The 244,380-nt window shown below is 40.2% G+C and overlaps 9 protein-coding genes across 13 annotated transcripts; 4 read left to right on the top strand and 5 right to left on the bottom strand.

Annotated features, from left to right (window-relative positions):
* Nucleotides 1–19,687: 19,687 nt before the first annotated feature.
* LOC125488492 (RING finger protein 44-like) lies at nt 19,688–66,564 on the bottom strand. Of its 4 annotated transcripts, none has more exons than XM_048629982.1 (17): nt 65,805–66,564; nt 40,928–41,244; nt 40,552–40,629; nt 38,846–38,943; nt 37,930–38,044; nt 37,519–37,591; nt 36,805–36,907; nt 35,667–35,741; nt 33,245–33,328; nt 26,047–26,139; nt 25,334–25,414; nt 24,826–24,894; nt 24,235–24,357; nt 23,350–23,436; nt 22,015–22,216; nt 21,342–21,454; nt 19,688–20,691 (listed from the first exon to the last, which is right to left on the bottom strand). In XM_048629982.1, exons 1-17 carry the CDS (start codon nt 65,897–65,899, stop codon nt 20,629–20,631), a joined length of 1,869 nt encoding a protein of 622 aa, XP_048485939.1. In that variant the 5' UTR covers nt 65,900–66,564; the 3' UTR covers nt 19,688–20,628. The 4 variants fall into 4 exon arrangements, with proteins under 4 accessions (XP_048485939.1, XP_048485940.1, XP_048485942.1 ...); XM_048629983.1 differs by having other exon boundaries at nt 40,552–40,626; XM_048629985.1 differs by lacking the exon at nt 33,245–33,328.
* A 3,635-nt stretch (nt 66,565–70,199) lies between these two features.
* LOC105396086 (translation initiation factor eIF-2B subunit beta) lies at nt 70,200–83,300 on the bottom strand. Its single transcript, XM_048629986.1, has 11 exons — nt 83,099–83,300; nt 82,461–82,544; nt 81,999–82,131; nt 81,468–81,584; nt 80,999–81,135; nt 73,002–73,041; nt 72,329–72,424; nt 71,759–71,857; nt 71,239–71,339; nt 70,939–71,025; nt 70,200–70,521 (listed from the first exon to the last, which is right to left on the bottom strand). Exons 1-11 carry the CDS (start codon nt 83,182–83,184, stop codon nt 70,449–70,451), a joined length of 1,053 nt encoding a protein of 350 aa, XP_048485943.1. The 5' UTR covers nt 83,185–83,300; the 3' UTR covers nt 70,200–70,448.
* Nucleotides 83,301–83,792: 492 nt separating this feature from the next.
* On the top strand, nt 83,793–101,237 carry LOC105379978 (suppressor of fused homolog). The gene is made up of 13 exons (XM_048629763.1): nt 83,793–84,063; nt 84,504–84,606; nt 84,923–85,015; nt 85,526–85,710; nt 87,508–87,650; nt 88,951–89,036; nt 89,412–89,545; nt 89,944–90,080; nt 90,449–90,563; nt 91,164–91,237; nt 91,768–91,865; nt 92,222–92,354; nt 100,986–101,237. Exons 1-13 carry the CDS (start codon nt 83,886–83,888, stop codon nt 101,187–101,189), a joined length of 1,683 nt encoding a protein of 560 aa, XP_048485720.1. The 5' UTR covers nt 83,793–83,885; the 3' UTR covers nt 101,190–101,237.
* Nucleotides 101,238–109,985: 8,748 nt separating this feature from the next.
* Nucleotides 109,986–128,566, top strand: LOC105379977. Of its 2 annotated transcripts, XM_048629882.1 has the most exons (4): nt 109,986–110,619; nt 111,275–111,276; nt 126,949–127,127; nt 127,561–128,566. In XM_048629882.1, the coding sequence occupies exons 1-4, from the start codon at nt 110,105–110,107 to the stop codon at nt 128,077–128,079; spliced, it is 1,215 nt and encodes a 404-aa protein (XP_048485839.1). In that variant the 5' UTR covers nt 109,986–110,104; the 3' UTR covers nt 128,080–128,566. The 2 variants fall into 2 exon arrangements, with proteins under 2 accessions (XP_048485839.1, XP_037966758.2); XM_038110830.2 differs by lacking the exon at nt 111,275–111,276 and having other exon boundaries at nt 109,987–110,615.
* A 9,675-nt stretch (nt 128,567–138,241) lies between these two features.
* On the top strand, nt 138,242–144,503 carry LOC105391933 (UPF0669 protein C6orf120 homolog). The gene is made up of 4 exons (XM_048629992.1): nt 138,242–138,578; nt 141,884–141,975; nt 143,045–143,164; nt 143,892–144,503. Exons 1-4 carry the CDS (start codon nt 138,346–138,348, stop codon nt 143,999–144,001), a joined length of 555 nt encoding a protein of 184 aa, XP_048485949.1. The 5' UTR covers nt 138,242–138,345; the 3' UTR covers nt 144,002–144,503.
* Nucleotides 144,504–147,130: 2,627 nt separating this feature from the next.
* LOC105391934 (thioredoxin-related transmembrane protein 2 homolog) lies at nt 147,131–157,776 on the bottom strand. The gene is made up of 5 exons (XM_048629840.1): nt 157,387–157,776; nt 156,890–157,001; nt 148,384–148,535; nt 147,888–148,022; nt 147,131–147,336 (listed from the first exon to the last, which is right to left on the bottom strand). The coding sequence occupies exons 1-5, from the start codon at nt 157,677–157,679 to the stop codon at nt 147,228–147,230; spliced, it is 801 nt and encodes a 266-aa protein (XP_048485797.1). The 5' UTR covers nt 157,680–157,776; the 3' UTR covers nt 147,131–147,227.
* Nucleotides 157,777–157,980: 204 nt separating this feature from the next.
* On the bottom strand, nt 157,981–165,031 carry LOC105391947 (zinc finger protein 91). Its single transcript, XM_048629762.1, has 4 exons — nt 164,725–165,031; nt 162,838–164,269; nt 159,999–161,208; nt 157,981–159,456 (listed from the first exon to the last, which is right to left on the bottom strand). Exons 1-4 carry the CDS (start codon nt 164,908–164,910, stop codon nt 158,205–158,207), a joined length of 4,080 nt encoding a protein of 1,359 aa, XP_048485719.1. The 5' UTR covers nt 164,911–165,031; the 3' UTR covers nt 157,981–158,204.
* Nucleotides 165,032–165,620: 589 nt separating this feature from the next.
* On the top strand, nt 165,621–199,693 carry LOC105391949 (protein mahjong). The gene is made up of 35 exons (XM_048629878.1): nt 165,621–165,968; nt 167,170–167,320; nt 168,258–168,395; nt 168,830–168,954; nt 169,355–169,433; nt 169,669–169,786; nt 170,314–170,406; nt 171,422–171,547; nt 171,982–172,067; nt 172,740–172,907; nt 173,096–173,229; nt 173,753–173,864; nt 174,244–174,380; nt 175,176–175,260; nt 175,568–175,728; nt 176,619–176,749; nt 177,122–177,213; nt 182,246–182,359; nt 186,289–186,442; nt 187,095–187,240; nt 187,696–187,896; nt 188,567–188,685; nt 189,083–189,265; nt 190,728–190,932; nt 191,983–192,102; nt 192,649–192,740; nt 193,393–193,478; nt 193,866–193,976; nt 194,806–194,903; nt 195,130–195,207; nt 195,587–195,707; nt 196,167–196,324; nt 196,956–197,037; nt 199,127–199,242; nt 199,568–199,693. Exons 1-35 carry the CDS (start codon nt 165,871–165,873, stop codon nt 199,640–199,642), a joined length of 4,293 nt encoding a protein of 1,430 aa, XP_048485835.1. The 5' UTR covers nt 165,621–165,870; the 3' UTR covers nt 199,643–199,693.
* A 995-nt stretch (nt 199,694–200,688) lies between these two features.
* On the bottom strand, nt 200,689–243,385 carry LOC105391935 (single-minded homolog 1-like). The gene is made up of 9 exons (XM_048629958.1): nt 242,517–243,385; nt 215,600–215,821; nt 214,936–215,111; nt 214,258–214,379; nt 213,718–213,838; nt 209,903–210,081; nt 202,891–202,997; nt 202,215–202,362; nt 200,689–201,985 (listed from the first exon to the last, which is right to left on the bottom strand). The coding sequence occupies exons 2-9, from the start codon at nt 215,772–215,774 to the stop codon at nt 201,349–201,351; spliced, it is 1,665 nt and encodes a 554-aa protein (XP_048485915.1). The 5' UTR covers nt 215,775–215,821; nt 242,517–243,385; the 3' UTR covers nt 200,689–201,348.
* Nucleotides 243,386–244,380: the final 995 nt, after the last annotated feature.

Genomic DNA, 244,380 nt, shown 5'->3' with positions numbered 1-244,380 from the left:
AGTGAGTGACCGGAGCCCCCGGGACCCCTAATAGCGGAGGGGTCCGCAGGGCGGGGGCTTGTTGACTTGTTGGTCTGCAACGGGTATTACAACTATTGTTATTAATGGTATAAAGTAGATGGATCTAAGTACCATTTTATACTCTCATCCATATAAAATCTAAAAAAACGAAATGAAAATCAGTTTCGCAGTTTAAGAGCTACGCTACGACAGACAGATATACACAAAGTCAGGTAAATGTTATATCGCGTGGGGCGTGGGTTAAAATCTGCACTGGATTGCAAAATTATTTATAATAGCTGTTCCCGCGAGCTTCACTTCGCCTTAAAACTTTTCCCGTGGGAATTCCGGGATAAAAAGTAGCCTATGTTCTTTCCCAGGGTCTAGACCGTATGTATACCAAATTTCATTCAAATCCGTTCAGTAGTTTTTGCGTGAAAGCGTAACAGACAGACAGAAAGACACAGTTACTTTCGCATTTAAAATATTAGTTAGGATTTTTGAACTGAATATTTTTGTATTTTTTAACCGTTCAGATGTACTCTAACACCATGTTTTGTTTGGAAAGTTATAAGGCGATTTAGCTATTGAACTGTTATGTCCCTTTCAGTCACAGAACAATTTGTTCAATAGCTAAAACGTCCTGTAACTTTTCTATGAATAAGGGAGTAAAAGGTCGTATTAAACATATTTGGTTTGAACCATGACTTACCTAGCGAACGTGTTTGCATTCACTATTAATTACCTAATTAATTTTCACCATTATCACTTAACCCTTGCAACGTCCGACGTATCGACGACACCAAGCTATCATCGCAAAACAGAAATGTAGGTAAAAGCAACAAAAAAGATCTCCATCGCTTACACTTTAATTTTAAGAACTACTGATTGATTAGTTGGCTGAAAAATACTCAAACAATAGAGTTTGTATTCTATTCTATTCTATTCTCTGTGGGGGTGTAAGTACCTGCACCTGGCTCTCTCGAGTGGAACCTTTGTGCATATCCCCAAGGTCTAAACTGCCTTCCTAAGCTTGGACCATTTCCCACCACGCTGGTCCACTGCGGGTTGGTGGGTTCACATATCTAGATGTGCTAGATCTAGATATGCAGGTTTCCTCACGATGTTTTCCTTCACCGTAAGAGCGATGGTATACATTGTACTTAAGTTAAAAGAACTCATTGGTACATGTCAGCGTCGGGATTCGAACCCGCATCTCTTGATTGAGAAGCGGGCGCTCACCCAACTGAGCTACCACCGCTCTCCGTATTGTATCGATATAAAATATTACTTGATGCATCTTATATTTACTAACCCAAGACGGAAAAAGGGGGTGTTATAAGTAGTTTGAGCTGTCTGTGTATCCAACCAAGCCCCCCCCCCCCCCCCCCCCCTACAGATTTGTTTTGTTTTTTAGGGTCATGGGTAATATATTACCCCGAGTGTCTTAAGAAGAAGACATTACGTCAGTTCAAAGATTTCGCTATTCATATTATGTATAAGTCAACGCTTTAGTGTCAAAAATTACAAAACCTGAATTCATAGTTGCCCGAATAAACTTTATTTCGTGTTGGCACTTGTTCCTATAGCAAAGCTACCGTGGCCGCACTCTAGTATTTAGTAGGGGCTCACAGAGTAGCTATTTATCTGTGTAAATATTTGATCTGTGTCGGAGCGAGGCAGAAAATGAACGTTTATTTTTGACTTTTCAAATTACGAACAACCCTCCGTTTTGTTAGAGCATTGTTTAGCTACGAAGAGAAACAGTGAATTATTAATAATTAATACTTACTTATTAGTTTATCTTCTAAGTTCATAATATAAATACTGATAACAAAGATTAATATGTATCTCGGGTTGATATTAAAGGTGTCCCATAAGTAGCATGTCACAGATACTGGTGCATGGTGGCAGGTTAGCATAAATATCTGTCTGAGTCTGTTGCCATTTGCCTCAGATACATTATGTGTAGATATACTTACCAAGATGTTACTCTATTAATAGGTTTAGATTAAGTTAAATTGTAAGGTAAGGTTTAAGTACATCTTTAAAGTGTAAAATTTCGTCTGTGGCAATAAAGTATTATTTCTTTCTTGTTATTATTCATGTAATTAAAATATAATAACATTATTCTAATAATAAAGAAGACACTATGTTACAAACTATGTAATAGGCTTAAAATGAACCCAGTAAATGTTGCATAGTTTTCGAGTTATGGCCGGATTAAAGTGTTTAGTGATATTTCTATTATTTTCTACGTTACAACTCTCTTCCATCCAAAGGTTGTCTGGTAGAGATTGCTATAAGCAATAAGGCCGCCTTTTTGTACTGTTGTTATTTTTAAGTTTTATTTTGTATTGATTCTGTTTTTTTGGTGCAAATAAAGAGGATTGTATTGTATTGTATTGTATTGTTACAAATGTCAGTTTTACCTATCTTCTGGTTGTGCGATCCAAAAGTGATAACACAGATGACTAAATGTGACGGCTCCAATAACCAACTCCAACCCCTATCCTTTCTATTCCCATGGGCAGCGAAAGGGTTAACAGATTAGTGTTACTGCGGTCTAAGGGTTAACAAGTGATTACAGATTGAACTGAATCTGTCAGCGAAAAATTAGCATTATGGATTTTTAATGACCCTTATCACTGCGGTTGCTGCACGGGTTCATTATCGACGTCGATAAACTAGTTCAACCAGTCACTGCGCTGTAATTATCGCTATATTGCGAACCCTTGTAGCGGCAGATTAAGTGCCAATTTCGCCATAGTGGGTTAGAGCATAACCAGGGATTATTGCTTGACTTTTGACACATCTGTCAAGAATTTCATATGGAGATGACGATCTAACCGACTATGGAGAAATTGGAACTAAGATTAGTAATTCAATCAATGTAAGATCAGTTTTACATAGCTGTACGTTAAACTTATAGTACCCCTCTTATCCCATCGGGTGTTAAAAGGACGAAAATGCGAGCAGATAAACTTTTTCAATAATGTTTTATAAAGCATTGAATGATTGGAAACTTTTACCGCTGCAAAGGTTACTTTGTAAATTAAACTGAAGTTTGTTTTCATTGTACTTTGTAATGTATACTTATTGTTTTCATTTATACGTATGTAGGTATGTAAGTATAGACTGACAACATTTGGGCAAAAAAATTTTTTTAACGCTTGACTGAAAAAGAGGATTGTTATAAGTTTAAAGTGTCTGTTCATTTGTGCATCTATCTGTGGTACACGTAGCTCCTTTCTAAATGGCTGAACCGATTTTCGTTTTTTTGGTTTGTACGTAATGTTACCCAGAGTGTTCTTTGCCGTGTTTCATGAAAATCGTTTAAAAGATATGCGAGTTGGTTTATGTTATTACTTTTGAACATTTTTGTTTCCAATTATATTGACGTCCCTCCAGCTATAATCCTCAAAAAATAAAACCTAATCAAATCAATTTTTGAAAATGCCAAAAAATAGTCATGAAATAGTCGTAAGTATACTCGTATCATACTTTCGGAGTTATAGCTATATGTTGGTGAGGATTATAGCTGGAGGGACGTTTATTTTGACGACTTTTTAAAGTAAAAGCTACAATACACCAGCAGTTACTTTTACTATTTCTCTAAAACTGTTTAGTTCCGATTTCCCCCGCAGTCCGTTGTCGTCGACTGCCCTCGCCCCTTCATTAGTTGATTAGCCTCGTCACTGCAGGGTGTTGTCAGTACGTGTTTGTCACTATACAGGGTGTTTACACAGAGGCGACACGCTGTGACGTCACCAAAGCTATTGTCAGTGTATCATTGTTTGGTGAAGGCTATTTTCGGCTATTGTATTTGTAATTTTATGAGGAAGTAATATTGTTCGTAGAATACTTAGAATCGAAGGTACAGGCATATTTTGGTTAGGTTACGTAGATTTGGGAAGGTTTATTTTTTATAGCAAATTTTATCACAACCCACCACGTCCCCACTGCTGTGGCACGGGTCTCATTCCAATGATAGAAGGGTTTTAGGTAGACCACCGCGCGGGCCTAGTGCGGGTTGGTGGATCCCAACACAAGGAAGCTTGTGCTGAGAGAGTTTTCGGTTAAGTGGTCAAGCCGACTGTCAGAAGTTTTTAAGCTGCTCGAAGGCCTCTAGGCTTTACGACTGTATATTCAGTCATAAATAGTCAAAAGTAACCGCAGATTTTGTTATTTAAGTAACGGAAGACAATGTGTATTATTGTGCTGTTACTTTAATAATTCCGTTGTACAAACTCGTAGATAAATTTAATAACAGCGGGTTCCTGGCCGCGGGCTACCGTACCGATCTACTCCAATATTTGCCCGGGACACACAGCTTAACGCACACAACACACAGAATTTAATCATTCATATTTACTACAGTTCGACAGCGATAACTTTGCAACGGAAACACTGGACAAGGCCCTAAAAAGTTAATTTGTAATATTTAATCCTTTATTGCACAAATATTATGTATAAATCAGTGTACAAAGTGATTTCGGACACTGTCGTGATAATTCAGGTAGGTGTAGGTATCAACTAAGTACCTTTTTTGTGCCGTAGGTAGGTAGATATTTACTTCCGTCAGTTTTGAAAAATTCTAACTTAATATTATGTATAAATGCGAAAGTAACTGTGTCTGTCGGTCTGTCTGTTTACTTTTTCACGCCTAAATGGTCTAGACCCCGAGAAAGAACAAAGGCTACTTTTTATTTCCGAATTCCCACGGGAACTTTTTAAGGAGAACCGCTCGCGGGAACAGCTATCTGAAATAATTTTATTCAAGCCAGAGAGAGTAAGAAAATTTTCAATAAATCTATACCTACTTAAACCACATCGACGGATCCAAAATTGCAACGTCAAATATCTTTTAAAGTTATTCCTCCCATGCTATATTTAAACACCGACGGCTGCCGTTGTCAGGTTAAAAGGCGAGTAAATTCGTTCTTCCCCTGACGTCTACCTTGATGATATCACATGATTTGATGGACTCCGCGGGGCGCCATCGACAGTCGCGGTGGAGCAACGATGTTTTAATACAAACTAGATGGAGTGAAGAGTCGAGGTGGTGTAACGTATAAATAAGATCTATGCTATCTCAGCTATTACAACATCCAGGATTGCTGCTCCAGTTTATTCGTGAGCTAGGCTGGCTGAGCTGAAATCAAGGGGATATGTACAAAGGTTCTACTCGAGAGAGCCACGTACAGGAACTTCGCCCCCTCTCAGAATAGAATAGAATAGATCTATGCCCTCATTTGTGAGGCCGTGGGTTCAAATCCTAGCTGCCATATATACCAATCTATTCTTTCGAAATAAGGAATTTAATTACAATTATACCACGTACTATTACGGTAAAGGAAAACATCGTGAGGAAACCGGCACATCTAGATTCTAGATGTGTACCCTAAGGTCCCTAAGTGCATTTCTGTACTCGGACACGGCTCGCAACCTATCACGTAACTGCAAATGTACAGCGAAAAGCGGGTGACTCTCTTGCGAGTCACCTCTGACTACTAGATGCCAGATGGAGTGTCATTACAAAAGAAACGACTCGAAAAATAACACCCTACTTATTGTACTACTGAGCTCTTATTTTGAATTAGTTCGTTTAGAAGATTTGTGATTTTATAGTGCCACAAACTTATCTGTTCCGGTGACAGCTCACGTAAATGTGTAATATTTCTTCATTCTATAAGATTTTAAGATTGCCCATAGTAGTAATTCGCCCATGCGGTATTAATAAACCCATCTAATCCTTAACAATAGATGTATAATTCATTAGTAAGTAATGAGATATGGATCAATTTAGTTCGCTCTCACCGGAACAGATAAGTTTGTGGAACTGTATTCATTTGTGAAATGGTTGTCATTAAATTAAACTTTTGACGGTGTGACAGTAAACAAAATGCGGATATTTTTGTATGTGACACAGCATCTTGTTGGTATATTGGTAATCTAAGTTCGCGGGGAAGGTAAAAGATGACGACAAATCGCGGCTTTGTAAAGTTATCAGTTTATTCTCCCTTGTAACAGTTCTATTTTGGAAACCCTGTTATGATGTGTTTGCTGTTAATTACACTTGCGAGCAATGTTTTCTGACAATTTTATACTTCTACTAGCTGTTCCCGCGCGCTTCGCTTCGCCTTAAAAAGTTTTCCCGTGGGAATTCCGGGATAAAAAGTAGCCTATGTTCTTTCCCAAGGTCTACACCGTATGTATACCAAATTTCATTCAAATCCATTCAGTAGTTTTGACGTGAAAGAGTAACAGACAGACAGACACAGTTACTTTCGCATTTATAATATTAGTTAGGATTCTATTCTATTCTCTTATGGGGGTGTAAGTACCTGCACCTGGCTCTCTCGAATGGAATCTTTGTGCATATAACCAAGGTCTAAACTGCCTGGAGCGGTGGTAGCTCAATCGGGTTAGCGCCCGCTTCTCACGTCAGAGATGCGGGTTCGAATGCCGGCGCTGACATGTGCCAATGAGTTCTTTGAATTTAAGTACAATGTATACCTTCGCTCTTACGGTGAAGGAGGAAGCTTAGGAAGAATTTTAATCTTAGACAAGAATATCACGATAATAAAATTGTGCTCAAGACTGTACTTACACATCCTCACGATGTATTCCTTTTAAGTAACTATATTATAATTACCTACCAGAAGCCTACCAGTAATAAAACAAAAAAAAAACAATGACACCGTCATTTATTAACACCCGATGGAAAAAGAGGAGTGTTATAAGTTTAAAAAACGTGTCTGTGTATATGTATGTGGAAGCGTAGCTTTCTATATAACGGCTGAACCGATTTCCGTTTTGTTTTTTTAGGCTGATTGATAATGTTACCCCAAGTGTACTTAGCCATATTTTATCAAAATTTGCTCAGCTATTTATATAATAATAAATAAATAATATGTGGAGACATCTCACACACGGCCATCCGACACTAAGCTAGGCAGAACCTGTGTTATGGGTGTCGGACAGCTGATATATCTACATAGACACATAGATAGATACGTATTAAATAGATAATCGACAACCAGACACAAGGCAAACACAAGAGCTCATCACACGAATCTTTGCCCAGGGCGGGATTCGAACCCGCGGCCCCAAGCTTCGGAAGCAGCTTAATCACTACCGCCTAAGCTACGGCGGTGCCGTCATATTCACTCACGGGGGCAATGAAAAGGTTCCACTGAGAAAAACACCAAATTACTCCTTAAAGGAAAAAGCTAGCTTTTTGACGCCTTCTGCAACATTGTAAGTACATTTAACAAAGCATGGTATTATGAACTAAAAACAATAACATTTTGTTGAATTTTTTATTAAATATTTGAAAAGATTGAGGTTGTTTGGTGGCAGCTTTTGGTGAGTGGGACTATTTCATTGCCCGTGAGACTCACGGCGGCGGCGTGAGTGTATTATGTTATGCTACTTTTACTGTTCATTGTCACGGTTTTTTAACGTTAGGTATGTTATATAGTATTTAAGTTATATAATGGTCATGCATTGAAGATGATTAGGCCTTGGTTGGCTGGCCAATTACTTTCACAGCCACCTCCTATAGTTGGTGATGAATCTCAAACATACACGTATAAAGAAATACTCAAAATAGTACTTACAGCTCAGTCTATTAGAATAAAATTAAAATCAATATAACACAATTTTCAACACTGCACTCACTCCACAACACATTTAAGCACATTTTTTCATACACCAGTTACCTTTTAATTCAATTATTCTCCGATCTAAACCATCACAAGGCCCAATCGCTACTGATTCTACACCAATAGGAGGGTCCTGAAGTAGAGGGCGTGGCTTGCTTTCAGGCAGGGCGGGCCAAGTCTGGACCACGCCCACTCAAAACCATGCGCCAATAGGAGATGATGTTTAATAATGCATCATTGCAGACTACCCTCTTAAAATTCTGCCGGTAACTTGAAGCATTTTAGACCTAAAACCAGGCATAGTGGAGTTGAAAATCGAACTTCTTTCGTGTTTTAACTCTTTGAAATCACAAATCGATATTTTGAATCGTGGAAATGGCTTAAAAGACCTTCTGCATGTATCTAATAATGTTTACTGTTATAATATTTGGAATACAAACTACGTATATTGTGTATTAGTATACATATTTTTAATGCTTTTTACTTTGTTTCTATTTCTAGGAAATACATACATAATTATATATACTCACGACTGTTATCCGGTTATCCTCGAAGGGGTAGTCAGAGATGACTCGCCGGCGAGTCACCTGCTTGTCGCTGGACATTTGTACTCACGTTATAGGTCGCGAGCCGTATCGCCGTTTTTGAATGAGTACCCCCTTATCCGAACGGAGAGTATATAGTTTGTAAAAATTGACGTTCATCAGAAAATTTTATATTTATACGATGGATAAAAACATTTGACTTTGACTTTGACTTTATGCAATTAGGGTACACATCTAGAAATCTAGAATCTTGATGTGCAGGTTTCCTCACGATGTTTTCCTTCACCGTAAGAGTAACGTGGTATATTAGTACTGTTCTAGGATTGAGTACTTCAATATTACTCTAAATAAATAAATCTGTGGATCGCCTTGACCGCGAAATTGCGTCTATCACCTTCGCTTGCTATCTTTGCAAAGAGTGTAAAGCCTCTAATCCTATTTTTATAACTCTCTTCCATCCAAAGGTTGTCTGGTAGATATTGCTATAAGCAATAAGGCCGCCTTTTTGTACTGCTTTTATTTTTGAGTTTTATTTTGTATGTTGTTCTATTTTGGTGCAAATAAAGAGTAGGTATTGTATTGTAAAGTATCACCATCATTTTAACCATTAGTGGATTGGTAAATAACTTTACAAATTACGCATTTAGGCCGGGGAAATGGAAAGTTTGTAAACTGTTTATTATATGTTCATACTTCTTATAAGTAAATTAAACATCTTCTGTGCTACTACAAAAAACTTTAAACATTGTTTAACAAGTGTTTAAAACTAAACGTGACACATTTTTTAGGGGTTTGACAGCGCTATACAACTGGTAAACACTGACAATTTTTTTGTGGTATCGACCCTTCTATCTATGAAAAATCACAAGAACTACGAATTCATTAAAAGTGTAGACGACCGAATGGCGTAGTGGTTATAGAGCTTCCACTATGTTATTGTATTTTTGACGTTTCCTTATGTCTGGTAAGTAAAGTTGGTTTTCCTTTGCAGTCGTCAAAAATGTATGGGATTGAACTGTCTAAAAACCAATAATATAATGGACAGAGTATAATGACCCTGACTACTGAGCCGAAGGTCCCGGGTTCGATTCCCGGCTGGGGCAGATATTTGTTTAAACACAGATATTTGTTCTCGGGTCTTGGATGTGCCCGTAAAATGGCAATAGGCCCGCCCCCTATTACTTTGTAGTTGGTCTGAGCATTGGGACTAACATAAACACTGGCGAAAAGTAGGTGCAGCAATGCACCTCTGCCTCCCCGCAAGGGAGTACATAAGTACAAGGTGTGAGTGTTTTTATATTTTATAAGTGCTACGGGAGCGCGTCGTAGCAAATGATGGCTACGAGTGCTACGACCGTAGCGCTACGAGCCGCCGTAGCACGGAGGCCTACGAACGTCGTAGCTGCGTAATTTCTGGTAATTTCAGATTTCAGTATAATCTATTTTTTCTTACTTGTCGTAGATTTTGAGCAGTCTTTGAGTGTCTTTTTATTTGAATTAATTTAAAAACTAAGTTATTAAATAAAACATAATGACAAATGAAATACTTACAAGCAAAAATGATTGATTTCGTAATTAAACCATTTATTTTGCCCGTAGTTTATTTGATTAATAGTATTTTAATTAAAAAGACACACAAAGATTCACCATTTGTGCCAAATAAGAATGAATACAGTTTACGTCTAGTATGGGTTTTTGGAGTTTATGAAAACCACAAAAAATACGATTTCTCCTGCGTCACTTGCATATATTATCTGTCAAAAGTTTCATGATAGCTGTCTCAAGAGGCGCCAATTTGTATGCAAGAAAACGTTTGACAAACTATCAAACCTGTAATACCTCGGCGCGTATAGTGTCAAGGATATACACACACACACACACACACACACACACACACACACACACACACACAAACACACACACACACACACACGCACACACCCATCCACACACCACTTTTTACTTCGCTCACACATTTATGGGGTAAAATTGGCAATAAAACACAAGAAACAGACTATTCAAAGTTGATTTAATCGCATTACAGTGTGTTACAGTCAAAGTGACGAAATGTGGCACTTGGCGAAATGGCTAGTCCTTATACAGCACAGCCACACAACATTATATTCAAGAAACGGAAAAGCACAACTTTATAACAAGTTATATTATTAATTATAGAAATAAATTTGTTATGGACCATAGAGAAAAACAAAGATATGTGCATACACTTCGATATAAGTAGGCAATCGTTTTTGTTATCAATATACGGATGTGAGTATAAATGTGGATTAAGAATGTTAAGATTTTAAGATACTTTTATAAGATTTTCAAATATCTTTATACAAATAATCGTGAAAAATATTATGACTTCATATTTTTCCGGTAAACATCGTTTTACCTTTGTATTCTACAGGGTTTTGCAAAAAGGGCACTAAGCCGAAACCTACATGTGCAGCTTGGTATAAAAAAAAAACGCGATTTCAGTTTCGGGCTTAGATATGCCATGCTGCACATGTAGGTTTCGGCTTAGTATACCCTTTTTACAACACCCTGTATATTTCTCACTATTACAGTAGGTAAAACAAAAAAAATATACTTAACTTGGAACAATAATTACAATTGACCATTTCTTGTATTCGTAACATTACAGTACAAAACAAACTGTGCTAGATTTAATCCGTGTCAACATCTATCAATAAAGTATGTATATTGGTGTCAAACTGGTCGCGCTAGGCGAGGAGGTAGCTCGTTAATACTTCTTATGGTGCACATACACGCTACGTGAAATCGTTACTATAAAGATAAAATACTCTTTATTGCACACAAACAGAAACAGTTTTGCAAAAATGAAAAGAAAATAAATAGCACAATCGGCGGCCTTATTACTAAAAGTAATCTCTCCATGTCTGGAAGACTATGTGCGGGGTCATTCTCTAAATAGACGAACGAACGAGAGTTGTCTCTCACATTGAGATAGAGTCGTTGCAGATTTGCTTTTCCGAAGATTTAGAATAGAATAGTGTACAGTCCAGGGACGTAACATCAAATAATAACTGCTATTTAACTGATTAACTGATTTATTGTAAACTAAGTGATTATTGCTAAAATTATATGAGGTTGATAATGAGAACGCGGGTTGACTGCTAAAGGCATACTGACTCAAATACACTGAAGTGAGGTTAAACTGCTGACGCGGACACAAATGTACAGCGTGGCTCGTACATATAGAATAGAATATTGCTTTATTGAACAACACATAAATCAGACACACAGAAAACATACTTATAGACTAGAACGAATGTACAATAGGCGGCCTTATAGCTGAGAGTGATCTCTTACAGGGAACCTTATATATTGCGGAAACAAAGTGACAAATTAGATAGATTTAGCTTCAAAACTATGCAGTCGTAACGAAACGTTACGATTCCTCGTAGCGTGTGTGTGTCCACCATTACATAATATTTCGGTCCATCAATAATGAATAACACCCCTCTTTTTACGTCGGGGGTACTCTAAAATGAGTTATTAACCAATGCTTTGCACCCATGTTAGCTATGAAACATACAAATTTAGGTTGCAAATATTGCTTTTTAGAGTTTTTCCCTCAAATTCATAGACCGTATTGTATTGTAAATTTACAACAAGGTTAAAATTCACTTCAAAACACACGAGTTTCGACTCTTAACGTCAGTCAAACGGTTCGTATATGACAACGTCAATTTTAAGCCTATTGTAGAGTTTCTAAAAGCTCTATGAATTTGGGGGTTAAATAAGTATAGTGCCACAAACTTATCTGTTCCGGTGACAGCTCAAATAAATCTCTAATATTTCTTAATTCTATAAGATTTTAAGTTTGCTCGTATTGTTATTTCGCTCTTGCGGTGTTAATAAACCCATCTAATGTTTTAAAATATACAATTCATTAGTAAGTAATGAGATATGGATCAATTTAGTTCGCTGTCACCGGAACAGATAAGTTTGTGGCACTATACCTATGATAAAAATAAAAAGCTCTACTGCTAAACTCAAGTTTGGTGTTTTCGCATCATTCACTTGTTATACGGGTGGGATGTGATGTTAGAAAGGATGTTTTAGTAAAATTTAACAAAATTGAAATCACGGCTTAAAATTTTTCATACAATCGTGAAATGATATGAACAAATGAGCATAGGTACATAATTACTCTGGCATAATTACCTACATCTCCGTATTAGGAGGGTTACCCTATACTGACGAAAAACGAACGAACGAGAGCTGTCGTGCAATCGGCACGTTTGATACAACGACATATAGTCGTGGCTCGCGCAGCAGCGATCCGAAACCTAGTTTTTCGTCATATAAAAGTGACCCCCCAGTAGCCCAACAGATAAAATACTTTTTCGATATATTTCAGTGCGTTTACACAGATCTCTACATTAACAACCACACGTACCTATATAGACATCAAAACAGGGGGAAATAATAGCATTTCCAATAAAACAAAACCAACAAAACCTTTATTATAATACATTCGTAAATAATTTCACAAATTTTGTATTTTTTATACATCCAAAACACATTGATATTTTATTAATTGCTTGTTTGTTAATGCTAATTGTTGTTGCTTAATCGTTACTATGCGGGGTAACTATTCTGTCTGCAGTTTTAGATATTACGAATCAGTTAGGTATACATACATAACTGGCTATCCAGAAGTGATGTTAATTTTACACTATTATAATAGAAATAAGTCATGAGATATTATACTTACTCTTTTGATTATTTTTCATACCTAATTTAAGTTAGGGCATTGAGGCAAAACTATAGTCGAATATGTAGGCACAAATCTTACATTCAGAAGTTTCAACATCTAAAAACCCTTCATGGTTCATCTATGTAATTTCACATACGGAAATTTAAGTTTTCAGAGCTCTAAGTTTAAGTTCTCTAACACAACACTTCAATAATTGTTTCACTCTAGCCGTAAGGCGCGTGTTTTTTATTTTTACTTATACATTTGTAGCAAAAATATAATTAAGTTTGAGAGCTGCTCGGCGACATTAAGGGAACACATTTTAACAACACTAAGCGATATTTTTATATTAAAAACTTAATTATAAATAGTAATTCTCGTATAGAAAATGTTTATTGCGTTAGATTTTGCCGTTCGGCGTGTGGTCTAATTCAATATAATAATGGCCGCGCGGGCCGCTACACTCAAACACTTTTATTTATTTATCCTAATAAGTAAGGTGGGGTAAGACAGTCACCAGGGGAAGACTATCAATGTGTAATAATTAGTTATTTATAAGCAGCTTCATTCTCTAGTATGTCACTCTCACCACCACCAACTTTACCAGAGAGTGACAAACTAGAGAATGAAGCAGCTTATAGGTACTTATAACTAATTATTACACATTGATAGTCATCCCCCGGTGACTGTCTTACCCCACTACATTTATCGTGTCGCCACCTTCATATCGCATTGTGGCGATAGGTCAGCGACCACCTATCGTACGTATCGGACCAACCGGATTTCATAAATGTAAGGAGAAACGGCGTCGGCAATGCCGATGAAGTGGACGCACTTGTGTGAATTGCTATACAAAGAATACTGAATGCGATGCGTCCATTGCATATGGTATCGATAGGTGGTCGGTTACCTTAAAGGCTATATGGCGGTTCACCGGTACTTATTAGGAAATAAAAAAAAACACATATTGGACAACACACAAACGCACAAAGGTTATATTAATAACAGTGCAGTCTAATTCTTTCTATAATTTTAATAACATTAAAAATGCAAGGACCTTATTGTCTCACAAATGTCTCTATCACTTTGACTGCTTTTTAAATACTTCTACTCCTATCAGATTCAAAGTGATAGATGCTTGAACTTGTCAATAAGACCCTAATTTCAATATATATGTTGGTGTTTTAGAAATGGCTGGTGGTTTTAAAGCACTATGACGGCTATTCCGATATGTTACCCTAGAAAATTCACCCTAGGGTGTCTGAGAATCAACCCTAGGTAAAAACGAATAGTAGGGTAAATTATTGGGCGTAGGCATGTTTCCCCAGGGTAAATATTTCAGGGTAACATTGAAACAACCGCATTTTGAAGGAAGCGACCCGCGCCGCTGACTACAATAACATTTGGACATTTTACAATAATTATGATTCATGCAAAAATATTAAATTCTCGATATATTCACAATAATACATGGTACGACTATTTACATGGCACTACGCTACGGCGCGGTATTGGACACAGAGCTTTATGCTTAATGTGCATAAAGTCGAATTTTCAAAAATAAGAAAAGATTGCGGCGGACTTGGTTGATAAGAATTTGGCGACTTGGGTATTTGTTTTTTATAATATTTATGTGTGTAATGTACTCGTACGGATAGAAATTGTATCAGTGCTCAGACTGCTCAGGCATAACAATGGTTTTTTTAAATGACATCAAATTAAGATTAATTTCTGAAGTGGATGTCAAAAAAAAATATTCATTTCGAGCACTCATTATCATGCTCGAGCACTGATAAAAAATCACCTGTACCTATATTGCTTTAAAACCGGAATCATTTAATTTGAGTAGATATATTTGTTACTATTTACAGTAGTCAGTTAATTACTGCGCTGGTTCCTCAATTAATCATCATAAGTCATTTATAATCATAAGGCAACAACTTTAAAAATTCTTTCAAAACTATTGTAATACTCAATAATACGTATGTCACAGTAGGACGTAACTATCCGCAACTCTGCAAGTCTAGGCACACACACACGCTAATATAAACGCCTGTTACACTAATGTCTGGATAATGGCTACCTGTGGGATAAAAGACATGTTGTCACTGTCTAAAACACAATGACCGTTTGTTCAAAAAAAGCAATAGGCGATAATATGAGAGTATATAGAAATACAACGATAGTATCGTCACGATTCCTTGCCTGTGGAAACAGCCCCAATAAACGACATTTTATATTAATAATATAATACTTTTTCGCGAATTAAACCAAAGGCTTTCGCAACTGACATTTTTGCGATTGTTGATCGATAACATATATCCTGCAGTTTCTATCACGTTCATCGTGATCACGATAGATGTAACTCACGGAATAGTGCCACAAAACATTGCAGAAACAAGTTAAAGCTTAAAACATGCTACAGTTTGGCACTTGATTACGAAACCTGCATAACACATCTATAGGGAGAGTAAGAGTACACTAGGAACCACGCAACTTGACCAAAGATGCGACTATGGCGGCCATTGACAACAAATGATAAGAGAGGATTAAAGGTAAGGCGTAATTTTGTGAGTTGTGCGCGGCAGAAAAGTGTGCGCGGGGACGAGGGGGGCGGGGAAGTTACTCGCTCCCCTCGTCCCCGCGCACAACTCACAAAATTACGCTCGTGTGGCCTCACCCTAATACCTATCGGTATCGGACCAAGCGGATTTTCATAAATAAATGGAGAAACGGCGCCGGCAATGCCGATGAAGTGGACGCAGTTGTGTGAATTTCTATACCAAGAACACTATGAATGTATGAATGCGATGCGTCCGTTGTGTGCGATGCCGAAAGGTGGACCCTTGCCTTAAAAGTGACATCTACGCATAGGTCAAGTTACGTAGTTTCTATTAAATAAATAAAAATAAAAAAACAAACTAATATAGCAGTGCATTTAATTAATATTAAAAATGAGCGAATACAGGCGGACAGTCGAGACGGAGAATACACCTCCTCTCTTCACACACAGGTAATAACGCAACCAAAATTATCATTGTCAAGATTACTTTCAAATTTTGGTCAATAAACTAAAGTTTTTCATGAAAAAATTAATAAAAACTGAAAGAAATATTTGTTTTATAAATGGGTAAAAAATGTTGTGGAACTTCAATGTAGGTTTTTAGCTCCAAGTTCTCCATAGTCGGTTATATCGAAACCAGGGAAAGGTTGATCAATTATACGTCATCTCCATAATTCTTGACAGATGTGTCAAAATTCGAGCAATAATCCCTGGTTATGCTCTAACCCACTATGAGAAATTGGCACTTAAGGTTATAAAATATGGATTTGGTCAAACACACACTTATGTTATAAAAGCAGTTTATTTTGAGCAACCATTTTGTACCGACGACGGTCGGGTTCTGTTTTTTTTTTCATAAAAATCAGTTTTCTACAATCATAGACATTTTGAATACAAAAATTAACAGTTTTTAATAAAGAAAACACAATCGATAGACCAAACCGCGTGATTAGCTATAGCGATCGCCCAAAATGACAGCTGTCAGATATCAAATATGTATACAACCCATTACTGAAGAACCAAACAGATTTAACAGAGGCCTCGCGGCACCGATCCGTTATCGGCATCGATAGATAGGTTTAACATACGTTACACCAATCACAGCGCCGTTTTAATCGCGATTCAAGATATAGTAACGTTTATCTACGTCGATAACGGACCCGTGCAGCGGTGACAGGCATCGAAAACTGTCCGCGGATCGAGTGCATCATGATAAAATGATACAGTTGCTAATGTGGTATAGTAAGCCAAAAGAGACACAGCTCGTCATACTTAACAACTTTCGGAAATTAGGTAAAAAAATATAGTACTTGACTTTTAACTATGGGATTAAAAGCCACGTAACTTCAAGCTTCTATGGAGAAGCAAATGTATTTTCTTTCGCGATTTCACAAAACTTATTCAGAAAGACAATGCGTCATCCCTTCGCGCTATACCTTTTTTAACACGCTGTATGTTATTATTTTTTGTAAGAAAACACATGCTCTATATAAATTTCAGTAATCTGTGTTAATAAAGATACTGGTAACAGTGTACATATTTTGATACCGACAGCTGCCAAGTTAGCACATTACATGGAAGCGCTTACCCAGCTACAATGCAAGTAAAAATAACAGAGGAAAAACTAATTGAACTAAACGTAACTAAAATTAATAATAAAACTAATAATTACATGTTAATCAATTATTATAATAATAGTAACAAAGAAACATAATTTTATGTGATAATACGCCGCTCGCTCCATTTGAGAAGAATTTTATAATCATTTGTAGAATTAACTAATGAGTTTGAAACAATACTTAAAATCTGCCAGCTGAAGTGGCTGGCGAAAAGTGGGTGCAGCAATGCATCTCTGCCTACCCCCGCAAGGGAGTACATTAGTACAAGGAGTGAGTGTTTGTTTTTTCAGCCAGCTAACAGTGGCAGTGGGGCCAAATAATATACCTGCAAATGCCCTTTTTTAAGATGGCTTGTTAGTGTGACTGGCTGTTTTTGATATTTTTTTATCAAATATAGCTTAGCAGTTCAGTTAAAGGAAACTTCAAAAAAGGAATCAATTTCTATAATTCTGTTTTTTAGTTATTATTTTGTCATTATTTCTTTATGGTGGTGTTCCAAAAAGCAATGCAGAAAATTATTATTTTACTGTTGGGGTTTTCAAACCAAATTAAAAAAGAAGGAAGTTCTAAAATCATTCGTAGATTTGTATTTTAAATATCAGTCAGGTTGTTAGAAGGAAATTACAAAAAGTGACTTTTCCACTGAAGAAGGGAGAATTCGTGGCAATGCTACTCTCTGGAAGCGAGGAGGCGAGCGGCTATCATACATACAGTTTAAAGGTATTATACATTAAAATTAACATCTAACGATACTTATTCACACGGTATTGGTACGGGTGAGGACATGGCACGCGCTCCGCCTCGGCAGGGTATGGACACAAAAATACAAAAGTTTTCCGTAAAAGGTAGGTACGGTCAGCTGCATAAGTTGCTATACACTTCTGTACCTTGTCAAACTGACGAACCGTCAATGTTCCAATGAATTGATAGGCGGTTTCAGATTGACAAGGTACAAAAGTGTATAGCTACGTATGCAGCTAACTATACTTTCATATTTTAGGGTATCAGCACATATAAGCGTAACGTAAACGGATCGCCTTTTTTACTTCTGTCAACCAGGCGTTCGCGAGCTCGCGTTATAAGGGTGAAGCCACACGAGCGTAATTTTGTGAGTTGTGAGCGGCGCACACTGTTCTGCCGGACTGCTTGACAGAAAACAAAAAAAAACAACGATCCCTTTACGTTAAGCTTGTATGTGCGGAGGGTGACCTTTAACTTTTAAATGCTCATCATTCATTTTTATACTCTATATTAGAATGGCTAAAACATAATTGAAGATATAATATTGAAGTACTCTTTAGTATAATAAATGTCCATTATCCACTGCCAAATACGGAGCTTATTATTTTATTACAAAAATAATAACATTTGCTATTTTGTATATTAATAATATTATGATAAGGGTTATTTATTGCATTCCACTAATTCAGCATAACACAAACTGCGGGGAAGAAACTATGTTACTGTAACATTAACAAAACAGACATTTTGAACATTTGAGAAAGAAAATACAGGAGTTGCGCAGAATAACAAAGAAGAACATACGATGCAAAATCAAATAACAATTCAGAACAAAATAAAAAATTCCCAATAATAGAAAACAGGGTGAAGAATACACAATATTGGATTTCAACTTACTAATATTGTCTAGCAGACATGCGTCACTACAGTCGTCGAAAAATAGGCCCGTTTGGACAGCTACACAAATTTGCTATTTACTCTTGATTATTTCATGAAATTCATAAAAAGACACATATTCTGGCTTATTATTTAACGGCCGAAAGAAAAAAGAACTTTTGAAGCACCAAAACTTACTTATTGTTTAGATTTTTAATGATTTAAATTTGACACCAGCTGTTATCCCATACATTTTGGAGCTGTCCAAATGGGTCTATTATATTTCGACGACTGTAGGTTCCAGATGTTTTCGATACAGAGGCGTTATCATTCAATACTTTAGTGGCTAAAACAGTTACGAGCGTGATTGAAACTGATATTTTTACTAATTAACTGCACAACGATACATAAGAAAACGATAAAAAAACAACATAATAAACGAATTTTTAAAAGAACTTTTGTAAAGAGAAAAGATATGTAAAATTTTATTTACTTGTGAAGTTTAGTTTAAACGTTATAGTTACTTATTGCACAAGCGGTCACCATTGCGTATCCTAAATTCCGACTTTTACCGTAACATCTCTACACGAGGCCTAATCACTATTTTTTTCCAACGCATACGGACGTACAGACATACAAGTTAATAAAATACAAACTCCCTAAAACAGAAAGTGAAGAAACGTAACCTCAAGAAAACACCTTACATACGTGGTTCTGTTAAGAAAAACTGGCCTACATTATATTATTAAAAATAGCTCACTCTACACATACATAGCGACGGCTCACTCACACATGTACATTATATTTACACACACAAAGCTAAGGCATCGACGTCACAAATCAAAACAAAGTTATTATAAAAAACTCGTGTGTTCAAATTCTTAACGTGACGATATCTAGAACCGTGGGAAATATCGGTAACTTTCACAAAAAAAAAACAGTACTACATCTATACGTTTTTTTTATATATATATATAAAATTCTGTGACAATTCCGTGCGCATCCCGCCTTTAATACAATGGGATAGAGTCGGGAATACGCACGAAACATTTTCAGATACTGGAATCACCTGAGGACAAAAACACATGATATTTTGGCAAATCGCACTAAGCGTCCTTTTAGTATGGTGTGTAATACCACACGCCCTTGCACGCACTACACATCCTACCCCATTTCACATATATTGCGCTTCCCTTACAGTTACTTATCATCAATCAAGTGATTTAAACTGATCATAGATTCTATATTTCGGATCTTAGTAGAGGCAACACCATCTTATTGGATATTGTATAACAGGCCCTCATAGCATATTTTCTTTATATTTATAAGATCTTATCTTCAGTTATCTTAATTATATATCTTCTATAATCAATTTAAATCACCGCCATCAATGTTTACAAACACCAAATAAAATGTTCACTCTCGACAAAAAAAAGAAACACTCCAAAATTCACACCCCGAACTAGCGCAATATATGTCGAAATAAACCTTATTTTATAAACTCTTTCACATCACAACACGAATCTTCTGGAATCCTGGACCTTTTCTCGCAGCCCTCCCACTGGCGAAAAACAGGGTGCCCCACTAATGCTGCTTTCTTAGTAATGAAAGTATGTTTTGTTTCAGCAAGGTTCTATGCTTAGGATATGCCATTAATTTATTGCATTTTGTGTAATTAATTTCAAGGCCATCTATATCCTATACTATTGCAGCATTCAGTAACCACTAACGCCATCTATCGGCAACTGCGCGAACTTTCATAAGCAGCGCCATCTCTTGATAGTTTTGCGTAATAGCAGACAGCGCCATCTCTGGGTCAGTGGCGGCACCCCGTCGCTTGTGGGCCGCACTAGCTGGGCTTGGGGCAAGGGCGCGGCGCGCTGAGTCACTCCGAGTTGTTGAAGTACTCGGACGCGTTGCCGCGGCATATCGGGCACGTCCGGTTTGACTGAAACAAAAGGCTTCATTTTAGAAAGCTGGAGGGAATTTTGAAATATTATTTCGAGGCCATCTGACTCGGTTATTAATTTTATTTTCTGACGGCAACTAAATGTATAAACAAGTTTCTACTACTAACACTTAATAGCGCCATCTGTGGCTGACTTCTCATGACAATCAATCCTAATCTACAAATATGTATTGTAAGAGTCCTGGCTCACCGGCCAGAAAATGGCTGCTATTGGCTACTCCATTTGGCATCTGAAGGAAGCCAGAAGGGCTAGTACGGAGCGCATTTAAGACGTGACAAAAGTTCTCCGTCAAGAGCCAACGGGCTCTTGAGGCTGCGCGACGTAAGTGAGTGCGATGCAAAACTTATGTCACGTCTTACATGCACCCCGTGCTACTAGCCCAAAGGTAGCCATGGCTACGTAGCCGGCGACGTGGCCATGGCGACCCGTCGATGAAGTGACGAAGAGTTAGATCGGGGGAAAAGCTAGTAAATTAATATTGACGGCCGAATGGTGTATCGGGGGAAAAGCTAGTAAATTCATATTGACGGCCGAATGGTGTAGTGGTTAGTGACCTTGACTGCTATGCCGAAGGTCCCGTGTTCGATTCCCGGCTGGGGTAGATATTATTATTTATTATCGCACTCACCCGCAGCCACTTGTCGACGCACTTGGCGTGGAACTCGTGCGCGCACGGCAGCACGCGCAGCGTCTGGCGCGCCTCGAACTCGCACATGCACACCACGCACGAACTCTGCTCGCCTGCAACGGACATTATCACTTTAGTTTCTAGGACGTCATACAGCAATGTTGTATGATTTTCGAAGTATACCTAAATGAAATACCACGAAACGATGCGTTGCATCGCCGTTCTTTACTTCAACTCCCAGCTTCCCTTATTATTCAGATATACTTGGTCACCCAAAATATGTTTATTCACATCAAGTCGGGGTCACCACTTTAAAGGATTGGTTCAGAAGAAAAGGTGATCCTCTTGCACTTTACTGTCTCACTATTACAAACTCAGCAGGTCGTATCGTCAACAACGCAGACAACGCAGAGCAAAGCAAACGTAGCCACAGTCTCATATGGCATAATATAATATCCTTTTTTAATAGGTAAGTATTTTTAAATAAACCTTTTTTAACCAATATTTATAGCCACTTACCATCCCCATGCTGTGTGTATTTATAGCTCTGCACTTCTCGGTTAATAGGGGACCGTAATACACTGCCGTAATAACTGTACATATTGGACAGTTTCCTCACACTTTTTTCATATATACCACAAAATGGCCTTATTTAACCTTAAAAAGGACTCACCACCAGCATGCTGCGTGTACTTGTAGCTGGGCAGTAAGTCGATCTCGGCCCTGTGCAGGCCGCGCGGCTTGGCCTCCCCGAGCCGCTCGGCCAGCGACAGCAGCGCCTCGTAGTTCTCCGTCTCCGGCGAGTCGGGCGACTCGTCGCTGCGCGCGTCGGGGTACGGGGAGAGGGGGAACATGGCCAGCAGGTTCAGGAACACCTGTGGGTGAAGGTATAGGGGGCTAAAGGTGACTAAGATAGATAATAATGTCCTCCGGGTCGAATTTCGACTACGGCAGCCAATCTCATTTGGGATTAGCCATCGGCGCGGGACTAGATTATAGTGCTCAAGTGTGTACGCAATACACAGAAGCACTCTCAGAAACACAAATTGATGTTCCGACCCGGGGATCGAACCCGGGAACTCTGGGTTGTGAAGCAGAGCTGCTACCACTAGACCACAGAGGCAGATAAGGTAGACAGATATGATTTATCCAACTAGTACAAAAACATCAAAACTAAATTATAAACGCGAAAGTTTATTCTTTCATGGGTACACCGCTGGACCAATAATAAAAAAAATAGCATGTGTATATGCTACTTTTTATCCTGGAATTCCTACGGAAAAACTTTTTTAAACGAAAGGCGAAACATCTTTTTTTAGGGTTCCGTAGCCAAAATGGCAAAAACGGAACCCTTATAGTTTCGTCATGTCCGTCTGTCCGTCTGTCCGTCTGTCCGTCTGTCCGTCTGTCACAGCCGATTTACTCGGAAACTATAAGTATTACAGTGATGAAATTTGATGGGAATATGTGTTGTATGAACCGCTACAAAAATATGACACTAAATAGTAAAAAAAAGAATTGGGGGTGGGGCCCCCCATACATGTAACTGAGGGATGAAATTTTTTTTTTCGATGTACATACCCGTGTGGGGTATCAATGGAAAGGTCTTTTAAAATGATATAAAGTTTTCTAAAAAACATTTTTCTTAAAGTGAACGGTTTTTGAGATATCAGCTCTCAAAGTCGTAAAAAGTATGTCCCCCCCCCTCTATTTTTATAACTACGGGGTATAAAATTCTAAAAAAAATAGAGGTGATGCATGCTAATTAACTCTTTCAACGATTTTTGGTTTGATCAAAGTATCTCTTATAGTTTTTGAGATAGGTTGATTTAAAGTTTATATTTGCTGCTACGGAACCCTTTGTGCGCGAGCCCGACTCGCACTTGGCCGGTTTTTTACAAAACATACAGTTCATGCTGTGGCATAGAAACCTAACCCCTCTCAGAATGAAAATGCTACCTCTCCTTGTCAGTTATCTTCGCCCCAGACTGTACATATAATATCTTACCTGGTAGGTGGGCGGCGGCGGCAGCGACGCGACGTGCAGCTGCGCGGGGTGCGGGGGCAGCGCCGCCGACAGCAGCCCGCCTCCACCCTGAGAATGGAAAGTTGTAGTTGTGAAGTTTAAGTTGTAGAAAACCTGTGGCTAGGGTGTAAAGCGGGTAAGACTATACCACGATGTAGGAACGCTACGCAGACAGCTCCATCTATTAGTGATAAGCGTAAACTCCAAGGTTTTATTCATCGCACAAATATTGAGACCCAAGAACACAAAAGTTGAAAAAACATAAACAGCGCCTTCTATCATCAGCCCCGTGAACAAGGCGGTCACCAGCGGTTGTATTTGACGCAGTGGGGCTGTAAGGGCATTTTTAAAATAGTATAATCTCGTAATCTGGGTAATAAGCCTTAAATTGCATTTGTAACTACAATCAATGACAAAAAAAAACAAAAAACATAAACAGCGCCTTCTATCGTCATCCCCATGAACTAGGTGCTCACCTGCGGGTGTATGTGGTGCAGCGGGTGGTGTGGCCAGCGCACTTATATTCTTGTTAGGGCTTTTTTTAAATCTATTTTTTGTTATCTTTTGTTCTAAAGAAGAATCGCTAAATTGCATTTATAACTGATCAACAAATTCATAAACAACGCCATCTATCGTCATCCTCGTGAACTACTTGCTCACCTGCGGGTGTATATGGTGCAGCGGGTGGTGGGGCTAGCGCGCTTATATTCTTGCTACGTTTTTTTTTCATTAGTCTGATAAATTATTATCTGGGGAATAATTCTGATAACTATCCAACTATTTAAAAATTTGCTCTAAATTGCCACGTTAAATGACAAAAACGTAAACAGCGCCATCTATCGTCACCCTCCCGAACTAGTTCCTCACCTGCGGGTGTATGTGGTGCAGCGGGTGGTGCGGCCAGCGCGCGGCGTGGCGGTGCACGAAGCTGCGCCGCGGGACCACGCCGCCCACCGCGCCCACGCCGCCCGCGCCGCCGCCGCTGCGACGCTGAGGGGGAGAAGAGAGAATTAAGGACTGCCTTTGTACATTTTTACAAAATCAATAGGTCATCATATTTTAATTTACTGCCATCAGTGCTATCTGCAGTCTTAGGTATCTCGTATTGTGGTGACATGAAACGAATATCATCATTTTCTATAAGGCGTGACCAAACATTGATGTTTGATATTGTTAGGAATATAAATAACTAGCTGTTCCCGCGAGCTTCACTTCGCCTTAAAAAGTTTTCCTGTGGGAATTCAGCTTTAAACTGAAGGACTTTCATACAAACTTTCATACCCTATTTCACTTCTTTAGGGTGGAGTTTCTGAAAATCCTTTCTTAATGCTCAACTACACTACCTACGGGACCTACGTGCCAAGTTTCATGATTGTAGCTTGAGCCGTTTGGGCTGTGCATTGATCCCAATCAGACACTTTCTTCTTTTATATATAATTATTATAACAATAAACTCACATGGTGGTGGTGTGTTAAGGCGTGCCGCGCGTGGTGCGGCGCCATCAGCTCCAGCGACGCGCCTCGCGCCTGCAGCAGGGAATAGACATTCACTTATTGTACAGTGGGGGGCAGAGAAACCTGACCTTGGATTGGTTTAGACTGAACGGTTCATCAACAGTCGATTGTCCCGCGATTAAGTGACGTATCGTTCTATTGGCGGGACAATCGACTTTTGATGAACAGTTTGGAATCTGAGATCAAAAACAGACTTTGCTGATTACAAGACGGTCACAGTATAATGGAGAAATGTATGATCTGATGAATTATATTTAATTATAGGGAACAGCTATCGGTTTTCATGATAAAAGATTACCCGTAGATGGTAAAAGGTGGACGATGATAACCATGGCCTGAGTGTTGCGTGGCTCCTTGCGAGAGGTCTATGTCCAGCTGTGAGCGATTGTGAGCTAATAATGATGATGGAACCGACCAACGGAATAACATTTTTTATCTTTATATGTTTTACCTCAGTATGTAACAGTAGCGGCGCGTGGTGTAGCTCCGGCGCCTCGCCGCCCAGCACCTCCAGGCGACCGCTTTCTGGTCTCTGCACAGACACACAAACACTTTTAGTATACACACAGGATAAAGGCAGCCTGACATAGTACCGACGGCAGCTAATAGATAGCGGAAGCATTACTGACAAGCATCGACATGTAGCCAATCGGATATTTATAAAAGAAGGGTAACGGGGGAATCTGTTTAACAATTATTAGATATATTGTGTAAAGTTTCATTTGACAGAGATCGCTTTTAGTAATAAAACTGCCTTTTGTACCCTAATTAAGTAAGAACTTGCTAATTTTATTATTCTTTTTTGGTTTACAGATAAAGTGTATTTTATCTATCTATCTATATCTAACCTTCTAGCGTATACGTGGTTTGCCCACTTTATTTACTTCTTCATTTTATGCACGGAAGTAGAAAAAAAGACGGAAGCAATCTCGCAAATGAGGCACAGCAATGGCGGCGACATAAGAATGTGTGGGTGCGTAGGTTCAACGAGATTGGCGCGCGGCGGCGGAAAACTGACTTACTTTGACTGTGAATGTGTATGTGTCGGGCTCGTCGCAACAATGACATCGACTTACTTTGGGTGCCTCACTTTTTAGTGTAGATTTATTATATTCCTTCCGTCTTTTTTTCTACTTCCATGATTTTATGATATGTTCGACTCACCTGCGAATTATGTATGTAGTGCGTGTGCGCGTGCGCGTGCGCGTGCTGCGGGAAGGGCGCGCCGAACTGCAGGCCGGAGTACACCGAGCCCACCTGCGAGAAACCACCGGTTACTGCCATCTGTCGGCGGCGCCGGACAACCGCCACCTACGCGCTGCGCTCGCCATTTTGTACCCGAGAGTTTTAGTTACGACACAAGTTTCTGTGATGTTTTGTACCCGATATTTACTTACGACACAAGCTTCTATCATGGTGAAATTACTCACTAGCAATGTAAAGGTACTGATCAGTGACATATGGAACGTCAATGGCAGGTGAAACTTTTTCATTGCACGCGAGTGTATTACTATTTCAGTACAGTCTAAGGCAAGGGAACCTAAGAGGGGTTAGGTTTCTATGTCCTGCACTGTACGAGTTTCATAGGAATAGGTGAAAATAGTAATAAATTTGAGCAGGTATGAAACTTGTGAAGTAATTTAGGCTTTAAGTGAGTAACAATTTGTCAGTCTGAAGTCTGAACTACGTTTGATCTAGGACTTTTAAGATGTTTAATCTCCTAAAAGTAGTAGAGCTAAGTGGCGTTCAGAATGACGAATTGTGTGACCCACTTTTGTAATTACAAGTAACAAGTTTTTCGACTACTTTTATGTAGTTTTTTTTTGGCGAGCGCAGCGCACGGGTGCCGCTGTCCGTTTGTTAAACACAAAAATTGAAATCGAACAAAACACATAAGTATATATGCAAAAATCACGAACTGTTTCTACAGACACACTGAGAGGTTAAAAAAATATATAATTATGAAAAATGCGGTGCAATATTTTTTATATAAAATGATAATATATTATGTGTTTTCTTCGAGATCTTCTACTGGAGATAATTAAACCAACCCCAAGAACATTTAATGAGCATTAAGGCGCGTCAGATTTAAAAGTAGCTTCAGATTCTCGTCTCGTTACGTTTTACGATAAATATTTATATCATTTAAATAAATAAATAAAGTACAATATAAAAATTCACAAAGTAAACCAAGGGTAAAGAATATTGAAATGAAATAACGGTAATATTTAACGTATTGAGAAATCAATCATGAATACATAAACTATTTTTTTATATAAATACAAAAAATATATATTATATAAAAGTCCGTGGACTGGCATGCCTAACACAGAAGCGACAGGGAATGCAGTATGCAGTTGCCGACACGCACTATGAGGTCACTAGTTCAGTGCAGTTTCACATTTAAGTGCGTAGAAAGACGCTACAAGGTACAATATCATAATTACATATAAATAAATTGACAATAACGAACGAGAGAAAAACCTACGTGCTCATCATCATTGGCAGTTACAAACAATAGTCATAATTAAACACATTAGCGCCCGTGTTAGCCCGCAACCCTCCGACAAAACACTCGACATAAATTAACAAATTTCAAAAGTATATATAAAAAAATAAATCCAACAAATTGTTATTCAAATGTTGACAATCAAGAGCGCATCGTATAACAGCCAACTTCTAATAATAAAAGCGACCAGCCAAATATTTTCATTTGTTCGTACCAATCTACTAAATATCAAAGCTTGACTTGCTAGCGGCGAAATGGTAAATAAACAGTGTGGCAACGCCTTCGGAGAATTTCGCGTAGTGTGGCGCGACACCGCCGCCAGCGACCAATCGCGGGGCCGCGCGCACCCGCGTCTCGCCCCCGATTGGCCGAGAGCGCTCGCGCGGACCGCGCCACACTACGCGAAACTGAACGAAGGCCGGAAATTATTATACATGTAGAAACACGGAGCACATTCACAGGGTATTCAAAGTGAGGAAGATCGAGGCATGCGGCACACGTAGGTAGATAAATAGATAATTTGAGGGGGTTAGTTAAAAAAATATTTGGAGGGTCGCCGCGGGTCGCAGCTAAGCGGGCTCGCTCCGGGGCTGCTGTGGGTTCTACGCACCAGCGGGCCCCGGCACTGAGTCCCAGTGAGTCTAGACATGTCTCACTAGACCGGATGGTATGTACAAAACCAAATAGTAAGAGCTTTGAGTGTTGCATGCTTGCCTAGCTCGACGCAACGCCGCTATATTCAAGATGTAATGTTTCGCGTTTAGTTTTTACTTTGACGTGTTAAGTCTCTTTGGGCTACAGCTACCAACCAAGATATGAAACCTTTTAGTAAAACGCGTAGTTAAGTCACCAAATACCTATATTTAAAAAAAAAACGGCGTTGTGTCAGCAGTCACAAATTCATTGAGAATTATTTGTGTTTTCAAAAATAAAATGAATAAATATTACCGACGGTTAAATAATGTTGAAAGTGTGATATAGATGGAACATTGAAGACGCCATGTCAGTTTTAGGTCACCAAGCGTGCGCTTTGGAGCTAATAATAAGTTTTTTTACAGTTACAAATTTAGTCTATGGATGTTTTGCGCACAGGAAATGCTCTTGGAAACGCAGCCAACTTGTAGACAAGACAGTGCTGCCAACATATAAAAAAATATATATTGGTTGAAGAGCCTTTCCTATGCACGCAGAAATTAAATTAAACAGTAAGTATAACTTGAAAGGAACAATGTAACTGGCACACCGCTACAGAGCCTACCGCCACCGCTAGTTTACAAATGGAGCTGTTATCAAGGACCAGACTTGCCTGGACGCATCGCAATTTAAACCATAAAACTGATAAACTAAGACGAATATTGCAGTCAAAGCTTGCAGTCGCTAAAGACCATCGAAGCTAATTTACATGACACGGCCTTTAGAGTTTGTCTATGGAACACATTGGTCCCAACATTGGTTATACTATTGCGATGCGTCCACATATTTGCCACAAACACTTGAGCCAAGCTGGTTTAAGTTGACTAACATGACAGGTGCTTAAAAGTCGTATCACAAGGGTGGAGCCAGACCGTTTTCAGCCGTAACGTGTTGGTATTAAGATCTGATTCCGTCCTGTGCGGTGTGTATTAGTGTCCCCCCCAACCCTCCCCACCCCTGAGTATTTGTGTTGATGTATGGACAATGCTAGGGACGGACGTTGCCTCAAAAATAAAACGAAACCACTCATAAAAAGTACTTATTTTAAAAACAAGTTTTTCCGCCATCTATCGGGCGTTTTTGGCATCAACTGTAGTTGAAGTGGTAGTAGCGCCATCTAGTGGACTGATATTGCAAATAATTTAGTTTTTAGTTGAGAGGCAACGCCCGGTACATTATGAATGCTTGCGTTAAACATTAAATAAGAAGTAAGTTTGCACTCGAGAGTTGACTAGCGGGTCGTTCTGTACACGCCACCAACATCGAAATTGTATGTATTAAATTGCTTTTATAAAAAAACGGCTAAAAACCTTTTTTGCTCAAGCAGTAAAAAAATACGCGCTAAATATTTAAATAAAATTTAATGTGTGAATAGATCGATAGTTTTATTAAGTGTTGGATAAGTTTCAATATATTACATATCTATAAGAGATAGAAAGAAGATAAATATTTGGTGGAGTGTACTGAAGGATGCTATTGGACTACAGAAGTACAGTCGGCTAAAGGCTCGCTCTTACAGACAAACATACAGATGACATTCTTTAGAATACACATTTATATCAAAATAAATACTTATGTGTGGTCGGAAACAAAACAGCTTGAAAGAAAAGCCAATCAAATGTGTCAAATATTTAACAGACCAAAGCAAGAAGTGTACAGGATAAAATTATTATTTCACACGCTATTAAATAAAATATGAATTATTGTTTATGTTTTGTGATTTAAACTACGACAGTACTATAAGAAATAAAAAAGTGTCAAACGAAAACAAAACTCTAAACAACGCCATCTGTTGTCAACGGACGGAACTAGGTCTCGAGTGAAGCCTGCGTTTACTCGATCTGGGCATGCGCATATCCAGTGCAGTACCGCGGTTCACAAACTTACACTAGTACACATCACATACTTTTAATTACGAAAGAAAGGGGAAAACTTTTTAACAAACCTTTTTTTTGTTAAACCACAACCTTAATCATTGTTATAAAAAATATAAAACATTATTTTTTCTTTCTTTTTGTTTTCTTAGTGTTACTTGTCTGCCATTAGCTTGTAAAGCCTTTATCAGATGTGATGTTTGGAAATTTGGATTTAAAAATGTTTTCCCCTTTGTAACTCCAAAAATTAAGTTTTTAACACAGTGAAGGCCCCGACAGCTAGTACATAATAATAAATAATGTTTATAAAACACACTTAAAACCAGGATATAACCACTAGTGCCTTGGTATAGCGATACTTTTTTAATAATCTTAGTAATGGCGTTAATTTATAGACATACAATTTATTTAGCTCTTAGAAAGTATCACAACACCTTGGCAATAAAATAAGTATAACTGTTAATAAGTAATTATTATGAGTTGAAAAGCCTCCGTGAAGTAGCTGAAATATATCAGATACAAAAACCGGCCAAGTGCGAGTCGGGCTCGCGCACAAAGGGTTCCGTAGCAGCAAAATTACAGTTAAATCAACCTATCTCAAAAACTATAAGAGATACTTTGATCAAACCAAAAATCGTTGAAAGAGTTAATTAGCATGCATCACCTCTATTTTTTTTAGAATTTTATACCCCGTAGTTATAAAAATAGAGGGGGGGGGACATACTTTTTACGACTTTGAGAGCTGATATCTCAAAAACCGTTCACTTTAAGAAAAATGTTTTTTAGAAAACTTTATATCATTTTAAAAGACCTTTCCATTGATACCCCACACGGGTATGTACATCGAAAAAAAAAATTTCATCCCTCAGTTACATGTATGGGGGGCCCCACCCCCAATTCTTTTTTTTACTATTTAGTGTCATATTTTTGTAGCGGTTCATACAACACATATTCCCATCAAATTTCATCACTGTAGTACTTATAGTTTCCGAGTAAATCGGCTGTGACAGACGGACAGACGGACAGACGGACAGACGGACATGACGAAACTATAAGGGTTCCGTTTTTGCCATTTTGGCTACGGAACCCTAAAAATGACATATCCATTCTCTATGCATAGATGTTGCGAAAATTCAAAACTATTTATACTTCTTTTTTAAACCATTTCCACTACTCTAGTAATCATAATTATGATCATCAGAAAACAAAAAAAATAAATACAATGTTTAAAATAATAAAAAAAACAACAACATCAATGCAGAGAAAATCTAACCATAACACTATAGACATAAAGGTGAAAACCCAACGACCAGACCAACGAACGAGTCAAATCCATAGACAACCGGAGCAGACGGTGCGCATGCACAACCAGTGGAGAGCTTATGGACGAAAGCAATTTCAGCGCACTATAAATAAATAAATATAAGAAACATGGCTTCCAGCCTGAAAAAGCGGGGCTCTCTAAAAAGATACAGCGTCAAAATGTGATTAAATAGTTATTTTTAGGTTAAAACTAATTTAAAATCAAGCATCCAGTTAAAATTATGGTTAACAAAAAGTCATTCAATGTTTTAAAATATTATGCCTCTATGTAAACCACTTAGAAAAGAAAAAGTTTTACAACGACGTTCCAATTTAGACTGTAGCGGCTAGCTGTAAGGTCTAGATTCGACTGAACCCAAATCCGGGAGCAAAATAAAAACTATAGGGTGTTAGGTAAGCGCAGTTTTGTGACTCGGAGGAGAAAAAATCTACTGAGCGAGGACTAAAAACAACACCACTTAAAGCTACAGGATCCTTGGTCTCGCGTTTTCAGTTACGAGCGGTAAAAAAACAGGAAAAAGATAAAAAATAATACCACGCGTAGCAAAAAAACGCGAGACAAACCACTCAAATTTTAATCTGTGCATTTTTGTACTTACATGAAAATCATACTCTTTGAAAGCACCTCAGTTTATGTGAGAGGATCCAGCCAGAAGTCAGTTTGATGATGATTACTGACATTGGTTACTGGTCATTCAAATAAAATTGTTTGTTTTTAGCAAAAGCTGCGTACATAAATTACATTACACAACAAAAATAAACCCTGCGTAATCCAAGACACAGGTATGCTTCTATTGTGTTTTGGGAAGTAAATTATTGTCAAAAACTAATAATGCACAGGATAAAAATGAGAGCGTTATAGACCCATAGCTAGGGGAGTAAACGACAAATACCGCTGTTAGAAATCGGACCTCAACTAAAGCCGGGTTGTTAGATAAGCTTCGACACTTCTCTTGGGGGGTTTCGACTTATTTGTGTGGTTATCGTGAATGTAGAAAAAAAACTAACGGAATGTGGTCATTGTCAGGGTTGAAGGACCATTATGTGGTTTTTTGTGGAGTTTTATGGTTGTTGCGTGTGTATGTGTTTTTGTTGGTGACAGTCGTAAAGGCGACGAGGTATATACTATGATTTATTTGTGAAGGTAATCTGACTATGTTATAGTAGGTACTGTGTAACTCTGTCCTTTGTTATTTTTACCTTCATGGATGCTATAATGAAGTGTAAATGAAGGTTTTTATGTTATTGAGTTTATGCATTCTAGTAGTTGTTTTTGAGTTATCCAATCAAGTACAGTATTTGGTATACCATTCCGAAAGAAACTCCTCAAGCCTCTTTAAAAAATTTGCTGATATTCTAGAACATTACATTTTTCTGCAACAATATTACAGTGTTCCTCTAGATAGTGTTATTTGGTGTGTAAGTGTATGTGTATGTGTGTGTGTGTGTGTGTGTGTGTGTGTGTGCGTGTGTGTACCAGTCGAAACCCCCCACTGTGGTGGCCGGGCTAGGGGGTGCGGTGACGACACAATCAGCGACGGGGCATGCAGCGGCCTCGCGACCTCACGACTTCCAACATGGCCGCCGGCCAGAGCTGAGAGAGGGGGCTTATGTGACCGAGGCTGTTTTTTACTAAGTTGCTGCTTTGATGGTTTAAAGCCAGTAATAAGTGCTCAATGATTATTTGCAGCTTATATCTGGATAATTTTCTATGACCATAAAATTTAAGGAACATGACGGCTATATTTAATATTTTTAGCACCAAAACCCTTGAATTATGGATATGTACCCAAAAAAAATTGATAAAACATGATAACCATTAATTTACCCCTTATTAGCCAAATCAAATCCCGTCAAACTCTCTCATTGGCCAAACAGCACTACCCCCGAAACCCCAAGCCTGTGATTGGTCGGCCCCCTCTCGCCGCCTGCGCCGGCAGCCAATCCTAGACCCCATGTGTACCTGATGGTAACGGAGCGTAGTGAGCGCTGGCAGAACCGCCGGCCAGATCTCGGCGCCCGCGGCCGCCACGGGATATCCAGCCAGCTACGCATATCACCACGTTATCAGAATGTTTTGTTTTTTATTGTCTGTGGTTACAACCTTCTTTCCTTCTCAGACTTTGTTTGTGGCCAGTGCGTTTGAGGCAAAGGGTTGTGCCTCTATTCAGCCAGTGTTAACTTTTTTTAATTTGTTTTCACAGTGCTGAGGATTTATTTGCGACAGCATTGTCAAATGGTCGATAGTTTTAAGAAGACTGTAACGCCCAGACAATATGGAATCAAAACAATCAGATAATTCTTTATTTCATGGTCGGCAGCTGTAGCTAGATACCTTATTCTTTATCATTTAATAAAAAGAACTTGGAATATCCATTTTTTTACCAGATACTCCATGTTCTGAACAGTAACAAATCTTAAAAATAACACTAAATCTAACTTAAAACTAATACATAATTAATTATGAAGAATACGATCATTTGTGTAACTAAAATACCTAATTGGAAAAACATAATATGCAATGCCCAGATTGTCTTCATGTATTTTTTTACCTAAAAAAAGTGTGTCATTTATTGATTTAATGGAAGTAGAAGTTTATGAAGATAAACAATGGCGATTAAACCAACAGTTCATTTACATTTTCAATGGCCACAAAAAGTTTCTAAAAACTGATTCGAGGCTATTCAAAATGTATTTCTTTTATGTGTTGTATACGACGTATGGTATTTTATATGTCATGTATGATATCGGTGTCTCGTAGGTTTAACATAAAATAAATCATGTGTGTATTGTATTATGGTTCTGATTCCTATACTAAGATGATGATATCTAATAACCTTGCCTGTCTCACTACCTGAAGATTCTGTTAACAAACGTAATTTGGTTGAGATAAACGCAAAATAAATTATTATAAAAATCACTATGTCGCCATTATAATTTAAACATTACATGAATCTAGGTTTCATATAAAATCTAAGTAGCTAGTTTATTTTATTATATGCAATTGATTTTATCAACTCAAATTATATAAAACCTAGATTGATTTGTAAATAAATGTAAATATAAAACATATTCTGGTCACTTCGTGTATAGGTTTTAAAAATGTTGATTACCTTTGGGGAGCTATTTGTAATTCTCATTTTATGCCATTAAAAATCCCTGAAAAAAAATATTTTACAAGACTATAGAATTTTCTTATTCACTTCTTCTTCTTAGCCTTTTCCTTATTTAGTGTCGGCTTTGTGCATCATGTCACGCCATTTTACCCTATCCTCTGTCATTCAAAGCACACTCACGCATATTTTCTTTCATTCACACAATCAAGGCACATCTTTCTTGGTCTTCCTGTCTTACGCCTTCCTACGTTATTAAGAGTGACACTACTTATCGCTAATCTATCCAGGGTACATTCTTTCAATAAAAAAGTCGTATAATGCACTTGAAGATGGAAAATATAGATCACGGCAGCTTAACGAACTTCCATTCATTCAAACATTCACTTCACTATATCATTTCACAGTTTTTTCCCTATTAAAAACACCTCAGACTTTGACTTTTAGATATCTTGCAAACATTTGCGCAATTACATCATAATAAAAACAAAAACAAGTACTTAAATTCTATTCTATTACTTATAACTCGAAAAAACATTCAATCAATCATTCACAAGATGGCGTCGAGCTTACAAATCGCTCCCCGAATTCTAAAGAGCGTTTCAGGTACGAATACACATGTCATAACCATAACCACATTCTACTACAGCTCTGCTCAACTGTGTCAAATTCCTTCAAGTTATATAGTTAGCAGTTGTCGCTTTAAGATATGAACTCTTAAATAAGTGAAGTGGTTTTAGTTTTGCATGTGGTTCGTGCTTGATCGCTCACTACAAGTTGAGTCCGCAACTCTGATGCTACAGACACCAAATCTGAGAACGGAACGACGACTGAACGAATGAAAGTCACGAATTATTGCCATGATTTACATTGAACATAGACATATCTAGGAGATCTAGATTTTGCCGAATCTTTTCAGTCGATATTGCGTTCTTATATTCAGTGTCTTCACAAGTTGCGGGCCCGTTCTGCCCGATCACATTTTTCTGTAGACCTGTATATTTGTATATTTCCACTGTTTCAAAACGATGGCATTTCAGCTTTCGGAGAAATCCTGTACCTTGACAACAGCGCATTGCATTTATGAACAAAATATAAGAGAGTACCCCGCAACTCAAAGTCGTCCTAAACAGGGTCTTCTACGCATTAGTCAAGAGACATGACTTCTCCCATACGTCTTGTTTTGCTTGTCTTGCACCCCGTGCCAGGTCTACAGACAATGCGACCGGGTGGGTACGCGTGCGTGCTACAGGGTGCTGGGTCGGTACGAACCTGCCTCGGCGGCGGCTCGCGGTGCGGCCAGACCCCCGCGCCCACGCCGCCCAGCCGCGCGCCGCGCAGCGACATCTGGAAACACGAGGGTAGGGATGAGTGAGTGGATTGAAGGAATAAATACTTTCTTCTACAAAGAAATACCTAAGGATACGTCAGTAAAATTTCTGGGTTGCCGGTCCCTGAAATCAAATATATGCTGACGCTATTATAATCCTCTATCACACTGTTTTGTTTGCATGATGATTTTCAGAATTTAAAAAGAATTATACCTACTGACTGAGCGGTAAGTTACGCACCAATGATCTATGGTCTAGTACATAGTTGACGCATTTCACCCCCAGTGCGTCCTCCTTTTAAGCTTGTCGATGACAAACGCTAGGCCTAGACTAACCTTTGTAGCCAGTCAAATTAGCTGTCTGTAGTTGCCTGCCTAAGCTACGTCGGACGGAACAGTTAAAGGTACAGTTGAAGACGGAACGAACGAATCGTCTGTTGGGGAGGCTCCTACCATGTACCTACGTGTGCTTGTTCCTGGTTGATGTCGAGCAGCAGCGGCGGGTGGTGCGTGCGGCTGCTCCCACACGCCACAGAGCTGGTTTTCAAAAGATTACCTGGCCCTTAAATGGCGAGGTTAAATGTCATGCTTGCTATATGGGGGGATGGCAAGGTGAGGCTCCTTCCGTGCACCCCGCGAACTTGGTTGATGTCCCAAGGTGCGCCGGATGTTTACAAGTAAGAAACAGCTGATACGTCAGTCGGGGATGCTCCTTCCGTTCACCTTTGGGAACCTAAGCGTCTATCGTACCTGGTCCATGCTTGCTATATGGGGGGATGGCAAGGTGAGGCCCCTTCCGTGCACCTTGATGAACCTATTTGTGAAGTTACCTGGTTGATGTCGAGCAGCAGCGGCGGGTGATGCGCGTGCGGCGCGTGCGCGGCGTGTGGCGCGTGCGGCTGCTCCCACACGCCACAGAGCTGGCCCTTAAATGGCGAGGTTAAACGTCCTTGCTTACTATATGCGGGGATGGCAAGGGGAGGCTACTTCCGTGCACCTTGGGGAAAACGTCTTGCTTGCTATATGGGGGGATGGCAAGGACTCCTTCAGTGCACCTCTCGCTAGGTTCACCTATCGTACCTGGTTGATGTCGAGCAGCAGCGGCGGGTGGTGCGCGTGCGGCGGGTGCGCGGCGTGCGGCGCGTGCGGCTGCTCCCACACGCCCGCGTAGCGCACTCGGCGGCTGGAAAATAGAGGGGTTTTTATTAAATTAACGGTTTGGATTTGCGATGAATCGCGATCGTTGTAGCGAACACAAAGAGGCCTTTGCCTAGCAGTGGGACACAAATAAGGCAATAAAAAAAAACTTGGTTTTTAACGAACTGTTTAAATATCTTTTTTCTTATTATTCCTAGCGTGTCGGTGCCGAACACGAGACGGAAGGATTAGCCAGTTACAATAGCGTCAGAGGCTGACTGCTAAGGGTAAGGTATGTAGTCACATGCTACAAGGGTGACCAGACGACGGACGTATAAAACCTCGTAAGCCCCATCCCATTGTCCTCATGAGTGAGGCAAAATAAAGACATAATTCAGACCCAACGCTTACTGACTTTTAGTTCAAGTTCATAGTGATCAGTTTACGTCTTGGGCCTTACGAGGATTAATTACAGTTGATAGGTCAGTCGAGGAGTTTCTTTTCCTGCACCCCTGATTGAATGAAAAAAAAAATAAAACACTTTGAAAGATCGAATGATTTGATAAAGTCTTCTCAGTTTATAAACTAAATTGATATCTCCGAAGTGTACCCCAATTTTATCAAAATATTTACCAAATAATTAAGTTCTGAACTTACGGTGGCGGTTGATAGTGGTGTCTCGGCGTCCGTCGCTCCACGGGCGGCGGCGGCACGGCCACGCCACCTTCACCTGTAACACAGGAGAGAATAGGACTCAATATATAACCACAAAGTCTGAAAATACCTAGAAAAACCTTATTATTCTATTGATGATCCATTTGCTGGACAGTCGTTGAAACGTTTTAGGCACCTTTATATCCATAAGAACTTTCTAGCGGAGTCCACGAACAGGCAAACGCAGCGTGGGACGCCCTCCTGCCCGCTGGACCGACGACCTTAGGCCGGTAGTCGGTAGTGGCTGGATGAGGACGGTCGAGGACCGAGTGTTGTGGCGCTCCTTGGCAGAGGCCTATGTCCAGCAGGGGATGATTATTGGCTGATGATGATATCCATAGACACGAGACTCACCTCCAGACAGGGTCCGGCACAGGCGCCGGCGCTTCCGTGACGGACTGTCCCCCGGCTTGGACGACAGCTCCCCGTCGGACGAGCCGCCCTCCGCGCGCTCCAGCGGGTTTGTGTCCTGGGAAATGTCAAGGAAATTAAACTATATTACTCTATCCTCTAGAGTAGTCTAGAGACTCCGAGACATCATACGAGGACATAATGAGCCACAGGGCTCAGACAAAGCAGCAGTTTGCAGCTGCCGAAATCTGAAACTTGTGATTTTTTTGGCCTCTGGGTCTCAGGAGGCTATTATAACGTCGCACTGGCGGACTAGGCCTAAAACTCTTTCCTGGAAGGAGACCCGTGCCCCAGCAGTGGAGACGACAGATGTGATTATGATCATGGAATGCCCCGAAGTCCACAGTGCCCTTGAGATGATGGGCGCTGGGAGAAATGAAAGACTCACGCGTCGTGTCTCAAAGTCTTAACTGTATTAAACTCTCAGGAAAATATGATCTTATTTATATTAAGGTTCTGGAATGCGCTGTGACTAAAACCGGTCAATAAGGTCTGATTTAGCTACCTATAAAATTTAAGGTATGTAACTTGTGACGTGCATTGTTTAGAGATAGAGACAAAGAATTATGGAATTAATTGTACTACGTCACATGCTACACCCTCGCATCTGCTTTGTAGGACCTATCCTATATGTGGGACATATTGAGAGGAGATACATTAACTCAGATATTATGAACTACTCCATCGAAATGGCAACTTTGAATTGATAAAAATCATATTAAGTAGGTATGTCTTATATGTTACAGCTTCAAGACCGCCAGCGCATTTTTCGGGGCATATTTCAGTAACTACCTAACTTCTCTTCTTCAACTTCAACATTTCAACTCCATCTTCATTTTCAACAAGTAACGAAACTCACCATATGCGTAGGCGTGTGGTGGTTGGAGTGTGGCTGGTGCTGGTGCTCCGCCGAGGGCCCGGCGGCCGCCGCTATGTGGGGCGGGGACACGCGCATCTCTGTAAGACAAGGGGGGGCAATAGTTACTATTTTATTTGGAGCGATACCCTTCTTGTACTTCACAGCATAGGGCTTGTACTTACACAAAACTGTTTCGTGACGTCGCATCACAAAAATCTGCGACTATTTTGACAGTTTTTTAGGGCAAATGCAGTTTTGTGTACAAGCCCTTAGCCGTAATCAGAAAGAAAGCTGGAAACTTGTAAACGCTTATATTTCCATACTTTGCCGAACCAGCACTGATAAGGGCCGGAAAAATATCCATAGATAACGTAAGCGCTTATAGGGCTTATAAGTTGCCAGTTTTCTTTCTGTATACGGCATTATACTTAGTAAGCCGCGGAATGAAAGTGAAGAGGTGGTGACAAGACTGGTTATGCTATGTATGAAGTGAGCAGAAAAATAATGAAGATAATAGGGAAGTTAAAGCAGGTATACATGGGCATAATAAATGAAGAAATAACGTGAAAGGATTTTCGGACTGATCTATTTATTTATATTAATATAATCGATAAATCATACAAGAAAATTGCGTTTTTATCTTTTTTGTTATGGGCATGGGAGGAAAGACTAAATTTGCTTTAAGCACTCCCGATGGCACGGAGCACACATACCTATACTATCATTTCAATATTTTATTCAACACAGAGCTGCTTGTGAAGCAAGTGGGTCAAAGCCGTACTTAATGGCCCTCCTACAGCCCGACTCGGTTGTAGAAGATACATCACTGCCTACCATAGGTTATACACTGATGTAGATTCTGAAGGCACAAATTCTAATTTTAGTGCTGTCAAAACCTTAAATTCGATTCTACGAGTGTTTTTGTAAATCTCATTTTCCACTGGTAAGATTTATAGTTGGACATCGCTTAAATTAAATTTTGAGCTTTCCGAATCGACATCACTATCTGCCTACAATGCTCTGTGACTCATCCGAATGTTACTAAACTTAACATTAGTCACTACACTTGGCCTAAATTTGGGCTAAACATGATAAGTGGGTGGCCATGCATCTCTAAGCTGCCTTTTCTCTATGGTTCATCTGCGCTAAGCAAGATGCATGGTTACCAGCCCTTTGGAAAATTAAAATAGAATATCAAATCGGTTAAAATTATAACACAGTCAGCAGAAAATAAACGCATAACGTATACAAGAGTCCTTTAAACAAAACTGTTAAAGATTGTGCTTAAAAATATCATGCTTTAGGAACTAATTCAACGATTTAAACAGTAATGAAAGAAGACGAGATACAAGCGAAGAAATAAAATGATGCTGATGATGAAGAAGGAACCAATGATGATAGAGACAGCCACGCGAATACAGACCTAGTGGAAGAATTAGTTGTGTTACATGACCAGGGTCGAAGAATGAAGATGATAGTAGGAAAGGAATATGCCACACTCTGTTTGATAAAGCACTGGACTGGACGTCTGCTACTGTGATAGCGAGTCGGTGACAAACACTAGACAACACACAATAACATCTTGTATTGCATTAGATAATCATTTCGATGCTATCTGCTACTCTCGTGCTACATAAAACCCTATCAGCTAGCAGTGTCCCAGTGCTTCACCAAACCAGGCGCAACCTCCACAGACACCTCATTACCTGGTCTGCGGCGCTCGCCGACGCCGGCTGAGCGTCGCTCGGCGCGCCGGGAGCCGCCCGGGCCGCCCATGCCACCTGCTGGACAGACATCAGACTCATCATCAGGACCTGATGGATACCGCGCCTAGGATTTTGGCTTCACTTGCGTCGCTGTTTAGATTTCCATTGGGAAAATTTACACAATTTTGTGGATCCCATAAATCGCCATCACAATTCTTTTTCGATAAGGTTGGTGTTCTTTTTCATGTGACGCTCTTTTGGAAACCTTTTCCATGCAGTCATATCGCCGTCATCCTCCTATTTTCTCTGCCCTTAATCCTGTTCTCGCTTGAAAAAGTAAGCTACTCAAAACTTCACAATCCTCCCAAACACTCACCTACGCTACATCTCCTCTGGTCCTGGATATGATGTGGATGCTGGTTCCTCTGATCCTGGATGTGGTGCTGCTGGTGGGGATGCTGCTGATGCTGATGCGGATGTTGATGTTGTGGATGTTGTTGGTGATGTTGAGGATGTTGTTGATGATGCTGCGGATGCTGCTGGTGATGTGGCGGATGTTGGTGCTGATGCCGGGCGTCGCGCTTGACGTGCGGCGGCACGGGGAGGGGCGCGGCGTGCGGCGGGAGATGCGCCGTGAGGGGCGGTGGTGATACCCCCGCGCACTCCTTGGGACTGCCCGCACTGCTGCCGTCACTGGAATAGAGGATACGCCCGGTTAGTTGGACTAAAGATGGACTAAATGGCTGAAGAGTTGAATTTGATCATTTTTTGTGACATACTTAGTACAAAAGAAAGTCAATCTAACCCTACACATTTGATTATACTCAGCCCCTAATGGTTTACTGACGGAAAAGGGTGTATGGTGGGGGGTGGATACATTTAGAAATTTCTCAACATGCTTATAAATAGCTACACGGCACACAAAGGATAAGTTCTTGTGTAAAGAATTGCAGTTTACACATTCACAATACACGACGCTTTGTGCCTGCGATATCATTGTCTCTCTATCGCAACTACTAACAGCTGTAGGGCTAGCAGAAGAAGTGAATTTCAATAGATATTTAACAATGCCTAGGAAATACAAAATACTAGAATCTTGCCACCCTATTTATTGTTCCAGGGAATTGAGTTGGTGAAGAGACTTTCCAATCAAATAACATCCTCAATGTTGTAAATAGGCTTTTACTATCGATATCGTTCGACAATCTTTAAAGGACTTCTACAGCCTACATAAAGCGAGACAAGAGGACGCTACCACATCATGTAGTTAGGGTGGCCACGCTAATAAGGGGCAGTGACCGCACTGGCCGACCGCACGAGCCAAGTATAGGAGTCTGTCCGGGAATAGAACATAAAGGTTAATTAGGACGGACACTATTGGACATGGCGATTGGATACTTCCAAATCACCCCTGGAATAGACTCTTGGCACGAAATTCGACCGATCAATCAAATCATCATCACAATCCATTACATCTTTACTGCTGGGGCACCTGTCTCCTTCCAATAAAGAAAAGGTTTAGGCTTAGTCCACCATGCGGGCCCAGTGCGAGTCCACCAACTATTGTTAACAATGGCAGCATAATAAATGCAGAATCGTATTGGGACTTTTGAAAGCTTGTTGTCCGTCAAAGAAAAATATATTTCCTTCTTTGCAGCCAAAGGCATTTATCTCTTCTCACGGCTCCAATGTTCTAAGGCTCGGTACACAATATGCGCGTATACATAGCTATGTGTCACTCATGTGTCGTGCACGATACGGGCTCCGGGGCGGGTGATAGCGTCCGTCACACATGAGGGCTGACCGATAAAGGGCTGCTAGTTGCCACTGACGAGTTTATCTATTTATAGTACTTTGAATGAAGCTGTTTAGGAATACTATATAATTTATCCCAAAACGGAAAATTCAAGGTCCTGCGGCCGCGGCACGGGTCTGTTATTGACGTCGATAAACTTGTTTGATGCGTGTTCCACCAAGCGCAGAGCCGTATTTATGGCGAAACACGATATAATGACGTTTACCTACGTCGATAACGAACCCATGTAGCGGAAGCTGGAAGTCATGGGTTGAAAAAGGACGTACTAGGTGCAGAATTCAGGAGACAGGTTAAAAACCTACAATGATAACCCAAGGGCGGTTCAAGGCGACCCGGTCGACCAGCTCATACTTGGAAGCGGTCCATATACAGCGAGGCCCAAGAGAAAGGGAAGTCGTGGCCAGAGCTCAACTTGCTGGCCCACGACAGAGAAGGATGGATGCGCCTGGTGTCAGCCCCAGACTCCTCGGAGGAGTAACGGGATTGAAGAAGAAGGTTAAAAACCGATGCCAGATCGTTTTGGAGCAGCACTGCGGGCTGAAGATGATACTTAGAGGTAACCAAAGTAAATAAGCAGCGCAAATAAGGACATACATCCTTTGCTCACAAGTGACGTACAAAAAAAGAGAGCGATATCCACTCATCTGCCGACAAATGAACCATTATGGTATTCAAAGTATGGACAGGACATCCCTATACCGATAGCGAATGCGGAACAAACTAATTTAAATCATTTTGTACTAATAAAAACCGAATTTAACAGCGGTTATGTTATTGTGAGTAATGCTAAAGAGCGAATAACTTTTGGACGCCTGAGCCTATTTTGATGAAAGGCAATTTCTAAGAACACCTATGATGAAGTCACCTCAAGGTCAAAATACATAGTTATTCCAAACTACTTTATTTAGTGATCTAAAATCCCTGATAATTTCGTCAATTAACAGTTCCCTTGTATTTTTTACTTAGATATATTTATTGATTTATCTCATACAACCACAGTCTGAAATGAACTAGATTCTTTAAACATCAATACTGTATTTTTTGTCATTAAGAAACACATGTGATGCATGCAAAGTTATTGGTCCTTCGGGAGCCATAATGTTGATTTACGATCCAAATAACAAACAGTACGAATATTCCACCACCCCTGCGTATAGGGCAGTGAACGAAAATATCAACTATCACACGTTTTCAACAACATAGAGTAGCTACAATATTGCTAACCTAACTATATAATATACCCTATCCTAACTAATATTATAAATGCGAAAGTAACTGTGTCTGTCTGTCTATCTGTTACTCTTTCACGACAAAACTGCTGAACGGATTTGAATGAAATTTGGTATACATATGGTCTAGACCTTGAGAAAGAACATAGGCTACTTTTTTCCCGGAATTCCCACGGGAATACTTTTTAAGGCGAAGCGAAGCTCGCGGGAACAGCTAGTAACTAATAAACAGGTATAATTTGTTAAACTTTACGAGTTTGAATAGCAAAGTGGTACAGTTCGGTCCCAACAATTTGATAGCTCCTGAAGTTGGCTGCGATTACACTTTTGTGCTTTGTCAAACCAACCAAATGGCAAATCAAAGAATGAATAGGCGGTTTGTTATTTTGACAAGGTACAAAAGTGGGCTTGCTACCAACTTCACAACTACCAAATGGTATGAATCGAATTCTACTGGCACGTGGTACAGATCTGGGGTAAAGAAAACTGACCCCTCTGAGTGTCACAATGCTTCCTGAAAGGGGTCAGTTTTCAGCGCAGGGAAAAAAAACTCGCAAGAGATAGAGCCGTGGTTAGCGCAGCGCTCCGAAGCTTCGGAAAAATCAACTGCAACGCTGACCACGACCCTATTTCATTGTATTAAGCGTGCCGATTGCGTGACAATTCTTGTTCGCTGATTAACTGCCAGTTTCTATAACTCTATATATCTATAAGTGGTAGTTACTTTCATACGATTTTGACAGATTTTTACTTTTGATTATGTCAAAATCGTATGAAAGTAACTACCAGTTATGGATAGAGTTATAGAAACTGGCAGTTAAAGAGTGACGTCATTGAGCAAATTCGGCGTCACAGCGTGCGAGTCACATCTTTGTCATCGAATACTACGCCACATTCTGACCCACTTCCGTCAGGTTATTACCGGAAAAGTGACTTTAAACCGGGTAAATTAAATGTGTTTTTTCATTGTCAGCCCGTTAGGGTTTTCTGTGCGTAATTACTTAATTAATGGGTTTGTTGTAAACTCTATATAATTAACTGTTATTAATTATTAATTATCGAGTATAAGATGTGGCGATGGACTTCATTATGACGCAAAATCGAAAAAAAGTAGTAGTAGTAAGGCTTGTTTCCTATTCTTTTGGCTGATTTGTAAATAATATAAAAATGACATATTTATACATATTTTTAATTTCATTTAAGGAATAACTTACAAAGTTATATTATGTTGAAATACTCCGTGAAATCTATCAAACTCTCTCACATCTATCATCTTGTGTTAACAGTACCTAATAGCAGCAGTGACGTCACTTGCCCCTACCACAAAACATTAATACACTTTATCTATGTGTAGAGTATGTTGTTTAATTAATATATACGAGTACTTATAGGAAACTCATTTTTAATAAAGAGTAGTTTAGTAGTTTGTAAACGACTCCAGTTTTTCTAGTTTGAAATGCCAGCCTCAGAAGAGTCAAATGTCTACAGCAGGTTGCATGGTTTATCTCTGATTCTCCGTGGGTACTTGGCAGAGCCGAGGGGCCATGTTCAGGGCACGACTGCATAATCAGGCTTTCACCAGCAGCTTTCCAATGCAGACATTTAAAACGCTGAAGTATTGCAAAACTGGATTCTGATTGAGAATTGGGAATGAAAGCCAAGCTTAAATTGTCCCTTGGAAAGAATAATAATTACGAAAGGGTGATAGCATCGATAATTGCTGATCGAAAGTGCAATACCTTTCTATTATCGGATCGGTGGAAAATTACTTTCATTATTTTGTAGGCACTGTGCCACGTGCAATGCTTGTAAAATCCTTAGATTATATTCCTTATGTTTGATGTTTTATGGACTAGCTAGTCCTAACTATCCTTATCCTTACTAATATCCTTACTAATATTATAAATGCGAAAGTAACTGTGTCTGTCTGTCTGTCTGTCTGTCTGTTACTCTTTCACGCCAAAACTACTGAACGGATTTGAATGAAATTTGGTATACATAAGGTCTAGACCCTGAGAAAGAACATAGGCTACTTTTTATCCCGGAATTCCCACGGGAAAACTTTTTAAGGGGAAGCGAAGCTCGCGGGAACAGCTAGTTGTAAATATGTAAGATACGAGTGTAAAATACAACGAGATTGAGTCGTAGCTCGCGCAGTAGCGCTCTGAAAGTTCGTTTTTCGTCCTAGAGAGACCCCCTGCACAGCAGTCATCTTTTCATTGGTTGCTCAACGTGTGTTCAACAAGAAAGCACTTCCAGCCCACATTGTAATGTAAATCGATGATCGACAAGCATGCCCTCATCATCATCACAAACATCTTCAACTTTCCCCTTTGTGAGTCACAGATGTATTCTTGTGCAACCGGAATACATTTGGACAAAGGTTTCTGCCATTTCGACTGACAAATTTCATTTCAATGTAAGAAGTGTAAGATTATTTATTCTACAGTACCCGATTTGTGTCTATTTTAGTTTATCCATCCAAAGGTTGTTAAGACCGCCTTTGTTGTAAAATTTATTAAGTATTTCTTGGTGTAGGTACAAATAAAGAATATTCTATCTATAGACAAATATACATTATCTTTCAGAAACGTTATCCAGTCGCAGCTGGTTCTCGAGGTGTGGTGTTATCAAATGGCTTGTCACTTTTTAATACACTATGATCTAAGCTGGTGGCGTAAGGAGTTTAACATAATGACATGTCATTACCGATAGATGGCGTGCGCAGCTCGAGAAGTCATTAATATCCGCAGTTCTGCGTTCATCTGGTTGCCATGCTGCCATAATCGTTAGGTTGCGTCACAAGGCCTAGTGGCCTACTGACAGACATAACGAGCCTTTCTAACGCCAACCTTGAATGTTCGGCAGGAGGTTTAGATTCGCTTGTACCGGTTTGGTGGTTTGTGCTCTTTGTTTTCTCAAGGTCCGGTGTTGGACCTTGGTAAGAGACGAGGTCGAGGGTTTGGGCACGATCTAGAGAAATCCCTGCAACTTGGTTCAAGTTTTTGTACTATAAAGTGCATTTACTCAGGAGAGGACAACCTATACAATACACTGTTATAATATATTACTCCTCACCCAACACAACTGACTCAATCCCACTTCTTAAAAATTGAAACCCTCAACTTTTTTCACAGAGCTGGTTACGTAAAAATCTTTTAAATGGCAGGTCAGAGTAACATTTTGCACTGATTTTCGTGCGGAACCGGTCGTGTTCGCCGAAATCGCAAAAACCTGACCCGTTACTTTGGAAAGCGAATGATTAAGGGACCGCGCATCTGGAGCAAACGAACCTTACAAGATCGCTTTTTACTACAGTTCGGTTGAAACAACTTGGTAGTTCGCAAGGCGGCGAATGCAGTTTTGTACCTTGTCAAACTAACAAACAAATAAATAAAAAGCATCTTTCTAAATTGTATGGTGGTAATTTCAGATACTTTGATGGAGAACATCTTAATTTACATCCAACATTACATATTTGAATACACTCATGTTCTGAACTAATTCATAACATTGCTTTACAACAACTACAAAAATATCACTCAATGAGCAATCGACCTGTGTAGTGTAGTCGAGTCTACGTCTATCGTACAACAGAACACCTCTTGAAATCCCACAACAACCCCCAGGTATCTTATTCTCGGAATCTCCGACGCTCTATGATCGAGCTGTGAGTGGGTGTTTGCTTTAGTTTAGATAGAAGCGTGCAGTTTTCATGAGGGCACATTCGGGTATAGACCCCCAACGAGGGTGTGATAGCGGTCGTCGACCCTACCCCGGTATCCTCACCAATATTCGAAACACAATACTCACCCTACTCAAACGGCAATCCATCGTAAACAAGCGCCGTTAGGTTCAAATTTCAATGAGAAAGTTTTACGGCCGAGAAAAGAATAATATAAGCGTTATTCGAGCAACCTTTGAGTAGAAATTTCTATAACAACGCCATTGTTAAGAGAACTTTAGAATTCTAAAATTAAAAATTGCCCAAAGATACACCGACGGATGAATTTGAGCTGAAAACGTAGGAACTCAGAGTTCAAAACCAGATAAGCAAGCATTTGGTGCGCAGTTGCAAGGCAGAGATTGCTGTATAGGAAGTAGGCTTCGTTATTTCATATTCCGTCTCGTTTACTCCTAATTTCCAGTCTGTGGGTTGGAGGAAGACGGTTAGATAAGGCGTACTGAATTTGGCAGCGCGATAAGTTTTATCTTGGACGAGAGTAAGCCCCAGCTTTCGGAATTTAGGGGCAAGAAAAGGAAAAAAAAACGTTAATACGAAACACGTGTAATGGAATACTGTCAAGCGTAATTTTCAGTTTCAGATTAAATACAAGACTTTACAAGAAGATACCTTACGAGGATTGCAGTCTTGCAGTACGCCTCAAGTGAATTAGTTGGTAAGCCGATTAGGGCTTAAGTAATGTTAACCAATAGATACGTTACTCACTCCAAAGAAAAGTGTTCTCCATAAAAGCTTGGGTTACTTATGTAAAATTTGAAATTGACTATATACGTGCCAATTTCTCCATTCTCGGTTAAAGCATAACCAGGGAGTAGTGGTTAACTGTTGACACATCTGTCATGAATTTTATATGGAGATGACGTTTAATTTATAAATCAATCCCTGTCGGTTAGATAACCTACAATGGAGAAATTGGCACTAAGGTATTTGCTTTATAGTGAGTGTGGCGCGAAGTTTCAAGTGTACCACCAGCATGATCAGGATATGACGGAGCGACAAACATCCGGACTCTCCTACATAAAATATTAGTAAGCTCCCGAACGCGTCGAAGCGAGAGGCAGAGGGGCGAGAGTGATAAATGTATGGAAATGACTATTTGATGCGCGGTTCTCCCGTACAGTCAGCTGCATAAGTAGCTATACACTTTTGTACCTTGTCAGCCTGAAACCGCCTATCAGTTCATTGAAACATTGAAGGTTCGTCAGTTTGACAAGGTACAGAAGTGTATGGCTTCTTATGCAGCTGACCGTACATACGGCCGCGAGTGTGACTTTAATTTGAATATTGCCATATTAAGACTGAAATCGCTTGACGTGATGCAGCCAAAATTTAATAATTTCTGCACAGTATAACTTTGCTTGTTAGTGACATGCATAAGATATAATATAGGACCCAAGCGGATACCCTGAGGAGACCTTATAATTGTACAGTGTAGCATTACTCTTGGAGAAGGTTTGGACTGTTTACCGAAACTATACTCTACTATAACTTAACTATCATAAATCGGATGATAGGATTCCCATCACACAATTTTATCAAATTCTTTCTCCTGCTAGAAAATCTTAGGCCACCGTATGTATCTGTACTGAAATACCAGCGCAGTGTCCTTTGAGCTAGCCAAAGGTGCTACATTATCTGAGTGGACATCGTTTTTGACGACGAAATCAAATTTATATTAGACCATTTTTACTTTTCTTTATTTATTAATGTATCAATCTTAGTAATAAGGCCGCCATTTGTACCGTCTATGTTGTACATTAAAATTGCCTTATGTTATTTATGTTTGTGTGTGCAATAAAGAATTATGTATCTATCTTACTATATTCAATATCGCTGTCTGTGACAAATTAATAACTTTTTTTCTCTCTTCTTTCTTCTTCGCGTTAACGTGAGCTTTCATCAGCCAGTACCGCGGAGGGCGCATCGTCGAATAGCATTTCGATCAGCCAACAATTTTGGGAGGCCATTACTCTTGCTTGTTTTTGCGTCGGCCCCGAGGGTGTGACAGGCGCGTGGGGCGTAGCTTCTGCTGTGTGCTCGTGAAAAATGTATGCGGCTTACCAAATTCGTAGACAATACGTTCCAATATTAATAAAGAACCGTGCGTTAGGCTGTATTGTTGATCAAAATTCATTTTTGCTTTAGTTTAGCATTGCAGGGCCACTTGAAAACTAGAGCTGTGTGGCCTTATTGTCAACAGCACATGCTGAGCTGGCGCTTTATTGACGCTCTGGGCTCTTTGTTCTGTATTACTTGTTATTGTCAGTCTGTTAAATTAATGTAAAGTATTCATCTTTATATGGGAAGAAAGAAAACCTCATCAGGTCACCTAGGAGTCCTAGGACCCTAAATTTTTATATGCTATAATTAAGTTCTCTAACTTATTTTAATCAAGTACATCTATTACTTTTCTCGGCAGATTTCATAGCTGCTCTAAGTCGTGGAATGTAGGTTGCGTTTCATCACAGAGTGTTATCAAAGTACTTAAAACGGGAGATGACAGCTAAAACTTCTCACACACAAACGTATATACCAAGATCTACGGTGCTATGCTACCAATTTGTGTCGGCCAGTTTGGTGTCCGCGTCAATACGCTCATTAATTAAACATTATTATGATTGCGAAACTAGGCATAATAGAAATACGTAACAAGGTAAACCATTGCCATTGCGGACGGAAGTATATAAGGAAAAAAAATATCTCCAGCTAGATACACGTGCCATTATGAGAGTATTTCTTTTAATACAGCGTAATTTTCTTAACATCAGCGGATTTTTTTTTAGGTAAAACTCGTGCATTTCCATGCGTAAACGATTAACCGGCAATAAAAATCTACAAAAACGTGATAACCTTATAAAATATGAACTTGTACTAGCATACAAGCGACCAAAAATAAAAGCCGTTGGGAACTACGCTATTACAGTCAGATACGTAAAACCCCCTTTTTCAGTCAGGGGTTAAAGAAAACTAACAGTTGACAAATACGAGTGCAGCACAACGCCGCTCGGTTGGCAACACTGGCACCGCGTGGAGGCTACAGTTTACAAACACGAGCCGTGACGTCACGCGACGCATGCGCGCCGCGGTCACGCACACGCGCGCACGTGGCTCCGTACGTACACGCACACACACGTGGTTACTAACACACACACACGCACACTGGGAGATATCGCGCGACTTATCGTCACGGAACGCCCTGTGTGGACAAAGTGCTTTGAAAATAGAATCGAATGTGAAGTTTGAAAATGTGAATTCAGGAAACTATCGAGCTATTATCGTGTCGGTGATGTAACGATTACATATTTATTGAGACAAATATAAATATATAGTTATCATTTTGTAGTAATTTTATTACCAATTCCTAAACTGTGTTGTGTACCTATCGCGAACTTGTTTTGACAACCATTTTCGGTTTAAAATGTATTGAATTTGACACTAATTACTTCGTAAATGTCCTTTTGTTTTGAGTTCGCGATAGGGCCCCTGGCTTGAAAGCATTCACATCCGAAACAGCGAGGACTAAACTTAGTTCGCGAAGTTTTCTCAAGTTGGCAAGAGAAAGTGAACGCCCGCAGTCAAAATGGCGCCCAAACATGGGACTTATGTGGCCTATGGGAAGCGGCATTACCTTTCGCCTCACGTGTTTGTAAGGATCGTCATAGTATACTGTAACTGGAGCCAGAGAACCCGATACTCTGGCCCACCGGTGCCTGTCTACTACATCTGCAGTGGGCGGCCATCCGAGTGGAACCTTCACCGAGTGAGCCGTACCCATGACACGAATGCTGTTCGCACTTTTTGCGCTCTGCCTACACCACCGCGCATTGTTGCTTTGTCCCCAATTGCTGAAGTTATGGTGTCTGTTTCGTCACACTTAGGCGTTGTGCAAGAGACTCTTATTAAACATCTCTGTGGCTGAATCTCGCGCCGTTGATAAAGGCAAACCTCCACGAATCGTACGTATCGCATGCAACGGATTGTCATAAATATATGGAGAAACGGCGGCGGTAATGACGATGAAATGGACGCACTTATGTGAATTTCTATGCAAAGAATACGGAATACGATGCGTCCGTTGCCGATAGGTGGACGCTTACCTTAAAAGGGAACTTGCTGATATAACTTCTAGCAATAACTCGGTAGAAACGGCTCTGAATAGGCTGATTGCCGAAGCATGTGAAATTCGCACAATGGCGGTATGCAATCGAGATTTTCCCGGAAAGCACGCTTCAGGATAACAATAATGAAAAGACCGGTATTATAGCTGTGTGCAGGAAGACGGTGAACACGCGACAAGGATCCTGCTAGCCTAGCACGGGGCGCAAGACGCGCACGTCAAGACATGACAAAAAAATTCCGTCACACTCGCTCTTGAAGCCGTCGAAGATGTGTGTGAGCCCGACGCAAAAATTTTGTCACGTGTTTACGTACGCCTCTTGGGCCCCATGCTAGCCCTTCCGAGTGCAACTCAAACACGGGCATTGCATCAACGTTCACACTTACACAAATAACATCGCATGACACATACGAAAATACTTTTATAACGAGTCACTCACTTCACGCCGGCTGCAATTCCTAAGCGAATACTTGAACTAGAATTTCTTAATGCACTAACTGTGGGGTTACCACCACCGAATTTAAGCAATTAACAATGATTAAGTGTCGCCTGCTTGTCAAATCTGACGTAACTTGTATGGTTCTGACTGATATTTGACAGGCGAGCGTAGCTGCTTATGGATTATTAATAACTAATGTGTCGGTGGAGGTACGGTAGCTATTAGGAGAACAGTCGGTACTGAGTCCAGGGTATGAACTGGCCCAAACTCCCCTAAAGTAGAGGTATTCAAGAAGCCAAAATAAGTGACCACCAGTGGCGGCTGCACCTCAAGTGCGCCCGTGCAACGCACTACCATTTAAAAACCTTCTAAATATGTACCTTCCTTCTTCCTATACCATACTAGGTACGTGTAAAAAAAACTTCACAAAAAATACCAATATAAAAACCGTAATACCTACCCTAAACAGAAATTACATAAATCTGACTATCGTTACGACTTAAATAAAATCGAGCTGGCCTATTTTGATTTCTACTGCGAAAGAATTAGATCTTATTTTTGCTTGAACAAAAACGGCCTCGTGCGCTCGGATTGTCGCACGGAGCGAGCTCCTACATTAGTATGAAACAGGATGGAAATCGCCCGGCGCGTGAGACGGAAGATGCTCAGTACAAACTGTATGCAGTTCCAGGCCTGTGTCACTCCGCGCGTGGGCGGCGCAGGCGCCGGCATGGCGCCTGCCGCCTCGAGGGGGCGAATCTAGTCGGCTGCCGCAAGCGGAAGACGATACACGCGCGTGCTATTTGTTCCTATTTCGTACTAGTTTATAAATGTCGTATTTAGGTATTTATTAAAATTTATGAATAGAAAAATGGACATAAAAAGAAAAAAAGCAGCAAAAAAATACTGTGCCGTATTTAATTGCTTAAATACGGATCGTGATCCAACTTTTTTTTTTTTTAGATTACCAAAAGATGCTGACAGGTTAAACTAATCTAAGTATTTTATTGATTTCTTCTACGTTCCTTATTTGAAATGAAATTAATCCGAACTACAAACCCTTTTTTTCTCCATGTTGAACAAAGTCTATTCCAATTTTTTTTTCGTTAAAGTATTAAATTTACAGACACAACTACCTTCAAAATGTATTAATGAATCGATAATAAAATGTGAGCTGAGTGGGATTCATGCCCAACTAAACTAAAACAGAACATCATGATCAATTTCATCTCAATATTATTATTTTTTTTTTATTTATTTATTTAAGGATCACAAAACAGATAAGTTACACTTTTAAAAACAATTTAAGAACTAGAGTAAAATTATTGTAATGTGTACTTTCTAAATACATGCGACCACAACACATATCACACATTATATGAAGAAAAAAAACATTTTTACCTCTTTCTTTTACTTTTACTTCAAATAATAGATCTATGAATAGGTCTTTAACTATAAAATTGCCGTAGCTTCAACTAGTCATTTCCAATAGAAAATAAGTTTGGAATAGCTTTGTATTCTAAATTCAAATTATTTTGTTTTAATATCATGACATTCTTTTTACAAACTCAGTCCGTTGCTTAGTAAACATTGCAGTCTGTGGTGCTGAGGCAACCCTAAGGTGGCTTCTTTTTCAATGCGTATAACCACGTATAACTTATTATGCACCGTAGTCCAGTGAAATAAGGCGCATATTCCCTCAAAAATAAATTGGTAGGTAAGTAAATAAAAACGTGTGCGGCTGGAGCGCGATCTAAATTAGATCTTATTGCTTATGGGATGGAGTCATATTTCTTTGATAGCCATTGCGAAGATGGACTTCTGTACCTGGTACTAGTTATTATTCTGTGGCAGTTCTAGGATAAATTCGTGCGCCGCACGCGGCCGGAAATTGCCGAAATAATACGAATGACGCCACGGGACTCGGGATCGGGAGGCGCGGGCGGTGGCCTTGACCGGTGGCGTGACCTACGCACGATGCACTTGTCATGTCAATCATGTCATTGTCAGTTTCACCTTTCGCGCGCGAATACGTAATTAATTTGCTAATTACTTATTAACTAAGAAAGTAGTAAAGATTTCGTGAGTGTGTAGGTATGTGTGTGTGAGTGAAAATGAGTGCAAAATACAATATTGACTTCATAAAAAGCAATAGGACATTGCAAAATATACTGGACATTAAATCTGCTGGGCCGCCTCTGCCTTTAGTGCAAAACAAAAAATGAAACTTATAAGTACCTACCTGAATTTTCAAAAGTGAAATGTTCAATAAAAAAAAATGGTTATGTGGATGTGAGAGACTAAATGCTTTATTTTGCTTTCCGTGTGTTGTTTTCGTTTCGACGGAGAAGCTATTTCGCGTCAATAAATAAGGTAAAATATATTTATATTTTTTTTACTTCTAATTTGTAATAGTTAATCTATTTTTCTCCAAAAAATTACTAAACCCATAAAGTGCACCACCGGGAATCTGAGGCACCAGCCGCCACTGGTGACCACGTGACTTTTCCCACATACCCCTAGTTCGTCAAGTTTATATGGCTTGGCACACGTTTTTCACAATTTTGAAAACATGTGAGAAGTTAGTCTGAATTGCTTACGACTGATTGTGAGTTATGTTTGAAAAACATATATCTACTCACCTTTAAAAAAAAATAGGTTTAAATTTTACGTCGCAATAAAAAATACGACTTGCGGTTTCGGTAACAATAAAACTTAACGTAATTTAATCTTGGGAGAATTCCAAGAACCGCATTATAACAAGATACAGATGAACAAAATATCGACAGATGGCGTTATTCGCCTGAGTACATCGTGAGGCAAACACACTTAACTCTTTCGTAATTTATTTATTTATTTATTTAGGAAAAATAACAGAAATAGATCACAGAGAGTAATATGCAGACGGATATAAAATAAATGCTTAAATCTACTTCCTTGAACATTTTTCTCAGGGATATAATATTATAATACTTTATTTGGTGACATTTTAGAATTAATTTAGTTGATATAGAAATATTTATGACTAAAATTAAGCATGCAATTTATTAAAAGGGAAAATAAATCATGCATCCTAATTATTATACATTATAAAATTATTGTCTAATTAAATTTAATTGAAAATTCTACATTATTATATATAATTTTGAAAATCTATATCTACAGTATTTTTAGTAAGTACCTACTATATTATTTACTAGGCTTCGCATTTTGAGTATCATCCAGTATACATCTTATTTGATTTTTGAATTTCAATTTACTCATAGTGAATAAGTCAACTGGGTGGAGTACTTTATTATACGTCTCACACATCCGTCTCAGAGGTGCTCGACTACCGCTGTTGGTCCGCGCGGTGTCCAGGGAGAACAAGGCCTTGGATCGCGATGGTCGCGAGGGTGCTCTGTAGTGTATATGTTCCAGTAAGGCGGGACAGTCGTAGAGGTTGTTACATACATTGTAGAGAGTCATTGCGTCCAGTAAAGTCCGTCTATCACTAAGTCGCTGCAGTTTGTAGAGAGCTAGGAGATCAGCGTAACGCCCTCGGGAGTGTGTCAGCCTGAAATGTAGAGCCTTGACAAACTTTTTTTGAATACTCTCAAGTTTATTTGAATGAACTGCATAGTGTGGGTTCCACACAACTGATGCAAAGTCAAATTGGGATCGTATTAATGAATGGTATAGTGTTATGTATGTGGAAACTTGCTTGAAAGGTTTTGAAATTCTCAGCACGAACCCAAGCATTTGATAAGCTTTCTTACAAATATGTTCTATATGTTCGTTAAATGTGAGTTTCTCGTCGAACATAACCCCGAGGTCTCGCACGATACTGACTTTATTTACATTCACCCCTCCGATATTGTAGGTGTAGTTTGTTTTAATGCGTTTTCTAGTGAAAGAGATTTGTTGGCATTTTTCGTACGCCAGTTGTAGCTTATGTTGTGTACAGAACTCGTTAAACCTATTTAAGTTAGCTAATCCCTTGTTGTTAACACCCATTACATATTCTCTACTATGTGATAGTCAGATAGATCAGATACTACTGGCACTACATAATCAAATTGTAATCATGCAAAACCACAGAATTCGAACCAGTGTACAAAATAACCAAACATAACTAACGTTAAAAACCCCCGACATTCAACACAAAAAATCACATAACTTTTGAACGGTGAGGCTGATTTTGATTTAATTGTTAAGAACTCTCGGGTAACATTACCTATGATCCAAAAAATCGAAAATGGGTTCAACCTTTACGGAGCTACACTACCACAGACAGACACGTTAAACTTACAACACCCCACTTTTTTGTCAGGGCTAAAACAACAATCAGTCCGTTCGAGAACCAGCACTGCCGACGTCGGCGCGCTCAATTTACCGGATCCTCACCAGGTCATCGGAAGACGCTCCAAGGTCACAGGAGGTGTGGACCTTCGCCGCGTGAGAAACCTCTGTCCCTTGACCCCGATGCCTGGTATTGTGCGGGACTGCCGCTTTTTGCTGACTGCCAGTCGCACGCCTGCACTCTTGAAAGGCAATCCTAACTAATATTATAAATGCGAAAGTAACTGTGTGTGTCTGTTACTCTATCACGCAAAAATTACTGAACGGATTTGAATGCAATTTGGTATACATATGGTCTAGACCCTGAGAAAGAACATAGGCTTACTTTTTATCCCGGAATTCACACAGGAAAACTTTTTAAGGCGAAGTAAATCTCGCGAGAACAGCTAGTGTTGTGTATATCTTGGGTTTCCAAAATTAAAACAATCATAACTTGGCTTCACAAGCGTTTTTACAAACGTAAAAATACAAATATGTTCATTATTACTAAAGTAATGCCTATTTTGAGAATCTAGAAAAAAACATAATGCCTACAATTTAGAAGTTACTTTGAAACTTGTACTACTAGGATACTGGTGCTATGTTCTAAAAAGGTGTCAAAAGCTATTCAAGAAAAGTTATGATGGTTTTAATGTTGAGAACGCAAGACAGACTCAATACATTTCATTTCAGGAGTAGGGGTACTGCAAGGTTTTACCAACTTTGGCTGCTTGGATCCTATTTCTTCGAGTGTCTTGGCAATCTGTCACTGTCGCGATGGGATTTAGGAATAAATGTGTTTCTGAGTTGCTAAGATTGCAGAGCGATCGTTATCATGTTGAGCAAAGCTTTATTATCAAAATTGCTCACAGATTTTTTTCTTTATAGATTCAAAGAAGTTTACTTCTTCTTGTAGTGCCTCTCCATCATTGGAGGTTGGCTCCGATTTTACGTTGAATAAATGATATTCTACCGGTTGCTAGAAATCATGATAGATGTTCAACTGCTCTGCCACTGATGTGTATATTGTTCAGCTTTTATGTCTACAATAAAGTGTTCATAAATAAATTAAATAGATGGGTATAAATGGCGAAAATTATGTGGTTATGATCACAATAATACCAGATCAATCTACTAGAGGTACTCTATTGGACAAAGTTTTGAGCAACTTTAGACCTTGCGACATGTTTATATGTATCCACATGGCGTTCTGAGACTCTGTTCACAACTGTTACAAGGCCCTTCATTGTTACAACCAGCATATATCTTAGCGAATTCAGCCTTTACGGTAAAGGCGACAAGGTTAACGCAATTGGGCTTTTGTGTCATTCGGATCTATTGGACTGTATCACTCTTGGAAACCTTGACTTGGTAACTGACACATTTTGCAGAGTATGTTGCCTCGGATCTGTACCAACAACTTGTTTTGTGTAAACAACTAAACTACGACCATTTGTTGCCATCTAATTGCTTTTAAAATTTGCGGTCGTGGTTAAATATGTTGCGAAAACTAAGTAAAAACTCAAAAGCTTATGATGGCAGCTCTGACCTGTGAAAGAAGCAATTTTCAAAATAGTCACTAGGTTATAATGGCATTAACATCGCATACAATAACATCTTCTTCCGCTAAAATCATAGAGACTAGATCACCAGACGTTCTGCAAACTATATCAATTATAAAATCTATTAAAACACGCATAAATTATCTGAAATTACGACGCGTTACGCGAAAATCGATCGTCCGACCTTGCCCCAACGATTACTTCTTACCATTGACATGGAATCGACTGCAAATGGCAGGGCAACGAGAGTGTTGGGCCGTAGGGTCGAGATTGGCGTGTCAAACGTTGCATGTCCCGTTCGGACCCTCTCGCTAGTGAAACTATGCTTTGGTATTATCTGCTGACGAATCACTACCTTACGGCTTTGATGTTAAACGCCAGTGTATTGGCGCAGGTTTGGACCGACAGCAGCATTGTATACTTGTATAGTTGCGTACAATATAAATTTACGTAGACATACAGCCGGAGCGGGCGGCCTTGGCTGTGGAGGCACGTTTCCTGATACGACGTCACTTTACTATGTTACTAGCCGACAAAGCGAAGGACATAACAGATACATATAAATAACAATAGTGCGCATACTGCGCTGAACTAAATACTGAAGAATAACACTAGTTTGGGATCTTCGTCGTAGGAATAGTAAAGCATCAGTGGTAAGTAAATCAAAGACGGAAATCAGCAGGATGATTGCCCACCTTCGCTAGGAGACAGCACTAAAAGAAGGTAAGTAAATAGGTAATCTTGACGAAGGCCACACCACACCGCGGAAGACTAAGAGGAAACCCTACCACCAGAAGCGGAAAAAAACTACTTAAAACGCCAAAAAAACAAGGAAACAGCGCTCCTTATTGCAAAGAAACAAAGGCTACGCTGGGAAAACGCAGTCATGCGTTATTTCGAAGAGTGACGTCACAGTTATATGACATTTCCGTGACATCTTTGACCCTCAAGTAATTACAGAATGGCTGCCGACTGTTCTATCAACCTTCAAAGTTAATTTGCATTGAATCTGCTACTGGGTCTTTAGCCAGACGGGGCCCGCTCGATACGCAGACCTGAGCCAGACTCGCTTCGGAATAGCCCGTTGACACATCAAGTATCAACTTTGAAGCTGCCAATGAGACGATAAGGTCAGCCATCGTTTTGTTAAACGAGGAAATGTTTTTTACTACGCAAAGCTATTTGAATAGCCAAACAGACGCGGAAAGACTCCGTTCCGACAGGTTTCCTAGTGGTGTAGCAATGGTTTCCCAGATTGTTATAATCAGCTTTTGTTGCGGCAGAAGTCAAATGTGGAACGCCAACTAGCTTGTGGACTCGTAACCATAGCCAAGTATAGCTGGATCAATAAAAGCGAGGATATACATAAATGACGCTCCTGGAAAGAGCTTTTCCAGCTTTGACCGATGATGTAATTTTTGACGGACTGTTTCTGACTTATAAGCACTGAATTTGGTGTTTTAACACTCTGAATGTCGCCCCGAGAGGTCTGCGACTCGTGTCATTGTGTCTAGGCGAGCCCAATGTCACGGGTATAACGACCTTGCTGCGTCACAGTTTTACACACTTTGCCAAACAGCACTCTTTGTATTTCATACCGGCAAATTGGTTTCTTATCATTGGTCTCTAATGACATGACAAGCCGTTTCAAACACGAAGTTAAAACGAGAAGTGTTATAGGTTTGACATGCGATAATGTGCAAACAAAGGCAGAGAACAGGCACTTGTGAAAATATAATAACGTTTCAAAAATATATTTCCGAGTTAATAATAGTACGCTTGAGATTCTTTGTGACATTGTTCTCAGGCTTCTCGGCCTCAAAACAGTATTTTTAAATGTATTTATTGGAGATGTTTATAACTCCTTTCATCTCTGGAAGCCCACGCCACACCGGCTGTTGTACCAGATATTTGGGCAGTAAAGGTTTTTTTGTATCTTCGGCTTTGAGCTTTTACAATCGTTTAAAAGTGAAATCTCTGTTGACAGTTAAACTAACAGTATTTTCAGGTAAAAGAACTATAGTATTTTGTTTTACTATCTACCATTTGTAAAATAGTTTCTTCTAAACCCGACATAGTTTATAAGTTTTTCAAATGCTGTTCTGCCCGTAGAACCGAAGCCATGGCAGGACCGCGTTTGTTTGGCTTGACTGTCGATAATATCTCCCCATCAAATACTGTATGTACTGCAATACCAGAAGAAATATCTATTTACGGGGCAGGACTAAGTTTTTCAGCTCGTAACCATTAGATTTTGATAAAATATGACTAAAATCATTCGGGCTAAGGTTACCTATGCCCGTAAAACCAAAACGGAAATCGGTTCAGCCATTTGACACACACACGTAAACTTATAACACCTCTCTTTTTCCGTCTGGGGTTAATATAAACCACCAACAGACCTCTATATGATGTGAAATGAAAGACGTGATTGTCACAGAATAAAAGCGAATGATTTTGAAAGCTGGATGCAACGGCGCTCAGATATGGCACGCGATGAGATAAAATTAAACGTCTTTGCATCTTCCATATTGAATGGCACGTTTCTTTTCTCAAGTAATTGTGTTTCGCACGCAATAGCCTGATAAATCAGATTATTGTGTGAAGTACGAAGGATTTCGGATATAGGATTAAATTGAATTTGATTAGGGACTAAGTACACAAAGTCCAGCAGAGGTAGATACTTGATTCACGATGATTATTGTAAACTTACATTATAATTATTAAAAGTACCAATTACATAATAGCTTTCTGAAGGCCCAAGACTACATCCAATTTTCATCGCGGGGTAAGAAAGAAATGGACGGATGACAGTGGGAGTCTTGAATGCTTGCACAATATCCATTGCCATCCTTGTCCATTAAGATGCATGTCCCGCACCAGCCCTTATGTAAGCTAAACTGCTGTCATCTGCTTTGTAAAGATTACGGGCTTTAGGGATCGGGGTATTAGTGAGGTTCGGCTGGACGCCTCATCCAGCTACCTTCGTCAAGCAGCATTACAGTCAGATATAGTATAGATACCCTTTGATGGATTACATGGGGTTAGGGTGTCAGTCGTCCGATGTCCGGATACCGGATGGAAGTTGTTGTGAGTAGAGTAGATGAACAAAGAAAACAAGTGTAAATTAATAAGTAATGTATTCTAATTAATATTATGTGTGTTTTGAATTCCTAACTGCAGGAAAAATGTGCCTTATTTTTCCGTATTTAGTTGTGCCTTACCTGAATCTTTATTTTATTTAGTAGCAATAAGTAATCATTGAATGGACCGTCCTTTAAATGCAGCATGCATTTTTACTGACTTGAATATACATAAGCTACTACAACCGTTATAACATAATTTTATCAGCAATACAAGTAGCAGCATAAATGCAAGAAACACTACGCCGATGGCTCGATAATAAAAGCGGATATCCGATCCGTCGGTTTTTCTCCAGGAGGCAATCGCACTAACAAGATATGGAAAGCATTACCGGATATGTCCGGTCTTCAACCGTCAGTTATCCGGTACGGTAACGATATCAACTGGAGTGTATAAAGTTGTTATAAAATATTGCTTTATCGCCTTTTCCGCGACACTATTATGGTTCAAGTTATTGCGAAAAAGTTATATTGCGTTGCAAGCAAACTCACTAGAAATAATTTGCGGTGGTGGTGATTTGCGGGAATCGGTGTGATTTGTATCTAGAAGGCTCTAGTTTGATTCCATAATTATGGTCTTAAATTATCTTTTAACATGAACATCACGGCAAACCTAAGTGTATGTCTGTTTTGTAGGTATCTGATACTGACAACCCTTTCAGAGATAACAGATTTCTAACTAATTATTTTGAATGTTATTTTATGAGCAATCTTGAAATTTCAAAATAACTATATCTAAACATTCCTTCAACACTGGGAGTTGGGTCTGATGCCTCTACCCTAAGTCAAACATTTAGACGAAATCTCCAAGGATCTTCGGACAAAAAACAGACGGATAAATTCTCCATCACACTCTGAACACTGGAGGTAGACAAGGATAGCAGCTTCAAAGTCGAGGTTTTTGTTATGCAGGTATAAGCGGGGGAGTGGTTTTTTGTCTCAGTCTTTCGCTTTGAGCGTTTTTGTTCGGGATCTCTTTGCAGGTGTGATATCGTATCTGATCCATTCTCAGCTCTACACTGCTGTAGTTTAGGTCTGATTCTCTAAGGGGCAGAGTTTTTCGGGATGATTGTGGATTCCTTTGATACTTTTTGGACAGGCTGCTGTCGTGTGAGACATGGACTGAAATGCTTGGGATATCTTTCCACGCTTTATTCAAGACTTCTCAGTAGTTTGAACAATATTTGCCTAGTTGTAACGCACTAACAAGTACCTAAGCTTTTTTCTTTTGCATCAATTGACGAAAACCGCTGAATAGTTCTTGCGTAAATTAATTTAGAATTCAGGCTAAACATCAGCAAAATATTAACACGTCGTTTTGATTTGCTGTCTTTACATAGACCTAATTACGTAATATCTTGTAAGAATCGAATTTTAACTGTATTCGGTAATTATTTATCTACATTAACCAGGGCGGTTTAAACCCACCAGAAAACTACTACCATGAAATAAATGACTATTTATTTATTTATATTTATTTATTACTCCATATAAGCCAATCTAAAACGCCTTTTTTACAGACTTGGTTGCATTTTAATTAGACTCTAGTGTATTGCCTTGTACTCTGTGGGGTAACGACTTATTCATAGCGAGACATATGCTGGGCCAGGTGGTGTAGAAATCTAGAAGCACCAGGTGGTAGGTGCAGGGGCAATGCCTGCAGGAAGGAACACCTTTATGCAGCTATGAATAAAGAGGGTGCGGCCGTGCGGTCACAGCCTTGTCGCCAAGGAGGTACGATTGATCCGATTACATCGATAAAGGAGCTTTTTTGAATAAATTTGTGAATGTTTCATGTTTTCTACAGTCAACAGTTGGAATATTCGGTTGGCCAGCTTGAATATTTAGAAGAATCGTTATCAATTTCATGATGATTCGTAATCGTAAGGCAAAAAATATTATAAGTACTTATATAATTTATACTGTAAATCAAGTCAATAGGATGTCTGGTCGGCCCAAAGGGCCTTGGGGTGTACCTTGATATTTAGTCATTGACAGTTTCCACTCAGCGGCAATGGTCATCGATTCTTCCACTGATAGGACCAACCTTAAGACCCCCCGCAGACTGCAGACTTTTAGTCGGCCGATAGTTTGGTCGGGCTCTTAATCAGTATGGAGATGAATACTGTAGGGTTACCACCACCAAACATTAGCAGCAATGAACAATCCATAAGCGTCGCTCGCTTGTAAAATCTGACGTAACTTGCATGGATTTGACAAATGTTTGGCAGGCAGGAGACGCTGCTTATGGATGGTTAATTGCTAATATATCGGTGGTGGTACGGCAGCTTATATTATTTATAAATAGTGCCTCAGAGTGGTGCATACGAGATACGAGTCGAGTGAAGGACGAGTCACTGACATTCCAACAATGGCGCTCGGCTGAAACACGGCCATTTTGGGCAAAGACCCCGTCACGTTTCGGCATAATCGGGCAATTATACAATCCACGGCAAAACGAAGCTGCTGCTCTATACTTAGATTAACAATATTCGACAAGATGGAGTGTCAGTGCAAAAAAAACGTCTCTACAAATAACACCCCTCTTCTACCACTGAGAGCTTATTTTGAATTAGTCGGGTTCTTAGACGATTTGTGATGTAGGTATTCATTGGTACAATGTTTTGTCAGGTTTGTCATAAGGTAGAACTTAAAACGGTTTGACAGTAAACCACATTTGACAATTTTTTGCTTTGTTTTTGTATGTGACGCGTCATCTTGTTCGTATATTGTTAATCTAAGCTCCATACGTTACTATATGCTCTTGGTCTGTGTTTGCGCGCGGGAGCGTTGAACCCGAAGGTCGGTACCTGCGCCCGCGCAACACACACACACACACATGCGCGCGCAAAACTATTTTTTCACTTCCCTTTTATTTCTGGCCAGCAACATTCGGAATAGCCACCTAGCGGCTGCTTCGTGAAAATAACACTACAATGTGAATTCTTCACGCTACAATAGATCTTTTATTCTGTTCCTGCCCTATAGAGATCTTACCAGATGTATTTCCTTGCAGGTAAAGCCCGCTCCATACTCTCTACTATTGGTTTTGTTTGACTCTGGACTCGACAAAACATGGGGCCTCTACACTCTCATATACCCGCGTCTTGTGCAGTTTTGTCAAGAGTCTGGAGCGCGCTTAACATATCTGGATATGTCCACAAGTTATAAATGTATGTTTTGTGTAACATACTGTTGAATTGTATGTATTGTATTAATTCTCTTTCACCTTTTAATTATTCATGATCCATTGTTCAGTAGCTGATATAACAAAGTATGAAAGGGCTTGTTTCACAAAACTGAAACTACTTGTAAGATAAGAAGGTTTAACAGGTAGACATAATTTAAACTCCATGTAGAGAGATAGAATATCTTATGGTTTTCTTTACCATATAGTTTATCTTATGAATAACTAATCTGCCTAGCACTTTGCTAAGACATTCTGTTCTGAATCTGCTTCCAAAAGGACCAACATGTCAAGAGAGAGGCTGGGGGTTCTGACTCATACATTCCATGGACATTTTGATAGCATAAAAGAGTGGAAACCTGAAGTTAGATAGATAGATAGATAGAGTACTCTTTATTTGTACACCAAGAAATGATTAACAATTTTACACAGACACTTAACTAGGGTACAAAAGGCGGTCTTATCGCTTATAGCGATCTCTTCCAGACAACCTTTGGTTTGAAGTTATTAGTAATTGCCACTAAAATCATGGAATGCCTGACTGTTATGTTGTCATCAGCATCGGTGATAGAAAAATAACTACAGAGTGTGCTTACCACAATTTTTTTTGGTTCACACCACAAGTGGGAATTTTTACTGAGATAGTGTGTTTGTGGTCTTTGCCTAAGAACTTAATACTTATCTACAATAATTACAAACTAACCCGCTTATTCATAAAAAACTTACTGGACGCTTTAGCTATTGCACTGTTTTGTCACTCACTCTCTGTCAAAGAACAAATTGTTCTCTGTCAGAGAGTGACAGAAAAGGGGGTAAAACTTTTGCAATATACAGTTTGGTTCAAAGAACTTGGTACTTCTGGAGTTGGCAGCAAATCCACTATCAAGTTTTACAAGGTACAGGTAGGCCCACCAAACTGAACCCCCCCATGTGGGTAGGCATATAGTTTTATTATTAGTTAAGTAGAGACTAACACAATATTATATTCTTAACAATGTTAAATTTTTGTTTTTATTCCGAGAATAATTTAATTAATAGGTATTATTGTTTTTTTTTATTTCAATATATTTTTAATGTCCCCGCTGGATAGTGCTAAAAGTTTGGACTAAGACAGAGACTATAAAAATAGGCAAATCAATGCACTTCTGCCTTCGGGTGGTAATACACTAGTACTAGAAGTTTTCATACATATTATTTGTATACAAATCTAAATTTAATTAGATAAGTAGGTCTTTATGAAATGATAAACAAATGACTTCACCAGAAGACCATAATATTATCTACAGACATAAGTAGGTAGGTGCGATAGAAAATAAGTGAAACCATTAGGGCACCACAACGCTAAAAGGATGTTTGATAATAAATGGTACTCAGAAATGCTACTTTATCAAACCATAGCGGAAGTGAGGGCGCCGCTTCTTTTTTTCATACCAACATCAGATAAAAATTAAAAATGTATGGCCAAGTACGTAGAACGCCTACCCACTGGCAGTGCTAATGAATTCATCATCAAATATCGTATGAATACATAAGTTAATGTTTCAAACTGCGCAAGTTATGTATGCCGCTCATGCAACTATGTTTATGCATGCAGTGGACTGCCATGAAGTGTGGCTACGTAACTGGCTCGGGCGAAAGTTGTCGAAGCATACCCTATAAAAATCTGTCCAAGTTGTATACAGGGTGCATGGTTACCTATAGTTCTGCTCGTAGTCCCAGTAGTCCTTGTAGCGAGGGTGCCACCGAGGGCCCCCGCGGGAGTAAGGCCGCCTTGATCCGCCCTGGCTCATTGCTGCGCCATTCCGCACACTATCGATCCACGGAGTCCGCCGCGCGAGCCAGTGCCCGCTGATCCACAACACCCGCCCGCTCCACTCCTGAACACTGTACCCAAACACTTTCACAGCTAACTTATTGCACGAGAAACACACAAAATATTTAGGACTCCGCACGCGACGGGAGCCCTGTCTCCGTGTTTTGAGAACTCTGCAATTGTTTGACGTTCGTTCAGTCAAGTAGCACGCAGTCGCACCAACCTAGCGGACAGATGCCGATAAAAGCGACCTCTAGCGGAAATGAAAGAGAGTCACGTTCAAAAACTAGCGCCAACTTTAATTGATTTGGAGTAATTAATTTTAATAGTTTCTCACTTTGTCTACTGTGTGCTAATGTATTTAAGTTCTATCCATTACTTGTATTTGATCCTTATAATAATATAGATTCCGCTACACTCGCTGAATAAAGCTATTAATTCTTAGAGTATTGATTTTGTATTAGCGGCACTCGAATGTTTAGTTTTTCATGTAAATAAATCCAGAATTGAAGCACAATCACGATATCGATGAATATAAGCAAGGGCGTGTTATCTTATGCCTAAAATGGTTCGTCACCGTTCACATAATTAATGTGAATCAGCCACAGACGGTCATCTCATTATCTTTATCGCAACATCAGGCACTACAAAAACAGACACAAAACCCACATACGATAGTTCACACCAAGATTATACAGTTTTAGGCACTAAAATTGGAATAAATACGCAAATAATCGAAAATAATTATAACGTAACGCAGTACGCCCGTCCGGACGACACGATAACGTAAGCTTTTCTAATAAAAAAAAGTTTACACAACTCATTCTCCTCTCTTCCAGCTTTCGAGCGCTTCTCAGTTAGCACCGCCAAATTGTACAGTTAAACGGTGTGGTATAAGGAGTTTCTGTAAAGCGCTACAGCACTGAAATGGTTACGACCCCACCCATTGTTATTATAGTGCTACCAACCTTACAAACGAAGAGTACTGTGAAGTTAGCTGCAGTCAATGTGACACGCTATTGATTTCTCTTTTTGCCTCTGTAAATTGAATAGAGACAAAGCTATTGTTGTTTTTTGTTTGCACTAGCATCGACATAGTTGGCAAATGGCGCGATCATTCAAAGATGTAAAGTGCGGGTTATTTTCGCTATGACACAACGGCAGCGCACTTTCACTCGTGTTTCGCTCTCATTGCGCACCATTTTGCAAGAATAGCCGAGCTCTCCGCGAGATAATGATGATGCTTGAATAGAAACTGCGAGGTGTACCCAATTTGTGGTTAAATTAAATTAATTACTTCACTTCTGAGCTTTACTTATTTATATGCTATTGCATTCAAATGATTTTATTTATTTATTTATTTAAACACTTTATTGTATAATAATAAAAACAGTTACAAAAATGGACTTAAAAGTAGTAAGTATATACAGAGGCGGGCTTATTGCCAAGAAGCAATTTCTTCCAACCAACCTTTGTTTAAAGAAAGAAAGAGAGAGATGATTCTGTCCAAAGAAAGAGGGAAGATGTTCCTGAGGAAACCGCTTAAGTATGAGGCGGCGGACTACAAGTTCCTCCAAAAAGAATTCCAACTAGAACTCCAAAACCGATTCGATGGATTAAAGGAAGAGAACCAGGACGTGGACTCACTAAACGAATCAATCTGCCGTGTCGTAACAGAAACCACCAAGAAACATCTAGGTGGGAGAAAAGCGAGGGAGGAAAAATTAACACCCGATACGCTCGCTCTACTGTCTCGAAGAAGAGAAATGAAATGTGACACAGCAGTGGACCTGAGAGAGTTACAAAAGCTGAATAAAACTGTCAGAAAAGCTGTTAGAACAGATCTACGAGCTTATAACGTGAATGTTATTAAAAACACCATCCAGGACAACAAAGGACCCAAAGTTTTTAAGAGAAAGCTCTGTGGAAACAGGTCCGAAATAAATAAGCTCTCTGACAGTCGCGGTAACCAAGTAACCGATCGTGACCAAATTCTTCGTATCGTTGAAGAGTTTTATGCGGAACTATATACATCTAAAGCAGCAGAACCTAAAACACCAGACGCTACAGACCCGAGAGCTGATCCAAGTGAGCGCTTCGACGAGGATGGCATACCTCCGATTACAGAAGCCGAAATAGACTATGCCCTGGGATCAATGAAACGAGGAAAAGCGTGTGGTGAAGATGGAGTCTATATGGAAATGCTTCTAGCTGGCGGACTTCCCTTACTGAGAATGCTAGCTAAACTCTTCAACGAAGTGCTTAAAAACGCAATAGCACCAAAAGCGTGGAAAAATGCTATAGTCACGATCCTTCACAAAAAAGGGGACAAGACCAAATTACCCAATTACCGCCCAATAAGCCTACTCTCTCAGGTCTATAAATTGTTTGCCAAGGTCCTGTGCAACCGACTGAACCACTGCTTCGACGACTACCAGCCCGTCGAACAAGCCGGCTTCCGGAGTCGATACTCGACTATTGACCACATTCATGCAGTCAGACAGCTGATGGAGAAATGCAAAGAGTACAACCGGCCCCAGTGTCTTGCCTTTGTAGATTATGAAAAGGCATTCGACACAGTCGAGCACTGGGCCGTCTTCCATGCTCTCCATCGCTGCAACATTGACAAGCGATATGTGGATGTACTCCGGGAGCTGTACAAAGAGGCAACAATGCAGGTGCGCATGCATAGTCTAACGGACCTTGTGTCAATTAACCGAGGCGTGCGTCAAGGAGACACTCTCTCTCCCAAGCTCTTTACAAATGTTTTAGAAGACGCACTAAAGACTTTAAACTGGGACGAGAGAGGTGTTAATATCAACGGCACTAACATGTCACACCTGCGTTTTGCCGACGACCTTATTGTCCTAGCTGAGAACGTTGCTGATCTCCAAGAGATGCTTGAAGAATTGCATGTAGCGTCTCTGCGCGTCGGTCTGAAGATGAACATGTCCAAGACCAAGATCATGACCAGTTGTCCTACAGCCGTACCTAACATAACAGTAGGCAACAGCTCAGTAGAAGTTGTGGACAAGTACATATATCTTGGACAATGTTTATCTTTTGACAAAGACTCGCAGACAAAGGAGATCGCTAGACGAATTCAGCTAGGGTGGGCTGCCTTTGGTAACCTAGCAGATGTTTTTAAATCTAGCCTGCCACAGTGCCTGAAGACCAAGGTTTTCAACCAGTGTGTGCTGCCTACCCTCACTTATGGTGCCGAAACATGGACGCTCACAAAGACATGCATGCACAAAATTAAAGTAGCACAACGAGCCATGGAGCGCACCATGCTAGGCATCTCGCTAGTGGACCGTATCCCGAACGTAGAAATTCGACGCAGGACAAAGGTTGAAGACGTTGGGAGACGGATCACGAAGCTGAAGTGGAGATGGGCAGGGCATCTGGCAAGGCGGCAAGACGGCAGATGGACCAAGGCAGTGTCGGAGTGGTGGCCAAGGGAGGGACGGCGATCAGTCGGTAGACCGCCGACCCGTTGGTCCGATGACATTAGGAGAGTGACTGGACCAAACTGGATGAGTGTAGCACAGGACCGTGGGACTTGGCATAACATGGAGGAGGCCTATACCCTGCAGTGGGTTGACATAGGCTGATGATGAACCTTTGTTTGGTGGAAAACTAAAGTTTTTAAACTCCTTTAATACAATAAAAAGCTATACAAAAACAATGTGGAAAGAACCTAAACTAAAACATATCTAAGATAAAAACGAAAAATACAAACTAACTACCTATTTAACTTACATAAATAATAATAATACAAATACACATAATACCTAAATGACAAAATAGACTTAATATATATCCGCTATATTTATATAAATACATATATAACTATATAATATAATACATATTATTTACCAACCTAAGGTTTTATAATAGTGATCCTTTACGCTCTTTTTAAAGGTAGCAAGTGAAGGTGAAAGTCGCACGTCTACGTTCATAAAAATAAATAAGAATAACCATCTTATTCACTCTGTTACTTTTACTATTCGCTATTTTCTAACCCCTGTATTTACTCTCCTACACAGAATGTTAGAAAAAGGATAAGTACTGTAAGGCGAAAGGGTCACAGGACTCACAGGTGGTAATTATGCTGACTTAGGAAATCCTCATTTTATTACTTCTTTATACAAACGTGGTTATGTGACTTTTTTGAGCGCAAGGGTAGACTTAGAGAAGTCGTAGAACATGAGTTGTTTAGAATGACCAGCTGAGTCACCCCTTTTCGGATTAAACACCACTTTTGAAAAATGAAGTTCAGTGATTTAACAAAAGACTGTTTATTTTTATAATCTTAATACTATATACAGTACAATATTACATATTATATTGTCTTATAGCGAATACATTTTCCGTTTGCCGTGCCTGTGGGCTAAGCAATGAAAAGTAAATACAAATTTGCATGGCGCGAAGTTAGTACGCGCGTGTACCGCTAGGTGGCGACATACAACTATGCGTTTACTTTTCACTGCTCGATCAGTTAAAAACTTGTAATCGGCTGTAGTTTACAACTCGTAGTCGTTGGGATCGTAAAGTTCCGACAGGAGACGGTAGATGTACGATGGCGAGCTGCCCCCACTGTAAATAAAAGAATATAAATATTAAATTTCAATTTTCTACGTAACTTACTAGCATGAATCATGATATCATTGAACTAATGGGTCGGATAATTCATATAAACACGACTTGTGATTCTAGATAATTTTTACCGTTTTATTTTACTAATTTAAGCGAACGCTTACTATATTTGGAACACCATGTACCACTATCTAATACACGGTGATTAGATCAGAAGCATTATTACTATGTGAGGGGGGTCAGGTTTCTCTGCACATGACCGTACTCCTTTAAATAGGTGATAGTGGAAAATCATTTCTAGTCGATTAAACACTATAGGTACCTAAATTCTTTATCCTAAACTTAACAATTTCTAAGATATTTGAAATGCTTATTATGTCTAAGTTGTAATATTAATATAGTGCGTAATACACTCACAGATTGGTTATAAACAGGGTGATGTGGTCGGGCGGGATGCTATCGTGCAGCGGCGCGTAGGGCCGGCACACCGCGCTCTCAGCGTACCTGTAACATACATAATAAAACTTTTACATTTGAATCCTCTCAAGGTTGTGCCGAAATATAGCAACTTGACCCAAGCATGGGTCCGCTATCGACGTCGATAAAGTCAAAAGTAAAAATCAGACCATAACCAGTATATTTTTCCGGCAAGGTATGTAATGCTATTAATGATGATGATGATGACAGTGTTCTGCTGATGATGATTATGACACTCACTCGTACGACAGGGCGCGGTGGGGCGAGGCGAGCGCGGCGGCCGGGGTCTGGCTGCAGGCGTGCAGCGGCGACAGCTTGTACAGCGGGGCTAGCGCTATTACCTGTGGAATATAGGATTACATACATTATATTATTACATTTATGCTCACGACCGTAATCCCGGAAGGTGTTCAGAGGGGTAGTTATCTTTTGAGGTAGGTACTATAAGCTTCCTAAGTAGCTATAAACTTTTGTAAGTACCGTCTCATTCACAAACCACATAGTCATTCATTTAAACATTGTCGGTTTGTGTGCTTGACAAAGTACAAAAGTGTATAAAGCTACTTCTGAATCTCAGCGTACGGCATTATCAGGCGTCGGCAGGCAACAGGATTATAAGTGATAAGTAGCTTTATTTAAATTATTAACTTCATGGCAATAAAGTAGAAATTTACATGGTAATATTTATGGTCATAGCTCAACAAAAATGATTCGGTATGTATTTTGTTTGTAAAGGAAAAACCAGTAGTACTATACTCACAGGCACACTATAATGCTTAGCCGCCAGAGTGACTGCGTGCGCGCCCGCGGCGGCCCGCGCCGCGCCGCCCGCCAGCACCGCCGACACGCCTAGCACCACCTGGGAATTATAAATAATGTATGTTAGCAGAGGATTGACACATCATGGAGGGGGGCAAATATCACATGAGCTTTGGCGAAAAAGACGTACGTAATGCAAGAAGATACACTATTCTAATAGTGTTACATTATTTATGAACAAATTAGGTGTGCGATTTTTTTTTAAATTTGTACAGTTCTACAGTTATTTTCTGGTATCAAATTTTACAAAAAAAATCATAGGCCTTTCTATTAACTCCCTGACCCTACCTAACTAATCATGATTAGTTAGGTAGGGTCGGGGAGCCTGGGGCCCCTATCGTGGACTCTAAGTGCTCAAGGGCTAGCACGGGTCGCATTTAAGACGTGACAAAAGTTCTCCGTTGCCCTTGAGCCTGCGCGATGTGAGTGAGCGCGGTACAAAACTTTGGTCACGTCTTAAATGCGCACCGCGTGCTAGCTATGCCCCCTTCTGATGATGAAGTGTCCGTACCTTATTGACGCGCGACATGAGTCCGGTGACGGAGGCGCTGTTGACCAGCGTGACCGGCACGCCCGCCGCGCTCAGCCGCGCCGCCATCGCCGCGCTCTGCAAACATGATTATTAGCTGTCTGTGCCTTGAATGTGAGCTTTTTCTCCTATCGAGAAGTGGAATCGAAAACGCAGATTTGTATGGCGCTGAGCTAGAACAGCTACTTACCGCGTTTCGATTTCACTTCTCGATAGGTTAAAAAAACTCGCACTCAAGGCACAGAACACTGATTAAATTCCCTTCAGGGCCATAAAGTTGAATTCCCGTTATGTTGAGTTTTCTGAACGTTGGACTCTTTAAGTTTTTAAAACAAAACTTAATGGAAATTTAATATTTAGAAAATTCAACATAATCAATCTCTTTCATTATCACAGACTCTATTAGCATTAATTATTTGAACAAAAGAGAAATAATTATATGTACACGGCAGATGTTTGTTGAAATAGAGATAGTTGAAACTCGAATAATGGACCACATTCTAAAAAATACTCTAGCCAGATATGTTCCTGTTGTTAGGAATAAGCTAACTAATAAATAAAAGCTATGTAAGTAGATTGTTCTAGATTTACATAATCAGTTAAGTATTTAAGAATATTGCAGCTTTGAGAATGTTTAGTGTAACTGTGAACTTACCCCTCTGACGTCACTGCTCTCGGCAAGAATGAGGCGATACCTGGAATATTGAACAATTTCCACAATTATAAATAAATCTATGATGTAGTTACCTATTATTCTAATAAATAGGGTTTGAATATATGCTTGTTTGGAATAGCTAAGTGGTAGGGAGTGTCGATAGGTAGACTAGATTTATGCTCATGAAATTCAAATTCAAATTCAAAATTCAAAATTCAAAAATGTTTATTTGCGATAAATAGGAACATGCATACATTAACCGTGATTGGTGCCTCCTTTTAAGCAGAGCCTGTGACAGGAAGCACCGCTCTTCCTTAGCTAACAGTTAGTGCAAATAAGCAATTAATTGCTATTATAACAGCATTTGGGTAACTACATATAGTTATTACACTACGGGCAACAGTTTACAATAGTTTGCAACACATAACTATACTTAAAATTAAATCTAACATAATGAAATTTCAAATTTCGACAGTTTAGGTATTTATTACCTACTTTTTTTACAGCAGTTCGGTAAGTATAACGGTAAGTAATATTATGTAGTCTGAGCCTATCTGAAACCTAGTTAAACATTGTGAGATATGGCGTTTCGACTTTCTCCGTGTTTCGGCATCATAAGGGTCACAGTGACAGTTAAATAAAGTCCATTTTTCTCTCCACCTTTAATTTGCAAGGTGCGGGTGCCTATATAAATACAGTGAGTCGCCCGCGCGCCTCAGTTGGTTTTTGATTTTTGAAGTGAACACTTCGGCAAAATGGCTCAATGTAGCCACGGTTCTCGTCGGCTTCGCTCCGACGGGGAAAAATATAATATTGAATTTGCGGAGTCCTCGCTGCCGGGAGCTGTAGCGTGATGCGGACCAGGCGGCGCGGGGCCTGCCGGCTGCTGCGCACGCAGCCATTGCTGAGGATTTCGCAACGAAGGTTTGAGTTGATAAGCCGTGAGTAAAATGCTATTATTTACTGCTTTTAAAAACTCAGCCACTGGTCATAATGCTCCGGCGCTTGGGGTTTTTATCCCACGCAGTAGGGTCCGATTCAATAGTCGTGGTGATGATTGATCACATATTCCGGTCCTACTAGTGGCGCTTGAGCTAGATACTTACATTAATGACCGCTTTAAGTAAAGCATATGTTAATTTTATACAGGAAAAAATAATAAAAATATATTTTTCTACCCTCAATTTCTAATATTTTTAGAAAACAGTTGATAAAAATTTTGCTATTACAATAATGCACTTGATTATAGCTTATGTAAGGCTTTACAAACAGGAGCTTTCCAGGACCGTCATAGGATTTTTACAGGAAGCACGTGGCTCCGAGTTTCAGTATGTTGGGACATTGTGGCATGTGCGGCGAGTAATGTGATCCGCCGGTACCTACCCGCTGAGGGTAGGCAGGCCGATTCGGTGAAATTGAAGTTTCGTGTAACCTGCACCCGGCCCTGTGCTCCTGCGCTGGCCGCCGTCTTGTGGCACCTGCATCGCAGCGTACACCCGGCCCTGCGCTCCTGCCCTGGCCACCGGTTCGTGCCACCTGCATCGCAGCATACACCCGGCCCTGTGCTCCTGCGCTGGCCGCCGTCTCGTGCCACCTGCATCGCAGCGTACACCCGGTCCTGGCCCTGGCCACCGGTTTGTGGTACCTGCATCGCTGCATAGACCCAGCCATGCACTCCTGCCCTGGCGGCTGTACACCCGGTCCTGGCCCTGGCCACCGTTTTGTGCCACCTGCATCGCAGCGTACACCCGGTCCTGGCCCTGGCCACCGGTTTGTGCTGCCTGCATCGCTGCATAGACCCAGCCATGCGCTCCTGCCCTGGCGGCTGTGTTGTCCCACCTGCATCGCTGCGCACACCTGGCACTCCTGTTCTGGTTGCCAGATCCAAACGCCCCCTGTCTGGGAAGAGATTTTATGCTCAGCGGAACCGCCTGCACTATTGCTAGCACGGTCATCATCATCATCAGCCATCATTATGAGTGACTTATTTAGAAGGTATCGAGTAACGTGCGCTATTCATCAGTGATTTTGGCATATGCAGACGAACGTTTACTGCCAGGGTTGGTCATGTTAGCCATACAAGGGCACACCAAGGAAGCCTGAGTAACCACCTGCAGTCGCCGTAGCCGCACGGCATGGATGACGACAAATCGGGTAACGTGCACCGCTTCTAAAAGTGTTGTAGCACTTCAATTTGATGCCTCCGCTGAGGTAGGGTATTCTATTAAAGCAGCTTTCTTCTGAACTGCCCAAAGTGACCTGTAGACTGCTCCTGGGGATAGTTGTGCAATCAATTTTTTATTTCGATGTCTCTGCTGAAGAAACTGTCTAATGCAGCTTTTGTTCTAAACTGCGTTAAGATCATTGGACTGCTCATGGGAATGGTGACGCACGGTAAGTACAGGAGCGTTACTCTATACTGATGAAAAACGAACGAACGAGAGCTGTCGTGCAATCGGCACGTTTAATACATACAAACAGATAGAGCGGCTCGCGCCGCAGTGCACTGAAAGTTCGTTTTTCGTCATATAAAGTGACCCCCCAGACACTATCTTAAGTGTCATGACACATCGGCAGATTCCAGCTTTAAGTCTTTTCTTTTCTCGGCTGTGAGCAAAGTGAATCCCACCGGCGAGTGTTCAACCTAAAAGCACTGAGCTAATTCCTGATTTCGTGAAAGTCGCTGTTGCTATACCATACCGCTTCACAAGTTACCGAATTTATTATGATCCTACTGTCGGGTGATCATGATCGGAGTGTCATCGCGGTTTCTGAGTGGTGCCATATTAGCTGTCTTCCTTATGTCCCAGTGGATTGTGAGTGTGTATCCGAGCTCTTTGTTGAAAAATGCGTGAACCTCCTACGCAGCAGCTGTCTACTAGTTGTGTATCGAATAAATCGAGTAACGGTGCTCTTGCACGAGACGACTACCTTTTGGTAAGATTATAACTTCCACTATTCTGGGTACATGCATATACCTACTGTGTACTGTGTATCACATCACGTGTAGCCGCAGCCCTACTCAATGTACGGGGCTAGATAATAAACAATGGCAGTCGTCATTAAATTTCTATGAATTTCGAAGGTCATCATTTGGAGCACAATCCAAAGGGTGAAAGTACCTATTCATGCCTAAACGACTTCTCTAATGAAAATGTATTTTTAATTCGATTCTGGCGCAAACGTTTCATAACTATTTTTCAACACTGTATCTGCTGAAACTACTTAGACTGACTGGTTAAGATGCAGACGTGCCGTTTTCACAATTCCATTTTGAGTAATCCTCAACTGTTTTATGGATCTTTCAGTTAGTTACGTAACTAGTTACCAAGTAAAAAATTACTTGTGTCATGCTCGTACTCGCATCTCATTTAGGAGCTCTCTGGCCTCTAGCTGAAGGCTAAAACTGGTATATATATCTACTAAGCTAGTACAGAGTTATAACCGGGCAGCGGTGACATGGTAGCTGCTTGATTTATTAGAGTTTGCTGAAAACTTTCTAAATAAGTAATAATTATTAGTCATAATATTAACTCTTCGCAGTTCTTTCAGAATGCAATACCAGGTCGCTGAAGTAGGTAACCTTCCTTAGCTGGACAACAACAAGCCTTTTTGTTTTAAAGAGTGTCACAGTTATTCGCCTTTCCACTGTCATATCGATGTCCAAGGACTTTTTCGTGGGTATAGCTAACTACCTAAGTTTACCTATAGATAGCCGCAAGCTAACTGCTGTTGGCGAACTGTCAGTTCTGATTGATAAGTCAGGCTCGAGGTGGCTCGACAGGTACAACTAACATCTTTACGTACCATCTTTATTTAATCGAGCTATTTTATTTTGTTTTATCTAGGTTGACTTAATGGTTTCAAAATCGAACCTACAACAATGTAAGTAGGTACCTACCTACGTACCTTTGAAGTTGCAACAAGGCGAAGCCTTAAGGTTTTGGCCGAGACCTGCCCTTAGTGTTGTCGAACATACCTAAAGGTGACCTTGTTAATGTTTTTCATATGAAGTACTGAACATTTTACTTATCCTGGTGGCATGACTGATCATTTACTTACCCAGCTAAGACATGTTAGCCGGGTTTCATTTATCAACTATTACAATTGTTATTGTTGTGTTAATCAATCTTTATTAATTGATGTCATCTACCAAGGAATGCTGCCAGAGCTCATAATATTCACACATAATGATACAGAATGATAGTAGCCCACAAAATCGGTGCAAAGGCTTATAAAATAACTTTCCTTCCTAGTAGGACTGCACAGGAACTCGTTAACCGCCGAGTTAGTTAGAATACAAAATTAGACTGTGTGTTACTTGTCAATCTAGAATATGAATATAGTGACCTGCATCATGTTTTGAAAAATTGAATACTTAGTTATCCGCCAGTGTCACAGCCTTCATCTAATCTTTTCCAGTAGCTGATGAGGCTGAGATATTTAGTAAAATTATCTTCCCTTCAAGCACCACTCCTCGTTCCAAGGACTAGATGCCGCGCCAGGTGTTGCAGGCCGTGTCGTCGTACGGGGCTGACTGAGCAGGTCCTCGAGGCTCCAGGGTCGGCTGCTGCATTTCTGAGGTCAGTCCAGAATTACATACCCTAGTCAGCATGTGCTGACCTGAGCCCCAGCGGCCTGGATCGATATTCTACATTTTACAGCTTTTAAATATTGTTGCAAATTATTTCACTGGTTCCATCCATTCGGCTAGTGTATGTTAAAAATATTGCCTTGACAATAACAAGATTTTGATCAATAATTACTTATAAGTATTGCTTTCGAAGAGGCACTGTGTGTATCCATATGTATAAATACCTACCTATATGTATAGGTACATACCTTCCATAACTTTCTGACAAGTCAGGAATAATAAGGAAGTACTTAAGTCTTATGTATACTTATACCTTTCTTTTTAGTATATCTATTACCTAGAAATCTATTCATTATAAATTTATAGATTCAAATATTTATCTACTGATATACTCATCAGTAGCTTATGGGTCACAGTTGGTTTTCTCTCCACCATGCGATAATAAACACATCTCACAATGTTTAACTAGGTTTCAGATAGGCTCAGACTACATAATAGACGCATTTTTCCTGAAATAAAAATGACATATTATGTATCTAGCCTATCTGAAACCTAGTCATTTCTGCATGGTGATATTACAACTGAGGCGCGCGGGCGACTCACTGTATTTATATAGGCACCCGCACCTTGCAAATTAAAGGTGGAGAGAAAAATGGACTTTATTTAACTGTCACTGTGACCCTTATGATGCCGAAACACGGAGAAAGTCGAAACGCCATATCTCACAATGTTTAACTAGGTTTCAGATAGGCTAGATACATAATATGTCATTTTTATTTCAGGAAAAATGCGTCTATTTTAAACCAAAGTAGGTACAGAAGAAAAATACTATAATTAGAATTAAGTAAATCTAAGCAAATTTTGGTAGTTTTAGATAGAAGTAGGTAGGTATATGTGAGTGAAAAGGAAATATACATGGTTACATATTAATACAAATTAACATACTGCCTTACAAGTGTTTGCGTCTGTGTGTGTGTGTGTGTGTGTGTGTGTGTGTGTGTGTGTGCGTGTGTGGGTGAATGTGTGTGCGATGATATTAGGTTACATATTCCAGTAGTGCCTCAGTTTCTTCATAATTTTTATTCTGAAGCCATCTAGATAGTATATGTTTGACTTCATAAAACGGTTTGTCATATATTTCAGTATATTTATTTATTTTATTATAGATATACGCTGAGCGTTTGTTAAACTGTATGCTCGCAAAAGTGGTATTAGTAGCGGGAATCCGTACTGCTTTATCTTTTCTTCTTTTTTTGGTGATATTAACATCATAAGGTAATGTTTTATGTACTTTGAGAACAGTAGATATTATGTAAAGTTTCCTTACGGAAGGGAGTTTACAGGTTTCGTATAGTAGGTTAGTAGGAAAAAGTTTATTTTTGAAGTACATGACCTTAATAAGTCTGCGTTGTGCACGTTCTAAATCCAGGAATCGTGTTTTTGCTGCTCCACCCCATATGGTTATACAATACAACAGTATGGATTGTACTAGTGAAACATAAATTTCCTTCAGCAAGTTTCTACCTGATGACCCTAAACCTTCTAATGAGTTTGGGATCACATGTCTCAAAGTTGCAAAAATCCATATAATTTTTCTCACTCGCATGATAACATGTTCAAGATGTGGGTACCAAGAAAGTCGCTGATCCAAGTAAACACCTAGGTATTTGGTCTGGGTAACCTTCTGAATAGTTGGGCAGTCACAGTTATTTTTGTTTATGCAGTTGTGTATTTTAATTTCAAAATCATTCGGTTGAGTGTTTTGGTAAATACTAAAGCATATATAGTTTGTTTTGTTAGTATTTAAAGTTAAGTAATTATGCTGTAGCCATTTAGCTATTTCTTCCAGACCATTCTCAGCATGATCCCTCACGACACCCCAAGACTTGCCAGTAAATACTATGGCCGTATCATCGGCGTATGAAAAGACTTTCGCGTTTTTTATGTGCATGTTACATAGGTCGTTAATATAAATAAGGAAAAGCGTAGGACCAAGAACGCTTCCTTGTGGTACGCCATGTGATACGTACTCATCAGCACTAGTGTATTCGCCTAGTTTGACTCTCTGCCTTCTACTAGACAGGTAGTCTCTGAGGAGACTAAGCGGTGTACCCCTGATGCCAAATTTTTCAAGTTTGTGAACAAGGATGTCGAGAGAGACAGTATCGAACGCTTTTTTTAGATCTAAAAAGACTGATAGGCATTTATTGTGTTTGTCAAGTTCTTCAACTACATGTGATGTTAGTGAGGACACTGCATCTTCCGTTGATCTCCCTTGTCTGAATCCAAACTGAGAAGGTGATAATAAATTAAATTTGTTCATGTAACTAAGTAGTCTTACATTAATTAGCTTTTCAAGTATTTTTGATATAGCAGTTAAAACTGAAATAGGACGGTAGTTACCGATACTGTCTTTGTCGCCACCCTTGTACACAGGTGTGACAATTGCCTGTTTAAGAGGGATAGGGAAGACTCCTTTATCAAAGCAAAGATTGGCAAAGTGAGTGATCACTGGAATGATCTCTAATTTACTATATTTTAAAAAGCTAGTGGGTATATCATCCCAACCAGGTGCACTATTAGATTTAAGACTGGACAAAATACTACTCACCTCATCGTCACTTGTGTGCAGAAGAACGAAGGAATTAGGTTGGTTTGGCAAATTTTGTAGATAAATATTATGTTCATTTCGTATAGGATGAATCTGATCAGCCAGTTCCTTACCAATATTCACAAAGAAATTGTTGATAAGGTTTGCTGAATTGGTAGGGGTAGAATCAATGTTAAATAATTCTGTTGGGAGATCATTAGATTTTCTGGTATATGTAATATTTTTAATATTATTCCATAATTGTTTATTATTATTTATAGATTTAGCTAGTAGTTCTTTCTCATAATTCCTTTTGAGCTTTTTTATGAGGTTGTTGCAGTAGTTTCTGTACCTTATATAAATTAATTTATCTAGATCAGCGAAACTATTTTTACGATATTGTCTTTGTAATTTATTACGGTGTCTAATGCAGCGAAGAACACCCGGTGTTATCCACGGTTTAATAGTACGGTTTTTTTTAGATATAGGGGTGACTGTAGTGTTGTCTTTTATTGACTCATTCAGTTTATAAATTAGGTCATCAATTAACTTTTCAGGGTCATTACAAAGCAGCAGTAGAGCTAGGTTTTTATTTTTTAATTGTTTTAATGCTTCTTCGTAATTTGTAGTTATTTTAGATTTTTTAACAGTATTATTATTTTTTTGTTTCGACAAAACAAGGAGTACAGTATAATGGTCAGTTGTGGTGGTGTTGAGTACCGCAATTGTTGCTGAGGATTTAATTTTACTAGTTTTGAGCATAACATGAAATGAATCTCTTATGCTGCTTTAATACAATAAAATTCTTATTACCGTCTGCTATTGGCTTGCTTGAGCCAGCGCTCGGCCAGGTCCGAAGCCCCGTAGGTCAGGATCAGCTCGTCGGTGTGCGCGTGCTGCCGCGCCTGCTGGCTGATCGCGCTGGATGATGTCTCGAGCTCTAGGCGCAGCTGTGGAGGGGGAGAGAGGTTGTGAATACGAAAAATACAATGTAGGTCGAATGTAGGAAATAGTCTGAATAGACCTCAGATTTTTGGTGTCTCTTCCGGAAGTCTTAAGGCCCATTTTGCAAAAAAAAAAAAACATACTTACTGAATTTGTCATACGTGGCATTAAGTAATCCTCATGCTGCAGTTTGATTCACAAACTAGTACTTTTTTGGTTTATAATAGGTATGTTTTTCTTCTACATTGTCATTTTCCTGAGCTTTACTTCACTTTTACACTTTTATCATCAATGTCCTTATTGATCATTCGTGAACCAATGTATACTAGATAGGTACCTCTGCGATATGGTCCCTCAGGTTGTCTAGCTCTGGGGCAGAGCGCGGCAGCGTGGCGCGGCGCGCCCCCGCCCCGAGGACTAGCCGCTGCAGCGAGGACGTCGCGCCTTCCACTGACTGAGGGAAGAAACAGTTAAGTTTGTAATGGAAGTAAGAGATGAGGAAAGGCATTTATCTTGAAGTAAAGTGTTTCTTTTATCTCTCCCGGTACCGCCACGATACAGGTATTGCAAGATAAAAAGTAGATAGAAAGAAAAGCGTTTTGTGACGCTTGTTCAATCAACATACACATAGTATATGCCTGCGACATAAACATAGTGTGTTAGTGAGCAAACAGGTTAATGGCAACATAGGCCTCTCAATTAACACGCCACTGGATGCGGAGGGCATCTTACACTATGTTTGCCTGGTTGCGGTGTCCACTCCAGACCACGTTTACCCCACTGGTCATCTGTTCCTCGGCTTAAAAGGTCAGTCCATTGCCACTTCAGCGAGCATAACCCATAACCAACCCTGGATTCCCTTGATTACCTGGTCAGCCTGGTTGCGGTACTCGTCCCTCACGGCGCGCAGCACGCGGCGCACGATGTTGCCCGCCACCAGCTGCTGCGGCAGCGCGCGCCCCACCGCGCGCCCCACGCCGCGCACCAGCGTGCACAGCTCACTGGAACAATAATGTTTCAGGGTTAAATATTCTTCTTCTTCTTCCCAGCTTCTTCCTTTTTTATGTTTAGCTTTGTGTGCCATATCATGCCATTTTACAATACAATAAAAGGATATTTGCACCAAAAGGAAATAATATAATATACAACTTATAAACTTAAAAAAAAAACAGTTTACCCTATCCTCTGTCATATCCTCTGCCATATTATCTTTCACACAATCAAGCCACATCTTTCTTGGTCTTCCTTTCTTAAAGGAAGGTGCCTTTAGGTCTCATTTAGGGTTAAATATTAGTAACAGTGCTGTAAAATTATAATCATAATTACTTACTAAGCTGTAGCAGAGTTGGAGTCGCTGATGATCTGCTCCAGTAGGGTGATGGTGGCAAGAGCCACATTTCTAGAATCTGGCTTACTGAAAGAAAAAAAATAAAAGAATAAATTCTATGCTTACCTGAAAGTTACAAAAATCATACACCTTTAAGATCATTCTGTTAAGTGGGAAGTCTTGGAGCAATAGCAATGTGATCCCAGTGTGAAGCCTAGGATTGGTTATGATTGAGTCACTGTGGATGCCTCAGTCCCAGCTAGGGGACAAAGTACTCATAGTAAATAGAGGATGGTCAGATAAACTGCATTACATTAAACACTGATATCAGATTAACGGCTAAAATATGTCTATTCTAAGAAAGATCATAAGTCACTAATTTAGCCTATTAGATTATCATGATCGTCCACTGCTGGAAACAGTACCAGAACACTCTGCATATGAAAAAATACAGTTGTATGATGCAATATGTTGGTTGATAACCATACATAAGTGGTTGTATAGGAATTGGACACATTTCACACCAGTCTTACCTCGAATATGTTACCCATGGTAAGTCAGAAATAGAGAGGTCTGCCTATACCATGGATAAATTTCTTACAGTGTAAAGAGCTTAGCTTACTATGACTTAGCTGACGTACCTGTTTCTGATGTTTGCAACAAATTTAACCACTAATTCCGCGTGTTTTTCGCCCAACTCCACCGGTGGGCCAGATAGTGGAGACATTATTAATTATCTTCTAACGAAAATATACAAGACAATATAGAATCAGTTCAATTTTAAATTAAAATATTTTAGATGAAAATAAAATAACCTTTGCGGAACTTGACGTTTAGAAATAAAGTAGAAGTACGCTCGAAACAGTCCATACCTATTTATTTAGAAAGTACATTTTGTGTTCAATATTTAGATTTTTGTATAAAAATAATGATGATAAGTAATTTATCATAAATTTCATTAGAATTACATCAAAAATTATTATATGAAATCAACAATTTCGATAGTTCACGCTGCTTCGACGTATTTTAAAACTTTTATAAATTTATTATCGTATCTTCAGAAAAACCATTTCACCATCAATTAACGTTCAGAAACTCAAGGTTTTCTCGCGCTGCCGCTGTAGGAAATTTATTATTCACACTCACAGGTAGGTTTTCTGCTACATGTTGGCTAGAACATATTTGAGATTGCACTGTTATGTTCTGCAAATCTATTTATCTTTTCACAACAAAAATCTACAACCGAGAGTGCACTGAGTTGCATTGCGTTCGGAATCGAATTCTTCCACGAAAAAGTTTGTTTGACACTTTGACAGTTCTTGTTGACAGCAAAGCGGCCATCGCTGATCAACACAATCGAAATTCACATTTTTTCTACCTTTTTAACATAAACGTGTTGATTTTTACCAATTGTTGACTCAATAAACCATGTCAGGGTCTAGTGGAGCCGGCCCGCCTCCTCCAGATGGAGTGGTGAGGAGCAGCGCGCTCGCTTTCCTCCCGTCTGCGCAGGCGCAGCCCCCGGCCTCCCCTCAAGCAACTGAAGACAACAAACCTCCCGAAGACCAGGGAGCTCCTTCGGGAGCCTCTGATATGGCTGCTCCAGGTACAATACCCATAAACTACATGATTATTAAGTGCATGTTAAAAACACAGCTTAAGTAGCTTAACCAGTATGGTCACATTCACTATACATAAATGGGTCACTGATTGATGACATGTAAGTAGCAGGCTTGCCAAGTAAGTAGCGCACTGGACCTGCATACTAAATGATATTAAGTATTTCAAAGAATAGACTTGCACATTTGTATTTAGGTTTATAAAATCTAGTCATTTATGGTTGTTGCCTTGGTCTGCCTAGCTTGGGGTCATATGGCCGTGTCTGAGATGTCGCCACTTTTTTTTTTTTTGATAATCACTCAAATAACATACAGCATTTTTCCTGTGAGATTAGCTTTAGTTTAAAAGGTCACCCACCAACCCACTGCAGGAAACAAGAACAGACAAACTAATGTTTATTGTATAATATTAGTGTGTATATTCCAGAGAGACTGGTTCCTGCGGGGGTGCGGGCGCTGTGTGCTGCCTGCCTCAGTGTGTACCCTGACCAGCCCAACCCATTGCAAGTCACCACTAGACTAAAATACTGGTAATTATCTTTTCCTTATTTTTTATGTATGTAGCTATTTTAATACCATAGACCCCTGAACAGCTCAGCAGTGTTTTCAATGACATACTAAGAAGAAGTAGTAATAAGAATATTACTCCCAATTTTCAAATTGATACACTATAAAATCATTTAAGTGGATCCCTACAATAAATAAATTACAATAAATGAATTTTTATCTTTTTATCTTATCTTTATCCCTTACTTAAGATAAAATATCCATCACACAAAAAATGTAGAAGAGGCAAAATGACCTTATTTATGTTTTTACTAACCTTCTCTTTTGTCCACATTGCAGGCTAGGAGGCAATGACCCGCTGGACTACATCAGCATGTACTGGAACCCAGGGGACCCCTCCATCAACGTGCCGCCTCACTGGCACTATGTCAGGTAAGCAATAAGATGATCATTACAGCCAAACAGCTAGTAGTTAGTAAGTCATATGAATTAGAGACAACTAAGTGATAGAGAAAAAATTGACTCACATATATTATATAAAACTTTTCTTCACAAGCTTTAGGATACTTCACTTTAGGATTTCCAATGGGAAATCAAAGATAAAAGTATTTACCTATTTATTATTTATTTTATTTAATCCTTTATTGCACAAATATAAAAATAAGTGTACAAATGGTGGACTTAATGCTACAAGCATTTTCTACCAGTCAACCCAGAGTAAAAGTAATAGGCTATTGAAGATTTCTAGTAATTAGCTAATCAGTAATGGAGCCAGTAGTTTCAAGCTCAATAAAAACAAACAGACATTCAAATCATTCCTTTAGAGTAAAATAATGTATATTTCCTATGGAGTCGAAAGATTTTCCCGTTATTGATTGTGTGTATTGATTTTGTTGCTGTTACTGTATCATTTAAACATTTTCTTCCTATTCTCTTTTCCAGTTTCGGCCTGTCAGACCTGCACGGCGACGGGCGCGTGCACCCCCTGCCCCCCTCCCCGTCCCCGCTGGCGCCCTCGGGGCTGGGCCTGGAGCTCACCTTCCGGCTGGCGGGGGGCGGGGGGGGCGCGCCGCCGCTGTGGCCCGCCGCGCTGCTGCAGGCGCTGGCTAGATACATCTTTACTACTGGTGGGTTGGATTAGATTAGAATTTATGATTACTTTTTATTTGGAAGTAGATGCCTGCGAGATCCTCTACATCTTAATAAGTTTTCCTGGGTTAAAAAGTAGCCAATGTGTTAGTTTAGGGTATCCTACATAAGGACATGGCACCAAAAATGTAGTCCAGCCGTTTTCCCGTGTAACATCCATCATACTTACAAACTTGCAAGTTTATAGTAATAGTTTAAAGCTCAGAAGTGACTGAAGCACCGAACAGTTAGATTCCCAGTTGAGATAGAGAATCACCCCACTGCTATTTCAGCTTGCAGATTCTAAACTCAAGTGGCTCCCAATTCGTCTTCGACGGAATACTCACATACTTTCACTACTTTATTCGGTACTGTTCAATCCTTGTTCCCCAACATACCTTAAGGAGCGTTTTGAGTTGAGATGCTCTACACACAGCCGCTCACTACGTTCATCTCATAACTTTCGCCTTCATGTTCCCTCTTGCACCACGGTGTTTTATGAGGGTTCCTTCACTTTTCAGGCTGTTAAATTATGGAACGATCTGCCCATGGAAATCAGACTCGCACCCTCTCTACCATCCTTCAAAAACCAGCTCAGACAGCATTATTTAAATTTAGCTTATCCGGATTAGAATTAACCAGCATAATATATATATATATATATATATATAGATATTTATTTATGGTATGTATTGTATTATTACATATAAGGTCTAGGTATATAATTATTAATAGCTATGTAGGTTTAAAGTATTTATATGTGTTCATAATATATTTAAGTATTATTGTATGTAGGTATTTACACATTGTTCATAGTAATTATGTTGTATTTTCTCTTGTCTTGTCACACGTTACCCCTTTCTTTATACTTTATATTTCCTTTCAATGTGGTTGTCTGGAAGAGATTACTTTTAGTAATAAGGCCGCCAATTGTACCATTTTTAGGGTTCCGTAGCCAAAATGGCAAAAACGGAACCCTTATAGTTTCGTCATGTCCGTCTGTCCGTCTGTCACAGCCGATTTACTCGGAAACTATAAGTACTACAGTGATGAAATTTGATGGGAATATGTGTTGTATGAACCGCTACAAAAATATGACACTAAATAGTAAAAAAAAGAATTGGGGGTGGGGCCCCCCATACATGTAACTGAGGGATGAAATTTTTTTTTTCGATGTACATACCCGTGTGGGGTATCAATGGAAAGGTCTTTTAAAATGATATAAAGTTTTCTAAAAAACATTTTTCTTAAAGTGAACGGTTTTTGAGATATCAGCTCTCAAAGTCGTAAAAAGTATGTCCCCCCCCCTCTATTTTTATAACTACGGGGTATAAAATTCTAAAAAAAATAGAGGTGATGCATGCTAATTAACTCTTTCAACGATTTTTGGTTTGATCAAAGTATCTCTTATAGTTTTTGAGATAGGTTGATTTAACTGTAATTTTGCTGCTACGGAACCCTTTGTGCGCGAGCCCGACTCGCACTTGGCCGGTTTTTTCTTTTCTATGTTTGTGAAACTGTTTCTGTTTGTGTGCAATAAAGTGTATTTTATCTTTCAAAACTCAAACTCAAACTCAAAATTTTTTATTCATCGTACAAATATAAAATTTTCTGATGAACGTCAATTTTTACAAATTACTCTCCGTTCTCCGTCCCTCTTTATCTTTATCTTTATTCTAAGAGCCCTCATGTTCTTTCCTTTGTTTTGACTGTATTATTCTGTGTTTTTATGTTGTTTAGTATAATTTTCTTTATTTTGTATTACTGTAATAAATGTTTTTTTTTTATTCTTACAGGTAACAAGTTCTGCGCGGGCGACCACGTGTCCTGGCACTCTGCATTAGACGGCGGCGGCGGCGCCATGAGACACCTGCTGGTGGCCGCCGACCCCACGCTGCCGCCGGCCAGCGCGCCGCACGGCACCGCACGGTTCCTGCAGGTAGGGGGCGTCCCACGCTCGGCAACTCACATGTAGGTGCTGACATCGAACACTTTCGGCCACAGAGAAAATCGAACGTTGACCTTTGCATCTACAACCAATTACAATCTCTGCCGCCGGCCATCAAGGTTTCTGTGCGAGCGTGAGGGCACTATTACTGTGCGCGTTCGAGAGAGACAAATATAAAAAGGGCAATGCCCGTTTTTCGCTGTGCTTAGCGACCGTGCGTTGTTCAGAATGAGTTCCACAGTTAGGTAGCCCTTTCAGCTTAGTTACTACAATCCAATGATTTCAAAAGGAAGGATACGCCCTTCAGAACATTTTACTCAAACCTTCTTCATACAAGCAAAATAACTGCCATCTGTCATAATTTGTTGGAACTATGTCAGAGCCGAGCTACTTATCCTGACGACGCAACCTTGTACGTGCGTTCATATTTTACCGTCACCGGACAGTAGGTACATAATAATATGAGTGAGTTGCATGCGGACGTCCGTACAAGGTTACATCGTGCGGCCATTGTAGACTTTGGTAGTAAAATAATTATCGCTTTAAAATGTGTTTATTTATTAATTAAGGATGATACGATATTCCATAATCCTTTTTGACCTTCCTATCATAGTTTTTTAGCCTTTCACAACAAAAATAGGCATATTTATCACAAGAAACAAAGACTCATCTCTCCGTCACAGACAACTGTCGACTGAGGACCGTTGGCCCTAAAATGTCTATTTTAGGGCCAACGTGCGGGTGCCATTTTCTTGAGTGGTTGGGCCTGTCCTTACGCAGTAATATATATGTCAATGCTACAATCACTCTGTGGGTATCCACAGAGTGATTTAATACACCCGGTGAGTACATACCTCGGCATTAGACGGCGGCGGCGGCGCGATGAGACACCTGCTGGTGGCGGCGGACCCCACGCTGCCGCCGGCCAGCGCGCCGCACGGCACCGCACGCTTCTTGCAGGTAGGGGGTGTCCCACGACACCTAGGGCTTCAATAAATCTGACTACAAGCTACTCATCAAATATGTCTATATAACGTGGGGACAATATGGTGTATCATCATCATTATCATGAACCTTATTATCGCCACGTTCCGTTCCAAACTACAAATAACTTCTTTCACCTATAGCCAGTAGGTAAATGAACTTTCAAATGATCGACCTAAAGGCAAGTCAAAGTAGTGCTTATAAAATTAACCACCACCACAGCATCATCATTGTTTATTCGTATTTGTAGCAGCATACAGCAGAACTTGTTAATATCAACTTCAAATGAATAATAATATGATTACAGATGGTGGGGTGCACCAGCCGGGAGCTGAGGGCGGCGCAGCGCGGGTCCGGGTTCGATGTTCTCAACGCTCTTGCTGAAGACACCAGGTAAAGTCTACTGCAAATAATGACACCAGGTAGAAATACGATATTATCATCATCTAACACTTTAAGAGCTCTCCCATGGAGCGCCACAATACTGTCATCGGCCTTCCTCATCCAGCTACTTCTGGAAACCTAGCCTATACAGCATATAATATAAACATGACAATCTGACACCATAATCATGAGAATATGGTGCTAGGCATGCTTATTAAGCACCGTGGTGAATAGTCTGACTAATAGTTTAGCCTCAGTCCCTAACTGCCGTAGATGCGGTGAACGTAAATAAAACGTACAATTCGTCTCAGAATGCTCATTTTACTTTTTATATGTTGTTTCCGTGTGTTTGTGTAAAATAACCTTGTTTTCTTCCCACCCCAGATGCGGCGGTCGCTACCTCGTCACAGACATGTCGCGGCGTCGCTCGGCGCGGCTGCGCGCGGCGCCCCCCCCCGGCCCGCAGCCGCTGGCCGGCGTGTCCGCCCTCACCGCCTGGACCGAGTGGCACCCGGTCAGTGTATACAGGGTGTTGCGATAGTGGTGTTATACAGGGTGTTTATCAAAAAATAATAAAAGATAGGTTCCACTGTTAGGCACTTCTTTCAGCTTGCTATGCCGTTTTGCATCGGTCAGTTATATGGAGGGTTGCTAAAGTGATGTTATACAGAGTGTTGTGAAAAAGAGCGCTACTTTTCCAGTAAATCTTTGTTAAACAGGGTGTTTTCAATGGTTATTCAGAATGAATTCCACAGTTAGGTAGCCCTTCCAGCTAAGTTACTAAACCAGTATTGAATGACTCGGTAGCTGTTTCAGCTAACTATACTGCAAGGAACATAATAGGTACTCTCTACCGAGAGTACATGCTATACCGGTTTTGAACCACTCTGGGTATACACATACACCACCCGGTGAGTACATACTTGCGGCGGTCGCTACCTGGTCACCGACATGTCGCGGCGTCGCTCGGCGCGGCTGCGCGCGGCGCCCCCCCCCGGCCCGCAGCCGCCCCCCGGCGTGTCCGCCCTCACCGCCTGGACCGAGTGGCACCCGGTATGTGGGCACAACCCACACGCACGGCCATCCGACCTCAAACTAGGCAGAGCCTGTGCTTTGGGTTTCGGACAGCTGACACATCTACACAGATACATAGATAAAGATACATATTGATACCCAAGACCCGAGTATAAATATCTTTCGTCTTTAAACAAATATCTGTCCAATAAAGCAATTTTCCCCGAGCACAAAAAGAGCTATTTACATACCCCTTGTCAAGCAAAACACATCTACTTTCAGAGCTTGAGTAAAGAAATTTCAAGCTTTAATAAGGCATGGCAATACAATAAAAAAACATTGTTTTCACCAGTAACTCAAGGTCTTTGCCTTATTAAGGGTTAACTTAATCCCCTCTTCCCCCGCAGAGTCCGTCCCCGCAACCCCCCCTCTCCCCGCAACTGGAGGAGCAGATCAAGGAGACGCTGCAGCGCGGGCTGAGCTGCATGAGCAGCCTGCAGCGGGACCCCGCCGACCTACAAGGTAATCAATCTTTCAATCTTTTGTGGCTTTATGTCGTGTGTGATTAACACAGCAAATTCCGCCAAATTCGATTATTCTAAGGAACACAAATGTATATATAAAGCTGTCTTAACGGTAAAAAGTACAGTCAGCGACAGAGATATCTACAGGGTGTTGCAAAAGTGGTATTTTTCATGAATTGCCAAAAGTCTTGGAACAAAAGTTGTTCAGAATGACCTCCTAGAGTCCTAGAGTCACCGTTTCGGCTTAGTATATACCTCTTTTGCATCACCCTGTTTATTATGAGAACCACGGGTGATGACCTCCCCACAGAGCGACCCTGGCCGACCTGCAAGGTAAAGTCAGAACCACGGGGGATGACCTCCCCACAGAGCCGCAGCCAGTGGCGTGCTTTGGGAAAGGCCTACGTCCAGCTGTACAGGCTGAAGATGAAGATAATGAATAGAATGTGCCAGAAAGGAGCCTCCCCGAGTAATGTAGAGTTCGACAAAGCTAATGTTGCAACAGGAACAAGTGCCAAAACCAAAAAAGTTTATTAGGGCTACATTTCTTTGTAATTCAACATACGCTTTATCATATATTTTTTCTTTGTTCTTCCAGGTCACATGTCAACAGATAGTTTTCAAATGTCCAGCATAGAGCGGGCCCTGCCAGAAATACCAGAGTTAATGCAGGTTAGTATATTTCTAGTCTTGGATTTGTCAAGAATACGTGAATAGTATAGAATCCCCATGAGTAATTTTTTTTTGGCATTTTTGAACCAATTTCTTACTGGTTTATGAGATAACTACCTTAGTTCAATCATAAAAGTTCTAAACGGCGATACGGCTCGCTACCTATCACGTGAGTGTAAATGTACAGCAAAAAACCGGTGAATCACTTGCGAGTCACCTCTGACTACCCCTTCATTAATTCCAGTCGCGAGCATTTATGTGTGTGTGTAGAATAATTTGCCCTCCTGCAACTCATACTGCAAGGCAAAATACAGGGCAAAAGAAGACCTGGCCGTAGAAGAACCCACTGGCTACAGAACCTCGCCGAATGGTTCAATATGTCCACCATAGAGCTATTCCAAGCTGCGACTTCCCGGGCCCAAGTGGCCATAATGATAGCCGACCTACGATAGTAGATATGGCACCTGAAGAAGAAGTAGAATAATTTAAATTGAATAGATTACATTTTAATTGAATTACTTATATTCCAGGGCTCGTGGCGCGGCGCGGAGGACGAGGTGGTGTACCTGTCCGGGGTGCACGTGCTCATGAACGCCGAGAGCGCCGCGCTGCTACCGCTGGCTATCAAGTGAGAAATATACAATATCTTCTTACTCAATACTCAATAGCTTTTTGCAGTAAAAACCATCCTGTAACGAGAATAAAGGTAAATAGCAGTGTATGATATGACTGCTCATGGTTACACGTGGTTGCGTAGGCGACCAATGGCGAGAAAAATTACAGATAATATACATAATTACAGATAGTGCCATAAGCGACTGTGTCTGATTCCCCAATTCTAATTGGTTGTTTCAATCGCCATTTTTTATCCCCAATAATGTAATTGGTCAGAACCTGAAACCGATTGAGCTGCCAAAGTTTCACTTGGTTTTAAAGTTTTAAAACCCTCTTCTTTATAAGCTAACTACTCTTATCTCCTTCCAGCGGCCGCGTGCTGCACGGCCGTCACTTCACATACCGCTCCTGGAACTGCGCCATCACACTCCTGGCTCCGGGAGTGGCTGGAGCCCTCGCCTCGCCCAGCCGGCCCTACGCCGCCGCCAGGGACTGGCTGCAGGTGCGTTATAGTGTGTCTAGTATGCGTTATCCGGCCCGTTGTGTGACCCTTATAATGTCACCCTATTGTACCATTTTGAATAGTTTTAGAGCCCTCTCTTTCTCTCATTGCACCACATAGGTACTACAGACTACTCAATTTGACCATTGTAATCAAAAGGATAAAAAATATTATAGTGACAGAAGAAATAGGAGGGAAAACATCTTGAGAACACCTTTAACTCTAGTGTTGAGGACAGAAATGGACTGAGGCGGAAATGAAAAACACCAATTCGATCTACTTCCTCAACGAGAGGGTATATTGTTCACAAATCACACACACATATGGAAATCACAAAGGTTAAAGAAGAATTAAAACTATACACTATTGTCTGTATCACAGTTCGATTCACTTATTTATACGAGTGTCCATGTCACAGTTTAATTCACTTTTCACTTGTCACTTTGTCACTTCCGAGAGAGGGGGCCGGGGAGCGGCAGTGCCGGCTCGACCCGGACCAACGACTTGTGAAGCGGCCGCGGCGAGGGCGCTGGCGGCGGTGGCGGCAGCGGCGTGACGTCAGCGGCGGCGGCGGTGGAGGCAGCGGCGTGACGTCAGCGGCGGCGGCGGTGGAGGCAGCGGCGTGACGTCATCGGCGGCGGCGGTGGCGGCAGCGACGTGACGTCAGTGGCGGCGGCGGTGGCGGCAGCGACGTGACGTCAGCGGCGGCGGCGGTGGCGGCAGCGACGTGACGTCAGTGGCGGCGGCGGTGGCGGCAGCGACGTGACGTCAGCGGCGGCGGCGGTGGAGGCAGCGGCGTGACGTCAGCGGGTCCCGCGGGAGTCGCGGATTCCGCGGGGTCGCGGGAGTCGCGGATTCCGCGGGGTCGCGGGAGTCGCGGATTCCGCGGGGTCGCGGGAGTCGCAGATTCCGCGGGGTCGCGGAAGTCCCAGCAGCTGCGACGGGTGTCGCGGTGGAGGGCGCTGCAGCGGGCCGGATGGTTGCCCGGCTTTTCCTTGAGGCGGCTTCAGGTGGCTTCAGGCGGCTTCAGGCTTCTTGAGGCTTCTTCTTGTAGAGGTGTTCCGGTGGCTGCTGAGCTGCGACTGATTTTTCCAGCCAAAATGGCCTCCCTTTATACTTGGCCGAGCGCTTGAGACAATGGGCGCTCGCTATTGTTTCAACGAGCGCCGCGCTCGGCCAATCAGAGCATCGCACGGGTGGGAAAGAGAAAGGAAGTGTGCGTGCGAGGGGGACGGATTCTTCGCTGTCCGCAACAGTCTCCCCCCGGCGTATATGGAATGAGCCTTTCTTAATTGGAGGACGGCGGGGAATTCGCACCTTGGGCGGTTTCTGTATTAAGGACGGCCAGTCGGGTGGCTGGCCGCCGGAAAACTCCTCCCTTCGTCTGCACGCTGGCGCTGCGGACGGCACCATCCGGTCCCGGGAACGTGGCTACCACTCTGCCTCGGGGCCAGGTGTTTCGTGGCAGGGAATGGTCCACTACGATGACCAGGTCTCCCACCTGCAGGTTGCGCTCCGTGGATGGGGAAGAGGAGCGCGGAACCAGGGTAGGCAGGTACTCCTGTACCCAACGGCGCCAGAAAGAGTCGGCGAGCGCTTGCACGCGTCGCCAGGCGCGCAGGTCGGTTGGCTGGCAGGGTCCGGTTGACGGTAGGCCTTCCGATGACCCCAACAGGAAATGGTTGGGGGTCAATGCCTCGGGATCTCTCAGATCGACCGAGACGTGGGTCAGCGGCCGGGAATTGACGCTGTGTTCGGCCTCCGCCAGGAGCGTCTGCAGCAGCTCCTCCCTGGGAAATTGTTGGTGGAGCACAGCCTTGAGGGCGGTCTTGACGGAGCGGACCAGTCGCTCCCAGGCTCCACCCTGGTTCGGGGCGCCCGGGGGAATGAAGCGCCACTCTGTCCGGTGGCGCAGGGCTTCATCTTGGAAGGCCGGCTCCCAGTCGGCGTAGGCGGCCCGCAGCTCGGCGTCGGCACCTCGGAAATTGGTGCCGTTGTCGCTGTATATGGTCTTCGGCCATCCGCGTCGTGCTGCCATCCGGCGCAGGGCCATGATGGCGGAGTCCGCCGAAAGGCTGGCCACCAGTTCCAGATGGACGGCGCGGGTGGTGAGGCAGGTGAAGAGGGCTCCCCACCTCTTCTCGTGTCGTCGGCCGACGGTGACAACCATGGGGCCGAAATAGTCCACCCCACAGTTTGAAAAAGGCCGCGTGAAGGGGTCCAGCCTGGCACGCGGCAGGTCTCCGATTGGTGGGGTTCTGGGCATGGAGCGCGTCACCATGCAGCGGGCGCAGCTCCGGGCGACTCTCTTGACCGTCGGCCTCAGATGTAGGATGTGATATTTCTGCCGCAGGTTGTTCACCACCCGCTCGTTGTTAGCGTGCTGGGCGGCCTCGTGCTCTCGCTGCACGAGGAGGGTGGTGAAAAGGTGGCGGCCGTCTAGGATGATGGGCCGCTTGGCGGCAGGGGGTGCGGTTGCCGCGGAGATGCGGCCGTCCAGCCGCAGCACACCATCCTCCAGGATTGGGCTCAGGTGAAACAGGCGGCTCGAGGGGGAAATTGGACTCCCGTGGCGCAGGCACTCTATCTCCGTGGCGAAGCTCTCCGCCTGCACCTGCTGCACCCACAGCCGCTCGGCCCTCTCGATGTGGCGCAGCTCCACTTGCTGGGCCCGCTTGCGACATCGGTCTAGGAATGCGAGCACAACAGCAGTGGCCCGCACCAGAGTCTCGTACCGCGATATGCGGGAAATGTCGGGAAGGTATGGGGAAATGGGAACGGCATGGCTGGCGTAGGTCTCCGCGCTCTCTTCTGATGGTTGGATGGGGGCCGGCCACTCCGAGTCCGGTCCCCGGAGGAAGTCCGGGCCGACGAACCACCGGTTGGTGCTCGTGCCCGGGGAAAAATTGGGGCGGGTCGCGTCGTCGGCGACATTCATCGCCGTGGGTACCCACCTCCAGGCCTCTGCGTCCGTGTACTCGGCGATCTCTCCGAGTCGGTGCGCCACGAAAGGGGAGTAGCGACGGGCGTCCTTTGCTATCCACTGGAGCACCGTCCTGGAGTCGATCCAGTAGTGGACGGACTCTGGCTTCCAGCGGTGCTCCCTCTGCACCATGTCTGCGAGGCGGGTCCCAATCACCGCCGCTTGTAGCTCCAGCCGTGGGATGCTGAGCGCCTTTATGGGCGCCACCTTTGACTTGGCGGCGGCGAGAGTTACGGCGATGCTGCCATCGGGGTGTTCCACGCGCCAGTACGCGGCAGCGGCGTAAGCCACCTCACTGGCGTCGCAAAAAACGTGCAGCTGCCGGTGACCCTGTGTCGGGTCGTAGCATCTAGTAATCTGTAACGAATCTAGTTCGTCCAGGGCACGGAGCCACCGCCCGAATGTGGCAGCCTCCTCCTCCGGAAGCGGCTCGTCCCAGTCGAGTCGCATGCGCCACAGATCTTGCAGCAATATCTTAGCTGTTATTGAAAAATGGCTGAGTAGGCCCAGGGGATCGAAGATGGACATAACTGCGCTCAGCGCCTCCCTCTTCGTAGGGGCGCGAGTCTGGGCTCGTACTTCAGTGGGCACCCTGCACATGCTCGTGGAAAATGCGAGTTGGTCTCGGGCTGCGTCCCACAGCAGTCCCAGGATCTTGGAATCGCAGCTACTACCGACAGGCAGCATAGCGGGTTGGCGTGCGTGGAGCTCCTCTGGCACGTCCCTCAGCACCGCAGGGTCGCTGCTACTCCAGCTTCTCAAGCTAAAGCCCGCTTGAGCGTGTACGTGCCTCAACTGGTCCACTACTTCTCTTGCTTCTTCGGGGGAATTAAAACTGTCTACAAAGTCGTCCATGTAGTGACTCTGAGTTACGGCCCGGTGTGCCAACGGGTGGCTGGCCGCAAAGTCTTCTGCATTCCTGTTGCGCACGCTGTGGGCCAGGAACGGGGAACTGGTAGCACCGAAAAGCATTGATGCCATACGGAACTGCCGAGGAGGGCTCGAGCGGTCGCTGCCTCTCCATAGGAACATCTGTGCTGGCTGATCCTCTGGCCGGATTTGAATGCGCAGAAACATTTCTTCTATGTCTGCACAGACCGCGATGGGCAGCTCTCTAAATCGGAAAAGTACTCCAGGAAGCGATAGCAAGAGGTCCGGGCCTTCCAAGAGACAATTGTTTAATGAAATCCCTCCGGCGGTAGCGGCGGCGTCGAACACCACACGCAGCTTTCGGGGCTTATTAGGATTGTGCACCGCGAAGTGAGGGAGGTACCACCTGCGGGGATGAGAGGCCTCTGAGCCATCGGCAGGTATCGCGTAACCCTTGGTGAAGAGGTTATCCATTTGCTTTTCATACGCCGACCCGAACACGGGATCCCGGTCGATTTTTCGCTCAATCGCACGCAGTCGACGTAAGGCGGATTGGTAGTTCTCCGGCATGTGCTGTCCCTCCCGACGCCAGGGAAGGCCGACCTCGAAACGTCCGCCAACCCGTCGCACCGACCCCTCGAACAACTCCCGAGCTCTCTTGTGCTCGGGAAGCTCCTTTCGGAAGGCAGCAACTCCCAGAGCGTCCACAGCGAAATGGTGCCTGACCAGCGCCTCCAGGTGGAGGTCGGAACCGCAGGAACTCTCAGAAGTTGTGTGGACGTGCAGCACGGTGTCCTCTCGTGACTGCAGGAAACGGCGGGGCAGAAGACCGTGGACGATCCAGCCGAGGGGGGTAAGGGAGGCGGCTGGTTGGTCTCTGTTGCCGGTGCGGAGGTCATGTGAAACCATCAACGGCCACTGGTCCATCCCTATTAGCAGGCGTGGGGTAGCGTCCTCGTAGGTCAGGTCATCCATGCCTCGGAGGTGGGGAAAATTCAGGGCCTCTTGCGGCACGGATTGCTTCCGCAGCTGTAGCCTGGAAAAAGTACGCGCTTCTATGCGGTACTCTTCGTTGGAAGTACCTTGTACGGAGAATGTGACGAGGTGGCTCCTGGAGTCACCTTGGGTGGCATTCAGGCCTCGAACACGCAAGGGCTTCTGGGGGCCGGTCGCGCCGATTTCCTCGGCGAGTTCTTCATCGATCAGGGTGATCGTGGAGCCTTCGTCCAGCAGCGCATAAGTGTCCACGCTGCCGGAGGGCCCGGTCAGGGTGACCTTGCACACCTTCAGCAGCACGTTTGGAAGGGAAGAGGAACATGCAGTATTTACTTGCTCGGGCTGCGGAGCTGATGTCGGGGCGACACCAGGGACTTGGTTCTCCGGCGCACGGGAGGTGGCTCCCCCCGTACGGGAGCGGCGTCTATACCTTCTCGACTGTGAGGATGTCGAGTGTGGTGATCGGGGCTCTGGCTGGGCTGACGTCTGGCCAGACGTCTGGGGTGCCAGCGGAGGCGGCGCGGTTGGCGCCCGCGACTTTCCATGCAGGAGTCGGTGGTGGGGAAGGGTGCAGCCATCGAGGTTGCACTGCGGCGCCTTGCATTGGTCTTGAGTGTGTTTCTCACCAAGACATCGGAAACAGAGATTGGACTCCTTCATCCACTCCCATCTCTGGTGGACTTCCATTGCCAGCAGCTTCTTGCATCTAGTCAGTGCGTGGCTGCCGCCGCAGCAGCGACAGCGCGGTACCTGTTCTGCAGCGACCGCGATGAAATCCCGGGGCTGCGTCGACTGGTGGTACGGGGCGGGCTGGCGATACTGGACAGGTTGGCGGTAAGGAGCAGGCTGGCGGAAGGGAGCAGGCTGGCGTGCCGGGGTAGGCTGACGCGGTGGAGCAGCCTTGAAGAGTGCCGAGTACGGGTTGTTCACGGACACCGTATTTCTCGCCGTTATCGACGCTTGCTCTTTCAGGAAATCAGCCAACAGGGAAAAGCGCGCTTTACCTTCATGGCGATGAGCGTCGCAGTAGAGGAACCAGGGCCGGGTGAAATCAGGTCCTAGTTTCGATACTACATCCTGCATCATGATAGGGTTTGTCAGGTAGCCGTGGTCGTTGTCTTGCGTTCTCAATGTATGCTCTACACGACACACGGTGGATGCAAAGGAGGAAATGTCCTTAGAAGACGCCTGCGCCTTCAGTGCGCGCAGGGAATGTAGCCGGGTCAGAGCGGTATCTATGAAAAACTCCGGACATCCGTATTCCATCTCTAGGTAAGATAGTACCTCATACGGGTCAGCGTCGTCCTTCAGCAACAGATAGTCGATATTGCGACTCGCCTCCCCCCGTATGCAGCGGCGGAGCTTAGTAATAAGTTCATACCGGGTGAGCCCGTACATCCTTTCTGCGTCGGTGACTGCGGCGCGGAATTGCAGCCATCCAACTCCGGCTCCATCGTTACCAGTGAAAGTGGGGAACTCACCCGGGAAAACTTGCGGGAACGTGGGGTAGGAGGCGTAGCCCATTCTGGGCCCGGCGTCGGCTTGAGTCAGTGGTGGAGCACAGGCGGGGCGGGAACCATAACACTCCTCACGATGTTCGCGCACATTCACTGGCACTGGTACATCGTCGCGGCGCACATAGTGGGCACTGGCGTCGCGACGTTCACTGTCATTCACAAGCACTGGGATATTGTCGCGGCGCACATAGTGGGCACTGGCGTCGCGACGTTCACTTTCGTTCACATGCACTGGAATATCGTCGCGGCGCACATAGTGGGCACTGGCGTCGCGACGTTCACTTTCGTTCACAAGCACTGGAATATTGTCGCGGCGCACATAGTGGGCACTGGCGTCGTGACGTTCACTTTCACTCACATGCACAGGAATATTGTCGCGGCGCACATAGTGGGCACTGGCGTCGCGACGTTCACTTTCACTCACATGCACAGGAATATTGTCGCGGCGCACATAGTGGGCACTGGCGTCGCGACGTTCACTTTCACTCACTGTTACATTAACATTCACTGTGTCACTCACTTCAGCGTCGCGACGCGAATATTTAGCATCACGACGTTCACTAACATTAACTGTTGTCTGGTTCACCCAGTCGTCCAAGGCCTCTGCGGCACAAACACTGTTCGCACCGCGGACACTGCCTTGGCTGCTCAGTTCTTCCATGTCGAGCGCGAGGCGGCGCTGAACTTGCGCTTCTTGCAGCTCGATTTCTTTACGTTCGATCTGAAGCTTAGCTCGCGCCAGCTGGGTGAGCTGCTCATCTGCAGCGATCTGGGCCAGGCGCATGCGTGAGGACACGTCGGAATGGGCGACGGAGGTCCCTCGCGGCCCCGTCTCGCGACCGGCTACCATAGGGCGGTAGAGCGGTGCGTCAGACGGCCCGGCGAGGGGGAATGAAACCGCGGGTGCGGCCGTGGATGGAGTAGCCGTGGAGGATACGGCTGGCAGGAACGATGGCGCGGAAAGCGCCACCGTGGATGGGGCGACAGAGTCCGTGGTGATGGAAGGTGAAGCTGGCGGCTCGTCGAACACCCGAGTTGGAGGGATCGGACGATCACCGTTCTGCGAGCGTGTCACCACCATTTTTAAACTTCACTGCACTTCACGAAACTTCACTGACACTTCACTCTATCCGGCTCGAAGGACCAAACTGTTGAGGACAGAAATGGACTGAGGCGGAAATGAAAAACACCAATTCGATCTACTTCCTCAACGAGAGGGTATATTGTTCACAAATCACACACACATATGGAAATCACAAAGGTTAAAGAAGAATTAAAACTATACACTATTGTCTGTATCACAGTTCGATTCACTTATTTATACGAGTGTCCATGTCACAGTTTAATTCACTTTTCACTTGTCACTTTGTCACTTCCGAGAGAGGGGGCCGGGGAGCGGCAGTGCCGGCTCGACCCGGACCAACGACTTGTGAAGCGGCCGCGGCGAGGGCGCTGGCGGCGGTGGCGGCAGCGGCGTGACGTCAGCGGCGGCGGCGGTGGAGGCAGCGGCGTGACGTCAGCGGCGGCGGCGGTGGAGGCAGCGGCGTGACGTCATCGGCGGCGGCGGTGGCGGCAGCGACGTGACGTCAGTGGCGGCGGCGGTGGCGGCAGCGACGTGACGTCAGCGGCGGCGGCGGTGGCGGCAGCGACGTGACGTCAGTGGCGGCGGCGGTGGCGGCAGCGACGTGACGTCAGCGGCGGTGGAGGCAGCGGCGTGACGTCAGCGGGTCCCGCGGGAGTCGCGGATTCCGCGGGAGTCGCGGATTCCGCGGGGTCGCGGGAGTCGCAGATTCCGCGGGGTCGCGGAAGTCCCAGCAGCTGCGACGGGTGTCGCGGTGGAGGGCGCTGCAGCGGGCCGGATGGTTGCCCGGCTTTTCCTTGAGGCGGCTTCAGGTGGCTTCAGGCGGCTTCAGGCTTCTTGAGGCTTCTTCTTGTAGAGGTGTTCCGGTGGCTGCTGAGCTGCGACTGATTTTTCCAGCCAAAATGGCCTCCCTTTATACTTGGCCGAGCGCTTGAGACAATGGGCGCTCGCTATTGTTTCAACGAGCGCCGCGCTCGGCCAATCAGAGCATCGCACGGGTGGGAAAGAGAAAGGAAGTGTGCGTGCGAGGGGGACGGATTCTTCGCTGTCCGCAACATCTAGTGAGAGAACCAACTCAGTGGCTCAGCGTGGAGGAAAATGGTCCAAGCTTATTAGGAAAAAAATATGGTGTCTCTTACTTACACGAATAACCAAATGTAATGTATCTTTTGTTTTTTTTGCAGATTCTCATCCCTCTAGATTTAGCCAAAGACATGTCGGAGAAGCTGTCAGTGCTGCAGCACCTCGACAGCAAAGACTCAGAGAGCGAGAGCGAAGAGGAGAAGACAGAGAGAGAGAGACACCCGCCGCCCGCCTTGCCTCTCACTCTAGCGTGGCCGGAGCGCAGGATCAAGATCACTGTAGTGCCCGACGACCAGATGTTATGATGTTGACTGTATATTTGTTATTTAAAGATAATTACATATATTTGCTTAGATATAGGTAGCTACAATGATGTTCGTTATATACTAGATATTAGGGGTCAGTTATATTCTACCTATGGTGTACAAAATTTCATATTTGCATGAAGATAATAATTAGTTTAGGTACACAATTGTATTGTAAGTTATAGAAAATAATAATAAACGACAAACAAAACAATGTCAATTAAAAAAATCGTGAACTAAATATTTACGGTAATAATATAGTTAAAGGGCTGTAATCCGTAGCCTCCTGTATTTTGGAATTTTCCTTATCTGACAGTAGATGTTTATCTGGCAGCGAATTAGCCAATCACATCATTAAACACACTCGCAAGAAATGACGACTATTGTCAGATTTAGTGACAGTGATAGTTGGAAAACTAGATAACTAGTTATAACGCGCGCTGATAAAAATTATAATAGACGCATTTTTCCTGAAATAAAAATGACATATTATGTATCTAGCCTATCTGAAACCTAGTTAAACATTGTGACATATGGCGTTTCGACTTTCTCCGTGTTCGGCATCATAAGGGTCACAGTGACAGTTAAATAAAGTCCATTTTTCTCTCCACCTTTAATTTGCAAGGTGCGGGTGCCTATATAAATAGAGTGAGTCGCCCGCGCGCCTCAGTTGTAATATCACCATGCAGAAATGACTAGGTTTCAGATAGGCTAGATACATAATATGTCATTTTTATTTCAGGAAAAATGCGTCTATTATGTAGTCTGAGCCTATCTGAAACCTAGTTAAACATTGTGAGATGTGTTTATTATCGCATGGTGGAGAGAAAACCAACTGTGACCCATAAGCTACTGATGAGAATATCAGTAGATAAATATTTGAATCTATAAATTTATAATGCATAGATTTCTAGGTAATAGATATACTAAAAGAAAGGTATAAGTATACATAAGACTTAAGTACTTCCTTATTATTCCTCACTTGTCAGAAAGTTATGGAAGGTATGTACCTATACATATAGGTAGGTATTTATACATATGGATACACACAGTGCCTCTTCGAAAACAATACTTATAAGTAATTATTGATCAAAATCTTGTTATTGTCAAGGCAATATTTTTAACATACACTAGCCAATGGATGGAACCAGTGAAATACTTTGCAACAATATTTAAAAGCTGTAAAATGTAGAATATCGATCCAGGCCGCTGGGATTCAGGCCAGCACATGCTGACTAGGGTATGTAATTCTGGACTGACCTCAGAAATGCAGCAGCCGACCCTGGAGCCTCGAGGACCTGCTCAGTCAGCCCTGTACGACGACACGGCCTGCAACACCTGGCGCGGCATCTAGTCCTTGGAACGAGGAGTGGTGCTTGAAGGGAAGATAATTTTACTAAATATCTCAGCCTCATCAGCTACTGGAAAAGATTAAATGAAGGCTGTGACACTGGCGGATAACTAAGTATTCAGTTTTTCAAAACATGATGCAGGTCACTATATTCATATTCTAGATTGACAAGTAACACACAGTCTAATTTTGTATTCTAACTAACTCGGCGGTTAACGAGTTCCTGTGCAGTCCTACTAGGAAGGAAAGTTATTTCATAAGCCTTTGCACTGATTTTGTCGGCTACTATCATTCTGTATCATCATGTGTGAATATATAGCTCTGGCAGCATTCCTTGGTAGATGACATCAATTAATAAAGATTGATTAACACAACAATAACAATTATAATAGTTGATAAATGAAACCCGGCTAAATGATCAGTCATGCCACCAGGATAAGTAAAATGTTCAGTACTTCATATGAAAAACATTAACAAGGTCACCTTTAGGTATGTTCGTCAACACTAAGGGCAGGTCTCGGCCAAAACCTTAAGGCTTCGCCTTGTTGCAACTTCAGAGGTACGTAGGTAGGTACCTACTTACATTGTTGTAGGTTCGATTTTGAAACCATTAAGTCAACCTAGATAAAACAAAATAAAATAGCTCGATTAAATAAAGATGGTACGTAAAGATGTTAGTTGTACCTGATCAGACCTGATGCAACGACAGCCAACATAGACTCTCTAATCTGTGGAAGTAACAATCATGGTGGCGGGAACATGGACAGTTGGACGAGCCACCTCGAGCCTGACTTATCAATCAGAACTGACAGTTCGCCAACAGCAGATAGCTTGCGGCTATCTATAGGTAAACTTAGGTAGTTAGCTATACCAGGTAGTTAGCTATACCCAAGAAAAAGTCCTTGGACATCGATATGACAGTGGAACGGCGAATAACTGTGAAATTCTTTAAAACAAAAAGGCTTGTTGTTGTCCAGCTAAGGAAGGTTACCTACTTCAGCGACCTGGTATTGCATTCTGAAAGAACTACGAAGAGTTAATATTATGACTAATAATTATTACTTATTTAGAAAGTTTTCAGCAAACTCTAATAAATCAAGCAGCTACCACGTCACCGCTGCCCGGTTATAACTCTGTACTAGCTTAGTAGATATATATACCAGTTCTAGCCTTCAGCTAGAGGCCAGAGAGCTCCTAAATGAGATGCGAGTACGAGCATGACACATGTAATTTTTTACTTGGTAACTAGTTACGTAACTCACTGAAAGATCCATAAAACAGTTGAGGATTACTCAAAATGGAATTGTGAAAACGGCACGTCTGCATCTTAACCAGTCAGTCTAAGTAGTTTCAGCAGATACAGTGTAGAAAAATAGTTATGAAACGTTTGCGCCAGAATCGAATTAAAAATACATTTTCATTAGAGAAGCCGTTTAGGCATGAATAGGTACTTTCACACTTTGGATTGTGCTCCAAATGATGACCTTCGAAATTCATAGAAATTTAATGACGACTGCCATTGTTTATTATCTAGCCCCGTACATTGAGTAGGGCTGCGGCTACACGTGATGTGATACACAGTACACAGTAGGTATATGCATGTTCCCAGAATAGTGGAAGTTATAATTTTACCAAAAGGTAGTCGTCTCGTGCAAGAGCACCGTTACTCGATTTATTCGATACACAACTAGTAGACAGCTGCTGCGTAGGAGGTTCACGCATTTTTCAACAAAGAGCTCGGATACACACTCACAATCCACTGGGACATAAGGAAGACAGCTAATATGGTGCCACTCAGAAACCGCGATGACACTCCGATCATGATCACCCGACAGTAGGATCATAATAAATTCGGTAACTTGTGAAGCGGTATGGTATAGCAACAGCGACTTTCACGAAATCAGGAATTAGCTCTGTGCTTTTAGGTTGAACACTCGCCGGTGGGATTCACTTTGCTCATAGCCGAGAAAAGAAAAGACTCAAGCTGGAATCTGCCGATGTGTCATGACACTTAAGATAGTGTCTGGGGGGGTCACTTTATATGACGAAAAACGAACTTTCAGTGCACTGCGGCGCGAGCCGCTCTATCTGTTTGTATGTATTAAACGTGCCGATTGCACGACAGCTCTCGTTCGTTCGTTTCTCATCAGTATAGAGTAACGCTCCTTTACTTACCGTGCGTCACCATTCCCATGAGCAGTCCAATGATCTTTAGCCAGTTTAGAACAAAAGCTGCATTAGACAGTTTCTTCAACAGAGACATCGAAATAAAAAAATTATTGCACAACTATCCCCAGGAGCAGTCTACAGGTCACTTTGGGCAGTTCAGAAGAAAGCTGCTTTAATAGAATACCCTACCTCAGCGGAGGCATCAAATTGAAGTGCTATAACACTTTTAGAAGCGGTGCACGTTACCCGATTTGTTGTCATCCATGCCGATGCGGCTACGGCGACTGCAGGTGGGTACTCAGGCTTCGTTGGTGTGCCCTTGTATGGCTAACATGACCAACCTTGGCAGTAAACGTTCGTCTGCATATGCCAAAATCACTGATGAATAGCGCACATTCCTCGATACCTTCTAAATAAGTCACTCATAATGATGGCTGATGATGATGATGACCGTGCTAGCAATAGTGCAGGCGGTTCCGCTGAGCATAAAATCTCTTCCCAGACAGGGGGCGTTTGGATCTGGCAACCAGAACAGGAGAGCCAGTTGTGCGCAGCGATGCAGGTGGGACAACACAGCCGCCAGGGCAGGAGTGGCTGGGTCTATGCAGCGATGCAGCTAGCACAAACCGGTGGCCAGGGCCAGGACCGGGTGTACGCTGCGATGCAGGTGGCACAAAACGGTGGCCAGGGCCAGGACCGGGTGTACAGCCGCCAGGGCAGGAGTGCATGGCTGGGTCTATGCAGCGATGCAGGTACCACAGACCGGTGGCCAGGGCCAGGACCGGGTGTACGCTGCGATGCAGGTGGCACGAGACGGCGGCCAGCGCAGGAGCACAGGGCCGGGTGTATGCTGCGATGCAGGTGGCACGAACCGGTGGCCAGGGCAGGAGCGCAGGGCCGGGTGTACGCTGCGATGCAGGTGCCACGAGACGGCGGCCAGCGTAGGAGTACAGGGCCGGGTGCAGGTTACACGAAACTTCAATTTCGCCGAATCGGCCTGCCTACCCTCAGCGGGTAGGTACCGGCGGATCACATTACTCGCCGCACATGCCACAATGTCCCAACATACTGAAACTCGGAGCCACGTGCTTCCTGTAAAAAATCCTATGACGGTCCTGGAAAGCTCCTGTTTGTAAAGCCTTACATAAGCTATAATCAAGTGCATTATTGTAATAGCAAAGTTTTTATCAACTGTTTTCTAAAAATATTAGAAATTGAGGGTAGAAAAATATATTTTTATTATTTTTCCTGTATAAAATTAACATATGCTTTACTCGTACTTAAAGCGGTCATTAATGTAAGTATCTTTTTTTTTTTTTTTTATTTTATTTAAGGACCACAAAACAGATAAGTACAATGTATGTTGCTTAAGATAGGTATACATATTTCATGATATATGTACTTTCTAAACATGTAGCCACAACACGAAAAATTCTTAGGTTAACTGATTACTTACTATTATTATAAATATTATAGTGCTAAAGGTTTCAAAATTCTAATTAGAGATTTGAGAGTACCGGGAACAGAAAATACTTTACACAAAATCTAAACATTAGAAAGTGTTGCATTTTTACTTAGGTTAACAGTTTTTAATTTTTTAACGCTAGTATGATAAATATCAATATCCTCCTTGTGAGCGTTATATAACGACATTATGCGGAATATTGGGGCATGCTGACCAAGGTTAGTTTTTATGTTTGGCAGAGTAAATGGCGCTAGTTTAATGACTCTTGCAGATAGTTTGGGTACATTTAGTGTAATCAGGTGTAACAGATCAGGACATTCAATAAGACCATGCAGTAATTTATAAAGAAATATTAAGTCAGCTCGATCGCGTCTCACTTTTAACGTTTCAATTTTATATTTTTCAAGGCGAGATGTGTAAGATCTAAGGGAGCGGCTGAGATTGTCTTTAAAAGATAGGTGGTAAAGGAATCGTTTTTGGACCTTTTCTAGTCGTTCGCTGTGAACTGCATACACCGGGTTCCAGGCGGGGCTGCAGTATTCCAGCATTGATCTCACGTAGCTGTTATAAAGAAGTTTCAGGGTTTCAGTATTTTGAAATACCTTAGCCTTGCGAATAACAAATCCCAGAGTTTTGTTTGCTCTACCGACCAATTTTTCAACATGTATGCTGAATTTAAACGTGCTATCTACCTCGATACCTAAATCACGCGCGTGTTTTAGTTCTGGTAATTGTTTATGTTTAATGGAGTAACTGAAAGTAAGTGGATATCTTTTACGCGTAAAGTTAATGTAGAAGCATTTTGATATATTAATAGTCATACCGTTTGAAAGACACCAATCGGCCACGCAATCGATGTCACTTTGTAGTTTAGTGCAGTCGTCTGAAGTTTCAATTTTTTTGTAAATTTTGAAATCGTCGGCGTATAAAGAGAAGTTTGAATAAGATATATTACTAGCAATATCGTTAACAAAAATGACAAAGAATAAAGGACCTAAATGTGAACCTTGAGCAATTCCAGAGGAGATCGGGAGGATTTCGGATTTGTATCCACACATAGCAACTAGCTGAGAACGATTTGTAAGGTAACTGCAAATCCAACGAAATAGCGATCCATGAATGCCTAATTTAGATAATTTTTGTAATAGCAGGGAGTGATCTACGACATCAAAAGCCTTAGATAGATCAGTGTACACAGCATGAACTTCGTGGCGCGTATCGAGTGCCATCATGATATCTAGCTCAAGCGCCACTAGTAGGACCGGAATATGTGATCAATCATCACCACGACTATTGAATCGGACCCTACTGCGTGGGATAAAAACCCCAAGCGCCGGAGCATTATGACCAGTGGCTGAGCTTTTAAAAGCAGTAAATAATAGCATTTTACTCACGGCTTTTCAACTCAAGCCTTCGTTGCGAAATCCTCAGCAATGGCTGCGTGCGCAGCAGCCGGCAGGCCCCGCGCCGCCTGGTCCGCATCACGCTACAGCTCCCGGCAGCGAGGACTCCGCAAATTCAATATTACATTTTTCCCCGTCGGAGCGAAGCCGACGAGAACCGTGGCTACATTGAGCCATTTTGCCGAAGTGTTCACTTCAAAAATCAAAAACCAACTGAGGCGCGCGGGCGACTCACTCTATTTATATAGGCACCCGCACCTTGCAAATTAAAGGTGGAGAGAAAAATGGACTTTATTTAACTGTCACTGTGACCCTTATGATGCCGAACACGGAGAAAGTCGAAACGCCATATCTCACAATGTTTAACTAGGTTTCAGATAGGCTCAGACTACATAATATGAAAATGGCAGCCGTTCCTTAAGAATAGAAAGGAGTAGAAAGCGTATCATCAAATAAAACTTCTGAAATAAACAAATTCTTACCTGAGTCCAAGGTAATAATGGTTTGATAGATGAATTTAGGTTGGTATGAATAAATCTAACGTAAATTTTAGTCATCTATCTCATATAGACATAAATTTAATTTAATTTTAGTCATCTATATGAGGACGAATGTGTTTTGAACTAACCCATGACAGCAACAAAATATACCTAAGTATTATAAATATGAATTTAATTCCGTCTGTTTCACTTTGACCTCCGCTGTCGCTTAGTAGTAGACGGTGAGATGAACAAACGATGATATTGTTTTTGTTTTCTTAATTACGCTTGTAACACAGATAGGTAACTAGTTAATATAGTTTAACGTTTGTATTATAGAGTTACAAAATCAGAGATTAAAAAACAGACTTTAGTCGTTACGGTTACGGCAACCAATAAAGTTTTATTACTTCTATGGTTTGTTTATAAAAGCACACATAGAACACGCATCTACACGCAGCCAGTTGCGGGGCAGAGTGAGAAACGCCATACAATATTGTTATTAATCGGCAGATGAGTTCACATTAGGGGAGACCGGGGACAAAAGTAACAGTTTGTAGATTCTGTCTGATTTCTCGTTATTAATAACATTTACGATAAAATAAATATAGTCACATAAAACTTTCGTCTATAGTCTACAAATATCCATTATTACTTTACTTAATACATCTCGAATTTTAGCATTTTTAAAGCCTCAAAAAAAAAAGGGAAATCGTTACTTTCGACCCCATGGTCAGGGCGAAAGTAACAAGGCATGGGTCGAAAGTAACAACCAGTAAATTCTGCCCAATGTTATAAATACGATTCAAAAGAAAGAACAAAAAAAACAATCAAATTATTTAGTTAAGAAAACTTCTTAAAAAACTATCGAAACTAAAAAAAACTTATGAATTATTGACAAAACTAAAAAAACCTTCTTAATATAAACTGTAAATGAGATCCATCATTTAAACTGACTAACTGATAAGAAGTTGTTTTATTTGTGCCATAATATACAATATTATGACACAAATATCTAATCAAAACAACAAAAAATAAAAATTTATAATGTGACATGGCAAACTTACGTAGTAATTCGTTACTTTTGTCCTGCCGCGAGCTGTTACTTTTGTACCCATCCCCATTTTTGAAATATCAGGTGACATAACTTTAAAACAGCACGTGTTATTCGAAAACAATTTATGACATGCTACAGACAATCTTATAATTAATCAATGAACAAATAGTCATATGGTTCTTGGCATCTTAATTCTACGTAAACACTAAATGAATAAACACCAAAAAACGTACTTTTGGTGTGTAAAATCACGAAATGCTCACTAAAACAACCTTGCACCGCGGCACGGGCGCGGAAAATGATATCATGCGCGGGGGGCATCGCATGCTAACTACCAGCTGTCGCTTGGGACGTTAAGGCTATTGGGGAAGTCCACAGAGTCTTTGTTACTTTCTACCCGCTGTTACTTTTGTCCCCGGTCTCCCCTACCTTGTTCTTGTATTTTGCTTCTGTCCTTCTATAGAGCGTTTCATCAAATAACATGACTTAAATAAAGAAAATTCACCCTTAGTCCAATGTAATAAGGGTTTTGACAGATCAACGGTCTATAGCTCAGCTTTCTTGAGATTGTAAAGGCACCAACACATCATCGGACGCGGCTGTTAGCCGCGACTGATAAGTGTGCACGATCTTTTGAGACAGTTTGCCTTATCATTCTCGGGCGTCTCAAAACTGAAGGTCAGTCCAAAGTTACGTCCGATAGTTTGAACAGATTATTGTACATTCCTTACCTAGATACCTTTAAGTCGCGGCTGATAGTGTGTTGGTGCCTTAAAACGGTGTACAAACCACAGACAACTTAACCTACGTTGTTGGTCTGTGCAATACGTCAAATTAGTTCCCATTTCTTTCACATGAGCGCGTGTTGGCGCTGTGATAGCTGTCATTGACCATTTTATGACGATAATTTGTTGCGTTGCTCGTTGCCTTGTTGGTTGCTCCACAGTTTCCTAAAATTGTGTAACGTTATAAAATTTTCGTTACCGCTATCATGACTGAGGTTCAAGATATCGGTAAGCCGTCGTTGTGGGAATATTTTAAGAAGGTTGGCGACGAAGATGACCGGTTGGCGGCTTGCTTTTTCTGTGAGAAAGTCTACTGTTATAAAACAACAATCTTCAACCTCAAGCACCATTTGCTCAAGAAGCATAGTGATCAAATGGATGTTAACCCTGAGTGTTTGCTAAACATTAAACAGCGACAATCTACAGAGAAAATAACAATGCCAAAAATAACAAAACCACAGATCTGGCAATATTTTGAGGTTATATCTAGGCAAGACAAAATTGCCGTATGCAATATTTGTAACAAAAAGTTATCGTATCGTACCAATCATTGTAACTTAAAAAGCCATTTGCGAACTATGCACAAGGATGAATTTGAAAGGCTGACAATTATAGCGATGTCCGAAGCACTAAATAGTTATGATGATGATGAAGTTGATGACAATGATGATGAGGGCGAGTCAGTTGATGCAGACCATGAGCTTCACACTACGGATGGTAAGTCAGGTAAGTGCCTGTTATTTTTTAAATTTATCGATATAGTGATGTTCCATAGGTATTTACCGTTACCGTTATTCTAGTAGGGTGGAATTAACGGATATTACCGTAAAAGGTTTGTAAGTTTGTATCCTTTATCTTAAGTTCTTTTTAACTTATCTTGGGTAGGTAGGTAGAGTAGGTACATACAAAACTGTCCCATTTCATAGGCATATGTAATTTATTTATATTTAGCTTAGTTAGACATTATAATTACCAGACAAAGTATAAAGTAGGTTGGTACTAGATTATTTTATATTCTATTTTAGCTATTTCTAAGCGTCCCCAGTTTATGCACACAACTTCTAAAGTAAAGGTCATTTAACGTCTAACAACGAAATGGGCCTTCACGGACTACTTCGGTTGTCTGCTAAAAGATAGGCAACGCTGGCTGGTAGGAGAATACGTGATTCTCGACATTATGGTCTTATTCCGGCAGTGCAAACCAAATTCAACCATATCAATCTTCACTTAAAATACTTAACCCCTTGTCCGTAAAACCTTGTTTATACTCCAGCCGGCCCTTCCTTCATTCTGGAACGAACGAAGCTATTAAAGCAGTTATTTAAAAGTATACTTTCAGTGTGTGAATTAAGGTAGGATTTGGCGTGTAGAATCAGTGGTATTTAGGTTATTTGTACCAAAGAGGCAATAGAGAGCTCGCTGCCTCCGATCAACGCAGAGAGAAGTGTGGCAACGTCGCGTTACTAGTTGTTTATGTATTGATCATTCTATAAATGGATTTTTAGGCTGGCTCTGCTCTGCTGGTTGCTTAAGCTCTAAAATGAAATTTTAACTTGCTAATGTAAGACAAGTTTAATGTTAGATAGGTCTGTGGTATTGTTTTTTAAGTTCAACCTTTCCATAATTCCAAACAGCAGCTGTTATAAGTAAGAACAAAGAGTCGACGTAACCTTATCGTATTTTCGAAACGAAATCGCGAAAAATGTTATCCTCCATGCCTCTATAGCAGCTATACTCAAACTGCGGCCCGCGGGCCGCATGTGGCCCGCCGGGCCTTTATCAGTGGCCCGCGTGCCATGAGAGATAAAAGAGAATATACATTCTGTGTAAAAAGTATCGGGATTATATCCATAAAACAAAAAAATGTTATATATCCAAATTTATTTTATCACCTTTAAAATTTGCTCCTTCACAAACGATACACATACGCCAACAAATTATCCAATAATTACAACATTTTTTTAAACGCTGTTTTCAGAGTTGTGTTTAGTACTTGCAGCGATTTTTCCTTATTGTCTTCTATCGATTCAAAACAGTGCCTCGAAGTGGTAATTTGAGTTTAGGAAAAAAAAGAAGCAAGAGCCGTGAGTATTTCTTGAGTGTTAGCTCAAAAATTCATTCACAATGATGATCCTTGTGCGAAAGGCGCGATTTTGTAGTGCAAAACCTTTTATCGATTTTTTTCCACAAATCTGGCGTTCTTCGTTGAATTTGCTGTAAGTATTCAATTCTACATAACCCGCAAATAATATTATTTTCCTACGTTGGACTTTCTGGCAAGAATTCCGAGTGCACAACACCACGATAGTCAAAGAAAGCAGTCAACATGACTTTAACTAACAATCTATAGAACACAAAAAGGAAAATTCGCCGCGAGTACTAAAAACAACTCTGGAAACAGCATTTAAAAAAAATTGTGATGATTGGATAATTCGTTGGCGTATGTGTATCGTTTCTGAAGGAGCATACTTTGCAGGTGATAAAATAAATTTGGATGAATAAAAATCATTTTTACCCGACTGCCGAAGGAGGAGGGTAATGTTTTTCGATTGTATGTTTGTATGTATGTCTGTTTCTTTGTTCCCTCCTGTAGCCTAAACAGCTTGAAAGATTTTGATGTATGAGGTATCGTTAGATGCGTATTTATTGCGCAATGGTTATAGGGTATGTGACGTTACATTAAAATGTACATAGCGCCCTCTAGAGAACATAAAGTGATAATATTTTTCCAACTATGCCGTGTGGGGTATCAAATAAAAGGGCTTGATTAGCGCATTACAAAAATAAAATGCATATTGTAGGCATTTAAATCACCAAATCCATTAACATAGGGGCTTGTTTTCATCTTTTTAGCGTGCAGTCGGGTTTTTTGTTTGTTTATAATTATATATTTTTTTGTTTTCTTGATCTAATCCTGATACTTTTAACACAGCGGCAGCGTGGTATTGGTATATGCATTATGGATGTGTTTTTTTATATTATTATTCGATAGTTTACATCGCTTTATAATACTTAGTTTGAAAAAAATTGCTTGCGGCCCGCGACACCATGACTTAAACGTGTTTGTGGCCCTTATATAAAAAAGGTTGAGTACCAATGCTCTATAGAGTCTATAGGCATGCAAAAATGTTATTAACAAAAAAAACATTAAGATTTTTAAGTACTTAATCTAATGCAGCAAACCAAAAACGCATTTTTGTATTCAATCGGCTACACCGATTTTGATACAATATAGTCAAGAACACTATGGCTTCACCTTTTCAATAGGTTCAAGACAATATAATATTTTTGATTACTAAAAATAATTATTTTAATAGAACAATCAAATAGGTGTATAAAATAGTTAAATACACAATATTCAATCAATCTTTGGGGGGAGGAATGACTTATTTTAACAATACGCGTCAAACTAACAACACCCGTTTTTTTCGGTCACGGATAAAACATATTTTATACCTCTTACTTAACTTTCAAATATTTTTTTGTAACACGCAGCACCTACAAGCCCATTTTCTCACCTCCCCGCGCAGATTCTGGCTGGAGCTCTATTGATTTTCCCCATTTGGCTCACCCTTGACCTTCACTTGTTTACGCTCCCAGTGGCTGCTGAGAATCTGAGATGGTAACTGTTGGAGATTTATTATATTTAGGTACTACTACAACTATAAAATTGCATAAATACTTCCCTACATAAATTGTTAACAAAGAAAACGTTACAGAGTTTTTTTTTTATCTATAAGTACCTAGATAGTTACTATACGGTTAACTATGTAAAGGCCGGTTTGCTCTCTTTTTGAGAAAAAATACTGACCACTGTAGAATTGTATTTGGAACGCATCCTAAGGTTCTGCTAGTCTATGGTCTTTTTATCTGTCATAATATTTCGATGTTAAAAAGTGTAAACACCATTCAATTGTTTCCGTGCTAATAAAGGTTTAATCAGTTTAATCAGTGTGTTTAAATACAGTCCTAAACACTACAACTGGCGACGAGGACAAACAATGGCGCTTTCAGCGCTGTCCGAATACAATTTCGGCGCGGCGGGACCGCCGTTTGACCCGCACAAGGAGCCGCAGACATGCGCCGAAAGATGGCGGACATGGTTACGAAATTTCAATTACTATTTGGATGGGCAAATTGGATTATCGCCAAAACAAAAATTGTCAAGATTATTGCACCAAGCGGGCGTGGAAGTGCAAGAAATCTACGAATGCATAAAGGATGACGAACAGGCAGGTACAAGCCGCGTAACAGATCCGTATGACATAGCTGTCAACAAATTAAATAATTACTTTGTGCCTAAAATTAATGTGGCATACGAGAGGCAAAAGTTTAGAGCTCTCGGTATGGAGGCAACCGAAACGATTGATCAATTCGCCGTTAAGCTACGGAAACAGAGTAGATTCTGTAGCTACGAAAATGTGGAAGAGGTCATAAGAGACCAACTTATAGAAAAATGCCAAATAGCAAACTTGAAGAGGAAATGGCTGAAGAAAGGAGGCGACCTCACATTGAATGAGGCACTTGAAATGGCTAGAATAATAGAATTAGAGGAATCAATGAGCTCAGTGACTATAAAAAAAGAAAATGAAGAAAGTGTGAACAAAGTTACAGCAACAGGACAACAACTAAAATGCTACAGGTGTGGCAAGAGAGGACACTTTGCCAAGAGCCCTGATTGTCCAGCCTGGAAGAAAATATGTGACAAGTGTGGCATAAAAGGCCACTACACTAAACTTTGCCGCACCAAAACACAAGATAAGGAAAGTGTACACCACAAGAAAAAGAAGCGACACATAAGGTATGTGGTCACAGAGGATTCCAGCACAGAAAGTGATACAAGTGAGGACTATGACAGTGAGAATGATAGTAAAACAATAAAAAGTGTATTCAAAGTGGACAAAAATAACAATAATATGTGCAGTTTATTAGTGGGTGAGAAGCTGCAATGTAAATTTATCATTGACTCTGGTGCAGCAATTGACATTATAGATAAGACAGTGTATAAAAGACTTTTAAAGGCAGGCATAAAATGTGAGCTTATTAATGACTATAAACAAAACTATTGTGCATATGGTGGTAAAGAAATACCTAAGCTAGGTATTTTCAAGACTCAACTATATTGCGGCGAAACCAATACGGGGCTGAATGATGCAACCATACTTGTGTTTGATGGTGAAGGACCATCATTGTTGGGAAGAGACTCGGCTACGGCATTAAAATTGTTAAGAGTTGGCCCTAGCAAAGACTGTCAAGTGCAAACCGTCAACGGCAAGACAGTGTTTGACCAGTACCCTGCATTGTTTAAAGGGGTAGGCAAACTCAAAGACTACAAACTAAAGCTGCATGTTGACCCAAAAGTACAGTTAGTTGCTCAACCAGTCCGAAGGCAACCATTCAACATAAGGGAAATAGAACAGAAACTTATTAATGAACTTCTAGAAAATGACATAATTGAGCCAGTGACTGGACCGACACCATGTGTATCTCCATCACACATTGTAAAAAAGAAACAAGAAGGACAGTATAGATTAGTTGTGGACATGCGAAGGGCAAATGAAGCCGTCCTCAGAGAACGAGTACCCCTGCCCACATTTGAGGAATTGCTGGCAGACCTCAATGGGTGCAAATATTTTTCTGCCATTGACATTAAGTGGGGTTACCACCAACTTGAACTAGAAGAGGACTCCAGAATGATCACAGTCTTTAGTTCCAGCTCTGGGCTATTTAGATATAAAAGATTATTCTTTGGTATACGATGTGCCTCCGAAATATTCCAAAGAATAGTAGCGCAACTACTACAGGGCATAGAAGGAGTAGCTAACTCCCAAGATGATATCAGGGTTGGAGGTAAAACCAAGGAAGAGCATGACCAACGCCTCTACCAGGTATTATCAAGACTACAAGATAATGGAATAACACTGAACAAAAATAAATGCGTGTTTGGCGTTACAGAAATAGATTTCTTGGGTCATCACCTTTCAGCTGATGGTATTATGCCAACATCCACTAGCAAACAGGTTGTGCAAGAGTTTCGAGCACCAGCTAATAAGGCGGAAGTTAGAAGTTTCCTAGGTCTGGTGAACTTTTCAGCTCGGTTCATTCCAGACTACAGTACAATAACTGCCCCTTTAAGGGAACTAACCAAGAAAGACACTGAATTTGAGTGGAGTGACCAACACCAACAGGCATTCCAGCTACTTAAGGATATCATAATCACAGCACCAGCACTTGGATACTATGACAAGGATGCTCCAACTACTTTAATCACAGATGCCAGTCCAGTAGGAATAGCAGCCGTGCTCACTCAGTATCAGAATGTTGATGGCAAAAGACAACCAATAGCCATAAAATATGTCAGCAAAGCATTGACACCTACAGAACAAAGATACTCCCAAACTGAAAAGGAGGCATTGGCAATAGTATGGGCATGTGAAAATCTTTATATGTACCTAATGGGTAAAGAATTCACAGTGATATCAGACCACAAACCATTGGAAATAATTTACTCCACCAATTCAAAACCCAGTGCGAGAATCCAACGATGGGTTCTTCGACTTCAAGCATTCACTTTCAAAGTAGTATACAAACCGGGAAAGAATAATATTGCTGATCCATTATCTCGACTACTTAATACAACAAATGTAAAGAATGCTCCACAAGAGGACAGAGAAGAATCGTTTCTTTTGGCATCTATTGAAATGTCTTCACCAGCAGTAACATTAGAAGAAGTAAGAGAAGCTACACTTGAAGATGAAATGCTAAACAATGTCAAAGAATCGATCGAGAAAGACACATGGCCAAAGGAACTTCGAAAGTATGAGCTGATTAAAACAGAACTATGTGTAATTGATGATATATTATTAAGAGGAACCAGAATTATTGTACCACAGAAACTAATACCCAGAATGTTAGAGATTGGGCATGAAGGTCATATTTCCATCAGTGGTATGAAAGCCAAGCTACGATTAAATCTATGGTGGACAACGATGGACAAAGATGTAGAATATTGGGTTGATACCTGCAAAGGATGTAGATTGGTCAGAAAAATCACACCTCCAGAACCAATAACTTCCACTGATCTACCAAGCAGAGTTTGGGAAATGGTAGCAGTTGACTACCTAGGACCACTACCATCTGGTCATTATCTACTTGTTATTATAGATTACTACAGTAGATACTATGAGGTTGAATTAACTAAGAGCCCATCTGCAGAGAACACAATTAAAGTGCTTAGCAACATCATTGCACGAGAAGGCAGCATGGAGACACTTGTTTGTGACAATGGACCAGCATTCATTGACAAGAGATTTACTAAATTCTTAAAGAACCATGATATACAGCTCAGACACACTACACCACTGTGGCCACAGGCTAACGGTGAGGTTGAAAGACAAAACAGAAGCTTGTTGAGAAGGTTGAGAATTGCACAGGCACTAAAACTAGATTGGAAGGAAGAACTCCTAGCATACCTAATGGCATACAGGACAACACCCCATTCCACAACAGGAGTGCCGCCTGGCAATCTCTTCAGAGGAAGAGTAATAAAAACCAAATTACCTTCAATGAAGCTGAAAATACATATTGATGATGAAGCAGTCCGAGACAATGATAGACTTAAGAAACACCTAACTAAAGTGTATGCTGACAAGAAGAGGAATGCAAAAGAATCAGATCTAGCACCTGGAGATAAAGTACTAGTAAGACAGAAGAAAGATAACAAATTGTCAACGCCTTTTTCACCTGAAGAACATACAGTTATTTGGAAGAGGGGTAACTCAGTAGTAGCTAGATCACCCAATGGAAAGGAGGTGAGAAGAAACTCAACTTACTTCCAGCGCATCAAGGAAAGAGACACAAATAAAGTCGGAGTTCAGGAGGACAATGACGACCAAGATGTAACAGAGACATCAAAAGACATAAATGCTGAGATACCAACAAATGTCAGCACTGAGGCACCAATGGACTCAAACGTAAGAGAAACGCCTACGTTATCACAACCAAGCAGGCAGAAGAGAGTGCATCGTACCCCCCACAAATATAATGACTTTGTATTAGGTTTGATTATGGATTGTATTCATTCAAATATTTAATCTTTCTTTGTGTTTAAAACAAATTTTATGTTTACCTAATTACCTATAGTTGTTTTTTTTAGTCTATATTCTTGGATGGTTTGTTCTTATGTGAGCCAATTAATATAATTAGTACGCTATTTTATTTTGTTTAAATGATTAAGTACATAACTAGTATACTGTATAATGAACAATCATCATTGTAATTACACCTATAAATAATAGTAGTATAGGTTGTCTGATAGGTTTTATAACTATGGTTAGATTGATACAGTTGTATTATTTGAATATGTTTTGTAGCATTGTAATTAATTGTTAAGTTGTTATCATTATGTAATGGTAATGTTATGTTTCAAAGTAACTTACTGTCTTTACTTTATTTTCTTTAAGGAAGAAAGGGATTGTAGAATTGTATTTGGAACGCATCCTAAGGTTCTGCTAGTCTATGGTCTTTTTATCTGTCATAATATTTCGATGTTAAAAAGTGTAAACACCATTCAATTGTTTCCGTGCTAATAAAGGTTTAATCAGTTTAATCAGTGTGTTTAAATACAGTCCTAAACACTACAACCACATTATTTTTTTTATGTTACTTTACTATAAGATACTTAGTTACTTACCCAAGTTCTTATGGTTTTCATTGATACAATTTACGCTGTTTAGGTTAAGTAGATATAAAATGGCGTTTTGGCAACATAATTTATTCCACCCTTGAAATGCGAGGCAGAGCGAGGCCACATAAATGTCTCGTTATTTCAATACTAAGGATAATAGGTATAATTCCTTTATCACTCAGCTTTATTTATTTCCAATGACAAAATAATTAACCCGATCTATTCAATGTCAGAATATTTATATAAGCACATCGTTTATTGAGGTATACAAAATTTACCCATTTACCTATGCACTATGTTTCTTAATTCTACAGCCGATAGATAAAAGCTGTCTTTTATAGGTATGTTTAAATAACCTAACCAAATTACTTTCAATATGTAATCGATCTTTCGTCTTTTACCTGCATAATTTATGGTAAAAACCGGACTTATATGGAACAATTAATTAATTCATAGCAGACTCAACCCCATAATAAGTCACAAGAGTAATTGTTTCCTCTTGGATGGGAGGGGTGATATGAATTTACTGCTTTTAGGAGCGAAAGGTGTGCTTAAAATGCGTAAACATCATTGGGCCCCCTTCATTCCCCTGCTTCCATAAGGCCTTTGTTCTGTTCACTGGGTTTCGTGACATTTCATGTGTGATGCGGGATGCGGGTAACTTTTACTATTCTTGTATCGATTTGATTGGATCGAAAGTACCTACTTTGGTACATTACAAAATAATAATGTTACATTGTATGCCACACATATCGCCAACAGTATGAGCTGAGCTCTAAGAGGCGCTAAAGTTATTCTTATCTGACATCTAAATGAACCCTCTTGGGAGATTGACTAAAAACGGTGGGTCTGGCTCTCGGCCAAGCTCTGAGGAAAAGTGAAAATAAACAGGAATGTTTACGTAATATTTATATCCACATTACATAGGCCGTGTATAAAAATAAGTTCCTGAGCGTTTTAGGGACTTTATGTCATAATTATATCGCTGGACCGATGATCTTGGATAGTTGCTTTTGCTTTGTTGGGGAGATCATGTCTAGTTGGATAAATAATTGTGGCCATATAATAATCTCCCATTAAAAGCCTCTATCTATACACAGTCATGTAGTAGTCCACTTGTGGACTTTGAGGCTTCGTTCAAAGAGCGCCGCGCCGGAGAGGCTATCCTCGGCCATCCTCAGAATAGGATACTTTATATACTTACTTAGATTTTTTTATGACTTCAGCTAGGTCTGAATTAAGTAAATTGATGTCCATATTATTCAAAACAAAGTAGGATTCAGCGGGAATTAGTGGTGTGCTGTTTTCTAAATAAGTACATAGATATAAATGTCTACATTATTTTCATTCAGTACACAGTCGGGACATTGTTACAAAATCATGTTGGCAGCAATAGCACATTCACATTGATGCTAGCGATTATTTCTAAGCACAGATTAAGAATGACAATACATGCTACCATACTATCAAGAATCAGGATAGGTGAGGTGGATGATTGTTGCCTGGTGTGATGATGATGATGCCGATGATAATGGTACTTAAGTACTCTCACTTCTTTGATCTTAAAACCTACCTACATATATGAACGCCGAATAATGTTCATGTCTTCACGAGCTACTTTTGGGAACCATAACACTTCCTTTTGATGAAAATAAACTATTTAAGACATACTCGGTTCGGTAGTAAAGTAATAGACAGTTAGCTAAGAAAATTGGCCCTGAAACATTAAATTTTCCTGTTATGCACCTATAAATAAGTAAACTTAAACCTACTTAAGTAAGTACTTATTTAAAATTGAACCTCTACTAGATAAGAAAAGTTGTTTTTGTACTATTTTCCTTATCTGCTTACAATAACATTTATTTACCAAGATAAAATATAAAAATACTTTAATATGTTAGTATTATTATAACCTGTTTATCAGCTTTACCAGTTCTAGAAATTACCACTCGGCCTGGTCCATAAAATCAATATACCGGATTGAAAAGGTGTGTTTGGTACAACTTTCTGAATAGGGCGCCTGCTGGCCCGAGAGAAAGGCGACGTTGCCGCTCCGTGCATGAAAACATTGACGTAACGCAGCGGAGTTCGAGTTGACGGCTGGTCAAATAGGACACAACAACAGCTAAAGAGTTAAATATTTTTGGGAGCCAAACATGCATGGCCCTAATTTGTTACTACGCAATCAACTTGATATTTAAGACGCAATTGCTGTGGAACTTTCTTAATGAGCCCGTTATTCGTAATAACAATAACAAAATAGCTTTTTTTTTCGCCAGGTGGCGCTTTCCGTGTAAACATACAGATTCACTAACTCCTAAACAAAGTAAGTTCCAAAACAAGAGGTAATGATTTCAGGATAAATACTCTAAAAAAAATTTGCAAAGAAAATGTGACAACATCGAAAAAACAAGGTAAAAAAGCAAAAAGGCAAAGAATTAAAAAGAAGAAAATTAATTTTACACTGGACGCCGAAGAATTACAAACGGGTCAAATATCATCTGAATGTGACGAAAACGAATCAAAAGTGACAAATAAAATAGACCGCTTTACTATAAATCAAGGTAATTCATCAGATCTATCGAATAAATCACCTCAATCAGTCAAGACATCTGAGGCCAAAGAAAATCCCCGGAGAATTATTATTTTTGGTTCTCAACAATGTAGAGGCTTAGCTAAAGCGACCAGTATAAATAGAACACATTCACCGAATGGGAACTACCAAGTCTCTTCGTTTATCAAACCGAACGCGCAGTCAGAGGACATCGTCAACTCCATGAGGACCGAAGACTTTGGAAATCAGGACACAGTTGTCCTTTGTTTAGGCGAAAATGACTCAAACCCTACTAAGGTGATAAAAGAACTTAGTTACGCTCTAAAACTGTGCGAAAACTCTCATCTCATAGTGTTAAGTGTAATCAGTAGTACTCATCTCAACGAATTTATGCTAAATAGCACTTTAAAAACATTGTGCAACAGCTCTAAAAACTGCAGATTTCTAGACATTTCAGATACTTATCCACACTACTATGATAAAAAAGAATACCTCACATACACGTCTAGAGCAATAAATTTTGCTATTGACTGTACAGCCTATAATGATAGATTTATAAAGAACATTAAAACTGAAATACAAAAAAATATGATATCCTCAAAAAAAACCATAACAATTAATAATATTTACACTGACACACCTAAAGGTGAGGTCACGACGCCAATACAAAACATTTTGAATAAAAATATATTTTTTCGTCTCTCCTCGCCCATCTAAATATACTCTGACATGTTTCCACCAAAACATTGCCGGCTTACTAGGCAAGCGAGAACTCCTAGAAATACTACTGTATGATTTAAAAACAAAAAATGTATTAAACGACTTTGTCTGCCTAAGCGAAACTTTCTTAAAACAAGGTGCGGAAAATAATGCACACCTATCTGGCTATAAATTGAGTTCTTCATACTCGCGTAAAACACAAAAAAGAGGAGGTGTTTGTATATTTACTAGGGTTGATATACCGGTAAAAGAAGTGACATATGTTAAAGACTATGCAATAGAAAAGGCCTTTGAATGCTGTGCCATAGAAATTCCACAGATAAAATGCATAATAGTATGTGTGTATCGCACTCCAGCCTCAAACGTAAACGTGTTTTTTACCCAACTGGAATGCATTCTTCAAAGACTTAACAGCAAGCATAAAAAAAACACTATTCTGTGTGGCGACTTCAACATCGACATACTTAAAAGTACTAAAGAAACCAAGGAACTTATGACATTACTCGAAAACTATAACATGAAATTACACATAACAGAACCCACCAGGCAAAGGACATGTATCGACAATATTGCAAGCAACATACAGAATATAGAGACATCTAAAGCTCTGCAAAGTGGGTTGTCTGATCACAATACCTGTCAAATTTTGACGTTTTTAACAGAAAAAAAGGTAGATACAAAAAAAAACTACTTCATAAAAAAGAAAGATTATAGTCGGGAAAATTTAGAGAAGTTCCAGAACTGTTTAAAATCACTATCCTGGTCTGAAGTATTAGAAATTGAAGATCCAGACTTAGCGTTTAACAAGTTCAAAGAGTATTTCGATTTATTTTTCTCACTATGTTTTCCTACAATTAGAGTTAAAATTAAGGCAAATACCACAGGATTGAAATGGCTAACACCGGGTATAAGACTGTCATGTAAAAAAAGCAGACAACTCAGGTATAAATACTACTCTACAAAAAACCTTGAAGATAAATATACATACTTAAATTACTCAAAAGCTCTAAAAAAATGCATAAACCAAGCACAAACAACAACAAACAAACGCTACATATCGCAATCAAAAAATAAATGTAAGGCTATATGGAATATAATTAAAGAAAATAGTCAATCCATGACATCAAGTAACATAAACCAAATAGTATTAAATGATCGAATAATTACAAACCCCGTTGAGATAGCCACAGCGTTCAACAATAAATTCATAGAAAAAGAAGCCAAATCATTCTATAAATACCCAAAAAATATAGACAATTTAAAAGCCAGAAACCCAGAGACAATGTTCGTATATCCCTGTGACCCTGAAGAAATAATTAAAATCATTCAGACGCTTAATCCGACCAACTCCGTCGGCTATGATGGTTTTAGCACAAAAATAATTAAATACTGTAAGCATGAAATAGCATTTATATTGTGTTATTTAATAAATAGGTCGTTTGCCATGGGTCGATTTCCAAAAGCTTTGAAACCATCAATCATTAAACCTCTCCATAAAAAGGGGGATGTTCATGACATAAATAACTACCGACCTATTGCCCTTATTAGTATATTCTCAAAAATATATGAAAAAGCTATGCAGAATAGGATGAATAAATTTTTAGACAAACACAAAATAATTAAATTAGAGCAAAATGGTTTTCAGAAACATAAATCAACCAGCCTGGCAGGTTTTCAGTTAATGAAAGAAATTATAGAGTATGTAGATAAGGGGAAACCAGTAGCTGTAATTTTTTTTGATATGACGAAGGCGTTTGACTATGTTTCTCATAAATTGCTACTTGACAAATGTGAAAGCATAGGTATCAGAGGTCTGGCATTGAAATGGCTAAGCAGTTACCTATCCGATCGCCATCAAACTGTAGAGATAACAGCACTCTCTTATGCCAATGAAATGGAAGTACACAAGTCTTTTCCTGAAATAAATGAATACGGCGTCCCTCAGGGAAGTGTCCTAGCACCATTGCTGTTCATACTGTACATTAATGACCTACCTGACATAACTAATAATAAATGTATACTATTTGCTGATGACATTTCCATGACTATCAAATGTATTGACGATAGAAATTTTGAATCAGATGTGAATGCTAGTATAGATAAGGTAACAAAATGGTTGGAAGCTAATAACTTACATGTAAATGAAAATAAAACTAAATATATTCAATTTAGAAATAACAGAATGGCATTAAAAAATATCAATGTGAAATGCAATAATATTGTAATTAATCATACGCCATCTACCTCTTTTTTAGGCATTGTAGTTGATGAACATTGCTCTTGGCTGCAGCATATTGAAAATGTGTGTACTAGATTAAGTAGATTTGTCTATGCTCTACACCGACTACAGAAAACATCTGACTTGCACACGGCTTTGATGGCATACCACGGGTATGTAGCATCCGTATTAAGATATGGTCTAATTCTATGGGGAAATTGTAGAGATATGGACAGGGTATTTATTCTACAAAAGAAATGCATAAGAGCCATCTGCTCAGCACATCCCCTTGATTCTTGCAAGCCACTATTTAAGAACCTAAAAGTACTGTCACTGCCAAGTCTCTATATTTATGAAATGGCATGTTTTGCCCACTGTCAAAGACATACACTTACTAAATACTGTGATGTTTGTTCTTTTAATACTAGAAATCCCAACAAAATTATAGTTCCGCCATGCAGAACTGAGTTTTGCAAAAGAGGTTGCTATCATATGCTCATAAAGATATATAATAAGCTCCCACAGTCAATTAAGTACTTGCCTTTAGCTAGATTTAAGGTCTCACTACATAAATGGCTAATTAAAATGTGTTTCTATAATGTAAATGAGTACCTCTCTTTAAATAAAATAAATATGGACTAAGAACTAATATTCGAATACCTAATGTCACTTAATTATAATAATTATAATCAGAAATGTAAAAATATGCTATTTTATACATAAGTTCTAGACATATTTTTTGCATACCTGAACAGGTGAAATGTGTAGATCGTTATTTATTATACTGACCACCAATTGTACGACATTTCTGGCAAATAAACTATTTCATTTCTATTTCATTTCATTTCATTTCAAAAATACATATAAAATTTCAAGACCGTAGGTAGGTAACTTCTGTAGCTAACCTAACCTCAAAACATCCATGAAAAGGTTACTTAGACGACACAAGACATGAGTATAAAAAGCAACACTGTCATCAGAAAACCAGACGTGTTACAGATAAAATATTGTTTACCCAATAATTAAATATCATTCTGACACGCCCGCCACGTGTTTTTCGATAAAAACGATTTTATATTTGCATAACATAATTGCGTAGGACTAAAGTCACTGGTCGCTAGTTTATGCTAACTATGAATTTGAATTTTCTTCCTACGGATTCAATACGAACGCCTCCACTCCCTCATATTTCTATTAATAAAATTTTATGCCTAAATTCTTTATTGTATTTCTCTGTCTTTGGTGCAAATAAAGAGTACTTATTGTAAATAAATAGTTGACTGAAGGCAATGTGGCCATACACAAGTACCCTAATCGAAGTTAAAAAAACCCTAATATGGAACCATCGCTCGAGGGGAATCTCGAAGATATTTAGGAGAGTGTACCTATGTCGAAAATATTCGAGAAACATATCCAGAATAAATATTTCTATATCTTCAAGGACGTCAAGGAACTTCATGGCCCATAGACATTCAGACATTACTAATCTTTTGTAATACCTACACGCCAACTTTAAAATGTATAACAACCCTTTTTCTTGGTAATTTTACGTGTTAAGTATCTAAGCATTTATTAATTTTATAATATAACGTTTAACGTAATTAATTTAAAACATCGTTGTTTGGCTGTAGTCCCATCCCACACCATCTTCCGTCGCGACTCTCAGGTTCATTTAGTGTCAGCCTCGGATTAAATAACGGTTATTTTTAAATTCGTTATTACTTGTTTACCGCGCAAGAGATGTTTGCCGCATGACTCAACAGTTAGGTATATATTTAAGAGAACTTTTAGGGCATGAGATGTAAATGATAGGCAAATATCCAATAGTTAAGTAGGTACCTATATATAAATATGTTTTCGTTGTCTGGTAGAGATTACTTTAAGTAATAAGGACGCTATATTTGACTGTTACCCATTAAAGTATTATATCGTATTATATCTAGTTTTGGGTACATCATTGATATAACTTCACACTATTTGACGTCACGTAGGAGTTCTGAACACACACATAATGTAGGTATATTTACTTAAAATTAAACGTAAACCACGTCACATTCTTTACGATCGGCTCTTGGACAACAGGTTTAAATAATTAAATTCCATTTGAATAAATATTTTCAATACATCCGTTTCTTTGTTTTCATGTAAAACCCCTTCTTACGTAGGCGAGGCGGTGTAAACGACATAATATTATTATGACGTGTGTATTTTTAATTCTTGGTCGAAAATGGAAGTGCATATTTTAAACGCTTTTTTTTTCTTTTGTTACTGGATCTTAAACTGTTCTTAGCCATGTTTTATATAAATTGATTCAGCCGTTGTATCCACTTATCACAGTCGTGTTTTTAACATTGGTTAGTCAGCATGACATAGACCTATAACAGGTCTTCGGCTTCTCTCAAAGAAAGGCCTTTCCTCAACCAACCACTCAGTAGGTACCGACCACCAGTCCAAGTCCAAGGTTCTCGATCTAGCGTCAGCTACTGAACCACAGCTGACACATTAACAATCAACAATCCAAAAGCAGTATCGCTTATCTGTCAAACACCCTGTCCACACAAGTTACGTAAAATTCGACAGATACGCAGCATTGCTTAAGGATAGTCGATTGATAATGTTCGGTGGTGGTACCACTGCTGAATTGCTGGTTGGAGTCCCATATAAGCTCTTCAGAAGGGCTAGTACGGGGCGCATTTAAGACATGACAAGAGTTTCGCATCGCGCTCACTCACATCGCGCAGCCTCAAGAGCGAGCGCGACAGAGAACTCTTGTCATGTCTTAATAGCGTCCTGTGCTCCAGGGCCAGGCGATTTAACTGGCCCACGGGCGCACCAAGATTAATTTAGGTTTATGAATATTCCTGAATTCTAGACGTAGACCCTCAGTCGCCGAACGCGCTGACGCCGGCGGAGGTGTGGAAGCTGTTCGAGAGGGAGACCGGCGGGCGCGCGCGCTGCGGCATCTGTCGCGCGTCCGTGCCGTCCACCGACCACGCGCTGCTGGGGCATCTGCGCGCGAGGCACACCAAGATCACGCTTAAGGATGTTCAGGTATGCAGCAGGTGAAGAGGACATTCAAGGTGGTGATAGACATGTAGATCAGAACCATAGCATATTAGCAATCGACAATCTGGATGAATCGACTGCCTACCACTACTACTACTAAGAAGGATCGCTAATCTGTCAAATATGCACATCAGCAATCCATAAGCAGCATTGCTTATCTGTCATATCTGTCGCAACTTGTATCGATCTTACAGGTGTTTTAAAGGTAAGTGTTGCTGTTTATGGATTGTTGATTGATATGTGTCGATGGTGGTACGGTAGCTGATAAATGTTCGACACGTAAGCTTAAGGATATGAATTTGTCGGTGGTTTACTGGTGGTTCAGAGGCTGTCCAGAATTCCTGATCGTTGCGTGCCTTCCTTAGCTACCTCTACCTTATTGGCCGATTCCATACTGATCATACAATTTCTTCAACAGGAATCTGACAATGAATTTGAAACGGAAAACATGGCGTCCGTTACTGACGATGACCAGTACACAGAAATTGTGTACTTAGACGAATTATCTGACGGCACTGTTAAAAATATCACAAAGAAGTTTAATTCCACACCAAAAAAATACGCCAAGAAAAAGAGTCAACGCTTCAGTCCAGAAAAAGAGATTCAAACAGTGAAACGGAGGAAGGGGAATAAATCACCAGAAAGAAATGAGGATAACAAAGAAATTTTCCTTAAATATTTATTCACCCTACTAAAAGATGTGCCGAAAGAAAGGTTTATGAAACTACAACTGGATATGATTAACCTGGTAATGGCGGCGCGCAATGACAATAATACAAGTAATAGCGAGGCAGCGACAGTTAAAATCAGACAAGATGGTGCTAGTTCGTCAGTAACTGCTGACCAGGTTACAGAAGATTTCAGTGAAATCGGTTCAGTGGCGGATAATGATAACGAAGACGTGAACGTTATGACGTTAACCAATCAGGCAATGTAACTAACATGACCGACTAAAAACTACGAAAATTACAAAGTTTACAAATATTTTACAAAGGGTTGAATGGAATATTCCATGTTTTTGAGAAAACTTCACGAGGAATTAGGTATGTGTGCCTGTGTGTAGGTATTAAATATTTGATATTAAAAATGATTAAGTATACAGCTCATTCGACTTTCCCTTAACAAAATTAAATATTAGGTAGTAGATAAGTAGGTACTAGGTAGACTTTGAAATTCCCCACTACCATAATTATTATTATGTAAGTATATTTTTTTCAGTCCACCAATTATACCATTTAATTACGGTGTCTCATTTTATAAATTGCCCCATTTTTGTAATAAATAATAATTTGCTTGCGTTTTTTGCGAAGAAACGAAAAGTGAACAAAAGTCTTATCAAATTATAATATGAATATACCTACTGTTTGCTCAAGCTGCCATGTTACAATGACCTCTTTTATCAATAAATACGTTGTATGACGTTAGTTGAATTACTTCAATCGATAACCCCTTAGTATACTCGTAGCTATATTATTGTGAACCTTTTTGCAGTTTGCGAACTATATAATTATCTGCAATTAATATTTTCTGTAATATGTAGTTAACTACTTTAGTTTTTAAGCATTGATGTCGATTCTGAAGGCGCAAACATTCATTTTAACCAAATTTAACTAAATATTTCAAACTGAAACTTTTGCCAGTAAAAAATTTGATCTACGGAAACTCGAGTTGAGTCTAAGCGTCAATTCACACGTACCACAACCACACCACGCAGCGCACCACATTATGTCGCAGCGACATAATGTGGTCAAGCTGTGGTTACGTGTGAATAGTGTGACAGCGGCTTTTTGCAGTTGCGTTGTGGCAGCGACAAAATGTCGATGTGGTTGCGTTGTCGCTGTCATTGCGATGTGGTAACCACGTCGTCGTGTGCAGTTAATACGGAGAACAGGTTGCCGCGGTGCCGCCGCCGCGTGGCGGCGTTGCCGTTGCGATGTGGTTGCGTTGTGGTTGCGATGTGGTCGTATTACACAGGTGGTCGATAACAACGGCAAAATGTGGCACGTGTGAATTGGATTATTCATTGTCAATACAAAATATACGCCCGACCACACCGCGTGGTTGTGGCTGTGGTGTGGTTGTCGTACGTCTGAATTGACCCTTATTTTGAACAATGAATTTAAGGTTTTGCTTTGACAGATCTAAAATAAGAATTTTTACCTTCAGAGGCGCGAGCATAGGATTCGATACTATTTTCGAATCTACACGAAGGGTCGCTTTTACCAAACACTAAACGTATTTAAATCAAATTTTAAATACATTTTGTACTAACTGACAGACGTATGACAGGCTACTAAATATGTTTAGCGTTTGGTGAAATTCTACCTAACATGGAAAAAACAAATGCCACTTTTGGAACTATAGTGCGACAAACTTATCTGTTCCGGTGAGAGCGAATTAAATTGATCCATATCTCATTATTTACTAATGAATTGTATATTGATATAGATTAGATGGGTTTATTGAAACCACAAGAGCGAATTACCACTACCGGCAAACTTAAAATCTTATAGAATGAAGAAATATTACACATTTACGTGAGCTGTCACGTACGTGATAACTTTGTGGCACTGTAACAAATTTGCCTTACATTTTGACAGTGACATTTGACGATACGCAACGTAAACGGAGGTTTCGAATCCTGTGCTCGGGCAACAGTGCAGCGAGCACTGGATTCGATACTACACTCGCGAGCAACCAAATCGACTCAAGCCTTCACGGCGCACATATACATTGATTTTCCTAAAACGATAAATGGTAAATATAAAAGTGATATGTCATTCGAAAGCTGAAGAATTAGGCTTTCAATTAAGATCAATACCATAAAAAAAAACTAAGCGCAGATTTAATGACGCATTTTAATTGCCCGTCAGTGTTAATTACCTCATTAGGAATCCACGCCTTGCGCTACCTGATCCCGCTATAAAACCTTTCCACATCCGGTGTACCTTATCAGTCGCTTGTTGCAAGTTGACCGGTACACATCTCGTTGCATTGTATTCCTTGTTTTCGCAAACCCATGGATACCACACCAGAAGAAGCTGCTCAAGTTGTTGCCTTGCTGCAACAAGGGTTAAGTCAGCGAGCAGTCGCTGCCCAGCTCCACTTGAGCCAGTCTGCTGTATCCCGAGTATACAGACGGTTCCAAGAGACTGGTGCCTTCAATCGAAGACCAAGAACGGGCCGCCACCGCTGCACTTCAGAGAGAGACGACCGCTTCATTGTCTCAACCTCGCTGCGCAATCGACACCTTACGGGCGTTGATGTGCAGCAAGAACTGAGACGTGTACGACAAGTGGCTGTCAGCGAGTGGACAGTGAGAAGACGCTTGAAGGAAGCCAACTTGACACCAAAAAGACCTGCATCAGGCCCCAAATTGACTGCAGGCCACCGACAAGCGCGTCTTCAGTTTGCTCGAGAGCATCTCGATTGGAGCATTGCGCAATGGCGGTCGGTCCTGTTTACTGATGAGTGCAGAGTGTGTCTGCATGGCAGTGACAGGAGAGGCCGGGTCTACCGGCGTCCGGGGGAACGATTTGCCCAATGTTGTTTCGCTGAAACAGTAGCATATGGCGGCGGTTCCTGCATGATGTGGGCTGGTATTTCTCTAGAGGGAAAAACCGCACTTGTTTTCGTGCCTGGAGGCGGCCGAGGAGGCGGGTTAACAGCTGATCGGTACATCACCGACATTCTACTCGGTCATGTTGTGCCCTATGCAGAATTTGTCGGTGAAGACTTCGTGCTAATGCACGACAATGCCCGCTGCCACACGGCACGAGTCAGTCGGCAGTTTCTGAGAGAGAAGGAATTGCGCACGATGGACTGGCCTGCGCTCAGTCCTGACCTGAATCCCATCGAACACTTATGGGACGAGCTCAAAAGAAGAGTTCGGGCCAGGAATCCAGTCCCTGCAAGCGTGGACGAGCTGAAGACAGCTTTATTAGAGGAGTGGGACGGCATTCCTCAGGAAACTGTCAAAAAGTTGATAAGGTCTATGAGAAACAGGCTGCAGGCTGTAATTAGGGCAAGAGGGGGCAATACAAAGTATTGATTTAAATAAATAAATTTTTATCTTAACATTTTTTGTTTAATTTGTATAATACGATACCCATACCCTTTTTTCCTAAATTCCCGTTTTTCCTACAATTGCGTTCAGACATCATTTATTTCAAAAATGATGAATGGATTTCAATAATAATGATATCAAATTAAAGCTGACATCTTAAGCTTTTAAATGACATATCATTTTTATTATTTCTATTCATAATTTTACTTGTATTAATGTATGTTTGCGCCGTCAAGGCTTGAGTCGATTTGGTTGCTCGCGAGTGTATTTTCGAATCTACACGAAGGGTCACTTTTACCAATCGCTAAACGTATTTAAATCAAATTTTAAATACATTTTGTACTAACTGACAGACATATGACAGGCTACTAAAATACGTTTAGCGTTTGGTGAAATTCCACCTAACATATGGAAATAACAATGTCACTTTTGGAACTAACTTTGCCTTACATTTTGACAGTGACAGTTGACGATACTCAACGTTAACGGAAGATCGAAACTTGTGCTCGCGACTCTGTTAATGATGGTTTATGATTAACTCAAAATATCCGTTATTGTATAGCTATTTTAACCGTTACTGACACGGCAAGTCACCACACTAGTCACTACTACTGACTCACGGCGCGGTTCGGCGAAGAAAAGAAATCCCAAAATGATTGTGCAAACCGGTTACCTATAGTGTTGGGTAAGTCCTCACAAAGGAGGCACCTATAATATACGTATGTATGACTACATACATACTGTGCGCTGTGCTAGGCTTCAGTTCCGTGTGCTAATTTTAAAATATCTGTTGTATCCGTATCCGGGTCTTAGGGTACCTACTACCTATCTTTACACCAGATATATTATGTGCCATGACTATGATTCCCACCAATTATTAAAGATTAGCTTACGTCATCATAGCTTAGCACTGGAAGCTGTTTTTTAGGACATCTTCGCTGCATGGTTTCATAGGACATCTTTGGTGGAAGCCAGGCGGTACGGTCAGTTTCACACCAAAAGGTCAAGTTAAGCAGCAGCGGCCGTTGCATGAGTTCGTTATCGACGTCGATAAACTTGTTTACTTCGCGTTCCGCTAATCACATCTCCGTATTTATGGCTAATCGCAATATAGTGACGTTTATCTACGCCGATAACGAACCCGTGAAGCGGCAGCAGCAATTATTTTCCCCAACGGTATGCTGATGACAATGCTGGTTGGTTTCCCTAATGCGATTTAGAGCTAGAGTTCTCTGATGAAATTCCACGCTCTCCCTTCTGCCACCGTAAAACTGAATGTAGATGAATGTAAATCCTAACTAATATTATAAATGGGAAAAAGTAACTGTGTCTGTCTGTTACTCCTTCACGCCATAACTACTGGACGGATTTGAATGAAATTTGGTATACTTATGGTCTAGACTAGACCCTGAGAAAGAACATAGGCATACTTTTTATCCCGGTATTCTCACGGGAAAACTTTTTAAGACGAAGTGAAGCTCGCGGGAACAGCTGGTTACTCATATCTTTGTCAATGTCCTAAAATCTTATACAACGTGGTACGACGATTTCAGTTCAATAAATTCGTCATAATGGACTCCTTTCTGGTACAACATGGTTGTTATTTCAACACGCGGAGTGGTCTAGAGGTCGCGCTTATCGCTTCGATCCACTTCGAGTTCTGGGGGTCACTCTATCATGACGAAAAACGAAGTTTCCTAGCGCTGCTGTGCGAGCCACGACTCTATCTAGTTGTATTAAGCGTGTCAATTGCACGACATCGACAGCTCTCGTTCGTTACCATAGAGAGACCCGCCTGTGCGTTATCTAAGTTTTAGAAACTCAGTCAAGAGTGGTGTAACCCACGTTTAGTAATTATTTCCTATTAAAATCGGAATATAAAAAATCCTTTAAATTTATGAGATTGGGGTGTGTTGTGCGTGTTTGTCGGCTAACTGCTATCACTACTCCCGGCCATGGATCTAACCTTGGGACCACTACATTCTCCAGTCATTATAAAAAATATAGGAATAAAATTCATTCATTACCTTATGTAGCAGCTGGATGTAGAAGTGGTACCATTGCTGAACAGCTCAAGCTTTGGATTGCTTTATCTTCTGTCTTCACAAGCTCTTCAATATCATTCTTCCTGTCCTGAGACCTAGAGGGGAATGCTCAACTCGTGAAGAGTACTGAGCTTGAATCGTTGAAAGTCAGAAACATTAGAATCATTTGGCGGGCTCATGAGAGCCCTGGGAATAGACGGGAACAAGGATGGGACGGGGGATAGGGTCAGGATCGCTGCGGACGACTACCACGAGGCGGCCTTACAGCCACCACGAGTCAATCTTCTCTTAAAGTATATACTTCAATTACAAACTAATTATAAAAAACTTGTAAAAATCCAAATATACTCTCGTTTTTTTGTACATCACAGAAGCTCTTCCTAAACTTACATGCCGCAGACGCCCGCAGCTGAGATCATCTACTCTCTGTACAAACATATATAATCTTCCAATTGATAACAGTCAGTTTTACACGTTACCGTATCTTTAAATTTTACATCTACAACTAGAATTAAGGACAGCGGGCCTCCGCCACTAAGTTTGTTTTTTTAAAGCTCTGAGTTGGCGAGGTGGGGGCGCGTGGAGTGCGCAGGCGCGGGGCCGGGGGCGCTCGCCGGCGGGGCCCGCTGTTTACAAATAAAATACATTGGTCTCGATCTGATAAATAAACCGATACGACTAGTGGAGCCGCGGCTCCCTCTCCCCGACAGCTCCAGCCTCTCACAATCATATAAAATATAAAACAACGCCTTATTTTACAAAAGAAATGCAACGTCAAGACGGCCTTTCATTTTTTTTTTATAACAACAATATTAAAATAGGCGCTTCTAGCCTCGGGCTGAGCGCCGCGCCACCAGCCCTCAACATAACCATATAAATTTAAAACTTAGTAAGTAGTAGGTATCCGAGCTAGTCTGAGACAGACCGGGCGGGGGGCGCGGCGGGCCGGCTGCCGGGGGCCCGCGGCCCCGCGCCGCCCTCGCCGCTCTGACCTCCGCTCTGCTGGCTTTTTTTTTGGGTTTTTCTTCAATTTTTGAGGAGCACAGCGGAGGGCGAGGCGGCAAGGCTGGCGCGGGGGCGTCGAGGCAACACTTAAACTACTAAAATTTTCACAAAATAATACCTAACGCCGGAATTTTGCTGGCGCACCGCGGCCGCCGCCCGGAGGCCGCGCGGCGGCCGTGGTGGGCGGTGCGAACATCGCGTTACAAAATAAAAAACTTACGAAGTAATGTAGCACGAGAGCACTAGCACTAGAGTCTGTAAGGGGCGTCCTACGACACGCTGACATTGAGCAGCAGCTTGAGCGGCAGCGCGCGGTCGGGCTCCGGGCGGCAGCGGCCCGGGCCCGCGCGCCAGTGCGTGGGGGGCGGCGGCAGCGCGGCCGCGGCGGGCGCGGCGCCCCACTTGCTGCCCGCGTAGCGCTCCTCGCGCCGCTCGCGCCGCCCCGCCGCCGGGACCGGGGTCCTGGTGGCTCGGCGCCTGCCTCGCGGCTGTCCCTGGCAGTTCATCGCCGGACGATTTCTACTGACTCTCGGAGATCTCGATACAGATATAACTATGACGGACGACAGTTCACTTATCACTTTAGCGGTAGCTCGGCTGGTTGCGCCCTCGGAGTGAGCGTGAGGCTTGCAAGATGGTCGCCGTCGCACGGACGCGGAACGATGAGGGTCGAATCCGCCGTCACTGGGCCTCAAACCGTTGTCGATCCGCTCGGATGACACGTCGAAACACTGCACGAATTCACTTTCACGACTTCTTTGTGGCGGTCACGCTGCTAGCTCCGGTGATAATTATCGATTTTTAGGACACAGTATGGACGCCACCTCTCCATTATTTACACCTTCACCTCTCGATTTCAACTACGTGACGTTTGCGGCGCTCGCGGCTTTTATACCGCAATGGCGGCTGCGCAGTCAATGTGCGCAGAGGGGATGTAAGTGCAACTACACACGGAACAATCGTTGTTATTGATCGAAGACAAAATATTATTCTTCATTCAGTGGAACAGTTTTGAAAAATTGAGATATACCTTAGCAGTTTTCTTCATCTAAGAGGAGAGGATAGATCCATATACTTAATAATATCTGTTTTTGTTGTATGGTTTGCCATGCATATCCTAGATACGGCTCCCATTCTATTCCCCTTATTCATAGAGAAGTTACAAAACCTTTTAACTAATAAACTGTTTTGTCCCTCTCCGACGAAGAACAATTTGTTCTTTGACAGAGAGGGACAAAACAGTATATTAGTTAAAACGTCTCGTAACTTTTCTATGAATAAGGGGGTATGTATATAAAATAACGTGTACTTGTCAAGTTGATCGGAAATTGGCTATTAATACACCTACAGATACTATCATAATTATAACACCCTTCTTTTTCGCTCGCGGTATATATGTAAATATTACGGTAAATGTATCGTGTGTTGTAAGCTTTACCTCCGGCCCCCGTGACTTCACAACAAGTTCGACCAATCACACAACAGCGATTTAAAAAAAACAAAATGGAAACAAGGAGGTTGAATGTATTACACGACCAAGTTTAATATTGTTAATAGACAACAAAATGAAATATGAATTCAATACTATTTAATTTTATAGCATTGGCTAAGGCACTGAGAACCTACTGGAAATATTTATTTTGTTTATTTTTGATTACGCACAATAATATAATGTGTTAACCTGTAAAAAGTTACTATTCCTCTACTATTCAAATAATGGAGGCTAACCAAACGCCAATGGACTCAATATTATTCAACTGATTGCACTGTTAATGTATTATTCTTGTTTAGGTATACTTATTGATAGCAATCCCCATAAATGCGCATTTATAAGGTACACCGTTTGAAAATGATATATTTTTCCACCTCCGATCATTTGATATAGGTAGGTACAACCTAACTCCCGATCAAAGTTAAGAAGAAGTCTATAAATATAGACCTCATCATTTTTATAATTCTATTATTTAAACATAAATAAAGTAAGTAAGTATTATACCTATAACAACCGAGATAATGGCTATAATTATCAGCAAAACGGTTATTTCTAACCATGACCACTGATAGTGATACGCATCTCCCAAGGAGCCCCCACGCCGCCGCTGTTTCCACAACATAATACATATTATAAGGGGTCCAAAGGCCATTGACCAACGACAGTATGCATTATCTACAATTACGCGTATAAGCCCCTATGTGCCCGCATATCGGTCGTTGAATGCGCAGACCCTTGTTCAGTGTACAAAACAAAATGTAGAGGAACCTGTCTACAAATTTATTCCATGACTTTCCCCATAGGGAGAGAGCTTCGATTTTTAACCCTTGAAACAAAAGATGGGTGTTATAAGTTTTATGTGTCTGTATATCTCTCCGTGGTAACGTCGCTATCAAACGGCTGAACCAATTCTATTATATTATCTATGGGGGTGTAGGAACCTGCACTTGGCTCTCTCGAATGGAACCTTTGTGCATATCCCCAAGATCTAAACTGCCATCCTAAGCTCAGACCATTTCCTACCACGCTGGTCCACTCTGTGGGTTGGTGGGTCCTCACGATGTTTTTTCTTCACCGTGAGAGCGATGGTATACATTGAACTTAAATTAAAAGAACTCATTGGTACGTGTCAGCGCCGGGATTCGAACCCGCATCTCTAGCGTGAGAAGCGGGCGCTTGCCCGACTGAGTTACCACCTTCTCCACCGGCTGAAACAATGTTCGTTTAGTTTTTTATTTAATTAATTACCAACTAACTAGGGAAATATCATTAGAAGTTGTAGGTTTTAGGTGCACATATTTTTTGCGTTTAGTACTATTTTGTGTACTTAACTATAATTTTATTTAATATATTGTAAATTGAATTCATTTCATTGCTCTAAAGTCAAATTCTCATTGTGAAGGCAATAATATTAAAGCAGGGAGAAGCCCTGTAAGTTAAATCCATCCGCTGCCGCTGTTACAAAACAGCTGTAGGAAACAGGTATTCCAAGAACAACGCAGACAAAAAACACCTTATCCCTCGGAGCAAAAACAACCTTATCCGTTGGGCTGGGAACAGCTGATGCGTTCCTTTGCTTTTTTTGGCTTATTTTGTTTTATCACTATCTCTTTCTTACCCGCACTAAAGAGAAAGACCAACTTGGCTTTCTTGTACAAAAAATAAAAAGTACCTGCATCCGTTTTAGTTTTTAGGGCCCCATAATGCATCAGTTAACGTGTTCCCGAAAATTTTATTGAGTCAAAAGTTTCAAAAAGTAAAACGTAAAATTTTATGTTGTTTTTGTTTACGTTAAGTAGTTACGCACTCAGATGAGTTGGCAAATTATTAAGTACAATTAAATTTTATTATTGTAATGATAAAGTAGTAGTTAACTTTCTGATGGAATTTTATTTAGCAAGTCGTCGCCCGATAGCTTCGTATCAGAAAATCCATTTCCTGTTGATACTGATAGAACAAGCTTTTATCTTGACTCTATTCAGATAAATACTACATCTTTTATTTTCGGTTTCTTCCCACGATATTTATTATTATTCCTATATGTATTAGCTTTTTTCCTTCATCTGGATCGATGTAGGTGGCGTCTCGCATGGTTTTACCGGAATGAAATATTTGATATTTTTAATTTTTAAGGTGGTTTTATAAAAGAAAGGAGTAAGATAAGTAAAGTAGAAGTTTAAGTAAGTAAAGTAGGATGGCTGCTGGTTTTTGTAATACTTTTTTTGTATTAAGTGGCATAATTCTTTAAATGTACATTAAGCCACTAGAGAAAGTGTGATGAAATATCAACCGAACAATATAAACCACGAAAATAATAGGTTATATTTTTTGTACATGTAGGTAGGTAAGTAGTATACAATTATACATAACATAATTTGCTACCTTATGTGTCCAGTTGTCAGCGCCATCTTTTGATATTTTAGAGAAATCACATTTTTTTCTGTAGCTAGCTTCGTAAACGCGTATTCGTGTAATGTCACCTGTCATACCCATAGGTGAACACAAACAGCTGTTTTCTATCAAATTCAGTGTCAAACACAAAACATCGAGAGAAAATTCCCGATTATTTTACATTTACCTCCGTAAAGTCTAGAAATGCGTAGAGAATTCATTCTAGTACTTTTAGGAATAATATTCATATCGACCTTGTCATCTCTGCTTTCGGGGTATGTCCAAATAGATACGGATAAAGTGTTATTAGACACAGTGGTTGGGGTGGTAGGGGCCGGTAACTTCTCGTATTGGCAACTGGGCCACACGGGGCCGCTGCTGGTGGAGCTGACATCGCTAAGCGGAGACGCAGACCTCTACGTGTCGGACACCACCCGGTATGTCGCTTCTAGGAGCCCCTGATACTTGGTTTAGTGGTTTTAGCATCTGGTGGTGCCATATGTTATATAGAGATAGCTATAGTATAGATTAGGGCATGCAATACCGGAACTATTTTCAATACCGGTATTGAGTTCCGGTATTGCAACTCAATACCGGGATCCCGGTATTAATACCGGTATTAGATTTCCTTGTAATAAATGGCATATATTGTGATTAAAGGTTGTAAAGGTCAAAATAAAACAAAAAAAAGCAATGGAATTCAGTTTTTTGTAATAGATATTTACGAGAATTGAGTATTAGAGTTTAAATTTTACAATAAATTATTATTTTTACATCCAGTGTCCGTTTACGCATGGGCAACAGTAGTATCAAACGGCCGAAAACTGCATCATACGGTTGGAAACAAGTGCGCTTTCACAGTACATAGGAATACTATATCTTAATCGCTTTATTATAGCCTAAAAAAGTTCGATTCCGGTATTACTTCAATACCGGTATTAACTTTCAATACCGGTATTGAAAAAAGCGTGAATTTTGTCCCTAATACCGGTATTACGAATACCGGTATTGCGGTATTGCATGCCCTAGTATAGATAGAGATAGCAGCTGCTTATTTGAACGGTTAAAAAGGGTATTTCGTGCTGAAAAGTGCTGTAATGCATTGATGTGCATTTTTATTGTCATCAATTAAATTAGTGTACATTAATGATCTTAAAGTACTTAAAACTTGGCACTAAGGCAAGGCATTATAGTGATTAAGTGTTAGTGATTTTGGCAATAACTGTATAAATTAGGGTTTCGTTTTTCCCGACCTTTTTCTGTTCCCGGGAAACGGGAATTATTTTCAAGATTTCCCGGGAATTCCTGGGAAACGGGAATTTATTTTAAATGCTATTTTCGGGTATTAAAAGTCAATTAAAACACTTAATGAAATTATATATACTTTTTACACGTATAGGTAGAAAAAACCAAGAGTCAGATATAAATAAACAAGCAAAATTATAATGTTTTGTTTTACATGAAAAATAATTTGTCTCTCTTAATTGTAAATTGAACAATAAAAAAGGTATTATAATTAACAGTTTGAAAATAGTATTATTATGACATATAATTTTTTTTAAAATATTGCTTGGAAGATTGCATTTGTATCCCCGTTTTGTGAAACTTTAAATATTTTTACTTTTATAAAATTACTAATGCATAGAAAAATCTGAGATTTTTTTTAGGATGATACGGAGGATTATTCCTATCATCAGAAAAATTATGAGCGTTGTTGAATTTTTTCGGACATATTTTATTTTATTTTATTTTTGTTTATTGGAGAACAAACAGAGGCAAACACATAGTAAGATTTCTATAAATTAAATAAAATTATCTAGGCGAATTTACCTCCTGGGACATTCTCACTAAGAAATCTATTACAAACATGAACTCTATAACATTTTTAAAATAATACAAAAACTTTTTAAAGAAAGAAAAACGATTTTAAACTAACATGCATAAAATATCCCTAGTTATTTACAAGGACTTAGGCTACTATGATACATAACAAAAATTATAAGCCTCGCAAACACTGTATACAAAAACAAAATAAATCTATATAATACAAATTGAATATACCATTAATAATAATATATTAGATAACAATCTTATACCACCAAGGCAATATTAATACTTATAGGTTTTTAAAAAATAATAATAAAAATGTACAATTCATAAAAAAAATTACAATCAATAAAAAATTACTCAGATGACGACAGAATATTAAGGACATTTGTTTTGAACTGGTTGCGCGAATTACAGAATAAATCAACCGAGAGCAGGCGTTTGTTATAAGTGTCACAGATGCGTCGCAGAGGCGCGCGAATACCGGCGTTAGATGCGCAAGAAGGGACTGAGAACAACGACTGAGAACGAGTTCGGATAGAGGGGACCCTGAATTTAATCGAGCTCAGTAGATCAGGACAGTTGTATTCTCCCCTGCAAATACAGTACAAAGAAATAGCGTCAGAGAGAATACGACGGTTCTCTAATGTGGGTATATTGTAGAGTTCTAGTAAATTCACATAGGACATCCTGCAGCCTGCCATTCTGTAGTGTAGAGCGCGGAGAAATTTCTTTTGAATCATTTCGATTTGTTTAATATAAACCGCGTATAGAGGATTCCATATAACAGAGGCGTATTCCAAACACGGCCGCACCAATGTTTTATATAAAAGTAAATATGTTGAAGCATTTTTGAAAGGCTTTGCAGAACGAAGAACAAATCCCATCATTTTATATGCTCTACAGGTAATGTTTTCCACATGTTGATCCAGAATTAATTTGTCGTCCAGTAATATTCCGAGATCCCTAATAGAAGTTACTCTGTTGATCAGTTTGCCACCAATGTTGTACTGAAAAATAATTTTATTTTTGTTTCTCGTGAAAGAAATTTGCATACATTTTTCATGTGCAAGATGGAGCTTATTATTGAGACAGTATGCATAAAAGCGGTCTAGATCTTGTTGGATAAGTTCACAGTCTTCTTGGCACGTCACGGTTCTGAAGATCTTAAGGTCATCAGCAAACATCAGAAAGCGGCAGTTATGAAAACATCTTCCCATATCATTAATAAATAAAATATATTGAAGGGGTCCAATAATAGAGCCCTGAATTACACCGGAGGGTACCGCTGAAGTATCAGATTGATATCCGCTAACAGTAATTACTTGAGTTCTACACTGTAAATAAGATGTGAACCATTTCAGAAGATTACCTCTGATACCACTTAAGGACAGCTTCCTCAATAGCAGTGCATGGTCGACCTTGTCGAAGGCCTTACAAAAGTCTGTATAAATTGCTTCGACTTGCTGTCGTAGATCCATGGAAGAGAAGAGGATATTGTAGCCTATTGTCTGGTTTTAGGTAGGTGGACCAAAAGATAAATAAAAATGAAAATATAGCATTGAATCAGGAAGAGGTGAAACAAAGTGATGTAGATGAGTCATTTATGTTTGCAATGCAGCTGCGCGAAAACAATAACACGCATGATTTTCTAATAATTTACAACAAAGCCGAGTTTCTGATTGTTGACGACAAGCTTACCGATCATTTTTTTTGGTTTTAGGTAGGAAAAACAGATAAATAAATATGAAAATAGAGCATAGAATTGATGAAAAATAAAACCCGGGAAATCCCCGGGAACACGGGAACGAAACCCTAGTATAAATGCTATGTTTATGCATGTTTTTGATTTCTGGTGACTGTGTTGTTAAATAAAGAAGTATATTTTTGAAATTGTGATGTTTGTATTTTTCAGGCCCAGCTATGAAACAGACCGGAACAACTTCAGTTCAATAACTTGTGGCCCGGACGTGGTGCAGGTGCCCACCGACTTCCCACGACCAATAGGTAACCTTTACGTAACTAAAAACTGATTGACTGATCTACATAGAGTCTTGCAAAGCTAACTTTGCAACAGAAACCAGTGCCAACACTGAGAACAGTTTATTACGGCAACAATTTATTTACTGTAATTTCTGCCACTGATGTGGTATGATTTACTTTTTAGACAAAAGTAATCTCCCATCTTTTGTTATTCATTGCTAAGTTATCAAATAAAGGGCAAGTCATAAGTGTCTGTTCTTAGATGTTCCCATCTATCTATCAATTAGCTTAATTTTCAATACAGTGTAACATTAAGTTCATAATTAGTATATTTCAATGGTAATGGCTTTATTAAATAGGTCAGCAGCCATCTTTTAATCTACCTCTATTGTATTGTGTGATCTTATTGGTTATTTGACTTTGCTAATGACTATGTAATAATCATCATAGGTCAATTAGGAACCTGTAGATCATTAACTGATCTCTTGTAGCAGATGAGCACCTATATCCATGAGAAGCCCTTCAAATTACCTGAACAGCTGTCAATTTGCAGCATTATGCATTGATAGATAGATAAATTATTGTTTATTAGTTAACACAAAACATACACAGGTTAGAGAGAAATATTACTTTATGTAATGCTAAACTGACATCATTGAAGACCAAACTAAATCCAGTCATACATGCTATGGTTTCAATCATCAACTATTGTATTGATTGATAGTAGTAGTATGTTGCATACAGGACTGAAAAAACAATAATCATAAGTTCAGTCACCCCCTTTCAGCTTACAATACTTTAGAAACCATGCCTATGTTTTAAATGAAAAGTTAGTAACTATTTACTAATTTTTCCAGCCCAAAGAGTAGTTTGGTTGATTTCCTCCCATATTGAAATTTTATTACATTACTCCAAGGAACAATATGTACGTACTTAGTAACGAGAAGCATTAGTAGACAATAGGGGGGTATACAGCTCATGCTGAGTTGGTGCCTTTTTCACATTTTGCATTATAGTCGTTCTTGTTTACAGTAAATGAAATGGAAATAAATATTGATTCATCTTTATCTTCTTACGACGTGCCCGTCCCCAGGTATCGGAGTATTCGGTCACTGGTCACACTCGGTGTCGGAGTACAGCATACGGGTGTTCCTCCACGCGGCCGCGCTCGGGGAGGAGGTGCTGGGGGACCAGGACCATGGGGAGAAGGCTGGTGAGTCTACTTGATGTGCAATACTAATTTTTTTTAACAGACGAGTTTTGAAACTTATTTCCTGCATTGCTATCGGTCCACTTAATTTATTAAGTTATGTTTAGTTTGACCATCATAAATATAGTTTTAGAAAAGGGGAGGGACACCAGTGCCCATTTGCCACTGCAACCTAAAAAATCTATTGTGACTCCCCTTGCTAAATCTCACTCTCCAGGTCTTATACTTTTTGTATAAACCTGACGATCTTACCGGGAGGGAGAGACTTGACATCTATGGAGGCACATCTGTAGCGGCCCAAGATTCCATTTCTTTTATAAATGATAAGTAGTTACTAGTTAGTCCATTAGTACCTGATATCGATATTTTAAATGCATGCTATAATGCATGTCTTAAAAAGCATTACCGCGGGTACGCAATCCTGCCGGCTACACACAATGTTCCAACATGTTCTTAATTAAATGTGTATTGATATTTTTTATCAAGAATGTTTGAGAGGAGGTCACTGATGCCTATCTTACAGGTTCTACCTAGTTTAGGTGTCAGAGGATTACCCTGTTATATAAACTCACACTATTAATGCATATTGCTCATTTGTTAGATTCTTATAATTATATAACTAAGCAACTTTATTATTGTACCTACTAAGTACTATTTTTTGGCAAATAAAGATGATTTATTTTTAGTAGAACATGTAATTAACACCCTGTATATTTTTTTTCACTTTCAGAGCTGGACCGCGCGCACCGCGCCGCCGTCAGAAAGGAAGAGGAGAGCAAGCCTCGCTTCCTGAAACTGCTGAACATCCTGGACATGATGTTCGAGATGTTTGTCCTGTAATATTGGCATTGCGGGCCAATGTTGGCCAAATATCGCAATATTACGCACCAGTTGATGAGGTTGTAAGGATGGACTATGTTGGATGTAGGTGTCCCTGTCAACTTTAGAGGGCCTAGTAGAAGTATTTACGGCCGAGGCGATCAATGGCCAATGGCGTCACACGGGGTTGACCTATTCCACCCATGCTTCCAAAGGTGTTCAAGTTAGATGATGCCTACTGTACCAAATTTTTTAAACAAGTTTCTCCAAAATAGTATTGAAAATCTACTCTACAGAACAAAAAATTCAGTTTTTAGTCTGTAATAGTTTATTAATTTGTCCCTTTGAGTAGGTAACGACCGCGATGGAATAGAGAGTGCTCTTGTGTAAATTCTTGGGCACCGTGATTGATAGAAAAAATATATCATAGCTTAGCATGTACCTAGCCTTTGTTCTAATGTCTACTCTTATTGTATAAAATATGAAAAACGTTATGCTTAATAGGTATTTAATATTTTATGTATTTTATGTAAGCCAAACCAGGAATATAAAAACCTTGTATTAAGAGCGCCACATTCGCGTTGAGGACTGCAACACTAAGTATAGTCATACCAATGTGAATTGGCCATGCTCAAATTTATAATAGTAATGAATTTATGATTTATTTTGAAAAGAGTGTGAGTAGCTCAGTGAGAGGATATATCCTATGGGTTATTTGGAACTTAAGTAACATGACGTGTACTAACATTCTAAAGGTGAAGGAAAACATCGTGCATACCCACATTTATATTACAGTTTTGTAGGTATTTACCTTGTAGGTACTCATTAACGGCAATTTGAAAATAGATAAATGATCTAAATGCTGAAATGGTTTTAAGCATTCAAAAGACAAGAGTAAGTGGCTTATTATTTTCCATCCTCACAGGAATTCGAAATAAAGTACATCTTAGCCTCTTACAGGTTTGCATGTAGAACTAAAATATGTGTAGGTATAATCAGTCAAAATTAGAACCTAAATATTCAACCGATTTGATATGTAGGTATTCATATGATATATTTCAGATGTCTCGGATTCGCCGTCCCTTGATGAGTCGCTTTCACTGCCACCAAGATTAATAATCAATTTTTCAATTTCTGTTTCAATTATTGTAATGTAGTTAATAAAAACTACAGTAATAGCTTAAAAATTTGCCAATTTATTTGCTCATACTATACTATATACCTACAAGTCATTTTGACAATAGAATCAGTTATGTTATCAAGAGAAATAAAGTCCAATCCCACGGACTTTTACTCCGATAAATACTTGTGTATGTGGTAAATTAGTTTCCTTTCACGGCTATGGATAGTTTTCGCCATTTAGAAACACAAAAAACTCACAAAAGCTATAATAAACACTACGCATTGACAGCACCACAGTTTGACAGCAATAGACAAATTACATTTTGAGTTTATGACACTTTGTGATACCAGTGCAAGAAAAAAGTTCTATTGCTTTTCCGCAATATGGCGAGGGTTTTTATATTCCTGGTTTGGCTATATGTCGTAATATCAAAATTATGCAGGGCAAAAGTAGCAAATGATAAGCTATAGAGATCTGGGATTGTTTTATGTTATTTATAATTATTTTAATGAAATTTTGGACGCTATCCAGGATTCTAGTCATTTAAATTAGAGTAATTAATTTAGATTTATGAATGAGGTGTGTTGTATAAAATAAAATGTATAAGTATATTTTTTTCATAATAAATATTTTATTTACAAAAAACAAACTACAATAACTAAGAATACTTGTTCATAAATAGCAAGCTTACTACGAGATTCACAATTTGTAAATATAAAAAGTTTAGGTCACAAGGTAGGTGATATTGATAAGTGATAAAAAATAATTACATTTAATTGTTGGTAATTTTTATACAGGTTGGTAACAGTCCTTCACAAAACAATCATAAATTATATTTATGAAATAACAGTCATCAATTATTAATCAAAATCGGTACAGAAATGGCTTAGTAATCGGTACAACATAAATTTAAAAAAACTTACAGACAACTCAATTCGTCCTCCTCCTTTTTTCAAAGTCGGTTAAAAAACAAGTTTTACTTCAAAGACGCTTTTAGAACTAATAAATTTATCGGGTAACTAAAATGAAGAATATTAGTTATTCAACAATTTAACACCTTGCAGACCTAAATGAACACAATTCAATTCGAAAATGCTTTTGAAAATGGCACTTATTTGGTATTTGTCTTTATCATATTACTCTAACTTTCCGTACACTATCAAAACAACACTCAAATACAAAAATGCAAAATTGATTTCTCCTAAAGAAAGGCCTGTATCCAGCAGTGGACAATATTTCGGTGGCGATTAACCGCCAAATAAATTCTATTGAAATAAATGGAACATACAGTCAGCTGCATAAGTAGCTGTACACTTTTGTACCTTGTCAAACTTACAAACTGCCTATTAAAATATTGTCAGTTTGTTATGTAGCTAGTTTGACAAGGAACAAAAGTGTATAGCTACTTATGCAGCTGACCGTATTACAAAAAATGTGTGCTATTATTGCTTTATATTTATTTTGTTTGCAATCAGTATACACTGATTGTGTTGCCCCATCACTTTGTGCAAAATAAATAAATAAGTTCTTAGCAATTAATTAAATACAAATTCTAAGGTTAATGACTAATACTTATGTACTATCCAATTTTAACGCATCACATCACCCGTTCCACCAATATTATCAACCAGTGTACAATACAATTTCGTGAAATTTTACCAAAATGGCAGTTGCTTCACAAATAAATGACTAAAGAGAGGTCAACTTACGTGAATTGAACTGGCAACTTATTGATAATACTTTATCAAAATTTAGTTACATACCCTCGGGTCAGATGGGTCAGTGGTGCATCTACTGGGTCAGGAGAGTCACTGAGGCTTACGAGAAACGTACAGTGCTCCAAAATTGATAATGCGCATAGAAATCTTTGACAGATCGGTTGTTTTCGATTATGTGACACATGATATTGAGTTCTATTTTTTTCGAACAAGGTGCAAAATGCAAGTGTCATTTTTAAGGCTCTTACGATTTAATGATTCGCATGTGAAGATCTGCATGTGCATTATTAATTTTGGACAAGTGTACCGATTGCATGACAGCTGTCATTTGTTTTGTCAAGCTATAGTAACCCACTTGTGGTGGATCTACCGGGTCAGTGGTGGGTCTACTGGGTCAGCGGCGGGTCTACTGGGTCTTCTTGCTGCTCTTGGCGCTGGCGAGCTTCTCCTTGCACTCCTGGTAGAGCCCGTCCAGGTCGAAAGCCGCCTTCAAGTTGTCTTTGGAGAATAGGAACCTGGAAATTATACAATTTTATTTACATACTTTAAAGATGTTGCCCACTGGGAATTCGAGGCTAAAAAGTTGCTTATAGCACTCAGGAATGAAGCATGATTTATTAAGTTTGTTTTTTGTAAGGAATAACCTGTACGGTTTGCAAGGTATACATATATATACTTGTACTGTACTAAAAGCGTAGAGGCAGCGCCATCTAGCGGCCTACATCCGAACCACTCCCCAACTCACTTCTGCAGTTTCCCGGTGCGGTCGGCGTTGGGGCGCCGCTCGGTCTCCGCGCCGCTCCGCAGCAGCAGCACGGTGGGCAGCTGGCGGCTCGTGGGACCTCCCTCCAAGAAGACTACCTATATTAGCCATTTCCGTGCGCATACTTAACCAGCTGCATTAGCCGTAGCCGTATCGGCCAGAGGAAATCATCATACTTTACCATAGAATAATAACTAGCTGTACTAAGACTAAGGGTAAGACAGCGGCATCTAGCGACCGAGATCAGAACGGCTCCACAGCTAGCGCCATCTAGTGACCGTTGTCTGAAATAGTTCCACTCACTTCTGCAGCTTCCCGGTGCGGTCAGCGTTGGGGCGGCGCTCCGTCTCCGCGCCGCTCCGCAGCAGCAGCACGGTGGGCAGCTGGCGGCTCGTGGGGCCGTCTTGCACGTGGTAGCGGGCTGCGGCGTCCGGGTATCTGCAGCGAGGAGTGGGAAACAGTTATTAATGTACCTATGCTATGTAAACCATCAGGCACGACAAGGAAAAAAATTTTGCTGGCTCGCTCGCTCACTTACATCGCAATGCTTGAGAGCAAGTGTGAGGGTAAATTTACGACACGGTATATAGGCTGTGTGTGGAAAGAGCTAGAAAAACCTTATGGTTTCTTTTAAGGGTTCCTAGAAAGATATAACTGTAGATGTTATCTTATGTACACACATAGGTAGATGGGGATGGGTAAATAAGGTAAATCAAGGACAGCGTTTGCTGGCATCTTATGTGAAATAGTGGATGATTACTGGTCCTGAATCCTGATCAAAACATAAATTCAGTTATACCTGCCAACATCCATCTTGCCAAACTTCAGGTTGTCCAGGGCGTAGGCCGAGGAGAGTTCGGAGAAGACCGGCGCGAATGTGACACAGGCCGGGTGCCACGCCGCATACAGGCAGATCACCCACACCGCACTCTTGTTGCGCTGGAGCTCCTCCTGGGAAGGTAAGGTGGTTTGTTTCAGAGTTAAATAAAAAACAATACTAGCTGAATAAATAAAACCAAACATAGAAATTAGCCGAAAGAAAAACTTTCAATTTTTAGGAATGGACAACATTTCAAAAAACTAAAGCTGCTATAAATCGAAAACCATTTCGAGATTTAGCTCTCAAGGCCACAAAAAAAATGTTTTTGTATTTTTTGGATGTATCATTTTCGAGAAAATCATGAAATAGTAAAAAAGTGCTGATGACGTCATGCATCAGGTGCGATGCATTTTGATGATCAAAGCCTATAGATTTAAAAACAAAGTAACTGTCACTTTCATTTTTGATTGACGTTGACGTTTTATCGAGTCGTTGTTGTTTATTTGGGTCATTTTCATAAATTCTGTTCTGACACTTTCTGACTATTTTTTTAATTTATCATATAAAATGGTTAGTACTTATTAAGAGATGACCTCTATTTATTATGTCCCAGAGCATGCCACCACCTACACAGCTGAAAAAATGCTTCTGCTTATTTTTTTACATGATAAGTACCTACTTTGTATCATCAGAAATATCAATGTCATTTGAAAATGACCCATTTGTTGGTTGGTATGTAAACAAAGTTTAAATGTCACTTGTCAGTGTCATTTATGTTTTTTTTCAAGACTAAGTGTTACGGATACTTAGTTTTAAGTTAGGTGTATAAGTTAGGAAAATAAGTTAGGTATTAAGTTTTGATTTGTTAGTTATATTTTATTGATTATTGACTCAGTTTACCTACCATTATTGTTGTAATAAACGTTTAGGTACTGAAAATAAATATATGTATAATAAAGAAGTATTATTTTGAGTTTATGTTATAAAAGAATTCTTTTATGTTATTGTTACGATTGTTACCTATTGTTTTATATTTTATTAAAAGGAATGTTTAGTTTTAAGAAGAAATATGTAATATTATGTTAAGCTTTTTTACTCAATAAACCATGGTGCGGGGGCGCGCTGCCGCGCTAGCATATAAATGGGTGGTACGCCGTAAGCGGCACCTCACTTCGACTCCAGCCGCCCACGCAGCAACAACTGAAGAAATCGAGCATTTTCACTGAATAGGAATTACCCCTAATCCCTCTCAGTTAATGGTCCTACGACGTCGGATCCTGTTGAAAAAGGAACCTGTGAAGAAAGAAAATTGCTGCCTAAGCGTGGGTGGCTGGTTTTACCTACTGTTCCCGAACGAAGAGGGGTCAACGAGCACGGCACCTTGGGGGTCCCAGGGCGACTGTTGGAGGCTGTGCGGACCATTGGGTCAGCCTTCAGCGAGCTGCGGCCTTTTGAAGACACCAGGGGGGACCAGTGAAGCTCAACAACACTTACAAACGATTTTTGTTTCTACACGCGCTAGTCGCGGCTCGCGTTGTCACCTTGCGGTGTTAAACGACTCGTGAGTAAACGCCTTCGGGCGGGAGTGACGTACGGACGACGTTACCAGTTGCCTTTTTCAAGGCGACTGTACAGTTCGGCCGAGCCTGTCAAGGTGTGCGAATCCTAGCGGAGGCCCTCTCAGTAGGCACAGCTGACATTGCGGGACATTCCCCCCCGTAATTAGCACTCCGACTAGGCGTATCACCCTCTCACGGTCGGTACCTTACCTTTACCTATCCCGCACGATCCATTCTCCGCTAGAGTAACCCTCGAACGGAGCTGCTAGGGTGTTAGGGACCGTTAGGGCTGGAAGAGCGAAAATCCGAAGACTCCCCCGACTGCAAGATGAGTACTACACGTGAAACAAGAAGAAAAGCGCAAGTCAGAGAGAATGAGAAAAATACTGACGTTGAAAGCGCAGGAAGATTAAGGCCACAAGCGGCCGAAGAAAAAAGCATAATAAACGCACAAGTGAGAGAGAATAAGAACAATACTCACGTTGAATGTGCAAGGTCACAAGCGACCAAAGGCTCGACAAGTACCGAGCAAACTTCAAGCACGGAGCGGACGACAAGTACAGAGCAGACAACAAGTACAGAGCGAACAGCAAGTACAGAGCAATCTGCGAGCACCAAGCACACGTCTAGCACCGAGCGAACAGCGAGCACGAAACCGAGCACTCAAGCAAGGAGTGCGAGAGAGAAAGCGAATAGCACTAATATGCACGAAGTGAGACAGAGAGATTCTTCATTAGGTACGGTGGTTAACCGTGCGGTTAATAAGAAGCCGGGCTCCCGAGCATCTTCGTCATCTAGCAAGAAGCGTGCCTTTCTCGAGGCGCGTCTCGAGTTGGAGAAGCGAGAGAAAGAAAAAGCAGAGGCCGCCGCGGCACTAGCCAGAACGAGAATGGAGCTGATAGAACTGGAAGAGCGAGACTCAAGCGACCTGAGCGACATAGAGGGCAACGATGACCTAGTTTCTCAGTGGGTGCACAAGTCCATCCAGTCCAAGCCGGTCTCCGAGGCAGTACGCACGAATCATCATGAAGACTACTTCGAGCCACGGAGGAAGGAGCGGCAGAGCGACGCCGCCGTCCTTGCGAGCGCTATCGCAGACGCAATGAAAAGCGTGACTCGATCGGCGCCGACTACAGCGCCACGATACATAAACGAACTACACCGTTTCGACGGAAACCCCGGCGAATGGATTCCGTTCCGCGCCACATACGAAGATACCGAAAAATACTTCAGCGAATCAGAAAATATCGCTAGATTAAGAAAATCCCTGTTCGGTCAAGCACGAGACGCCGTGAAGTCACTATTATACACGAACGCACCGCCTCAAGAGATACTCAAGTCATTAGAGCGACGATTTGGAAAGCCACTGCATCTTATTAAAAGTGAGATAGCGGCGATCAACAGAATACCGCCTATGACTGCCGACATCAAGGGCATTGGCGTGTTTGCGAGTACCGTGGCCAACAGCGTGAACACTATCAAACAACTGAATAGAACGGACTACCTAGATACTCGAACGACGTGTCCGAGAGAATAATCGACAAAATGAATATGATGGTTAAATTCCGATGGTACGAATACTGGTCATTAAATGATCAGCAACCTATTTTATTGGCGCTATCGGCATTCTTAAATAGAATAGCGGACCAATTCGAAGCATATGATTGCACGCCGACCACCTACAAGTCATTTCAACCGAGGGAAGCATTCAAAGGAAAACCACGACGTAATATGGTACACGCAACTCGGGAAGAAAGCGAATACAGCGGCGACGAATCATCTACCTACTCATACAGCGAGGAAGAAGAAGACAGCGAAACAGAGATAGTAGCTACTGCCACCCACGAGACACTGAAGTGCAAACTATGCGGAAAAGACAGGCACACGTTAATTAAATGCCCTCAGTACGAGAAAGCAAGCACTCAAGAAAGATGGGAAATAGTGAAGAGAATCAAAGTATGTTTCCGCTGCCTGAGACAAAATCATCGTAGCCCGACCTGCCGGGCCAAGCCATGCGGCAAAGACAACTGTCCGGGACGACACCACGTGACACTGCACCGTGACAAACCGAAACCTGTCGAAAAAGATGACGCCAACAAGATCGTATCCGTGAACCACATAAGCGCGACGCGTGCATACCTAAAGATAGTTCCAGTGGAGATATCTGGACCACAGGGCACCACGAGAGTCACCGCACTGATGGATGAAGGATCAACCGTAACCCTCTTGTTAAACGAAGTCGCTGATAAAATCGGAGCGCAAGGACCCACCGAAGAGCTATCTATCGAAGGAGTGGGCGGCCACCGCATGAAAAGCACCGATTCAATGCGTTTAAAATTACGCATAAAAGGCCAGTTCACACGCGAATATCACGATATGGACACCCTGACGATCGGACAACTGAACCTCGCCACACAAGCCGTCTATAAAGAAGACTTAGAAAACTGCCCACACTTGGCATGTATAGCGGATCAACTGACATACGACCGAGAGCGGCCTAGTCTATTAATAGGACAGGACAACTGGCACTTAATCGTGTCTCGCGAGTTAAAGGCAGGAAAAACGACGAAACCTGTAGCCTCACTTACCAAGCTAGGGTGGGTGCTACACGGGTGTCATAGCCATGAAGCGAAACCGGTCAAGTTCGTGAACCACATACACAGTCAGAGCGAAGAAAAAATCGAAACGTTGATAAAGGAGCATTTCAGTCTCGATTCGTTAGGCATCTCGCCTAAACGACCGGCCAGCGACCCCGAGCAACGAGCACTTATGTTGTTAGACAAAACTACGAAACGTCTACCTGAGGGAAGGTTCGAATGCGGGCTGCTATGGCGCAAAGATGACGAAATCATGCCAAACAACAAGGAGAGCGCACTACGCCGACTGAAAGGCATCGAACGTAAAATGAAAAAGGACGAAGCATTCAAAATAAGCTACAAAAAACAAATAGACAACTTACTAGCAAGCGGATACGCCGAACCGGTCACAAGCGCACCCACTACGCCGAGAGCTTGGTATTTACCACATTTCGCCGTAGTACACCCACAGAAGGGCAAGATGCGACTGGTATTCGATGCAGCCGACCGATCACACGGCAAGAGCCTGAACGACGCATTATTAAGTGGGCCAGACTTGCTACAGTCCTTATTTGGCGTCTTGATACGCTTCAGAGAGGGACCTATAGCCGTCGCAGCCGACATAAAAGAAATGTTCCTCAGAGTGGCCATGCGAGAAGAGGACCGCGATAGTCTACGCTTTTTATGGCGCGAGAAAGAGACGGAAGAGCCACGAGAGTACCGTATGAAAGCACTCATATTCGGCGCGTCATCGTCCCCCTGCTCGGCGATATATGTGAAAAATAAGAACGCGAAAGAGTTCGAAAACACGCACCCAGAAGCCGTACGCGCCATTGAACGATGCCACTATATGGATGACTACCTACAGAGTTTCAAAACCGAAGCGGAGGCACAAAAAACCGCTCAAGACGTAGATCAGATCCACAAACACGGCGGTTTCGAGTTACGCGGCTGGGCAAGCAACCGATCAACCGTTATACAACAATTACAGACGGTTAAACCCGAAGAACAGGTTAAAATCGGTCAAGACGGACAAACAGAGAAAACACTCGGAATGTTATGGAACATCGGTAAAGATACACTTCAATACACACTGAACTTGAGAAACACGCCCCATGACGTCATCGATGGCACACGCCCGCCTACGAAGCGTCAAGTTACGAGCGCCGTCATGTCAGTGTTCGACCCGCTAAACATAGCCACGCCCGTCCTCATACAAGGCAAGAAGTTAATTCAACACTTGTGGCGTGAAGGAATTAGCTGGGATGAAGAGATACCCGAACGATACATAGCCGACTGGAAAGAATGGATACAAGGCCTAGAACAGCTGCAGAGCCTTCACATCCCTCGTTGCACATTTTCTTGTGACGAGGGGGAGATGCACACATTCGTAGACGCCAGCGAAACTACATATGCTGCGGCTACCTACTGGAGGACGACTCAAGATGGAATACCTACCGTGAGACTGGTCGCCGCAAAAGCACGCGTAGCGCCACTGAAAATAACTTCAATACCGAGACTAGAATTGCAAGCCGCGCTACTGGGCTGCCGACTAGCATCCAACGTAGAGAACGAAAATTCAGCAAAAGTCACGAGGAAATACTATTGGTCCGACTCACGAACAGTGTTAGCGTGGATAAAATCAGACCCGCGCACTTTCAAACCGTTCGTGGCACACAGACTGGCGGAAATCGAAGAGCTAAGCAAAACCACCGAATGGAGATGGGTGCCGACTAACGAAAACGTAGCCGATGACGCCACACGACGAGCGCCTCGAGAATTCGACCCCAATCACCGTTGGTTCAACGGCCCAGCCTTCCTGAAAAACCCACCGACTAAGTGGCCAGTGGACCGGAGCGAGCCCTCGCCCGTCCCAACGGAAGAAAATAAAAAGACTGTCGCAGCGATAAAAGTCGTACATACAGAAATACCTAACCCACAGAGATTCTCCAAATGGACACGCTTACTGAGAGCCACTGCACGCCTATTACAGTGCGTCGACGTGTTCAAGCAACTCCTGAAACGTGAAAAGGTCACCGCAATCAAGCGCACCGTGAAAGACAGTACGTGGCGAAAATACGATAAGAAGAAACAATCACGCCCGTCACCGCTCACCGCGCCCGCGTTAACCCACCGTACCTACCTACCTATTCAGCCTGAATACCTACAATCGGCTGAAAATCTGCTCATAAAAACAGTGCAAAGAGAAAGCTTCAACAACGAAATAAAGTGCATAACAAATAACAAACCACTAGAAAAAGACTCTCGCTTGAAGCGATTATCACTGAAAATCGCTGAAGATATCCTGAAACTGGACACGAGAATATGTGCCGCCAACTGCATAAGTGACACATATAAACACCCCGTAGTGCTAGACGGAAGACACAGAATAACAAAGTTGCTCGTCGCTCATTACCACAGCAAGTTCAATCATGGCAACATTCACACCATAATGAATGAGATTCGCCAAAAGTACTACATAACTTCGCTCAGAGCTATAGTCAAGACCACCGCTCGAGAGTGCCAATGGTGCAGAACCCACAAAACTGCGCCACTGACGGCACCAATCGGTGATTTACCCGCTGAAAGGTTAACCCCATACCAGCCGCCGTTCACATACACGGCCGTCGACTACTTCGGTCCGCTAACCATTACAGTGGGCCGAAAGACTGAAAAACGCTGGGTAGCTCTATACACGTGCATGACAACACGCGCTGTACATTTGGAAATAGCCACCTCATTGACCGCCAACGACATGATACTCACACTAAGAAGATTCGCGGCGAGGCGAGGCATGTGCTCTGTACTCTACAGTGATAACGGCGGAAACTTCGTACGTGCAAACTCAGAACTGAAAACTGAATTCGAAAAACTGAAAGACCTAGCTGGCGAAAAAGGCATAAAGTGGAAATTCATACCGCCCGGAGCTCCTCATATGGGCGGTACGTGGGAACGATTGGTCCGCACAGTAAAAACCGCACTGTACGCGACCCTGAAAGAAAGACAACCACGTGAAGAAGTGTTACACACACTGTTATTAGAGGCTGAACATCTGGTTAACTCACGACCACTAACACCACCAAGCCTAGATCCAAATGAAGAAGAGAGCTTAACGCCTAACCACTTTTTAATTGGCCGATCGAACGGTTGTCCACGCATCGGCGATTTCGATGAAAACACCTTGATAGGTACACCCACGTGGAGAACAGTGCAATACCTAACTGACACGTTCTGGAACCGCTGGCTGAAAGAATACTTACCTACACTGTCACCGAGGCCGAACACTGAAAACCATCCTGAAAACCTGAAACCCGGTGACATTGTGTTGATAGTCGACTCGAACTTACCAAGAGGAGTCTGGCCTAGAGGCGAAATAATGACTATACACCCAGGCCCAGATGGCAGGACGAGAATCGTAGATGTCCGAACAGTTGCTGGAACGCTGAGAAGACCCATAACAAGACTCGTGAAGATCACCTGAAAAGGAAGTACCGTCTCATACGTGTGGTGCTCAGTACTCATCTTCGCACGAGGGGGAGAACTGTTACGGATACTTAGTTTTAAGTTAGGTGTATAAGTTAGGAAAATAAGTTAGGTATTAAGTTTTGATTTGTTAGTTATATTTTATTGATTATTGACTCAGTTTACCTACCATTATTGTTGTAATAAACGTTTAGGTACTGAAAATAAATATATGTATAATAAAGAAGTATTATTTTGAGTTTATGTTATAAAAGAATTCTTTTATGTTATTGTTACGATTGTTACCTATTGTTTTATATTTTATTAAAAGGAATGTTTAGTTTTAAGAAGAAATATGTAATATTATGTTAAGCTTTTTTACTCAATAAACCATGGTGCGGGGGCGCGCTGCCGCGCTAGCATATAAATGGGTGGTACGCCGTAAGCGGCACCTCACTTCGACTCCAGCCGCCCACGCAGCAACAACTGAAGAAATCGAGCATTTTCACTGAATAGGAATTACCCCTAATCCCTCTCACTAAGGCAATAGACAAAAATAAAAATTGAGCCTAATATGTGATGTCACTTCCGGTTTTAAAATAATTAACTTTAAAGTTAAAAATAACATGCAAAAATTAATGTATATACAAATTTAAAAAATACGGGTCCTCTAATTTTTTATAACTTTTCCGAATAGCTAATAAAAATATAGGGTAAAGAAAATGAAATGTTGTCCATTAATACAAAAGTTGCATTATGTTTGTAAAATTTTAAAGTATGTATAATGTATATGTATCAAATCCTATCAGTCAATTATAAATTGTAAACTTGCATATATAAGTTATACAAATGTGTGGCAATAACAGAAAATTGATAAATTTTGCTTACATCAAGACTCTGTGTTCCCCTGAAGTATATGATGTGTTCTGGACCCTGGTACGTGGGCTCAGGCAGCAGCAGGCCGCACAGAATGAACAGTGCACCGAATGCCAATCCATATCTGTGAAGAATACATTCAACTTCATTAAAAGAAAGGTGGAGGTTATAAGTTTGACTACTTATAGTTTGTTGTATTATACATGTAATGTAGTATCTCTGTGAGATTTTGTTTTTATGTAATTTCATGCATAATAGTAAACAATACTTAGTATAATATTTAATTATTTTGTTAAATATCCTACTAACAGCTACCTACTACTACTAACTCTGGCATTCAACTCTGAAAGACCCAATTTTAAAAGTAGCCTGTCCAACAACCAAGACTTACAAGATAAAGGGTCAATTAGAGCATCCGTTGAGCCGCGCCGGTTACAACTAGGTTCCACTTGCGACACAGACGTAACTCACAAACACTTATTACTCTTATTAGCAACATTAGTACTAACCTCACATCAGCGTAAAACCATAGAATAAGGTTGGCGATCTTTGTGTATACGAAAGAGGATGATAGGTAGTTAACCATAGTCACACTGCCCGCCTTCCTGGTCCTCAGCATCACGACAATTATGAGGAAAAACAGAATTTCCGTCTCCCGACTGTCCAGTTCGCAGTCATTTTCCGGATGCAGAAACTGGCAAATTATAGCCGTCCTCTTGCACATAACGTATGATATACTTAGTAGTATGTTGACCCAGTAATACGGCTTTAATAATTGTCGTAAATCCGTTTTGAAAGCCATGGTTTTTAGTTAAATTTTGCTATTTTAGTGAATTTTCATTCACACACAAAGCAGCACGGGCGTTTTGTGTAATGTCACTTTGACAGTTCTTCAACTTCTTCACAGAGTAGGTAATTTCAGTATACATATTTAGTCTGCAGTACATACATCCCCAGAATAACGACTAAAATCATGGTTGAAAGAACGAAAATCCGTCACCATTTTCATACTGTTTCTATATTTGTGTTCATTCCTGGGTTTTAGCAAGAGCAGTTTCTCTAAATAAAAAACCTTATCATATTCATGGGAAAAGAAACACATGTTTGTAGAAAAAATAATTCATTATTTAATTCTATATTTACAACATTATATGAAACTAAACTAAAAATGATGTATTTTCCATGTAAAAGTGACTGCAGACATTTCATTATAGCAGTAACGATTTAAATAAAGCAAAAAACATAGTCTCATCACAAATAGGGGCAAACTAATCAGTAAACCACAAAACACTGCGAACAGGCCTCCGCAAGTCCAAAACGCCCGCCACTAAAGATCAGAGGTTATAGCTTCTTCCTTTGAGGGCTTCTTTGAATCAGCTGTTATTTTATGCACTTTATCAACGTGCTTCCTTAGCTCATGCCCTCTAACGAAGTGGCTTGGGCAGTGAGTGCACTGGAACATGGTTCCTTTGCCGTGCCGCCGCTTGGCATGCTCCGACCTGCGAGAGGCAGATATGAACTTCTCTCCACAATCGTCACACTCGTATGGCTTCTCTCCCGTGTGGCGTCGCTTGTGGTAAACCATCGCCATCTTGGTCACAAGCTTCGCTCCACAAATATCACATTCAAAGTTCCTCTCTCGCGTATGCACTATGGTATGTTCTGTCAGACGAGCGGACGTGTAGAAACGCTTGCCGCACCACTGGCACTGGTGCGGGCGCACGTTCATATGTATCCACATGATGTGGTTCTTTAGCTGCGGGCGGGAATGGTAGGTCTTCTGGCAGTAGTCGCAGGTGTACGTGGCAGGATCACGGATGTTTGATCTGAGATCTCGACGGAGGAGTTTGATGTTCGGTTTAGCGTCGGGTTCGCACGCAGACCTGTGCTCACGGTAGCAGCCCCGGTTGGAGAACTGGGCGCCGCAAGTGCGACAGGTCCTTACAGCGTGCATTTGCTGGTGAGTCTCGAACGACGACGCTCGTGGAAAATTCCGGCCGCAGTCGCAGCAAGTGTGCGCGCCGGACTTGTGTGCTGTTCTCTTATGTTTGTCCACTTCCGCTTGCGACGGGAAGAGCAGAGGGCAGTCTGGACACAGTAAGTGTGGCTCCCCGTGCACTGACTCCAGATGTTCCTTCATTCCCTTGCCTCGTATGACGACGGCGCCGCACGTGAGGCACGCTTGCTTCTGCGAGCTGTTTTGCAGATGCGCGCTCAAATAGTGCGGACTGGAAAACACTTTCCCGCAATCCTGGCACGTGCATGAAGGTCCGTTTCTGGCAACTCTCGGCTTTCTCTCCGTTCGTTTTCTTTTATGGACCAGTCGGGATTTTAGTCTGTTCAAAGCGGTTCGGGAATCGCTCCCTGAATAGTTTTTAAGGATGTGTGCGTTGTCGTCTTTGACGAAGGCGTATATAGTGCGTACAGGCGCGTTGACGTCGGTGGGCAGCTTGCGTAGGGCTGTCAGCGCGTCGTTCCAGCTCCTCTCGGAGTTCCGGACGAGGCTGCGCAGCTCGAAGGCCTGCAGAGTGGCCGTCACACATGTCACGCACACCCCTTGCGGACAAAGGTGCTCTTCCACTAGCTGGAATAGAAGAAACGAAGTAAGATTAATATTCAGCATCTCCTCACGTAAATAAAATAATGTGTTAGCTATTACAAGAAATAATGCATTCTAGCTTTCACCCGCAAGAAGAAGAGGAAGACCATTGAGTTACTAAAATTACCGGTTTATATTTTACTAGCTGTGCCCGCGCGCTTCGCTTCGCCTTAAAAAGTTTTCCCGTGGGAATTCCGGGATAAAAAGTAGCCTATGTTCTTTCCCAGGGTCTAGACCGTATGTATACCAAATTTCATTCAAATCCGTTCAGTAGTTTTGGCGTGAAAGAGTAACAGACAGACACAGTTACTTTCGCATTTATAATATTAGTTAGGATTTACTCTGGCACTATCTGCTTATTAAGATGTGTTAAGATGATTGTCCTATTTCATTAGCCTTGCCAAAAGAAGCAAAGAAAATAACCTTCAATTATATCGCATCCGAAACCTCCGTCGTTTGACCGGCACCACGGCTGACTGCTCATCGTGCGCCGTCCTGTAGTGCTTCCTCAACTCGAAGGGCCTCAAGAAGCGAGCTGAACACTGCGTGCAGCCATGCGCCTTCTCACTCTCACTCATATGCTTCCGTCTCATGTGGTCCAGCCGTCGGGAAGCCGAAAGAAACCGCTCGTCACACTCCGAGCATTTGTAAGGCTTCTCCCCTGTGTGTATACGCTGGTGCAACGCAAACCCTAATGCCGTACGCATCTTTGCCTTACAGTCCGGACATTCTATCAACGTACGCTCTTTCGCATGCACTGCCTCGTGGGATTTGAGATGACCTAGCGTCGAGGTTCGTTTGCCGCAAACCGAGCAAGAGAACGGCAGCACTTTCAAATGTTTCTGTATAATGTGGATGCGCAACGCTGGCTTGTTGCGGTAGGTTGCGCCGCAATCGTGACACATGTACATCTCATCGTCTGGTTCCATTCTCTGAGACGGATTAATTATCTTGTGGCTGTTGGCGGTGTGGTACTTGAAACATTTGCGGTTTTCGAAGGTCTTTTTGCAAACAGGGCAGTGGAAGAGCGTATGGACGTACAGATGTGCGCTGAGTGCGCGTTCTGTCGGGAACCCCTCCCCACAATTCGAGCAAGTATGCGAATACAGGCCGTGGCTCTCAGCAGTATGTCGATCCAGGAGATCCTGCTGGTCGAACAACTTGTGACAAACGCCGCAATCTAAAACGGATTTGTTGTGCGCTTTGAGTAAGTGTTTACTGAGAGCGGGTCGCGATGTGAGCTCACCACAAATAACGCACACGCGTCTGTTTGATTTGATGACGTGCTCGTCCAACTCTAGCGGTGTGGCGAACCTTTTACCACAATCTGGGCATTTAAAACGCAAGGGTTTCTTTTTGACCGCCTGTTTTTTTCGCGGCGTTCTTTTCTTTCTCTTCTTGCTCGACGAGTCTGTCAGCCTGACGAAGGCTTCGCTACTGTCTTTGGCTTGTCCGAATTGATCGCCCACGACTGTGGTGGTCCCGTCTGTGTTATAGAAGGCGTAAACCGTCTTTAGGTTGTCGTTTTGCCTGTTTATTTGCATGAAGGCGTCAACGGACTGGTGCCATTGGCGGTTCGACTCGATGCAGACTAGGCGGAACTGCGTGGCGGCTATGGCGTGATGCAGGCACTCCGCGCAGAGGCCCCGTGGCAGCCCCGCCTCCTCCCGCATCTGAAACCACCGAGCTACCGTCATCATCATCATCAGGCGACACGTCAGTAGGCTGAAGCCTGGGATAGGTCGGGGCTGCTGAAAATACCGCTATGGTTTTGTCTGAGGGCACGCTTAAAGGACGACGAGATATAAAAATGAATGTTTGATATTGGATGGCCTATTTATAGGTTTCAATGAGTGCGAAACAGGAAATATTTAAAATTCACAAGGCCCCATTTTATGGATAGCATTGTTAGTTGATACAACGCTCTTACATAGGATTGGGGTCATTATCACAAAAATACAACATCATAACAAGCATTCGTTTAAATAGTCTACTCTTCGTTTATTTAAGAAAATCCGCTCTTTTTAAGTTCTTTAAACTTTTTTAAGTCTGCACTCGTCTCGAAATGTTTTGCGATATGTTTGTTATATCCACGCTTGGTGCTGTACTTTAGTGGACAGAACTCGCACACAAATCTGTCTGGAACCTTCTCATGCGTGTTCGTATGTTCATCCAGATGAGCAGAACTCGAGAATTTCTTCCCACACATCTCGCACTGGTGCAAGCGGCCTAATAGATGATTAAGTTTAATATGTATCGCAAGGGTATTCCTAAAATCAAACTCCTTATGACAATAATCGCAAATAAAGACGTCTTGAGGCTTTCTATAGCTTTTGCACACTTTTTTGTGGTATTTGAAACATTTTCTGCTGTTGAACTTTTTAGCGCAGCCATTGCAGACGCGGGGTTCGTGCATTTTGATGTGCGGTGTGTAGGACTCCTGACTGGGGAAGGATAAGTTGCAGTCTGGACACTTAAATCGACCTCTATGCCATTTCTTGGTGTGCGCATCTAATTTTGTAGGATTTTCAAAGATCTCCGAACAAAGTTTGCAAGTTAAAACTTTCTTGTTATGCTTAGCTAGATGGCTTTCCATATCCTTAACCTGCACTATCTCATGGCAGACCAAACAGCTTGTAATATTTGTGTGCATTAAATGCAGATTTAAGAAGCAATGAGACGCGAACTGTTGTTCGCAGTAAGGACAGTGAATACCGGAGTGTATTTTATTTTCCTTTAACAGCTGGATTTTATTCCACCGTCGCTTTCCAGATGTAGTTCTCTCGACTCTAGTTTTGATGGCTTTCAAGACGTTTTTCGGGGTCTTGACGAAGGTGCTTTTGTCGAAGAATGTCTGAATCTTGTTATTTTCTACGATAAGAAACAAGTTTTTCTGTTTGTGTTTTGTTTTAACGTTTTGGAGTATTTGTTGCGTTATTTCGGTCCATTTGTTTAATGATTTTTGGCAGTTGTGTATGAAAGATGCCGTAGTTATGGCTTCCGAGACACAAGCGCTGCAAAGGCTGTTTGGAAGCGTCGTGTCATCCGCCACCTAAAACAATGTTCTTTCGTGAGTTTTCGCGTGTCATCGCATGTTATTTGTTATTTATATTTAAAGTCTTCCGTCCCAGTACGTCGTGTTTTTTGGTTTGATAACAGTGTTCTTAACTGCAAATGTATCGCTACAGAGGCGCCATCTGTAGAAATCAACTTGGCTTTCTTGGGATTTACTAATTGATTTAAGATAGGAACAAAAATGAGAATATCGACAAAAAACAAAACTATTTAATAAATCATTTCACAGTAAGGTCATAAATTACTAAAACAAGTTCATTCAAAACTAATTATTGGCAACTCTAATAAATATCAACACTTTCACTTCCAATATCGTCTAAGCTTTCGCAATGCCTTTTCGACTTGTTGTAGACTTTCATTGGAAACTGCTGGTGTTTCCTGCTGTGATGGACGAGGCCTCGGCAGCTCCCGAATTTCTCCTGACAAATGGTGCACTCAAACTGGGGCTCGTGCTCCTCAGATTTGTCCGAATGCGCTGTCAGCAGGTGCTTGCGCAGGGCGTAAGGCAAGCGGAAGCGAGCCGGACAGAACTTGCACTCCTGTTTCAGGACAATTTCTGACGCCTTGTGAACCTTTCTAATGTGCTCCGATCGGCGCGAAGAAGCCGAGAATGTCTCGCCGCAATATTTACAAGCGTACGGCATCTCTCCTGTATGTAGGCGCAGATGCTGCACATACCCCAGCCTACTACGAAGTATGAGGCCACAGCGTTCACAGGTGAATGATACGGTTTGTTCATGTTTCTTAATATGCTCAGTCATGTGGGCAGAGGCCAGGAACTTGCCACAGTATGGACAAGGCCTATGAGTATTCTTTAAGTGGACTATTTGTATGTGAGCAGCCACAAACTTCTTGCCACTAAACCTTTTGCCGCAATAGTCACAGAAACATTCGTTGTTACTGCTGCCTCGCAAACCTACTTTAATTTTCTTGTTGCTTTTAGCGTTTTTAACTTCAACTGTCACTTTGTTTTTGGTCCTATGAGTATCTTCCCTTGTGGTATCTAAGTTGCAGCACTGTTTGACATGGTATCTGTAGCACATTTGGTTACGGAACATCTTATCACACCCAGGGCAGGTCTTCACGGCATGGACTCCCATGTGGGCACTCAGAGCATACATTGACTGAAAGCTTCGGCCACAATCTCCGCAGCTGTGCGAACTAGGACCATGAGTTTTGGCTAGATGCTCAGAATGTTGGCTTAAGCTGAGTGCAATAAATGGGCATTTTGGGCATGGGTAAGGCTTCTTTTTGTGTTCCTTTGCTAAATGCTTAATTAATTCATCCCTATACATTATCTCCCCGCATATAGGGCAGCATCGTTTCAGATCTGTGGACTGTTGGAAGTGCAATGCCATGTGTTGCGGATAGTCAAAAGTTTTTCCACAATCAGGGCAACTCAATTCACTCAACCTATATTTAGTTTTCTTTCTTGCCTTTTTGATTTTATTACCCAATGTTAAGTTAGGCTCTGGTTGTGATATTTTAGGATCTTTATAATCATTAATAATGGTAACTTCATTGTCATTCAAGACAAAATAAATGGAGTTATTATATTGTGGTATATCTTCTGGCTTTGGAAGGTTCTCCATCAGTGCAAGGGTTTTATCCCAGCGGCTGCTGGCATCGCAGCAGAAGAGCCGGAAGTTGCCGGCCTCCATGGCTGATACGGTGCATATCGAGCATAGCCCGGCTGGGAGGGCACCGTCCAACTGCACCTGTAACCATGGTACCAGTCAAACGGCCACGATTTCATGTTTCATTCATAAGGTTGTATAAACTTTTATTTTCGTACTGAGCTCTTCGCCGTCGTCGGCCAGCAATGTGAGGAAATAGAAATAAATTTGCTATAAATTTCAAGATTTGCAAATGCAGATTTTAAATGAAGCTGTCCTCGTAAACGGACGAAATCATTAGTTTTTTTTTCTTTACATTATTTAAAATTCTTATGGTTAGGATTTAACGTGTAAATGGGAAGTTACTATAATTATCTAAACCTGTGTAGTAAAATTGGCCATTGGCATTGTTTCACGCCGCATTTTGACCAAGAAATTCAACGCCGGCGGCCATATTGAGATGTGATTGCAATCAAGGCGGGAATAAAACCGTTCCGTTTTTCCGAAAAAGTAAACAATACTGTAGAATTTAGATAAAATGTTTTTTCAGTACTAACCTCAACTCCAGTGAGAGTTTCCAGTAGCTCTGCAAGAGTCACAGGCTTGTTTCCATCCAGCATCACGGTGTCTCCCAAGAAAACCTGCCCTTCGGAAGTGTCCCCCATACAAATACGGCATTTGTCGATGCCATCTCCACGTACAATGTGAGATACGAGAGCCTTTACGTCCACTTGGCGGGTCATTTCAGAGACCTTATTCCTATTTCTCGGTTATTTTATATAGTAAAATTACAATAAATCACGAAATCCAATCTCCACCAAACATGAGAAACGTAACATTGTTTTTTTTAAATAGTGATGGGACATGGACATGGACAAAAGCAATGACATTACATTTCAATAATCTGTGTCATAAACTCAGAATAATAATTAGTCAACGGCACTAATAAAATTTCATTAAAAAAATATAATAATATTTAAGTTGATATATTTCTGTGTAAAGAATTAAGGAATGTTTATTATGAAAAATTTACTAAATTTGGAACCATTTCCAACATTGCCTTCACCATTATGTCCATGACCTGTTCTTTCCCTCAGTGCTATCGGAAACATAGTTTTAAAACGCGTTTATTAAACATTTAACTATATTATTATTATAATCAAGGACACATAGACCTACCACATTCTATTTCTATTCTCTGTGGGGGTGTAAATACCTGCACCTGGCTCTCTCGAGTGGAACCTTTGTGCATATTCCCAAGGGCTAAACTGCCTTCCTAAGCTTGGACCATTTCCCACCACGCTGGTGCTCTGCGGGTTGGTGGGTTCACATATCTAGATGTGCTAAATCACATATCTAGATGTGCTAAACCAAGACCTACCACAAAGGATATTATAATATTCTTGGAATATATAGTTATTTTTTTTTGTTTAATCTGTGTTTTAATCACATCACTATAATTTCACAGATACGTTTTTGTATAAACTGACTCAAATAAATTTCTATTTTCTTTCTCTAATCTCGGGAGATTTTGATACATTTGTACATTATTGTGTTCAAGTTTGAATATCAAATTAGTGGTACAACATTGTAAATTATATCTTAATTTAATGTAATGTGTAATTTCGTATTGTTATGAAAGTTTGTAAAAGTGAGGTTATGCTACAGTTTTCTAGACTTTAGTTGTATAAAATAGCTAAAAAATGGATTCAGCACCAGCACAGGAAGTTACTGAGCTTCTGCGGCAGTGGGAGGAACAGCATTTAACCCCTAACTATGAACCCATACCCACTTTGACAAGGTAAAAACTATTATCAAAATAAAAGACTCATATGTCAAATTTTGTAAGAAAGCAGCATGTTAGGTGTTATTTTTATCAATTAATTAGCTTTGACCATGAACATGTCTACGCTAGTAGCAACTGGTCATTTAATTGCGCAGTTGAAGAAAAAAAAATTATTGTTTCATTAATAATCTGCCAGACAAAGATAAACAAAACATCAAACTTGTTTGTATATCTATTAATCTGAATTAATTATACAAATAAGAAGATTTCCATGTCTAATGAAAGCGGAGAGACAGATGTAACAGTACCAAGCCTTACACTGAACTACAGGAAATCATAATTAACAAAACAAAAACAAACTATATTATTGACAAATTCAAACAACTCAATGTTATGGTATGGTGTATAAAAAAAATATTAAATATAATATATTTCAGTCCATTAGTCCATAAAATCACAATAACACAACCTGTAAGTTAAACTTCTTCAGATCACCTTCCCAACTCATAGCAAGCTTAGCTTAGATTCTCTCAATTAGATTTTAATCCACATTTATAACATGGTATTCTTTTAAAAGAGAATTGCTATTTCTCTGTAGCGCCATGACACGCCGGAGCAGCCTTAAATAAATAAATAAATAAATAAATATGTGGGGACATCTCACACACGGCCAACCGACCCCAAGCTAGGCAGAACCTGTGTTATGGGTGTCGGACAGCTGATATATCTACACAAATACATAGATATATAGATACTAAATATAAATATCAACACCCAAGACCCGAGTACAAATATCTGTCTTTTAAACAAATATCTGCCCAAGCCGGGAATCGAACCCGGGACCTTCGGCTCAGTAGTCAGGGTCACTAACCACTACACCATTTGGTCGTCTGCCATTGATGAAACATAAATACTGATGTGTAGCCCATGACTACAGTATATCCTGGTGTAAACTTTATTATTATGTAGCATGGGAGAATGAAGATATAGGTGCTGTAAGATCAAGTCTTTGTACTGTACTAGATGTTTCCCTCAAGCAAAGTATTAAAAAAAAAGTATTTTCCCTCATTTAGAAAATCTTAATCACCGAATAAAAATAGATTTGGTTAGTAGCTGCAAAGCGGGTCAGATTTGGCCATTCTCCTTTATATCTGTGATTTATAAGTAAACACCATGCTTTGTGAAATGTACCAAATTATTTTCTACGAATTTTCAGGTTAGCTGAAATAATAGAAGCGGAGACAGAAAACTTTATGAAGAAAGACCCTGACCCCTTTGACGAGAGGCACCCGTCCAGGACCGACCCGGAGTGCGCTCTCGGACATGCACTCAAAGTTATGTTTAAAAAAGATAACTTTATGACTAAGGTAAAGTACTTCAGTATCAAGAAGGAAAGGTTACTATAGTATATTAAAAAAAAAAGTATGTCTGGCACATTTATGATATTGACAGTGAGATGAATCATTGTTAGGATCAATAGCAACACAGTAATAAATGATGTGGACCAATAGCAACATAGTAAAACAAATTCAGTATGTGTTTGTTAAAAAAAATAGACTATAACAACTGTGGTTACATTCTTGTTTGAAAGCTTATGTAAAACCAAATAATGTGCATTGTTAAGGTTTCAGGCTAAAGGAAAGTCATTTTGTAGTTGATAATATGTATGCTATATAAACCTAAAGGTTGCTGATTGTAAGGCACAAAATTTTGCCTCCATATTCATAAAATAAACTGAAAGTTAACAATAGTGTTGGATGAAATCTAAAGTACAAAATGATTTATTCATAGTACAAAAGTATACAAACATTATTGAAATAGAGGCAAGAAACTGCTCAGCAATCTTCCAAATGCATTTACAAATAAGCTTGTTTATTTACCAAAAAGCACAATACATAGATACTAACTTAATTTGAAAATCATTATGTGAAGATAATTTTTTTTGCATTATATTATTTAAGTATAAAAGTTCATTAGTGATTAATGAGGGTACTATGAATTGACTCCAATGTTACCTTAAACTCTGCACCAGGCACACATATTCACCAGTCTACTCCCCCTCCAGCTAGTGAACGACTAAGAGTGAGAGACATTCTAGTCGCGACAGAATGTGACAGGCTAATGAGTAATGAGGAATTAACTATGAATGAACTCCAATATTACGGTACCCTTAATAAGCCAAGGGGAAAATAGTTCCCATCTTATTTTGAACTCTACAATACACTACAATACCTTATTGCCATGCCTTATTAAGGCTTAAACTCTGCACTGCGTACACATATTCACCAGTCTACCCGCTTCCAGCTAGTGAACGACTATGTGCGAGAGACATACTACTCGCGACAGAACATGACGGGGCGGGACGTGCTGAAGCTGAACGTGGCCGCGTGCAGACTGACGCTGGACCTGATGCCCGGCCTCGAGATGAGCGTCGTGTTCCAGGTATATTACTTTTTTTTTGTTACAACGATAACACGCAATCGGTCATGCGTGACCATAAGCAGTAGTTTGGCGTGTGTTTTTTGTATGTTACTTTTGATTGACTATTTATGATCAGGGATATGAAAATATTATATCATGTGTTATCTCTGTGGGACAGTCTAGGATAAAGATAAAGAAACATTAAGTTGAAAATAATATAATATAAAAAAAAAGAATAACATGCACCAGGACAAAATTATATGCAAAATAAGGCCACAGACTGGTTTTCAGCTGGCCCTTATTAGGTGATCTCAATCACGAACACGTGGTAGGTATATATTGGTGTAGATATGTCAGGATCGTGGCACGTTGTGATGCATAGTCTCTGCCTACTCCTCTGGAAGACAGGCATGAGTATACAATGTAAGAAATGCAATATTTTTGTTTTCCCTCAGGACAACGAAGCCCTAATCCAGCGGCTGTCGGGCTGGGCGCGCGAGTCGCCGGAGCCGCTGCAGTGCTACGCGACCGGCCTGCTCGCCGCCGCCATGGAGGTGCAGGAGATCGCCACCAACTTCCGGTGACTACTTGTAGTTATATGTATATGATATATAAATTGACCAACGTTTGAAACCCCCGAAATTCAACTGCTGAACCGATTTTCATGAAATCTCTCCGGGTAACATTACCTTTGACCCTAAAATAACAAAACGAAAATCAGTTCAGCCACCATATTTTATTCTAGGCGAGGGTGTCACTGCCTGCCTTGTGCATACAAATATGTATGCAACAGCATAAAGCCCGGAAATAAAATAAAAATGTTAAAATTCTAGATAAAATATATCCATTTTCCATAGAAACTTTGTTGGTGATGTGACTTTACTATGGAAAATAATATATTTTTTGCGAATTTTGAGTTGCTATTTGTGGTTTGTGGTTTGGTGGGTTCTACCTAATGATGATGATAATTATTATTTCAGAGAACTCAACGCTGCCCTGGTCCCGCTGATGTTGAAGAGATTACACAATTTAAGAAACAAACCTACCAAGGAGGATAAGGTACAGTTTTTGTAATGAATATAGTTTTATCCCTTCCATTTACCGTGTAATTTGTGTCATCAAAACATTTTATAATACATCAAAGAATATAATGTAATTTATGTTAAAACCTAAAATAATAAGATTACTGAACCAACCAATCAAATTCGAGTTTTAAACACACTCCCACTAGTGGCGCCATCTGCAATCACCTATCCACCATTCCTCACTCAAATTTGAACCCTATTCCCTGCAGCCTGGAAGTCAAAACTCGGTGACGCCCCCGAACCAGACCAGACACTTCGCCAGGTTCGACAAGCGGCGATCGAACCACGAGATCAAATGTAACGGACCAGCAGAGAAGAAGGGAAAAGGTAATTCTAACTAATATTATAAATGTGAAAGTAACTGTGTCTGTCTGTCTGTTACACGTTTTCACGCCAAAATGAAATTTGGCATACATATGGTCTAGCTAGACCCTGGGAAAGAACATAGGCTACTTTTTATCCCGGAATTCCCACGGGAAAACTTTTTAAGGCGAAGCGAAGCGCGCGGGAACTGCAAGTACCTACATATACAGAAGACCGAATGGTGTAGTGGTTAGTGACACTGACTGCTATGCCGAAGGTCCCGGGTTCGATTCCCGGCTGGGACAGATATTGGTTTAAAAACAGATATTTGTACTCGGGTCTTGGGTGTTGATATTTATAATTAGTATGTATATATCTATGTACTTGTGTAGATACATCAGCTGTCCGACACCCATAACACAGGCTCTGCCTAGCTTGGGGTCGGGTGGCCGTGTTTGAGATGTATTTATATTATTATTTACATACTTTAGAAACCACGGACGGTCTGAAGACATAGAAAAAGATACCATAGACAATACTTTTTTTTTCAGAGAAACCAAAGGACGAGGGCGCGGGTGACAGCGCGCTGCTGGACGAGCCACACACGAGCAAGGACCCCGAGACGCCAGTCAAGAACTTTAACCGTGAGTAGATTTAGACCTAGTTTCACTTGACTTTTGACACATCTGCTAAGAATTTAATACGGAAATTTTATTTTAGACTACACAATGTAACAGGGTTGCTAATAATCTAAAAGACTATCGTGAAACTATACATCTCCATTGTCGGTTAGAGCATAACCAGGGAGTAGTGGTTGACTTTTGACACATCTGCCATGAATTTTGTCTGGAGATGACGTTTAATTTATAAATCAATCCCTGTCGGTTAGATAACCGACTATGGAGAAATTGGCACTAACTGGTACATAGTCTAAAAAAAAAACTGGTCTTCACTTCCCAGAGTGACACATACACAACATGTTATAGGTTACATTATAACCGTGAGTACCTTTAACTCTTTAACTAAGGGTCTAGTATAGGTTTGATAGTTTGTGGAAAACTATAAATTTTACGTTTTCTCACATACAAAGTGGCGCCTCTAGCGGAGAATATCATAAAACTTTTGACAGTTAAGGTCCCAAGGTCTCTCGAACAATATCTACTAGGCCAACACAGAGCTTCTCATAGATATTTAAATATCAAAAGTCAGCATGATGCTAAGCCCAAATCTATTTCGTCTGCAAGAAGTAACGCAAAATATATCCTATCTTATGTCAAATTTAATGTTTGTTCTATCTACTCTACTAAATTATATCTCCATTCGAACGTTTCATTAGTCTATTCTAAAAGCGCGTCTACTAGCAGCAGAAGCTGCACGTTCGCCCGAAGGGAGCATGAAAACTTGTTATACAGGATGTTGCAAAATGGTATAGTAAGTCACGTGACTTTTTACTATGGAGAATGAGTTTTTTTTCGCGAATTTTGAAAATCGGACTTTATTTTCGGTCCTAGATGTAACATGCTGCACATGTAGGTTTCGGCTTAGTTATACCCTTTTTGCAACAGCCTGTATAAATACCTCTATATGTAATATAAGATTGCTGAAGACCGTAACTCAGTTTTGTTCGCCTATTCTAAAAGCTCCTCTATTCCTCAGCAGCAGAAGGCGCCTGCTCGCCCGAATGGGGCATGATGTCGCCGCCGCCGCGCCCGCCCGCGCCGCCGCCCGCCCCGCACGAGACCTCCTCCAACTCGTCCTGGGCGGAGATGGAGACGTACGTCATAGGTGAGCGCCACAGATGTACAATACGACACTAGATGCCGCAAGTGTCTCTACTCGTAGCAGCAGAACCGGATGGAGACGTATGTCATAGGTGAGGGGTTTTGATATCTGTCTAAAGGTAAGCGTCCACCTTTTGGCATCGGATGCAACGTAGGCATTCAGTATTATTTATATAGAAATTCACACAAGTGCGTACACTTCATCGGCATTGCCGACTTCGTTTCTCCATAAGTACATTTATGAGAATCCGTCATCGTTCATTGCGCTCCCTCCCCTCTCTGCCCCTACTCCGCCCCTTTGTACGTGCGTTGTATCAATGTAAACGCAATAATCTGCGTCTACGTCACTGAAAACGTGCGTTCCTGAAACTCGTGTCTTAGACATACAAAGGCATTGTTTTTTTGTGTAAAGGTTTTAATTTTAGTAATTTGTTTCAGGAAATATTCAAATTCACCCGCCGACGGACGCGACCAAGCAGATGCTGATACTGCGCTACCTCACGCCCATGGGCGAGTATCAGGAAGTGAGTATACAGGGTGTTCAAAAAGCGTCTAGTAAGCCGATAGTGGTTGACTTAGACGAGAAATAAAATAATGACTTTTTACCATGGGAGTTACATTTTTTTTAATCACAATTATTACTTTAATTTGCATTAGCGGAACGGATTAATTTATTTTCTTTCTTTAAGGCGCTATATGTATAGATATATACGCAGAACTAGCGCCGCCAGTTGAACAAAATCTATGTACTTATGTAGCTTCAGTTTAAAGGCGTTTTTTCAAAAACTGCCATAGCTTTAACTTCATTTTACCTACATTTTATTTCAGAACAAACATTTTTCTTTGCATTTGGCGTAATGGATTAAAAAAACACACACTCACACCTTGTACTAATGTACTCCCTTGCGGGGTAGGCAGAGGTGCATTGCTGCACCCACTTTTCGCCAGTGTTATGTTTAGTCCCAATGTAATAGGGGGCGAGCCTATTGCCATTTTACGGGCACATCCATGACCCGAGAACAAATATTTGTGTTTAAACAAATATCTGCCCCAGCCGGGAATCGAACGCGGGACCTTCGGCTCAGTAGTCAGGGTCACTAACCACCACGCCATTCGGTCGTAATGGATTAATTTACTCTTTTGTCATTCTTTTTATACACATTTAAATAATTCCAATAACATTTGTTTCTCCCCAGTTCCTGAGCCACGTGTTCGAGCAGAACGCTCTCGGCCTGATCCTCGGGTACCTGAACGTGCGCGAGTCGCGCGACTCGCGGCTCGCCTTCGAGGCGCTCAAGTACCTCGCCGCGCTGCTGTGCCACAAGAAGTTCTCCATCGACTTCATCAACATGGGCGGGCTGCAGGTGAGTTTTGGAGCAGTTTTTTGGAAACTGGTCAATCTGGTCAACTTTTTGTTTTTAGTATATTTCGACTTTTTCGAGGTTTGGATGCATTGTAGGTTAGTCAGGAGTCATTTTAAAGCATTTTCTCGAACTGGACAATCTGATCAATCTGGTCAATTTCTTACTAAATTGCATTAAACCATTTACAGAAGTTCCTCGAGGTGCCTCGTCCGTCCGTGGCGGCGACGGGCGTGTCCATCTGTCTGTACTATCTGGCGTACTGTGAAGATGCTATGGAGAGAGTGTGTCTGCTGCCTAGAGAGACCACGAGGGATCTTGTCAAGTAAGTAGTATACTATACAACACACAATACAGGAAAAAAACTTATAACGCCATTTTCGTCCGAACAAATACTAGAGCAGGACTGGATTTCTGCATGTTAAATGCTTTCTTTTGAAATATGTATTGAATGTAACACTTATATGGTACACTCCCCAAGTCGTTTAAAGCTACAACAATCTAAACTTTAAATCTAAGGGCCCGTTTTTTGATCCGTAGTTAACTCTACCATTGGTGAAAAATGGCTACCATGCACCTAGTTCAAAAACAACAAAATTCGTATGCAGCCGTCAAGCTTGACAAGTGAATTGAGTAATGGTTAAAGTTGACTACAGATCAAAAACCCTTGCCTAAGCCTCTTCTCCCACTACGCGACTCTCAAGCGACTACGACGCAACCCATGATCGCCTATAAAAACGGGTCTTCGACGCGTCGTTGACTCTTTAAATATATGCGACCAAGGTTTGCGTCGCAGTCGCGTAGTGGGAGAAGGGGCTAAGACATTAAAACCTAAATTCCCCCTGCAGATACGCGCTGTGGCTACTAGAATGCTCGCACGACTCGGGCCGCTGCCACGCCACCATGTTCTTCGGACTGTCCTTCCAGTTCAGAGTCATTCTAGAGGAGTTCGACAAACAGGTAATATTTACTTGTGAAATTTACTGTTTTACCGATTGAGCTACCAACTTTTGAAAATCAATCATTTAAAATCAATTAAAATATGTCAAAAAGAGCCTTTTTTTCGAACGGAGAGTAGTTTGTGAAATTCATTTTTATACGATAAAATAAAAGCTTTTGACTTTGAGATTAAATTATCTTTTTATTTCTAATAGCGGTCTGTTTTTAATCTAAATTGACAGATTCTGAATGATTCAACAACAGTCAATAGTCACTTAATCGCGGGACAATCGACTGTTGATTAACCGTTCAAAATCTGTCAGTATAGTGTTTGAGATAAACAAAAAAAAGAGACTAAGTATAGTTTTCCCTTAACTAAACCCTCTTTCCTACCCCCCAGGACGGGCTCCGCAAGCTGTACAACGTGATCTCCACGCTGCCCATCCTGGGCTCGGACGACGAGGAGGCGCGCGTGTCCGAGGACGAGACGTGCGCCGCGCGCCAGATCGTGCGCCACGTGTGCGTCGCGCTCCGGAGGTAAACACGACGTGAATTGTTCCATGACTGGACGGTTATTTCAAATAATCTACAATTCTACACAATCGATAGGGGTTGAAGAAATCACATGACAGAAACATTCCACACCCAAGACCCGATAGCAAGACGTAAACCTCCTTTTTTCGAAGTCGGTTAAAAATATTTGTCACTATAGAAAAAAATGGGACCGCGGCTTCTTTTTTCTACTTTCATCTGTATAAATTATCTGCCAAAAGTTTCATGATAGTTTCCGCTAGAGGCGCCACTTTGTACTGCTCTAGTGTTTAATCACCGACTCGCTAAGAACAACCTAAACAATCAATCCAAAACCTACAGAGCCGAGCGGAGCGAGGCAAAACTACTGAAACTAACATCTGAAAACCCGAAGAGCCGAGTGAAGCGAGGCTAAAAGCACAATAAACAGCAAGTGCTTATGTAACTGCAGAGCCGAGCGAAGCGAGGCAAAACAACCGAAACTATCATTCCGTGACCAGGAGAGGAGCCGAGCGAAGCGTGGTTAAACTACTTTAATCACCAACTGCCTGTTTAACTGGAGAGCCGAGCGCAGCGAGGCAATACATTTCAAAACATTATACCACAACCACTGAAGAGCCGAGCGCAGCGAGGCAATACAACTTAAGTATTACCTTATATAAGAAGCCGAGCGAAGCGAGGCAAAACAATGTAAACCACCATACCGCAAACCCTGGGGCGTCGAGCGAAGCGAGACAAAAACACAATATTTCATAGTAAACGTCGGATAAAGTAAATTAAAGATTATTTTTATAATTACAGGTACCTAGAGGCGCACCTCCGGTTGAAGGCTGCACAGGTAGCGAGGCAGCATGGAGACAGCGTGCCCGAACCACCGCCTTATAAGGTAACTATACGTCAAATGTACACCGACAGACAGAGACAGCGACAGAGAGCTTATAACAGCTCTTAACAGCACGACCCATCACGTCCCCACTGCTGGGACACGAGTCTCCTTCCAATGTTTAGGCCTAGTCCACCACATAGGCCCAATTTGGATTGGTGGACCAATAGTCCTGCAAGGAGCAACACTTTGCCTTATTCATCCTTATAAGGATAACCAAAGTTAATGGACTTTTCGCATTTTTCTCCCCACACGTACCCTCACAGATTGTATAAATTAAAATAATGAATTTAAATTATTTGCTCAACAGGCGTCAAAATCCACCCCAGAAGAGATCCAAGCGCAGATCGAGCTGGTCCAGTCGGCGGCGTGGGCGCGCTGGGCGCCGGCCGATGCGCTGCTCCAGCTGGGCGGCATCGCGCTGCTGCTGCAGGTGGTGGGGTACGCGTACGAGTGGAACTTCAATGGCAGGTAGGTGAAAGAATGGTGGAAATCGGTTCATCCGCGTTCGAGATATGGGGAAAAACACATAGGAAATAGTCCAGTCCATGCCGGAAACACAGGATTTTGAATTTACTTGGTTTAAAAACCGGGTAAAAAACGCATCCAATTCGGTTCACCCGTGTCTAACGTGTATTGAACGCGTGTTTAAAACGGTATTTGATACATTTATAAGGCATCATATCACCGTTTAACATGCCTCTAAGTGAAAGAGCGTAGTGGTCTAGTGGTAGCTCTGGGTGGTAGTCAGTAAGTGGGGGGCAGCTGGCGCCGACGCGCTGCTGCAGCTGGGCGGCATCGCGCTGCTGCTGCAAGTGGTGGGCTACGCGTACGAGTGGAACTTCAACGGGAGGTAGGTGAAAGAATGGTGTAAATCGGTTGAGCCGTTTCGGAGTTATGGGGGAAATGTAGGTGCGGGAAAAACGCTTTGAAAATAGACGGTTAAACCGTATCCAATACAGTTTATCTGTTTCTAACGTGAGTCTTAATAAGACTGTGGCTGCATCACCACAAAAAACCACTTACGTTTAACGGGTGCTTAGAACGGTATTTGATACATTTATCAGCGTTTAAAATTGTGTCTAAGTTTAAAAGCATTTTTTTAACAGTGACAGCCCAAATTGGCGGCGGTTAGCCTTTGTGATAACCGTATGCCGTCATCATAATATTCCATCACATCTCCACTGACGGGTCTCCTTCCAATGACTTCCTTAATTTTTTGACACATTTTAGGCCTAGTCTACCACGATGCCTAGTGCGGGTTGGTGTACCCAAACACAAGCAAGCTTGTGCTGAGAGAGTTGTCAGATGCCGTCATCATCAGCATATTACTAACCTAATATTCCTCTTCTCCCCTCCAGATCAGAGACAGTCCGCTCGGCCCTCGACGTGGTGTCGGTCTGCTGCGTCGCGCCGCGAGTGCAGCTGCTGCTCACAGAGAAGATAGACATGCGAGACGCCGAGCTCACCACCGGCATCAACATTGTGTTGGGTGAGTGAGGAGTGACGTCACGATGTCCTGGAGCAGCCGGGTCACATAGACGTGGTCAAATGTAACCGTCACGTACGTCGGGATATCATCCGGATTCTTCTCCTGGAACACCCGGATGATATTCTGCAGGTCTCTTGGCGCTCCCGTTACCGAGAGGGGCGTTGCGGTGGCGGTGTCGGCGAGCAGCTTCTTGGCGGCGGCATGTTCAGCCTCCTTGAAGCTGGTCAGATAGATCTACTCGAGGTAGATAACGTCCTTCGAATCCAGCTTGTCATTTAATCGTCACGTGTGAGTCAGTAGTGAGTCACAAGTGACGAATAAATGAGAATAAATGGTGTTCTTGTGTAATTAATTGGTGTATTTGTTCCACAGGCGCGGCCGACGGCGAGATCGTGTCGGAGCCGGAGGTGCAGAAGGCGGCGCTCAACGTGCTCGTCAACTGCGTCTGCGCGCCTGTTGTCAGGGTAACTATAGCATTATTGTTGTATTCACTATAGTTAACTAAGGCTACGTCTCCAGTTGGCAAACCCTTTGCCGCCGATAGAGTAACAAAACTGAATAAAAATTAAATTATTTGCAAGAAGTGAGTATTATACAGTTGTATACAGAATAGTTCAGACATATTTTACTGATCAGGGATTGATTTAGTATATGGGTAACTATAGGTAATACCTAAGTCCAATGTACCTAGTTAATCAACATTCAGTTCCATCTATTAGGTATTTTAAATTAATAGTATCCACTATGTAGGAGCGAGAAGAATTATAGACCCATTGCACTTCTGAGCCATGTGTACAAGCTGTTTTCGAGAGTTATTACGAATCGTCTCGAGCAAAGACTCGACGACTTCCAGCCACCCGAACAAGCCGGGTTCCGAAAAGGCTATAGTACCATAGATCACATACACACGCTTCGGCAGGTTATACAGAAGACCGAGGAGTATAATCTACCTTTATGTCTAGCGTTTGTGGACTATGAGAAAGCCTTTGATTCTATTGAGCTCTGGGCGATGCTTCAATCCCTTCAGCGGTGCCATATAGACTATCGCTATATCGAGGTGTTGAGATGTATGTACAATGCTGCCACAATGTCAGTTCGATTACACGAACATAGCACAAAACCGATCCAGTTGCAAAGGGGCGTGAGACAGGGAGATGTTATTTCTCCGAAACTGTTCACCTGTGCACTGGAAGATGTTTTTAAGCTTGTAGAGTGGAAAAGACTGGGCATTAACGTCAATGGCGAATATATCTCTCATCTACGATTTGCTGATGACATAGTTATTATGGCGGAAACGCTGGAGGAGTTAGGCGAAATGCTCACAGACCTCAATGATGCCTCTAAACAAGTTGGGCTGAAAATGAACATGGACAAGACAAAGGTCATGTCGAACGAACATGTTTCATCATCGCCCGTAACTGTAGGAGGTGTCACCATCGAAGTTGTTGATCAGTATCCCTACCTAGGACAAGTGATCCGATTAGGTAAATCCAACTTCGATAAAGAGGTAGCTCGTAGAATCCAACTCGGATGGGCAGCTTTCGGGAAATTACGACACATCTTCACTGAAAACATACCTCAGTGTCTGAAAACAAAAGTTTTCAATCAGTGCGTGTTGCCAGTGATGACTTACGGAGCCGAGACGTGGTGTTTCACCAAAGGGCTTATCCACAAGCTCAGAGTTGCTCAGCGTGCTATGGAAAGGGCTATGTTAGGCGTGTCCCTGCGAGATAGGATTCGTAATGAAGAAATCCGCAGGAGAACTAAAGTTACCGACATAGCCAAAAGGATTAGCACGCTGAAGTGGCAATGGGCTGGCCACGTAGCCCGCAGAGCCGACGACCGCTGGAGTAGAAAGGTTCTGGAGTGGAGACCCCGTGTCGGCAAACGGCGTGTCGGTCGCCCCCCAACCCGTTGGTCTGATGATCTGCGGAAGGTAGCGGGAAGCCGCTGGATGCAGATGGCGGGTGACCGTTTGGGGTGGCGATCGTTAGGAGAGGCCTATGTCCAACAGTGGACTACGGAAGGCTGAGAGAGAGAGAGAGAGGAGCGAGTGTTGCTATTCCTCCATTGAAAAGGGATCCTTCGACCTAACTGGTTGGAGGGATTTGTGGGCTACTGCCGACGTTACATGTCGGGTATATTTTTACAGTGGATATAATTATGGTAGTGGTATATTTTTTCAGTGGTTAATGTAGAGTCAGGGGTTAATGTAGAGCCAAGGGTAATTAATGAAACAGAGTTTTTTCGATCATCTTAATATACTTCACCAAAATATCAACGGCTTAATTAACAAATCTGACATTTTAACATTGCATATGAATGAATTAATTAATGATAAAATAGACCTCGATGTAATATGTATAACTGAGCATAATATGGTGGAAACCGATATACCTGTTTTACATGTACAAAACTACAAATTGGCCACTTATTCAGCTAGGAACAATAGGCATGGAGGGACATGCATACTTGTAAACAGTAGGCACAGATACAAGGAAATTAATCTAAATAGTCTTAACACTCCCGTTATTTTTGAATGCTGCGGAATTGATAGAACAGAACATAAATATTATCTGTATTTATAGGTCACCAAAGATATCAGCTTGGGCATTTAACGCATTTTTAGAAAAATTGGATAGTTTATTAGAAAAAATCTGTGATAAAAATAAAAAAACTATACTATGTGGCGATTTTAATATTGATCGACTCACTAGAAACGCTAGGTCTCATGAGTTTGAGAATTTATTACTGACATATAATTTGAAACTAATTATTAATGAACCAAAAAGGTTAAGTAGCGGAACCTGCCTCGATAATTTTTGTCACAACATACGTGGATGCAAGTCTAAGGTAATAGAATTGGCCTTATCCGACCATACAGCACAAATTTTAAAATGTCCGGTCAAAGAATACTGCAAGTTTAGCCATTGGTTTGTTGAACGAAGAGACTATAGTGAGGATAATTTAAATAAATTTGCAGAGCATATCTCTCAATTAACATTTAACGAAGTATATTTAAGCCAGGATGCGGATGAAGCATTTGATAATTTTCACAATTTATTTAAGTTATTTTACGATCTTTGCTTCCCTATCATCAAAATCAGAGTAACAGCGTCAAAGAAGCCTAAATGGATTTCAAATGGAATTAAATACTGCTCTAAGCGAAAAAGAGAATTGTTGTGGAAGTATAGGTTATCCCCCAGCCAGGAAAATAAGAACATCTTTCAAAATTATTCCAAACGCTTCAGGAAAATAGTCAAACTTACCCAAAGATCCCAAAATGACTATTATATAAAACATTCTAATAATAAATGTAAAGCGACCTGGAACATAATCAATAAAAACAAGTATAAACAATCTATTGAGGACATAAAGCAAATCAAATCTGACAACAAGATTATTGACGATCCTCAAGAAATTGCTAAGGCTTTTAATGATTTTTACATTGAACAAATTAAGCCAATTACTGAGCCTAACAATCCTGCTACATTAAAAACTTGTTCCAGTGTTCACTCAATTTTTATGAGCCCTACTACGACCTATGATATAAATAAAATAATAAAAAATCTTAAAAACAAAAGTAGTACCGGTTTCGATGACATTTGCACTAAAGTTATTCAGTATGTTTCTGAAATTATATCACCTGTTTTAAGCTACATCATGAACTTATGCATAGAACAAGGCACATTCCCAAAAAAATTAAAAACATCTATTATTAAACCAATGTTTAAAAATACAGACAAGGAGAACATGGCCTACTACAGACCAATTGCTCTTATACCTATATTTGCTAAGATCTTTGAAAAAGTTATTTATAATTGTCTGTACTCTTATTTCGAGAAAAACGATATCTTTGCACCGGAACAAAAGGGATTTAGGAAAAACAAAAACATAAATTTAGCTCTATACGATTTTTTGTCCGACGTGGTCACATCATTGGATAAAAGAATATTAACAGTAGCTTTGTATATGGACATGACAAAGGCCTTCGATTATGTGAACCATTCGATTCTATTAAGGAAGTTACAAGCTTATGGAGTTAGAGGTAATGTTTTGAATCTCATTAAATCATATTTGAGCGACAGCAAGCAGAGAACGGTAGTAACAAGACTAAGTCAAGATAATAGAACTCTCCAAAAGTACGTTTCTGATGATAGATCTATCAAATATGGCGTACCCCAGGGTAGTGTTCTTGGGCCTCTGCTATTTTTGGTCTACATAAACGACCTGCCTAAAGAAACTAAGAATACAATGGTATTATTTGCTGACGACAGCACAGTTTTATTTAAAAATAATAATGTAATTGCATTGGAATCTGACATTACAAGTACACTATCGCATGTGATTGAATGGTTGACATCAAATAATCTTTTAATTAATATTGACAAATCGAACTTAATGATATTTAAAAATAATTACAATCATATTCCAGAATTAGATAAACTTGAAATTAAATACAATAATAAAAATATTAATAATATTGATTCCACAAAATTTTTAGGTCTATATATAGATTCTCATTTGACATGGAAAATCCACATAGAAAAGGTCTGTTCTAAATTGAAGTCATTTTCTTATGCTTTACACATGCTTTCCAAAGTTGTCGGTCAAAAAGCAGTCTTAGCTGCATATCATGCATATGTTGTGTCTGCTCTGAGGTATGGTCTCATTTTCTGGGGTAACTCTACGGACAAAACTAATGCCTTCAAGGCTCAGAAAAGGTGCATCAGATCAATTTGTAAACTGAAATCTACAGATACCTGCAAACCCCATTTTATAAAACTAAAATTATTCACATTGCCGTCATTATATATTTTAGAGATAGCGCTATTTGTAAAAACGAACAATGATTTATTTGGGCAATTTAACAGTGCAAGATATAAAAATAAGATCAGTGCTGCGAGTCGCTCAACAGCTTTATATAATAAAAGCATATTTGGAATGGCGCCCATAGTATATAACCATCTGCCGAATAGTATTAGGGAAATAGAAGTTGTTCATTTGTTTAAAAAAAGGCTGTCACAACTTCTCATTGAAAAAGCCTATTATAGCCTTAGTGAATTTCTCCAAGACAAACTTTAGTTTCCTTCCTTGTGGCTGTGCCTAGGGTTCCTTATAAATTAATGTTAAATATGTACCCAGTGTGAATTGTAAGATAGCATTTATATTTTTTACTACTTAAGCCTAATTTCATGAATTGTATAAAAATTATATTGTTAATATTTTAAATTTTGCAAACCCTTTCGGGTAGAGTATAGCTAAGCAACCTTTAATATAATTATTATCACCTATGTAACCTATATTCAGCAAATAAATGCCTTTGACTTTGACTTTGACTTACAATTTCTACTTATTGCAGCTAGTTGTAATTCAATACCGCGAAGTAGAACTTGCATACTTCGTTGTACTGCCATCTGTCGGCAGTCTTTGGTATCTCTTCGCTAGATCTATCAGGTGACGTGTAAGCTTATATTAAATAATTGACTTTTCCAGGCGGGCTCGAGACTATCAATAACAGGCTCGTCTAAAAAGCGCGCTACAGTCAAGTCTTACGAAGACATCATACACAAGGTGTGGGAGAGCGTGCGGACCAACAACGGGATTATGGTGAGTTTGACTGGTTTTATTACTATTGACATATGTGTACTAATGGCAATTCTAAAGGAATCAAATTAAAACTAGACGCTTTGAAAATGAAAGATACCTTAATAACCAACGATAAAAACCCCAACATTCAGCACTGAAGAAACATTCGAGGTAACGTTATCTAACCAAACAGCAAACACACTGACACGTTAAACTTATAACACCGTTTTGCGTCTAGATATCAGCAAAAGTACGCATTGTAGGGACTATTGAAATGAAATGCTACCAAAACATTACTTCCTAACTGTCCTAACCCAGTAAAAGTGATGCGCCTTGGAAAATATGACTCTAACAAAAACAGACCAATTAAAGTTTCATTTGAATCAAATACGATAAGCAGAAAAATACTACAAAATAAAGATAAAGTTGATAAAAAATACAAAATTTACTATGATCAGACACCAAAACAACAGCAATTTCTTAAAGATCTACAGGCCGAAATAAAAAAGAGACAAGAGAATGGAGAAAAAGATTTAATAATAAAATACACAAAGGGAATACCTAAAATTATTCAATCTCACACCCCAAAAAACTAGATACTCTAACTGGAAAAGATGCAATAGCTGATAAGGAGTATGATGAAACAAAAAATACACAATATGAAATAGCAGATACATACAACAGTCTTTCAATAAACAAATCATCCCTAAAGTTTTTCTATGCCAATACACGAAGTATTGTAAAAAGTGGCAAGTTTGATGAACTAAAATGCATACTTAAAGAAATACCTACTACTGTACAAATTATAATTCTAACGGAAACATGGATAAAATCAGAGGATGACGCAAAAAATCTTAGTCTTGATAACTACTCACACTACTATAATTACAGAACAGATGTCATCGGCGGAGGTGTATCGATTTATATACACTCTAGCTTAGAGCACTCATTCTTAGAAGAGGCATACATTGGCGGTAATAACTACCTATGGATTCACCTAAATAAACTTGCATTAGATATTGGTGGTATTTACAAACCAGGAGATACAAATTGTCAAGAGTTTTTGGATGAATATGAAAAGCAACTACAGTCCAAGAAAAGACTAATAATATTTGGTGACTTTAACTACGATCTCTTAAATCCCGACAAGCAGACAAAAGAGTACAAGAAAACAAGCAAAGAGTGTGGCCTAACAATACTAAATAAAATAAATGCTAACTACTGCACACGAGAGACAGCTACAACCAAGACAATATTAGACCATGTCTGCACAAATTTGAATGAACATAGCTATATGATGTCAATCTTGGATTCAGCAATGTCAGATCACAAGCAAATATATTTTGAAATTAAAAAATTCCAACAGAAACTAAAACCTAAGGTAACGTACAATGCCATTGACTACAAAAAGATGTACGAAACAATGTCGAATGTCAGATTCAATGAAGATAGCGGCTATACGAACCTAGAAAATAATATTCTCAAATGCATTAAAGAAAGCACAGTGATAAAAATACGGATAGTCAATCCTCCTAGAGACGAGTGGATAAATCGAGACATCATCAAAGGAATTGAAGACAGGAACCACCTCTGGCGAAAACAAAAACTCAATCCTCGAGACAACATACTGAAAGAGACCCTATCAAGATCAAGAAACTGGTTAGCAAGAAAAATTAAAAAGACCAAAAGTGCATTCTACATAGACACTTTCAAGAAAACAGCTAGAAAACCTAAAAAAATGTGGGAGCTTATTAATCAATTAACAAACAATAAATTAAAGAGTAGTTGTGTTCCATCAAAGCTTAAAATAAATAACATAACTGCAACTGATGGCAATGAAATTTGTGAGAGCTTTAACAATTTTTTCTCTGGAATCGGTGTTGAACTTGCTAACCAAATACCTTTGAGATATCAAAATAATGATGTGCATACAACTTGTAAAGGGAACGAAAAAGATATACTCTCAGAACTTAAAACTATCACGGTAGAAGAGATTGAAAAAATTATTAACAATTTAGACTCAAATACTAGTGCTGGGATAGATAAAATAACTACAAAATCCATAAAGTGCATTAAAAACATTGTGAAAGACGAACTAACTCATTGCCTTAACCTATGTATTAGTAACGGTAACTTCCCAGATAGTATGAAAATCGCGAAAGTGACACCAATTTTTAAGTCTGGTAACAAAGAAAACCCAGGGGATTATCGCCCAGTTTCAGTTTTGCCAGTGACATCAAAAATACTTGAAAGAATACTTCATACTAGACTTGCATCATATTTAGATTCCACTAGTTTCCTATTTGAACGACAGTATGGATTTCGCCCAAAATCAAATACACTATCTGCAACTATTGACTTGACAACACAAATAAAACTGAGCATCGATGGTAAAAATATAGTTCTGGGTATATTTATCGACCTGAAAAAAGCGTTCGATACAGTAAGTCACAGCATTCTTCTAAAAAAACTAAAAGGTATTGGTGTCACTGGTACAGCCTATGAGATGTTCCAATCATATCTTACTAATAGGTATCAAATAGTTAAGATCGACAACTTTGAAAGTAATGCTCAACTCATCAAGTGTGGAGTGCCACAAGGATCAATTTTGGGACCTTTACTTTTCCTTATTTACATAAATAACATAAAGGATATTGGGCTTACAGGACAAACTTATCTATATGCTGATGACACATGTCTTTTTTATTTCGGCAGTTCTATTGACAGTATTATCAAAGAGGCTCAGGAAGACTTAGATAAACTTTCCATATGGTTTCAGTGCAACCTTCTAACTGTGAATACCTCCAAAACGAATTATATGATATTCTCAGCCAAAAATAAGAAAATTCCAGATCATGAACCATTAACCATCAACGGGGAAACCATTACTAAATCCAACCAGGAAAAATATTTGGGTCTAATTTTAGATCCTAAACTAACATGGAAACCTCATCTAGACCGAATAAAAACGAAACTGTCTTCAGTAAGAGGGGCTATACGAGGAATTGTGGGGTGTTTACCAACTAGTGTCCGGTACACAATCTACAATTCTTTGGTTAAACCTCACTTAGAATACCTGATAGAAATTTGGGGAGCAGCTGCCAGAACGAATCTTAAACAAATACAAATTGCTCAAAACAAACTTGTCAAAACTTTGTTCAATTTTGATTATTTAGAAGCAACACAAATTATCTACGAAAAAACTAAATTGATGCACATTAATCAACTATACACTTTTAAAACATGCATTTTCATTCATAAAGTACTTAATAAAACTACACATTCACAACTATCTTTCACTAAAAAACAACAAAAATACAACACAAGAAATGCAAATAATTTAAAGTTAATCTCCCACCGGACTCTGTATGGCAAGAAAAGTATAGCTTATGAGGGAGCACAGCTATACAACAAATTACCTAAAGACATCAAAAATGTAAAATCGCCATTTATATTTAAAAAATTGCTAAAGGGTTATATTTATAAAAATGTCACTGTTATAAAATAGTAATTTAGCTGCTAAGTACTTATTATTTGTTTAGCTACGTAACCTACACAATATAATACAAAAATATTTAACTACAACTATTGTATAACTTTCAACTTGCATGCGCAAAAAATGTAAATATTATTATTTAAGGACTAACATAGATACTTAAGTTAATTAATTAACATCTCATTTTAAGTGAACAAATGTATATTATGTTCTTATGAGAATAAACGTTTAAACCTAAACCTAATGCTGATTATTTGATTTTGCAATTACTTGTCGACTATTAGAAACATTCTTAGGTAGAACGTCCAGCAGTTGACAGGCCTATGTGAATGAATTTTGAAATTCGGCGCATAACAATATTGAAGGCCCAAGCTCTAATCATCTTTCTGATTCTATCACTCACATTTGATGTATTTATGTTTGCTCTGACCCTTAACCACCTTTCCTTCCCCAGGTGCTGCTATCCCTGATGATGGTGAAGTCGCCCATCACGGACGCGGACCGGCTGCGCGGGCTGGCGTGCCGCGCGCTGGCCGGCCTGGCGCGCTGCCCCACCGTGCGCCAGATCATCTCCAAGCTGCCGCTCTTCACCACCAGCCAGATACAGAGTCAGTGCCACACCCTACCCTACCCTACCCTACCCTACCCTACCTTACCCTACCCAACGTTACCCTACCCAACCTTACCCTACCCTACCCTACCCTACCCTACCCTACCCAACCCTACCCTACCCAACCCTACCCTACCCTACCCTACCCTACCCTACCCTACCCTACCCTACCCTACCCTACCCTACCCTACCCTACCCTACCCTACCCTACCCTACCCTACCCTACCCTACCCTACCCTACTTTACCCTACCTTACAATACCCTACCCTACCCTACCCTACCCTTCTCTTTCCTTTTTCCTGGCTGATGGTCCTTTTGTGGATGATCAATGTTTTTGACCGGACTAAATTATTACTCAGAGTAAAAAATATCGAATTATGTTTCCACTTCGGAATGAAACTATTTTACCGTCCCAAATTGTTAAGGCTTTTGTTGATTAAAGTGATAATCTAGGGGTCGATAATGACGCTTTGCACTATAAACAAGTCCCAACACCAAAAAAGTTTAGTAGACAGATACAACAATACTCTTCTTTGTAAATACTGACGATTTATGTTATATCTTTTTCCGTGTTTACAGATACCACATACAGAAACCCATTTCATCCTGTTGTAAAAGCTAGCTGACTCTAATACCCCTTTCACCCCCAGGTCTGATGCGAGACCCAATCTTACAAGAGAAGCGTCAAGAGCACGTCATGTTCCAGAAGTACGCTCTGGAGCTGTTAGAGCGAGTGTCGGGCAAGAGCAAGCACATGGGCGCCGAGTTCGAGACCTCTCTCGCCAATATACACAGGGTATGTAGTACATAGACAGTACATACACTTACAGTACACAAATATATAATTGTGCAATAAAGGATTAAATAAATAAATAAATACATACTCAGGGTATGAGGGGGTGAAGGCAAAGATGTTCACAGGACACTGCATCAAAATCGGATCAGCTAAATGCAAGTAAATTGCAATACAAACATACTTACAAGTCAATCTAAGATAAAATAGAATGTTCTTTTTATGTCGATAAAAAATATAGTTTTTGGTTCACGAGAATGGTTATCTACATGGCAATCCTTAGAGTACATGTTTCCTGTGTCCTTACACAGGATTTCAATTGTATTCCCACGTTATTCTTGGTACAGTTTTTCCAACACCGCATCTACCTTCAAGAGTAAATCTTTTTGAATCGAAATAAACCGTCTTACAAACTGCTATATTTTGGCATAATTTAAAACCCTTCTTTCTCCCCACAGGCGAACGTAGTAGCCCAAACCCGCATAAACTACAACGAGCGTCAGTTACTCCAACTCATCGCGGAACACCTGTCCGCGCGCGGACTGTCCGCGTCGGCGGCGACTCTGCAGCGGGAGGCGGGGCTGCCCCCCCCCGCGCCCGCCCCCGCGCACCCCGCGCCGCCGCCGCCGCCGGTTTATACGCCTAGCACGCCTGTTCGAGTGAGTAATGGGATTATGGCTAACGAATGTATACAGGGTGTTGCAAAAAGGGCATACTTAGGGGAACACGAAAGGGGGTGACTGAGGTCATTCTGTACAACTTTTGTTCAACGAGTTTTGGAAATTTCGGCTTAGCATACCCTTTTTGCAACACCCTGTACACATATTTATGTAGATACTAATATATTCCCCGGCTGGGAAACGAAATCAGGGCTTTATATGAGCTGTGTCACCAAGACGTTTACGGCAGTAGCTTATGTATACCTACATACGTCCGCGCGCGGACTGTCCGCGGCGGCGGCGACGCTGCAGCGGGAGGCGGGGCTGCCCCCTGCGCTTCTTGTCTTTGATTGATTGTCGAACCTTGATATTACCTATAATTTAACCTCATTACTCAATTTATCTTGAGACTGGTATCCGTCTCTCGAACCAGTGACTCACTCGACCTGAACACGAGTCACTATTATTGTCACATCCCTGTTGTTTATATTTGACTAACTGAAGTAGTATCGTACTGTTTAGTCTTATGGACCCAAATATATTACTTACTTTACAATATTTTTTTGCAGTATAGCGAATTAGCGACGATTTTGTTAAATAACCAAGTCAAAAAGCACATTCAACCGCTACATAATATATCTTCACACGCCGCCAATCGGTCTCTCCACAGACGCGGGTATCCGTCTCTCGCACCAGCAGCTGCGGCTCGCTGCGTGACTCACTCGACTTGAACGCGAGCCACAACATGAGTGTGGACGAGAGCGCGCCGCCCACTGTCATTAAACTAAGGTGAGTTGGTAAATAAAGACTTTGCTTCACTAACCTTAACCTACGTTAAAAACCCCCGACATTCTATACTAAAAGTCGTATAACCTATGAATCCTATGATCCGATTGATTTTCACACGAATCCGCAGAAAAGTGCCGCATGTAAATAATAGCTATAAATGTCGCCGTACCGAATAAGCGTACCTAGTACGAGTCCCCTACTTTAGGATAATTTGCGTCATTCTATAGCTGAAATAACAATTGAGATCCGTTTTCAAAGGCTATTGCGAGAATAAGTCGTCTATTTAGTCGAGTCGAGAGTTAAAAACATCATCCTCCACCTTATTCTCGTAATAGCCTTATTCTTCAATGCTGAAAATGGGCCTAAATCCTATTAAGTTTCACTCTCTATCCCACAGAAAAGTGCAAACCTCATCACCGGCCATCTCTTCCCCGGCGCCCGCCGAGCCGCGCCGCAAGCCGCCATCAACCACGCCGCCGCGCCGGGTCACCCTGCACGCCATCGTCACCGAGTACCTGTACAACCAGCACGCGCTCTGCAAGAACCCCATGGTCACCTGCCCGCAGTTCCACCTGTTCCAGTGAGTGTGTGTGTGTGTGTGTGTGTGTGTGTGTGTCGCCGAGTACCTGTACAACCAGCACGCGCTCTGCAAGAACCCCATGGTCACCTGCCCGCAGTTCCACCAGTTCCAGTGAGTGTTGTTATACGTTCGCGAGGTTGTGGAAGTTTCGGCACCAATACGGACAAACGAAGCCAAGTTTTTGAAGTGAATTAGGGGCCATGGTTATTGCTTTAGACTCTTATAGACGCCTGCATTGGACCCTAAGCTCTGTCATGAAAACGAATTTCTTTCCCATCTTTGCGACAAGCACTTCTTGAGTGGAAAAGGCACTCTTATGCCCGTTTTCACCAAGACATCCTAAACAGTCACCGTACTAAAAGTTTCTTAAGCTAAGAGACTTCTTAAATCCACTCCCTACGTAAATTCATTTTCACCAAGCTAAGAGCTCCCTAGCAATCCGTCACCTAAATACTAGTGATGTTTTTTACCGATTCAATTTCATTCATTCATTTTGATGTCAACATTGGCTGTTTGTCAATTGTCTATGCTTTTAAAAGTATAATATTTGTTGACATCGCCTTATTTATTACGTTTTGTTTGTAAATAAGAAACCGAAAATTGTATTTTATCCTTCCAAAAGAGAAGAAGTATAATTTAATAAAGTGCAGGAAGCAATGGCGGAAAATAGAAAACGCGGACAATTATTTTCTTGAAACTTGACTATTTTGAAGAAATCCACCTTCGCTTTGCTCTGTTCCGCTAGGAGACAGAACTTGAAGAAGAAGTGGCAGAGCGCAATATCATTAGCAACTGATTAATTGGTGGAACAAAGTGTTGATGAGTGTAATAAAATAATATGTTTTAATTTAGATCAAATAAATATTTTCACCCAATTCACAATAGTACCTATTATTAATCCTGGAACTCAATATTTAAGTACCTAGTAAGCAGGAAAAGGTACTTTCTTTAGTTAATATGAACCTTCGAAAAAGGTTCAAGTATCCAAGTTGTTACTCCATATTTTTTTGGGTAAAATGCTGTCTCTCGACATCTCTCACGTAATTACGTGGTCGAATACACGATCTGTGATTAATTCTATAGCCTCAATGGCATCAATATATATCTAATTTTGAGTAGCTAGAAGTATATTAGCAAACAAAAAAACTGTCACTTAACTTTAAGAGGCCGAAATTCCACCTCCTAAATTTAGGAAGTCCCTAACGGATTTAAGTGACAGTTCGTCAGTGGTGAAAACCATTCTACGCTTAGGAGATCCTTAAAATGAGTTTAAAGTTTCCTAAAATTTAGGATGTCTTGGTGAAAACGGGCATTATTGTTTTATTTAAATATCATTTTATCATCATTCCACAGACTTTATGTCCGTGCCTTGTATTAGCGTTTAGAAACCGTGGGATATGTTTTTTTCCCGTCTACCCTTGTCATTGATTCTAAGTCACTATTTGTCACCACCCGTCCCCAGACCGCACAAATGCCCGGACCCGCGCGGCTCCGCCTGGTCCCTCTCCACGCGCGAGCCGCCCAACCTGTGCGCGCGAGTCACGCGGCGCGAGCTGGGCGCGCCCGGCGGCACCCGCGCGCACGCGACACATGCGCACGCGCACTTCGCGCCCGCTAGGACGCTGCGCGCGCATGATGATGCTTACTTCACGCATACGTGTTTTCATGTGAGTACTTTTGGAATCTAGGTAGGTAGGATACGTAGTAGGATAAGGCGCATTGAGCAAAGGTAAAAGCTTTTACGTTAGTATCTATAGGTAGCATTAAAATACATAGCAACGAAAAATACAGCATGGGGTTTTGTCAGTGACGCTCTTATTTTTACTGAGCAATTTCAATATACATATGTAAGCACACTCATGTAATCAGTGGTTAGACACTAGTAGGACGGACCCCGTCATGTAGGTAGCTATGAGGTCGCGCGGCGCGAGCTGGGCGCGCCCGGCGGCACCCGCGCGCACGCCACGCACGCGCACGCGCACTTCGCGCCCGCCAGGACGCTGCGCGCGCACGATGACGCGTATTTTACTCATACGTGCTTTCATGTAAGTACTTTTGGAATCTAGGTAGGTAGGATACGTAGTAGAATAAGGCGTATTGAGAAAAGGCAAAAGCTTTCATGTAAGTATCTATAGGTAGCATTAAAATAGCAACGATAAATACAGCTTGACGTTTTGTCAGTGACGCTCTTATTACTATTAGGGACTGAGCAATTTCAATGTATCTAAGCACAGCGATCGATGCAATCAGTAGTTAGACACTAGTCGGAAGGACCCCGCCATGTAGGTAGCTATAAGGTCACGCGGCGCGAGCTGGGCGCGCCCGGCGGCACCCGCGCGCACGCCACGCACGCGCACGCGCACTTCGCGTCCGCCAGGACGCTGCGCGCGCATGATGACGCGTACTTTACGCATACGTGCTTTCACGTGAGTAACTATTGCATTAAGGGGAAATGAAAATATATACGGTAGAGATTTTTCATTGTGGATTTCGAGCATAAAACAGCTTTTTCATAGTAAATGTATGGCACTGCAGTTTTATTCCGTGATTTCTGAGTTGGTATCATAATGAAAGTTGAAATATCCATCATCATCAATCATCAAATTTTTACATGTAGGAGTTTCTTCCTTTCCCTTCATATCATGCAGACATACACACCAACCCACCACCGCGCTAAAAGGCGTCCCACGTTAACCACTCAACCTTCTCCCCCGCAGCCGACCCAGCAGCAACTCCTTGCCGCCACATCCAACGGGGACATCCGCCTCTTCAACCTGTTCACGGGCGCCGAGGAGAGCTCGTATCAAGTGCACGAGTCCTATATATATCATATGCAGGTGTGTAGATTGGATGAAGATTGAGATAAAAATAATTATTTGTTTTGTATCAAATACCAAACACCGCTTCAAACGACGAGAAATACAATTATAAAATAAAAAATATATATAAAAAAAACTTTTAGAAGTTATTATAACGCGCAAATAAAGAAATAATGTAAATATGGCCGCTGTTCGATAAGTATTAGTAGTCTGCTTCTCGTTCTGCCGTATTTACGCCGCCATTTATCTTCGCCGCCCCGAAATTCGATTATTTTTTGTCTACTCAAATATAATTCAACATCATATTTTATACTTAGTCTTAATTAATGTATTATTGTTATATAGTTAAGTTTTCCTACAAAAATAAAATAAAATAAAATAAAATCAGTACCAACCACAGAAAATTTGAGTGTTGAATCTTACTTTTTAACCGACTTCTATAAAGGCGAAGTTTTCAATTCTTGTGTATGTTTTTTTTAATGTGCTATGTCCACCGATTACTCCGCCATTTATGGACCGATTTTGATAATTCTTTTTTTAATCATATGCTTATGTATTCCCCAGCCGAGTCGAGACGGCTCGCTCCTGCTAGCCTCCGCCACCACCACCTGGCGGCCGCTGTCCGCGCTGTGGAGCATGAAGGAGTTTGAGCAGCAGTGAGTACACATACTAAACATCGTCATCATCATCAGCTCGTAATCATCCACTGAATGGCAGCCAAGGAGAGACACAACAGTCGGCCTTCGTCCAGTTACTACGGCTACTACTACTTGTCACTGTCCGATGACTATGTCTTCGGTATTTGACCGATGTTTTATTTGGTCATTGACGCTATTTAATTTATGCGACAGGTAACTTACCTGACCCTGAAACTTATTTAGGCTTTGTAAATCAGAAAGTTAAAGTCGCACATTAAAAAAACACGCACTCACGCCTTGTACTAATGTACTCCCTTGCGGGGTAGGCAGAGGTGCATTGCTGCACCCACTTTTCGCCAGAGTGTTATGTTAGTCCCAATGTAATAGGGGGCGGGCCTATTGCCATTTTACGGGCACATCCAAGACCCGAGAACAAATATCTGTGTTTAAACAAATATCTGCCCCAGCCGGGAATCGAACCCGGGACCATCGGCTCAGTAGTCAGGTCACTAACCACTACGCCATTCGGTCGTCTCACTAACCACTTCGGTCGTCATTACCTTTGGTTTCTACTTTGCGGTACACAGTTTCAGAGTTTGTCTAAACTGTAAATGCAGCATAAGTGGCAAAATATTCCCTAAACTTCAATAAGCATACAATTTATTCGCAGGTTCCAACTAGACAACGAGGAGTACGTGGAGTTCTCCAAGATGTCGGACGACCGCATCATCGGCACCAAGGGGGAGACCGCCACAGGTGGGGGTTTTTTCACATTATTTATTTTTGTCAGATGTCAGTTATTGCCAGACCTAGGCTTGCTGCTCCAGTTTGCTCGTGAGCCAGGATGGCTGAGCTAAAATTAGGGGATATTTACAATGGTTCCGCCTACAGAAACTTCGCCCCATCATAGAATAAAATAGACTTTACGTGTAGGGCTTTTGTATTTTTTTATCATACATTTGATCAAGTACCAGGACGATCTGTCACGCTAATTAATTTTTTAGAACCTAGAATCCTCCTGATTAGTAATTAATATTTCTGCAGCAGTCTTAAAAACAGCAATTTTTGGCGCTGCTAAAACTATCTTCTAACGCAATAACTTATAATATACAACTGTTAATATGTTTGCTGTATGTTTGTCAGTGTTCGACACGCGCACGGGGCGCGAGCTGCTGGCGCTGACGCCGACCATCAGCAACCAGTACGGCAAGAACCGCGCCACCTTCAGCCCCTCCGACGAGCTCGTGCTCTCAGGTAACAGACGACCCGAGTTAGTAATGGAAATGAGAAATAGGAGTGGTCCTTGAATGTAATTGATCCCTGAGGAAAGCCTACTATTAGAAGCGCTTTCTAGTATAAATGGGAAACAAAAACGGTTCTAGAATTGAACCCTGAGGAAAGCCTATTTTAACAAGCGCTTTCTAGTATAAATGGGAAACAAAACGAACCTAGAATCGAGCCCTGAGGGACGCCTATTATCACAAGCGCTTTCTATTATAAATGGGAAACAAAAATCACAAGCTCTATCTAGTATAAATGGGAAACAAAAGTGGTCCTAGAATCAATCCCTGAGGAACGCCTATTTCTACAAGCGCTATCTAGGTAAGTAGTATGAACAGTGTTGGACAAGCGCACGGGGCGCGAGCTGCTGGCGCTGACGCCGACCATCAGCAACCAGTACGGCAAGAACCGCGCCACCTTCAGCCCCTCCGACGAGCTCGTGCTCTCAGGTAAAAGACAACCAGAGTTAGTAATAGTAATGTAAGTAAGTACAGAATGTAATGAGAAACAAGGGTGGACGTAGAATTTATCCCCGAAGAACGCCTGTTTTAATGTAAATGAGAAAGAAAAGTGGTCCTAGAATTGATCCTTGAGGAACGCCTATATTTACATGCGTTTTCTGTGATTCAGTTTATTTAAATATCGATATTTTTTGCTGTCTTTTGTCTTAATAATGAAGATGTTAGAATGAATGACTTTTCCTAATACCATACATAAGTTTGGCGGTGGCTGCAGTCCAGAATTATTTACAATAGGCGGTGTTATCGCTAAAAGCCATATCTAACAGTATTATTTATTTCAGATGGTGTGCTATGGGACGTGAATTCCGGCAAGGAGATACACAAGTTTGACAAACTGAACCAGACGCATAGCGGGGTTTTCCATCCAAACGGACTAGAAGTAAGTTCAGAAATCCTATTGTATCCTTACCAAACTGTTCCTTATTCAGCGCACCCTGGCCAGTCAGCGACATAAAACTTATTTACTACATTATGCTATGAATACGTTATTATATCTCAACCATCAATTATTTATTAAACTTTTGTCATAATTCAAATGTACTAAAATGTATTATAATTTATGATCATTTTTCCCTCACCTAACGTTATTTTGTTGTTAATTTCAGTTAATATCAAATACAGAAGTGTGGGATCTAAGAACATTCCACCTGCTACGAACAGTTCCAACATTAGATAAGTCTGAGGTAAGTAAATAAACATTTCTATAAATAAAAAAAAACTGAAATAACTTACATAAACACACACCTTTTAAAATAACGACACTTCTTCCTAGCCATATCTTCATCGCCTCTATTACGCTTTTATGTCTCATTTTTATCAAAATATTCTTTGTTATGTAGTTTTCCTAAAGAAAGTCTATGGCTCTCCTTTTTCTCAACTATTGGGACTACTTTCATTCTTTCCCCTATTTACTTAATTTATTATTCTATCTTTTGTAGTGACACCACAAACCCATTTACACATATTTTTCTGGTCTGTGACGATCCCTAGCAGAGGCGTTTGCCAAGTATTATAAGCACTTAACAGTTTACTAGTTGATGCATCTTGTTCTCTTGTCGGCAGGTGATCTTCAACCCGCAGTCGTCGATCCTGTACGCGCTGTGTCTCGACCAGGACTCGGAGGAGCGCGACCAGTTCGACACCAGCTTCAAGACGCTCGACGCGTACGATTATAGCAGTATAGGTAATAAAAAAATATAGACCTAACCAGATGTATAAAGATGTTGCAAAAAGGGTAAGTATACTAATACTTCGCGAATTTCCAAAACTCGTGGAATAAAAATTGTTCAGGGTGACCCCCTGAGTCACCCGCTTTCGGCTTAGTAAACCCTTTTTTCAACACCCTGTAGACGTAGTGCAAAAACATCTACAATACTGCTAAGTCTCCGAAGACGACGACGTTGGAGACAAGACGTAGTGGAGAGAGAAGACAATGAAGGCTAACCCCACCACCATATAGGATATATAAAGCATGAAAGAGAGAGAGCTAATAAAAACACATATGTATTATATTACATAACCACAACAAAAATATTGAACACCCAAGATCCGAGGACAGATATCTGTCTTGAAGCAAATTTCTGCCTCGGCCAGGGAACTCTTTTAAAACCCCTTTGTACAAATAACATATCTTACTCCACAGCCACAATAGACGTGAAGCGCAACATCTACTCTCTAGCCGTGTCCCGCTGGGGCACTCAGATAGCGCTGGTAGAGAACCAGGGCGACGTGGACCAGATGCAGGAGTCGTGCGTGAAGCTGTACGACGTGGGGCGCGCGCGCGACCAGGACGACGACGCGGTGAGTGCATTGTTGTCAGTGACACGTTATATTCTCTTTGGGGGTGTAACGTAAGTACCTGCACCAGCTCTCTCGAGTGGAACCTTTGTGCATATCTCAAAGGAAAAAGTTTAAACTGCCTTCCTAAGTTTGGACCATTTCCCACCACGCTGGTCCACTGCGGGCTGGTGGTTTCACATATCTAGATGTGCTAAATCTAGATAATAATATGCAGGTTTCCTCACGACGTTTTCCTTCACCGTAAGAGCGATGGTATACATTGTACTTAAGTTAAAAGAACTCATTGGTACATGTCAGCGCCGGGATTCGAACCCGCATCTCTTGCGTGAGAAGCGGGCGCTTACCAAAGTGAGCTACCACCGCTCTAGCAACACAGCAGACACGCGGGGGAGTGTTGTCAGATACAGCTGAACCAGTGCGACGTAGAATGCAGGAATCTGATGGACGGCAGGTGGGCGTCCTACGCTCTGTCTGTTGTATGTGACCTGTTTCCATTTCAGAACTCGTTTAGCGATGAGTTGTTCGACAAATATGGCTAACCCACTGCTGTTGCAGATTTTAATTAAATGCCATGTCCTTAGCCATGTCTTTTCCAAATTGCTTTATTTCTGATGATATTGTTTAATTCCAGGAGGAGGATGAAGAGGACGATTTGGCCGCTGGATCAGAGAACGACGACAATTCTGACTCCGGATCTGATAATGACAATGATTGTGAGTACGAATATATAACAGAAATAAATAACCTTATTTATAATCCTATCTAGAAAAAGAAAATATTTTATCAAATAATCAATTTGGCTTTAGGACGGGAAGGTCCACCGATCATGCTGTAGGTGAGTTGACCGAATACGTAGCAAATAACATTGAAAATAAATACAAATGTATTGGCGTATTTTTAGATCTAGCGAAGGCATTTGACACAGTTTCTGTCCCAATACTGCTCAACAAGATGGAAAAAATTGGTATAAGAGGCAAAGTCCTTAAGATTTTTGAAAATTATTTGTGTAATAGAAAACAGAGAGTAAAGATCAATAATCAAGTCAGTGATGACATATCATGCTGTGAATATGGCGTGCCGCAAGGTAGCGTCCTCGGACCTACACTGTTTTTAATTTATATTAATAATCTATGTGAGTTAGAAATAAGCAATGGTAGGTTATTTACTTTTGCTGACGACACTGCTCTAATTTTTTACGGCAAAAATTGGGAGGATGCTAAAACAAATGCAGAAACAGGGCTTCAAAAAACAGCAAATTGGTTACAAAATAATCTTCTAACATTAAATAAATCAAAAACCAAGTTTATGCTATTCTACAATACTAAACGATCACTACCCGCAGGCAATAACATTAGTATTCAACTTCATACTTGTGATATTAGAAATCGTATCAATTGTAGTAGTTGCTCTCTTGAACGATCCACTACGATAAAATATCTGGGTGTACTGCTGGACGAAAGACTAACATGGGCTCCGCACATTAATCTTTTAACAGAACGGACAAGGCGGCTAATATACATATTTAAGAAATTAAGGCACGTCGCCGACTACGCGTTGTTAAAAAATGTATATTTGGCTCTTGCACAATCAATTTTGACGTACTGTATAAGATCATGGGGCGGGGCGTGTAAAACCCATCTTCTTACACTAGAAAGAGCCCAAAGAGCACTACTAAAGGTAATCAAATTTAAACCATTTAGATATTCAACATTCCAGATATACACTGAATCCGACATTCTAACCGTACGACAATTATTTATACAGAGTACCATACTGTCTCAACATCAAAAATTGGCCTACAACTCAGAACTATCTAGTGTGCGCCATAGGAATAGGGTCTGTCCAACAAAATTTTTCAAAACCGCTTTCGTTAAAAAATTTCAATGTTGCGTTGGCCCTAAGCTTTATAACAAAGTAAATGAAACTATCAATATTTATCACCTAAACTATCACGAATGTAAAAATGTATTAACGACATGGTTAAAATCATTAAATTATAACGAAACGGAAAACTTGTTTATATCTATGCAATAACATAACATAATACCTACTTTTTAAGTAAACATACAATATAAATACCTAAATACCTAAAAATACAAAAAATAAATACCTACTCACACATAATTTATCTTTCTTAAATTATTATTTTAATATTTATCTATCTTCCAAATTTTTCGAGGTTTACAGTTTACGTGGTCTAACCACACATCACTTTAGTAACAGATTAAACTCGCAAGCTACCCTCATTATAAATGTTATTAATTTATAAAATTTATGTTATCAACTTTGCAAATTTATTTAAGTCAATGGAAGGAACTAGTGCCTAAGACACAGGCTCTGCCTAGTTTAGGTGCTAGTAGTATTTAGTATCTTACTGTGTAGTTGTGTACCTATAGAATATTTTACTAGTTATATTATAATTTCTTGAAATGTAAAACTACTGAGTTTTATAATTAAGTCATTGTACCTTTATTAACTCAGTTATGAAATAGATTAAGATACAAAAATGTAAACCTTTTAGTGCCAATAAAAACATTTATATTTATTTATTTAATTGATATCTAATAAAGATGACAAACCGCCAAATATGGGTTCATTTCTGGTGTGGATATTTTGGCAATAGCAAGGCAATGACAAAATGGCATTTTGTCAGCATTTTGTCCTACAGGCTGTATGTTTGCGTTTTTATTTTACTTCACCTTCTCTATGAAAATTCATGCTAAGTGGTCTGATACCTAAGTTCGACAGCAAATTCCCTGTCATTTAGATATTGTAAATAAAATACACATTCCCCTCCCACAGTCCCCCTAAACCTGGTGCGTAACGCGATGGGCCTGGACGACGGAGGCTCTTCAGGAGATTCTTCGCGGGAAGACGATGCGCCCCGCGCCGCGCGCCGCCCGCGCACTCGCCGGCGGGTATGTATCTTCAGTATACAATAATTTCAATTCTGCGTCCAATCCAAACCAAAATTGTTGGTAAATTGGTGGTAATTGCATAAGTGTGCGTGTTTTGTTCTATGACTTTTACAAATTCGCGATAAAAACCCCCTTGATCATAATGTCCACCGAAACGTCAAAAAAATAATGTTATTTTAGCTAGAGGGCACCACTTTGTATAAAATGAAAACATTAATATCTATATTATATTAAGCAAACTTTCACTTCCATTTACAAGGCTAAATTATCTTCAATCATAATATTGAACAATGATATTAAAACTGAGATCACTTATCTCCTGCAGGCAGCAGAGTCGCACAGCAGCGACAGCGACGGAGACCTCGACCTCGCCGACATCATCGAGTTCGACATAGACTAGTTAACAATTTACATTTATAAATAAATAAAATAAAATTTACTATTAAACCTACTGATGGTGTGTTTACTGATTTTTTTCAATACGGATAATTCGTTTGGCGACTTTTTTGGACTCCGACTCTAACGACATCTATGGGTGAGTAGCGAAACTTATATGCGGCCATCATCCATCCACACTTATAAAAGTAAGTTTCATCTATGCTCAGGCTGTTTGAGCCACGAACCTTTGCCATGTTGCCGAGCCAGAAAAGAAAGCGAAGAAAAGAAACAAAAGAAGATCGGTTTTTGGCGGCATCGGAAAATGTTGCTATTTTTTATAAAGTTGTCGGAGAAATTAATTAATTAATAGTGCGACGCGACGCAAAATTCATAAGTACAGACTGTACAGACAATATTATTTGTCCATAACCATCACCATAACCTAATGTGCGGAAATAAATAAGAAAGTTCTGCGATGGAGCTATAAAAATTATCTATGCGGTGCGGACGTTTGGGGTGAGTAAAGGGCTTTAATTTTATTTAGTATCTTATTTAGTAAGTATATTTTTACGTAACTGAGGAGGCGAAACATAATTGTATAAAATTGTATGGCGCCGAGCTAGTGCAGCTTCTTATCGCTAGGTGGCGTGGCTCCCGTGCCATACAGTTTCACGTTTACTCTTTATACATGCAATGCATGGTCCTACGAACAATTTACAGGGGTTATCAACTAAACAACGAAAAATTTAAAGTAGTTTAACTTTATTTCTGTATCATAAATATGTTTAGGATATCACAAATCGTTTTGTTCTTGGTTTGCCAAAAATACACTTTATGTCAATAACTACGGTCTAGTTACACAAACAAAAACTACAAATTTAAGAATACTTTTCGGCCAAACAGCGAGTGATATCTTTAAAATAAAGTAAAGCCAAGTAACAAAAGTGTTACATAAATATAGTAAGAGATATTTAAAATATGATAAGTAAGTATACTAAAAAAACATTACTTTCATACGGTATAAAATAAGTAGCAAATCCAGCAAGCTACACTAGTAAGTAAATCTTATTCAAAATAAATAATATCTTTAGAAATTAAATGTAGGTATGTACATATTACGCGACTAGTTTACTCCAAAAATGGCACTTAATTCACAATTAGTAAGTACATAGGAATATCAGATTATGAGAACATATATAAACCCTAGTAAGTATAATAATTATGATTTATTTACAGGAAAAAACATATCAAGTACTCAATATTTGTTACTATTATAAATTCTATGTCTCTATTATTGTCTATAGTTTTGATATTAAGGCTTCTAATGCCAGTATAATTTAAATATACTTACATAGAAAGTTATTTAATTACATACTTAATTACAATATCGTAGGAAAAGAATATTTTTTTAGTGGAACTGATTGATTCTATTTGACAACAGATGGCGCTCGCAACATATTTTCACACAAAGAATAATTCTGAGATTCAACATCACTTACTAAGCTAGCTGTTTTATATGTTTTTGTAAGTTAATAACTATGATTGAATATGTACAAATATTTACATTCTATAATAGGGTATACCTAAATCTCTTCTGCTTTCGTTCCCTTAATATCTTTTGGCACATTTGAATAAATTAAACAATAGTGCGGTCCAACGTCGGCCATAGCACCTTTAAATAACGGTTATTTTTTCACAACGGTTATGTCGTTTCCGTTATTTTCTTTATCAATGCACAAACTCGTTGACACCTCCTCCGTGGTGGTGGAACTGTTGCGTGTTGTCCACGATGACGCTTGTGTATCCCTCTTGTACCGCCGGACTCGGAGTCATCAGGTTCCCGCCATCCGCCATTACCGGGCGGCCATTTTGATTCTGATGCCCTTGCTGCCCGTAAAACGAGATTAGATTCGTGTAATTAGAAACGGAGTACTGTTGATTCGAATGCACTTCCGAGCTCTCTATCGAACTGCATGACGAAGAACTGGCTGAGAAAGGTCTTTGGCTTTGAGTCGGGTAAACGTAGTTTGGTAGGATATCGTTGGTTTCTGTGTAGTTTTCGTTGTAGAACAGTTCTTGGTACGTTCCGTTCTGTGTTTGGTGGTATTCTTCGTGGTTTTCGTTGTAGGCGGGTATGATTGGCAGGCTGTATTCGGGGTAGGTGGGGTATCCTCCGCTAGAGTCGCCGCTGAATTCGCTCTCGTTGAGGTGTATGTGGTTGAGTTTGTTGTCTGTATGTCTGACGTGCGGCATAGGCGGTGTAGGCGGCGTGGGGTGCGTGGTCGACGAAGGGGTCTCGATGTGATGGTTTAACTTCGGTGGGCCTTGGTCTGCGTTCAGGATTAGGTGCTTCTCTTCGACGTCACTGTAATAAGGGAATGTTAATTAAAATATAGTTACTTGATAAGCATATCACTGCCGCGGCACGGGTGGACGTAATGGATCGTGATGAGATGAGATAAACATATCATAAGATTTGTTTAAATGTATACTCATGCCAAAAAAAACAACGTATAGCTAACTAATACAATCTAATACGTAATATACATACAAGTACAAAGTATGTATGCAGTTACATACAAAATTAGTCTTACCTTAGCACATAGTTGACAGACACGATGCAGTGCGGGCGGGAAGATCTCGAGTTGTGCACGATGGTGGCGTAGCTCTGCATCCACACCCAGCCGCCGGACTTGGTCAGGAAGCGATAGTAGCGAGACGTCACTTGACCTTTTGTTAGCACTGTAAGTTCAAATATAAAGTTAATCAATTTATAATAATAGTGATCAGCCAAATCGATAAGATGAAGGGGTAATCGATACCACTGTTTTTTTGGATCTGCGTTATAAAGGTATAGCATATGCGAAAACCTATAATTAGCTTTTCGTCTATTTATGTTTAAATAAGATTAACTTGTTATTAGTATAAAGCTGTTGGTTTTCCATGCAATAAATTAAAATAAAATAAATAGAAACCTATAACCCTTCCATCATTGGAAGGAGACCCGTGCCCCAGCAGTGGGGACGTGATGGGTCGTGATGATGACCATGAGTCAATAAATGACGACTATAACCCATTCCACGCGGAAATCTGTAAAGACTCTTATTAGATTGCAATAAGGGTAGTTTTTGTTTGTGACCGATGTCTTTCCCCGTGAGAATGGGATAAATTCTGACTGGTTGATTCTTTCACCACGGTAGTTCAATAAAGTTTTGGTCACCGATACGTTAAAGTAAGAATAGGTACTTATGCGTATATTTGTAAACTTACATGTGCAGTGTGAATATCTCATGTGCAACACGTCGGTGCCGTGTATGTAGTTGTAGAGAGTCTTCTCGATCAGGTCCTGAGGCTCGTAGCCCGTCAGTGCTGCCACCCTGAGGACAATGGAAATAACTGTTGAATATAACGGTTATTTTTTGACAACTATTTTGTTGATAGTATTTAGAGTTATTGCTAGCGCATCACTAAATAACAATTGGCGTTTTTTATATAAAATAAGACAGATTTAATTTTAAAAGCTATAAGAAGGTAAAAATCTATGATTTAAACTTATTTTTATGGTGTAAGTAATATCAAAATATTATAATTACTCTACAACCACGAAGAAAAACTTAAAACACCATTGTAAACATATCAATTACCTAACAAAGAACAAAATAACTGAAGGGTCATAAAACACTTCCCCTAGCATATTGTTTTTCACTTGATTGAACATCAAATCACCCGACGGAACCCTCCAACCATTAAAAAAATGTTGACAGAATAAGTCTATCAACTCTATGGATCGAGTGCTTCCGCCAATTAAGTTTTAAAAAGGTAAGCATATTTTTTCACAAGTGGTTTCGCGCCAATGTGGGGTGGGCTTCCGATGCTTTTAGCCTTAGGCCGGTATATTAGGTATAGATGTTATAATTTAGACGTGTTTAAAAGATTTTCAGTAAATTCCTTAATAAAGTGTTTTCTGTTAAGTATGTAGTTTCGAAAGTTACAGTACGAGTTATCAATCTATGTACTACTGTAACTTGTTATTCTATGACATTTTATTTTTCCATCCGAATCCCACCGGCATAGTAATATTAGTAAGTTTTTATTTGGTGATATTCTGAGGCACTGTTAAATTAATGTACCAGACAGTCTTTTCCGTTTAGGAGTAATTTGGTGCTACTGTCACTGAAACTTTTTCATTGCTCGTGAGTGTAATTTTGGCTGGGCTACCTACTGGGCCCTGAGTGTGAGTTTTTTTAACCTATCGAGAAGTGAAATCGAAAACGCAGATTTGTATGGCGCGGAGCTAGTACAGCTACTTACCGCTAGGTGGCGTGTCCCCAGCGCCATACAAATTTGCGTTTCGATTTCACTTCTCGATAGGTTAAAAAACTCACACTCAGGGCCCAGGCACAGAACCTTTGTCCTACGGGCTGTCGTAAGGAACACTACATGTAGGTAAAGTGACGTAGTATAGGAGAGGCTGGGGTGAAGTGGCAATTAAAGAATGGGCGGATAAATTAAAGAATGTCGGCCATTACCCCCTTTATTTTAGAATAACCCCCTTATTCATAGAAAAGTGATAGGACGTTTTAGCTATTGAAATGTCTTGTAACTCTTCTAAGAATAGGTATGGGGTAAATCTTTATAGTTATTACGATTGTATTATGGGAAGAATTGTGATTTGTGTAACGTATTAAATAACACCTTCGTAGTTACATAAGTATATTTACTAATTACCTAAAAGTATCTTATCCACAATCCATCACGTCCCCACTGCCGGGGCACGGGTCTCCTTCCTATAAAGGAAGAGTTTAGGCCTAGTCCACCACGGTGGCCTAGAGCTGGTTGGCGGACCCCAAAACAATATCCAGTATTCAAATAAGTTCACAGTTTAAAAGGTTGTAGCTGCATAATTATTTAATTTACAACCCTCTTACATTTACTACTGTCAGTTACACAGTCAAAGATCGTTATTATTTTGATAAAACCTATAATTAGTCTAAGTTGTGAAAATAAGTTAAAGTTGAGAAATAAATAAAGCGAATTGTTTTCATAACAGATATTAAAATACATTTAGCAATTGAAGTGTCTTCCGCATTTGCAGCAAAAATGTTATACGGGAGCGTCAGCAGAAAAATATCGTGTGTTGTCTGCATTTGCTGACGCTACAGAAACAAAATGAGTCATTTTGTTCATATGAAGGTTGTAATGGTCAGTTTAAGAAAGGTATAAAGTTCATCTTTTATTGATCATTTATTGCAAACACGACTGTAACTGTAAAATTATACTAAATATTATTTTTAAACACCGGCCATTTTTAAGAGCACATACCTACCTACTTTTTTTCAAAACTTTGATCGAATAAGGATGGGTAATTATATTTTCAAAACTTTAACTAAATAAGGACAAGATTACATCCCCTTATTATAATAATATTCGATAAAAACGTGACCTTTAACTAAATCTTTGTGCCAAAAGAAGCCAAGTGTCATATTGCAAACAGATGTTTAGAAGTGGCTCATTTCTACTAAGTAATGTTTAGTAGGTGACACATACCTAGCATGCATAAGTCTATATTTGCATTTCAACATAATTAATTTGTGTTCTTGCCTACATTTTTATGCTTATAAGATTTACTAATGTATTGCCGCACCCCTTTTCGCTAGCGTAGCTTATTAGAGTTATTAGTTACTTAAGTACATAATAAGTTTTTTATGTACATAATATGTAACCCAATGAAAGACCGGGATGGCCTTTTGAAAATATTGAAATCATTCGGCATAAAAAAGACCCGACAAAAAAACAGTATATGTAAAATATGTATATGCCGAAACAAATACATATCTAGGTAGGTATACCACGGCTAGGAATCGTCGCACCTCAAAAAAACTATATTTTTACGATGAATAAACAACATTAGACTTTGGATTAGTAGAATGGGAGCACAGGTGTGCAATATTCGCAAGCGTAGATTTAGCATATCTATCGTTTTGTGATTGTTTTGTAACAGAACACTGTCTGTTTTGAATCGATAAGAGAACTATTGTTGTTTGTTATTTGAATCCTATCACTGATAAAGAATCAAATGTGTCTGTATAAAGCCTGTAAGCTTTAGGAGTGCGCTGGTCATATCTGACAAAGATACATGACTTGACGACCGAATGGTATAGTTGTTAGTGACTCGTGACTGCTATGCCGATTCCTAGGTTCCAATCCCTGAATGAATAAATATAATATAGTAAATTAAAATACTATTTTTACAATGTATATTTATAATAAGTATTTATATTATTGAAGTATTTATGTTATTTGTATCTGTGAAGGCATTCAGCTGTCCGATATTACTGGCTCTGCCAAAATTGGGGTCAGATGGCCGTGTGTGAGATGTGCCCACATAGGTATTACTTATTATTATTTATGTCTATTGGTAGTTACGTAATAGGTATTGGTTGATTTTTATACGAACGCCAATAAATAATTATTAAAAGGAAAGGAGAAAAATGGATGTACGAATACGAACACAATGCACATTATAGTTTAACTTCCAAGAAACACTAAACAGCCGTCGAACCATTCCCTGATTGCCGTGAACTAATAAACTCTGGACTTAACTGTGTTCACATTACCAGTCCTCTACCATACATTTTGCTGAACCCTTATTCTGTGCCTGGTTAGGGCTGAGAGTTGTTTGATTGAATGCTGCGTTGGGGGACTTGGGTGTCGTTGTGTGAACCTATAAGGTTAAGGTCCATTGGTTCTGACAGAGCATGGTGTAGTGGTTAACGATGACGGATTTTGTATCGGGTTCGAATCCTGGCCTGGCAGATATAAAAAATAGTTTTAAATAGTCATCATCCGCACAAAACACTGTTAAAACAATTATAAATATCAATATTTTATTAAAGTCTGTTCTTCTTCTTTTATCCTATCGGAGGTCGGCAATCATCTGGCTTATTCTTTCCTTCGAGACTGCTGCTCGGAACAAGGATGTGGTGTCAGTGTTGTACCAGTCTTTCAGATTTACAAAGTCTGTTACTGAACTTAAAAACCACATTACAGGAAAACTTAACTTTTATTAATTATGATGAAGACGCTATTGAATAAAAAACCTACATTAGAATATCCCCATCACTTTTGATGCTAAAACAGTCAAACTTATTACATACATTTCTTATTTTTGAGTGGTTAAAGACGATTCTAGCTCCACAACGATCAATTAACGATCACTGGTCAGGCTATACTGCATCAACTTTTAACCCGACCCGAAGCGAGCTTGCTAATAAAATCTTAAGTCCTTTTATTGGCAATGGTGCAAAATCAACAATAATACTACAACATTTTTTACCAAGAACACTCCTTCACGGTTGGTTAAAGCGATATACTGGAATGACGTTCGTTGAGGGTTAACCAGTAATGCAATATTAACAATAGAATATTATGGGTTTTAACACGGTTTGTTACCTATATTATTATGTAGTTAAAGCTCTTTCGCATACATGTACATAATACCTATCATTGCTATTAATTATGTCTTCTTCATACCTAAAATAGTTTTAACAAAATAGGTTGAATTATTGTAGATAGATACCTATATAGACCTTAAACAACGGATCTATTTTCGTTTAGCTTTTTTCGTTTTTATTAACCTACGATGAAAAAAGAGGGGTGTTATGAGTGTGACGTGTCTGAGCACATATTTGTATTTATGCTTGTGGTGGCGTAGCTCCGAAACCGCTAAACCGATTGTCGTTTTGTTTTCTTTGTGTCATAGATAATGTTATCCCAAGTGTTCTGAGCTATATTTTATCAAAATCCGCTAAGCCGTTCAAAAGATATGCGGCTTTTAGTGTCGAAATTCGTTTTTTTTTAGGTTATTTGTGTCATAGACACTATCCTCTCACCTGGCATCCAAGAAGATGAGTCTCATATCGAGCGAGGCGCGGAACATGAACATGTTGGAGTGCAGCTTGAGCTCGGTGACGGCGGACGGCGGCAGCGAGTGCCCCACCGCCACCAGCCCCAGCGGCGCCGAGCCCTCGCCATTATATACCCACCGATGCGTGTGTCTGTGTGTTTGTGTTTATCTTTGTGGCAGCGTAGCTCCAAAACGGCTGGACCGATTTTCGTCTAGTTTTCTTTGTGTCATAGATAATGTTATTCCGAGTGTTCTGAGCCATATTTTATCAAAATCAGCTCAGCCGTTTAAAAGATATGCGGGCAGTTCTTCTTTTTAACCTACATAATGGATAAAAAAATATCCCGAATTTGAAAAAAATAACTTTAGCTTTTTGGTGAACTCTTATAATTTTTATGATAGCTACATTTCTATTCTATCGAAAAAGGTGGTTGGCCGCGAAGTTTAATTATTTTTTCAAGATTTTCAGAACATAATACGTGGATAAGGCAAAGAAAATTACACCTTCGTCACAGAATCTTTTATTTTATTTTAACGAAATAGTCTTCGTCGATTAAAATGAAACTTTTTTGATACGTTAATAAACAAAATACCATTTTAGAAAACATATGAAAGAATGGATTTTTAGTTATAACAAAATATTTATTAAGTAGTTATTACCACTCTGTCACAATTTCAGCTAAAATGAAGCTTGTTTTCGCTATGAATATTTTTTCGCTACTAATTACAGTAAAAAATTAACAGCATAGACGTTAACATCAATGACTAAATTTAATATGATTTTTCCAAAGTTGCACTATTTGTAACATAACATATAAACGACCAAAAATAAGTTGACTACCAGGAGACACCAATCGTTACAGAGTGGTAAACGATGTGACATAGTTGTTATTCTATTAAATATGCGGCAGCGTTTTGGAATAAAACAGTTTTATTTAAAAATAATAATTTAGTATCTTACATATAAATCATTATGGTTTCAAGTTAGTCAAAAAATTTACTGGAGATATCTTTATTATTAGTATAACTAATGAAATCACACTTGAGAACCTCTGGAGAGTGAAATATCCGTATTTCAGGAACTTAAAGGACAAATTTTTTCCAACTACATAAAATAATGTTTATCTGCACAATTAATATTTTCGGCAACCTAAAATTTAAGTAACGTAATGAAAATTACGTAATTTGTTAAAGTTTTAATCAGCCATATTTCGAAAATACAGCAGTGGCTCTTAGAACTTGAAAAAAATACTCTTTCCTTTTTTAATTACCTTAGAAGCTGGAAGGACTTTAATGTTATCATCAAACATCCAATAAATCATTCTCCACCATATTAAACAGTCTACCACATTCATCGTCTGTTCTTGAGAACAATAGCACGAAATTAGCTTTTTCACTAACGAAACTTTTTATTAATGAAGTGCAAGTGTATTGGACGTTCCTTTCGCTTCGTACTTTAACCAAAACGTGTAGTTTCTCTTCAATTTTTCTTTGATGAATATTCTCAGGTTGGAGTGTTTGGTAAGAATGTGACAGATTTGTCGTGTGACAGAGGGGTAAAATGTGTTGCAAAGTCGATTAGCATTTAAACAGTACCATAAAGTGTAATATTCACATGTTGATTTCAAAGTAATTGTTATTACCAATGAGTAAATAACAAAATAATAATTTCATTGTATTTTATTTTAACAATTACCTACGTGACGAAGCTGTCGCCGAATAAACACACGCACCTCCTGTCACACTTTGCGGGTGGCCGATACGCGGTGTTTGGATCTCAAAGGGGAAATCTTACCAAGGGGAAAAGGAGACCTTAAACTCAGATCGATGGCAATAAGGACGAGTGGCTCAAACAAATATTTTAAATGGCAACCTACGTGACAGAATGTTACTACTAAAACATTAGGTAGTAAGAGACAAATTTTCAACAATTTTTTTTAATATTTCAGAAATCATTTAAAAATATATATTTTGTTTTACTAAATAGGTAATATCTTCTGGAGTTTAAATAAATTTTTATATTTTATGTTGTCATATATATTTTTTGTAACATTATCGAATATGTGCAGGATGAAGTGGCGGGAGACAGCCAAGATTCGTATGAAATACTCCTCTGTCACGCGGATTTACCACTCTGTAACGTAATTTTAAATACAAAAATATAAATTTATATTTTTGTAAACGTGCACAGCCGTTGTGTTTTTTGTACAATGCACGCTGAAATATAAATAAATAAATAAATATTTGTAAAACTCATGATTTTTTCTTCACAACTGATGGAGACTAAGTTATGTAGGTTAAAAAGAAGAACTGCCCATGCGTCTTTTAGTGTCGAAAGTCGGGGGTTTTTAGGTTATTTCTTAATGGTTCTCTCACCTGGCATCAAGGAAGATGAGTCTCATATCGAGCGAGGCGCGGAACATGAACATGTTGGAGTGCAGCTTGAGCTCGGTGACGGCGGACGGCGGCAGCGAGTGCCCCACCGCCACCAGCCCCAGCGGCGCCGAGCCCTCGCCGAACCGTCGCGCTCGTAGGTAGCCCGAGCAGTGGATCACCTGAGGAAAGGGGGTTATGTTTTATTGTCCATAATCAATAATAATCATACACACACTCACGCGTCACGAGCAATTAAAAAGTTCCAGTTAAATCTAATCTGTCCATTATTATTATTGGTTTTTTGACATTCGAAATCCCATACATATTTGATGACAAAGAAAAACCAACTTAAACAAACAACAAAAATGCAATAATATTGTGGGAGCTCTATACTTAATTAAAATATCGGGCCCTGCCGGGATCAAATCCGGGACCTTCGGATGTTATAAACAAGGATAAAAACTATAGGTCTATCGCACTACCTATCACTCTTTCCACAACATTGGTTAACATATAGATAAACTATACGTCATATGTACAAAAAGCTGTTATGTGCAATAATCAATTTAATACATACTAAAATAATGGGTAGACAAACAGGATTATCACTACCAAAATCCATGACAAGAGCCGCGCAAACACTTTTAGAACAGCACAGTATTTTTACAATAAAACAAACATTTGCACAGCGACGGCCGCGAACCAAATCCAGCACTTCAACTTGAGAGGACTAATTGTTAATCACATATTCCCAGTACCGGCGTTAGGGTAGGGCGCGGTTGGGCGACCGCCCAGGGGCGCCAGACTTTAAGGGGCGCGGCCGTTAAGCGGCGCCCCTTTACATATATTCCCATCTCCGTAAGCGAAAAAAAAAACGATGTGTTGGCAACACTAGAATGGAACGCAGTGCTCAATCCATTCGGTCGGAGCACTACATTAAAAGCCTTATATTAAAAGTATTATAAAATATCTCTGGAACTGACTTTACAGGGTTATTGGTAAGTGGCCCGGATTCTTTCAAGAGGTGATAGAGGAAGGCATTTCCAGTTGATTGAACCCTATAATGCATTATTCGAAACTAAACCATTTCTAAGATATTTAATATTTGAGTTTGTATTTGATTTTGGCCAAAATTATATGTTTAAAACCGAGAATAAAAAAAAACAGCAATATTTCAGTATTTTTTTTGGTTATTTTGCAATAGTAACACCTTAATACACTAATTAAAATAATCAAATGTGCATTATTCAAATTAGACACAATACCTCAAAATAGATGAACATTTTAAAAAAATATTCCTCTTCCTTCGGCAGTCGGGTAAAAAGAATTTTCATATGATATTTTTTTGTGCACTTTAGCTTTAAAACATTGTCAACTTATAAGATTTCAAAAAAGGTTTTTCAGTATCAAATGGATTTAGGTTTCACCAAGATATGGCCAAAACAACCAGCACAGGCGGAGAAAACTCAACAGGGGTTTCCATACTAAAGTCAACAGGACTGAAAACAATCGCACTTTTTACCTTTAAATTGGGCTAATTTTGTTGGTTTTTCTGTTAAATTTTATCCGCCTGTGCTGGTTGTTTTGGCCATATCTTGGTGAAACCTAAATCCATTTGATACTGAAAAACCTTTTTTGAAATCTTATAAGTTGACAATGTTTTTAAGCTAAAGTGCACAAAAAATTATCATATGAAAACTCTTTTTAATTTAACTTATTTGTCTTTACGTTTTGAATATTTTTTAAAAATGTTTATCTATTTTGAGGTATTGTGTCTAATTGAAGTTGAATAATGCACATTTGATTATGTTAATTAGTTTATTAAGGTGTTACTAATGCAAAACAACCAAAAAAAATACTGAAATATTGCTGTTTTTTTTTATTCTCGGTTTTAAACATATAATTTTGGCAATTTTTTTTAAAAAACTTAAATATTGAATATGTTAGAAATGGTTAAGTTTTGGATAATGCATTAATGGGTTCAATCAACTGAAAATGCCTTCCTCTATCACCTCATGAAAGGATCCGGTCTACCTGCAAATAACCCTGTATAATGTTGATGAAATTTTAACACGGAGATAATAAATGAATGTCGAGGAGGTACGGTCAAGTGTAAAAGTGGATGAACACTGTTCATTCGTAAGCCTTTGTGTTAAAGGTGAAAAGTGTCCACCGACTTTTGCATCTGACTGTACATAGAAGACATTTTTTCGGAAACGAGTGGATGATCGTGATTTGCTGAAAACATCGACTTTCATAACTTAATAAAAGAGTTCGCCGATAGAAAGGCTAAAAAAAAGTTTTTTTTTAAATAAAAGTTTATTTCTTTTCATAAATGGTTATGTCATTATTATCCTTCGCCTTATTTCGTATGGGCAGTTAGGGGGCGCCGTAGAAATCTCGCCCAGGGCGCTGGTAGTACTAAAACCGGCACTGCATATTCCTTTATGATGTTAATAATGCTCCCTCGTACGGTTGGGGGCCACAGTGAAGAGTGTTATAGTTCTACGAATAACGTATTTGCTTCTTACGGGTTCAATTCAAATCCAGGGACACGAAAAACACCAAACGGTGAAACGTTGAACGGCAGAAATGACTAAAAAGTTAAGTAAGCGCTAAAGTCTGTTCTTTATCTCAGATACTAAATTGAAAGATTCTGAATGAATTGTACACAATGAATTTATCAATTTAGTATCTGGGATTAAAAAACAGACTTTAGAAGGTTAGGATTATGACAGAATCTGAACATGTAGGTAGGATTATAGAATCTACATGAGTGAGTGAACCCACCAAACCTGCAGTAGACCAGAGTTTGGGGAAATGGTCTATCATATGAAGGCATTTTCGGGATTTGCACAAATGTTCCATTCCTCAATTGAATAAGTGTTATAAATTGGACTTGTATGTATAGGTACCTAATAGGTCTATCTGTAGCCACATAGGCCTAAAAGATATTGAATCATAAATAAAATATCCTGTTTTAGACGTACTTACCAAAGTCGATCGAGTGGACGACGACCGACCTACCTACAATAATTAAATCAATGATAAAACTAAACACTCCGTATAACCCCAAAATTAAAAGACAATACAGGGTGTTATACAATTCGCGCGTGCCGACCCACACGGGGGTAGAAGAATTAGTTCAATCGACAAGGGGGGCGTTTCTGCTATTGTTTGTCAACGTATGAGAAACGGGTCATTACGTTTAGGAATAATGGGCTAGTGTTTTTTTGTGCGCGCTGGTGTGATTTCGTTAATGGTTTTGCTTGGGGCATAGAGAGCTTTGTTTAAACATATTGTTTTTAATAACAGGAGGTTAGGTTACTGTTTTTTGTTTTATACAATTATTAATAGTATTTTTGAGAAGTATGGTTGTGTCGGTAGAGGACGTCCTAGGCGAAAGTATGTCGACCAGATAGGCGACATACTCAAGAAGAGCCAAATTAGGAGTTTCCGAAACCGACGTGCGTGTATGAAGAGACTTATGAATGTGGAGGAAGCGAAAGAAGTATGTCAGGATCGTGGCACGTGGAGATCCATAGTCTCTGCCTACCCCTCTGGGAGACAGGCGTGAGCTTATGTATGTAAGTATGTAATAGTATTTTTTAGCATAACCTATTTAGCTTAACATACCACTGAGCTCATATTTTGAATTAGTTCGGTTACAAGATTTGTTACTTTATTCATTGGTACAATGGTTGTCATTAGGTTTTACTTAAAACGGTTTGACAGTAAAAAAAATGCGGACAGTTTTTTACACCATCTTGTTCGTATATCGTTAATCTAAGCATGGCTGTTATCCTAAAACCAACCTTATATCCTGAGGTAGTGAGTCCAGCGTTGCGCTTGGCAAGCACACACTTAATTCGTATGAAGAAAGCTCGTTCACATTCGATGTCGACTGTCGGCCCCCACGCGCCTACCACTGGGTATCTGCGGGAAAAAATATAATTAGTACATAGTTTCGTTGTTTTTTCAAGTTTTATAGTGATAATCAATTTGATTAGCTAACCTGTAATCTGTACCACCACCGAAAATTAGCAATGCAAAATCGTTAAAAATACACATTATTTGTATGCTTAAGGGTTGATTGCTAATGGTGTAAGGGCAGCTATCCGCTTTAATATAATATTGTAGAATGGTGTAGTTTAGGTAACTTTCAAAGCGAATTTCGCTGTAACAGAAGGACCGTCTGATTTCTGATTCTTTTTCTTGTCTTGATGTCGCAAAAAACGGACCTAATCTTGCCCAATGCCTTGAATGAAGGCGCATCTTCTTGGTCGATAGATGGCGCTTTCACGACTTTTACTCTATCCACCTATCAAATCCTCCTTCTTGCCTACAATACATACCCGTTGCTAGTGTACTGGTGTCCGAGGTAGGAGTGCGGGTGCTGCAGGCTCAGCACGGCGCTCATCTCCTCGTGGTCCGCCTGGTGGATGTACTCGTAGATAGAGTTGCCGGTTAGTTCCACCTGTTGGCGGTAGATGGCCGTTAATGTGGAAAATGTGTGGAGTTTTTTTGTTGTAATGTTTGATGTTTAACTTTATTTACTAAACATACATAAGTATTGGAAGGTACCTTATCTACTGTTTGATTGAATATTACTTATATGAAAGGGAAAATAATGTAATAGAGACAAATGATTATACCTAATAGAAATATATTTTATAACTGTATGTTTACACTGTACCTACATACTAGTGTATCTATACAATATATGGCTACTATCACTATAGTTAGATGCGGTCACCTCTGTTTAGGATAGCAGAATAGGTCTATCGGTTTTAGACTGGTTGTTTCATCGCTCGCGAGTGTATTTAGATCGCCATATCTTTAAATCATACCTGGCTCAGGCGTTTTGAATCGCGCCCTTTTGAATCGCGCGGTTAAGAAATAACGCGTTTTTTAATCGTGTCCGCGTATAGCGGTTTATCGAAGCTTCTGACGAGCTTTTGGTGTCAATGCAATTTGTAACTAAACTTTTTCATTGCTCGCTGGTGTATCTATTTCGTCGAAATCCAACATACCTGGCTCAGACCCAGGTGCACGGAGGCGGTCTCGCTGATGTACATGATCTTGCCGTCCGGCGCCACCACGAACACGAAGCCGTCGAGCGTCTGCAGCAGGTGGGAGCCGAGCTCGCGGATGGCCAGCTCGCGGGGCGCGGGCGGGGGAGGGGAGGAGCCCCACGCGTCGCCTAGGCCTGGGGGGGTGAAGGAGTTAGGTTGGTGGTGGAAGATGGTTGAAGTGGAGATGAAGCTTTCAATACTACGAGTTTAATATGTTCTATATATATATATAACCATGCATAGAAAAATCACACGTTACTAAGGCTGTTTTTAATATCGTGCGGAATTCATCTCGCAAGTGTTATTTTCATACAAGTATTATTTCTTGTAATGTGTGAAATAGGTACGCACGTGGGACACGGGAAAATGGCGTGCGATCCCGCATGCTTCATGTAATCCGCACCATATTAAAAACACCCTAAGAAAGTTTAGCTAAGTATGAAGTCCTTAAAGTTTTTTTTGCCATTTTTTAAAATTACCTCAACTAAGACAAATTACGGATCTAGATAAAATTTGGTATATAGGCTGCTGACAACCTGGATTAACACATAGGCCCACGAAAAAACGTAAGCTAGCTAGTAAAATTATCCTTTTTTCTTTCTAACAACTAAATTCTACTCACCATCAGGGAAAACCTGTCTCATTTTCAAGTAGCTAGTCGTCAGTCTGATGACGGAAGCCTTGTCGAGCTGTGACGTAATGGCGGACGGAAGCGGAAGCAGCTTGGCCAGTTCCAGGAACTCTGCGTTCTCCTTCTCGCGGCGGGAACGCGCCGCGTTCTTGCTTTTCTCTTTCATAATGGCGGCCGAGTCGAGCGGCGAGTGCCTGGCCTCCTTGCGGCTGGCTGGAAAGAAAATGGGGATTTGGAATTGGGACGTTTTTAAAAGAAAAAAAAAATTGAAATTTCGTCATTGGAAAATTCAAAATCGTCCATTGGAAATCGGTAATCGGTACCCTTGTGCAGCCTGTGCCAAGGAAAATGAATCGAAAAAACTTAGTTAGATCCATTAGTGTTTTCACGACTGTCCTAATAGAATCGCGAGCAATGAAAAATTGCCACTTACAAAATGCCGATATTGCCGATCCCAAATGGCCCCAATTTGAACATAAAATAGGTAGGTATACGGTCAGGTGCAAAGAAACCTGACCCCCCTCTCATACTAACAATGCTTCTGAGGGGGGTCAGGTTTATCTGCCCCTCACTGTACCTTAGGAGTAAGTAAGTATAATTGGTGCTATGTCACTCACTGGAACTATTGTAATGCTCGCAAGTGTAGATGGACTGCAGTCGTATTCGAAATCGGAACTTTTTTAGAATTAGTTGGAACGAGCATATTTCATAAGTAGGAAAGTATAATAAAGGAGTTTTGACTTTTTTCCGCTAAGGGTTTGAGAGAGCTTATAAAAGTAGACTTTCTAATTAATTATGCAACCTGGACCTATCCCAACCCGAAATAATGACAAAAAATATTATAAATTCAAATATATTCTCATCTACCTCGCCACTAACTAGGAAACGATGAATATTTATAAACCTAACGAAGGCTCTCCACGCGTCGTACCTTTGCCTCCTTGAAAAAGCAGAAAAAAGTAAAAAAAAAGAAAAACGCGCCAAAGAGGTCGTTGGCGGGAAAACAACAACAGTATGAATAATTCAATTGAATCGCAACCTTAATACTTACAAATGACCTTGCCAGCTTACCGAAATACTCCGCCCCTGTTTTCGCTAAAACTGTGCGACCATAAACTAAACATATGGCAGCCATTTATAGAAGTAACTGGTCATAAAGTATAGACTAAACCCGATGCGTGATTGGCATTTGCACATTCTATTGATTTGGATTTTGTTTTTTTGTTTTGTCAGATATCGTCTAAGTATAAATGTACGGGAAAATCTTTAGGATGCATGTCATCGACATCGTTTCGGATTAGAACCCGAGATCCGGAAGCATATCTTGCTATTTTTTGTGTCTTTTATTTGTGTAGCTCCGTCAAGTAGGCTGGCAGCTTCTGCCCGAAAAACAGTAGCGTTCTGAGATTTTTAGATTCCAGATCCTCTGATCCGGGACCCAGGACACTTTGAAGTTCTTTTTTTTTAAGTGTTGAAAAGTACCTAAGTAGAATATGTACTTCATTAATCTATCTAATCTATCCTAACCCTAACTAACAAACTAATTAATAAAAACGACACCTTAATACCTATGTGTAGTATACAAGCTTTCTTCAGCTGGGTGTTAGGTTTATTAAATTAAACTAGGTAGTTAAATAACTTTAAACTTCAGTACCTAATTAAGTAAAACAAAACTCACGAAAATCCATTCCGAAGTGGCTGGCGTATTTTCCGGAGAAATTTTTGCACGGATATTTCATTATAAAACCAATTTAAAACTATAATAATAATCAAACTAAAAAAAACTTGGGCAAAAATTACTAGCCTCGCGATCTTAAACACGTAAACCTCTTTGGTGAGGTAAAAAATAAAGTTGCACCTTACTCTAGCAGGTTGCAATGCGTACTGGCACAAAACTGCAGTTTTCTATGTCCGTTTCCGAAAAAAAAAAACGACAGGTACAACAATAAAAGATAGGAGAATGGAGACCCGTATACGATTTTGACAACAGATCTATAAAGGCGGTTGGTTATTGACTTGTGTAGTATGAAATAAGATATTATTTGCAACGGCTTTATAGTGGTGTTGATATTTTGACAGTTGTGATCAAATCGACAACTTTTTTCCCCATATAACAACCCTAAACGATATAAAGATGACGACCGAACGGTGTAGTGGTTAGTGATCTTGACTGCTATGCGAAGGTCCCGGGTTATAGGTATTCCCGGCAGCTTTGCTATTCTGTAAAATCAGACATCTCACTTCGATCTTCATTCTCCCTTCACCTTTCACTTCATGTATGTCATCTCATAGCTTTATTTGTCAAAATCTCGAAATTGCGGAAATTAAGAATGCCAATTTCAAAACTCACTCCGGATTCAGAATCGAGTTTTGACAATTAGTTTTATAGAATCGCAATGCAGATACCTATATTTGTTTAATGAAAGATACTAATTTGTACTCGATTCTTGGGTGTTAATATGTATCTGTGTATATTGTATTAGCTGTCCAATACCCACATTACAGGCTCTGCCTAGCTAGGAGGGAGGTGTGTGAGATGTCCCGACATCACAGGTATTATTTTTATATTAAAGAACTTTGATCGAAGTGTCTGTTCTTTATATATTATCGTTTTAGGTATAAAATTAGTTGTTTCTGTTTAAAAAAAAATCAGTGCTTTAACTTGTCACCATCATTACTTAGTAATGATGTTTCAGTGAGATAAATAAATAGTACTTATATTCGTTCTTTCATGTTCTAATAGAGACATCATTTTTAACTATTTCCAACAAACATTTTACAAACCAACTTAAACACAATTATTTCACGATAAACAATAGGTAACTTAGTACTTCTCACCTTCGTTAGGTTAAATTATTTAAGTGCCCGTTAAAAATATGATTCGCTGTACACTATAAAGATAATGAATGCCACGCATGCGCGGACACGGCCGCCTTTAATAACTTATCTCATTACAAAAGGACAAATCAATCGGTATTATATTTATTTGCATATCGCGTCCGCCATCTTGTCATTCGAGAGAAAAGGGCGCGAAGACGCAATTGCAATTTGACACTTTTGTTTTATTTAATGCGAAATGTAGGTATAAGGGCTGAAAGACGAATTGATGATTTGAAAGTAAGTAACTACCTAGATAACTACGGATTGAATTAAAATAATATGTAGGTATACAAGAACTTACTTATACTAACTAACTTACTTTTTGACGCTAAAGGTAGATCCAAACGACGTCTCATAGACTTAAAATTAAGTTTCATTAAAGCTTTTATGTAAAATGTAAACGTATGAGTCACGGACAGCAGCAAAAAGCACGTTCCCAGGCGTCAGAAAACGCAAATTAGTGAATGATTGCGAAAAAACGTATTTCATGAATGACGCCGCAGGTGTCTACTACGACACACAAAAAAAAACAAAAAAAGGTAAACAGAAACACAGTAAAACCTGCTAAAGACACGTGCGTCTATGACTCTGCGGCCATAGACAATTGGCATTATCGCGCCCATGTCCCAGACCCAGAAAAAAAAGACAATTGACAGCTTTCGACTTTTGGCGCGTATTTTATTGAGTCGACGAAGTTCCCACGCGTTTAGAAATAAAGGATTATTGTAAGGCAATTTTGGGGAATGTTTGAAAGATTTACGTGGCTTGTGTAAGCTGGCTTAGCCTAACCAGATGACAGTTCCGGTGTGCTGATATCCAATTACGATAATTTGTGAGTAAAATTTACTTCTTCGTTGTGTACAAAGTGTTGTATAACTTAGCGTGATCAGAATTTTATGATTTTATAAAAATACACTGGCGAATTTACGAATCTCGTAGAAATAATATTTAGTATTGTTGAAAGCACTGGATGCGGGCCGCCTCCGATCGGACAAGGTGGAAATCATTGGGGGAGGCCTATGTTCAGCAGTGGACGTCCTATGGCTGAGATGATGATGATGATGATGATTGTTGAAAGCTCCTTTACCACTTTTGCAACGCTCTGTTTATTTACTTTTTTAATAATTAGGATTAACACTTTTAAATTATTGCCCATACAATTATTAATTATATTATGAACACGAATTATTATTATAATACCTTAATCAGCAGAGTAGGTACCTTTTCTTCATAGAGGTATTCCCAAAAGACTTGTAGTTACCTATTCGATATACAACCTGCCTTCACATTTACTATGATAATTACTACCCATCGTCTCCAATGCTGGAGCACGGGTGTCTTTTCAACATAATAATATGAAGAAAGAGTTTAGGCCTAGTCCACCACGCTGGCCTAGTGCGGGTTGGTGGACCCCAACACAAGCAAGCTCGTGCTGAGAGTTGTGGGGTAAGTGGTCAACCTGACTATCACATGTTTTCAAGCATACCTACTAATGATCGTTCACTTTTAATACATACGTTTTCAGCGTTTTCAAAAATAAACTAAAACATATTTTAGCATATTTAATTCTCCACATTTGCCTGTGCTCAAACAGCACACGTCACTCTACCCTCAAAAACAATAAAAGTGTATAAACACTATCCGGGAGCTGATGAATGGGGACCACCAGACTCGAACCCGGATCCGCCGGCTTAGTGCACGTGCGCCGCGACGCAAGCTGTTTTTACACCGAATTAGAAGGGAGACAGACGTTTTAGAACGAGTTTGAGTTCTGAAGTGTGTTATTAAAGCGATTAATGATATTTTCTTGATAATTAATGAAATCGGTAGTGATAATATAATAATATGAATCCGATTTCAAGTAAGTACCTAGTTGTTTTCTGGGTGCTTCAGTGATTCTCTCTCTCTCAGCCTTCCGTAGTCCACTGTTGGACATAGGCCTCTCCTAACGATCGCCACCCCAAACGGTCACCCGCCATCTGCATCCAGCGGCTTCCTGCTACCTTCCGCAGATCATCAGACCAACGGGTTGGGGGGCGACCGACACGCCGTTTGCCGACACGGGGTCTCCACTCCAGAACCTTTCTACTCCAGCGGTCGTCGGCTCTGCGGGCTACGTGGCCAGCCCATTGCCACTTCAGCGTGCTAATCCTTTTGGCTATGTCGGTAACTTTAGTTCTCCTGCGGATTTCTTCATTACGAATCCTATCTCGCAGGGACACGCCTAACATAGCCCTTTCCATAGCACGCTGAGCAACTCTGAGCTTGTGGATAAGCCCTTTGGTGAAGCACCACGTCTCGGCTCCGTAAGTCATCACTGGCAACACGCACTGATTGAAAACTTTTGTTTTCAGACACTGAGGTATGTTTTCAGTGAAGATGTGTCGTAATTTCCCGAACGCTGCCCATCCGAGTTGGATTCTACGAGCTACCTCTTTATCGAAGTTGGATTTTCCTAATCGGATCACTTGTCCTAGGTAGGGATACTGATCAACAACTTCGATGGTGACACCTCCTACAGTTACGGGCGATGATGAAACATGTTCGTTCGACATGACCTTTGTCTTGTCCATGTTCATTTTCAGCCCAACTTGTTTAGAGGCATCATTGAGGTCTGTGAGCATTTCGCCTAACTCCTCCAGCGTTTCCGCCATAATAACTATGTCATCAGCAAATCGTAGGTGAGAGATATATTCGCCATTGACGTTAATGCCCAGTCTTTTCCACTCTACAAGCTTAAAAACATCTTCCAGTGCACAGGTGAACAGTTTCGGAGAAATAACATCTCCCTGTCTCACGCCCCTTTGCAACTGGATCGGTTTTGTGCTATGTTCGTGTAATCGAACTGACATTGTGGCAGCATTGTACATACATCTCAACACCTCGATATAGCGATAGTCTATATGGCACCGCTGAAGGGATTGAAGCATCGCCCAGAGCTCAATAGAATCAAAGGCTTTCTCATAGTCCACAAACGCTAGACATAAAGGTAGATTATACTCCTCGGTCTTCTGTATAACCTGCCGAAGCGTGTGTATGTGATCCATGGTACTATAGCCTTTTCGGAACCCGGCTTGTTCGGGTGGCTGGAAGTCGTCGAGTCTTTGCTCGAGACGATTCGTAATAACTCTCGAAAACAGCTTGTACACATGGCTCAGAAGTGCAATGGGTCTATAATTCTTCAATAGGGCTTTGTTGCCTTTCTTGAAGAACAAAGTCACTACACTTCTGCTCCATGCCTCCGGGCTTGTGCCTTCGAGTATGACGGAATTAAACAGCCTCCGAAGTGCTATTAAAATCGGTCTACCGCCGGCTTTCAGAAGTTCTGTCGTTATTCCATCATCTCCCGGAGCTTTGTTGTTTTTTAGCTGTTTGAGAGCTATACTAATCTCGTCTAGACTGACGTCCGGAATATCTTCGGTATAGTGTCGGGTGAGTGGCGCTCGGCTGTCGTGAGCACCGCTGGTAATAGGGTTTTGTGTTGTGGTGTATAACTGTCCGTAGAATCTCTCAATTTCTCCCAGAATTTCGGGCACTGATGAAACGGTGTTGCCAGTGTCGGTCTTCAGTTGGGTCAACAGAGTCTGCCGAACAGATCGATCTCTAGCAAAGACTTTGGAGCCCTTGTTTTGCTCTATTGCGTCTTGAATGCGCTTGCAATTGTAGCGTCTCATATCGCAACGTCTTGCTTTGGCGATCTGTCTGTTTAGACGTCTGTATTCGACCATATCAACTGAAGACTGCAACCTCATTTCACGTGTGATTTGCACGGCACCTTAAACCGTGGGTCCCGGTTGCTGTTTCGGCAGCAGTCGTTAAGACTAGTCAGAGGAATTCGGCAGTCAGTCAGTTTAAAGAAGTCTAACTTTCACGATGGCCCACTTATTTTCAATGGGATTTGGTGCCGAGGGAAGCTTGAAAACATCTGGCAGTCAGGTTCCTCACTTACCCTAGGTACAACTCTCTCAGCACGAGCTTGCTTGTGTTGGGGTCCACCAACCCGTGTGGTGAACTAGGCCTATAAAACATATCCCTGGAAGGACCTGTGCCCCATCAGTGGGGACGTGATGGGTTGTATAATTAATTATACAGACATCAGCTTTAAACTAGACGGTGTTTTAATTATGGTCAGCATACTACTTATTTATACTGTATTGCAATTTCGCCTAAACGAGTAGAAATAAAGATAGAGTCAAAATTTGCATATGGACGAATAAAATATGTCTACTTTCTTCTCAAATAATGATAATGATTTATGTTTGTTCTCAATGTCCCGATATTTCTCCTTTTGTTTCGTTCGTTTGTAAAATTACTTCTCATAGATATCTTTTTTTTTCAAACGCCTAAAAAAATAAAAGGACTCTGCAATTACCGGCCAGTGTCATAAACCCAATTATTGTTCAGCGAAAATACGCACTAAAGACTAAGCCATAAGAGTTACGATAATTGTTTGCAGAGACCCAGGCTGTAAAGTTAGCAGGTTCTTTGGCATAGACAATAATTATTATATTGTAAACATCTTTTTTTCTGAATATTGTGCCGTGGGAAAATTTAGTTGCAATTGCAATTCGGTGTCATTGTGCAATTCAACTAATGATTATACCTACTATACAGAAAAATACTGATTATAAAATTAATAGAGAATACTTATAATAATTTTATTATTATATGACATACTACGCGATTTTTTTATCACATGATCTAGTGAAGTACTTTACGAGGTAGAGTCCGATTCATTCCACTTCTGCGGTCTTCCGGCAAAATCTGGAATTAACCTGCCTATAGATCCTTATCCATACTATCTGAAATTTAGTTCTATAAGTGCAGGCAAAGACTACACATAACACCATACAGGGTGTAGCAAAAAGGGTATACTAAGCCGAAAGGGGGTGACTCAGGGGGTCATTCTGATCAACTTTTGTTCTGTCAGTTTTGAAAATTCACGAAAAAAAAAATCCTTTTCCATAGAAACTTTGTTGGTCACGTGCCTTTTTTACTATGGAGGACGAATATTTTTTTTGCGAATTAATTAATTAGTAGTTGCGCCGACTCTATTTTTTATTATTAAGTAGTCATTTATCTAATTAATTTACAAAATTACCGAGTAAATATATGTCTACTGAGTTTTCGCGCTCCGAATTCCGCTTGCATTTAACAGTAGACAGATTTGGCACATGATGTTGATATAAAACAACCTTAGAATAATAAATCAAATTCTGATAGCTCGACAAGGACACTCACAAACGTGCCCAATCAAATAACAATATAACTTAAAAAATAATATTTATACTTAATACAGAAAATGATTTGTCGATGACTCATACTGATAATATACTCTATAGTTAGGTACTGCAAATTCTTTTTAACTGAAACTGCAAATTTTAAATGTTTGTACGTATTTTTTCTCATGAAGAAACTTAAAATATGAATTCTTGGGGTTACGAAATTAATGCATTCATTTAAGTTTATATGTCATATTTATATTACTATGGCTAGTACGGGGCGCATTTAAAACGTGACAAAAGTTTTGCATCGCGCTCACTCACATCGCGCAGCCTCAAGAGCGAGCGCGACGAACTTATGTCACGTCTTAAATGCGCCCCATAGTAGGGCAGTAGATCACAACTATTTAGGTATATGCATATAATTACGATAACTGAATTAAGTGGGATAAAAAAATAGTACGAGTATATCAAATGAATTGGCATTATTAACGAAATATTTGCTCCTAACCTATAAAATATAGGCTTTTAGCTTTTTTTGTAAATCTGTGACCGGGAAACAAAACGTCCACTCCCATTGTTTGGCTTGTTTGGCGAGGGAACTTTTAGCTAAATGAAAGGTCCACGGCTTTTATACAAGGTAAGTAATACCTCTATTGTTTTATACAAATATACCAGATGTAATAGCAAACTTAAAAAAAATAGCCCTCTTCTTCATTCATCTCTTATGGATTCGGAACCCCTACCCAAGGACTTTTGCCCATACCATGCAAACAAAATTCTCACTTAGCTTTTTTTTAATGATCCTAATGGCAAAGGTAAAGGTGTACAAACAGCCAGCAACAAAACAATTAATAATAAAGACCATTTGACTGCATCGCTCTCATCTGTAATAATTTGTGTTCCGACATCGCCAGATTATCGGATTAACCACTTAAGAGAAGAAAGAATTATAGTTGTTGGGGGTTGGAGTTAATCCCCGACGAAACATCTGGACGTTTTTGCCGGTTTTGTTTAAAAATGGAAATGGAAAAAAGGTAAGTTCTATTTTTAAATTTGATCCGCGTTGATGTCTTTTGTATTGTGTGCGAGTTGGTTTTTCGTAGACTTTCGTAGGCGCTCGTAGCAAGGTCACATTTTCGTAGGCTTTCGTAGCAAATAGAAGAATAAAGTGATAATTGCTCTTTTGGTTATTACGTTTTTTATGATTAAATTGAAATATATAATATATTTAAATATTTATGTAGGTATATATGTACAGGTTGAAGTGGCGCTCTTTTATCTACTTGCTTATTGTATGGTATTGCCAAGAGTTACGGTCCTGCAATTCCAGATTCCGGGTCAATTATACTCAACGTTGATTTTTTAATTTACCTTGTACTGGAACCTTAATGTATAAATAAATATATTTTATGCAGTGTAACATACACTTACTTACTTACAAAATATGTCTTAGAACTTGCAACATATTTTTTTGTTGCAAAAATATGTTTATTTTTGGCTTCATTTGCCACCAACCATTTTCCACTTATGGGCATTTCTATATACAGGGTGTCCCAAAAGTCAACGTCATCCCTTAAAGGGCTGATAGGTCAGCTCATGAGAGGCCAGAATATCACAATATGACCTTAGTAAAAACTCGATAATTTTCGAGATATTGACACTTTTATAAATTTGCTGAAAATCGACACCTTGGATCAGTTTTTTGCGTGCCGCCGGTACAAAAATCCATATTGTTAGAATTTGTTTGGTGTTGCATCACCCTGTATAGGCCTGCTATTGATCGCAGTCAAAAAAAATATCGAGTAATGCTGTATGTTTAAAAAAAACACGGTTTTCAAAGTCATAAAAGGTAATCGTATTTTTTTATAAACAACTTTGACTCTACATACTGTAAAAAAAATATACCACGCAAACCTGGCACCTTATTTGAAAAGATTGCTCATTTAATGCAGTTTCCAAAATGGTATGCAACGTTGCTATTGTTTCAATTAACAAAAAAGTTATTGCTATTTTAGTACAAAACGACCTCGATGTAAAATTGTTTGAAGGAGATTTAACTGACTGAATTTATTAAGGGTAAGTCATGTTGGAATGAGTAAAAGTAAAATAGGTGGTGGGGTCAGCCGTGGCAACATAGATGACGCAAAAATAGCTAAGAAAAAACTTACCAAACTCTTATAAAACATATTTTGCGTTTTTTACACCTTATTTTAAAAAAACAAACATTTATTGACTTTTATTTTTATTTCTCAAAATTATAACACCACATTATTATATTAAATACATAATCAGCAAAAAATTATACTCATTAATGGTCATAATCATAATTTTGAGAGTTTGGTTTTGTTTAACAATAACTTTAAAATAAATAACAAGTAATTAGAGGTAATGTTAATGACAAACTGATCTGTCCCTTTTTTGGATACTGTGGGTGTACAATGTACATGTGTAAGCGTTTTACTTGTACAATATCACACATTAGCACTACTCAGGAATGTACGTTACCATGCGCTACATTTATGGGGAATGTGGAGTTGCTATAGTCCACTTTTTTCGAGAAAGATACTCAAAATGCGTTTTTTTTAGTAACTGTGACAACGTTGTCTCTTTTCCCACTCCCGGCCACACCACCTATTTTACTTTTACTCATTCCAACATGACTTACCCTTAATAAATTCAGTCAGATAAATTTCCTTCAAACAATTTTACATCGAGGTCGTTTTGTACTAAAATAGCAATAACTTTTTTGTTAATTGAAACAATAGCAACGTTGCATACCATTTTGGAAACTGCAATAAATGAGCAATCTTTTCAAATAAGGTGCCAGGTTTGCGTCGTATATTTTTTTTACAGTATGTAGAGTCAAAGTTGTTTATAAAAAAATACGATTACCTTTGATGACTTTGAAAACCGTGTTTTTTTTAAACATACAGCATTACTCGATATTTTTTTTGACTGCGATCAATAGCAGGGCTATACAGGGTGATGCAACACCAAACAAATTCTAATAATATGGATTTTTGTACCGGCGGCACGCAAAAAACTGATCCAAGGTGTCGATTTTCAGCAAATTGATAAAAGTGTCAATATCTCGAAAATTATCGAGTTTTTACTAAGGTCATATTGTGATATTCTGGCCTCTCATGAGCTGACCTATCAGCCCTTTAAGGGATGACGTTGACTTTTGGGACACCCTGTATATTTCTATGAATTGAGCAAAATTCTCTAAACTGTTGATTTTTTTATATACCTAATAAATTTTTAATTAAATCTGACAGCCGATTATTTTGATAAACATTTGTGTTTACACTCTATTTGCTAGGTATTAAAATATACAACATTAAACAGAGCTTAGCTGCACTTGCCAAAGTTGTCGACTGTAAGTCAGCCATAACACTGCTAAGATCCCAAACAATTACGTTTACAAACTAACAAGCTCATTAACGGCACATTACAATAAACAAATGACGGTTGGAAATTCAAAATGGCCGCCCCCATGCGGCGGACGTGCTTTCCCGCCGATTCCGCCGCCATATTTACACTGAAAATCACGTACGCTGCGACATTGTAGCGAATTATCGATTACATAGTCGGAATCTGTCAACTTTGTTGCGTGAATGGGAAAAGGTGGCAGGCGAGTTCAAGTTGAGTTTGTTCAGTTGAGCTTAACATACACTCAGGGGCCATGAAACAGTTCCACTCACAAAATGTCGACACCAAACAACCCCATTTTTTTCAGAAATTTAATTTAAAAAACAAAATATTACCTCTTTTAGTTGGTAATAACCTGATGCTCTGTTAAATCATAGAATAACGAGACTAAGGGTGGGTTGCACCATTTAACTTTAACTATTACAAACGTCAAATCCCTTGACGAGAGAGATCAATCTTCAAGAGATTTGACGTTTGTAATAGTTAAAGTTAAATGGTGCAACCCACCCTTACTTGTACTTGTTATTCTATGGTTAAAATATGTACTTCAATGTTTCAGAAGGCTTCATTAAGCTAGCCTTGTCCGTTCAGGAGTAATTTGGTGTTTTTCTCAGTGGAACCTTTTCATTGCTCTTGAGTGTAGTTAGAAGGGCTAATAGCAACGCTATTTGTAAAAATATAAGGGCTTTATAGACGACCGAATGGCGTAGTGGTTAGTGACCTGACTACTGAGCCGATGGTCCCGGGTTCGATTTCCGGCTGGGGCAGATATTTGTTTAAACACAGATATTTGTTCTCGGGTCTTGAATGTGCCCGTAAAATGGCAATAGGCCCGCCACCTATTACATTGGGACTAACATAACACTCTGGCGAAAAGTGGGTGCAGCAATGCACCTCTGCCTACCCCGCAAGGGAGTACATTAGTACAAGGCGTGAGTGCGTGTTTTTTTTTTTTTTATAAGGGCTTTAAAACGATATTTTAATACGAACAAGATGGAGTGTCAGTGCAAAATAAAGGTCTCCACAAATAACACCCCACGTCTACCACTGAGCTCTTATGACAATTAATTCGGTTAGAAGATGTGTGACTTAATTCATTGGTACATACATCCTAACTATATATATTATATATATAATATTATAAATGGGAAAGTAACTGTGTCTGTCTGTCTGTCTGTCTGTCTGTCTGTTACTCTTTCACGCCAAAACTACTGAACGGATTTGAATGAAATTTGGTATACATATGGTCTAGACCCTGGGAAAGAACATAGGCTACTTTTTATCCCGGGATTCCCACGGGAAAACTTTTTAAGGCGAAGCGAAGCTCGCGGGACCAGCTAGTCGGTTATAATTAGATTGAACTTAAAACTGTATGATAGTAAAAAAATATTTTTGCTTAACTAACTACAGTTTTACACTGGAGCCCTCGCTCTTAAACACAATTTTTTTCTAATATTAGAAAGTTTTAAGCTTGGTATTTTGTATTCTAATCGGTCAATATCCCCTACATTAGACATGAGTCTAAAAAAACATTCATACTCAGAAACATAATCATTGATCATAATTTGTTTAAGCTCACAAAACCATGGACTTTTGGAGTTTCAAAAAATGTATGCAACGTCACGCACGAAAGAGATCTATAAAGATTTGTGCATTTCTGGACGTGCTCCCGCGCAGGATAGATACAAAATGGCGACGAATTAAACATTTTGTTTATTTTTTTGGGCTCCGTTTTAGATTTCTATCAGAAAAGAAGTGAGACATACGTTTATTATGCATGTTTAATAGTTAAATTGTGGTTTATAGATCCACAATGTTTTAATTAAGATACTGAAATACTTAAGTAAATATTTCAGACCACTTACTACCTTAATTCGGATAAACTTCATAAAAGGCTCGCTTTTAAGTGATAAACTGGCCTCTTTTGCGTGCATACCTACGTTTCTGCTACACGAATATAACAATTAAGATTAAAAACATACATTATGACTTATAAATAAAAAGCAAAAACTAGTACTTAATCTAAATCTAGAAACTATCAGGATCGTCCCAGGATCTTCATGATAGCAGTCATATGTATTTATTTGATTTAGAATTACAGTGCGACAAACTTATCTGTTCCGGTGAGAGTGAACTATATCGATCCATATCTCAGTACTTACTCATGAAATATAAATTAGATGGGTTTATAAAAACCGCAAGGGCAAATTACCACTACTGGCAAACTTAAAATTATAAGATTTTGAATGAAGAAATATTAGACATTTACGTGAGCTCTCACGGGAATAGATAAGTTTGTCGCACTGTAATTTTAAATCAAATAAATACTTATGACTGTACCTATTTTGACGGTTCTTCAAAAGCTTCTCTGTGGCGGCGCAGAACGTGCCATGCGCAGACGCAGCGTGCAGTTGGCAAGTTTTTTTCACCCGCTATTTGTTGTGTTACCGAACTATATTTGTTTTTATTACAACGGAATGCATTCCGAAGGCACGAATTCGCCATTAAGTGGGATTTTGAAGTCATTCACTGGAGTCGTAGTCATAGAGAATCGATGGAATTTTTTGGCTTTGTCAGTGATCGATGGAACGTTTGCCGGGCGATAGATTCGGTATGCTGAAAACGTGCTTAAATATAATAGGTTACATGTATTTAAAGGTGGGATGGAGTTTAACTTCCTATGTAAAGGTGTCAATGAAACACGGTGGCTGAGCTTCAACTAACTGGTTTATAACCTACCTCCAACAGTGTAAATACATGGGTACAAGTACATAATATATATCGACAACCTACTGTGTCGATTAGAATTATAAGTTTAAGTTGCTGGTAAATTATAAGCTGTACCAAATGCAATAAATGCTTTAAGCAGTAAGGCTGAATTTTTGTACTTTTGTTTGTATTATAATTTTCTATTAAGTCTGATGTATTTTCTTATAATGTTCTAACAAACTTCATCTCATATAGGCGATAAGGAGCAACAAAATTCGCTGTTAAATACCTATAAATAAACTTAAATATAAAAACCCTAAAATATAAATATGTTCCAAAAAATCTATTAAATAAACCCATTGACATTCCACAAGAATAAATAAACAGACAGGTTAGGCTTAAAGCAATCAATACCGAAACCCCACCCACAATCTATTGGACAAAAAAAGGAAAACTAACCTAACCTAACGATTTCTCGGAAAAGGCGCGTTTAGCCGCCATTTTGTATTGTTTGCATTCTAAGATGGCTACCGTTCCCGGCCCATGTGTGCTCGGTCAATAAAAGGAGGTTTTATTTGATATTGGAACTCGTTTTTCGGAGGCCAAGCGTGTTTTGAGACAGGTGGCTTGGGTTCGTGAATGGAAATAGGAATAAAATAAAGTTTATGACGCCTTTCTACAATTCAATACTCGAGAATTGTAGAACTATTTCAGAAAGTTGTAACTATAGGTAAAGGAGTGATAAATTCATAATTTTCATAGTACTACTTAAACAAGCATTTTTGTCTTCATGCTATTTGATTTGTATAAATTACTAATTACAAATACGTAGCACGGCATCCTCAGCTCAAACCTCACTCATGATCACAGTGGCCGGTTCCTTAGTTTTATCATTTACTCCCTAACCTTAAGACAAGATTATTATAAATCTGTAGGTTAAGTTCTACTCCCACAGTTGAACTACTAAGTACTATATTTGTTATTATTTAAGAATTGTTATTTTTTGTTAGTTTTTAAGCTGACTTAATCTTAGGATGTATGGCTTATAAAATAAATGAGATTATAAAAAAAAAAAAGTACGTAGAATACAAATATGCAACTGCATAAAATGTGCCAAGTACTAGAGTACCTAGACAGATAAATGTGCCTGCATAGTAAAAATAAGAGAAAACCAGTGATCTTAAATTGCCTTCCTATTGACTTGAGGACCCAAATAAACTGGTATTGGTATTGACATGATCGCAATGTTGTCGCTAATGGACAGAAATGGTGAGTAAACTTGAGAAACCATTTTGTTTTCTGGCTATCCCTGTTCCACGATATATTCGTAGTCAAGAAGTTTGAATTTAACGTCTATTGAGTTTGTTGAGGCACAAATTGGGAGGCAATGTTTAACTTATAGATAGAGATACTTTTGGCGCTGTAGATGTAGAACACATTATGTTTGATTGCATAGTAAAATTTTCGTTACGGACATAATCATTATGTCACCCGCACCAAATACAGGCGATACGGATTGCGTATTCGGCAAAGTGCCACATTAGAAGTTTGAAGGATTGTAAACCAGATTCTCGTAAGAATCATCATCATCACGACCCATCACGTCCCCACTGATGGGGCACGGGTCTCCTACCAATAAAGGAAGGGTTTAGACCTAGTCCACCACGCTGGCCTAGTGCGGGTTGATATAAGAATACGTTCGCTAAAATTTTTGCTATGCCTGTTTGTCTCTAAAACGATCCAATATTTATTTAAATGTTACATAATGTAAATTAAAATTATTTACTGTATACAAACAATGTGATTGATGATTGTCTAAAGCGCTGAAAGTTTGTCTTGACCGCGACAGATATACCCATTCTATTCTATTCTATTCTATTCTCTGTGGGGGTGTAAGTACCTGCACCTGGCTCTCTCGAGTGGAACCTTTGTGCATATCCCCAAGGTCTAAACTTCCTTCCTAAGCTTGGACCATTTCCCACCACGCTGGTCCACTGCGGGTTGGTGGGTTCACATATCTAGATGTGCTAAATCTAGATATGCAGGTTTCCTCACGATGTTTTCCTTCACCGTAAGAGCGATGGTATACATTGTACTTAAGTTAAAAGAACTCATTGGTACATGTCAGCGCCGGGATTCGAACCCGCATCTCTTGCGTGAGAAACGGGCGCTTACCCGACTGAGCTACCACCGCTCCATATACCCATGTAAGCGTAATAAGTTAAAATTCATGCATTTAATTAAAAAAAAAAACAAGTCGGTACTTATATACGAAAAGTGAAATAAATATATTAAACTAGACTTATACTACGAGTTGCTGAAAGAAACTTTAAGCTAATGTCGGCAATAAGGTTTTCAGTACTTTCTATAATTAGCTTTGTTTTCAATAAAGTTTGAATGTTATCATAGTAAACGTGCCACTGGCGTCTTTGTGTCTATCGGGACAAAGCAGAAGAAATATAATACTGTCTATTAAAGTGTTAAAGTAAGATCCGATATCCAGGTTTAGCAAAAGATTAGTAAGCAATCTAGGTACTGTGCAAGCGCAGATGGTCTATGGATATGAATCATAGACAAGATCTAATTACAATTTCCAAAGAAAATACCTATACAATAATTAGACGAATACATGATTAATATTAAAAGTTGTTTTTAACTTTAGCAATAACAACTATCGTGGTACTTAATTTAAGTACATAAAATCTATTTAAGTAAGTACATGAAATATCTTTTTTAAATAATGTTTTGAACATATAACTCACCTGACATTTTCATGATGATTTTTCTATAATTCACACACAAACAAATTCACAAAACAAACCCGTTTTTAACGTTCACTCATATTTTAATCAACACATTTTTAAATAAAACACTCAAAATATTCAGTTATTTATGGTCGCGCGAGAAGTTTTTCAGAAAAAAAACTGGAAACTAGCGGAAAGCGCGCGAGTGCAAGGTGCAACCGTCAAGTTGGCAGCTCGAGATTAAGAATAATAATTAAATGAGTGCATTTTCTGATCACTGACTTCCTCGTCTCGCGCCAATGTCAAAGTTTCGCCGCGTCAGCCACAAAACGGCCTTTGTTTTAACAATTTGTTAGCGAAATGGAGTCAAACTCTGTGATTGACCCCAATTTTAAACGTATTATTTGTAAATCGGCAGAATTCCCTGTGCTAATCTGGTACAAGTGTGCATTTTTGAACTTGATCTGAATTTTTGTGCTGAGTGTTTAGTTCTTTTTGGGGCGAATCCAATAATTACATAATTAAGGTACATAGTTCACTTTAACATGTGCTCATAATGTTAAAGTATAGGACTGAACGCTGAATTTTATGTTAGCAGGTGTTTATTTGTAGGGAATAAAAAAAAAAAAACACGCACTCACGCCTTGTACTAATGTACTCCCTTGCGGGTAGGCAGAGGTGCATTGCTGCACCCACTTTTCGCCAGAGTGTTATGTTAGTCCCAATGTAATAGGGGGCGGGTCTATTGCCATTTTACGGGCACATCCAAGACCCGAGAACAAATATCTGTGTTTAAACAAATATCTGCCCCAGCCGGGAATCGAACCCGGGACTCACTAGGGTCACTAACCACTACGCCATTCGGTCGTCGTTGTAGGTACTAATGATAAAATAAATAGCTTTGTTGGTACATAATCAAAGAGTAGATAATAATGTAGTACGTAGGTATAGTACGGTATGGATATACTTATATTGTGTTTTTCACGTATCGTGAAAACGTTGTTTGACAACAATTAACGGCAATAATTAACAGTTTCAATTAAAATACTGATAGAAGTTACAATATATAAAATTACCTAGTGAAATCATCCAGGTAATTTTATATATTGTAACTTCTAAGTTGGGCTGTAAGCTGTAATCCCCGAAGGGGTAGTCAGAGGTGACGGGCAAGCGAATCACCCGCTTTAAGCTGTACATTTCTTTTTACATGATAGGTCGCGAGCCGTATCACCGTTTTAACTATCTACAACCATGAATTTCATAAACGCCTATTAAATACTAGAACAATAACAAAAAAAACAAATAATGTTATCTCGTATAAAATGTCTATGACTAAATGCAACAATGGTGCAACGGTTCGATCGACGGATCAAACGTGTGGCTGAATAACTTCGCTCCTTTGTCCCAGCCGGCCGATGACGATAAACTGTCATAGTGACACTTGGCGCGCTTTTGTCAAGACTTTAATGGAGATAATAATTTGAAAATGCGCTTGGATAGGGGTCCATTTTTAAATTATGGGACTAAAAAAGCGGTGTTACAAGAGATGGGACAACTGTAGGTAGGTACCTATGTCTGTGAAATAGCTATTAAAATCTTAGGAAACCTATTAAATAACGTGGAAATATATTATGACGTTATTCATCAATGTATTTTATAGTACTATCGAGGACTCGGTAAGTATGGCCTCCTTGAAGCATATTGCTTGAATACAATGAATACTAACACTTGCCCAGCGTTTGACACTATGGTGTAACGATAACGATTACCCACAGTCAGATTATTTATTTGTCAGTCTCTGACTGCCCAGAGTTAGTCCGACCTCTTACTGAAAAAAAAGTTAAGCCATATTGGATTTGGAAATGGCTGTGATATAGATTTAAAGTTTTCCATATTCCTACTAGAATACCTATAGCCATCCGGTATATAAGTACCTAAGTAGTTTTATAGCTATTAGCCACTCCCACTAACATGAATGAATCGTTGATCCAACAGCTAAACGAAACAAGTCATGTCGTATTTAAATTACGAACAAAAGCGTGTAATAAATCAGATTCAGCAACAAAAAGGCTAGTACAGTAGTCAAAACCCCGAATATGCCTCTTGCAGTAAAAATTTCACCCTTACGGAGCACGTACTAAGAGTCCAAAGATGGCGTCATAGTGTGGACAAGTTGCCACAATATGCCCGGAAGCGAGACGTGACGTGGAAAAGCCTGGCCGAATTAACGCGATTCGATGACGATAATGTTTGTCGCCGTTTGTCTATGGCCGATTTGTTTTTATTTTATTCTCGCCGGCCAGTTCCAGCCATCCCATTTTGTTTTGTCACATTAAGCTACCAATGAGGATACAAAATTCTTCCATTTGTATGTCACCAACTCTTCTCTATGGTCGATTTGTTTTTATTCTCGCCAGTTACAGCCGGGCAGCCATATTACAGCTTGCAGCCTCCCGACTTTGACACATTCAGCCGGCCCGGCGGGCGGCGAATTTTCGGTTCTTAACGATCAAAAGTGTACTTTTCTGATATACCTAGGCCAAACTTGCAGACTCAAATAAAAACGATGCTCTCATTTATAATAATATGCTGGTTTAAACAATATGAAATTGTAACTCTGCCAATTAAAAATATTGGATGCGGCTGAATGCAGTGCAATTTTTGAAATCTTACTAGGCTTACTTTACCGGTGATTTTCTTGTATCCATGTAGGTATTTATGTATTTTTACTCTTAGTTAAAAACAAACAGGAATCTACTAACACAGCTATAACAACTACGTGACACGACAATAGCCCCCGACTCAGCAGTAGGTCCTCTTTACAATGTGTTCCCACGCGTTCGGCCTTTTTGGCGCTTTTAATGAATAATTTTCATTCGGTCATTATTCTGAGCTCGCCGATTCGCGGCGGGAGGGTGTGAAAATACCAATGAGTTGTAAGTTGTGACTCGGTGACTAATCCTTGTTAGTGATTGTTAAGACATGTTTGGAAGGTTTATGCCTAGTTTTTTTTAGATATACGTGAGCATGTTCATTGATAGCTAATATACTTGTGTGTGTTATAGCTAATAATGTACCCAACAGTACACCGTACTAATGTACTTCAGTGCTAACAGTTTCATACCTAGGTACAGGTTATTAGTCCGTTATCTGTTTTCTAAACAACAAAACATTAGCCCATAAATACATAGGTAATAGTGCACTGCAGACCCTCTCTTTTCACACTGAGGATTTTTGCCATAATCTACACTCTTGGCAGTCGGGGTGGAGTGGATATAATAGGTATACAACACAAACATAGTCATAATTATAATCTGAAAAAAATAACTTAATTTAAACGTGGATTGTGAATCACTGGCTGTCAGTGTCTCAAAGTTAAATGGTGGTTTTAAAAAATGAAATTTAAAATTTAAAATAAGAACAACAACTATCTATCTTGTCTACAGCGTGGCCGCGGTGGGCGGGGCCTGGCGCTCCGCCTCTTCATAATACCTGCCTTTAAGCTGTTCGGTCGATAATGTGATGTGAGTTCCATTGAGCCACGGCCGAAAAACAGGGGCATTATACGTTTGTGTATGTGTCTGTGTTGTCTAACCTATTTCTATTATTTCAGCCGTCATTGATTACAAAATGTCAGAAATTATAAAAAGAATAAACTTATTGATGTCGATTCTGAAGGCACACATTCTAATTTAAGTGCTCAAATACCTACTCTTTTCAGATGATATTCTTTTGGTTCTAACATGTAAGGTTTTTTTTGTATTGGTACTAGTTTCTGTTGCAAATACTTATAGCGTTTTCAGTCTCTAATGCTTTATATTCATCGACTGTGTTCTTGTTGTCATTGTTGGGTTATTGGAAATTAACATAACAACCTACCGTTTTTTTACTAAACATATTTTAGAGGTGCGTAAGTATAGTTAGTTAAATCGAAAATGGTCTTAAATACACAATGGACACTTAAAAAATATAATTTTATATAAATTTATAAATTTATGTAAGTACCTACCTACTCACCTTTACCTATCATAATGTAGTACCTATTGTACCTCTGAGGTAAATTTGTCCAGTGTTTTGTTTAATTTTTTTAAAGTTTATAATGTAAAGCAAATGTAAGGTTATTTAAACATCAGAATAAGAATAAAGTCTCGCTGCTCCAGTAAGTGCCAACGTCATAACAACAGTGTCGGATTTCCGAACGTAAATTTAAAAACAAACTCTTTGTTTCCGAACGTCGCCCCCGCTCCAACGATCACCTACTGATTTTGAATTATTACTTTTGTTCTTTGTTTAAATTTGGACCGTTAATTTCAAAATGACGTCAGATCAGATTGACCTTTGTTTTCAGCCATGGATTTGTGCTATTAAATTAATGTTATGTCTGGACTGGTTACTGATCAATAGATATTATTTTAGGTCGAGGCCCCATCGCCGTGCTGATTTTTTTTAAATATTTTTTTTAGGCTCATGTCATAAAAAGAAATATGGAAAACAACACCGCGGCGACGCGACGTACCGCAGAAATTTAAATTGTGTTGAAGAATGCGACAAAAATATTTTATGAGGTAAGAAGACCATTTATGCATTTACATTTTAATAGCTTTTAAGTTTAATCATCAGCCAATAATCATACACTGCTGGACATAGGCCTTTCCCAAGGAGTGCCACAAACAACACTCGGTCCTCGGCCTTCCACATCCAGCCACTACCGGCTAAGGTCGTCGGTCCAGTGGGCAGGAAGGCGTCCCACGCTGCGTTAGCCTGTTCGTGGTCTCCACTCGAGAACTCATCTACCCCAACGGTTATCGGTTCTTCGGCAGATATGACCAGCCCACTGCCACTTCAGCTTGCATATTTTGACAGCTATATCAAATATGTATGCTTTTGAGTTTACCGAACAAATATAATGAAATGAACCCTATAGGAGGATATATGATGTTACTGAGGATGAGTAAAAAATCATTTTGTACTATCATTAAACTGGGGTGCCACTTAGGCTGAAATCTGAGCGTCAAAGTCACTCCACTTCAGAAAAAAGCCCCCGCTCTTGTATCGGTCCCTTTAAAAAACGAACATCAATTAATTCGGCAAACAACGAGAATGCAGAGTAAACAGAACCTTAGAGCCCTCAAATCCACGGGGCACAAAACACAGATAGAGCACGTATAATTTGAGCGACGGTGATTGGCCGATGACACTGGCTGCCACCCCGTATCGGACCAATCAGGTGCGCGCGTTTCCACCCCCAGCCAATAGGGTGGTGGGGGTGTCGAGCTGCGTTCAAGTTTTTAAAAGAATCGCTTTGAAAAGGTGTTTTTTACAATATTCATAACTTAAAATTGATATTTCTAAATGGTCTTTAGGCGTCGTTTTCTGAAATATCTAAACAGTTAATCGTAATACGGAAGGAATATTTATGGGATTTACCTAGCTAGGTAGATAGCTTTTTACACTGATAAAATCCACCATGTAGGTATATTAGTCATAAAAACCTATGTCGAAGTTAGTGACTACGCTATGAATGTTAGCATAGAAATATATAAGACGAATGCTCTCGGTGTATTCCGTTAAATGGGGGATAGAAGAAGGTATTTTTTGCAGTCGATTGAACCCTATTGCCTTAACCGATACTTATTTAACCATGTCTGAGATACAGTTTTTGCCAAAAAAAAAACGTTTTAAAACTAAAACTTTAAAAAACTACAGTGTTGAAGCGGAAAGGTCACTAATAAATGTACCTATGTATATTGCTTCGATAAGGGAGGCCGAGAGCTACTGCTCTTTTAATAGATAATGTACCCGATCAGTCTAAAGTCCGACAAGGCGTTTATTACCGTTTAAAAATATATTATTGTTTGTAATCTTTAAAGTTAGCAATTGCGAAAATATTGATACCCTAGGAACATTCAGTGCAACTAAAAAGTCCTGACAATAAAGAGTGCTATTTTGCAAAGATTTTTCATCATTTTCAGTTATTTACATTTTAAATATTTAATGCCGATTAATAATGACTTTTTAATGGATTTGTGCTTAAATAAATAATGGATCGATTAAATACAGCCTTTAGCAATTCAGTAGTTAGGATACACTTGCGTTTTCAGGACTTTATAGTTGGACTGTAGCTACACTCACGGGCAATGAAAAGATTCCACTCAGAAAAGCACTAAAATACTTATAAAATGAAAAGGCTAGCTTAATGCCGTCTTCTGCAACATTGAAGTACATTTATCAGAGAATCACGATATAACAAACTAAAATCGGTAATATTTTGTTCCAATTTTAAATTTAATCTTTGAAAAAAATGGGGTCGTTTGTTATCGGAATTTTGTGAGTGGAACGTTTTCATTGCCCGGCAGTGTATTTAAAGTCTAATAAGAAGTTCCAGGTACCTCTTATAAGCTTTTGTGTTTGTAGAGTGGGAAATGAAATAGAAATTCCTTCCGTTATACCTACGTTACAAAACCTCTATTCGTTTCCTATAAGAATAATACACTCACGACTCTCATGAGCAATGCAAAAGTTTCAGTGACGATAGCACCAAATTACTCCTAAACGGAAAAGGCTAGCTTAAGAGTAGAGAATAGCACTTGCCCGTCCATACAAAAAGAGAAAACGTTTTACTACTTAAAAATATGATCTAATCTCTATGATTTAGTAAACTCAAAACTCAAACTCAAAATTTTTTATTCATCGTAAAAATATAAAATTTTCTGATGAACGTCAATTTTTACAAACTACTCTCCGTTCGAATAAGGGGGGCTCTTTCTGTCTAAGGGCGGATTCGACCAACGTCGAGTAACTTTTTACTCACGAGTAAACTACCAGCTACTCGCGAGTAAGCCGATTTTGCATTCTACCAAACCTGAAACCAAGATAAGTAGCTTATCCCAAGAATAAAATGTTATACCGCCAAAATTGACCGTATAACGAGCTTATCCGAGAGTAATTTTGTAATGGCGGCGGCACATCAGCTGATTAGAAAACCGTCATAATGACATATAAACACATCTGTCAAAACAGGGTTCCGCTCATCTGGCATAATCTTTATTGACCAAAACTCATTTCGCATAACTCGTATGGTCTAAACTTTTTTGGCCGAACCATCACTTTGCCAAGACTTATGTGGCATAAGGCTCGTTTCGTCTAAAACTCTTTAGGCACAATCTTTAAACACCTAAGTTTCGTTTGCTCAAATTTATGTTCGTCTATACCTATGTATAATCTTGTTTCTCCTAATGTTATCTTAATAAATAATATATTAAGTATGTAGTAAATGTACAAATTGTGGTATTTTTCTCCTACATCCCGAAAATCACGATATTGAATGATCAAAAAATCGAAAGTTAACGACCAATATAATTATTACAAAACCCCATGTGATCGAAACCTAAAAATAGGTGCGACGACGAGCAAAGCGAGGAGGAGCGTGTTAGGTGCACATGTTCATCAAAACCAAAGCGGAGCGCAGCGAAGCTGAGCGGAGCGTTTTCCAAACAGCGGAAACAATACAAGGCACCAGTTTGCGCTATGTAGGGAGACGCTCCGTCAAAGTTAAAGCCAAACGAATATTATTACTTTGTATAAATCTATGCCATAGCATTATTAGGCTATTCAAGATTTGGCCATACAATTATTAGGCTTAACAATGTTATGCGAAATAACTTTTTACTAAATGAGATTTATGCCATACGATTTTCGGCGTAACGAGACTTTGACCAAACGTTACTATGCAATACGAGATTAGGCAAAAAAATCTTATGCCAAAAAAGGTAGAACCGTCAAAACATAAACAAAAGTACGTTAAAAGGCAAATTCTCAGAATAACAACAGCGAATAAAATATTAAAACATAAACAATTTTATACTATTATAATCCATTCAAACTAAGTTGGCATGTCATTTCTATTGCATACTTTGAAACGCAGCTATTTTTATTTTAGTTGCATTACAGTTTCGTTCATCGTTCATTCAATTAATCATGGTATAACTTGGTAGAATGCAAATGTACTTATCCCAGATATTTACTCGCGTATAAATTTTATTCCGGTATAGTTATTCTCGTGTAAGGTGATGTTTGGACGAATTCGCCCTAAGGAGAAGAACGGAGGCAAGACAGAGAGTATTTTATTGACATAAGGAATTACTAGGTTTACTGACCTATAGCTTTTTATTTTTTCTAAATTTTCTATAGATTCAGACTTATAGGCACCTCGATAATAACGTAATTTTTGTGATCAAAACCGAACTTTGTTGAATCAAGCCGTTTGTTGAACAATAACAATGTACCTATTTAAAAAAAAGAGCGAAACCTATAAGCCTATTCTAACATTTAGTGCGTATTAGTGACCTTGACTTTTGACACATCTGTCAAGAATTTTATATGGAGATGACGTACAATTGATTAACCAATCCCTGTCGGTTAGATAACCGACTATGGAGAAATTGGCACTTAGGCTATAAATGTATTAAAAATTTAGGCCATTTGGAGACTTGTTCCTACTTACATTTAGGTAAAGGGTAAGAATTTAAATCTATTGCTCGCTTGCTTTGACAGTACCTAGGTATAGGTTTAAATATGTATTTATATATAAATATAATATAAATATGTATTAGAATCGGCATAGCCCTTAGTGGAACTTTCTCATTGCTTGCCAGTCGTCATACCGCCGGCGGTGGCGGAACAATTTTTTAGTCTATTCTAATGGACCATACAGACATTATTCATGTCGATTCTGAAGGCACAAAATTTTATTTCAGCGATGTCAAACTCTGCATTTTGCCAGTGGAAATGAGATTTACGAAAACACTCATTGTGAGGGAAATTTTAAACAAAGAATTTAAAGCTTTCAATAGCTATAAAATTAGAATTTGTGCCTTCTAAAGGCACATCATTGAGTACCTACCTACTTAATTTAAGGGGAAAATGGCCGAGAGATTTAAATCGGATATTACAGAAGAAAATTAACTCAACATTCAAATAGAACCTTCGTGCATGTCCTCAAAGTAACGATGTTAATACAAACTAGATGGAGTGTCAGTGCAAAAGAAACGTGGACAAATAACGACCCACTTCTACCACACATTAGAAGTTTTGTGAGTTCATTGGTACAATAGTTGTCATTAGGTTGATATTATACAAAATGCGGGCAGTTTTTGCTTGGTTTTTCTTTTTGTACGTGACACACATCATCTTGTCCATCAACTAGGCCTGCGGGGTGGACTGGGCCTTGAACCCTTCCTTCATTGAAAGCAGACCCGAGTCCCAGCAGTAAAGGCGTGATGGGTTGTGATGATGATGATAATGACATCATCTTGTTCATATTTAATCTAAGCCTCAAAGTCTAAACTCCCTAAGCTTGGAACATTTCCCAGCACGGTGGGCCACTACGGGTTGGCGGGTTTAAACATCTAGATTTGCAGTTTCCTCATGATCTTTTCTCTGTACATGGGTTAATTTATACTGAACTTAAATTCATTAATTTTAAAGTATTTTTATTAGGTAGCATGGCAGACTATACGGTGTATTGTCGTATAAAATAGGGATTGATAAAATCTCTATTGAACAGATTTATGCCTAACAAATCGATTTGAACATACGGATGTAGATTCCGGTGATATTGTATAGGACTCTGTATACCTGTGCCGATGCCGAACACCCTGTAGAATATAAATAAGCTTCAGGTCAAAACACAAAGTGTTTTAAAATCAAAGAAATATTTACTTGCTTTATATGTTTAAAAAAATAATAATATAGGCTTAATGAAGTAGTAATCATGTAAGTACCTACCTACCTAATTAATAGTTAAAATTGAAATAAAATTCTGTTTTATACATGTGGAAACTTGTAATTGGCTGTCTATTTCACATGTTTCTGTTATTACTGTTATCTCTAGCCGTTTTCCTATATATTATAAATTACCTTAGAGCAGTCCAAGAGTAGAATCCAGTCCCCGTCGCTTACTGCAGCGCGCATTCCAACGCATCCTGACTGGACTTCTCATAAGAATCCACCGAACAACACCTTCAGAAGCACAACACTATCAACTGTCCCATTAAGAACACACATTTTGTAATTTCAAATCAATAGAACCACTAGGCACACGAGAAAAAATAAAATAATCGGTAATGACATGTTGATTTGGTTTTAATTATGCTTGCCGCCAAAATTATATAAAAAAACTAAATTTTGTTTTAAACAGTCCTGAAAATTGTTTGAGCCTCTTCTTTACAGCCAAATAATCATAAAAAGTACCTTATTAAAAAAATCTATTTCCACAAAGGCCACAAAGTCCTAGAAATTAAAAACCTCGCTTTCTTTTTTCACTAAATTAAAAAAAAAAGTTTGAGGCAAAGACACAGCCGCTGCTAAAATCCTTTTACTTTTCCGTGGCGTTATCTCGACGCGCCTGTCACCGGTTGACTGACGTGCGCTCTCGCTCCCTCTTCATCCAGAGGGAAGAGGAAAAGGGAGGGAACGGGAGGGGGGATAATCTCACAGCTCCAGCGACAGTTTGAGGTGATGTCAAAATGAGGTTTTAATTCTGTTGAATGCTTCGGACTATTTCTGTGGACGTGAGGTTTGACTGCTTATGCTGATTTGTTTAGATCTTTGGAGATAAGGCCAGTGTGATATTGTAGGTAGAAACTTACTGAATACTAGACGAGTAAGCGAATTGGCAATGTTTCTGGGCTAGTATTGTATATGTAGGAAGATAAGGCACCTTGTCATAGTAACTTGTAAAAATATTCGTAACTTTTCCTAGCTCACATTAATTGGAAGTGACAGATTTACCATCTCAAGACACATTAGATATAGTAAAGAAATTCAAAATTAATTGAAAAAAACAACATTATTACTTTGTAGTCTGGCCGTAAATAAACAAAAGAAAAAAGCCTGTTTCTTAAAAAAAAAACGATTTGCATTCTGACGTTTGCCTCTTCCCGCCTCTACGGCAAATGGAGCGATTTGATTGGTTCAGGGGCGTCCAATAGACACCTGAGAGAATTTAAAGTGAATTTCACTGTTTTTGATAAATTGGCTCTACTTTTATTTTATTCTAGGTATTAGTTATTGTTATTACCTACCGAAATTATAATCTTATGTTTATAAAAATTGTGTGTGTTTTCTACGTGATTTCCGACTTGGTTCCATAATGGAAGTAGCTTAGTATATATCACCTACCTACAACTGCCAACGGGAATGTCACTGATAAAATTTAACCCTTTGTAAAGTTGGTACTTTCCTATTCCTAAGTGAAAATCAGTTCTACCATTCTGCAGATATACGATAGGATGATGATGATGATTATATGCAGAGATAGACAATAGACAAATAGGTACAGGATGGAAAAAAACTTATACCTAAGCCATTGAGGGGATGTAATTTTGCTGAAAAAATCACGGATTAGTAAATATGACGAAAATAAAAGGAAAGCTATCTTAATCCCAGGTAAGTAGACTTGTACGGAACCCTCAGTGCGCGAGTCCAACTCGCACTTGGCCGGTTTTTTTTAACTTACTTGCTATTTTAAACCTCTCTACATTAAAATCTATGCTGACTGACATGCCTAGATCCTAACTAATCCTAACTAATATTATATGCGAAAGTAACTGTGTCTGTCTGTCTGTCTGTCTGTCTGTCTGTCTGTCTGTCTGTCTGTCTGTCTGTCTGTTACTCTTTCACGCCAAAACTACTGAACGGATTTGAATGAAATTTGGTATACATATGGTCTAGACCCTCAGAAAGAACATAGGCTACTTTTTATCCCGGAATTCCCACGGGA

Source organism: Plutella xylostella, chromosome 24, assembly GCF_932276165.1.
Source record: "Plutella xylostella chromosome 24, ilPluXylo3.1, whole genome shotgun sequence".
Lineage (NCBI taxonomy): Eukaryota > Metazoa > Arthropoda > Insecta > Lepidoptera > Plutellidae > Plutella > Plutella xylostella.
The sequence above is the reverse complement of the archived record's forward strand: the minus strand, read 5'-3'. Positions and strand labels throughout refer to the sequence as shown.

What these genes read in the sequence shown, in the direction of transcription:
- LOC125488492 (XM_048629982.1), bottom strand. Translation starts at nt 65,899, where the DNA reads ATGAGCCAGGGCGGATCAAGGCGGCCTTACTCCCGCGGGGGCCCTCGG. An exon ending in CTACGCTCCGTTACCATCAG is followed by an intron (nt 26,140 to 33,244) that starts GTACACATGGGG and finishes GGTTTCTCGCAG; the next exon opens with GTGGGCTCGGTGTACTCCGG. An exon ending in GTACACGCAGCATGCTGGTG is followed by an intron (nt 21,455 to 22,014) that starts GTGAGTCCTTTT and finishes TGTCCGTTGCAG; the next exon opens with GCGAGCAGAGTTCGTGCGTG.
- LOC105396086 (XM_048629986.1), bottom strand. Translation starts at nt 83,184, where the DNA reads ATGTCTCCACTATCTGGCCCACCGGTGGAGTTGGGCGAAAAACACGCG. An exon ending in TCCAACTCTGCTACAGCTTA is followed by an intron (nt 82,132 to 82,460) that starts GTAAGTAATTAT and finishes TTATTGTTCCAG; the next exon opens with TGAGCTGTGCACGCTGGTGC. An exon ending in ACCGCAACCAGGCTGACCAG is followed by an intron (nt 81,585 to 81,998) that starts GTAATCAAGGGA and finishes TTCTTCCCTCAG; the next exon opens with TCAGTGGAAGGCGCGACGTC.
- LOC105379978 (XM_048629763.1), top strand. Translation starts at nt 83,886, where the DNA reads ATGTCAGGGTCTAGTGGAGCCGGCCCGCCTCCTCCAGATGGAGTGGTG. An exon ending in CCTGGACCGAGTGGCACCCG is followed by an intron (nt 90,081 to 90,448) that starts GTATGTGGGCAC and finishes CTTCCCCCGCAG; the next exon opens with AGTCCGTCCCCGCAACCCCC. An exon ending in CTGCTACCGCTGGCTATCAA is followed by an intron (nt 91,866 to 92,221) that starts GTGAGAAATATA and finishes ATCTCCTTCCAG; the next exon opens with CGGCCGCGTGCTGCACGGCC.
- LOC105379977 (XM_048629882.1), top strand. Translation starts at nt 110,105, where the DNA reads ATGACTGAGGTTCAAGATATCGGTAAGCCGTCGTTGTGGGAATATTTT. An exon ending in TCACGCTTAAGGATGTTCAG is followed by an intron (nt 127,128 to 127,560) that starts GTATGCAGCAGG and finishes TTTCTTCAACAG; the next exon opens with GAATCTGACAATGAATTTGA.
- LOC105391933 (XM_048629992.1), top strand. Translation starts at nt 138,346, where the DNA reads ATGCGTAGAGAATTCATTCTAGTACTTTTAGGAATAATATTCATATCG. An exon ending in CGACTTCCCACGACCAATAG is followed by an intron (nt 141,976 to 143,044) that starts GTAACCTTTACG and finishes GCCCGTCCCCAG; the next exon opens with GTATCGGAGTATTCGGTCAC. An exon ending in GGACCATGGGGAGAAGGCTG is followed by an intron (nt 143,165 to 143,891) that starts GTGAGTCTACTT and finishes TTTCACTTTCAG; the next exon opens with AGCTGGACCGCGCGCACCGC.
- LOC105391934 (XM_048629840.1), bottom strand. Translation starts at nt 157,679, where the DNA reads ATGGCTTTCAAAACGGATTTACGACAATTATTAAAGCCGTATTACTGG. An exon ending in TGGTTTTACGCTGATGTGAG is followed by an intron (nt 157,002 to 157,386) that starts GTTAGTACTAAT and finishes TATTCTTCACAG; the next exon opens with ATATGGATTGGCATTCGGTG. An exon ending in GGGGAACACAGAGTCTTGAT is followed by an intron (nt 148,536 to 156,889) that starts GTAAGCAAAATT and finishes TTACCTTCCCAG; the next exon opens with GAGGAGCTCCAGCGCAACAA.
- LOC105391947 (XM_048629762.1), bottom strand. Translation starts at nt 164,910, where the DNA reads ATGACCCGCCAAGTGGACGTAAAGGCTCTCGTATCTCACATTGTACGT. An exon ending in AAACTCTCACTGGAGTTGAG is followed by an intron (nt 164,270 to 164,724) that starts GTTAGTACTGAA and finishes CCATGGTTACAG; the next exon opens with GTGCAGTTGGACGGTGCCCT. An exon ending in AAGTGAAAGTGTTGATATTT is followed by an intron (nt 161,209 to 162,837) that starts ATTAGAGTTGCC and finishes GACCTATCCCAG; the next exon opens with GCTTCAGCCTACTGACGTGT.
- LOC105391949 (XM_048629878.1), top strand. Translation starts at nt 165,871, where the DNA reads ATGGATTCAGCACCAGCACAGGAAGTTACTGAGCTTCTGCGGCAGTGG. An exon ending in GATGGAGACGTACGTCATAG is followed by an intron (nt 171,548 to 171,981) that starts GTGAGCGCCACA and finishes AATTTGTTTCAG; the next exon opens with GAAATATTCAAATTCACCCG. An exon ending in CGCCTAGCACGCCTGTTCGA is followed by an intron (nt 187,897 to 188,566) that starts GTGAGTAATGGG and finishes GTCTCTCCACAG; the next exon opens with ACGCGGGTATCCGTCTCTCG.
- LOC105391935 (XM_048629958.1), bottom strand. Translation starts at nt 215,774, where the DNA reads ATGAAAGAGAAAAGCAAGAACGCGGCGCGTTCCCGCCGCGAGAAGGAG. An exon ending in TCACTACCTCAGGATATAAG is followed by an intron (nt 210,082 to 213,717) that starts GTTGGTTTTAGG and finishes CCCTTTCCTCAG; the next exon opens with GTGATCCACTGCTCGGGCTA. An exon ending in GAGATATTCACACTGCACAT is followed by an intron (nt 202,363 to 202,890) that starts GTAAGTTTACAA and finishes TTGAACTTACAG; the next exon opens with TGCTAACAAAAGGTCAAGTG.